At 41.2% G+C, this 288,358-nt stretch overlaps 3 protein-coding genes across 13 annotated transcripts; 1 reads left to right on the forward strand and 2 right to left on the reverse strand.

The window, feature by feature from the left end:
• Window positions 1-19,874: 19,874 nt before the first annotated feature.
• Window positions 19,875-39,013, forward strand: LOC127476448 (MARVEL domain-containing protein 3-like). 2 transcript variants are annotated; one of them, XM_051799377.1, is made up of 4 exons: window positions 19,875-19,985; window positions 21,181-21,336; window positions 24,595-24,764; window positions 38,131-39,013. In XM_051799377.1, the coding sequence occupies exons 2-4, from the start codon at window positions 21,221-21,223 to the stop codon at window positions 38,829-38,831; spliced, it is 987 nt and encodes a 328-aa protein (XP_051655337.1). In that variant the 5' UTR covers window positions 19,875-19,985; window positions 21,181-21,220; the 3' UTR covers window positions 38,832-39,013. The 2 variants fall into 2 exon arrangements, with proteins under 2 accessions (XP_051655337.1, XP_051655339.1); XM_051799379.1 differs by lacking the exon at window positions 19,875-19,985 and adding an exon at window positions 20,801-20,820.
• Window positions 39,014-50,574: 11,561 nt separating this feature from the next.
• On the reverse strand, window positions 50,575-184,404 carry PHLPP1 (PH domain and leucine rich repeat protein phosphatase 1). Its single transcript, XM_051799354.1, has 17 exons — window positions 182,780-184,404; window positions 111,161-111,357; window positions 109,045-109,170; window positions 96,761-96,927; window positions 85,710-85,856; window positions 84,941-85,171; window positions 83,517-83,719; window positions 81,823-81,883; window positions 79,880-79,975; window positions 75,887-76,042; window positions 67,466-67,666; window positions 66,333-66,495; window positions 61,498-61,628; window positions 57,857-57,961; window positions 56,850-57,044; window positions 54,593-54,821; window positions 50,575-52,655 (listed from the first exon to the last, which is right to left on the reverse strand). The coding sequence occupies exons 1-17, from the start codon at window positions 184,137-184,139 to the stop codon at window positions 51,522-51,524; spliced, it is 4,902 nt and encodes a 1,633-aa protein (XP_051655314.1). The 5' UTR covers window positions 184,140-184,404; the 3' UTR covers window positions 50,575-51,521.
• Window positions 184,405-222,311: 37,907 nt separating this feature from the next.
• ZCCHC2 (zinc finger CCHC-type containing 2) lies at window positions 222,312-264,836 on the reverse strand. Of its 10 annotated transcripts, none has more exons than XM_051799360.1 (14): window positions 263,471-264,835; window positions 250,313-250,424; window positions 246,970-247,046; window positions 244,654-244,725; window positions 241,325-241,437; window positions 239,226-239,320; window positions 236,566-236,667; window positions 234,648-234,705; window positions 231,958-232,093; window positions 230,719-230,783; window positions 229,779-229,924; window positions 227,088-227,216; window positions 224,876-226,384; window positions 222,312-223,879 (listed from the first exon to the last, which is right to left on the reverse strand). In XM_051799360.1, exons 1-14 carry the CDS (start codon window positions 264,401-264,403, stop codon window positions 223,812-223,814), a joined length of 3,615 nt encoding a protein of 1,204 aa, XP_051655320.1. In that variant the 5' UTR covers window positions 264,404-264,835; the 3' UTR covers window positions 222,312-223,811. The 10 variants fall into 10 exon arrangements, with proteins under 10 accessions (XP_051655320.1, XP_051655319.1, XP_051655322.1 ...); XM_051799359.1 differs by having other exon boundaries at window positions 231,958-232,096; XM_051799362.1 differs by having other exon boundaries at window positions 236,584-236,667; window positions 263,471-264,834.
• Window positions 264,837-288,358: the final 23,522 nt, after the last annotated feature.

Consider the following 288,358-nt stretch of genomic DNA (forward strand, 5'->3'; position numbering starts at 1 on the left):
GGCTTTAATTCAGGTAGAACATAGCTAAATGCACTCAGGTAAGGACTTTTTAACTGCCCTAAGAATTTACGCATCTTCTTCAGTGGGTTTTGTAGGAAAATGTGTGCACTCTGCTGTCTTGGATGCACCTTTTCTGAGTGCCTGAAATTACTAGCTTAATGCCCTTCAAGGACAATTCAGGCACGTGTGCAAAACATCTAACCCTCTGTCTGTGTCCGTGAAGACAGCGAAGGTAGGGGAAGTCAGCCTGAAACAGAAAGAAGAAGCAACAGAATACAACACGTAGACTCTGGATGCTGGGATTTAACTGTCCAGCAGAGAGCAAGGTTACTAAATCCTTTGCAAGGCAGAAGATAAACCACTTTGCAGTACTGCAAGTACCACCATTTCCCTGTCCCATTATTTTGTGAGACTGAAAAAAGAAGACAAGGATTTGGGGGAAAGCAGCCCCACCATTGCCTTTCTTCCTACCTAAAACCTAACAAAGGAAGATGGGATTAAGTTTCCTTAGGGAGTTCAGCAGAAACAGGTAATTAGTTCTGTGATTCTCCTCTTTCTGCCCAGTCAGAAAAGCTTTCTAAAAAGCTAACAGGCTAGTAGACATGATTAAATGCTTACCTTACCACTGGGACCAAGCACAGTGAACAGATGGGTAGAACAGAAGAGGTCTGGGTAAAGACAAAATTATCTTATAACTAAGGTGGGGGTTGGCTAGATGAAAATTAGGTAAAAGCATCCTTAAAAGAAGTTTTTCTGGGCCAAAACCAGAAAGCTCTCTTCTCAAAACATTCCCAAGGGGTTTCAAACACTGTAAGTCTCCACTGAAGCTGCACAACTTAGCAGTGTGCTGTCATTCCTCTGTGGCAGCAACTTCTCCATCCTGAAGCACCTATAGCTCCTGCTTTTATCCTCCTCACTTATTAAATATTTAATGGGAGTCTACAAGTGGTAAAGAGTGAAATTTATTCCAGTAGGAATGGTTGGTTACCAACTGCATGGCATTTAAGTTTCACACAACACCTGACCCTAAGAGGAGCTTCTGCTTGTAACTAACTTTTTGGTATCAAGAACTGCCTCTGAGGACATTTTACTCAGGCCAAAAGACCATGTAGTCTTGCACTGCAAGAACCTGACTTGCACAGATGGACAAAAAACAAAGCAGCTCTTGAAGCATCCCATCATAGACTGTAGTTCACTGCCTTCCTCTCCAGTGGGGATACCTATTCTGTGCAACTCATTTTCGATGTACTGAGTTGCTTCTTGGATATCCTGGAGAAATGTGTCAGTGCTTATCTTCTGCACGTGTCCTCCAGAACTCCTGTTACAAGCACAACTACAATAATGGGAAGCTCTCAAATTTGCACTCAGACAAGGTCCTGGGCATACAGTAAAAGTGTGCATCTGGGGCAGACAGTACTGATGCAAAGTTTTATAAAACCACAAGTGACAGAGACAAAAGGTAGCCAATCTATTTATCGGGGGAATTGAGATGGAAAAAGAGCCTCCTTCCCTTTCTTAATCCACCTGATAAGCTACAGGCACTTACCTGCCTGTGTGGTCAGAGATGCTGTCCAATACCCTAGTTAATGATGTTTTTGAGTTCACTTGGAGTTTTGTGCGAGTTTAAATCTCTCCCTACCTGTACACTCCCACTGTAAAAAGTCCACCAATCCTTTATATATCCAGTAAGTAAACTTTTTCCTTTCCTACCTGTGACTTCCAGAATTTTAATCTTCTCATCCTTTGGTAACACAAAAGACCCTTAGGTAAGGTGGATGATACTGCTAGTGGATTATTAACAATAATGTCCAATGTACATATCTCAGGTTATGCTACTGTGATCATAAGTACCATGGAGTTGTCTGCATTGCTAGACCACCGAGGTGGAGAGACACCTGATGCCATTGCTGTAAAAGTAGCCACACACCATGCTAAGGGGCTGTAGGGGGATAAATGACACATGATCCAGCATCATCTAGTTAGAATGGCACAAACAGGCTTTAGCCCATTGTATTGGATTTCCATGGCGAAGTTTTGGTAGCAGGGGGGCTACAGGGGTGCTTCTGTGAGAAGCTGCCAGAAGCTTCCCCCATGTCCATTACAGTCAATGCCAGTTGACTCCAGAATGGATCCACTGTCGGCCAAGGCTGAGCCCATGAGCAACAGTGGCAGCACCTCTGGGATAACATAGCTAAGAAGGAGTGGGGAGGAAACTGCACAATTGCAGCTGGAGAGAGGAGTGAGAATAAGTGAGAGAAACAGCCCTGCAGACACCAAGGTCAGTGAAGGAGGAGGGGAAGGAGGCACTCCAGGCACTGGAGCAGAGATTCCCCTTGAGTCCATAGTGAAGACCATGGTGAGGCAGGCTGTCCTCCTGCAGCCCATGGAGATCCATGGTGGAGCAGAGATCCACCATGTCAGAGCAGGTTGATGCACAAAGGAGGCCCATGCCCAGGCAGGCTCTTGTCAGGACCTGCAAACCCATGGAGAGAGGAGCCCACGTGGTTTGCTGGAAAAATTTGTGACACCCTGGGGGACTCACACTGGAGCAGCCTGTCTCTGAAGGACTTCACCCCATGTAAGGGACCCACACTGGAGATACTGAAGAACTCCAACTCCCAGGAAGGATCCACATTGGAGAACTGTCTCCTGTGGAAGGAAGACCCCATGCTGGAGCAGAGGAAGAGTGTGAGGAATCCTCCCCCTGACTAGCAAGGAGCGAAAGAGGCATGTGATGAACTGACTACAACTTCCATTCCCTGTCCCTCTGTGCTGCTCAGACAAGAGAAGGTAAAAAAAATTAGGAATAAAGTTGAGCCTGGGAATAAGGGAAGGATTGGGGGGAAAGTGTTTTTAAGATTTGATTTTATTTCTTATTATCATACTCTGATTTGATTGGCAATAAATTAAACTAATTTCCCCAAGGCAGGTCTGTCTGGCCCATGATGGTAATTGGTGAGTGATCTCAACCTGTCCTTATCTCGACCCAGGAGCTTTTCATTATATTTTCTCTCCCCTACCCAGCTGAGTAGTGGAGTGATAGAGCAGCTTTGGTGGGCACCTGGCACTCAGCCAGGGTCAATCCACCATACTCATTTACCATAAAGCCCTCTGGCAGGGGAGTGGAGAAAGTAGGGGGAAAAAATTTGGTCAACTTGACCCAGCAGAGGTAACACCAGAGCAGCACTTTGCGCAATGCATTTATATAAATACATGCCATACAACTACTTCATAATCCTTCAGAGAACGCTCTTTCAGTCAAGTAACATGAACCTCAAAATTGGATTTATTGTACCACTGAACCACAATAAGAATAATGTCTTCTACATGTGAACTGACAAGCATATCTGATGCAAACACACGAAAGATCAATGCATGCAGTCTACACACTGGGGTGGCAACAGCTTTAACAGACCTTTAATCGTTGTCTTTGTTGGAGCAACTATATCAGAAATTGTGAAAGGAGAAAATGTTTTGTTCAGCACTAAAACAGACAAAAAAACTAGACTGTACATAACTGCTGCAGTGGAAATAATCATCCCTGATTTACTAAAAAGCTTACTCAAAAAAAGCAGCTCACTTGTCAAAAAGCCTCTTCCTCTCTCTCAGAGTTCAGCCCTCCAAGTCACTGGTGTGACAGCATATACCTCTAGTTGCATGAGCATGAATGCTTAGCATTCAAACTGCACAGCATTGCATAGAATCATGGAATGGCTTGGGTTGGGAGGGACCTTCAAAGATCATCCACCCCTTCACCATAGGCAGGAACACCTTCCCCTAGACCAGGCTGCACAAAGCCCCTGGCCCTGAACACTTCCAGATATGGGATATCCACAACTTCTCTAGGCAACCTGTTTCAGGGCCTCACCACCCTCATCATAAAAAATTTCTTCCATATGTCCAATCTACAGCCACTAAATCTACTTCTTTCAGTTTGAACCGTTGCCCCTTGTCCTGTCACATATACATCTCAAATCTTAACAGCACCTCAGAACTATTAAAAAAAAAAAAATTCCACTGTGACTCCTGGATAGTTTGAAAAGAACACAAAAGAAAACAGCAAAAGATTGGAAAGTGAATCCATGAGTCATATGAGAAACCCTAACCGGCAACAAGGTATTTTGGAAATGCATTTCTTTTGAGACACTTCCATAGCGTTGTAGTAGGTTGACCCCGGCTGGATGTCAGGTACCCACTAAAGCCACTCTCTCACTCCCCTCTGCAACTGGACAGAGTAGACTAAAAAAATAGTGAAGGATTCATGAGTTGATATAAGAGCTGGGAGAGGTCACTTACTGATTACCTTCACAGGTAAAATAGACTCAAAGTGGGGATAGTACTTAAATTTATTACTAACAGGATAAGAGCAAAAGAGTGAGAAATAAAACAGTCTTAAAAACATGTTCCCCCCTCCACTCCTTCCTTCCATGTTCTTCCTCCTCCCCCCAGCAGTGCAGGGGAATGGGGGTTCCAGTCAGTTGTTCTTTCTTCAACTGCTCAGGGAGAGGAGTCCTTCCCCTGCTCCCGTGGGGTCCCTCCATGGGAGACAGCCCTTCACAGACCTCTCCAGCATGAGTCCATCCCTCGAGCAGCAGTTCTTCATGAAACTGCTGTCTCGTGGGTCACTCCTCCATGGGGTGCAGTCCTTCATGAATGAGCTGTACCAGAGTGGGTCCCTCATAGGGGCCACAAGTCCTACCCAGGAAAAACGTGCTCCAGAGTGGGCTTCCCTCTCCACAGGCTACAGGTCTCCAGCAGGACCCTGCTCCATCTTGGGCCTCCCACGGGGTCACAGCCTCCTTCAGATATCCACCTGCTCCAGCATGGGCTTCTCCATGGCCTGCAGGAGGGTCTCTGCACTCCGATGGTCCTCCATGGGCTGCAGGGGCACAGCTGCTCCACCATGGTCTGCACCACGGGCTGCAGGGGCCTCAGCTCTGGTGCCTGGAGCACCTCCTGCCCCTCCTTCTGCACTGACCTTGGTGTCTACTTTGTTGTTCCCATGTTTTCACTCCACTCTTCCCTGGCTGGAATTCTTTCTGCACAATACCTTCTGTTCTTAAATATGTTACCACAGAGGCATTACTATTACTCCAGATTGGCTTGGCCTTGGCCAGCGGCAGGAAGTCTGTCCTGGAGCTGGTTGGCATTGGCTCCACCAGACAGGGGAAGCTTCTAGCAGCTTCTAGGAGAAACCACTCCTGTAGCCCCACCACCACCACCACCAAAACCCAGCCACAGAAACCCACTATATCACCCTGTAAGACACCAGGCAGGCAGAGGGGAACCATAGTGCTGCAGTGTAATTAATGTTGCTTTTCAACAGGGAGCTGGGGCACAGACGTGCTCTGTAATGCCTGCATCAGAGCCCAGCCAGGAGCTTGTGCTCTCTGCTCCAGTGCCTAGATGCCGTGGCCTGAAAGGGACCACTGCCTGCACTGCTCTGTCCTCTGACAGTTTTGCTTGAAGTCAAAACTGGCAGCAAACCAAGGTGTTCTCTCATGAGACTGCAAATTAACGTTGCTGAAGGAAGCTGGCTAACAGTTCATGTGGCTCTGGGTTTGCTTTCCATCTGGTGTCGAACTTCTAATTCCCTCTACAGCTAAGAATAAAACAGGTGAGGTGCCCAGGCCACTCAGCACCCCCTACACATTACTAATTTCCTTTAGTCCAGGCCTTTTTAAAAAAAAAAAAACCTGATCTTGCTGCAGTTTTGAAATGTTTTGGGGTTTGGGTTTTTTTTCATTTCTAAAAGCAGCTGTTATTTCTCTCCCGGCTTTGCAAACATTCTTCCCATTAAGTAACTCATTTACTGCTTGCAGGAGGCACAGCTTCCTCCAACACACAATTCTAAAAGAAGCTAATACCTTTTACAGTTGAAAAACGTGGTCATGGAAAAGAAATAGATGCATCTTAAACAGTGCTCATTTTCAGCTCCTCCTCACTCCTTCGCCTCACAGACAAGGTGCCTAATAAGCCTTTCACTCTTGCTGCTTATGACCCAAATCAGTATGATTCTTTGTCTCTGTGTTTTCATTAGGGACACAAAATCAATCTTTAACCAAGGACAAACAGCACTGCTTTCAATTACATCCAAGTCTCAGCTTCCAGTCCTAGAATTAGACATCAACCCTATTACTTTGTGGCTGCTTCCTTGTTTTCTGCCAAGATGGAGGGGGGAAAGGAAGGGCAGTCCAGAGGTCATGAAAGATATTCAAGAAATATAAAAAGAAAAATCTATACAGCTTCCTCCAACAAGAGATGAGACAGCATCCAAGGTTCAGATAGGGCTAGGCTCCTCTTCACACCACATGCTTTTCAAAGCATGCTACCAGCTTGAGAACTACTCCCATTGTCATCTACTGGGAAACTCCCATCAATATCAGCTGGAGCTAGGAAGAGATATTTTAGTACTTGCACTGGAAGTGGAGCCATTGATAGCTGCAGAACAGCTTTAACTGCTACACAAGGTTATTCAACTACCTGAGAAAAGCCTGGATCTTTCTTCAAGTTCAGGTTGATTGTGGTTGGAAGCTGTGTGGCTGGGAAAAAAATCAGCCAGCCATCCCAAACACTGCTCATCCCTTATGAGGAGAAACCCACTAGCTGTCCCTTTACAATATTTGCAAGCCCCTTTGAAAGCAACACCAAAATCCATAGTAGAGTCAGAAAGGTATTAGGAAAATGGACCATGACACACAACTGCAATATTTACCACAAGTGAGCACAGCACACGCAAACAGATGTACCCTGGTCCAAGCAGTATCCCTTTCTTTGCTTATTTTATATGCTTGACAAGTGACATCTTACTCATGCTTTCACAAGTCTTTCTAGAAGTAATTTCCCTATGCATTTCTAGAATGCCACCAACAAGGACATGATCAAAAAGTGTCCATTTGCTTCCCTTAAAATGTTCAAATTATCTCCTAAAGGAGATAATTTTTATTTAGTAGCTGTTGGAAAGAATTAGCTAGTCAAAGAAATATGTCACTTTTGGCAAACAGAAGTATACACACCCAAATAAAAGAAAAACCCACCCTGTCCTTCATTTTCAACTGTATGTCCACTGCCGAATCATCCTTTAATTACAGCTGACAATTGCACAGATGTCTCCAATGCAGTTTGCTCATAAAGACACATTCACTGCAATGAGATACATGACAGACTTCACACTTAACAGTTGTCAACATAACTTCATTAATGTGTCTTGAGTATCCATTTGCCCACCCCCAACCACTTCAAAACCAAAATTAAACACCCCTTTTTTTCTGTCATCACATCCTCTGACAACTATCACCACTCACTCAAGTGTTAGGAAAATAAGTCACTGCTTTTTCCATAATCTCCATCAACCAGTGTTACTTCCAACAAAAGCAGTGTACAAACTCAAAGTCACAAATGAAAGAAGCCATTTTCATTTCCCAAAGACCACATCTATTTATCTTCTTGACCCATCCAATTAAATGGTATGATTCACCAGTGACTAGTAGCACAAACATACATTCATGTCTCAAGTTCTGTCAAAACATTACAAAATTAGCAGAGAGCAGCTACTGTTGTAATTTTAATGATGTGCCTATGATGACTGTAGCTGGCAAAACAAATCTTTCAGCATTATATGAGCCCTTTTAATACTTAAACATTTCCTATAAAAGTAAGATTGCATACTTAGAAGAGAACAAGGTGGTAGAGGTCAATTATAAAAATTATCTTTACTGGGTAGAAGAGACATAAATGTTCTCATTTATGAATGTCATATAAGCTTATCTTATGTATAGTGGTGCTGCAGCCCCAGTGGAGACAACAAAAGTTACAGGACTCTAAACGAGAAGAATACCCATGTTTCGTATTTGTCTAAACAGGGATTGAGATCATGATGGAACATATCTACAGATGGAGCCAATCATCTGAAAACAAAAGGTGTTCACAGATTTCACTTTTTGATTAAAGAAATTTATCATTCAAAACTACTTGTTGAGATTAAAACTACTCATGCTGAGATTAAGTTTCATATGAGAACAAACAATTAAACCACCTCTTCATATCATCATTGAGAAGACTGGTAATCAACCTGCACACATGAACTTAGCTGTAAAGGTCTATGACAGTGATAACCAGGGACTTGGTTACACCACCACTCAATTTTCATACACTCACCAGAACAGAAACAAAATGTTCGGCTCTGGTACTTCTTTATGACTACTTGAACTGAGGGAACAGAGGGAGGATTCTAAGGTAGAGGAAGATCAAGTAGGGTTCAGTAGGTCCTCCCTACTCATATTGGCCTTTGGATTTTGCCAGATGTTTTCATCTTTAAATACTACGCAGAGCTAAGGGTGTTGTGAACCTCGTAAGGGTCAAGTCTTTGGTGAGGACTTGACCTCACCAAGGTGAGCACTAACAGCCAAAGGGAATATCAAAGCTTGGAGGTAGGGCACCAGCAGAAGGAAATTTCCCTCCTTATTCCCTTCTGGCTTAGGAGTGAGTCCCTTTGAATCCCTCCACTGATGTCTTACTCTGCTTCTTTTCTGTCTCCCCTCTTTTGCACTACAAATGTGTGCACATGCATAGCTGTAACTTAAGTCCTCAGTGCCAAAGAATGTCATCCTTATTGTCAGACAGGTCTCCCCAGCACTGACTGTATGAGAGAGAGCATTTACCATCACAGATAAGTGTTCTCATGAAAAAATCAGTGTTGTGAGACAACTTTTTCCCTGAGTTTCCCTCTCTCCTCCACCCTCCCCAACCTTGCTTGATGGGAAGATGGAACATGGTAACAAAAGGAAATTGTACAGCTGGAAGTTCGCCAGAAGACCTTAGAATAGTTCTCCAATGGAAGAAAAACATCCATAGAAGTTATAAAATCACTTCTCATACCAATGATATACTAATAATATATCTGTATTGTGGGAAGTATGTGGTGAATCTTTGCAAATGTGATTTGAATGTATGTAGACAGTACGTTAAGAAAAATTCAAGGAGACTTTCTATTACTATATATACTCAGCTAAGTATAAATTCAAAATTACACACAGGAAAGAAAGAAGAAAACAATCCTACTAACAAATGTGATGGGGTTTTGTTTGGTTTAAAATGTATTTATTTTGCCAAAAATTCCATCTTAATGGAAAACCTCAATATAATGTTAACTACAGTGCTACTGTTCTACCTGCATAATCAGTTTTATGCCTCTAAAGATTTAAAGAGTAGTGTAGCAATTATGTAATTTCACCTTAATGCCAGTTTTAAAATGAAGGAGAAAATCACTTCTGTATGTCTCACAGGAAAAAAGTAATTGTTTTAAAGCCATCTTCCTTGAAAGCGAGCTGTAGACTCTCCAGTTTCAAAATAGACAGATGAATCTTATGCAGTTTGTCTGGTTTCTAATTATTAAGATAATTCATAATAAAAAGCAGGGGGGGGGGAAATTAGGTGCTAGGGAAAGATGTTTAGGCACACATCAGCCACCAAAATGGATTGAGATCAGATGAAAAAGAGAGAACAGAACAGCTATTAAACTTCTGCCTAGTCTTCACTGGGGCTGTTGTTATAAACTTGGAGTACAGCTGCACTTAATGAGTTTGTGTAAAAGCAGACATTATACAAATGGGAGAAAGTAGGAACTTCATCCAATTAGATAAGAGAATTGGCCAGCAGCTCCCAATGAACTGAAAAGCTCTTCCAACTTTAGGGATGAGAGCTAATTATAACTCTATTTTTGTGTGTGTGCAATGCTACTAAATTATTAAGAAATATTGTTCTGTCAAAAAACTATGTCGTATGCACTGACTTGATTATTGCAGATAGAGTATTTGCCAGAGACAGGGCTGGAAAGTGATTAGCCTTGATAACAAGAGAAGTCATTCTGCCATCAAACTTCAGGGTGCAAATGGCTTATCTTCGTGAGGTTTTCACGAAATTTGGGCAGTGAGGTGAAATGGCAAAAATTTCTGTTTCTTCTTCTTGGTACTGAGCATGCAAGGAAGACAGGTTGACATAGATAACTATGTGACTGTTTAGAAAGGTAGCTCAAGAGATGTTTGCTGTTGAAACTAACACATAAACTGGCATATTATTTACTTTCTGGTTTTGTGGAGGTTTTTTTTAAACACACAATAAGATGAAGAATCAGAAATTGGATAGATATGAATGGGTACAAAGGTTCTCACTGTTGCTTGCTAACAATTAAGGACCTTGTTCAGAGAGTGGAGTAAAGTACAGAGGAAGCAAAGAAATGATGTTCCATCTCCTCCTCCTTTGTCACCACCAACAATGCCTCCTTAAGACACTGCGTTACAACTATTTAGGGTGTGCAATTCCTGGCAGCCATTGCCCAGCTTTCTTGGCTCCATGGACAACTAAGTCCCCCGGCCACCTCCAGACAAAACTGTCCATCAAGTCGGGCAATTTTCAGGAAATAAATGTCATTTTATGTAAGGGAAAAAAGGTGTGAGAGGGCATGTCCTCACTCTGAGAAAGTTCATGCTGAGGGCAGCAGGGAGGGGAAGTGAAATTAGAGACTGTATTAATTGAATATTAGAAAACAGTTTCAAACTCTGGGCCCTGCTATTTCACTTCACTCATTTCTCCTTTGGAATAAGGGCTTATGACAACTGCCAAACAATGTCACCCCCTAGAGCCGAACTCCCGGGTTCTGTGCTTACTAACAACCAGTGCAGACTGTCCTTATGAGCACAAAGTCTTGTTTGGTTTTCTTTTCAGAGCAAAGTAGAGCCACTGGGACTCCTTGAAAGAAGCCAGAAAAACAAGACGAAAAAATCCCAGAGCAGACAGAGCACACCGGAAGGCTGAGGCTACTAATGGGACAGCTGTAAACAAGGATGAAATACTCAAATGCAGGATTAAAAAAGGCAGTGGGAAGAGTCCAGAAGAGCACTGTGTTTCAATCTAGCCAAGCCATACTTCCAAACTGATATATTTTACTTCAATTATCCTAGAACCAAATAAAGAAATTAACTTAGATTTAAATCATCAGTAAGACAACAGAGCAAGCAACATCTCAAGAGACTTTCAGCAATCTTTTGAACTTTGAAGGAAGACTTCCAGTTCAGGTCCTAAAAGTAACATGGGCAACAGAGAGGTTTAAGGCTCCTGAACACAGATTCGGCATGTCAGTTTTGAAATGCTAAATGAAAGCAGTGGTGCCTCATTAAATGAAAAGCAAATCACCAAGAAATCAGCTTTCAGGGATCTACTGAACTGCCGCATTGTACTCACACAGAAAATTACCCAGCAGTTTTTTCCGAACCAAAAAACACAAATCAGTTTTGCTTAGTGAATGCAGGAGCCAAACTCTTCTATTGTGAAGGTTTCAATAGACACTCAAATAACTTTGACAGCATGAAGGGGGAAGGGTGTCTCTGACCCAGTTTCTGTATTACAGCGTCGCTTGGGTGATGGTGGTACGAATGTTCACAGCAGAACCTCTTTTCTTCAATTTTCCTCTCCTGCTTGGCCACCATCGCTTTGTTTAAATAATCCACAGATGTTATCATGGGCACAAGAATACGATTAATTGAGCTTAATGATTGCTGGCAGCTTCTAATATGCATTCAGCTGGTGATTCTTCAGCAGAGCCCTTTACACAGTGCGAGAGGAAAATTTGTTTTTTTCTTTGGCTTTCTCATTTCATGGACATTCTGAAAGCAGAGTTCTTATTTCTTCCAAACATCTTTGCCCAAATCCTCTTAACAGGCCATGGGAAATTTTGAAGGTCAGGCCCTCCTCACTCAGTGGAACCCAGATGATTTTTTTCTAGACTCTTCACCAAGAAGTTTCTTGCTACTTCTCACACCACTGATCCAGGAGAAGATTCAACTGCTCCTTTTTGTAGAACAAAAAAAGCCTACAGAGGCAGGTAAGTGAACTACTGAGTAAGAGGATAAATGCATGAAAGAAAGGCTCCACATACACAGGCAGCAGGGAAACAGGAAGTCCATGTGTGCAGGCACATAAGGGCAGCATCCCTGCCAGGCACTCGGGCAAGAGATGTGACAGATGAACTGGGTTGAAAACACTGAAAATCCCAGCGAGAGAGGCAAAATCCAAAGCACGCACATGAAGCTAAAATCACAGGATTTTCCCACAGCAAGGCTGAAATACACTTATGATTCTGAACACCCACAATAAAAATTTTCTTTTTAAAAACTCCTCACTGTTTCAAAAACCATGTTTCAATCTGGTTTTCAAGGGATGTTGAATTATTATGAACCCTTGCTTGTCTGCTTTTATATGTCACAAGCCATCACTAACCTGACAGCTCTCTGGCAGACTTTCAAGCATCTTCAAAAGTACAAAACCAATCTTGCTTTTAACGCTTTCCCCACTTCCAGCACCTAAAACAAAATCCAATTCAGGGTCTTGAAAAGAGCAGAATCAGAAATAGATCTCACAAATGTCCTGACAAAGAAGGCTGAAGCTAAAGCGTTACACTGTCCAAAGCAATGGAATAATGGGAAAAGAAAAGCAGGAACAGTTTTATGACAGCCCATAGGCTGCACAATGGTATATATCAAAGCAGGGGTAACCAACCCATGAGAAGCCCACAAATAATTCCGCTAGGCATAGACTGGGATTACACCAGGTGACTCCCAGCACAGGTGCATGAGTTTAGGGGCTACTGCGCAATAAGAACCTAAACAGTGGAAGCAGATGAGCCAGCAAAAACTGCTAAGGAGATCCCTGATCAATCCTACTGGACAATAAAGCAGCCAAAGTCATAAGGAGCCACTGTCATCAGCCATAAGGTCTCTTTCCAGCTCTCTCCCTCTCACTTTCCTTGGCTAATGAGTGTTGTCCACAGTGCTGGTGCGTGTTTTTTAGAGTTAAGGAAACTGGTCACTCTTGCATCAGTCAGTTACACTCAAAAGACAAAAAGAAAATACTAAGACTGGAGAGAGGAAAGCCGGAAGAAAAGATACAATGTAGTCTTTATTTTTCCATCAACAGTACATTTCCATTCTTGTTTCATTGGAGAAACCAGGTCCCTTTTTGCCTACCTCCCAGAAGAGTTCCTTCCTTTTTTTTTTACACTAGGGAAAAGGATCAATTGGAACATTTACATTACAAATCTAGCTCATTTTGGTTTGAATCCAACAAACTTTACTTCAGTTTCTCAAAATAAACGCATTTCTGCAAACATCTTGTATAATTTGAAAACTCATGTTTGTTAAGAAAATAGTGGTGGTAAAAACTTTTGACTATTTCTAAGTGATTCCTTTTTATGAGAATTGTGGTGCTTCCCTGGAAAAGGTTAGCTAGTACACTAACTTCAGTACTGTTAAGTTCACTCAGGTGAGAGAGTCATAATTCCCTCTGCTGCCAGAGACTTCCCTCTTGGCATTGGACTATTCACTTTGCCTCTGTGCTCCTCAAATCCAGCTATAAAACGGGTATAAAACTTGTACTTTACAGAAGCACCATAGGCATGAGACCACTCATTATATGAAGCTTTTGCATACTTTGGAGGAAGAAGGTACAGAATACATAAAAACCCACTTGAATTAGGCTTTAGGAATGTGCTGCAGAGGATGACGGACCTGGCTGAATTACTGTGCACAACTGAGCAAAGCAGCATTATTTCCTGATTGACTAAAGCCTTAAGACACTCTTACTGTTGCAAATAGCACCACAAAATCTCTAATGGATTACAGATAGGCAGGACTCCTGTTTTATATCTCAGCCAGAAGACAAGAATCACTGCAGCTCAATGGGCTCAAAACATGAAGTGGCTCAAACATGAAAGGAAAAGCAGCCAGTACCATAGAGTCAAGACCTACAAAATAAGCACCATCGTTCCTAAAGCACGTTAATTTTATCTTCACTGGAAAAGCCAAGCTCTACCTTGTTTTGCCAATGGCATATGAAGAATTTGATGCCCGATGTAGTAAGCCTGCAACATTGATTCAACACTGGACATTTGTAGCTCCCCTCCTGCAACTTAAAGCATGTTTTCTAAACACAGTCTTAGCTAAAACCCTTTACTGACAAGAATTGATCTAATTCACTTTGTTAGTCTTTGACATCCCTCATCTAGATTCAGGGTGGTCTGTTTGCCTTTCTTTGAAGGTGCCCTCCCTTCACGCGCCAGAGCTGAGCTCAACAGGGCAAGGCTGGTAGCATCCCAGTGTAGACACAGGGAATAGCCAAGAGCCCAGTGCCCTCCTCCTCCTCCACCGATTATCAGCAGTACCTGGTATTGGAGCTAGCGGGGAAGGGGGAAAAGGGAGAAAAACTGAGAAAAGCGAAGCCGATGATTAAGGAGTAAAAGAATGGCAGATGAAACTAAAAATAGTCCCCTCGGCAGTTGTAAAGGAAATTCGTTTGACAGGAGGCTGCTTCTTTTGTCGAGAGTGGTTTGTTATGCAAGAGACGATACCAACACCGGCTCTTCTTATCTGGGTTGTCAGTTTAACTGACAAAAAGGAGCAGGGGTTAACATCACTGGAGCCACAGCCAGTCATAACATTTGTTTGTTTTCATACATGTCCGTGTTTTAAGAGGCAGCCCGGGGATTTAATACCGTCCAGAAAGTGTGGTGCAAGCTCAGTTAAGCAATTTCACAAAAATCTTCAGAGTACTTACTCGTTGTTAAAGGCAACAATTAAGCCCCTGCCTGCTGCTGGTTTTGTTCCCCTGCCCCCTGCTTCAGACACACCATGGTGACTTTCCTGCACAACAGAAAACTGAATGCCCTCCAGTTTTTCTACACACAGGCAACAGAGGACAACCTTGCCCCTGCTCTGCTTTTCCACTTCTCAAGGTAGATGACTCAAAACATGCAGAGCCTCCTCAATACAAGAAAATGCAAAACTAAACTAAAGAAAGCTGTTTCATTTTTCCCCCACTCCTTCCTGATGCTGAGCCTTCAACAGCATTTACACCTCTATGTACAAAGGTAAGAAGTAGGAAGGAAGAGGCTTTAAAAGACACCACCTTAACATCTCCTCTCTTACAGAAGAGAAGTCACTGTAAAATCAGGAGGAGAAGTAAAAATGAGGCTATCAGCAGCTTCCTGGCCAAATGCCCACATGAGTGCAGGTGAGTCTGTATGTTCCTCATTAACATGCCTTCTGGCATGCCTGCAAGCTTTTGTAGAGAGCCTGGTGGTCACGGCTGCCAATATCTGCTGGTGAGGAGGTAAGCAAACCACAGCCTGTCCAAGTTAAACAAGTTAAGGCCAGGACTTTGAAAAACTCAAGAGACCCACATACGGTGTGTGGGAGGGAGCGCTCGGGTATGATGTAGGTGCAAGGGAAAACAGTTCTTATTAGTCTTCTCCTCATCAGACTTCCCTGAAACACTCATTTTTAGACCAAGTATGCTGCACTTAACTGCGGGTTAATTAGAAACAGGATGCTTGCAGCCTCTCCTCTATTCCTACTTTCAGAGGAAATGTTCATCAGCACAAAGACAGCAATGCAGAAGTCCTGTCTCCTTGGTGGGTAACTGAAGTCACCCCCTTTGTCCCAAACACCAAGGTGTTTGGTAGAAAAATAAGCAGCAGAATAAGATAAATTTGTGGAAAACCCCAGTTGAAAAGTAGATTTTAAATGTGCACTGAGTTGAAATGCTGTGGGCTTCTTCTGTAAACTAACTTAGAAATAACTTGATCTGTTTCCCACTCAGTGCGGGAAGACCTCGGTGGCAAATTCTGCCCTAAACCAAACCCACCTGCCATGAACTGCTAGGGCCACAGGATGCCACTGTTGCATTTCTTTTTCGGGAGGTCAAAAGGATGTGTGACAAATTGTTTGCATGAACTGGACACCTAAATTTAATGCCTCTTTTCCCTTCTTAATACACATAATTGCCAATGTAAAGCTCCAGACAGACTGTCCAGATGTAAATAGCTCAGAGCTGCACAGGATTATGTGTTTTGATCAGGAAGAAAATGTTTGAATACCTTTTAAGGCCAGATTACTGAACCCAGCATCTTTGTGTGTTCATAAATTTTCTATGCACAAGAAATCTTCCCAATGACTGCCAGGAGTGTTGACTCCAACCCTGATAGTTTTGACCACAAAACAAATACCCTCTTATTGGATTTTATCTATGTCCAGATGAGAAAAGAAAAACACTAGATTGGAGAGTAGATTAAATCAGAGAGAAGGCAGGCTGCTCATAATTCCTACCTCTTGTGAAAGAGCAAGAGCCCCTCCATGTTAATAAAACTTCATAAATATTTTACTAATATAAAATGGAATGCAATATATTCATGCCAAGAGACAGAAAAGTGGCCTGAGTTCCCAGATAGCTACTCTTGCTTAAATTTTATGCAATTTGCAAGCTGGCACACAGAATCCAAAGCCCGGGACTACTGAGACCTCCAGGATGGTCAAGACAGAGGCAGATCACAAAGGTCCACCAGTGTCAATTTAAGAGCAGTCAAGATTGCAGTGATCTACACAGGATCTAAAAGTCCTCTGAAAGCAAATTCAGTCCTGAAGTACTTTTACATTTGCATTTAAGTGGTAAATTATTATGGAAAACTAAGTATGGGGTTGCAGATAGTCTCCAAGATCTACGCAGACAGGGGTTCCCCCCAAGTCCAGCATGACATAGATGGAATTTGTGAGAAAGGACTGTTAAGAAATGAGGGAGAAATTTTAATGCTAACAGTTTCTCAGATTTCAAAAGCCGGTTTGGTTTCGCTCAACATTTTAGAAGGAGAAAAATGGCTTTAGCCTACTACAACTCCACTTAGGAGCAGGGAAAAAGAAAATGAATTATAAGGTTTCAGATACAGCTTGGGTGGCCAGCACCAGCAGAATTTGAGGAAAGTCAGCATGAAAGTGACAGCTGTGGGGATGCAGAGCATTACCGAGGCTGGTGTTACGGCTCTGTACTTCAAGCTGATATAAATACAAAGGGGCCCACAGATAACAGCCTTTTAGGATTCAAGGCTTCAATAGAAACATCCTCACTGCCTTCAGCCTACTTTGGATGTGTCCCAGAAGTCGACTGTTCCCCAGTCAGAGCCTAGATTCAGTGAGATAAAATCCCACTTTCAGAAAGCTATTGTAGATGCTTAAATCAGAACTAGGCAATTGCTCAGGAGATGCTGGGAAGGACTCAGCCTTGTGAGAGAAATAACTACCAACCAAACAATTCACACATTACCAAAGACAACAATAAAAGAAGGCCTAGGACTGGTTCTATTGCTTTTAAAAATAAGTATTCATAATAACACACACCAAGGATACAATATTAATATTAAATCATTTGTGACTGTTTACACTTCTTTGGCTGAAGCAACGGCTGAAGCAATTTTTGGTGTTGTGATTTTTTTTCTCACTAAGAAAGAAAAAACTTGACCAACACATAACCAATTACTTAGTTCCCAAATTCAATTTACCTCCCATTCCAAAGACCAGGGATTTCAAAATCTCTTTAAGAAAAGAAAAGAAAAAATAAATAAAAGCCTTCAACCCAAATATTTTTGTGTTGTTTATAACAATAAACAACAGATTTCATATAAAAGCAACACCACGAGGGCAGAAAAAAGTGTTCCAACGCTAATTTTAGTTCTGCTGATCTCAGGAGCTTAGTGTTCCTGTCAAACTGAACAGACTCCAGTGGTGCCCTGCCTGCCTGCCTGGAGAAATCTGTCCCTGGAGGTCTATTTATAGCACTTTGTATTCTATACCTAGATTGGTTTTTAGAGTTTTGTTTTGGTTTGTTTTGTTCTGTTTTGTTAGACTGGAGCAAGTATCTAGGACTGTGTTGATCCAAGACACAGATGTGACCTACTCAAGTAAATTACCAGGAAAAAAAAAGTATAGAAATTATTCACACTTCATTTTCTTCACATCAGTCCCCTGGACTTCATCAGTTAGTCAAAATTCAGTCCCAAAAGTTATTTCTATTTAAAGGAGAAATTCATGACAGAATCAAATATATCTCTGACAGAAACCCTTCTGCTTACATAAAACACAGCATTCTTTTACCTGCAATAAGGTAAGAACAAATAATCATATCTTTTTCCTGGGTGGTTCTCATTCAAATTTAGACAGTACCATATCCAATCCCTTCATGATTTTCTCCTTAGAGACACATTCCTACTGCCACTTCTGGATGTTTCTCCCTCATCGGCATCATTTTTTGTGGCTTGTTTCATATTCTTACGTCATATATAGGCAACTCCAGCAGTCACTACCTACCCTGTGTTTGCTTTATGAATTCCCAGGGAAAATCCCTTATGTCATAAAGTTTTTTTATGTAGATCTCGCCATGTAATTCTGTGTTGATTGTGACCCTGTTATTTCAACTACTTGGTTCCATAATGACTTTAACTACTTTTTAAACACTTACTTTGCTCGTCAGCTTCACGGAATTTTACCCAGTCCATAATAAAATTCCTTCAGTTCCATCCAATGTTCCATCAAACCAAAATGGCTACAACTGAACCTTTTCAGCCCAGAAAGAAAAATGTTTAAACAAAACTACTAGTGATACTGTAAAAAGTGGCTGTCAAGGATATTTCCGTATTTCAGCCCCTCCAAAAAAGTCTGTTTCCAGTGGTGTCTCCCTGCAATTTTTTGACTGGTTGTATAAAACCTGCCCACCAGAAGGGAGATGTAATTCCTCATGCCCCCCATAAAGAGCAGATATCTTCTGCTGGATGCAAGTGATGAATCTATTTCCCAAATGTTTGTCATCTAGACAGGAGAATGGAATTCATGCAGGCACCCTAATCTTCAGGATAAAATCTGCCAAACTAGCCTAAATGACCTTTAAACAGAAACAGTAGGAATTAGAAACAAATAGAACTACGAAACAGTAAACCACTCCTGCTGTTAAGCTGCCTTTGCTAGCCAGATGACAGCCGCAAACCGAGAAGGCGTAGCGACTAACTGATGGGTAGTACTGCCTCAAACTGCAACTTCACATTAGGGCTTCAGTTACGTTCACCACTCAGTGCTGCCAAGAGAGGTAGCCCTCTTCCCCCACCCCTTCCCCAGTTTCTTCCCTGTGGGACATGTACTTTTGCCAAGCCCTTGCTCCAGTGCACATTTGATTGCAGCACAAAGCCAATTCAACTCACTAAACCAGCAGAAAGTAAATTGGTTTTGGCTGGAGAGCAAGCTGAATTGGATTATGATGTGATCAAGCAAGCACTAGGGTTGGTGCAAGACAGAGAGGAGAAGATGAGCTGAGTTGTACATGTGAAGGCGGGAACAGCAGAAGAGGTCTAGGCAAGGCGAGAATGGTAAACAGCAAAAGAAGCTGTTAACACAGCTCATGCAGAACTGGGAATCACAGTCTTACCACAGTTCAAAATACATGCCTTGAGCATTCAGTTCTTGTATCTCCTCATTTTAGGGACAGCAGCTCCTCTGATACCTGCATGTTACTTACAGGGATTTTGGATTTAGCTCTAGCATGGGACTGCACTAACAGTTACATATCTTAAGGCCAAATCCAAGAAGCACTGGTACCCCAAGCGTGCTGCAGTGAAAGCCCTGGGAAAGAAAGGGATTTTATGGGAGGGGGCGAAGGGATTAATCTCTTCTCTCAGGTAACTAGCAAGAGGACAACAAAACATAGTCCCAAACTGTGCCAAGGGAGGTTTTCCTTGGACATTAGGAAGAATTTCTTCACATGAAGGGTGATTAGACATTGGAATGGGCCCAGGGAGGTGGTGGAGTCACCGCCCCTGGAGGAGTTTAAGGAAAGACTGGATGTGGCACTTGGTGCCATGGTCTAGTTGACACGGTGGTGTTAGGTCATAGCTTGGACTGGATGATCTCAGAGGTCTTTTCCAACATAACTGATTCCGTGATCCTCATCGCCGCCGCGGCTGCCGTTCCCCAGAGGGCGCGGACAGGGCCGCACCTGGGCCGGGCCGCCGCGGGAGGGAGGTGCGGCGGGCGGAGGTGGGAGCGCAGCCGGGCAGGGGAGGGCTGTCCCGGCTGCTCCCGGGAGCTGCTGCTGGGCGGGACGGAGCTCAGCGCTCCCCTCAGGTGAGGGGTGGGCGTCCGCTGGCCTTGGCCCTCGGGGTGCCGAGGGAGACGGGCTCTTCCCAGAGGAGCAGGGGGCGGGTGGGCGGCGAAGGGGACGGCTCCTTCCCCGGCGGGAGGGGCCTGGTGTGCGCCATTTGTGGCGGGGCAGCGCCCGTGGCAGGGCCAACCCCGGGGGGCGAAGGGGGGGCTCGGCTCGCTGCGGTGGTGCTGTGGCGGCGGGACCGACACCAGGAACCTTTCCCATGGGGAAAGGCGGAATGGCTTCTTCCCGGAGCGGGGGAGCTGAGCCGCCTCCGGGGAAGGCGCTGTCTCTTTCGCTGTTAGATGTAAACAAATAAAAAATAATATTTTTTTAAATATTATATTTATATTTATTTACGTCCTAACACTCTAAGGAGATGGAGGGAAGTCATTAAGCGAGCTTTCAGCTCGATCAGTCCAAATTAAATTGACTGCAGGCATTTCTACAGGGATGCTGGAGGGCTGTGATGAAGGCAAATGAGAATAAAGATTGCTCCGATTTTTGAAGTCTGCGTTTCCCTGGTTTACAGGTTTGGGCTTAGTTGTACCAAACTTGAAAAGGTACAAGAAATAACATCCTGATAATATTTAACACGAAATTATCAGGGTATATCTTCTCGTCACCTTATTTTCGGCCCAGCACAGCTTTGCCCGTACCCAATGTTTATGCAAATCACAGGCAGCGTTTGGTGCTGACTGTTTACACCCATGGGTGCTCTCCTCTCAGAAACTCCCAGGCCAAAGGTCACAGCCTGCCCTTTCAGACTTGCCCTGCCACCGGTGGCAGCTATGTGAACACTCACGCAAGGCACTGGTATTTGCTGGGCTTAATATATTAAGTAAGAGTCAACATTAGGCAAGCCAAGATTCATGTTCTTGGTGGACACTGTGCCTTATCCTGGCAGCAAAGGCAGGAGAGTCAGAGCAGACCTAGTAAATAAGTGAAGTGCAATAAATGTTGAGTATAGAAACATTGCATTTACTTGATGAAAACATAAAAACCTTCCTGCTTTAATTAAGTTGCCTTACTTGTAGTTTAAAGGGGTTGACTTCCTTCACTTCTTAAGGAAATCTGTACTAATTCTTGAATCAGCTTGAAATGGAAGTGAGTGCTGGTCAATGAATAACTTTAAGGGGAGCTATAAAATGAACCAGTTTTATTTCTCTGACTCAGGAAGTTATTTTAGAACGAAAGAATACATCTGAGAAACAAGATGTCTCCTGCCGGCAGTCAGTACCAAGATAAGCAATACAGGCACCATGAGAACCATAGATCCGACAGATACAAAGAAGACAGAAGAGCGAGAAAACCATACCAAAACAATGCAAGGTATGTCTTTATCTTCCTCAAGAAATACATCACAGCAGGTCTATAATGTCTGCCTTCTCTGTTTGCTTTTTAATACCCTCATATTACTGAGCCTTGAAATCATGAAGCATGAGCACACCACATTTGGAACACATTTTACACTTAGAAATGTAACCTTTTTGTTTGTATTGACTTTGAGACGGGGCAGAAAGGCTGCGTGACACAGGCAGAGATGTGAATTTCTTGGGATTATCTGGAACAAGCTGGGTCACAAGTAGGTGAAGTGTGGCCATGAGTCTTAGTACGGTTCCTGAAGAGACTGATCAGCAGGTGACAGCAAGCTGGTGCTTGCCAAATATGCATTGCTTAAATGAGAATGTTACATGACTGAGACCAGCACAGGGATTTCACGAGCTCTCAGGTTGCTCTAGTTCAGCTGTGAACACATTCCTATTAGTCTGAAACAAAATTACTTTCTCCAGTCCCAGTCAATAAATGGCACTTGTTTAAGTGTCTGAGGCTGTTTGCAGCACTTGATAGTGGGTCAGCCCCTATCACCACAGTAAGCAGATCAACTAATGGATTTCGAGTGCCAAATAAACTTGTAGGATATTACACTTCTCCTTCCAGCCTGGCCAGCCTACAGCATGCAAAATGAGAGCTTAGGCTGTTTTTCTTTTAGATCATACCCATGGATGCATTTGTAGGAAAGAGGTCTGTAGATCTAAACAGCACTGGCAAATTGGCCATGGCAGTAAAGTCTTCGTCACTCCCATTAGTCTCTGAGGACATGATTGTAAGGGAATTTAAGATCAAAGACAAGCAGGGAGAAGAAATAAATATAATTAAGATTATTGAAAAGTTGAAATACTGAAGTACTCCCTGATAGTATGCATTTTAGCAAGAAAAATGGGATGAGAATAAAAGGAGCAGAGGAGAGCACTGTGACTAGAAGGGCTACTTAAGTACTTATGGCTGAGTATAAAGCTTTTGGATAGTGGTAAACCTACTGTATTATGAAAATACCTAATGAATTTTTTTTCTGTCTCTCTTAAATTATGAAAAATTGGAGAGAAATGTGAAAGAAGGCCAGCCTGAGAATCATCCTCAGAAGCTGAATGCCTGTCCTTAGAAAATCTGAGATTGGCAGGCAATATAGTTAAATTATCTTGAACATGTTAGAAGTGAGAGCAGCTAATGCCAGTAACACAGTAATAGCACTGTGGAGAGTAAAAGGGAAAAAGAAAACGGTTGGGTTTTTGGTGTGGCCTTCTTTTTTTTTTATGTATAGCATACTATAAGCAATGTGTAAAAGGCTAGCTATAAATTAAACCACCACTTTCTAATAAAGCACTTCTCTGTATTTCTTGGTTTTGCTGTTGGTTTCAGATGTCTGGATACATAGACTGAAAACTGGTGGACAGACCATAAAGACTCACAGATCATCCCTGTACCCACCAGGGATTAGAGGAAGGGAAGCTGCATCTACAGATCTGCAATAGCCATGAAGATAATTCTTAGAGTCAAGTTGAGAATCTGGGGGGCATCAGATCTCACTAAAACTAATGGAAAAATTGTTTTATCAGTTGTTTTGAAGGGGTTTGGCTTAACCTAACAGGATTTCCCCCACTTGATTCTCATGGAGTTCTTGTGGATTTTGGTGAAAACTTTGGCTGATTGACCAAAGGACCTCCAGATGCTGTAATGAAATAGATGGGAAGAGTTTTGTGGAAGCTGCAAATTTAGGTGGCTAATGCTTTCATCTCTTATAAGCAAGACTTTCTAGACAGAAAGTCTTTCCAAATGAATAAATGTTTGAAACTCCTAGGGCAACCTCTCATTGCTGAGGAGAATTACCTAGAACAGGAAAGTCCTGAAGAAAAACAGGAGCGAAGGTGGCCAGAATAGGCCATAGTGAGGAAAAAAAAATCTAAAAAAAGGATTTTTTTTTTCCTAATTGTGCTCTGTTGCTGAACATTAGGGAGTTTTTGTTTTGATTTTTTGGTTTGTTTTGTTTTCTGGCAAGTAGCGGGATACAATAGAGAGAAGCAGCTGCATCAGAAGTACCAAAGGGATTGCTTTCAAGTTACTGGAAGTCTTATAAATCACACAGCTTATTTAATTTATGTGACACAGCTGCACAGGATGCTTTGGTAGTTGCACAAGACACAGGACAAAGGTCAGAAAAATCAGAAATGTTTCAGCCAAATAGAGCTGTTGGCAACTAAACACGGAGATGTTAGCATTGGTCTTGTTATTGAATGTCTTAATTAAAATGTAAAAACTACAAAGAACATGATTTAATGTGGATGAATGAGATAACATTGAGTCTGGAATTGGATGAAGATAAACCTTAGTAAAGTGCAATGATACTAGGAAACAAAACTACAGTTGAAAATGCTGATCTATGGATAAGACATTCAGATAAAAACTGAATAGGAAAAAAAGACTTTTAAAAATGATAATGCTGAATGAGACTTAAAATACCCTTTAATAACAAACTCATCCCAGCTGTACTTTGAGAAAGGCAAGCTCCAATTCTCCTTCAAATGAGGGAGAAAATTTTGATTAGACCAAACACTAAAACATTTACAGCCAAAGTTTCTTTTAACTTGAGTTTTTAACTGCATTAAGGAGGGCAAATTGCACTTTTCCTACAGAATATTCTAAATCTCACCAACCTTAAAAAAACATCAGATTTCAGATGTGGAGCTGTATGTCATTGCAGCAAAATGGATCATTTTGAAGTATATTTAGAGACATGAGAAATTGGTTTTTGGGGGGTTTGCTTTTAGATTCCTTCTCAAATATTTCAAAGACCTCAAGAACTTTGAATAGGCTGTTTTTTCCCCAATTTAAAATCTTTATCTGTTTCTTTTAATAGCTTTTATTCTTTTAAAAGGCATCCTTGTGGGACACAGTAGTTGGAAGTACGAACTTATTACCTGGGCTGCTATGGACTAGTTAAAAACATTTGTTTTTCATGAAAAAAGCTGTTGTTCCTCCTGCCTACCTTTTGCTAGTAACCTCAACAGTTTGGCCAGCCTATCCAGTGAGGACATAATTTTTCCAAACTAAGGGCCATAAAGTGCAAATATCCTTGTGAACGTGGATTTATGCAAGTATTTGGGATATTTGCTTTCAAAACAGGCAAGAAGAAAGATCAGATGCCTGTGAAGCAAGCTAGCTGCTTCCACTAAGAGGATGGTTTCTCATGTTCTAATGTTCAGGAGAGAGTATGACTTAATTAACAAACATTAGTTATTTTCTCCCTTGTAGATCAACAGAAGACATTCGAGGTGGCCAGCACTCAAGAACTTCTACTGTCTGCTCAGACCGTTATTCTAAAACCTCAGGAGCAGCACGGGAGTATTTTGGCCCACAACCAGAGTTTTATCCTCCCAAGGAAACCTTCTCAATGAAGTGTTCAAAGGTATGCACAACAAGAGGTATGTGAGACTCTTACTGCCTGCCATCCACCCCTCTCCTTCCAAGGACTTGTCTTGTTTTTGGTTTCTGTGTTTAGAAGCACAACAAAGTAAAGCTAGAGGAATATTTAAAAAAAAAATCAAACAAACCCGACAACAAAAAAAGCCCACAAGAACTGGGAGAGTTAAAGTTAATGAATGGCATAACTGAGGGTTATGCCATTTTAGACATTTAAAGGCAAGATTTATACAGCTATTTAGACACTTGAAAATACATCTCCAGAATATTCATCCGGAGCATCAGAGTGGGTCATGTGTGTAATCAGCCAGTTTGTGCAGCAAGAGTTAACCTTTGGGATTTAGAAATAAAATAGATATTTGCATCTGTAGGCAATTTAAAGATGGCTGCTGAAGGTTTGATGCTAGTTTATTTCCGACACATTCTTCTCAGACTTTTTATAGACTCTGGATTTAATCCAGTCGTCACTCATACATCTTTATAAAGTACCATTGTGGGAGACAAAACTATTTTCTGGATGTGAATCCAATAAAACAGTTTTTGAGAAATAACTTAGGTTTTTCATAGCTAGAAAGCAACTGCAACAAGCACAGAAATGAGCATTAATTGAGCATTAATGTGAGAAGAAATCAGCCTTAGTAAACTCATTCCCATAAACTAAAAAAAAAAAAAAAAAAAAATCGCTCTAAAATATCCATTACCCCTTTGAAGTTTTCCCTCTTCCAGGACAACGGGCATTCTCACCTTGTTTGTAGGAAAGGTCCACTGCAGTCTGAGTTGAACCTGTAGCTAGGTGCAAAATCTTTGGCTGAAGTCTATAAACAGACTTTCAGTGTCCTCCAGTAAAGAGACAAATGAAGAGTTTAGCTGTTGGAAGTAATTTAAAGTACATAGTGTTAGATTATTTCTTCACTCCATGTAGGAAAGTTAAATAACACACTCATTTGCTCTTAATATTTCTCTGTATGTGAATAGATGAACAATTTTAAGAGTGAGCTGAACTATTTTCTCATTGTGTTCTCTGTATTTGTATGCAGTTTGGTTTTTGTCTTGAAATGTAACTGCAAACAATTGTAGAGCACGTTTAATAACACGGAGACATACTGATTTTTTATCCATGATAAAATTGTATCATCAGTTTCTTCTTCAGCCACAGTGAATTATTTTAACTTGTCTAAAAAGCTCTAGAAAACTCCATGCCTTATTTTATCACTGCTATAGCAAAATAAGGTGGCAAAATATTTTTAGTTTTGAGTTTCACTAGTTTAGACTTATGAGTAGCTTAATGTGAATTTCTGTGGTTTTTTTCCCTGCATTTGCTTCTTATTATTTCAGTGCATTAAACATCATTAATGTTTTTAAAATGTCCTACGTTTGGATGCATCAGTTGATAATGATGATTTCACTTCCCCCCCCCCTCCCCCTGGTATTGCTTATTATTTTCCAAAAATTTAATGTCTGAGCTTGCAGTGGAGGAGGCAAAAGAGAACATGTAGAAAAGAAGCCCTTATATTAGCAACTTTATTTCAAAAAATGAAAATATATTGGAGGTTGATAAGATTATGAGAATGTTACTCCCCTGTTTAATTTTTGAAAGCACTGGGATTTAGCAGACTTTCCTAGAATTGTTTTGCAGAATTCTCTGTTCCCTGCAGTCACAGTAGATGTTATAAGTGAAAAGCTACATGAATTGTTTACTAAAAAGTCAGTACATGTGAGCTACAACATTTTACAGCATGAGAAGTTCCTGTAAATACTTCTTAACCATCTCTTTCTTTTGCCAGTGGTTTTTCAGCACTCTGCTGAAATTCCCCCTTTTCCAATCACCACAATTCTAAAATAAACTAGACTCAAACAAGGCTGGGACATCAGGTGATGTACCACAGCCTTTTCCAGAGCAACAACTGAAATGTGAACCTTACTTTCCGACCGTCCATTAAGTTGTTGTTTTTTGGTTTCTTTTTTCTTTTGCCTAGCACACAGTTATGTTCTTTGTGCAGTTTAGAAAACTAGGGAGGAATTCTATACAACCAGAGTTCTGAAAAATATTTGCTTCACCCAGGTACTGCCCTCTTCATCCATGCTTTTTATAAGCAATAGCCCAAAAAGCTAAAGGTGAGTTTCAGAAATAAGCAATTATTTTTTTATGGAACCTCTGAACACCTTAGGATCTTACGACATTTTAGGACCTCATTCTCCTGTCTTTGTTATTTCCCCCCTTCCCTCCCTAATCCCTGCCCACCTTTTTTTTTTTTTTTTTCACTACAACCACATTAGGACAATAAACCCAACCCACATATAATGGAAGAAACAGCTGATATTGATCTTTTTTTCCAGTAGGAACATTTGATACCATCTAAGAAACTTCAAAACATTCTGCTCTTTTTTAATCCTTTTGTCTTGAAAACAGAAGGGGAAAAAAGTCTGTTAAAACGTTATATGAGTGATACCTATGCAAAGGCATTCAGGTAGGATCACATGGCTGTAGCAGTACTGGATCATATAAGGCACCTGATTACTCATCCTCCCAAATAATGGACTAAAGGATAAACTTAGGAGGACCATCAAATTTTGGACCAGTAGAGAGTGAGCTGTCTTCTGGAATACATTCCAGACTTTGGATTGGTGGAATTTCCTGAACTGGAAAACTGCACTCACATCTATTATGTTTAACTCCTCTTTATAGACCTATCAAATTTGTTTAATTCTCTTCTGAATCCCCTTTTGAATGTTTGGCCTTCGCATTACCTTACCAAAGTTTCTTTGTGCCACTTCAAGAAGTACTGGTTTGTTCCTTAAAACATTTAAAAGAAGGTATCTCTGCTTCTGGTGGTATCCAACATACCTAGTGATAATCTCATATATACACCTTCTCTGTGAGATTTTTGGTTTTGGGTGTGCCTGTGCTCTCACTAAGGCCAAAACTGACTAATGTTCAAGCTGTGAAGAACCAACAGGAGCAAAGTCTTCCCAGTTTTGGTTAGTTTGCCAGTCTTACACCTTTTCCAGATCTACCGTACCTTTTGGAGATGGGCTGACCAGAAATGCGGTAAAAATACCAGATAAAATTCCAAAAAGAATCAGATATCTGCATAGAGGTTCTGGTTCTGTAGTCCTGTTCTAATGCTTCCTAGCTTTTTGTGTGGTGTTTGACTATCAGTGAACAGTGAGCTGATGTTTTCAGAGAAGGATATGTGATGTCTTTCTGGAGTGCAAATACTTTGTTTAGAGTCCATCTGTGTGCTCTGTAGGGGAGGGGGCTGGGGGTGTGTGTGGGTGGTGTTTCTCTACATGCATGAAGTGTGAGGTTGCTTATCAAACTGATTTCATTAACTTCTTATTCAAGAGCTTGAGCTCTCAGCAGCCTACCAATTTTACAGTTAGCAATCATGAAGATTTTTTTTGTGATTATTATTACAGCAGACTTCACCATCTCACTTTTCAGTGTTTTTAATTCATTAGTCTGTGCATCGACAACCATTTTTTGTTGAATCACTTTGGACCCTCACTTACAGCTCTTTGGGCCATATTGCAGAGCAAACCCCGGATGCACAAACTGTATTTCCCTTGGATAAAACTAAATGAGAGGGTGAGCTGTAACCCATAGCAGGCGGTCTGCACTTTGGACCGAACTAGAGCCAAAATATAGTACATCTCTACCCAGAAAACAGCTGTCGTGTTGCCCCTACATCTTCAGGTCCACTTGTTTGACTCTACAGATCCCTCCTTCTTCGTTGCTAACATGGGCATACTGCTGACAGGCAACACAAACTAGTGATTACTTCCTTAACTCTATATGCATGAAAACTGGTTGTTTACTTTTTATTTTCCTTTAGCCACTGCTAACCTGTGAGAGGATTTTTTATCTCACGGGAGCTTGTGTCATTTAAGAGCACTACCTTTCTTCATGCATCTGCTAATTCTTTCAAATGACTTTCCTCTGACAGATTTTTGACTATTCCCTGCTATGCTATCTTTATATCTCGTTTCTGTATGTTGGGGTCTTTTTCCACAGGAAAGTTACACTCGTGGGCCTACAGATTACAGATTCAAAAGACAATTTAAACACAGAAGTCTGCCACCTTCTGCTTCTTCATTAGTGAAGGGGATTTAAGGAACAGCTTATAGATTGGTGTCAAACTGTCTAGATGAACTATGTAATTTTATGGGAATTGGAAATAAACTGTTTGTGATAAAGACAAACCATTCATCAACTAAATAACTCCTGCTTGCAATAGCCATTTCTTACAACTTATGCACATTAATGCATGCCATTTAAAGCAGCACGTATTGAAAACAAGAGTTTGTTGACCTAGGGATACTTAGAGCTGAAATTCTCTCAGAAGGAAGCATTCAATTTACTTTTCACAGTGCAGTTTAAAATTCTGTACTTCTCTCTTTGGTGTAGAAAAACTAAATTAGTAATCATTTTGCCTTTCAGAGAACCCTGCTTGGGCTTACTGAAAATATAACCAGATTCAGTGCTTTTGTTTAACAGAGGCAATGAGAAAAGTGTTCAAGGCTGGCTGCCATGCAGCTTCCTTTGTCTTAGCAAGAGTAAAATCTGAGTTGAACCCAAGAGTGAATTGCTGATCATAAATTCGTCATGGATATTTGGTCACTTGACCTTGAAAATTTTTAATTTTCTTTTTATTTTATATATTGGTGTGAAAGAGGTGGAGCAATGCAGTTCCAGGATAATGCCTCCTATACTTTTGCTTAAACAGTGACGGTAAACTAAGTTCCTCCCATCTTCAGTCAGTATGCAGTTCAGGACATTGCCTGCCCTTTTGCCTTCCATAGAATTGTACTGTGCTGGTCATAATTTCTGAGCAAATAACCTTTTTTTTTTTTTTTAATTCTTTGACTCACTTGGCATTTAAGGGAGACAACACCTAAAAGGTTAGAAAATAGTTTGTGGAGGAGCAAGTATAATTGAATCCCTGTTATTTGCTGCCATGAATACAGCTTTGCGCCTTGAATAGTGTCAGATTTCCTAAGCATATTGTAGGCACTTCCAAACAATCATGCCTTTAGCCTACATTCTAACATCCACAGTTGTTAAAGCCTTCAGACCAATTTCCTCTCAGAAAAAGACAGCATTATGGTTTGTAACAACATGAAAAGTCTCCAATTTCAAGCATAGCCAGGAGGAAATATCAAACTGAATTTATTTGGAGGAGGAAATAGAATTAGGGAGTAACAATTACTTTCTCCAGAATATATTCATGCACTAACAAGCCGGCATTAATTCAACTGTAAACATCTATAAGCTTTTGTTTTTACAAACACAGGGTTTTTTTCCCGTAGCTTTGCGTGCTGGCAAATAATCATAGACTTGGAAAAATACTGAGATGGAAAGTTACCCTAAACACAGGGTTCACACTAATAGACACTTGCTTTGAGTTATGCCATTGTTCATAACCATTATGCTGCTGTTGTTATATTTCTATGTTATGCCGTGATACTGGTCCTCTTGGAGTCAGACATCAGAGCAGGAGGGGAAAAATATTTTGCAGGGCACTTGTATCCCTTTCAGTGCTGTGGAGATGTTGGGGGAGAATAGTGGTCTGCATGAAGCATGGGACTGGAATACAAAAATTTTCTGTAGCTTCAGTTACACATGTTCAAAACCACTGAAGGGTCATTAAATGTGCGTAGTGCAGGTAACTGTGGGTGAAAACAAGCATTTGACAAGTGCATTGTCAACAACTGTTGTATTTTGTAGCCACTGTCTTCACATTTTGCCCCTACAGTGTGCTGTGCTTAGCTCCTTTAAATTGTGCTCAAAGCTGCCTTACACCCTTCCTGTGGCAGATAATTTCAATGTATTTCTGTGTAAGAAGGGAGCGCTAAGCTCCTGTATAGTCTACTTGTAATTAGACAGCTTCCCCTTCTATCTGTTACAAAATATATTTTAAATATAGCGTGACTAACAGACTGAAATTGCCGTCAAGATTTTTAATCTTGTAATGGTGAAGATAGAGGATATTGGTAGTGGGAACTGGATGGAGCTGTACAGATTAATATAATCCCAGTTATTCAAAATGCTTAATTAAAGTAGCCCAGTAACAAGAGACAGCGGCAGAGCTGCAGGTAACCTTCCTGTTCTCAAGTTAAAGTATTTCACTTGGAGCTAAGTCCTGTTTGCTGTGAAATACAAACAGCCATAAGCAGTTAGCTCTATAAAAACACGCAGGGGAGTTACACTAGTTGCAGATGCCAAATCTTACCTTTGGCAAACTGCTGCCTTGCCAACACGTGGGACTTTCACTCTGCCTACGTTTTCATATGAAATTATTTTCATCCACCTTTTGGCACTGAGCTAACGTGCACGATTGTTTTTAGAGAGGGGATGAGAAGACTCACTACAGTTGGCAGGGGAAGATATTGGCAAAGTTGACAGTAGCTGTTAGGTATGTGTTAGACTCCAGTTCATGTTTCCCGTACTGGGAAATCTTAGTTACGTTTGCTGTCTTACATTACAGAAGAAGAGTTACACCATCTTGTAAGAGCACTAGGTTTGTCTTCCCCACATCTGACCCAAATTATGGGAACAAAGAAAAACTCTTCTCTTAAAAAAAGTGGCTCTCAAAGCCAACTGATAGAGCAGACAGACTATCTATTGAATCTAGCTCTATTTCTTGAGCTGGTGATCTTAGCTCACTTAAAGGAGAAAAATCCACTGAGACAGGAATGTTGCTCACCAAGTGTGACAACCCACAATTGGTAAAGTGAATGAGAAACTCAGGTTCACAGGTGCCTCCAACCTGACCTACCTTCAGCCAGACTATGATTACTTAAAGAACAATAACACCCCAATCTCTGTACTTTCTAAAGGCAGCTCAGTTTCAGTTCAAAGGAGGGAGTGGCTATGGAAAGTTGGCATAAGGAACAAGAGTGTTTCATTGTTTTCTGAACTCTTTTTAAAAAAACTCCTGCTAGTTTGTTTCAATACCAAGACACTTGTTTACCACTTGAAAGAACTATTGGTACGTTAGGAAGAAAAAAGGCCTTTTTCTGAAATGCAGAACATGAGATGACCGCACAGAGACCTACCAGTGCTACAAATACACGTACAGCCTTTTACAGGTGTTGTGTTTGAACAGTGGTGTCAAATACTACAGTCTAATGCAAGATCTTTTGCTTCCCATCCTCTCCAAAATTAGGAAAGATGACTCCTCTTCAGTAAGTAGCAGAGAAATCAAGAACATTCTAGAAGTGATGCTTTAAAAAACTACTGGAAAAAAGTAAACCATAGCTGTTGTTCCCGGGCAGGGTCTGGGTTGTACTGAAACTGTCTTACAGTGGTGGGGAAATATGGGGATAGAGGCTGATGCAATTTTTCTACAATTGAAGTCCACCATTTCCTGTGAAAATTGGACAGCACTGTTTAGAGGATGGGAGGGTATTAAGCAGAAAGAATAGAGCAGGTGGGATACTTGTTCTTTAAGGGAAGAGGATACACAGAAAAAACAGGATAATAATACATTTGGATCTGAGCACTCTGACTGTGAACATGAGACTTTTCTGAAACATTAAAACCAAGGCTGGTCATCCTTTGAGATTTCCTAACGGACTGATTATTTTGACTAAAGAGAGACAACTTATAAAAAGATAATAATAATGCTTTTTCCTAAAGCACTCTTTTAATTTTCCCAGTTTTAAACTATTTTTTCATTGATTTCCAGTAAGACGGATATCTCAAATGAGCGTAAGTGTGTTGGGCACATCCATGCAATTTAAATTCAGTTGGCTCTGAGTATGTGTTTCCCTTGGGTCCTTTGAAAAGCCAAGATTCTGTTGGTGTTACATTGCCTAATTCTTGTGTTTTAGGGTTGGGTTGTTTTTTTTTCCGCCTTTGATTTTAGCATGACTTAGTGAAAGCTAAATCCCACCACTGTCTGTAGAACACAGAGACCTACAAAAATAATGATGGGGTGGGGGCTTGGGGGGCATTTGTTTGTTTATGACAAAGCTGTGTGTTGCCTTTATTCTGCATCAGTGAAGCTGGTTGAATTCTTGTTACTGGTTTCAGTAAGATCTTGCTTTGTCCATAAAGGGAATAATATCTTTAGAAAGATATTTTAATACTTTGCATCCAGATTTTATATATTTTATCTCTTTCAACTGTTGTCTCCATTTCATTTCCCTTGTTCAGTTCTCCTCCTCTGTTTTGGTTCCTTCCCACTTCTGTCACTTTTTTGTCCCCTTCCAAAAGCAGAGCCAAACCCCTCTTTCCTTTAATGTTTTCTCCCCCTTGCCCTTATCTTTTTCTCTTGCCACCAACTCAGTTTAGCAGAGCAGTGACCAAAGCTGCATTGAGCTGTGCCTTCAGTCTCTGGGGAATACCAAGCCTGCACTGGCAAGAGATGTTCTGCATTTGAGATCCTTTTCAGGACTGACTGCTGCTTTTGTAAGTCACTATATATGGTCAAAATACTTGTCTGCTCCTTTGTCGGAAAAAAAAAAAAGGAAGATTACCTCTGAAAAGCAGAAAGCTACCCAAACTGGAAAAAAAAAAAACCTTTCAGTGAAAAAAGCTGAGAGAATGATTTTTCACATTTTGTAGCTTCTAACTCCTTTCTTCCCTTCTCCTGGAGCGACCCCTAATGGGATCGGGCACCACTGACCTGTGTATCTCCAGCCCTGCAACTGGGGTCCAGGTGCCTGAGAGGGGCAGCCAGACACTGACAGGGCTGCCAGCTGTGTCCTACTGGTCCCAGTGGTAGGTGGTCTGCAAAGGAAGCAGAGGGAGAAAGCAAGCCAGAATGGAGAATGATAAACATAGAGTATCTTAGAAGTACACAGGCATGTTCACTGAAGAGGAGGGAATAATACCAAAGAGACAGGAGGGAGTCCATGTGCAGTCAACAGAGGAAGACAGTGACTACTGTGCCAGACACAGTGGAGGGAGACGCTTTGAAGGCCTCCTCTATTAGCTGGGCCCTGATGGGGCCAGGGGTGTTCAACAGAAACAGCCAGGACTGTCTGTCCTGCAGACTCATTTATAGGAGCTGCAGAAATAAAGGAATTAACATGAATTGACCATTTTATCTTATGTGCACATCAGGGCCATCCTGCCACAGTGCCTGGATGAAAATTCCTCTTTATAGCTTCTAATGTGTGAGACTTGAGCGTAGACTTGAGTTACTGGGTACCACACATTCAGCCACAGTGTAGTTTTATGAGGCAGAGCACACAGATTTAACAGCTCACCTGAGGAGAATTTCTGGTCTTTCTCTGGTCCCGGCTGTGTTATTTCTGCTGCTAAACTCATGCCAATGTAATTGCTCATCAGGTATGCTCTGAGTCACTTCAAGTTGCTAAAGTTGCAGAAAAAAACAGCACCACACAAGAAGAGAGTTGAATCGTTTCCTGCTATTTTAATTTATTTAAACAGCTCTTGGAAGGGCCTAAGGTGAAGCTGGAGGAGGTAGGGGAGAAAAGTAGTGACTGCCCAGTCAAGAGTAGGAGCTGTTGAAGTCAGCTGCCTGTGGGTCTGTACCCTTACCGGCCGGCCTGGCTCCTTTGCTGCATGTTTGAGCCCACCATCTGACAGAAGATAAAACCATTGTTCTGCAGGTTGATATGATGGCAATAGCCCAGCAGGGAAAAGAAAGAGAAAGCGAATAGTAGATTAATAGTATAAATTAGAAGGCTGCTGTTTGTTAAAGCAGTAAGCCTACTCACAGCAAAAGATGACCAGATTCAAGCAAAATTAACAAGTATGATACATTGAAGTTACTATTCACTGCAGGTTTAGATTTTATGGAATGAATGAAACAATTCTTTGGAAAACTCTGGCAACATCCACTGTCCTCTAGATTGCAGCCATTCTCCTCACCTTCAGTGCTGAAAAGCCATGCAGGAAAGAAGCATAGGAAAGGAAATAGTAATCCAGGAGCCCTGACTTGAGTCTTGTAACTTGCTCAGTAAGGAGAGGGTTAGTTCCTGAAGCCAGCTGTTCACTGTGCTGATTTTAATACAAACAAGTAACATTTTAGGTAGATCTAAAGATTCTGAACTTGAGAAAGGAGAAAAAATAACCAATGGAATTTGGAGATGTTCAGACCTCCTGTCATTTTACACTCAAATCTTGCAATGCATTTGTTGTTGTGTGTGATTATGGAATAATTGCAGAGATAAGTAACTTCCCCAGAAGGAAGACCTTTTGGCAGTCTAGTTGCTGCAGGTATAATTCTAAGATGACATAGTTAACAGGCCTTTGAAAGCAGAAATGGCAGCACTGACTCAGAAGCATGGCTTGTAACTCAATCCTTTCTGCCAGCAGTACACTGCTTGACATAGGTCACTGCTAGGATGTATGTTACAATACTTTGGCAGAGCTAAGGTTCAAAACTTAACTGTCCTTTTATTCCTTATTTCTCAAATCTGTCTATCCTGTTTATATTAGTATAGTAGGATTTGGGATCAGCTTGTAACTGTCACAGAACAAGGTTGCAAAAGGCTTTTGGGGTCTGACCATAAAATTTCCATCAAAGCCCTGATGATTGTACAAGGCCTTAGGGATTTCCACTAATTGTCTGATACTTTCACAAAAACTGCTGGCTGTCATTGCAGACCTGTAATTCATTCTACATACTGCTTATCATTTTAGAATTTTCTTTAATACAGGAGTCTTTGTTATTGCACTTTAAAAAAAAAATAAAAAAAGTAAATCCATGTGATAAAAATAACGGGTGGAGCAGCTGCTAATGAACCTCTCTCTGATGTTTAGTTACTCTAATCAATTCTACAGCAGGCATGTGTGACAAGTGTACAGGTGCATACAAAACCTGTCCAACCTGAATGCCCTGTGTAAGGAAATTTTTCAGCCATGCCATTAAAGCATCTAATGCTGCAGTTAAAAATACAGTAGACCTACATTGATCATATTCGTTGTCCCATTAGCAGTCAGCTCAGTGAAGTTAGGGGGTTGCATACAGAACATGTGTGAACATGTAGAAAGCTTTGGAGCAGTGTCATTGAGGATTGGGGTCAGTTATAAATGAGGGGAGGTTAGTAACAGGTGATGACTACTTTGAAAACAGAAAATTGCCATTTCTAAAGCTCAGCAAGGTGATGTACAGGAAATGTTGATGCTCAGTAGGTCAGAGGGCCTCAGTAGTCATAGACGAAGAGGAAATTCTGAAGTCAGCAGTAGAAGAAAGCTGACTGGTCATGAATTCCCAACTACCAAGTTCCCAAACATACTTAAAATTTATGTTTCCCTTAATCAAATGGTCTTTCCTCCCTGTAGACTTGTAAGAACTGCTTCCTGATGGAGCATCTATGAAATCAAGTAGTCAGCCTTTAAAAAGGGAAGTGCCCTTCTGCATCCAACACCATCCAAGGGCCCTGAGTATCTAAGCTGACTCCCTGTATTTGGAAGGTACAATGTACAAATCAACTGAGCAGACAAAAAAAAATCTGATTGAGTTCCAGTTAATGTCCTGTATACACACTACTCTTTCAAAATACTATGAACAGTCCTAGTAAAGCAATGACTCTGTATCTACTACAAAATATTGAATCTTTTGGCTGCATTGTTTGCAATTGGTACAAAGAGTTCCAAATCTTCACTCATGGACCAAGATTCAAATTTCGCTTTTCATTTAGCTCCACAGATATTTTCCTTTGAATTATTTGAAGCTCCTGAACAGATTTAGTGACTAGCACAGTTATTGCCCTGATTCACAGAAATTGTTGTGCAGAAGGGTCAAAGAAGAGGCACATTGTCATGCACAAATCAGCATCACCTCTGAAGAACACATACATACAACTGCACACTTAGTTCCTCTTGAAAAAGAGCATTTTTTCTGCTCTGCCTTCTCTACCTAAATCTTTTTAGGTGAAATCTGTGTACATATACACTTGTATATACATATACAAGCAGAGTGAAACATGCTGAGCTTCAGTTACTCTATTCCTAGGTATTACCACCATTATCATTGCTCCCCTTCGTGCTTCTGGGATGGTTTTCAAGGCCATGATGTGAATGGGCTCAGTACTGACCTACAGCTGCGTTAGCAGAAGTAAGGGGACCAGCCTGGATACACGGGGAAGCAGGAGATCCTGAAGTGGCCAGAGGCCCTTGTCAAACAGCCACAAGTACTTTCTTGTGCCAAGCAAGCAGCAGCAGGAAAGGGCTCATTACCTCAACACTCTGTGGAGGGAGCAAGAAGAGGCAGAGTGGGAATATCCGATAATCCTTCATGGTGGCTGTCACTGGTTTTCTTTGGTTGGAAGCATCTGGCAACACAAGAGAGAAATTTGTTTAATTCCCTTGCGTTGCTGCTCTGCTTCAGCCCTTTCTTTTCAAGCTCATACAGCCTTGACAGCAACTGAGCCATTGCTCATGAGGAAAATGCCATGTGGATCAATGTTAGCAGCATAAAATGAAAGTCTGTATGCAAACCACAGATCCTGCCCCACTTTAAAGACAAATATAGGACCACTGTGTCAAGCATCTAACATTCTTGGCTGTCAGACAGCAACAGAATAATAAGATTCACAATTCTGTAACTAATTTCAGAACTTTGGAGCGACAAGCCTGGCAGGATAGGGGTTTTCATTTCCCCAGTAGGCAGCTCTATCTATGCTACACGTCAGCATCCGTCATGTTTACTAATCTTAGTCTGACCCCTAGTGAGCTGTCACAGAATAATCAGATAAGGCTTTCTTCTGAATGTGCAGGTGTGGAAAAGAATACATGACCTAGTATCAAATTCACTGATCTTCACATATAAGGTGGTTTTTGCCTCTTTCACCTTCTTTTTTTCCTTTTTTTTTTTGTGTGATCAGGAACTGCTTCGTCAGATTTATGAAGAGATTTTTGCCTCTGAAGGAGATGAAGTGCAAGTTATATCTGGTTAGATAATACGTTTAAATTAACAGACACTTAAACAAAAATAGGGTGTAAGCTAAAGCAGTAAACATTTTAAAGGACCTAAATAACTTGCACAATTTTTCAAGCCATTAGAAACTTCTGGGTTTTTATCAGCTTTAACCTCAGCATTTTGTTCATACTGGATATTTCTTGCTCAGTGTCTTTATGCCAAGTAGTTACAGGCCAAAATACAGTCACTGTGCACTTGCCTTGGCAATAACGCAAGCACAGTAAAATTTTTATTTTTTTTTCCCTGGATGAAGAGCCATCTATCAGGCACACTGACAAATTAAAAAAAGTAATTTGCCCAACTTCTGAAATGTCCACGAGAGTTCAGGCTTCTTCTGTAGCTGTAGCTAAGAGGACTCTCTCAGTACTAGCACTCTCTGTCCATGTTTTTGGTGTGCTTCTGTCACCCACAGTCTGTGCAGAAGATGTGGCTTTGACACCTTTTCCCTTCTTTCTGCTCCTTACAGGCATTTTGAAGTTTGTGGAAATCACGGTTAACCTCCTGGTGTTGATTTGTGTGGGAGCTTCCCAAGCCTCTATTGCAGGCTTCACATCCCTTGGAGGCTTTGGATCCTTTAGCCTGAATTCAGCCTATAGCCCCTTTGAGGGCACAGAGCTCCAGGAGGTGAGGGAGCTGGACATGCAGATCACCCAGATGAGAGCTCCTTGTGTGTATGGCGGCGTAGCCTTCAGCTTAACAGCAGCAGTACTTACCCTTGTCTTCCTTGTCGTGGGGGCAAAGCCCATCCAGCAGCTCAGGACAGGGCTGCTGGTAGGCGAGTGTGCCTTCAACCTGCTGGCTGGCGCAGCGTACGTTGTGGCAGTGGGCCTCTACCTGCATTTTGTCAGCCAGGTGAACTCCACAGAAGTTTGCAAGAGGCGTGAGAGGCTGTACGCGCGCCGCGGCTACACCTCCATGAACTGCGTGGTCCAGGGCGGTGATGCAGCCGTGGGCCTTTTCGGTGCCGTTGCCTCCTGCTTGTACTTTGCCAGCTTTGTGGTCTGCATCCGTGCTGTCCGAACTGTCAGAGCCTTCCAGAGCCATGTGGCCAAGGCTCAGCACAGCCCCAAAGTCAGTGTTAAGGACAGAAGCATCAGAAACCACCATGCTGTTCACAGGACCTCTGAAAGCTCCCACAACATCCAGGCTCTCGCCACGTTAGTGTGAAGTCAGCTCTGGGACTGTGCCAGAGAGCTGGGGCTTCAGCCAGGGAGGGACATGGCAAACAGGAGACCAGCCCACAATGTATCTCCCTACAAGGTGCTGAAGCATGTACAGAATCACCAAATGTAACTACACAGCTATAACATGATGTAATAAAGTTGACATTGAGTGACTTGTTTTAACAAGGTTTTTTTGCACTGGTCTCTCAAGCTGGACTCCTGTAGGTAAAATGTGTTTGTGATTGTAATGTTTTCATCCTGCACAGAGCAAATCCAAACAGGTTACAGGTTTAACAGGTTACAACTGCATTGATGCCAAACTTGTGCTAACAACCACTTCCTTTCCTCTCCCATGGCATAAGGAATTGAATACAGAGTTAGGATGGGCAGCCTTCAACAGATTCTGTACCTGTTGTGCATCCTGTTGACTTATGCTACAGTGCTCACAAAGCAAAGGACACTTGAATGCTTTTCTGAATCGTGTCTGAGGTTACATTTGTGACCTGTTTTGCTTGGGCTAGTGAAGCGTTTTATCTTTTGAGTCACAGGGGTTGACATGTACCGATCATGTGCTCCCTGAGGAATGCTGCCGGGAGGAACTAGCTGCAATGTCAAAGGTAGCATTTTGGTCCTTATCCAGTTTCCTGCTGTATTTTCCCATCTCACTGAGCGCAGATCAGAACCTGAGAGTTCTGGTTGAGTATCAGCTTAGTAAAGATACCATTTGCTTCTGTAAGCCCCTAAACAAGGTTTGGCTTGCTGACTCCACAGCCAGTGGTGGGTAAAGCCCAAGTCGGGAACATGCTGGCTGCCGTGGGAATGCTGTAACAGTGACAGAAAGTACATGTATCCTTCCAATATCTAAACAGGCAAAGCATGAGTGAACAGAAGTAATTGTATGCCCTAGGGATGAGAAAATAAATTTAAGAGAACATCTTTCAAAAATCCTTTGTTTGAGGCAGATGAAATAGATCACTGGTCTTCATAGATGAGGGAGTGAGAAAAAGAAGGCTGCTCTTTAAGTGTATAAGGTTTGTCAGCTTTGGGGGGGAAGAGACAATTTTGATTCTGGCTGTTTTCAGTTTTGTCTGGCTCACAGCCATTGCCCAGATGAGGCTCTTTTGAACCATAGTAGAGCTTATTTATTGTATACTTCATATATACATATACAAACACACACAGAGAGATCTCAAAGGGTTATGTTTGAGGTAATGTAAGCCAAACAAGAAAATGTTATGGTTCTGATTAGAAGTGATTACGTGAGCCTTTACAATAAGTATAATTTATATAATACCTTAAACATACATTTAACAGTGTGAACACCAACAAGCTCTAGAGCATTATTATGCTTATGAAGAGATAGGAATAAAGAGTTTTTCCAAACTTGCTGTGACTCACAGTTGTGATAGAGTCAAGAAATTAAGACTGATTTCTAGACTGGTATGCTGTAATTGGCTGGGAAGTCTGTTACAGGGATGTCTGGCATGCTCTGACATGTCCTTCTGATGTTGCAGACCCCAGAGCTGGATACAGTACCCAGGTGGGGGTCTCACCAGAATCGAGCAGAAGGAGAGAATCACCTCCCTTGACCTGCTGGCCACACAGGATGCAATTGGCTTTCTGGGCTGTAAGGGCACATTGCCAGTTCAAATCCAGTTTTTTATGCACCAGTACCACCATATCCTTATCCACAAGGCTGCTCTCGATCCCTTCATCACGCAGTCTACTGATACTGGTGATTGCCCAAGCCCATACACTTGGCCTTGTTCCAACCCTGTAAGGTTCACACTGGCCAACTCCTCAGGCCTTGAGACCCTGAGAGGTAACTGGGGGTGACATCCCTTCCCTCAAGCAACTACGCCAGTAAGCTTGATGTCATCCACAAACTTGCTGAGGTCCCAAAATGCTGCAAGCAGAGGGACCACAAAGAAAGCCACCACCCAATGATTGTCGTCTTCTTGAGAGCTTTGTGCCTTGAATTTGTTTCTTCCCTGACACCATGAAGAAAGATCATTAGGAAATAATCGTGAGGGGGAAATAAACATCAGGGCTGTTTCCACCACTCACCTTCACAGGGAGAAGTATAGGAGAAGAGAGGGAAAAATCCCAGAAATACTTCTCAAAAGGCAGGAAAAAAGAAGCTTTCCTATGTCTTGGGGTGAAGGACAAGCCAAATACCATCAGAGTAATCCAAAACACTCTTCTTTCCAACTGTAACAAGGCCATGCTTGGTATCCTGTAGCCAACTTGAAAATCTTTACTGTGGGAGCTGGGAAGGTGTAATACAAGAGCAGAGATTTTCTGGCACACTCATATGACTAAGGCTGTCATCCCCAGATGCCCTTGCAGGCGGTCCCGCCCTCCGGAGCAAACCAGGCTTCCCACCTCCTGCTGCAGGTGGCTGTACCCCATCACCACCTCTGAGCAGCAACTGGCAGTTAGTATGGGACAATAATCTGCATTTGGAGCAGTAAACAAAGGTAGGGGAGATGGTTCCTGTCAGCCCTACCATTTCTTTTAGCCTTTCCCTGCTGCCTGCCCCATGCACACAGGTATGCATTGCCTGCATGCAACCTTCAGGGTTAGCACTGAAAACAAACTCACCTGTTTCTTTGAAGCAGCCCCTCACAGCCCAGTTTCACCTGCAAACAAAGGACTGCACATAATCATTGCCCTCAGTCCTTCTTTGGTAAGGGGGATCCTCGGGATGTATTCAGCTTGTCCCCTGTGACCACCATCAGCTTATCACCTGCTGCAAGGGAAACAGTGACAGCAGTGAAAGTCAAACCTGCACTTCTCTGAGAGGTTGCCCTGTGGGTAGACAGCATGGCATCTCTCAACCTCAAAGCATTGGGTACAGAAAGAAGCCTTCTGGCACATCAAGCCTATTCTGAACCTTCAAAAAGAGGAATAAAATGTCCAGCATCCCTGGAGATGCTAAGAAATCGATACAGGTTGCAGGGTGAACTGGAACTGCCTGGCAGGAGAAAAGCCCCACTGCAGATGATGGGTCACTGATGCAAGGTGCTACGATGAGTTGAGTAGATCATTTATCTCAGTTACCTTTGAGACTCTCAGACAGCCCCTTTGGATTTGAACCATCAATTTGCACCAGTCTGCTTCAACGCAGGAGCAAACAGCTTTAGTCAGTCAGAGAAAAAAGCATCCAGCTGAGCCCCTGATCCATTAGCTATCCACAGAGGGACCCCCCTCCCTGCAGAAGAGCCTTGGAGAAAAAGTCTCTCTCTGAAAAAATGTGTCTCCATGCCCTAACCCTGAGGAGGAAAGAAAGGGAGAAGAATCCAGCCTCCTGATGGTACCATGAAAATTTCATCATGCTGGGTTGTGTACCTTTGAGCACCCATTTTCCTGGATGTCCCTTTTATTCAAATAATGTTTCATAAAATAGTTCGGTCTGGGGGAAATCTTATCCAAAACAGAGCAAATCAGCATCCAAAGACACAGGGGTCTTATTCCAATGTGAAAGGCAAAACTGAGGGGGGGGCAAGGCCAGAGAGAAAATAAGATATTTACTCCTCCAAATAAGCTTAACATAACCTTTATATTTCCCAAATAATTCATGTATCTGAAACTGTAAATCTGGTGCTGCTGTAAGATCTGCGTGTATTAGGGTATTGCTGTCCTGCTACAGAGCAGCTGTAAGGAGGAAGGACCTCTGTAATCATCCGCAGAAAGGAAATTTTCAGGTAAGCACAAACAAAGAGCATTCCTGTTTTCTTAGTGAGTTTAAGAAAACATTCCTAGACCATATTACATTTTATCAGAGTTTAAGCTTTTTCCATTAGTTCTTCAGAAGTATTTGAGTATATCCAAAGTGCAGAAACAACTAGGGACACAAACAAGTTGTGCAACAGCAGAAACTGAATTCAAGGCTTAGTGTTATGACAACCTGGGATCTCAGTTTACATGGGAAACTGCTTTAAATTGATGAGAATACATACAGGGATTAGAGTACTAAAGAACACTCTGAATGGAAATTTTCTTCCATAATCCGTGTATTTTACTCCCCGTGCAGACTTACCTTCATTAAAGTTATTCTTGTGGTAGTTTTCCACCACAACTTACATTCACCATAGTTAAGTAAATCTATAGATACACAGCAGGCCTTCAGTAACTCCGGTTTCTCAATCACATTTGCAGAACTTGGATGTCTCCTTTTCTTTTTCAAGACTCAGGTAAGTTACTGAAGGGGACGATGACCGCATAATTTACGACAGCTGTGACATTCACTTATGACAGCTCTGACATTCGCCGTTACTCATCTCTTTCAAAACATCCACGAGAAGGTGGTGGCTCAGTGTATTGTAGCAGCTTAATGCCAGCACAGCATAAAAACTGCCACAGATGCTCACCATCACCCATTATAAATAAAACATGAGACTCCTTGCAAGGTCCGTGAGTTGTCAGTGCATTTGATGTAATAGGTTTTGGCGTGTGACAGTGCAAAATGGGCAAGTCACAGGATGCCCTTCATTGCTACAAATGGTCTATTGATTTCTAGTGATGCCTTTTGCACCTGCTGCTGGACTCCCCAAAACTCTCAGGCCGTGTTGAAGGGCTCAAGTAAGGGAAATGCCTGCGTGTGTTTTACAGGTAATTATTTTTTCAGAAGGATGTAGAAAGGCTCGTGAGACAGATGCAGACAGGCAAGGACCACATGTTTTAAACAGGCTTTAGAAAAGTCAGATGTGGTTTGGATATATTACTTTTGATACTGTAAGAGAAACTGTGTAGTGGAAGTGTTTAGGCATTTACAGGTATGTGAAAGTCTTGGTTTTTTGCTATCCTGTGCTGACTTCCAAGATAAATATGAATAATGAAAGTGCAGGAGGAAAACGGGAGGCTTGAACTTGCCCAGCTGTTAAGTGAAAATTGGAATTTCATCAGCTGTGAAGACACTGTGCATTGCATATCCATTACTCATAAGCTTCCCACTGTACCCAGCTTTACAGATTTAAGCATAGCTTTGTACTATGTTCGCACACCCACAGCACAGCAGCCCATATCTGCCAGTGTGAAGGGTGTGCCACAGTGACTTCCACATACTCAGTATTTTAGGGCAGGATTCTTGGCACAGAACAATGGAAAGCATGGGACACTGAAAGAGCTGGTGACAGAATTAATGAGTTTAAGACTAAGTGGAGATTAGCTAGCATTCCTAATCACCCTGTGGGAGGAGGTAGGGGGACAAACAGTAAAATGATGTTTTCCTTGCTTCGGATTGCAAAACTAATTTCCCAACAAAATGGCCCTGTCACAGGATCATTAAGGTTGGAAAAGACCTCTAAGATCATCAAGTCCAGCTGTTAACCCAGCACCACTTTGTTCACCACTTAACCATGTCCTCAAGTGCCACAGCCAAATGTCTTTTGAACACTTCAGGGATGGTGACTCCATTACTTCCCTCGGCAGCCTGTTCCAAGGTCTGAACATGCTTGCAGTGAAGAAATTTTTCCTGATACTCAATCTAAACCTCCCTTAGTGCAACTTGAGGTCATTACCTCTCATCTTGTTACTTGGGAGGAGAGACTGACTCCCGCTTTGCTACAGCCTCCTTTCAGGCAGTTGTAGAGAGTGATAAGGTCTCCCCTGAGCCTCCTTTTCTTCAGGCTAAACAACTGCAGCTCCCTCAGCCGCTCCTGTAAGACTTGTGCTCCAGACCCTTCACCAGCTGCATTGCTGTTCTCTGGACATGCCGCAGCACCTGTGCAACTTAAGGGAGATTCAGATTTTTACACTGTTGTGGATCAGCTCTGATGGTGAATATTTGGCAATTTATTGGTCCAAATAAATAAGACATGCTGTGATCAAGATCTCATTGCCCATTTGCTAAGGCTACTTGAGAGTTTGCCAAGATCCTCTTCCACCTGGCAGCACTGGAGATGCTCTCCTGAGCAGTAGCAGATCTAGTTTCCCTAGCTCCCTCAGCCCTTGCACCTTTGTTCAGACTCACAGCAAATGCTTTTAAGAGTCATGAAGTTTCAGTGTGCACGACAGCTCTCAGTCTGTACGAAGCAGATGCCTGCTATGTTGGTGTTGCTGCCTTCCTGCCTTCTTTGTTCAACTGAAGGAAGACTTCTCCAGACCTCTGGTGCTCCTGCATGACTCGCACGATGGGGTGCACAAGGATGTGGGATGCGCCCATTTCACTGGCAGCCTCCGAGGCTAAAGACGCAGCAATGCTGGTCCTGTCCCGCGGTAACACGAGGGGGAGCCCTTGCAGCTTTCAATTAACGGAGACAGCAGGAATACGACTTTTCCCACTCCAAATAAAAAGGCCCAGTTCCCCATCAGAAAAATAAACAAGAGGCCTGAAAGGCGCCTCTGATCTTCTTCACAAGGAGATTGCTTCTGGTTCAAACAAGTGCAAGCCACAGACCACTGGGAGAGGGGAAGGTCAATTGGTCAATCCCTCTTCCTACACGTCCCTCTTTCTGAAGGGGTAACAGGGTGCAGGATGGAGTGGGGACATGTTTTCCCACACTGTCATTTTAAAACACTCCAAGAATGCCAGGGAAAACTTTGCTGAGTCGATCTGAATAACCCTGTGGTCAATTTTTGCCCAACAGAAATGAGAGAACAAAAAAATCTCTTTACCCCTCCTTAAATGAAACTACCACAGGTGACTTGCCAACAGGGGTCCCAGAGGTTGCTTCCAGGGAAATTTGCTGCTTTCAGGAGGACAGCTTTGGCCACTTTGAAAAGACACTGCAGGTTTTGCTCTCCCTTGCCACCCAATTTTAAATACATTTGAGCAGAGTACTTCACTACATATTCTATGCACAGGATGTCACTATATATTCTGCAATTCTAATAATATATTCTGTTTTTTAAGACCAAAGTAAGTACTAACTGCAAGCACCTACTCCAAGATTTTTTTTCCCACAAAATACTGTTGTATCACTCCTAAAGAGGAATTACAGTGAAAAAGCATCTTATTCACAAGTCACATTCTTCTGCTACACCAGTCTCCCGTCATAATTCTGCATCCCAATTTTCCTCAAAGCATCCAACAGCATACATGCAATTAGCAAAACAATCCCATCTGTTCCACAAGTCAGTACTGACAACTTTACTGTTAAAATACATGTATTTCTCTTCGTGCAGCTGTGCTTAATCTGTCAAGGGGAGAAGAGCCTGCTGTGCTCAGAGCATTGTGTGGAGTGCCCAGGTTCTCATCACAGGGCTGCAAAAGCCCAGGTGGCACCGGGAGCTCCCAAAGGCCCCATCCCTGGCCACTGAAGCCCCTGGGATGCCTCTAAGTCACAGACCTCCAAAAGCACTTCCATGGAACCATTGGTTAGAGATCCCTTTTTTGTCTGTTCCCTTAAGTTTTAATGAAAGACACAAAAAAACAAGCTCAAACAAAAAAGCAAACAGGCACTAGAGGCAGTGATGAGCAGCAGGACACTGGAATTGATTCTCTAATGGGGAACATGTGGGCAGTAAGAGCCAGCTGAACCTCATCCACCAGCAGGGACTGCTTCCCAGCCTTGGGACTGCATACTTCATCCTCTCCCCCACAGCGTGAGGTGCAGGAACCCATGCTCTCTGACTGTAAACCAGGCAGCTGAATATCCTACAGCAGAAAGCCTCAGGGGCTCACCTACTCCTGGGTCTCCCTACCAGCGAGCAGATCAGTCCTGCCTGTCCTAGGTCTCTGTCACGTTGCAGTTATTATACAACAGCTTCCTTCTGGCCACAGTGCCGTCATGCTCCTGGTGAGCTCTTGCAGATTGTCTCCCTTCAGCTTACAATATTAAGAAAATATGGAAAAAGATGAGATAGCATCTGCCTCGTTCAGATCCTGCCTCAGTCACAGCCTAGAGGGCAAGCTTAGCTCATGGCAGGAGATAAAAGGTGGGACGAGGTATCCAAGTCAACCACAGGTGATCCAAACTTGTCAGCCTGAGAAAGGATGATCTAAAGGATGAACTGTTGACCTCAACAGGAATGGAAATATAAATAAAGAAGTCTGGATAAAAGCAGGGACCAATCATTTAAACCAGGGACTCGGAGCAAGCAAGGAACTTTCTCCCCACTGATGTCCTAGATAAATGGTATACTGATTCTGCCTGGGGGCTGCTGTTATCTATTAAATATTTAGGGAGTTTCCACCCCCACCTTTTGATTGATATGGCTGCAAGTAGGTTTCCTGTTCTTGGGCAGCAGATGAATTTTAACTTTCATCTTTCCATAGAAGGCAGCAGTCTTGTTAGGGAGGGCATTTGAACACTTACACCATCATGTAGGACGTGTACCCCTCACCAAAATGCAAGCAATCAAGAGGAACAGATTGGTTCAGGCAGTATTCCATGAAATCCTCACTGCAAGCAGTGCAAGCATGCAGCTAACAATTAAATCTGTAAGAAACAAATCAATTAATCCAACAATAGTGCAGTAAGTTGGCCCTGAAGCAAGTCAATTGAACTAACAAAGCAGGGCAGTAAAGCAGGTTAACAGAAAAAAAGTAAACGTAGAGTCATTTAACAGACACCAAGATGTCCTGGTTCCAGCTGAGCCCCAAAGGTATTTTTACCACCTTCTGGCCACATAGCTCCCCCTGCAGCCAAAGCTCTGAGGGACCTGACTCTATAGCACTGCTGAGAACTGCTCAGCTTGAGTGCCTTAATCTCTCAGAAAAACACATTTCTTTATTGACTGCAGGCAGTGTCCAGGGAAACCGGGCTGATCAGGCTAAAGTTACTGTTCCGTTCACTCCTTTGAATCCTCTGCTTGAATCAATTCAAGCCTTTCTGCACCCCAAACCAGTAAACTCTTCACTAGGTTATCCCAATCAACATACTCAAGTGAACATTTTCAAGCCCAGACCTGCAAGGCTGCCCCCAGAAGACACCATCCATGGCTATTGCAGAGATGCAGAAATCATCCCCAAAGCGATGTGTGACATTTCATTAACACTCAGCCCCACATGGACGTGAGCTTCCAAAGCAGCTAAGTTATACTTAAAAAATACATACATATGATTTGCTAGAAAATTATGTGTGTGAGTTGTAAACGTGATGAAGCTGAGCTTGCTACAAAGAGACAAAACATATGGGGCACTGCAGTAGCAGCACATTCTCTAGCAGTGAGGGAGACAACCTACGTGGATACTGCCAACGCACTCCAAGGGCAGTAAGCCAGAGGAAGGCGATGCCACCATGGGACTGGTTACCATCAAGATGGTGGTACCACATGCTGAATGCATAAGCAGGATGCCAACAGGTTATTTATGTACAACAAATGCATTATATTAGAGCACTTTGGGCAGAAATCAAGAAAAAAGCTTTTATGGCACAACAAAAGGCTTGCATTTACAAACACAGTAGCCACTCAATTACTTCTCAATACCACCATAGCTTTCTATTATCTGCCAGGAAATAATGTATGTTCACTTCTCTGCCATCAGCCATCCACCTCCTCCTGTTCATGCATTTCTACTTGTCTCATATATGTCTATCAGCAAGTTTCAAAGGACACGCAAGGTTTGATTATAAAGATAATGTGGCTCTACGTTTTCCCCAGCTGAAAGCCTTCCTCTCTTTTTAGCCCCCAACCTTCATTCCTGGTACAGCTGTCAAGTTCTGCAAACAAATCCATGTCTCTGAGTCTGAAAGCTCCCAGTAGGTCAAAACTGTGCAAAATATACTGTGCACGTAATCAGAAAAACATGTACAGTAGTAGTGCATGTAGATGCAATCAATTACTTCAGCTTCAGCCCTCATGAGATAAGAACATACTAACCCCCTTCCGTGAAAGAGGACAGCAACGTCCAGAAAAATCACAAGTTGCAAAAACTGTACCTTGTTTTCCAAGTCCCAGTTTAAAGTCAGAACAAAATACCCTTTTGCCCTTGTTTAAAAATAAATGCTGAACTTTCAAAGATGCTCCAAGCCATGCAACGCACTAATCTAGTCCAATATGTTACACAAAGCCCAGCAGAGGGATGAAGTCGCCCCTGTGAATGCATCAATCCTTCACATTATGACTTGTTAAGACAGGACATTATCACAGATATCTTCTTCAAGGCAGAGGAAAAATCCAAAGGTACAGTTCCTCTGCCAAAATCCTGTCACTTTGATGCCACAGAAGCCCTGACTCCAGAATGCCATTCCCAACTACAGACGGCATGATGCGGAAAGGGGGCCAGCTTCAGTTGGGCCGTCGGTTTTGACCATCTACGCGTCAAGGAGAGAAACTGCAGTAAGCAGCTAATGCCACAGGGGCTGCCAAGTTCTTGGGAGTCTCCTTCAAATGAAGGGGAAGTCTTTATGAAGCCTATGTGCATATACTCCTACTCATATGAGAAAAGGGGAGTGTCAGTTGTCAGCACTGAGCCAAAGTTTAGCTCACGTGAAACGGTCCCCTTCCACCCCTACTCTGACCTCTGCTTCTCTCTCCGGAGTACCACATGTACAGCACACCAGAGGCACCTTATCATGAATAGAGACCACAGACTGAAGCAGGCAGATTACTCCTCCACTAGTAGTAGGAAAAGAACTGCCTTTTTTGAGTTGTTTTTTGGTGTTTTGTTTTTTTTTTTTTAGGATATAGAGAATTTTCCACCTGGCTCAGGAAACCCTAAACTTGCCTAGGCCATGATAGTGTCCTTGCTAGTTATCACCTTTAGCCTCAAGCAGCACTTGAACAGAAGGAAAAAAATAAAGATGTAACATTTTCCAAGGACAATGAATCAGTTCAGCAAAATTTGAAATATACAAACTGTTTACCAAAGAACACCTAGCAGTTACTAGCCAATAAACCATAAACTTTTTTTTGTTTAAATACATTATTTAATGAGTTTTCTTTAAAAAGATATTTTGAAGTTCAAATTACAATGAAGTACAATCTTCTAGATCTACAGTAGACAGTGCTATAAACATTTACCAAACCAGGTATTTTAATGTTTGCTCCTGTGTTGTTATTGTTATTATTTAAGTAAAAGGAACTAAAAATCTCTTGTTAACAGTAATCCTGTTCTAACTGGGCTATTTCACCCTAGAACAGAGTAAGGACAACAGCCTTTTACCACAGTCCTCTCCCAAAATACAGACCAAATGCCAAGCAGGAGCAAGACACTCTCATGATTGCATACTAATTCAGCTTTTTAAAGAGTGACAAGTGAAATGGAGCAGGTGGTTAGAGGCAATACTGAAAAAGGGTGTTGCTCCTTTCCCACAGGAATCACAAAAAGATGCCCTTTTGCTACCAAAGTCTGATTGCCATTGAACTCATGTTCATTCAGCACAGTCAAGCAAATTTGAGTTTGTGTAGGTAGTTTTGAGTTCACTTTTCTGCCTTCTCCTTATAATTTCCCCTCTTCTCTCTGTATCCAATATTTTCTTCTCCCTTTCTTATCCCTTCATCGTTTCTATCTTCAGCCTCTCAGTCCCAGTGGCATACAGCCAGAGCACCACTCCTCTTCAGTCTTCTGGAATTGTCAATACTGTGGCAAAGGGCAAATCAATAGTGCTGAACTAGTACTGACAAAGAAAAGAAGAAACGGATCAATTCCTCAGAGAGTTGTTTCTTATCTTTTAAAGGCCACTTTGTGTGGTCTTTAAATTCTGAAAGTACACATGCGCTTCTGCAGTTAGTGTAAAAATGTGATCAAGCTGAAAAAGTTTCAACACTTCTTGGTTTAACTGAGCAGCACGCTGCTAAGCCACAGCAAGCTACTCCTTGAGAGCTGCTGCTCAGCTATTCAGACATAAAAGCAGACATCAGGTGTAAATTTTATATTTATTATAACAAAAATTATGACATGTTCATTTGTGCATTCGGCTTTAATATAACTCTTGGTATGTAAATGTTCTACAGCAAATGAGCTCTATACAATCATGCTGGTTGTGGCAGCAGTAAGGAACACAAACAAAACGTGTCTGTAAAAGTAAGGAAAGAAAGAGACCGGAGGAAAAAGTGGGTTTCTATAAACAGTCTACACCACCTTGGCTCTAGCTAACTTGTACACAGCCACGCAGTCCTTCACGCTCCATGACCACAGCCCAAAGAGTCGCTTAAGAAAAAGGGTCAGTTTTTCAGGTTGTGTCCTTAATGCCAAGGCTACAAAACATGTAAGCATCACTATACAACACTGAGCTATTTACAGGAATTTCCCAATCAACTGTTCTCTCAGAGAAAATTAGTGAATCTCAGTGACTTAAGTCACCTGAAAGAGTAAAGCAACTCCTAGGAGTTAGTCTCCATATTCTACAAATGTCTATCATTTTCAAGACCAAAAAAAGCCTTTTCTCTCAAAGAAATACAGTATTACAATATTACTTAAATCATTTAGCACTGGCTACTGCCCTGCTTTTCAAACAAAACAAACAAGCCATTTTAAAAAATATTACATCATCATCTGTTTCTCAGCAATATATTAAACCTTTTTATTTTTTTTTATTTTTTTGTTTTTCTGTTTTTACACTTGATATGTTAAGGGAAGATTAACTATTTTAAACTTTACCAGTCAAGCGTCTCTAGAAGAAAGTCAATGAATATTAAACCTAACAAACTGAAAAGCTGCAGTTATCTGTAGTGGCAGGATAAGGAAAAGGAAGTATATAAAGGAAAAGGATAAGGAAAACCCCTGCTGTAATGCAAGCCCACTGGGTCTCACACTCTAGTGTCCTTATTTGTTAGTTTATTTCCGAGCAGTGAATAGAGTGGGTCATAGTGGTGTGTCGTAATAGTCTGCCAGGTGGTCCATTGGATACTGCCTCTGCTGCTGCTGCTGCTGCTGTTGTTGTTGTTGTTGTTGTTCCTGGTGCTGCTTCATAATCTCCTTCACTTCTTCCTCAAGCTCTGGTGGGATGATGAACTGATCATCAGGATCAGGCTGTGCTGGAGCAGCAAAGTAGCCCCCAGTTTTTCTGAGTGGTGCATCCGTTGCAACTTCAATTAAGTTATGGCTCCTCTCGTGTGGTGCCACAGAACCATTGCCCCGCCGACGCCCTATTGTGCCTGTGGCAGAATATTCAGCTTTCCTGGGAAGGCCGGGCTCATCTTCATTGGCACTGATGACGATACCTTCGTCGCTGGCTTCCACCGGCACTTGGAGCAGTTGCTTCTCCTTTGCTCGGCTGCAGTGGATGTCCACCTCCACCTCCACGCGGCTGCCGTTGGTGAACACCCCCTCGATCGGCTCCTCGTCGTCGCTGTCAAGGCCGTTGTCAGAGAAGGCGCTGGAGAATGTGGCGCTGGAGAGCTGCCGCTGGAAGGAATTGGACAGGCAGACGGGGTGCAGCATGCAGCGCTGCTCCCCTGGGTAGGCGGGGCTGTTCTCATTCATGGCTACCTGGGGAGGCTCATCAGAGGCTGTGGACCCCACCTCACTGCTCATTTCGGAGGTGGAGATCTCGCTGCTGATTTCCGAAGCCATACCGCTGCTCGAAGACGGCATCCCAAGCGCATCTGTTGGCCTGTCCTTGATGACCACATTGACGGACTGGGGGAAAATGCCTGGGCTGGGGGGTGGGACCCCGTTAAGTTCGCAGCAGCAGAAGCTGTCCTCCGTCACATTGAGCTGCACCACGACAGCGCTGATACTGTCATTGCAGCCGTAACTCTGGGCCAAAGTGCAAAGCTTCTTCGCGGCTGCCAGCGCATCAGGAACGTTTCTGACTGCCTCCACTGCTTCCTCCATTGAGAGGCTGTCCCACAGGCCCTTGCTTCCCAGAATGAAGAACTCATCTTGTGGAGTTAAGGTGATGGACTGGACATGAGGACGCGGCACAACACTTGGGTGAAGGAAGGTGTACCCCAAGATTCTTGTTGAATCTGTCACACCATTCACTTTACCATCCTGAAATTAGAAAGGACAAGAAATTGGAAACAAGACAGACAAGGATACACAGTACCTGCATCTCCTTGCATTTTATTGATGGCTGTTTTTGCAGTACCCCCAATGCTGCCATTTATAGCGCCATTTAAGGAGACAAAAAAGCAAAGTAACTTGCAAGGAGAGACAGAGCTGGGATCAGAGCACAGCAAAGGGTGGTTTGCAATCCTGCACTACACCTCCTACACCTGACTGATTTGTCATCAGCATCACCTATGCACAGACCAACAAAGCAGAAGGCTGTAACAAAGAGCCATCTATTCTGGCCCTGCAGCTGCAAGAGCCAACTGGACAAATGTTTTACTAGTGAGTCAGACTTATCCCTCCTCCACCCACGATATCTGGCTTTATACAGAGCAAAGCAACACACAGCTCCATTTGATATAGGGGCAGGTCATTCAGTTATGAGTCTTCTCTTGCAGCTGTAACAATCGTAGGTTTCATCTTGGCTCATCGCTTCAGAAACAAAAGTTCATTAAAAAATACTTTAAATGAAGCATGCAAGTCAAATGTAGCAGAGAGCAAGTCTGCATGTCTCAATCAGCTGAGTTGTAGTGAAATGTTTTACATGCCCCAATTACTTACTACATTTCCACTTAGATATGACATTTCCAAATGGAGGAGGAGTAGTATCTGAAGGGAAAACATCAGTAAAAATGGACGCATTTGAGAAAAAAAATCCCATGCACGTCCGAATCCCAGAATCCTGTCCTGGTTAGAATCTAAGCTGCCAGAATAAGCAGAGCAAATGTCTGAAACAGCAAGCCTAGCTATCTGTCAGCCTGGTGGGGATAGCTGCACCCTCCTAATTGTGTGTTTGGGAAGCACAGTAAAGGTTGAGGATTTACACTCTTTGGGTCCAGCTAATAACTGTAGGGTTTATTATAAAGCGGATAACCACAGAAAAGTGAACCAAGACTAAAAAAGCTTCTTCTTTAAAACCACTCAGAAGAAATAAAACCCCATGTTGGTTTGTTAACTTTCCCATTAGAAGGTTGACAGCAGTGATAAGCCATCAAAGCACATGAAATCAGTGAGTCATCTTAAGATTCAGCACAGAAATCTCCCTTTCCCTCCACAGAACAACATAATGAGCATGCCTCGGTGATGCACACTACGTTGGAGTGACTCCCTTTCAACTTGTCACATTTGAGATCCCAGTCGTCACCTTTCCCTGGCAAGATCAATAGGCACATGACTTATTCCACACACACACACATCCCTACACACACACGTGCACACTCGGTTCTCAGGCACACAGCACTGAGTTTTCTGCCCTTTCTGAGTCCACCATTAGGAGGACTCGATATTTATCCATGTGTCACACAAAGCAAAGCAAAACTGACAGCAGTGGCTTCAAGCTTCTAAGAAGGGAACAAATAGTTTTATCCTCTCTCGTGGTTCAGCTGAGCACAGAGTGAGTTTTCCTTTTGGGCAAGTGCTCTCTTCAAGAGCAGCCTGTCAAAGGGCAGTTCTGGGAACATAGAAGCTCAGACAGCAAAGTCAGCCTGCCGGGAGCAAGGAGTCTCCTAAGGGAAGGACAGCACTGCTCCAAGTGCTCTGCCCTCTCATCCTTTTCAATTGGAGAGGCTTATCATGACAGCTCCAACACAGCAACTCCTCTCCCATTGGGAGGAGGGTGTCTGCTTTCCTGTTCCAATGCAACACACTTAAAACTGTTCACTCTCAGAAGGTAATCAAAATCTTGCATGGCAATGGGACAGAAAAACAACTTGATTGCATGGTATGAATCACCTTGAAAGGAAAAGTGCAACTCTGGAACCCATACCACGAACGCTACCTCCTAGAGGTTACTAATATCAACATGTAATTTCATGCACTGCTGTGCAAATACTCTTCAAGGAAGCTGCAAATTGCAACAGTCCCAGCTGTTCTCTAACCTCTGTGATAATGGCCTTATGCTGCTTAATCCTCTTCAGTTCTTCTTCACAACTCATCACGTAACACCTGGACAAAGGCAGAGGTTTCCCATTCCGGCAAAGAACTGTTTGGCACTTCCCCACATTTGCTGAGGTTAGCGTGAAGCATCCACCAGGGTCCATGGGATCATGTTTTATATGGCAAAGGACAGCAGAGCCTCCAAGTTTCTGTCCAGCTGTTCCAAGTTTCCTGGAATTAAACAAAACAGTGATTGTTCTTTAACGGGAAAACAAGTGTTAGGGGTACTACGGAGAAAGAGCCGCTGTTCCACAAGCATTCGGGGCATTGACTCTGTCGGATCACTGGGCCAGAAACAAAAGTCTCAACTGAAGACCGTGACACTACAGCAGAAGCACTGCAGAGATCTCACGTGCAACTTTTCAGGCAGTGTGTTATTTTCACATACGCAGATACTCAAATCTGCTCAACTTTAGAGAAAAAAAAAATCTTTGTACTTTTAAAGAATTTCAGTTGTCTCTTTTCCTTTACATCTTATAAATATTTGTTTTAAAGGTCAGATGGAGCTTTGGCTTCTGAAGCTACAGATTTTGTTATAAAAATAATAATTCTGACTGTAAAAAACCTTTACTTTTGAGCAAAAACAGAAGGCAGAGGTTCACTGTTTTGTGATGTCTTCAGAATAATGCTCTTAAAAGTATCAAATTATTAGTAAAAAAAAATCACAGTGGCTGTGAACTCCGCTGTAAGGAGTTTATGCTGTCAGGTAATAACCTATTAAATATATTCTTAGAAATGTTTAAGCCTGCTTTTTCAGCAGGAGTCACAGTGGGGGAAAAAAACCTATCAATAAAATTGAAGTTTTCAGAATCCTGCCATTACAAGGTAAGTTAATTGCAATACTAGGCTGTGAAAAATCATTCATCTTTCCCAGTAGCTTGTTTACTGGGGTCTTCTCCTCTAGTAATTATAAAGCTATTGCTAATATTTCTATTAAGGCTCGGTATATCTAGTAAGAACTTCTGATTCAAAATCCTGGAGAGAATGCACGATTAAATTTGCAACCAAGCTTCAATGTGCTTTTTTAATTTATTTTTTACAAATATGCTTTAGGAGTGCTGAATATCAACTGTAAGCATCAGTGAATGGTTAAATGCAACTGGAATGAATACTATTTCTGGTTCTCCAAAGAAGCGGTTAGCTTATTTTGATTTGAGACGGGAAAAAAAAGCAGCTTGTTTTGTAGGAATGCCACATTTCTGTGAAATTGCATTAGTAACAAACCACTTAATAAGTACTTTCAATACTCAAATTTGTTATTACTTTTGAATATTTCAAGTATATGGCAACCACCTTCTCAGCTAGTAGTCTGAGGTACTGTTATAAGCCATTATGGGAAGGAAGTGTTTTCTCTCTTGTGTTTGTAAGTTTCAGTATCATCCTACTGCTTTTCTATCTCTTCCAATACAACAACTTCAGTACTTCTCCTTTCCAAAGGTGCAGCAATTCAACAATAAGCAATACTACTTTTAATTGATCCACTTCCTTAGTCTTTAAGTTGCTTATTTGCTTTCTCCTTTCTTCCTTTCTTCAATTCTCTTCGTACTCCTCCTTCACTCAGTGTCTCCCTGGGCACAATTTCTTCTTCTGTCAAGAACACCACACACAGTTTCCAAACCACTACACAAAACTACTATTACACTCACAGCTATTGTATCACAATGTCTCTGGATGGGTCCTGCTCAAATGATATTCTAAGGCCAAAGGGATTTCTAAGGAGTCAAACTATCTGTTTTAAATAGCTGTGTAGCCTTAAATAACCCGAATTGGTAGAGAGAAACAGAAAGAGTGAGTCCAGACTTTCAGGCAGCAGTAGTAAGGAAGTTTAAAAAGATGATCAAGACATTCACAACACTGACTTGATTATGGCCAATTGTGAACGGTAAGACTTAGAAAATACACAAAAAAAGAATAGACCTCCACCCACCACTTAGTCATGGGCATTTAGTAATTTTGCAGGTGAGTTGGAGTTTTTCTTGTTTGGCTGGGGAGGTGTTGGGGTTTTTGTCCCCACACCTGAAAGGAACAGAGAGCAATATTCACAAAACAAGCAATAAAAGAAAACGCTGTAGCCAGATACCAAGGCTTTTTCCCACCCCTCACATTTCTTTGAAGCAAGAGCAGGTGTCTGATCTGAAAGCAAACAACCTGCCCAGTGAGCACAGCCAAGGCAAAAAACGCTTCAGATCCAAGACTCACCTCTGCATAACAATGAAAGTGTTGATCATGTATTCCTCCTCATTCTTTGTTTTCTGTAGCTCTTCTGCTAAGATGTCACTCATGGTGCACTGCAGCAAATACGGCACTTCCACATTGCGGTCACCGTCAAAAACACCATAAAGTGCCTCCCGGTTGTCACAGAAGTTGTTGGCTGAAAGTGCTGCCACACACAGCCTAGTGAAAAAATGAAGCAGGAGAACATCATGGATATATCCCACTATTAGTTTAATAGTCAATAAATTAATTAGTTTAATTGGAGACAAGTCAGGCCCATCAACAGTGCTAAGATGGGGCGGAAACTATACTGGAAGTTCAAGCCAAGCACTAAACATTCTTCCTCCTTTTCAGCACGTGAACTAGTCCCTTATTTGCAGAAAAAGGGGGGAAAGTATCCCTGATAACACCAATTTAAACTGCACTTGCTCCTCTAAAAGCCATCTTTGGGACCAAGTTGTGTGTTAAATCATTAAACAGTTGGTAAAGGCTTGCTGGCACTTGCTACAGAAACCTGGGTAGCAAAGGATTTCTCAAAAGGTATTTGAGGCACAAAGATTAATCACATTACTCTTGATACATTATTTGTCAAGTGCTGCCTTAATCACAGGAGTGTCACACACTGTGAATATTCAGAGTTTTGGCCATTCTGTCTCTTCCTTTAGTATCTCTGATTTGCTTGGTAAACATCCTTTGGTTGAAGATAAAGAAGCTTTGCAAAGAAGAAAATGCTTTCAAACACTCAAATCTTTTGCAAGTACCGGAGTCTTGCACAGACCAAATGTGTTGGCTACACTTGTATCTTAGCAACTTCCCTAACAAAGACCAAAGTGGAGAGCCAAGCAGGGGCTTGGTATACAAATGCAGAGTTGTGGCATGGCCTCTGCCTCTGCGAGCCCCAAAACTTTCACTGAAAAAGGATTTCTTTATCTTGGCATAGAGGGACTCTGCTGTTAAAGTGCCCATGTAACAAAACCCACACCAGGTCATACTTGTTCTTAACGCCGGATGCCTCCGTGTACCCGTGACTCCACACTGCCGGCGCTCCTGAAGCGTCACCGGCTGAGGGCTGGTCGATCTTGAAGCAGCGAATATTGCTGCAGGGAGAAAAGAAAGGGGAAAGATGCAATGGATTGAAGTGTTGACATGATTCAACTTAAAACGTGAAGAAAATACCTTTTTCTACTCTCCCAGTTCTCAGTAATAACATTTAATAGAAGAAAATGAAACAGGACATCCAAAATGGTTACCTTTATGTGCCTGTATACAACAAACAATGCCTCTGACAGCCTCTTATGAGGGTGGCAGCTGCACTATTTTGCTTAGCTGGTTTTTCTTTCCCTGCCCTCACCCCAAGCTATTCGTTTCAAACCTGGCCCTGTAGGAATACAAAGCAAATTTGTCACTAGCTTGATGAAAGCCAGTAGAGGGGGGTGACTTTTTTTAACTTATACATCTCTCCCGCCCATTCTAACAACAAGTCTCTGCACTCTTTTCATTGTACTCAAATGAAATATCCTGTATGACCCACAGCATCCCCTAAATGGAAGAAAAAAAAATTATTTAGAAACAACAACATGCAGTAACAGCCTTTCATGAAAACACCCACAAAACTGAAATTAGCTCCATCCTGGTCCTGCATCAACCTGCAAGAGCCAGCCTGTGGTCCTGACAGCAGGCAACAGCCCTTCTGCCTTCCCCAGTTGTGCAGTCCAATTTTACTTACGCCCTTGATCCTCTACCCTGCAATTTACTACCAACATAGCCTTTAGCCTGAATTTCAAGTATCTCACGGAGCATAGTAAAGATTTAAAAAGGGTCCAGCCCTCTCTGTTTATACCTCACAGCCCTGCTTTTCTGGGGAGAGATGACCTACCCCCTGCTCCCTACCGCTCTTTTCCAAAGGCAGGAAAAGTGAGCTCCCCACACGCTGCTGAGACTTCAAAGGCACCTGAACCTTTCATGAACCAAAAGAAACATAAAAGGACACAAGCAGAAAGGTCTAACTGTTCACTCTGAGCATTCATTTTTTCTCTATCCAAATCCCTACCTGACCTGAACACACAGAAAAGTCTTTTCAGCATTGCACAGCCTTCCTCAAATAACCTGAAGTACTGTCACGTGCAGTTCGATTTCTTCTATGTTAATAGCCAGGATGTACATCAGCGAGGGCAGATTAAAAGCAAACAAATTACATAAATAATGTTAGAACCACTTTTGTTTTAAGTTTTTGGTTCTGCAGCCCTCCATGTGGCAAACAGGAGGCAAACATCTTGCCACAAGCATTAGAAGAGATTATCTAACCCCCAATCAGACTAGAAACCTGGATGTCTTCTAAAGTAGCAGAGATTCTAATTCTGTCTGCACCTGCAAAGAAGTACACACATAAGCAAACACTCTTTCTTTGCAGACTTCTCACACAGTGAGGCACTTATCTCTAGAGCACAGGAACTTGAGTCAAAAAGGTTTCTGTTTCTTTTTTTAACTGGATTGACTGACCATTGATTCCTAGGCAGGTCAAGGACCCAAACTTGTCTCAAGGCTTCCCAGCAGTGGTGAAAAAAAAAAGATTCCTTAACGCACTGCTTTCAGCCTCCTTAGTAGCACCACCACAAACAGACCAGAAAGGAATGATATCCAGCAGCACATCCTATGCAGGCAATATGGGCTAAGGCTTCTGAACAGCATGGTTTATTTCCCCCCTTAATTTAAAATGACTGTTACAATTGAACTAGATACTCTTTCCTAGAAATCGGAGTAGCAGCATTTATTTTTTGTTGTTGTTGTTCTTTTTCATTTTAATTGCTACTGAAAATTCTTACATCCACTAAATCCCTTGGCAACATCCTCCTAAGCATGAAAGCATCCTTTAAGATCTCCACACATATTAAAAAAGCAAGCATGCATGACAGGACTCTTCTTCTCACCAGCACTGAGAATACATATTAACCTACTACCTGCTTCAATCTTGCCAGGGCACAGATGGAGAGCTGCCTTTCACATGCAGAAGGAAGATATAAAAAGTATCAAGTGCACAAGTATTTTTGTGCCTGCCAGGAAAATCAAGTGAAAGAAGTGCCTCCTCCCTCACAGTCAATTATAGCAGTATACCATAGAAGTCAGAGTAGCATATCAGTATAGACTGAAACACCTGACTGCAGCAAATGAATATTAGTGAACAGAACAGATCTGAAGTCTTCAGAATAATTTATTTTAAAAAATTAAACAAAACTAAAAAAAAAAAACCACCCTCAACCCCTCCAAACAAATAATCAAGCAAAATGCGCATACAAGGGGAAAAAAGTTTTCTGTGAATTAAGAACCACATATTTGCCAGTGAAAATACGACATGTAACTGGGCCACACTTCTCTTCAACTACTTAGGATTTCAATTTGTACAATAATGCTACAATGCATGATGCCTGAACACTAACATGACAAGAAACTGGGTGTCCATCTTGTCTGCTGGGTTATACACGACAAAAGCTGATATTTCACTTTAAGTTTTGATACAATTCATTAACTGTGTAAAACACATCTTTTTCCCCCTATGAACCAGAGCAAAATTACACACTACTTCTGCAACAAGATTTCCTGTATGCAATAAAGCAGCTCTTAAAATAGAGGAATGCCCCTTTTTTCACTGTCTGCTGCAGAACATGGACTCTTATCTGTGAAAACTCACATTTCCACTTATATTTTGTAAAACCTGCTGATTCAAGCTAAAAGCAAACTCACACCATAAGATTCCCTTACTTGCACAACAGATGAGGTTTACTACTCCAGTGTCTGCTCTTAACCATTTAAAAGAAAACAGCATGAAGCAACTGATCAACCCCTAAAAAGTAAATCAATCCTCCTTGAAACCATTCAATATTTAAGAATCGAAGAGACTTAGAAGGAAACCTGGAGCTGGTGCAGTTCCCTAAAGGACAAAAGAAAAGGTCAAGGCAGCACCACTATCCACAGATGATCTGGTTTAGTGCAACAGCTTCCCAACACACTGCAGAACAAGGCACAAGGTGAATTTCAGTTATGGATGACACTTAAGTGAGGGCAGGAAACAAACAGGTAAACAGGAAGGAAAATGAGGGTCCCAAAGCAAAGGAACTAGTTTTGCTGCAAACAGAGTGGGAGATGTGAGTCTTCACGAGAGGTTTAAATATGAAAAATTTAAAATTTCTAGGACAAAAGCAGAGAGGTATGAAGGGTAGCAAGAAACAGTATGTGAAGAGCTAAAAAGAGCACAATGGCAAAGAGACCCAAGCAGATAAATGTGAAGAAAGAAAAAGCAGGCAGCTACTGGCATCTCCAGAGTGGTACAAAATCGGTCTTTTTGTTGAATCTGTTGTCAGAAGTAAAATGGAGATCAAACTGGTCCAATAGTTGTTAACCCAGACTAGCAGAAGCCTCCAGGAGTTACAGTTGAAAGCAATTGCACTGGAGAAAATAAAGTCATCCTCTTCAAGGAAGCAGCAATTTCTGACCTATCCACATAGTCTGTTACTTTCCGATCCACTGACAACAGGAAGACATTCTCCTTACGGGAGATACACACTTCTGTGTATTGTGGTTTTCTCACATCCTAGGGACAGAAGTTTTCTGCCCTTTCCCCCTCTGTAAGGTAACTTACTTCAGCAGCTCTAGGGTTTTGTGATCCAGGGCTAATCTGGGATTTCCAGTCAGGTCCAGCTCTTGCAGTTTTGGAGGCAGGTTTTCAGGCAATGTGACTTCACTCAGTTCATTGCAGCTTAGATCCACACACTGCAAAAGGAAAGCAGCCAAAAAAGAAGAGAATTCAGCTGTCATCAAGATCATACAAATTTTGATTAAATGCAGTAATGGACATTTTTTGAACAATAAAGGTTGCAACCATTCATTTAGGTAAGTGGTTCTTACAAAAGAAATTCATATGACATTTAGCCATCTTGCTAGGGACACCTAGAAATATGTTCCCTCCATTTCCATCTATAGTCAGGTGCCATCTTGTTACAAAACCACTAAGTTTTGTCTGCTCTTCACAGACAAAAAGATTGTCAGTGGATTTTCAAAGTATTTAAGAAAACATGTTATTGATGAAAATAGTCTTTTAATAGATAAAGGAAACAGAGATAAGTACAGCTGGGGCCTCTAAGTCATGGGCATAGCAGTCCCTCCTCCAAAGTCAGTTTAAACCAGCATGAGTATGAGCATGCTCCCAGGAGTTCAGTATTTACTGAGGGATATTAAAATAAGGAGAGTTATTCGTGTATGTGGAGGGGAGGAGTAGAGGGGGGAAAGGAAAAAATACCGTGCTGTTTTAAACATGGTTTTAATTTGTGTCATCTTAGATGGAGTCATATTAAATATGAAGTCAATAAAATGAGTGAAAAAAAAAGTTTAAATATTTCAGAAAAAATGATACAAAACAGCAGAGCAACTTGCAGGCTACCCACCAGCTAAGCACAAATTAGCTAGAACAAGTGCACTAGAATGACAAAATCCCTAAACAAACATTGTTTAAAGCTGCATATCCAGATGAAAGTCAATACATGAGGAAAAATAGGGTATTTGGGAACAAAATCAACTCTCCAAATGCTGTTTCAGGATGACCAGTATAGTAAGCACCAAAAGCTGCAAAAATGTAATTCTGAGAGGACAGAACAAGTTGGTATTTAACAGAGGACAGAAAAACTATCCACATCTTTCTGAAAGACCATTTTCTACTTTCAAGCTGCAAAAAGGGAAAGACTTCAGAAACTTTAATAAAAAAGCTGAAAGGGGCAGAGGGAGACTTTTCCTAACTGTACATTTTGACCATTACGTAATAACCATCGATACAAGAGAGGCACTTTCATTTTTGTAGGTGTATACAAAGACATTGGGTCCTGAGCTGGAAGAAGGCATGGGATTAACCTAGTAAATTCTGGAAACGAAAAATCTCCAAACACTTTATTAAATAAGCACAACGGAAATAAATTTCTGACCCAAATCTTGAATCTCGAGATTGTCTAATATGGAGGCTTTATTATCTATCAAGAACAAACTGCTGACGTTATCTAAGCCTGATAAGGAAATCAAAGTCTAAATCTGTCACGCAAACAAAATAGTAGACAGCTTAACAGCAGTTATTCCAGCGAGGTTTTTGACTCTGCACAACTTCTTGCTGCTTCCAGAGAGCCAGTAATTACTTTGCAGATTAAGAAAGCTGCCAGCAGTTGCTGTGTTCAACACCTCAATGCTATTACAAATTTGATGGAAGAGCATGCCGGAATGAAAAATACAAATACAATAATTTAACTGTTCTCCTTAAATGCCCAGCATGCCAAAGATAGCAACACTCTACAGCAGATCCCTTGGTCCCTAGGCACTATGAAGATAGCTTATTTATCAGGTTGGGTTTTCTTAGGTATCACTTGTACTGTTTGAAGAATAGGCTAAGAGGAACTTGTTGCAGATCTGTGTTAAATTTAGCCCTTATTCTACTCCCCAGGTAAGCAGGAAAGTCTACATCCTAACCGATCCCAACTTCCTCATGCATGAAATGCAAGCTGGTTTTGCCCCACCCATGCAGCACCAGACAAACAACTCCTGCAACTGCACACAGGATAGCTGAAAGACAGAGTTTAACAGTCAGCATTTGCTTATGCTGCATCCACAGCTTTTTAACTGCTGTGTTCAAGGCTGGAAGGGACTTCAGTTATTTCCAGTTGTGACTGAAGGTAACCATACCCATATTAACCTGTTTAGCTAGGAGAAAAACTACCAAAGATCAAGAGTTTTGTTTTCAAGGTGTTACTGCTACTAGATCTTCACTTATTGCAGATCTCAATCTAATTATCCTGCAAAAGATAAGCTTGATCAAAAATGGTGACAAAAAAAAACCTCTGTATCACCCTCAGCACAGCAGCCCAGCAAGACAACCATGAATAGAAGCAACTCATCAGTCAACAAAAACTGGATGATAAAGTAAAGTGAGGTCTCGGCTGGGAAAAGCAAGCCCAGGTTGCTACACTCTACAGAAACAGTAAGGACTAGTCAATTGTTTGAGTGCACAAGAACACAAGGACAACGGATAACCATTTCAAAATCATCCTTTTTTATTTTCTAAGGCAAGGAATTGCAGTCAAACAACAGCTGCAAGGCAGTGTTTGCTGGGGCATTGACTCAGGTGTGTGTGCTTCCAGCTGCTCAGCCACTCACAGAAGATATTTCAGTGCACAGAGATAAACATGACAGTATAAATACCTGTCATAAAAAAAAATAAAACCCCTAAAATATGTATTGGGCAAGATATTTCAGAGACATCCCCTGGGCTCTTTAGAAGAGGGCAACACAACTTCTGTGGCCTTGGAAAAGGCTACAGAGTGTATAAAAAAGTGTGTAAAAAAAGGCTTAGAGTAACTTATATTGCCAAAATGACCTTGCGTCTGGAAATCCTGGAGTTGTTGCAACTGTAAAAGCATCATCATTTATACTAATTTTCTTCTGAAATCATTTTAGACAGCATAGTAACTGCTGCTACTAACTGTTCCAGTAATACTGACACCAAAACCATAATATGTCAGCCTCCCAGGCTAATTAAATACAAAAGCAAAACAGCCATTACCTCAGGTAACAGAGTTTTCCCAGGAGTTTAGAGTGTTTGAATGACACTTCAGTTGTCATTCAAATTAACCATCAAATATGATATATGCACAGAGGTGACATCAGACTATATGACTTTGTGCTTTGCTATAAGCAAGCTTATTTCACCAAATGACCAAATCCATACTTAAAGCAATGAATTCCAAACTTACTTTGGCACATTTTCAATGCTCTCATGTATCTAAGAAGGAGCTCGGGTAAGGCCAAGTAAAGGATATAGGCAATCAGCACAAGCTTAATTCCAAACTGATAAACACCAACCCTGACCTAGAGAAACCGCCAATAGGCCAGAAAAACTCCTATACCCAACACAGCACATTCCCATCTGGTAATTTACATCTCATGTAAGTCAAAACTCTGGAGTACTGACCAGGCATTGTCCTGCCACAAAGGTGGAGTCAAAGAACTCTATGCCCTCTCAGATGAAGCCACACACGCTATCCCTGCGGTCCCAAAACACTTGGTGACGTCCACACCTCTTTCTTCTGCTAAAGAGAACTAAATAACCATAGGAAACCAGCAGGAAGAAACTGCTAGGTCTTCCAAGAGCATTTTTGCTGCTCAATGTCGCTGAGTAGCACTTTGAACATGATGCTTCTATAAAGCATTCAGCTTTCCCCAAGATGCATGAACAAAAGGGAAAAGGTGACTGTTCCCTATCAGCATGTTTACATTATCTTTTTGTTTTGTTTTGTCAACACCACCCTCATATTTTTAAAGAAATGTTTACTGTGCGGAGCCTCACTCCCCCACCCCAATTCTTCCTCTAAGAAAAAAGGTTTTACTTCTGATTGATTCTAAATGGCCCTCTGCTTCCTCTGGCCATTGTTCCAAAGAGGGAGGAGTATTCAGAAACCCACAAGTTTGTTTGAGATTTCCTGGCTAAAACCACAAAGCTCATCTTTACATGTACTCGCTTGTCCAACAGAATTATTGCTCCTGCTGCTTTCCATGACCCCAGACACTGAGGCATACACGTCAGGCTGGGAACTTAGCCTTTTGACTTCACAGAGCGCCAGAAGGACACTTAAGTTGTTTTGAGTCCATGAATAGGTAATCAGTTCTCAGCCTCAGAGAATGACAGATTTTTCTGCTGTATCACAAGATTTGTATGCTGTGAGATAACCGTCTCCCAGCTCTGGCCAGAAGAAAAGAACGCACAGCGCGAACTATTCTGCACTAGTCAGGTGAGAAGCAGAAACTCGATTCACAAAAGGTAAGCGGCAGTGTTCATCAGTGTGGTCAAGCAAAGAATGTGCCCCACAAAAAGAAGTGTCAGGAAATGTACAGAATTACTTCTGGAAACACATACAAGAAATGAATTAAGTATTCTCCCCATTGTACAGAACATGACTGCAATTAGGAAAATGAAAGTAGCTTGCCTAAATACTCAAATCCCATGCTCCTGGAATTTATCTCTGTCCCCAGGGCCTATCATATTTTGCAGCTTCAGCGGTTTTTAACATGTGCTCTAAACAAAGTCCATTCCTACACAATCAACCAATTGCCAAGGCAGCAACAGTTAATTATCCATAGCTCTTGCCAAATGTTTAAGTCGTATCAAAACAGATTGTCACAAGAAGACAATTAACACTTATTTGGCAGAGAAGATACAATCTAATGAAGGTAAGCGTAAATCAGATTTTGAGGTTCCTCTTCCATTTCACTCTGAGGCTGCACAGGGGCAAATATTTTGCATATGACTTCAGAGGAGAAAGCAGCTGTCAGATCTCCATAATTTCTGAGAATATACTATCCCATAGCAATGAGAGACCCAAGGGGAGAACAAAATTGGTAAAATCACATTACGCTTGCTTCTTCCAAAGCACATTCATTCCATACCTTTATTTCAGAAAGCTGCATGACTTCTGGGAAGACTTCAATGCAGTTGGAGTGAGCAATTACAGTATGCATACGTCTGCAATTCATGATGGTTGTTGGAATGGCTTTCAGTTTGTTCCCACTAATATCAATTTCCTCCAACTCTTCTAGCTTGGCCATTTTGCTATGAAAACAAAAATTTGAGAATTCTTCTTTTAACAGACATGCATATTTTATTTTGAAGTGGCAATAAGAGCAGTGGTTTTCATTATTTTAAGAAAACAAAATCATAGACTTTGACTCTTGTTCACAGCAGTGCCTGTCGCCTCTCCTCACACAGATGCTAACACAGTTTTGGAACAAAATGTGTATTCCTTCTAGTGTTTGTTAATGCTACCTTTCAGATTACTTACTTTGCTTACATTGCCCCTGCTCACCAGCTCACTTTCACTCTTTTTCCTCCCTTCTTTCCCTTTCGTTTTACCTCAGTTTCTCATTCCATCTCAAATTTTCCCCTCCACTGTCTAGCATCTCAGCCCTTCCCCCTAAGTTCATCTCCATCCCTCCCCCTTGTCACTGAAGCCTAGATGCTCAGAACATCACACAAGGACAGAGATGTCTTTTCCATTATTTATTGGCAACTCTTTTCCAAGATCGTACCCCATCAGTTTTACAGCACATCTTATACTTGAAAGACTTCTGATTAAAACAGGCAGAATCTCCTTCAGGAGTTGAGAGGATTTTTCCCTAGTGTAGTGTAGTTCACTTTGAGAAGACATTTCCAGACCGTTATGCTCACTAATCTCTTGCGAGGAGAAGCCCACCAGGTGTAAGCAAAGTGACCAAGACAGGTAAAACAAAAGACCTCCTAGCTCAACTTCCAAAAGCAAAGTGTGGCCATGCTGAATTAGTCCAGCTGAAAAGAGTTTCAAGCGTCATTAAAACACACCAACCAACATGCAGCCTTGCTTGACTGTGTACTGCAAGAGAGGGTAGCAATGTGCAAGAGGACATAAGCAGGTGAATCCACCCACTGCAGTACCACTACATTCAAAATACAGCCTATGCCACCACATTTCTGTGCAATTTAGTTCTTGCTGTGAAAATATTTCACGATGCCCACCCACCAGTGGGCCAGAGGCAGTGAAACTTACCTTGCAGGGAAGCTCTGTAGGCGATTGTAAGCCATGTGCAAGATTTTCAGGTGTGGGTGGCCTGTTAACAAGGGTACACATTTATCTGTGAGGTTGTTATTGGTCAAATACAACTCCTGCAAGATGCTGTGGGTTTCTTCAGAAAGGGTGGCTGGAGGAAGCATTTCCAGTTTGTTGGCAGAGGCATTAAGAAATCTCAGGCTGCAAAGAGAAGTTACATAAGGGAGTTCAGTGAAACATCCTGCAGGTTTTGTCTAGAAGTATAAATAAAAATCTCTATTTTTAAGAGGTAGCTTAAGATAGTTATAAAGTAAAGGTCAAAAGCAACAAGTTCACAACAACAGACAGAAAGACCAAAAGTCTAGCACTATAAGAACAAAACTTCTGATTGTGTTTTTAAATGACCACATTTGTAAGAACAAAACATCAGCAAAATGAGTATGTCAGAATGCCTCTATTCTGTTATCAAGACCTCAGTACCTCCAACATTACTACATACGTACCTACAGGTTAGAGCAATAATAAACCACATAATTTCCATATTCATTACACATAAAAACGAATTCTGTATTCATCATAAATGAATCATGAGAGCATAGCTGCCTTTTAAGTGACTAAACAAGTCAATGGTAAAAAAAGTCAGCCAACGTTTCAGTATTTTAAATACTGTCTAGGGTGCAGACAGTATTTTGTTTAAACCTGCAGGCCTGAAAGCAACTACGAAATATGAAAAAGTACTCTTTGAATATTTGGATAGTTAAAGACGTACCAAGCACAACAAAAAACAAAGCCTGAGACGAAGCAGTAATTTGCCTTTCAGATTTTAAAGAGAGACAGTGCTAGTAGCTAATTAAATTTAAAAAGTTATATACTTGCTTGCTGATGTGTGCAGCAAGACAGCCAGATCTCTATGTAGTTTCTCAGTGCCCTTCCCCTGTTCCTCAAAAGCAGCAGAAGCCCATGTCAAGTATATTTTTGCAGTCCCACTGCAAGCAGCAAGGACTGAAGAAGCACAGAAATGGAGTTATTCTTTCTCCCCCAAAGGACTTTTTCCAGGACAGGAACAAGACTTGCTGAGGTATAGGCACTGCTCATTCCTGCCAGTGAAGTTCTGTGGGCAGAGGATTCATGCTTGTTAGGGGAGTTTGGTGATCACAGCAGCAGTGTAGCTATCTTGAGGGCTAGACTTCACACCAGTTATTCCAAAGACATGGAAAAATAAACTATTTATCCTTTGGTAACCAACTTTGGCATAACCATGCCTTTTCAGCAGAAATATGACCTCCCTTCCTCCTGTTTTCGGAAACGGCTCCCTCAGAGCGATACAGAAGTGTGTGTTGCCAGTCTGCAGCAACCACGTTCAGACCAGGCCATATTGCTCCTACCAAACAACTGGAATGGGCAGCTGCAAGGGGCAAAGCTGAGTTCAACAACGGAGACTCATAAATGTGCTGTCTGAAGCCTGTACAGCCACTGATCAGGACACAAAAGGTAGGTGTGTTCCTGTCAATCTTAAGAGAAAGTGATAAAATATTGATAGCTGCTCCCATGCACACGGGAGTCCACACTGACCTTTAAGGCCTATTAATGAATGAAATGGATTTGCAAGGGTAGCAGCTGGTTGAAACTTGCTCAGCAGTAAATAAGGGTCAAACATGCTACAGAAGTCACGTGGAATGCCAAAGGATTAAAAAAAACCCCACTATTTCCATTAGAAGCAAAAATCTCTCAACACTGCACAGAACTGAAACTAGGTTAGCTGTTTTACACAGACAGAGGAGTCCACTTCAGAGAAACACAGTTTAATCCTCAGGCTCATTCATTATTCACAAGGGTGCTAAAAATCCAGAGGAGGAAGGGAGAAGAGGAAGGATTAATATAGAGAAGGGAATAAGCAGCTGAAAGGGTTTTAAATTTATTTATTTATTCTAAAAAGCTGCTGCTCAATTTCACCCTTTAGCTACAAGCTAAAAATATATTAAGCTCATTCGAATTTGGATCATTAAACTGAAGCATAGCACATTAACAGATCCTGTACTTAATTAAACACCAGCAAGTATACCTATTCCTAAATGTACAGACAGCTACTACTTCGGCAACTTCAATCTAATGTGCATGATAGTCTTCCCTCTCCACAAAACAGGGACCTTGACTAACATTAAAGACACAGTACCCTTTGTACCACTCATAGTACAAAATTATCAGCTTCAGCTCAGTCTGGAAAGGTTTAAGTAATAAACAGGTTTAAGGCTGCTGGGAAAAGTGAGTTTTTACAAGCATATGATGGGGATGAGGAAGTGGTAGCAAAACACCCCCCAAGAAAGGTCATATTCTGCTACCCTGAAGAACAATCTGTGTTTTACTTTTGTTCTTGCAAGCTACAGGAGAATAACCTGGAGTGTTTCACAGATACCAGCAGCCAAAGAGGTAACCTAGAGCGCATCATAACCTATGGCTATGAAGTTCGCTCAAGAACAGCTAGCCCAAAGTACAACTAAAAGCTTCAAGTAAGAAAAGGTACATTGCTCTGATAATGCTGAAATTAATACAGTGTACCATACTGAAGCCATTTTAAATTCAAAAGAAAAATGAATCGAACATTCTTCTGTTTTTAATAAACTTTCAACATTGGTGGAATACAACAAGAAACTTCAAGTTGTTCCCTCACTGGTACTAAAACTGAATGGAATCTGTGTATTCCTGCCAGAAATCAGTTTTGATGCATGTATTTTCCAAAGGGGAAAGGAGAGAGGAAAGTTGATGCTCTGCACACACACCCCCTTCTCCCCAACCCTGCCCTTTTGCCAAATCTTCCAGGGAGTGATACAACAACATTGGAAATAAATCCTCATTATTCTAACTGACAGTTTAGTGTCTTGTTGTGAACAAAGTTTAGGTGCCCAGCAAAAATCTTGCCAGCAGCCTGGAACAGGAACCCTGTGGTAGCAGGGTATCTCTCGTTAAACAACTGACAGTCAGATTCAGAATAGTTACACACTAATCTCTGTCTGTAGATGACAGAACTAAATTAACTTTTAGAAATAACTATGCTGCTTGCTTACATGGTTCTTTTGACCAGTTGTTGCATTAAAATGGCAAAAACATTCTGAAATGATAATTCTTTCAAGATATTGTCTGTATTTAAAAATAAAAATAAAATTAAAAAGGAACACCATTCTTTGTCCAAAGAACAGAATGAACCAGCAGACTGCTACTGCCAAAAATTTCTCAATTCTATGCCATAATCTTATGTAAAAAAACGCTCAAACCAACAACAAAAAAACCAAACACAAAAAAACACTCAACCCCCCAAAAAACCCAACCAACAACAAAAGAAACCAACAAAAACCCAACAACACCCAAAATTGTACTTGCCCATAAGGTTTTTCCTCACACTGATTTAACACAGAAATCCTCCTCCAGGTTATTTCCACTCCCCTATTTCTTCATCCTCATGCAATGTGCCAGCTGCTACCTTAGAAGGCACATCTTATAAATGCCCTCCAGAGGAGTGGAAATTTACTTAAGCACAACTGTTCCTATCTCTCTTGTGTATGGACTTAAACTGATTCATGTTCCTTGAAGATATCCCACTCATACTGCTTATCAGATGGAAGCAGAATGTCAAGTATTAAAGCTCAGTCCAAAATTAATTGTTTCCCTTTCCAATTCCACCCACATATTATACCACAAGCTCATGAAAAAAAACTACAGCATCACTACAAAGACCTGAATTCAGCAGCCTGCACACATACCAGAGTATAATACAGAGAGGAAAGCATGAATTAACAAGTACTAGAAGAGCGTCGGAGATTAAGAAAGAAGTGAAGGCGCTGGCAGGGAGATGTCAGAATTCTTCAGCTTGGAAAACGTGAATATTCTGCTCTGGTGTTATAATATAAACAGTAATCCCTGGCTGGAGTAAGTCACCTTTGGTTTTATGAGGTATTGAAGTACAGTCCCTTGCTGGATTTAACTTCTCCAAGAGGCAAAATAAGAAAAAGGACTGTCCAAAGAATAGGCCAGAATCAAGGACATGGATCTAACTCAACAAAAAAGACCTAAAATGCAGCCACAAGCATTCCCTATTTATACCCAGAGGATTCTGATCAAGGTTTGACTTTTGCCTACCAGTGTCATCAATGCCTACCTCCAGCACACACAAAAGCTGAAATCAGACAGTTGTGAAAATACAGCATCTCTCAATTCCTCATCATTTTCTGAGGTAGCTTGGCAAACTTGGCTTGCTGGTAAGACACAGTCACCACTGAAAAACATATAAGTTCTCTAAAAAGCTTAGGAACATTTGACAAGGAGGAACAGAGACAACTGCTTTCAGTGGTGAAGCAGCAGTAAATCAAAATCACTGTGTTTAGCTCGAAAGTACTGATAAGAGTTGGAAAGAACACTGCAGTTGTAAAAAGAGAATATGCAGAGAAATCAAGATTTCCAGTTTGGCCTATGCCCCAAGATCTCCATCAGTATAGAGCAATCAAAATACAAAATTTCTTCTTCGCTGCCTTCTGCAGAGACATGCCCTCAAGTTCTGGTCACCTAATACTAAAATAATTTATGATTGTGGTAGCAGGCATGCGAGGAAGAATCCTGTATGCTAAGCAAGTCTGGGGGGAAAAAGAGAGGATAAAAAAAATCATCAAGGCTGTTTTGCCAGCCTATGCAAAAGAGGGTATTTCTTCTTTAAAAAATAAATAAATAAAATAAATTAAAGAAAGAAAACATTCAAGTGAATCCCCTTCCTGTTGATGGACTGCCAAAAAAAACACTTAACTGCTGCTGTCTCCTCAGCTTTTACTTTCTAACCTATCTTAACTGTTCTATTAATCGGGATTTCCTCAGTTTCTAATGTACCTGCTTGCAAATCCTTAACCTATCAACAAAGAGACAAATGCAGTTAAGCATTTCTGCAACACAAGAATGTGCATCAAACACTCAAACAGCACTTGGCATTCATTTGACTTTGTTCCCTCCCTCACACTTCCCCTGCATCCAGGATAGGACTGAATACTTGCATCACAAAGAAGCAGCCACAGTGGGTGGAAATGGCAAATATCAAACAAGAGCAAGTTTAACTGGGTCACCTTCCAGAACTCCAGCTAAAAAACCCAAACCCCAAACAAATTAAATAAAATAAATTCAAAACATACAGAAAATCAAATGAGATAAGAACAGCTGAACAAAGCTGAAAACAAGAATCACGCAGACAGATCCTAGACAGGCTCTGAATAGCTGACACTGGCTTAGCCACCACAGCTGGCCGCTACCAGACACTGCGAAACAAAGCTCAAGGTTTAAGCTGTGCAATCACAGCTACACATCTTCACCACACAAGTGCTTTGAGTAGTCTCATGGCTCTTTCAAGGGTTTATACTGAAAACAGCCATTTTTACTGGAAAGGATGCTTAGGCAAGAGGCAAACCCTTGCCCTTCTCACACTGTGCTCCCATTTTTAACCCTTCCCTGACCACTGTCACTGCTTTTCTACCATGCCCAGCTAAAGCTCTCGAATGCTTACTAGTCTTATCTGAAGAGCACTTTGTACAACAGTTTCGATGCCATTAAATGGTAGTTTGCTGCAAGCTGCTCAAGGAAGGCAGTAAAAAGTCTGTTTAAGAATCAGACAGTGGAAAAGGCATCACAACAGAGGCAACAGTGGATAGAAACAAAAGGTTTCAGGAATGCAGGTGCACGAAGAAAGGCTCAGGACTCAGTTTGGGAGTTCTCCCCATCAGCCGTAGCACTTGCATGAATTCTCTCTGTTTTTCCAGCATATGGTAATGAGAAATGAAGAGATTATCTGGCTGCCTCTGTGGTACTCATCTTGCCAAGAAAATCCCCACCCTACAAGAGAAGTTCTTGCTAACATGATCAAGATGTGCATACTTTCAGTGCAATAAACAGAACCAAGTTCCGTCTTGGTCAGAGAAATGTTTCACAGGTTAGTCCTCAATTTCTCCTCAACTAACAGTTTAAAAAAAATAATTAAAAAGCAGACACACGAAATATCCCTAATTATACTCTTCAGCAGAAAATTACACCTTCTTGTTTTTTTAAGGATTAAGGCAGAAAATCAATGTTCATAGATTCTTCTATGACGAAAACTGAGGTTTTTCAGTATTTTTTCAGAGTTTTTTTGGTAGAAGTGATATTCTCTCTTCATGCACCAATGCACCAATTTCCTTCCCTTCCTCAGATGTTCTAGATGTCAAAGCCCACCAGCACTTGAGCTGAAGTTCGCCCAAGGCTCTTCACACCCACTTTGTCAAATATTCAGGACTGAGAAAGAAAAGCATTTATAATTCACAGCATGAGACTTCATATCCAGACAAGATATCATCTGTCAGTTGCACAGATCTGACTACCTTTCAAAAAAACCCAAAACTAATCTTTCCAAGGCTGCAAAAGGGAAGTCATTTTATGCAGAGATAAAGGTTCTGTAAGGTAAAGTAATTTGTCCAATATCACACGCTGGGTAGAGACCACAGCAGACCACTCAGGAAAACCAGTTCTCTTGGCATGTCTGGCAGTACAGATTGTGCTTCCCAGGGAATGCTTGGAGAAGAGAATCATTTTACCTTTTTAAAACAAAACAATCCCCTGAACATCTTTTCCTGGCCCAGACCTATTTCTGTTGACACTTTGCTGCTGACAAGATGCAAGTATTTGAAAACAAAATAAAAAGGAAGATCTTTCCTGTAGGAAATTCCAAACTTAAAGCTCTGACATTGTACACTAATCTACTAATCTGTACTGCTGTTTTCCTTCACAGGTCTCACTTTCGCAGCAGTCACAGGAGCACCAGCATGGACAAGCCATTTCCAAGTCATGTAATCTAAACTAATTAAGGGGTAGAGATCAATGGGGAAAACCCTACCCAAGTCAACTGCTTTACTATCATCACAAGGAGGGAGGTTGCAGCGGTGATGAGATGCCAGAATGGGTAAGCTCTGTTTATCTCCTATGATGGTTCGTGACTGTTTTTAAGACCTGTAAATGACTTGGAAAACACGTGCCCTGTACTGCTCAAAAGCTGCAGAGGGGAAAAAATCCCCAAGCCCGAATTTAACACCTTTATTCAAAATATTCTTTAATTCTAGTTCTTCTCAGCACACTTCTACCAAACTTCTGGGAATCTATTCCCAATCCTGGTTTTAGCCTGTACTTGTTCAATTTGGCATCACAAGAAAAAAAAAAAGCTGTCTCCAGATGAGCTGCAGTACAAAAAAATCAGTTTCTCTCTATGCCAAAATTGCACTAAACTACATCCGAGAAGTACAACCTGCTTTTAATAGAAATTTTACAAAATGATTTCTCTTTTTGCTTTCAAATATGCCAGTAGCTCTCTGAAACTTACTTTAAGTTTTCTATCCTTTCCAAGCGAACAGATATGAATTTCAACTTGGGACAGTTAAAAGAGTTTATTTAAAAAGCATCTCAACCACCAACCTAATTCTCTGGGAAATTTAACCAGAGGCACACAACAGAATTAACAATAGTATAAAAGCAGGGGTTTTGCAATACTTGTAACTGGGAGAGGAGCTCTGCCAGTGAGATCACCCCCCCCTCGTTGCTTCTCCACCTCTCAAAAAAGCCAGGAGCTATGCACTTCTTTTGTCACAGTTAGGATCAAAAATAAAACCCCATAGCACACAATCTCACTGTCTGTTAAATTATGCATGTGTTGAGCACTCAGAAATCCCATGACTATATGTGGAAGCGCAGCGGTGCAAGGAACACCAACACCAAGCAGGGCCAGCCTATCCACCATCCCCCTATATTTCAATCATAGCCACCTAAAGGATATGTTCATATCCAGGAAAAAAACTTATGAAGACCCTGATATTAAAGAAACAGCAGCATAAAAATAAGAATCCAGAAAGCAAATCAAGTGGTGGCACCAACTAAATTAGTGACAAATAACTGAAAGGTATAAAAAAAATTCACAGAGCAAGGACAGGGAAATAACTGAATTATTCTGACAGCCCTTTGCAGAGATTTTGTTTTGTTTGACAGGTATAAATAAGTTCTAGCCTCTGACTGAAGGGAGAAAAAAAGCTTTCACACTCCATCAAACAAGCCTAAGAAATATGTATTTAAAGAAACTGCCACTAAACCATCTCAGTGTATGTAGTAGAAAATAGCATGTGCTTCACTTTACAGCTAGATTTCAAGAAGTAGGTGTTCAGTAGGAGCTCGGTGGGAAAAAAGAAGCAACCATATAAGGCAACAAAACCAGAATAAAAAGAATATGTTTTGGTGAGTTGGACAGACGTGTTCTTACCACATAAGGTTTGGCAACTTTCAAATTAGGGGAACCTCAGATTACCCTTTGAGTCCGGAAGTAACACACAAAGCAAGGTTCATCACGCTCAAGTCAAAAAGATGAAATTTCTTTATAATTACCTGTCTGCTTTCAAAAGCAGGTTAGATGGCAGTTCAAGGAGCTGGTTGTGTTGCACATCCAGGACCTCCACTTGCGTTCGCTCGAGCCGATCTGGTAGCCTTCCTAACATGTTATGTCCTGCCAGCAGCTTCCGCAAGCTACTGTTGTAAAACAACCTTAAGAGAAATAAAAAACACCAATAATGAGAAAAATATAAACCGAAGAGTTTCTTTGATAATTTAGATATGGTAGCACAGTTCATTAGAAGAAAGTGATTCAGCCAACTGATTATGATTAGCAGACGTGGTATTAATTACGCACAGATCCAAAAACGTCTTCCCACTCTCCACCAACTTCTTGAAAAGGTTGTTCAGAGACAGGGAAGGAGGTCTGCGGATGATTCAGGAGTGCAAGTAGTGACAAAGGGTTATTTTACTGCACTGTATAAAATACGAATATAGATGCACGACCATGAAGGAGGTAATTGCTAATATAGGCTGCAGAAATCTGCACATGTGGGATCCCCTTAGCTAATGGAAGAACTTTAGAAGTGGGGGTAAAATCACCAGTCACCCCACAGGCTTCATAGTGCTCTACTCATCATGTGCTGACTCATAATCCAACGCAATTCCTCACCCCCACAATTTTTCTTTTCTGTTAATACCAGAATAACATAAAGCCTCCTTTCCAGTTCTACGGCGAATGAAATTTATCTAATCGGCTTTACTTTCTTGAGCTTTTACAAGCAACAGATGACCTCAAGTCCCATCCCCCTTGCTCCATTTCTTGTGGGTCTAGGGGAGAAAGGGAGGGGAGAAGAGGGCAACGTAAAGAGAAAAATAGCTGTTCTGGTCAAACAGTATAGCTAAAATTTGCAGTATAAACAACGTAATAAGGAGTTTAAAATCTGCACCTAAAGACACCAAAAATGGAGCAACTCTTGATTTTGAACAGAAACCACTTTCAGCAAATTAAGAAAAAAAAGATTATTCTTCATCTGCCACCTGTTTTATATGCCTGCTACTGTACTGCTTAATCTGGCGAGCCCATGCAACACGCTGACCTGCTTCAATCAAATACTCTCAAATTACTCAGCATTAAAGTAAAAATCTTCTTCCCTCTGTCACAATGACCCAAATACACATAAAGAACCTCCCTGCCCCTTCCCTACAATACATCAGGTCATTGGATTATTGTGCCAAAATAATCAATCAAGTACGCAGAGTATTTCCCCCTTGACAGATACAGTCATACTCTGTATCTGCATGCCAGTGTTAACAGTTATCTCAGTTGGCCGGCCTGTCTGTGTTATGACCATGGATACAAGTCAACACCCAGCTGTATCATTCCAGAAGGCTCAACACAGGGTAAAAATCCTTACCACAGCGAAAGCCTATTATGTTTTTGCTATTTAATCATTTTTGCTTCACTCTATTTTTACCTGAAAATCTCTCTCAGTTATGGATTTGCATTTCTATTCTATTTCCTTTCCCAATAAAGAATGGCCAGTACCGTCAACACCAAACATTGCAGGAGAAAGCAGAATTGGTTGACAAAAAAAACCAAACTATCACTTTGGGGTTTTTTTCTGATGGGTGAGGGGAGTGCCATTTTAAAATTTTTTAAAAGTTCAAAACATGGCAAAAAATTCAATGTTTCACTTTTCCATATTTCAGAAGAACTGAGTAAGTCTTGGGTGTTTTTTTGAGTTTGTTGGGGATTTTTTGTGGGTTTTTTTTTATTTGCTTTCTCTTATTTTTCAACTTATACAAGCACCAAAGGAACTGGGTTGCCTGAAAAGAGGTTGAACATCAGGATTTAACTAAATAAGCTCCTTATGAGTCTGGGACTTCCTGTTCTTAAACTGGGCGTGGAACCAGGATGCCAGGACTACTCTTCCATATAGGCAGGTTTCCCACTTGCCCAATTCCCTCTGGAAGTTTTGGTGGAATCAATAAGTTCTAAGGACAAGCACATCATTCAGCACCACCATCTTCTGAGAAAACGTGGTTTGGTGCAAGCATTCAACCAATTCCTTTAGTATGCAACTCTTCAAGAGCACACAGTGTTGACTACAAATAGACCTTTCTAAAAAATCAGACAAAAAGGAACAAAAATACATATAGACATCTATTCACTGGTGGCAACAAGGTCATTATGGCAACTCTTATTTCCTTTCTCTTTGAGGAATCTTTGGCAACATCAATTTTATGCATCTGTCCTGCATAGCTAAGACTAAGTACCCTTTTTGTTATTTTTCAGTACTTTTAAAGCTGAAATGGTTGTATTATGGTCCAGAAGACATTGTTCCCATTTTCTTTAATTGAGACAAACATCAGTACGGAATCCTCTATCTCAAATGCTTCAACTCTTTGTCTTCAAGGACTGTTTTTCTATTTCAAGAGGCAAACACAGAGCATCAACTGTAGTTTGTTTATATTAGGTGCAACCTTCACCCTTGCAGGAAACTGCTGGTCACTCAAGGTTTGAATATTTTTGTTTAAGAATTGCAAGTAGGCTCCTAGGAGAGCCCTGCTCACTCACTTCATAGGTTTTCAGGGTGTTATCCTATGTAGAAAGAAAAGCACACAGCAATGCACACAAACACATTTACTGAGCACTTGTATTTACTTGATACTTAGGTGTGCGAACTACTGTTGAGCCATTCACATTTGAGTCCAGACCCAAATTTCCCTAAAGTCTGACAGATTTTCAAAGCCTGTCTTTTGAACGGAACAGGGCCTTAAAACTGAACTGACTTATTAGGAGCTAAGCTATCTAGACACATACTACAAAGAAGAGCTTTCAAAGATAAGCTCTTTCCTGGGGTTAATGATAAGATGGCAGGAGAGACAAGTGGGATGTTGACTGTACCTAATTTCAGCTAATCATTAATCTCCCAGAGATATCCGGTATGCCTTGATAGCCCTGGCTGTTATGAAGTGCAAATGAAAGACAAATGAACTTTTGCACCCCCACCTTCTGAGTAGGCATGGTTTCACTTTGTGTGAAAAAACAGAGGGATTAATAGTCTGCATGTTAGCCTGTTCGTTTGCTCAGCAAATCTCCTATCTTCTTCTGCCCACATTTCTGAAATCTATTTTCTCCTCATTTCTGACACTAAAATTGCCAAGTTTACACCGCATTACACATTCATCTGACCCACAGAAAACTATCCTTCTTGGTTTCTGATGCTCTTCTGTGCTGTACAGTCCTTAAGGAAAATATTTAATAGCTCATGACATACTAGTTGCCTACCATCTTCAGTGGTTCTGCATATCCCGATGTACTTTCATCCCTTGTGCCCAGCTAGTATGTTCTCCCACTTTCACAACTTTTCTTTTGAAGTGTATGAACACTCAAGAATGACAGCTCTCTTCCAGTCAAGGCAGGAATTTAAAAATTCTCAACACCGCACCTGACCATTATACTCACATGGAACAGGTCTCTCTAGAAAAAAAATTAGTAAGACCCATTCATTATTTAAACCAAACTCCTATTTTGCTTCCTGTTCACTTCTTTTCTATCATTTGTATTTATCAATTTTAAGTTTAGACTCCTGGAAAAGAGATCATCTTTGCAGTGAAGGCAAGTTTTACTTGCTTGATATGGCTTCAACTTCCCTAAACCCTTTTTCACTCAAATGTGGCTGTGAACTGGAGTCTCAAGGCATCACTGAAACTAAGTTACAAGTTCTGGATCTCTAAACTGTCATTAAAAGCTACAGTTGTAAATATTTAATATTCGATATTAAAAATGAAGGGTTTTTCTGCCTGAACAGCCACATGAACAGCTTCAAAACTTCCACTTGAAGTTCAAAGGCACTACTTTCTCTGCATGAAAGTCAAAGAAGAAAGGCTGGGTGGAAGCTTGAGGCATGACGACACCCCGCAAGGTAAAAATAAAATCAAACAAAAGATAAAACAGCCCTGACAGTCAGTGGAACAAGCTAAACACTGAATCAGCAATTATTTCTGAATTGCTTATCCTGTTCCACATTGTGGAAGACTTACCGGGCAGGCAGTTCACGTATCTGATTGTGGCCAACATCCAACACTTCCAGTTTCCTGCTGTCACACACCCACTCAGGCAGGTTTTCCAGGTGATTTCTATGAATAAAGAACACAAAGAGGTGTAACTGAATGATAATCGAGATGTAAAGGCTATTAAGTATAGAGCCTCAATGGAGATACAGATACCTGCAGGAAACAAATCTGCTACATAGCATGTTTCCTATGACATTGTATCATCCCTCCTTCTGTGCAGTGAAGTCGTGAGTGAGAGGGGCAAGAAAACTAACAGCATTATCTCCCTACATGTGCAGTCACTAAGAAAATGGAAAAAACTGCTTCCAAATTGTCATGGAAGCATTAAGAGTATCAGAGTATCAAAAATGAAGTCTCTCCATGGAGAAGAAAATTTCTAAGATATTCACACCCTACACAGTAAAAACGCACCTCTTTGATCTCTCATAAATTTAATCCCCAAATCCACTCTACCATTCTTTAGCTATCTCACTGAAAAGAGCAAATTTTTTTGTGTATTTTTAAAGCCAACTGTTTTGTTCTTCTTGCATTTATCTTCACAGAAACTAACCCTTCTGAAAATTAAGGTCCTGGGGGCAAGTTTTTCCAAATATTGCACTGAAAACACACAGATAGGCAAACTGGGGCACTCCTGTATCCTGCCTTATAACGACAAAAATTAGCAGAGACATGGAGGAGACTGTGTGCATATGCCTTCACATAACCACTATTTCAGTCAGCATACACAGAAGCAAAACCGGGCATCAAATAATAGTCAGGCGCTCTCAGACCTGAAGTTCAGGACAAGGAGGCTTACAAAGCATGAACATAAATCAATCATGTACTTGTATCCTTTAGTTTATTCCTGCAATAGTCTTTAACTAAAATATGCAATAGCAAGCCAATCTCTCTTCTCTGATAGCTTCCTTTCTATTCTCAAGCAGATTTCCCAAATTCCAAGCAAGCCAAAAAGCTAAAGACACTCTACTCGTTTAGTTACAACGTCATCACTGAAATGAAGAACAAAAAGAGGTTTGTGATCAAAATCACGCATTCTATACCAACTTCACTTACAAACGTAAATGGAGAATGCAGCTTTACAACAGATCGCTTTTCAACAGATTACTTAGTCACACCACTGTGTTACATTTAGGTGCACAATGTGGGTAACTCAGGGTTGATGAAACTTTGAAGTTGATGGCCACTAGCCCAGGTTAACTCACTAATTGTTATGATCATTCGCAATAGTTTGAGTGCTTTAAGTAGGTTTTTTAATGAATGAGATTATCGCTTCAAATGTAGATGAGTAATTTCTTAAATAAGACAGCCATTAAGCACATGTATAAATGTTTTCCTGATTCAGTCCTGAAATTGTAAAACAAACTAAAACACCCCCTTTTCCATTTCTTCCCTTATCCCACCTTCCTCATTAAGATGAAATTTACGTATTCCTTCAAATGGCAACTGCAGACATCTCTGTAGCAGCCAGGGCTGCGGAGAACAACGATGAGCTGCAGGAGCTGCCAAACTGATGAGTAAACTATCAAACCATCACCTACGCTGGGCTTACGATGCAGACATATCCAGAAAGTAACTCCTGCACATGTCTCAGATTGGTGTACGTTTGAATCATCGTCTTATAACTCTGTAAGACAGGAAACCTTTAAATCATGGAAACTCTTTTGCTCTAACTATAAAGGCACATTTTGCCTTTGGCAGTAGAAAAAAAAAGGGGGGAATCTATAAAGGGAAGAACTGACCAGTAGAAAAGGAGCCCATGCTCTATGCTCTAACTCTGAAAATCAGACTTTTCATATCCCAAGGTCCAATTCCTGCCTCCACTCCCACCCAGTAAGATACCAATGAATGTCATTGTTCCATAACAATCTTTGATGTATATTTCACGCATCCAAGAAAAAACATAGTCTTACCTAGAAATATCCATATAAGCCAGGCAATTAGGAACTGGATACACATCAAGGTGAACAAGTTCTAGGGGAAAAAAATACATATAATAACAAAAGCAGTGATAAAGATTTGCACCTAAATGACTGTTCCATAAGAATTACTTTAAGAGTTAACACCGAGACATTTCAGAGCAAGTCAATAATCTAAAAAATTTCTGAAGATCTGGACCCCTGTGAACCCAGTTCTGTTTCTTTATTAGGTCTTAGTACATTTGCTCTAGTACATTGTACTTGCTATGACAGAAACTGTATAACTGATCAGAGAGGAGAAACTGGAGGATTTTAAAAGTTTAACGGCAAATTCTCATTTTTCCATTTTTGTCACAGAGCTGTAACTTCACCTCTGCTGCCCTCCGCCCAGAAGAGTCAGTCACAAATCTGCTCTACTTTTTTTCACTGGTCACTAGTGGTACAGACACGGGAAGGAAAACTCCCCACTCTGGAACAGCAAGTTACAGGATACCACAGAATCCTCTAGGTCATGGTAAGATCCAGAGTATTTTTCAACACATTACATGAGCCTTCGCATGCCTGTGGAGTTCCCAGTTGCAGGCAGCCTTACAGACCTTTCATAGCACCTTGACTACTGCTAACAATGTTACTACTGAAGCAATCAAAATACAGTTCATAACCTAAGGTTTTTAGGTAGCTAATACTTAGTATTAAGGTTAAAAAAAAAATGCCAGACATTTATTTAAGCCTACAGAAAAATGCACTAAAATGAAACTGTACCCAGCATCACAGTTTCTTTGGAAAATGAGACTAAAGCAAGGTGGATGAGAGTGCAAAGAGAGGATAACCAGGAGAAACAGGAAGACCAAATAGGCAGTTCATTGCAAGATATAGGTTGACTTGGATTCTCAGCCCACATTGAGCAGCACATGCTTAGATTATGTTAACTTTTCTTAGCTACAAAGATCCTGGCATGAATACTTAATGAAGGCATAGGCTTGGATATCACTAAGATGACAGCCTTTTAAAGGCAGTTCAGACTGTTCATCAAATTCATAGCTCTCTGAGCTTGCATTTTCTTTATTCCATACTGAACTACTCCAAGCAATAAAAATGGTAGTGCAAACTGAGTATTTTAAGTAATAGCAGTTTCCAGAGACAGAGCAAACAGATCCAATAAATGAAACCCAGGAGTTATTCACCTGGCATTATTTTTATTATCAAATACAAATGAAGTTACTCATGGATTTTGTAGCTTTCTGCCCAGAGTAGGGAGCAAGAAGTAGTAGTGGAAAATATACATTGTTTTGATTTGTCTCGCAAATGGCCACTTGTTCAAACTTTCTCAATGCAGGGAGAAGCAGTTAATTTCTTATTGGCCTTAGTAAAGCAACACAATAATAAACCAAAACAAATGACTCACTGAAATACCCTCTCTACTGACACAGAGAAGAATTTCAGCCCAAACTGTAAGGTTTTCACAGTTTTCAGATCTCAAAATCAGTAGCCCAGCATTATTTGAAAGTCACTTCTGAAGCCCAGAATTGCCAGTAGCATGACACAGTACATGTGAAACCCTTTTATCCAGGGTAATGTCAAGAGCGTCCTGATTATGTGCACTGCACTCCACAAGCATCCCAGAGAGAACTAGGTATGAAAACAGAAGTCAGATGATAACACCACAGCTGCCCTGAAAACACACTCACCATTCGAGGAAGCATACAGTGCTTTGAGAAAATATCCACTGATTTTGAGGGTTACCAGTTGATTCCTTTCACAGTGTAATACTTCAACATTGTTAAAAACTGTTGCATCCAGCTCCCCAAGTCTGTTGTCTCTCAGATCTAGTTGGGTCACGTGATGCAGAAAATCTACTTCATCGGCCTCCAATCTCCTAATTGAATTCAATCTTGCAGACAAAAAAAAAAAGATTAACTGTAGTTATGTGGCAGGTTCCTGCTGACAAACCAAATCAGCTGCACTGGATTAAACTAGCATACCTTCAGGTTCTGATCAAGGTTGATTTTTAATATTTTCCCCCTTGTTATGGTATTCGAAAACAGGATGGATCCACTCTGTTGCTTTATCCATCATGACAAAGGAATGATGACACCAGGCTCCTTTCTAAACTACTTTGAAAACTACTTATGAAAAGCTCTGCAAGAAACTAAGTATTATTGTTACTGTGTCTATAAAAATAAAAGATGATCTGTCTGTTATTTGTGCCCAATAGCTTGGAAAAGAACAAAACCTCTACAGTTCCTGCTGCTCTGTCATGAGCATGTGCTGGAAAAGTCTGCACATATTGGAGACTCTTGCCTTACTGAAAGGCCAAATTGAGATTTATGAATTCCTATACATTTGCTTCTCGCCTCTTCACATTTCACAGCGAGCAAAGTCAGAGACCTAAAAATGGGTGTTGAATGAAAACAAAGCAAAAACCCAAGACAAGTGGGTCTGTCAGATAAAGAGAACGGATTTTAATCACATCTTCACCGCAGTGCATTGACACTGCCAATACTCAGCAAGTTACACCTGAGTGAGATTATCTATAACCCAACAATGTTTGAGACTGCAGAGCACTCCAAAGAGTTCAAATTCCCAGCTCTGAACAGAACACTAAAATCAGTATACTAACTTCCGTTTGTCCACTAAGCCAGTTGAGGATAAGCTGAGCAAGGATAAGGATAAATATCTACAGTTCTGCTGTTGCTCTTGCTTTTGAAGAGTTGCCCTCTGTGTAACAGTTGTACTTCCAGAGTAGCTTCATCTTTCAGATAGAAGCTTTTTGGGTTAGGGACTATCATCTATATTATATTAACACTGCAGCAACAAGAACTGCAGGAATCACCAATGTTCCAAGTTCTGTTTTGTTTGAGCTTTTGGTGCAAACATTATTTCCCCCAAAACTCATCCTCCTACCTTCTGACCCCCCTAAATGCTTCCACTTCCTCAGAGAAGAGTGCTAAGTCACGGCAAGTGCTGCAAGTTATGTAACACCACCAGAAACATAGTTCAGTGAACTAACACAAGAGATTCATACCCGGGGGCTATTCTGACAGCCAAGGAGAAGCCATTTCAAAATCAATAATTCAGGCTTACTTATTCTTCCCCTTTTCCTAATACCTACCTTAGATCCACATGTTTAATATGAGGCATCCTTTTCAACACCTGTAGGTTCAGGGTATCCATGCAGTTTCCTGACATACAAAGCTTATCCATGGCAGTGAGCTTCTCCAGAACCCCCGGAATGTCAGTGAACTCATTGAAGGACAGACTCACGTAGCTGAGCTGATGCATATGCTCCAATTCATCAGGAAGGGACTGGAGAAAGTTGCCATCCAGCAAAAATGTCTGCAAGCTATTAGAAGTGGGGGAGGGGAAGGGAGAGTGAAGAAAGCGAATGACCTGTTAAATCACATTTCCTTCTTATAAATACACAAATCTGCTGCAGTTACAGTGACATACAATATAAAAAAGGGCAGCAGAAAGAAAAACATTAAAGAATAATGCTTTAACATCTGCTACCGAAGATATCCACCAAATAATTAAAAGCTTTGGCAACTATGAAATGTAGGCTGTGTTAGACAGTTGTATCTTCAAACACCCCCAGAACTGCAACTTGTATCACAGCTGAAGCACATAAGCAATGAAGTTTAAAGATTTTCTTCACCATGAAAGTGACCCTTGTGTCAAATGCTGAGGACTGGAAGAGCTTCGAAGCACAAAGAGTGCTTTCCCTCCATCCACAACTGCTTCCATATGGATCTACAAGCCAGTCTGCTGTGAGAAAACCCAGTAAGTTTAAACTGTTTCTCATAGCAAGAGTATGTAGTCATGAAACTGCTTGTTGCTTTTATTATCAGGCTGTGTATGTTAGGTTTTAAGAGAGTACTTGCTTGTGCATCTCGCCTACAACTGCTGGAATGCTTCTGAGGGCATTGCAGGACACGTTGAGTTCAGTCAGAGTTGGGATACTGCAGACTGCCAGTGGGAAGTCTCCTAAATTATTATTGGAAAGGTTAAGGCTCTTCAACTTTGTGAATCTAAAAGGAGATAAGAAAAAATAAAAGGAAACAAGTAAGTAGTTGCCTTGCAATAATTACTACAAGGCAAGTTTGGTTATATAAATGCAAATCACATGAATTTTTAGCTTATATGCTTAGAATAACCAGGGAAACTACTAGACACTCAAGTTCAACACCCCTTGTAAGAAATGTTCTTACTCACATCAAGCTAGCATAAAGAAACAGGCCCTCCTGAACAACACATTAAATATATTTTCCAGTGAGTGTAACAAAGAACAAAACTCTTGCTGTTCTTATGATATATGCCACTTCTGTGGCATCTCACCCTGTACTAAAGCACTGCTGTTTTTCTGAATGCAATTTTCACTAGTAAAACTACCATTGTGATGCAGGTTACAAGGTGCAGGAAATTCTCAGCCTATTTGAACACTAAATTTTTGTAGTGCTGCTCAGGTCCAGTCAAGTTTGCCTTTCAACCAAAAGTTCTCATTAGAATAGACTGGTTTGAATACAACTAGGAAATGTGCTGAATTAAAACAGAATTTAGCAAAGCTTCTGTAGTGACAGAGGCAAATTCTTATGCTCTTGATTAAGTGCAATGTCAAAGCTTGCACAGGTGTCAAAATTCTGTCCTTGACATGCCACAGAACTCTTAAAAGCCTCTTGGTTTATCACATCAGCCAACAAAGCAACTTGCATCTGTTTGCCTTATTAAAAATGACCAAAACCATTTGAACAAAAATCCCAAGAAGGGGACAATCCAATTAGCCAGCCTGCGTGTTCAGCAACATTATTACGGTTGCCTGACAACCACTGGGAGGTATGCCTAAAGGCAAGTAAAAGGATGAATGAAAAGATCTGTGTTAGATTCTCATAGACGGGAGGAAGTTTCTTTTCTGGCACAGGACATTTTATTTGGACTTAATTTTCCCTTCATTAAGGCTCAAGTCCTTTATTTGCATGAGCAGGCTTTTATATAACTTGGCAATGGAAGCAAAACTGCACCTACAAGTGCTGCTATTCCACATGAAAGTAATCTCCAACAGCATGTGCCTGTGCATCCATAGCCTCCGCATCACCCTAGCACATTCTTACCTCAGAGAACTTTGTCCTCCAACCAGAAAACATACACAGAAAATGCATCAAGCATGAAAAGCTTAAAGAGTTTTAACAACAAAGACTTAAAAATCCCTAGTAGCTACTGCAATCAACTTGCACACACCTTTAGTATCATCTAAATCAAACTCATGTCACTGACCAAAACTCAGTGTGAAAATGTAACCAGCACCTTCCTATCGTATTTCAATGAAGGTTGTTGAGCCCCAAAGACAGGTTGTGAACACACATAACATTTACACGTTTGCAGCAAGCAAGGGAATGCTGTACTCTCTATTGGTATTTTGGTGCAACCATGGCAGAAGAAAAAAAAAATGGAAATATCACTGCCAGAGTTATCACAGATTTTGAACACCCTGTGCCACGCTGGAGGCAGAAGTATGGAACAGAGATGGAGGCTTAAGTAAATCTTGCAATCAAATTAGTGCTGCAGGGGAAAAAATGCTACTGTACAGAAACAATGACTAATCTATCTCTAAAGGGAGAACTGTAAACTAAAAAGGAGGCTAGGGTAAGCCAGATGATATTAGTAAGGGCTGCTAGCCAGAAAAAAAAAAAAAAGAAGTATGTTTTAAATACCACACCTTCACGTTCTTCTATTTTGAGAGAAGGGGCTCTAAAAATCTTAATCCTAGAACTGAAACACACAATCTCACATTTATCTTGAAGACAACTGTAGATTTAGGCCACAGATATACTGCCTTGAAATTTGGGGTGTTTCTACAGTGGAACAGCTGTCCCACATCTTCCTCAAAGTTAACTGCAAATACAAAGAAGAGTGTTCCAAGTAGTGGACTCTGAGGTTTTTAGAATTATTTCTTTTCCAGTATTTAGGTAAGTACAAAACTAGTAGTAAAGACTAAGGGCATATTAAGTCAAAATAATTAAGCTGCTGGAGAAACACCAAAATGTAACCTTTCAAATTTTCAAGTCAACCATGAAAAAAGATTGAACTCATTTAACAATCACACCAAGGCTACAGCCTTTACCTGTGCCACTCTGTAGTCTCAAAAGGATAGTCTCAGGGATTTTGTACACTTAACAATCTAGCAGAAGATTTCAAATACAATCTTGAGATAAAATTACAGAAGATCAGAATAATGGAGGAAAGAGGACTGGGGCAGTGGGTGGCAAAGGAAGCTAAGAAATACAATGACTAACAGCAATGCAGTGTTCAGCTTCAAGTTTTTCTGCACGCATTCCTGTTTAACTGTCCTAGGTCAAAGCAGAGGCAGGGGGAATCTTCCCTCCCCAGTGCATCTGTATTACATCTCTACTACCCTAATGTATGTTGTAATGTGTGCTTATTAATGGTCTTCTGTGAGTAATCTAATTACGAAGGACACAAATGGAACTGGTTAACAGTTCCTTGCAATGTGTAAGATGAGCGAGTACATCCAGTATTGGATAACCCATACAAAAGCCGAACAATGCACACAGAAGCGTACATCAAAAAATCCACAAATTAAAGTTCATTGTTAAACCACATTTAAGAAATGCTGAAAGACAGACACCACAAGTTAAGAGATTAATATAAGACATCTGTCCGGAAAGAGATATTTTCTTCCTTTCTTATAAACACATTCATTCACAAAATGCTAAAGCCACATTTCTTCTCATGGAGCACTGTCAAGTACAGAACATTACTGAGCCAAACTAGTAGGCGTTTGCTCAAAGTTAAGATTTAAGTCTACCTCTCATCTTTGGCCACTCGCTTCCAACTATCCACATCACAAATGGGCTGGTGCACCTCCATTACAGAGGACTGCCATGCTGTACATTTAAGATGCTGAATTGTTTATAGCGCTTCTTATATCTACACAGGTTTACAGTCAGTCATGCCAGTATCACTTGTAGCATCAATATACATAAGGTAGGAGATAAGTATTCTACAGACAAGTTTTCTGTTGCTGCTGAGTTCACAAAGTGTCAGGCTTCAAATAGATTTTACAGAGCAACACCTTTACTGTTTTCTCACATCCAAATCTTTACTCCTATCAGAAGCAGGGACATGCATCAATGCTGCCCATGTGGCATTGCTAGAAAGAAGAAAGGGCATAAAATTGCTCGTTTGAGGCATGACAGTATAATAGCCTCATATCAAGTTCACACACATACTTTCCTTCCTCTTTTCCCTTCTTCCCTGATTCCAGACTTGTTATTTGTTAAAAAAGTCAACCTGGAGAACAACATCTCTCCAGGTACTATGCTCAGTTAGCTTATAAAGCTTTCTGTTATAATGACCAAAATATAATCACTCATTTCTCTGAGTAAAAATAGCCCTACTTTAGGATGGAGCAAAATGTTGACATGTCAAAGCTTGGGTTTAAACATGCAATATGACTGAACACTAATTGCCGTAATTGAGCCAAAAACTGCCCACTTACTTAATCTCAAAGCTGCCACATCAGGAGTGGCTTTAGTTTGACATACGCAAAATGAAGAGAGGGAATAACAAGACAAGTTTGTATCGCAGCAAAGCAATGAACTGACTGACGTGCTAATTTCAAATTCAGATCTACCCAATGTGAACAGCAGAGGAATTTCCATTACACAGTACAGCACTTGTGTTCCACTATGTTTGGAGTGAGGGGAATAGTATATTCAAACTGGTCATACCCCATCACTGAAATGCAGCCATAATAGACTCATCCGACGAAACTGGTCTTGCTGTACTCTTACCAAAAACAATTAAAAAGTAGTATTTTACTACACCTAAAAGAGAAGACATGGTTTCATAAGGGACAGTCTGATGAAAACAATCACTTCTCCAATGTTATCTCCAGTACCTGGGCTGTTTCATGACTATGCTGTGGTTACATTTTAAAGCAGCAACACAAGCATCCCTCAGCTTCAGCACCATTTCTGAGCAGAGCGATGGCATTTACCTAGCAGTGCTGTAACAACTTTTGGAACTGAACTACCATTTACCACCTTCTTGAACACCCATTACTTTGGCCACTAACTTAATCATGAAGAGTTTCCATAAAAAACTGACACACCAATTTCCTCCTCGGAAATAAAAGGTGCAACTTATTCCCTTTTTGCAGTTGTGTCTGATTCCTCATCCATGGCCTTATTGCCTAAGGGAGCAGCTAGCCTAGTGCCAGAAATACTGTCTTAGCATTTCCCTTCCCAAAAGGTGTCATTGTAAAAGCCTTAAATTAGTAAGACAATTAAAACAATTCCAGCCCTCTTGCCCTGCTAAACTTGTCATGGCAGCTGAATAGAGGTTGACTGTTTCTGCAACAACTAGGGAGGTTCACCTGAACGCTTGCAGGTGAAGGCTTTGCCTAACTACGGTCAACAGCAGCCATCCCCACCTTGGGCACAGAAAAGTCTTTGATATGAAGAAGAGAAAGGAGGAGTTCTGCTGTTTGCCACTCCATTTCTCTGGACAGGACTCCTGTTCATCCAGACATGAAGTGGCTCACATCACACCACACAAAAACATGGAGTAAAGTCCATCTCAGGAAAGAGGGTCACTTAGTTTGAGGACAAAGATTGATTCTGGTCAACTCAGAAGAAACTTGAACAAATTTACCCATTAATTATCAGTTTCTCAAGTAGCTAAATGAATAAATGAAAACAGTTTCTCTCATTTTTTATTTCCTTCTTCCTTTCTTAAACTCTATGGGGGAAAAAGCAAAATAGAGGAAAAAGCAGACTGATAGCTGTAATTCTGGTATCTTCACTACCCTTTATGCTAACACACCCAATCATATCATTGTGATATTCCTCCCATCTACTTGCACATAAAACTATTAAAGGTAAAACAATTCTGGCATACAGACTTGAGTCTATATACCAAAATTAATTGGTAGATTGTATTAAAAAAGAAAAGGAAAAGAGACTGCACTACACAAAAAGGAATAATCTTAAATCTAGGCAGATATTTTTCAAAATATACAAATAATCACAGCCAAATTCAGACTATCTCCAAATGTAATACAACAAAAAAGCTTTTATTATATTACGTAGTTGGTAAAAGTACCATAAAGACAAGAAAACAAAATGTATGTTTTGTTACCGGAAATAATCTGAGCCTACACTCTACTCTGCAGTTCTCAACTTCTGTGCATACCTAGCACACACTGCTTCATATGGGGGGAAAGACTGTCCTCAGAGGAAGGACAAAATTCCTAGGTAAGAAAGTGAAAATATATTCTCATTCTCTACACTGGAGATTTATAACTGAAATGCAAAAGCTTTAGCTAGGGGTGGGCTTCCAAACTGAAATATAAATACATGAGAAGAAAACCCTAACTTTGGAAGCCATATCAGAAAGCAGTAGACAAATAAAATGTAGACTGATACACAATAAATGGATTCCATAAATATGTTCACTACTTGTTGAAATATTATTTGGAAGAGATGTTGCTGCACTTAGCCTTATAGTTCCATTAAAGTGAATCAAATTAATAAGTATAATTTCTGCTTTTACACTACACTATTTTTAAAAATGCTCTTTTATAGCATATATCTTACTGCAATTTATTTTTCTCATGCTACTATTAAGTTCACTGTTCCAATTTAAAAATAAAAATAAAAAAATCAATGTGTTTCCCATGTTAAACCAATTTTGCAATCTTCCCCACTTAGTGATTTGTAGACTTAATTTTACAATTGAATTTTTCTTTAATCAAATGTCACTGATTTTTCTGGGTGTTCACATGAGGGCACCTTTCTTGAAATCAGAAAAATACACAGGATTTAAGCAGAACACAGTCAAGAAGAATTGAAAAGAAAGGTTTTCTCTAACAAAACCAAACTCTTCCGTCAATGTCTTTACAAGCTGAATAAAACATAAGCAGTGAAGTTACGTAAACAACAAATTCCAAGTGTCATCTTTAGTATTATAAATATATAAAAAAATATTCCAAAGATACAGAGATGAGAAAGTAAGTGTAGCATCAGAATATAGCAAACACTAGATGGGGTTTGTTACTAGTAGACCTCTGTTTGTTATTAGCAGACCTAGGTTGCCAATAACATGCCAATTTCTCCTTCTTGCCCTACTGCTTAGATGGCTATGCTTCAGTATTTGACTTGAGTGAAAGGTGAGAAGCTAGCATAAATGTAAGGTTCCTCGGCTCCAAGACCAACAGAGTGTGAGAGAAAGCTCCCAACATCTTCCCGCACCATGAAGCATGCAATGGCACTCCATTCTTTGAATGCTTCACACATTAGCCGGGTTCATTTAAATAACATCTGAATCGTACAAAAAACCCAAACAAACCAAAACAACAAATAAACAACAAAAGACAGGAAACAAACAAACACATCCACCCCCAAACCAACAAAAAACCTTAAAAAAAAAAAAAAAAAAGCAAGTTCAAATCTTTCCCAGTGCATCTATTGGTAGTGCCCTGTGCCCCGTGGGGCCTGACAAGGGGGAAGACATATATTTGACATGTCATTAACCCATCCGATTTTCTTCACTAACCTCAGGTTCATAAAATAAAAGCAATAATCACAAGGAGTAGCTTCAATGCACTTTGAGGCCAATGAAGTAGCAGGCTGGAGACTTTCTTCCCTGCTCCTCAATCTCCAGGGACAAGCTAAGATCAACTTCCAGCAACCCTGCCTGCTGGGTTCATACTAGTTAGGTCGCTAATACTGGTTCTCCCTCGCTGTCCAAGCGTTCTTGGAACAAAGATTATATTTTCAATTACCTACGTACTACACAGTGGGTTTGTAAGGAGGTCTCAGCTTGAGGATGCCTGAAATCCTGGGTTTTCAGACAAACAGTTGAAGTTGCAAGGGATTTCAGAAACACTTGCATCGGTAATTCAGAGTCCTGTGGCCTTCTCACAACCTACAGATGCAACTTCAAATTACTGTCACTAGACCCAAAGAATTTCAGCTGAGATGCCAGGGAAGGCAGCTCATGTCTAAAGAGGCTCTGGGAGAGAAAAGCTACCAACCGATCTTAGGGTAAAAATCCATATAATCACTGTTAACGATTAACAACCACAATCAGAATAACAAATCATTCTTTAGATAAAACTGGCAAGCACAATTTTATTTATTGTTAAAACAACTTTCTGCCTTATTATATCCCCCTTTTCTTCTTTTTCTTTTTTTTCTTTTAAATCTGCAGCAGTCATACATTAAAAAACCACACACCGACAACTTACTTTTCAATATTAACAAGCAAACAGTGTTATTGATGCCAACCACTTTTTCCAAGAGCACTGACTAAAACAATTATGTATAAACATAAAGCACGCTCAGCCTGGTGAAGCAGAGCAGCAGCAAATAAAGACTATGGTTTATTCATTTGCTTCAAACCTACAGCAACAGTACTCTGCAAAATTAGCAAGTCTGTAAGCCTGAACTCTTATTAGCATTTCAACTGGGGAATCTCCTCTCTTCTTCAAAAGAGACATCCTTTCCTATAACTTTAAAAAAAGGTTTTGTGAGGGAGAACAAGTACCAACATTTGCTGCTTTTTTCAGCACAGATGCATTTTCAGATAGTTTATTTGTATACATAGTATGAAATATGTATTCCCTGATAAGCAGGAGAAAAATAGAGGTAGCTGTATATACCTTTCAACATTCAGACAGTTCAGTTATGCAACTTCACAGCTGCAGAGCATCTACAGCAATAAAATGGGTTTGAGTGCACAGTAAAGCAAGTCGAAGTGGAGCTACCACAAACAAAGTGCATCTACACCTCTGCACACTTTCACATACCATGTATTTCGCAGGACTAAACATTTTATTAGGAAATGCAATAAACTATATTATTTTAAGAAATGAAAGAAGTAACTGCATAAACAGAAATAAAATTATTTTTTTCTGCAATACATTACTGACAGTACCCACCAAGTCAGTGCATATGTCAGCATCTCATTACTATGACTCAGCTGCTTGCAAACCTACTCAGTGCATTGCTGAAAAGTTGGTATTTTCTTGTGTCTTTGACATACTTGTTTTAAAATTCAGCCTTCACGAGCATTAGTTAAATTACCACCTAGAGTTATTTATTAAAAGGAACTAGCACCAAGAGCTGCTTAGCAAGACAAATTTTCCTAGACTGCTTTGATAACCAGATTTTAATCGAACATTGTACCAGGAAGGGTAGGTATATAAATGCGAATCACAATCACAGAATATGCTGAGTTGGAAAGGACCCACAAGAACCATCAAGTCCAACCCTTAGCCCTGCACAGGAGCATTCCCAACAGTCATACTATGTGCCTGAGAGAATCATCCAAATGCTTCTTGAACTCTGCCAGGCTTGGTGCTGTGATCACTTCCCTGGGGAGCCTGTTCCAGTGCCCAAACACTGTCTGGGTAAAGAACCTTTTTCTAATATTCTACCTAAACCTCCCCTGACACAACTTCAGGCCATTCCCTTGGGTCCTGTCACTGGTCACCACAGAGAAGAGATCAGTGCCCACCCCTTCTCTTCCCTCTCACAAGGAAGTTGCAGACTACAATGCATTTGTTCACAACATGTGAGCACACGGCTATTTTGGAGCCTTAAATACCTTTACATTTGATTCACTGGTGCTGTGCCCTGTATGCAGCTGCAATTTAGCAAATCAGAATTTGGTATAAAAGCCAACAGCACCAAATCAGAACAGCAGAGATTTTGTACTTGCTTTGCAATGGTTTGAAACAACATGAGTTAGCAAAAAAAGACTTTTTGTTTATTCAGTGAAGTTTTACCTTATGTAAAACCCAAAAGATCTGAAAATGTTTTTATGAAATTGAATTAAAGAGAAAAAAAAAGTCAGACAAAACTTGTGTTCACAGGAATGACTGAGTTTCTCTTCACTTAGCACATGTTCTGATACTGGGATTCACTAGTAATTTCAAAAAGACACGGTGCTCCCCTCTTGCTCTATATCTGTGTGCTTATTCACTGCAGAAAAGCAGTCTTACAGTAGCAGTCGAGCTGGCTCAAAGATTTTTGGCAACACAAATAAAACTCAAGTTTTCCCACTCTAAGGAAAAGCCAGTACTGTGTTTCTTAGGGCAGGAAGAAAAACTGCTTGGGAGTACATTCCAGGGCCAGGCTCATGCTTTTGCTGGTGTTGGGAGGCAAAAGACAACTGATGGGGCGCCACTTTTCCTAAACCTCAGCAGGGGTTTCCAGTCAACCCTTTCCACTGGCACAGCAATGGGAACAGTGGCAGCAGCTTCCAGCTAGTCACTGTCTGGGTGATGCCACCTGTGCTGCATGAAGATAAGGCTGGAGGACATCAGCAGTGGCAAAGGAAAGGTCAGCACCAAGGGGCAGGAGTTCCTGAGGCACTGATTCTGATCCACCAAAACAGTGCCATGTAACCTCACTAATAATTTATTTTTTTTCTCCAGGAATTCACAGACCTTCCTCGTGCCTTCTTGACAAGCTCAAAGCAATGGAGGCAGAGAAGCCTATTACTCGCTGACAGAATAGGACCAGCTCACAGAAGAATCACAGCTCAAAATCAGTTCTGCACCACCTCAGATATATGCCACTTCTCCAGATTTTCCTCATGCAGAATCTCAGAAAACAGGAGTTTTACTTAGTCACCTGAACTTCTTCACTCTTATACATTCAGGCTCATGTTAGTGAGAAAAATTTTAACAGTTTATTAAGTTGTGTTCCTACAACTGCAGTACCAAGAGAACATTGAACAGAGAATGAATATTGCCCATCACAATACTTACAATGCTTTCTAATCCCAAAGAGAACTAGCTGTAGGTACACGGACAAAATATAATCAAGTATCTCCTCTACGCTTCCTGATATTTAAAAAGGAAAAATTATAAAAAGTCATTAAAATATAAGGCATTCGATATTTCTCCACGTTCACCACCTAACGTATGCTAAAATTGCACTTGCTATCTGGAGACCTATACTGACATTCACAGAACATTTAATCCAGTCAGTATTCCTCTCCAAACTGTGTTCATAAGCTCTTGGAATCACTGCCTGTTTTGTTTGTGAAGCAGACTTGCTGGGTTCATTCATCTTCCATTATGCCAATTTTTTTGTTTTCCCAGAACAAAATTGGAATTATATAAAAATATAACAGCCCACATAATCCATCTTGTATTTTTCAGTTGTTTTTCAAAGAGGAAGGGATTTAGAGATGTGGTTTAAAACATTTTGTTTGAACAGGACCATCCACAAATACAATCCTGAGGTACTCTGCAATTCAGTTGCCACTGAAATTAAAATCACAGTTTTCTATTCAGTATGGAAAACATTCATCTTTCTGAATACAGAAAGCCTGCTGATTCCACAGAACACATACATTAAATCATTCAGATCACCACTCATGCTGCTGTCTACCCATTTGTTACATCTTGGATGAGCTGCAGTGGAAAGAACAACTGGAAGGAGATAGTTACTAAGAAAAAAGAACTAGGGTTGAGCAAAGTAGAAAGAGGACAGGAACCAGGCTGAATGTATGAAATCAGGGCTTTCTTTGCTTGAGGGATAACAAAAAACTTCTTCACTTAGTCACATGCAGTACTGATCCTACCTAGAATGCCTCCCTTTGACGGGCAGCTCACCAACTCATATTCAGTCACATGAGTCAAAGGCTGAAGACCTACAGGCTGGCCTCAGCAGATAAAACCACATTCTGAAAACTGCATTTTGGATTGAAAACATCCTCCTATTTACAAGAAAAACATTAAGTTTCTTATGAAAGTGAGTCTGTTTCTAACACACAAAGTTAACCAATTTCTGAAGCATTACAGTCAGGCCAATGTTCCACAAGAGGACGTAGTGATTTTTAGGAAAGTTCCTGCAGATCATAGCTCCAAGGACAGAGGAAGACCAGTAGAACCACTTACCTCTGTAATTCACTAAGCGCTCTACTTGTGGATGGGCTGGGGTTTAGCCTCAGGAAGTTCTGTTTTAAATTGAGATGAGTGAGGTCTTGGCTATAAAACAGGTTGGCAGGCAGGTGCTCCAGGCTGCAGCATGAAAGATCCACTGAGCTTATGCGTTGTGATGCAACCTGGAAGTCAATTACAACACCAATATGTTAATACTGTACTAAAACAAGATTTCCCTCACCCCTACCAGCACAAGTTAAACTGTTTTTAAGCACAGCAGAAGTCAGTGTCAGCATACACAGCTGATCTAACACAGTGCACATAATTGCTGCAAGTTATGCCATGATCACTTGCTCGGCCTCAGTGCAATAAACCACTGATCCACAGATGGCTAGCAGGGGAAGAAGCACAAAGCCTTGTCAAACCATAATAAGTGAAATGGATTAATTTTCATCAATGAAGTCATGCGATACTTTACAACCAGAAAAAAAATACGGTATTTGACATAAACTTTATTTTAGTCCTTTGCTTGGCAGTCAGCACCCTGTCTTGGTTTCAAGGGTCGAAAGCAGATATTCGATGGTTGAAGAAAAGAGTTATTCCCTTTACATCTTATTGGAGGAAAAAAAACCATCACAACGGCAGCATCAAAGCACAGAGCACTCTTCTCAATAAATTAGAAGACTTGTCTAGGAGTGATAAAAATGTGACACAAACAAAACTGAGATTTGGAGGTTTAACATTATTTTCTAGAAAGGGGGAGGTAAAACAAACACCGTCTCTAGAGGCTAAAAAAATCACACCATCTAGCGCTACATAGAGTAGGGCATCATTCCAAAAAGACCTATAGGCAACTACTTCAAGTAACAACAACTCTGCCCCTTACCAAATCTCTAGGATACACGAGTGAACTACATCTTGCTGCTTTACTAATTTACTAGACTTAAAAAAAAAAAGTGCCAAAGCAAAACCAAAACCAAACCCAACACTACAATGCAGAATTCTTATATTTTTCTGTCCAATATTATTAAAAATATCCTTTCATAAAGTAGTGTTGTGGAGCTAGCTATATGACAAAGCCCACCACACAGTAACGCAAGGAGGATGTGGAGATGGTGTGGGAACGAGGAGTCAAATGCTAGGAGAGGCATTTTTGGAGCAGGCATGGCTTAACTCGAAGAAGGAGAAGCAAACCACCACTAGTTTAGACTTCTAGGACTACACAAGCAGTGCTCAAATGGTTACATGTTCTGTCAGCTGCTCACTCCAAAAGAAGCTATTGTTTCATTTTGTCATTGTCACTTTTACTGGTCTCTTATGCTGGGATTCTGGATGTACAAGCACTACTTCTAAGGGGTAAAAATAGGAAAACCACACCAAAACTCATAATCAATGCCTAGTGACATAAGAGCTTCTCAACTCTGATGAAGGAGACACCACTCAACCTTCTGGGCAGAGACACAACCCTTGCCACAGAATACTCTGACACTAGAGGCATTGAGTTTTATAGACGTTAAGTGAAGAAGCTTGCCACTGAAAGGCAGGCCACAGAATTTTTTTTTCTTGTCCAATGCAAGGTACGCAGGCCTCAGGATAAGTGGTTGTTATTATAAACACATAGCAATAAGCTTCCAGAGGAACAGACGGTGCAGCGTTTTTCTCCAATGCGACCGTTAATAATCCAGTCCTCCCACATCTATTAAAATGCTTGAATTTTTGTTACTCAATTAGTTCAGTCCTTTTGTTACTGTAGCTACTATTTTTCTTCCCCTTGTAGTATGAGACAAAAATTATTCATAGGCTATACTGAGAAGTCATTTCTAAACGCTAGGTATTCAGTCTGCTGTTCACGGTGCCAGAATCTGCCCAGTATGGTACAGTTCTCATCACACTGAAAACAAAAGAGATGAAAAAGTGCTGACACCCACTAAATTAAAAAGGAGAATGTTTAGTTTCAGGTGTAATGCTTATATACACTGTTGCTCCAACTACTTTTTTGGAATAAGTGGTCTGAACAGCAATAAGCAACCCAGCAGTGCTTAACAAGGCATGTTACTCTAAAAATATCTAAAGTTCCAGAACTGGTAACTCTGAGTGTTGAATCATGACAACACAACCAAACAAAATCAAATATCCAAATTATACTGTTGCCTTAAAAAAGGATGCAAATTATTTCTTAAAATCATCAAGCCCTGTGAAATAATCTAGTTAAAGGCAGTTTTGTTTTTTACAGGTTGTATGTTCTGGTTATTTTTTGTTTAACTTTTTTTAAGGAACGCTCTAATGCAAAGAATTTAATTAATATTTTCATGTAATTGACAAATACTGAATGATGCCTCTACCAGAGAGATAACTGTAAAAGTTAAAAACACATTCTAAAAGGTGTTAGTTCTGGAATCAACTGTAATTTTATCAAAGTCTTCTTGTTACCAAACAGTACTCTAAGAACCAACTTGTGAATTGTTACAAGATAGGCTCATATAAACACACAGTTATTCTCACAGGCAGGGATAGACTTTGCTCTTCTTATTGCTCAATACTGCTCTATAACAAATTCCTGCAGAATAGAAGACGATGGAAAACAAAGAAGAGCGACAAAGAAGAACATCATTTTAATAATACTTTCTTTCGTTCACCCATCAGAAACTTTCACTAGTTGAAGTTGAATATTGAAATTCTGAAATTACATTGTTTTTAAACAACAAAGGGATATTTCAATCTTGCAACTGTCTTCAATTGACTTACGTGCAGCAAAACTGTGCATGTGTGTTTGCTATTGTTTATTAAGAGCAAAGACTTTTTTCTAAAAGGTGATACAGTTTTTTTAATAAAGCACTGGGTTTCCCTGACTCACTGGGAAATCACTGTAAAGATAAGCTGCTAAAGGGCAAGAAAACACTGAGTAGAATATCCCTCACATTCAAAGAATAAAAAGCATCTGGAGAAATGGACATTATCTGCAGAAAGTAGGGTTTCCACTGAAAGAAAGAAAGAAAGAAAGAAAGAAAGAAAGAAAGAAAGAAAAACGAACAAACCCAAGACATTCTGCTGTAAATAAATACCTCAACAAGTTATCTGGGCTGGGTTCAACAGACCTATGCTTCAACAGAAACAGTGAAGAGAGTTAGTGTGGCAGCACTGCTAGAGTAAAAGGCTTTCCAGATACACATGGAGCCCACATTAAGCACTTGTTATGGTTTGCTTGGTGTTTTCTTCTGGAAAACTTTTAAGTATAGCTGTTTGATATGCTTTACATACATATAAATTATAAAACCACAAGTAGCACAAGTTCACAACTCACCAGGCAGAAGAAACCATTGCCCAAACTAAACCCTTCTTATCATATCCTAAACTGCATACATCCTTAACACTTATTTCACATGAAACCACTGTTGCACTTCTAGTATAACAACACTGAGGAAAAGGCTCGGGCAATGCCCTTCTTGAAGATGGTCTAGGACAATCTCTCAGTTACAGTAGCTACAGCATGAGCTGTAGAATCAATCCCCATCTTTGCCAGAGAAGCAAGACAGGTAATGGTTTGACAACAGTGTAGCTCAAACAGAAAGCAAGATCTTGTACTTTTTAAAGCCTACTTCTCATTTAAGATGTTTATTCATCAAAAAATATAAAAGAACAATATGAAATACACTGCTTCTCCACTCCCTGGATACGATTTTTAAGCACTTTACAGTCAATCACTGTGTTGCAATATCCTCCATTGTAATCCCAGAGGAACAGTAACGGGATAAGGCCACATTCAACTTTGCACATCAAACCACAAATTCCAATGGTAAGGCTTTTTTTATTCACCCTGGTCCTACCATGTTATAAGTTATTTTTTTCAGTCTCCATTTGAGTACGTCAAACTGAAATGCAGTTTTGAAGAAGTGGTATGCAACTATAGCACATGTACTACAAAGAGCCCTGGATCTATCCATTGCAAACACCAAAAAGCTGTCATCGTGCTTTTAATTTTCCCCCAGCAGCAATGAAATACAGCTTTGTTCTGTGAATATCACAACAAATAATGCTCTCCCTCCTTTGGGCAGTATGCCTTCTGCTCCTCCCCATCTAAGAGTTGCACACGTGCCAAAGAACTAGGAGTCTCCCAAATATGAAAACTCACTTTTAAACATCTGTTACTTGTGTCACAGTAGTATTTACAAGTATAAACAACAATTCAAGAAAGCTAGAAGTACCTTAAATAAAAAAAGTTCATCAAAGTGTTTTGATTTTAATTTTTTTAGTTATTATATTTAAAAAGGAAACAATATTTCAAGACTTGTGAAAGTATGGTATGAGTTCACAGTAAATCTTTAGCAGCTGGCAACAAAAATATAGAAAAATACTTGCGCCAACCAATATTCTTGCTGCTTCTTGCTACACAGGGCTAAAACACCACTTTGCTTTGTCCATCAGTATAATGACACCTCTGTCACCAAGCTATGCAACAAGACTGATTATCGTCTTTGTTTCAAAGCCTTGGCTATACTACAAAAATGATCTGTTGCTGACAATGGATGTCAGCAATGGGCACAGCTGAACCCAGCTGTACGGACAAACACAAGCCTTGTTTACACAAGGACATCTTTTGGTGTGACCTGTGGTGTGAATTTAAACCAATGTAATTATGTCTTTTTCCTGTTTACAGTGAACCCATTCTGTATAGCTCTATTCAGATAAGAAATTACTGCTTAGGACTTCAACAGAAGACAAAATAACTAAACAGCCCACACTGTACAGGCAGCCAAATTCCCAGTCTGTTTGAACTGAGTTGACAATGTTAAATTATACCTGCTGTAGACATGCTAATGCAAAGGCAGTGTAATCTTTCTCCTTTAGGATTTGTTTCTAAACAGTTTGATAATTAGCACATCCCACCAATGCCTGCATAAGGCTTAACTAAACAGTGATACACTGGCTTGAAATATCTAAACTAATTTAGAGCAAACAGGTTCTCCTCACCTCAGAACTAGCCTTCAAATCCTAATCCTCCTTTCTATTCAAACATCAAAGCCCCACTCAGCAGAGAGGCCTCCCTCTGCTGAGCTGAATTCCACAGCCAGGAAACACACTGGTGCCCTTAGCCACAGCCAAGAGCTGAGGAACTGCTCAGACTGGTAAACAAGCTAATGCCAAAAACAAAGAAGGCTGGGGGAAAAGGAATAAAAATGTCTGCTTTTTCTTTAAAGTCACATATTTCCATTTTAAATCACAACTTTTGAAACTGGTGCGACCCAAGGGTGAAAAGGTACTGTACTGGCTTTTCTGGCCTCTTCTTGTTTTCTTTTAGAAATTAAATTAAATGCATGATAACTCAAGCTAAGGGCTCGCATAGAAAATATAAAACTCAGCAGAGGCTTGAAAGCACATCACCCAGATTCCCAAATCCAACAGGCAATGCCATAGGTAAGAGTAGTAATTGCCTACTAAGACAAAGGGCAGGAGCACATGCCAGCATGGCAGCAGCATTCACAGGGCACACACCTCTCACCCCATCTCTCCTCCGCAGCTGATGCAGCCAAAAGCCTCTGGTACAAACACCTCATGCCAGCAAGACTCAGGGGCTCAAATATTATTTAACTTGTCCCTGTTCTGCTCTCCGTATCTCTGAACAAAATTTTACATAGCATGCCGAAATAGCTCACTTCTACCTTTAGCCCTTGTGCAAACTTCTAAAAACGTAAGTGAAAATAGTATTAACAAACTAATATGGAGAGGAGGAAATATAGAAGGGATTAACCAGAAGTTGCGCTCCTTTACCTTTAGTGATAGGAGTCCAAAAAAAATTTCATTGACATGAAAGTCAGTGTCCCAAGATTTTTCACACACAGAGAAAAGGAAGTCAAGTTCCGTGTGGAAACCAGAGGTTTGTTTATGTTTGAATACTTCTAATCACCGCCAAAAGGAAGTTGTGGGTTTATTTTTAGGGATCTATTTTTAGAGAAAGTATTATCTCGATATTGTCATTTGATGGTATTAGAGGAAAAAATGGTTTCCTTTTACTAAACTTAGAGTCACCATGTTTCCTGTAAGTAAAAAAAGCCCCTCACTCCCAGAAAAATTAGAAATCCTTTCAGGGTTCTCTTTTCTTCATTAGATGTTGAATCAACTTTTGCAATAGGCTAATGGTGCTGCTTAGTCTTGCAAGTGTAAAAAAAAACTGAATAGTTATCCTCAAAGAAAACAAGCCTTGGTTAAAGGCTATTTTCAAAAGATGCCACTGATGTTGCCGGTATACTAAACTCATTTTTAGGTCATACTAGATTAGAGACTCATTTTCAAGCCTCCAAGCACAACTGGCACAAGAAACAAACCAACTACTGCATGATCACCTTCTCAAAAGCCAGCACGTCCCTGACCTCCAAACCGTCCCCAACACACACAAACATGGCAGCCCAGAATCACAATGGCACATTCAAACACATGGACTAAGATTATAAAGCTAAAAGAAAATATCAGAAACTCCTAACTGCACCACAAATAGTCTGTTTGTTACACACAGCTGTTCTCTATAGAATGACCAAAGTCAATAACCAACAGCCAAAGGTAAAAATAAAAATACTAATCTAGAAATTCAGATTGCGTGGAAACTAGGGTAAAATTCCCCACAGTATTCCTCCACAAGAAGGTTATCCTTTGCTTACAAGACTAAACAGATACCTGAAGAGGAGACAGTGCATCCAGTGACTCAAAACTATGAGCTGGCAGCACTGTAACAAGCAGCATCCCAAATAATTTAAAATAAACTACTTTACCCTTGCATATCATTTTTCGCTACGCTCATCATTGGTGCTGCTCTGTGGTCAAGGCTTTGGAAAAAAGGTATTCTGAACTGGTTTTGACAAGCATTAGAAATGCCTGTCCTTAATGCCTTTAGAGACAACTGAGATTTGGTAATACAAATCACTGCAACAATGAACTCTGTAAAGACCTTACAGCTCATTGTAGTATTTAGAAACACATATGAAACAGGTCAATCACCTGGGAGACATGCCAAGGCAAATACAATGTAGGGCCAATTTAACTATGACACTAGTGGCTTCAAACCTTCTTAATAGACTGGAGGCTGTATTTTGTATTAAAAAGCTCTGCAAATCTGTGTTCCACGATGAAGCTGGTGTGGAACTTTCTCACACAGCTTTTCCTTATTAACCATGGCTGATACAGGAAAGTCAGACGTTAATATCTGATAGTATCTGAAATAAAGATGAAGCTATATGCAGAAGTGCATATGACTTATCACCCATCATTTTAGTTAATGAGAGAATCTTCTGTACTAAAGGAAAAAGCAGTCTCATGGTTGATTATCTTTCCCTGTCTCAAAGGCAGATGAAGCACAGCTGAAAAGCAGGTACATCTTTAGCAGTAATGCTCAGTTGTTGCTCACTGCATTTCCTCAGCACCATTCCAGTAAAACAAATGCACCATCTTAGTCTCCCATTTTGGAAATGTATTTGCAGAACTGCAATCAAGTTCAAGAATTGATTTCTAATTTCTATAGAATTTATTTATATAAGTGTGGTCTGTAACACCAAGAGTGTGGTCAGGACTTAAACATTTCCTCCTCACCAGAAATAAAAATCCCGTTACTAGAGTCACAGATCGGCTTTGTCCTCTTTATACAGTTCATACTCACCTTTCATAACAGTTTCTGAACACAATTGTCAAACTTGTACCAAAAAAATAACCAGAAGACTGAGGCAGATGGTCAGAACCAGATAACTTTGGAGGAAAAAAAAAAAGCTAGAAACTGCACTGCTGCTTTAGGTAGATCTGTACATAAGTTGAGGAAAGATAGATTACAGCTGTGGAGGCTCTTGTATAACTTACTTGTATAGTATAAACTAAATTCAAATATATTCTTATTTTCTGCTAGTTTCACAGTGCAAATAAATGTATGAAGAGAACATTCTACACTGACACAAAAGGAGTAAGGTCAATATGGCAGTACACCATTCTCCCTTAAATTTGCTATTTGTGCTATTTTTAGCACTTTTTAAACATAATGTACGCTGACATCATAATTTAGTTTTTCTCTTTTCACAGCAGGGTAGGGTTGCCTGGAACACCACACACTTCCACTGCAGACTTGAAGACAAAGGTGACTGAAACAGGGAGGGGAAAATACAAAGGCTCCCAGGAGAAAACTCTGATAGGTTTTAAACCAAGGACCTCTTTCTGAATATTCCTTGCATTTTAAACAGGAGGGTTCTTTGTGTATTCCCCACTAAACATGATGTCCCTATAGTCATAGATGTCCAGCTCCACCTGGATGCAGTCAGTGGTGTGCAGACACATAGGGCTGTGTGCCTGTACATCTCTACCGACCTACATGTATAGTGCAGCCATGCACAGGCAGCTTACATGAGGCAGCCATGTATTATTTATAGTCCTCGTCTCTCATTGCCTCTCTTCCTCTACCTGCCCTGTTGAACTGAGCACTAAAGCAGGAAATAATTGTAGCATGAAGCTGTCGACACACTTCCTGCTCTCCTCCAGCTGAGAGGGGAGAAGTCCTGTGGGGTCAGATAACCCGTCTCGGCATGCCCAGTGGCACACTCTATTTGAAGAAGATAAAATTTGGTAATGTGTCCTGGCTTAAACTCTGCAATACTGAGTTTCTTAGGCAGAAACTGACATGCCATTTTAACTCTATGCCTTGGAACATGGAGGACTGCTAAAGCTTTTTTTACTCCAGCCAAACTACTCATGTCACGAAACATGTCATGTCATAGTCGCAGTCAACACTTACAACAGCCATTTCACATATTGAAAAATGTTTAGCTTTAGCTGTTAGAAGTGTCAAACAGCAGGAGCTTGCCACCACATCCCAAATACAAGCTCACAACAAGTTCCACCACTCCATAACACCTTACACAAACACCTCTCTCTCTTCTACATTAACAGTGTAGAAGTGGTAAATGGGGAAAGCCCTCACCATATTCTCCTCACTGTTATCTGCACATGCTTTGTCCTGTCCTTCTGCATTTGACATTCAAGTAGCAAATAGTGGCAGATTTGCTCTGCAAGTAATTGTGCCAGTTCCAGAACCATCATGACAACTTTATGCAGACAAAATTCTTTAAAGCCATGAAAATGTTCCTTTCTTTCCCCTCTGCTCCCCCTCCCAGTTGCATAAGCTTATTTTTCAACATTTGGCAACAGAACGAATGCATTAGATCACAAAGGACCAAATCTGTTGTTGTTGTTTTCCTTTTGAGCTTCCCTAATTAGGACTCCAGTTTTTGGAAAGTAAAAGGAAAGAATTGAACTGTAGTATAGAACTATCAATATTAACGAACAAGACACATTTCCAGCTTTTAAAAATATTCTGTTTGAGGCTAAATCAGCATATCTAAAAGTGACCTATTTGGAATAAGTATGTCACCAAGTTCAATATTTAGGTCAGTATTTGTGCAATAATTCCAGTCTGTCCTGAAAAAAGGAGTTCTGTTCACCTCAGAACACACACATACAAGAAAACTAATTCTAATATCTATTCACAAATTCCTTCCAAAAATTTACTGGGGCAGAGCACGAGAGATGTCTTGGCTATAATAGATTTCACTGTTAGAATGAATCTGACAACAGAAGTGATGTCTATTTGTAATTAAATTGAAACCAAGCCTCTGCAAACATGAATTCAAATCTTCTTTAGCATACACATATTTATTGCAGGAGTGATGCATTAGGATTTGTCTCATTCTGAAACACCGCTAAAAAAGTCAACATTGCCAATATTCTGTGGGGGTAAAGACTGCAGAGCAAGCATTCTTTGCAAAGTCTCCTTTTAAGATGGAGCTTGTTATTTAAAAGTTGAAATAACATCATCTTCTAGCTCTTTTGAAGAATACAGAAGACAGATAGGAATATTTTTTCATAGTTAAAAACTGAATTCAACAATTTTAATTAAATATTTTACCAGGGATTTCCTTCTGCATTAAAATTTATAATTAAAGCTTTCATTACACTAGTAAGTATCAGAACCCTCAGTTTCCAGTAGCACACATTGGGAACATGAAGGACTGCAGAAAAACTACTCCTGAACGTAAGTTAGCACAAATGTTACTTTCAAAACAAGTGCCATTAAACAACATCTATATTTAAAATACAGTCTTAAATATTCATAACAACTCACAAAGGTGCAAGTACTATATACAAAACCAGAACTAAAGAAGAATCTGTAGGCATCATGTGACCTAGCCCCTAATGAGCAACCAGAAGCTCATTGTTTGAGAGCCATATCATCTCCCTTCCTAAATTTGTTTGCCTTTAGAAACACAGTGCTTTACACAGTATTTTCTTGGTTAGCAGTAATATTTTAACAGTTTTGAACTTGAGTAGTTTCTAAACACCTGAGGCAGAATACCTCATATAAATGTCAGCTTGCCTGAACTACAGAGCTGAAGATGAAACTTTTTCTCATTTACCTATACATGTAAATCAGATGGGTTGCACCTAACAACTAAGCACTTGGACACAAACAGCATCAGCTGGAGGACATTTGAGTTACTTTTGCAGCATTACTAGTTTACTTGTTTCTGTTCTTCAGAAACAGTGTTGCTGTGCAGCACTTCCCACAGGACTGCCTTGCATACTATCAATGCTTGTCTGCGTTTTTCAGTCTAAGGATAGAAACTCCAAACATCAAAAAAGCAATTTTTTTCCTCAAAGCACGTTTTACCAACTAAAAGAATAGCATAGCAAGTTTCTTCAGTTCTGATAGTCTGAAAAAACACTTGAAACTATGTATTTTCTTTCTACTCTTACATAAGAAAAATGGGAGGTTATCATGAGTGCATGGGGATATGTTCTCATGCTGGCTATCATCCCGATGCTGTTAGTCATTTGGGTGAACCAGAAAGAGAGAAGCACAGCATGGCACAGAACAAGCTTATGCTGCCAGTAATTCAGAGGGGGTTTCTGGCCATTTTTCTCTGCTTCTGAAGTTCATTGTTTTCCACTGTTTTCCTCACTCATTAGATTTGCCTTTCATTTATCTGATGTCAAACCCTCTTGAGATGAAAGGGCACTACTGTCCCAGAGAGAGCCACAAAGCGGCAAGAACTCAAAAACCTGACAGACCGTGCCTCACCGTCTCATAAAACGTGCCTTGGGGATTTTTACCTTGAGGCTTAACAGACCTAAGCAGATACGCCTGAACAGCTTCTTTAAAAAGAATTTTAAAACTCACTAGAAAAAAAAACCTTAAAAGACATTTTAAATGATGCCTGTGTTGGGAGGCGTATTCATTACTACTCAAAGAAAATCAAACCTCTTAAAAAAGACCACAGCCGAGGCTCTATCACTGGCAATAGGCTGGATAACACATTACTGAAATCTAAAAAGACAAAACAGATCTAGTGTGACATGAATACCTCTAAGTATTACTACATAAAACTAAGTTGCTTTAACATAGTAAAGAGCATGGACAGTCCTATCAAGTATAAAACTAAAGAACTGTTTAGGCCCAACTGGAAAACAAAAGAGAGAATGCTGACAGCACATCAGAAGAACTCACATGGTAAAAAATATGAAAATATAATGGTTCAAGATATGCCAGTTACTTTGGAAAGGATTTATCAAAAAAGTAGCAGGGATTAAGAGACAAAATAGGTAACTGCAAAAACAACCTTTCAACAACACAAAGTGGAACTGAAGAGTCAAATGAAATAAAGCAGGCCCTAAATTCTCATAATTAATTGTGCTTTAAGCACAGTATAAAATTTGCTTTACAAAGATTTTAGTTAGTAACCTTTTTTCACTGACAGAAAATGATTGCTTATAGCTTATTAAAAAAAAAAAACAGTTATAAAACTAAAGAGATTCAGCAACATTTCTAAGCAGGAAAAAAATTCTTAATTCTAGCAATTTAATATTTAGGTTCTGTGTAAGGAATGACTTTAAAAAAAATCTGACACTATTTTAGGTTTTAATAACACTGAAGTAAAGCTTTTTAAACTGAAATTTTGACAGTTATATTTATCATCCTTTTTGTTCTAATGATCTCACTAGATCCATCCAGCTGGGAGAAGAGGGAAGAAGTTCAGGACAGCACTTTGCTTACACAACCATGGCAGAAAGAAGTCTCAGTGTAAATGCAGAAAAATTCACCTCCCAACTGTTGTTACCAAGAGCTCTCAAATTGAGTAATTTTGTGCAACACTAACAGCAGCAACAGCAGTTCATGACAGTCAGCCCAGAAGAGGGAATGTAAAGCTGCATGGAGAAGACTGAACTGGGGGGAAACTCTATGAACATGCCTTTCAGGAAGGAGGCAGGACTATTCTCACCTTTGATGCTTGTCGCAGCCATCGCAGATATTCAGTGAAGTTATCAAAACAAATGTAGTAGGTCTGGCTTTGAGGTCCAGAGGAGCTAAATGCTAAACAGTGCTGGTGCTTTTTCACTTCTTCCACCTACAGCAGAAACACGAAACTGTTAGTCAACAATAATCAAAAGCCTCTTTGCAGAACTGCCCGGGGCAAAGTTAAAGTGTGCCCAAGAAGAGCTCATCAAGTAAAGCTGGACTAACCATCTCAAACACTCAAGCTGGATCTCGGCTGTCAAATCTTCACAAATCTACACAGGCAAGAAATGAGAACAGAAGGACAACGAAACTAAAGGAGAAAACCACCAAGAACGTCAACATTTTAATAGAGACTGAACACCATAAAAGGTTGGCCAGTGAAACACATCTAAGGCTGTTTTTATGCAACCTAAAAAAAATACAATTTATAGTTCTGGTTATTAAAAACAAGCTTAACAAAATGCTTCTCTTACAGCCCAATTAAATTCTTTGGCATTTCTCAACTTGCTAAAAAACACCCAGAATACATCATTCTGCTACCATACACGAGAAGTCCCACACAACTTATGGTCTTCATGTCTCAGCACAGCATTCTGGAAAGCCTTTGCAAACCAGGAAGTGTAGAGTATTTATGGGGTTGAGGAAGAATATTTTTTGAGCAATAATTTAAAAAACACTTAGTTCTGTGCCAAGCATCCTCCTCCCAAGCTTTGTCAGCAGAAGCCCTCAGTACATTTTTCTGAGCTTAATTATCCTTTTCTTTTAAAATTTGTTGTCAACTTTCTCCTTAACAGTCTGCATGTTTTACATCACATAAGGTACTTCTGTGCAAAAGCAACTTAGAAATTCCATGTTAAGCAATTAAAAAGAGAACACAACCTTTTCCCTTTTCAAATTCAAAAATATATATATTTTCCATCTCAAAGAGAGGGCCAATGGCAACCTGAATCCCGTCCTCTCCAGCATCCTACGGTCAGGAATACAATTCACTGTCAGGAGTTCACACACTGTTGCTAAAAGAGGACAATGTCTCTGCTTCATTATCTCCAGGGAAGAGTTGAAGAATCATGTGAAGAATCATGAAAGGAGACAGGAAAAACAGCTCTTAGAAGGCAGCACTACTTTTCACATTGCTAGTATGGAATATTAATAAATCAACTCTAGTCTGCATATATAATATTGTGAAGCTTGTTCCTCTCCCAATAACTCTTTAGAATTCAACTTATCTTTATGTGAAGTAAAGGAAGATTACTTCAGGTGTAAATTAATCCTCAAGCTAATGATTCTCTTCCCAATTACCTTGGCTAAACAAGCCAAATAGTAGTGTCCTGAAACACTGTTTACGTTGAAATAGTAATGTGATCTTACTGTCTTCGCTACAGTTTCACAGCATCACAGCATGGTTAAGGTGGGATCTGTAGAAGTCCTCTGCTCAAGCAGGGCCACCTACAGACAGTTGCCCATATGGTTTTTAAATATCTCCAGGGGTCATGAAGAATTCATCACCCCTCTAGGTAACCTGTGTCAGTACTCAGTCACTGTCAAAGTGAAAAAAAATTTCCTTTTATTCATTTGGGAACTCCTGGGTTTCAGATGTAATCAATCAGAAAAAAGTCCAGTTTCAGCTTTTCACAAGTAAAAATGTTTGCTGCTGTTAGCTTACAACACACCAGTACTCATACAGTGCTGAACACTCAAAACTCCCCAATGTTCAAAATAAGCCCGTACTCTTACTGGTTAATTTTCAGACCTTAAGAGTAATGCAGCATGGATAAAACCTGGATGAAGAGGTGTGGCATAGATCATACACAACAGAGCTGCATGTATCCTTTAGCTGTGTGCTATTGCACATATAAAACACCTAACATTGTACACAAAAAAAAGAAATTGATTGTGCATCCATTATTTCATTGCTTTAATTCAAACATCCAAAATTGTTGAATATGACTGACCATAATCAAAAGTCATTCATATAATTTGAAAATCCCATTCACAGAAACAAGATTTTGAGGGGTCAGAATAATCGTAATTGAGTTCAATCTTCTCTGTGTAAAGAGATAGAGGTTAACAAAGCAAATACATAAAATAAAATATCTTACTTTTCCACCAATTAAAGGGAGGACATGCATCTTTCCAGTCTGGCTTTCTTTTACCGATGAGACAATTAGGCATGTTCCACAAAGGATAGCTTGGCGTCTTGTCCATCTGTTGACTGGCAAATGTATTTTCCCTTTTCGAACATTGTACATTCCTGAGAGCTGAATCCGTTCGGAGCTGCCAATGCTGTGGGGCTTTCCTGAAATAGAAACAAAAGCAACCACTTAATCACAGAAAATCTTTGCCTCTGTCGCTTCAAGTCATCCTGAGACTTTATCAGCAAATTTTCAGGTTACAAACTGCACTGTAACAAATGAAACACAGCTTCAAAACCATGCAAGCAGGTAATTTAATATCAGCTTCAGTACAGACTTCTTTCAGAGGGAGAGGTATATGACAGGTTGGTATCATGAAGAGTAGATCACATTAATTAATCTGCAATAGTCACAGAAGTACCAATTAATGGTACCGGTCTTCTCTATGGAGAGAAATTAAATGTTCATCCACAACAGTAAGTAATTGGTTACTGCTCAGTTCACATTGCCTGCTTGGTAACTGCAGAAGGGGGTGATGTACTGCATGCTGAACTGTATCTTTTCACTTCCATGTCTCTTCTGGCTATACTTCAGGTTATGGTTTGAATAGCTTCAATAGCTTCCCAAAGAATTCAGTTCCTACTTTCCCCAGTCCACACCCCACAGCAGAGGTTGTACACTCAGCCACAATGTAAGCAGGTGCAACCTAGATGAAACCCTCAAAGACCCTACTTTGGTCTGAGTAGAGCTTCAGAAAGTGTGAAGTTCTTTTGTCTGTATTACAATTAATTTACTATTTATAATAATTTAGATTATTAGCATAACTACCAATTAAGCCAAATCTGTTAAATTACTTTAAATGTCTCAGACTCTACTAATCTAATCTATTAATAAGATTCTATTCTATAGAAAAGCATCATGAGCAATGGCAACACAAAGACAAGTATCTCTCATCTCTGCTCTAACAGAACCATGTTCTTTTAGGATGTAAACAGGAAGAAGCATAAAATTTACTCATTCTTATCTGAGGTATTTATCTATATCAGCTTACTCTATCAAACCCTAAACAGTCCAGCCCAGATCTGAATCATCCAAATACACTAAGTCTTTTGCAAACAGAGTCAAGAGCTAATCACGTTCAGGTTAAACCAGTTCAAATTTATGTACGAACGCTGGTGTTGGTGAAACTTGCGGAGGTATCTCCCCTGGATAAACAAACTAAAGGCTATGTTAATTCCAAGTAGCTTCCCCATCACGATAAAAGATAAATCACTCATTTTCTTCCACTAGCGCTTACCAAAATTCTTAAATACACAGAATTAATAACTAGTTAGGATTCCAGAAAAGCAGAGAGTTGATCCTATCTTCTAACGCTGGTATTTCAGACCAGTGCCAGCTGAACTCCAGCAGTGACAAGCACTGCACACTATTACTTCAACTTGCTATTATTCCTGCTTGCATGACAGCTCATTTGTCTCAATGAGTCTGCTCTTGCCTTCAAATTATCTACGGAAAGATAGAAGACACCTACCACATGCCCTACCCACTGCCTTTCTCTCATCCCCGCTTAGCCCGCGCCAATTTTTGTCCTTATCTTTAAAAGCAGCCTTCATGAATCTTCCTGCCAATTTAATGAGCTAACACTTGGCATAGTTACCCTCAAGCCTTGCTCTGCTCTAATAAACACTAGCATTTAGGCTACCGAAGTCTGCCAGTTTGGATCTGCAGGAACATTGCTGTTGCTTGAAGCTGAAAGACAAACTTTAATGCCCACAAGGTATCAACATCAAATACAAAAAGAGGTGCTCCAAGAAAGCAGTAATTTCATTGCCAAGCAAATTCATATCCAACCACAGGAGCTGTGGAAAAACTGCCCAACAGAATAGAGGGAAGTAGGAGACATCCATTCTTGTAGCAAAGGGAACACAAGTGAGTAAATTAGAGCAACTCAGCCTTAATAAATACAAAAGCTGAATCAAACATTACATTTGGAATATGAAACATTTGGTTCTTAACGTAACTGATAATTTAAGTAGCTTGTGCAGAACAATGGGTTTCATGCCATAGAGCACTGATTAAAGGATTAACCACGAAGACACAATCAAATCTCTGTAATGAAGTAAAACGTGCCTGGTAAATATTAATAGCATGGTTGTACAAGGAATAGTTGTCAGGGGTGTAGGTAGTTTCACCTCAAAAATTATGTTTTATGATCATCTTCCAGGGTCTGTTTCTGACTGTGCTAACTTCACTGGAAAAGCACAACCCACTGCTGACTGAATCCCTTAGGACTGCAAGGCATAATCTCAATCCATTGGGAAGACAAGCTCATTTACCATTTCAACATAGCCTAATGCAACTTTACCCATCCAGGAACAAAGGGCATAATTTGCACTTAATATGGGCAGAACTGTGTCCTGGAAAACACCAAAGTTCCAAAGTTCTTCAGGATTGTGGTGGATAGCAGAGTACAAGCTCCAGCTGCAGCGCAGTAACCAAGAGGCTTGGTAGGAAACACAGCAGCATTCTGGAGCAACTGAGAAGTATCATTACCTTGCCTAGTCTAGTGGTAAAACAACTACCACACTGGGTACTCACACTTCACAAAGGGTGCTGAGAAATTAATCTTGGGAAAAAGTTGCAGGGGAAAAAGTCAGATGCCTGAGCAACCTGCTTTCTAGGACCAGACTCTTGAACTAGCTACATGAAGGTAGGCACAGCTGGACCTGTAAAACTACACAAGAGTCTCTAAAAGGCAGTTCTTAAAATTTCATATAAATTCACAGAGGTTGTAAATCACAGTAACAATTATTATCATTAGTAAAGGTTTACTAGAAAAGCCAGAACAGAGCTATCACTAGAAGTAATAATGAGTTTTCTCTCAAACTTCATATTTGATTGGAAAATTAATGGGATAAGAACCTATAGTTATTCCCACAGATACCAAAAAAAAATTTTTAAAAAATTAAATAACTCCTTTAAATTCAAAGGAACCCTTCAAAGGATTTAAGGTGCTTTTTCCCAGAAAGTACTACACTTTGCTAAGTGAAAGCCAGAAGGTTCTTGATGAGAACATACTGGGATATATATACATAAAATACTGGGCCTATTTCATTAAAGCAAATGGTTTCTCTCTTCCTATTCTTGTCTACTTCGCTACATAACCAACCATCTGGTTGGACCAGATGATCTTTCAAGGTCCCTTCCAACCTATGCTCTTCCATGATTCTATAACTTGAAAAGCTCATGTTTAATATTGGATCACATGTTGTTGCCTGAGACGCAATCTGCTCACATATTCAGTTTTCTTCCTGCTAAAGGGTTGTAATAATTGGTATTTGATAGTATCATAGTGTTCCATTATCATGCAAGTGAGGGGGGGGAAGAGTAAAAAGCCATTGGCTTATTTTGATTCTAAGCAGAGGTTATTCAAGGACATTCCAACTAATTGCGGAACCAGATTCCTAAATCTGCAGAAGTTTTGCAGGTAACTATGCACAAAAGCTGTTTGAAAAGCAGCAGCCTTGCCTACTGAAAAATACCCTTGGACAGACTGCAGCTTCTAAGAGCTCGGATATTTACCGCCAAGTGAGCATAAAAGCAGGAAAAATTTAAATGACAGCGAGCTCTGTCACAGCAGAAGTGGGATAGGACTTGGAAAAGTGTGAAGCGATCTAAGGCTGGCTGTTCCTCACTTCAGGGAGGAAAGCAGCAGGTGGCAGAGTCTCCTGCAAGAGGGCTCATCCCTGACAGGCTGGGAAGTGGAGGACAAGGGAAGGGCTCAGAACTGCACCTGCCTTTTCTATGACCTGGAAAATACTTAAATGAGAAGGCAAATGACCTCCTTCCAAGTGTACAGGAGAGATGAGGGGCAATCTGGACTACACCAGAATTCCTTCAGGCTAAGAATCAAACACCACAAATTATTGCATAACGACAGCATCACCACCAAAAATCAGCTGGTTTTGAGGTAACCTGCCAGTGCCAGTACTGTTTCCAGTAAAAGCATCAGCAGTTCTGAAATTATGTTCCTCAATCTGCCTTACAGACCTCCTATTCAAGATTTAGAAGGCTGCATGAGATTCACATTCAGGTTTTTCTTCAGTTTTAACTAACCCTGAAGGGAGCAGATGAGTTTTCACAGGGGCCTGTGATCATCGTGCAGATAAAACGGTAATGATGATCCTTTGTGACTTGAAACAAATTTGAATCCTGCCAAAAACTTCAAATGTAATTATTGCTACACTGATCAGAGTGGAAGCAAATATGCCAGAACATCTAGAGGAGTTGCATACCAGAAAATGTTTTTCAAACACTAAGCCCAACCAGAGTAGTTTGAGTATTTTAGCAAGAAACCATAAAAAGATTATTTTTCATTTCTGTCAGGTCGCCAAGACTACAGCAACTCCTAAGCACCCCCACAACAGAACTTTTGTTCTGGGTGAGGCATTAGAGGAGATGCCTCAAGGAATTATAAGCAGACCACTCATTTGGCTATCTTGATATTCATGGTTGAATTCCTCTCAGTTTTTGCTTGTCTCGAGTCCTGGAGGGAAACTAGTAGTACTCACAACAAGGACAAAAAAACCCAAGGAATTTGATGGAAACAGCAGAACTGTCACTGGAACCACAAAACTTACCCTGCTTCATAGGAAGCACAGATGGGACACGAGTGATCTTTCCACAATGTTAAAGAACTAAGACCTCACCACGAGCAGCCTGAGGAAGCTCCAGGTATGCAACATACAGACATCCCGCCTAGTGCAAAGACTTAAAACCTTATTAAATGAATATCCACAGCCACTTGCTTTGGATTCTGGAGTAAAGCTCTTTATCCCAGCAATGGAAGACATATGGAATACATTACCATCAGAAGTCATAAAATACCAGCTCATTATGGGACATAAAAGTACTCAGGGAGAAAAAAAAAAAGCCTCTCTGCAGCTCTACGGCTGATTAAGTTGCAAGTACTCATTATTCCCCCGTTTGAAAAGTACAGCCAGTAAAGTCTGCCTCTAAAGAACAACTTAAGACATTACCAAAGTAAGAGCAGGGAAAAGTGTTGACATAAGAAACATGTTCACTTCTGTGCAGCGGGTCTTATTTTTATTACTAATATTGGTTTGATGGAATGAAAACTAAAAATTCCTCGCAATCTGCATGGTGCAGGCAGCCCGGCCAGCTGGAGAGACTGCCCGCCCTGAGTTGTCTTGAATATTCACCGGTGGTAAGAGAGGCTTAAGTTATTATTTAGTAGGAATACTGTCTTAAGTTCGAAACTTTTCAGAAGTGACTGAATAACTCCGAGTGCCTAATTTGGGGATGTATTTTTCCTGCTACAGCTGGTCAGCTACAGAGGTCGTCATCCTCATCTGCACACTATTGGGCCCCTGGCCTGAGGCCAGCATTGCATCAGCCCTACCACATCAGCTGTTCTGTGCAAGCTGTCCTCGAGCCCTTTCAGACAAAACAGGCTGCTTTAGTTTCTTGCTTCTCTTTTTGAATGAGAGGCCTTAGGGACAGCTCACGGTGAGTAGTTCAGCATGGAGAGAAGAAGAATGGCACGTAGGGGCCAGAGCTGTGACACGGTGGCTGCTGCTAGAGAGGATGTGTAATGAAACCCACCCACGACTTTCAGCAAGTCATGTCAGAAATAAGATAATTCACATGCTAACATTCTGTGAATATCAATTCTTGTGTGCACTGGAGAAAAAGAACACCTACCATTCAATTTTTAAGATTTTGGTCTGAATCCACTTGGGAAAGCAGGGCTATTTCCTAGCTGGTCAGGTGAAACCAGCATGGTGGGTGGCAGCCCCTTGGTTCACACCTGAAGCACCGTCCCCACCACCCATCTGAATTGAAATCAGGAACACCTTGCCTGTGAACCAGCAAATTGAGACTCAGCACCGGTCCTGCCTAAATGTAAGTGCAAAGAGGCCTCAATTAGCTCAAAACACTGAAAGCCCTTGAGTGCCTTTGCCCACCTTTTGGGAAACTGCCACAATAGCTGTTGCTGAACCCTTACTGCCAGATCATTCAGCAGATTTCAACTTTTGCTCAAGCCCTTTCACTGAATACAGATGAAGCTACTGCCTGTAATGTTTTTGAAGCTTCTCAGTCATGTAAGGCTGCTTCCCCTTTCATTCTTGTCAAACTAAGGACAGCGGTGATGACTTCAGGCAAGGCCCAGTGCAATGAGATGTATAAAAATAAAGCAGCCAGTTGGATTTAAAAAAAAAAGGAAAGGTGGCAAAGGAAGCAGAAAAGCACAAGTAAAACCTTTGAAACTATTTTACTGCTCCCATTTTTATTTAAAACTATGAAGAAAACCTACTTACAGTTACATGCTTATTAGAAGTATTTTTCCTGTCATAATTTAAGAACAAAGGCACAGAATTATCAGGTTTTATGTTTAACTAAGACCAAGGATTCACTTCGTAGTCTCTACCAGCAGGATGCTTTTGCAAAGGTAACAGACCAAGAGATATATATATATATATACATATCAATCAAAGTTTCACGTGGCAAACCATTCCAAAATCAGCAGTTGAATTTTTGGACTCAAATCTACTTAGACTCGTAAAGATGCCTGTAAGATTTAACACAAGGCTGCCAATAGATTCAGTACTGCTCTGTCAAAGAGGGACACTGTCACCATTATGGTGTTCTTAAGGGCATGTAACTAGTAGCTTAGTTACACAATTTACTCATACTCCTCATTTTGCTGCACTCTGTATTATATGGGCACTGGGGGAAGCTCTGAAGTAGTTACGTTTCTTTTAGGAATTAGCCGTTCAAGCTCCACTATTTGAAGGCTGTTATCTTTCAACCTGAGAAACAAAAGCAGACCCCAAATGTTGGATTTTACTAAACTATATTAACTTGGTTTTTTTTCTTGAAAGAAACATTCAGCATGAGACAAAACTGGCAAGAGTAGAAGACAGACAAGCCTTTAGTCTTTGTGAAACATGTTCCTCCTACTTTACAGGAAGATCATCCTTAAAAACAAGCATTATCTCTATATGATATGATACAATAAAACATAGTTACTAGTTTAACAGCAATAATCCTGTCTTCCACTTAAGAGTAAATCCTCACTGGAGGAAAGGTTTGTATGTATTTCATAATCCAGAAAATATCCCTCTTCCCCCACTGAGACAGAGTTCAACGTTTGTTCACTTGATCATTCGCTGTATCTTGTTCTCACATGATTCACCATTCTCCACACAGGAACCCTAAAATCATGGTATCAACACTTCAAAGGATATCACAGGCAAAATTCAACTATAATTACTTTTCTGAAAAGCTTTTCTATCAAATGTCACCTATAACCATAGAAAATTACTGCAATAACTTTACTGTCAAAAACTAAATATCAACTTACAATAAGCAAAAGCTTCTGAAAAAAAACCTAACAGTGATTCAGCAGAATTCAAGAGCCATTGTTAACCAGCACAACTCCTACACTAGGACAACTTAATAAGAGCAACAGGCTAAAGCAGGATACGCAGCGGTGGACAGGACACACTTGCAATTAAAAGCAAGCAAGCAAAGTGGAAATTCATCTGGATTACTATGCAGAGGAAGCAAACCCAAAGCCTTGGAATTAAATTGTTCTGACTGTAACAAGTGAACTCCAGATCTAGCTGTTCCAAGGTGCTTTAACAGATTTTACAGTTCAGCTTGTAGAAGCAAACCTCCAAAACACAGATTCAACCCCAACCAACTGAAAACCCACCTGTTTTCAAATTCTTCATTCCATCTATCCCTACAGACTACTCCTGCAGCTCACATTCAAACTCTGAGACCTATGCATTTCCATTCACTTCACTTGTCTGCAGGAAACCCAAGCAAGTTACATGCAAGCAGGTTTGTTTATTTCGGCAAAACAACGAGGCTCTCAAGGCACACGGGATGTCCCAACTTCTGCTTGCAATGAACTACAATGGACTGCAGGCTGTTACATCCAAACATTTAATTTTGAAGCTTGAAAAGGGAAGAGAGTCACCTGCTTTTCAGTAGGAAAACTTAACAGTAACTCTTCTGGGAAAGCCCCATATGAACCATCAAGAAAAAATGTAATTTTCCTCCTGTGCTTTAAAGTTGTAAAGAGCTACAATACTGGTCAAGAGGCTTCCAGGAAGTATTACCTAAACCAACTTTCCCATCTTGAACTTAGGATTCATTTCAGGAAGCTACTGAATAAATTCATAGTGACATCATCTACCAAGTATTTTTGCTCAAAGTAAATTTAAAACAGAATTAGTCTTACACTGGGAAGATTTGTAGTAGTATCTGATCAAATTCCTTACATATATTTCTTTAAAAGAATACTTTAGCAATACATTTCAAACTATCTCTTATTAAGATGGCCTCAAGAAACTCCACTTTCTGAACAGTTTTACAGTTCTGTGCACTGATATTAAAAAGGTGAAAATGCAATAGATGGGGCCAAAAGCACTAGGCCTTACAAACTTGCCAGTAGTACCATGACTTGCATGACAGCATGCACAGCTTCTGTAGGATAGGACCCAATGAATGTTCAACTGATCTTTTCCCTTTCTTCCCAATTCAGCCCCCATAAAGCACAGCTGAACAGAATGCTGGAGATGCATATTTATTTTTGTGAAGTCATCCAAAAATTGAATTCTACTTGTTATACTCCCGATGCACAATAAAGCCACAAGCACAGTAAAATCCCTTGCATCCCAAAGGATACTTACCCTATCTAAAGCAATTGCTGTATTGGCAAAAGCTCTGAGCTAACCAACTGTTTTAGGCAAAGCTGGAGTCTTGATGGAATTGAAGAGCAAAATTACACTGATGACTCCACTGAAGTTAACAGCAGCTTTCAGGTTTTATCAGTGTTAGATGCTCAACATGAGGCATGGCAATGGAAGCTCAAAATAACTACTTGAACGCACACTCCTCTGAGGAGGAAGAATGACAGCCCCTGGCAGAAGTTCATCTGTTTGTCTTAGTACTACGACAGAAAGACACAAATCCATGCTCCCTACCAGCAAAAGTTGAGCAAATCTCCACACGCCCTTGCACGTACCTGCCTTGCCCCGAGGATGGAAGATGTGGGTAGTCAAATGTTTAAAAAAGCTACAGAGGAACCCATGTGCACGCTAGATCAAGAATTGTTTCATATGAACTTCATACATAACACAAATGTCATCTTTCAACGTATTCTAGACTAAAATTCCACCAACCACAAGATGATAAAGCTATTTTGTGTGTTAAATGTATTCAAGTACAATGATTTTCTCCTTGCTCTTTCATGAGAAGAAAAAAATCAGGTATTTTACATCTCTAAAAGCATGTAGTAATCTAAATCCTTGTTAAGGTAAAGCATTTTAAGTACGACACTTCTACAACAGTACCAGCACTGTACCAGCATTATTGTATAGATCAAAATCTCAACTCAAGATTTATCACAGGACCCACCTGATAAGCAGCTTACATCAAAACAATTCTGTACAGTATTGCAAGGCTATTACTAGCACATCTCAACCAGATCTAGTTTAAAAAATCACAAATAACTGATGTGGAACAATACCAAAATGTATAAGCTGAAATGTATATACTGAAACACATAAGCTGTCCAGTCAAGTGCCTCCAAAGCTTAGCCTTGCAAAGAGAAGGCTATCCAGAATGCTGGATTTGGAATTGTCAACACCTACAATCAAAAGTCATAATACCTAATAAATAAAAAAGAGGAACTAGTAGGTAAGGATTGAGTGACTGCTTTAAGATGCACAAAGACAGAAAAATATAAAAGCCAGAAGAAATAGCACAAGCAATTAGTCAGAGAATTATCTGTCATTTAAAATTCAGCTTTATTAACATGAGATTTCCAAGCTATGGCTAGAAGGAATTCTGGCTGAGCAATGTCCTCATAAGTCAATCTTACTCCATGATATGAGCCAGTGTGTCCACAACTTGGTAGGTAAGCTTAGTTCATACACTTTATGTCTATACCTTGGCTGCTTTCCCCACATACCAGTAGTCAATATTTGTGCGTGCATGTGATTTTATATAGTATGCTCACACAAACCTTTCTTTAAAAAAGTCAGTCGAAGCAATAACCTTTTTGGTTTGCAGCTTTGAGTTCAGTAAGTAGCACAGAGTACATATCCTCCAGTTGCCTCTTCTCCCCCGCCCCCCGCTCTCTCCTACAACTCTGTAGTTAGAGACCGTTCCTAACTAAACCCGTAATAATTTTCACTTCTCTCTTATCAGCAAGAGCAGCTTCAAAGAATCACACAGAAGCCTGGATGACGGAAAAGGAGAGACTGGATCTGCAGATACCCTTGGAAAGCTTCACTACCCTGATTTCTGCCTGCTTATAGCCATCCACCTTGTTTTCTTGCTAAAGAACACATACCCTTTGAGTCACTCTAAATCGACTTCTGTCATTCAAGTGTTTGCTTTTTTTAAATTTACATGACAAAGGTTGGATTATGCTAACATACATGAAACAAGTATGTCAGCAGTAAAAGGCAACTTGTGTCAAAACTCTGTACTTCAGACTACTTTTGGGGGGGGAGGGGAGGGGCAGACCAAGACGAAGGAAGGAAACCCTATTTTATAAAGTGTGAAGAAGGAAACAGTGGAGAGAGATGTATCATGAAGAAACATGAAAGGGAATGTTTTCCCAATGCCCTTCTACCCTTGGAAACAGGCAGAGAAGATTTATCACATGCCCACAGATATCAGGTTTGACACAGTTTCTTGTCTTTTCTACCACAGAGACTAGAAGTAACGGGATAGCATATGGGAATTGTCTAGGAGTGCACGTCATACGGTTTTATTACAAAGGAGAGGAAAAAAACAGAAAAGATTGGCTTTTTCCATTCCCTTTTTAAATTAAATCAACCATCACACATCTGAGTCATCCCCAAACCCATCAGTTTTCTGTCCAAAGCAGTCCAAGGGTCTGTGAAAGGACAATCACAAGTGTTAGCTCATAAACCTGACTACACTTTAAGGTTTCTTGTTTGATGCTACACATCCCTGTAGGAAATATATTGAAAATTTCCACACTTGTAGCAAGTGGAGAAAAAGCCTGTACAAAGGTCCAGTTTTACAAGTACACAGTCTGATTTAAAGCTCCTGAAGCCTCAGGAAGTTATCTAGGAGAAATCAAAATAAGTTCATAAATTCAGCTTTGACAGGAAAGTGAGCATGCTAAAAACAACCTTAGGAACTTCAAAATTCATCAGAGCACCACTTTAGCTCTGGTTCGCGATAATTTTCGATAGGGATCCATAAATACCCACCATGAGTACTTTGTACAACACTAGTAGGATCAACTTGAAGCTGAGGCTACTTGTCAGAGCTTTCCCTCTCAGTGAAAATACCCAGAAGAGTCTGAAGTGCACACCTACCTACGAGAGGACCCCATCCTGAAAACTGAGCAGCTTCTTTACTGGCACTTGAATCCAAGTCCTCTCAAATGCCAAGACAGCAGTCCAGCTGGACAGTGTTCAGTGCAATACACAGCACAACTAAGTCCATTTAAGTATATTGATTGTAGTCAGACCATAATAGTATTTCATTTTTCTGCCATAGGAATGAATGCTTCTTCTACCTTTGGAAAAAATATCGCAGCTATATAGAGACACAGTAGTTAAACTGTTTACTTTGAAGAAAGCAGAGCAAATGAAACTATTCCACCATCCATCCTTGTCCAATACTAGCATCTAAAACCAAACCCACTCCCCTTCAATGCGCATCACTTGAAAGTTCAGCACGTCTTAATCTTATTAAAATTGTATTGAACCCTCCACCCTGTAATCACGGGAAAAACCTAAAATATGCAATATCTCATTTAAGAAGCCTCTCCATTTTGATCCACCCACTCTAGCTGACCAATTGTCTTAAGTGCCTGTGTCCTTACAGAGGAAGGGATCATTTGTCTTTCTAAAAGCCCTTTCACAGGTCAACTCCATGCAGAGGAATGCAAATGGCCTGGACTTCATGACCAAGTACCCTAATGGCAGAAATCCTCTCCTCCTATCTCACCAGACTGCTTCACTGAACTGAATAGAGAGGAGGAACAAGAAAAGGTGGATCAAAATTCATTTGCCTCCCCTTTCCAGAGACCTACTGTGCGAGTGGACACAGCCATATGTCCACAATAAAGATCACTGCTAAAGTTCATCTCTCTACAACATACATGAAGCTTCACTGTCAGAAAAATATCAGAAGTCTGTGATGCTCTCTCATTCACAAACATTTGCAGGATTAAGTTTTAAAAGCATTTAGACAGATTTTGAAAGGAATCCTTCCCAAAATACTATCATCTTGATTCCTCTGCCCACTCACCCTCCTTTGAGGGAGAACTGAGACTCCTAAAGACTTTTTTTTTTGATACTGTCTATTTACATTCCAAATATCTTCATCTCCATCTCAGCAAGAAAGGAAACGGTCAAGGATACTTGCAGCACTTTAATTTATAATATCACAGAAACAAAAACTTGTTCGGTGAAATTTATTACTAGGAGCAAAACAGTAATTAATTTTAATGACAAACTGTTTACTTTGCACAAGGGAAGCATGTTGGGTAGAAAATGCCAAACACTGCCAACCTCCAAATTGATATCATTCTATTATACTTCAGATCAGTACAACTCATATTGCTGACGTTTGGGATTTTTTTTTAAATGCAAGTTTCATATACAGTATTTCTACCTTAATGGATTTAATAAGAAACCCTAATTTCTAGGTGTTTTAACTAGTAGATTATTTCTAGATAGCTGGACAGATCAAATTTGGCTACATAAGGACAACGAGACTTAAACTGAAACACCATAAAATTATTCAATGTTATGTCTTTTATGAAAAATAGTCAAATCATAGAATATGCTGAGTTGGAAAGGACCCATCAGGATCATCAAGTCCAACTCTTGGCCCTGCACAGGACATCCCAAGCATGTGCCTGAGAGCGTTGTCCAAACACTTCTTAACTCAGGCTTGGTGCTGTGACCATTTCCCTGGGGACCCTCTTCAGTGCCCAACCACCCTCTGAGGGAAGAACCTTTTCCTGATATCCAACCCAAACCTCCCTTGACTCAGCTTCATGTCATTCCTTGTGCCGTGTCACTGGTCATGAGAGTGTAGAGCACAGTACCTGCCCCTCCACTTATGAAGAAAGCAATCAGCTTTATTTTCTCCTATGTTTCCTTCATATTCTGCATATGCACAAACCTAAAAATGAAGGATATATTCTTGAAAACAGCTTCCCTTAAATCTTAAGCAAAACTAAGCAGGAATAGTAGAAAATACTTAAGTTGATACATTGGCTAGCATACTAAGTGTGAAGGCGTACACAAGGAGATGGCACTCTAAGAAAGAACACTGCAAAAAGAGGAATCAGACATACTATTTTTATCAGCAGCAATTTAAATCAAGCCTGATGTTCAACAGCTGATGACACTCACAGCACTCTGCTGGATACAGGGGACTCATATAAGTCCCCAGAGTGGGTCCATTACTCTGCCCTCACTAACTTAAATTGTTGGTAAACACATCCCACGGCATTAGGCAACAGGTCAAGTTTGTTGAACCCCCCCCAACAATACCAGTTCACTAAATAAAATAGGGACCAGCTGCTCAGTCAGCTATTGCTGCCCAAATAGCTGAATTTGTGCTAACCAAGTTCAAACTGCTCTAGTCACGCTCATGGGGGTTGTGAGCACACACATGCACATGTCCATGTGTGGGTGTGCGCGTACAGGGAGCAGGATGAGGCCCTGAGAGCAGGCCTTCCCTGGTTGGAGCACTGAGCAGGCAACCCATGCCTCTACCACCAGCAGAAGCACCTCTCCAAGACCTTGAGGAATCAACTGCACAGCAACACAGGAAAAAAGCAGCCACAATCATCAAAAACTGCTTTCAGCTTCAAGGGATATTGGCATCAGTATTCGGTTTTGCTATCAAACCCAGATGATGAGAGAAAGGCTTACAGTCTTACACCAGTGGAACACCTGCAAAGGTTTAATGGGAAGGAGGAATGAGAGGGAGAATTGCCCCTCCAATGCAGGAAAACGCTTCCCCCTATTGTCCTAGTTTGTCTTGCTCAATGTCCTCCTCATATATCTGAGTTTTTGTAGTGGCCTCCTGCTGGTTTTTGAAGCAAAATAAGCCAGTGACCCAGAAGGTAATTAAGGGAAAGGAAATGTGTAGTTTACCTCATCCAGTTTGCATTTTGCATACTAACTTATAGTATAAAAAGTTGTTTAGACATACTTTCTCTTGCTGCTTCACTAAACTATTTGTCATTAGAATTGTTAATATAATGTGAGAACTCACTAGGTGAGTTTAAAAACACTTTGATTCACATTTACTTTAATTGTCTTTTTTCTACAAAAGCATACAGTTGTCTTGACTGTTCATAAACAGAGAGTCTTTGAGGAAGTATGACAGCTGTACTCAAACATTTATACAACTTAGCATTTCAGAAAAAAAAAAAAAATCACTCCAGTTTCTTGGCCTCTATTCTCAGTGAGACTTTTTTCCTATAATCACTTTCTTTCCAACTACTTGAAATGTTTTCACTATTCCTTTTTTGTTACTTTCAGGGCAGAACTCACTGCTGTCTCCACAAGCTGACTTCAGCAGAGGTTCTTGTGTTCCCCAAGAATGACATGAACCAACAAAAATCTTGTTAGGAAGGCTTATTGCGTAAACCAAGATCACGGTCACGTAACATGGCAGAGATCCTTTTCCTGGAGCTACCTTAAATTCATAATTAAAAATTATACAAAGCACATTACTAGACTAATGCTGAACCAGGAACCAAGAGTGCCATATCGTCAGTCACAGCAGCTTGACAAATTTCTATGTTTGAAGTAAACAGTGGAAAGCTTGTCTTAATAAGCTTTAGGAAAAAGGCACTCAAATTTGTAGGACACCACCAAGGAAAGTTGGCTAGCATATTCTAATACTCAGTAACATGCAGAGCAAGCCAACTAGAACTTGCTACGGAGACAGAACTGACCAGTCCTCCAAAAAATAGGCTTTGTTTGTATTAGGACTGGGAGACTCAAACATTTCGGCTCAGTTAGTCAGCTGTCACTGAGGTCTTGTCTTACTGAACCACGAAGTACAGTTTGAGGACCCCATGTAGCTTCAAAATCCTTTGACTATCTTTGGAAAATAAACTCATCAGTCCACCAGAACCTGATCACTAAAGGAAACAACTTCTTTTTTTAATTAACTTCTTAGCTTCTTAACTGAGAAACTTCTTTATTCAAAGTCTAATCTGAAAAAGATATTGGTCTTATCAGCTTTATTCGAAATAGTCAAATCTATATAACCTAGTAATTTTAAAATAAGAACATAGATCATCTCTGAAAAAGACTGTATTGGGATTTTTATTTTACTAGAAGCAGTTACTTCATAATGAACAGGATGGTGATCTTTTCCAAGACATTTTAAGCTAATGCAAAAAGACATTCTGAATCCACACATGGCATTAAGTTTTCACCACATAGAACCCAACGCATGGAAAGAAAATTCTCACGTTCCCTCAGTAAAGTTTGCTTGTGGAAAATGGAAATTATCTGAGAGCACTGTGCTAGGCCTCATGATACTGGATTGAAACCCAAACTTCTTACCCTTGCTTTTCTTGTATTCTAAAGTTTATGCTTTGTTTACTATTTCAGAGGGGAAAAAAATGAAAGAGAAAAGAAAACACACAGGCAAAATTACTTTTAAAGTTTCCTATGCAAGCTGCAAGTGGAGCAGCTGTGTTCATCCGACACTCATTAGGGGAAAAATCTGTTTGGGAACAAAGTAAATACAATTCAATACTTGAAGTCAGACTTTCCTCAAAATCTATTTGCAAATTTCACAGTCCTAACTATGTACTGTCACAATGCTAACCTCGGTACAGTAGCTCAGGACTACTTCTACATTTCTTGGAAATAGTTGCAACAGTGAGTTTCCCCATGACGAAATATAATTTTCCCAGAGATGCATCAGACAGGCTCATAACTCTTCTGTAAAGGAAACCTGCTGAAAGGTAAAAATGTGACAGCAGCAGTTTTAGAGAGAGATCTGGCCAGAAGATCACAATGATGAAAAAAAGCACATTCAAGAAATCTGTCCTTTCAAAGCATTCCTTATCAAGTCACCTTCAGCTCTACCTTCACAACTCAAACAAATTAAAAGATTCCCATTGAATAAGGCCGTTTAGTGTACTCTTCTAAATTCCGCCTTAAGCTAAAGGACAGTAATCCTCCAAGGCAATACTAAATCTATTATTTAATGAAAACAAAAGAGGAACAGAACACATTTAAGACACATTTCTCTGAGGTATATTACTGCAAGATAAAAGATGCTATCAAGTACTAGACTTATCCATCATGGCACAGATAGCTTCTTGCTGCAGATTTACCCTTGACAAAATCAAAGACCATACCAGGTTGGAAAACAGGGAATGCTACAGGCTCCGAGGCTGCTACATGCTTTTCACCTAACCAGAATCTCTGTCTCTGGAATACTGCCTTGCTATGAGGTTTAAAAAAACCTACCCAGCTTCTACAGAAGAAGCATAAAGCCACAAAACCACTTATTGACAAAGGACAGCTTCAAGTTATCAGAATTACATAGATACAACCAACTCCCATATTTATATGTTATTTGAGCTATTGTCTCCTCTCCTTGAGAGTTAGCCAGCACTGCAGGGTAGCACATTTTAAGTAACATTTTAAAGAGGACAAGCCAACAGCATTATACCAATCTGTGGAGAAAAGTACATTCAGTCTTTATCATTAGAGATTTAATCTTCTGGTACTATTCTTCTAGTACAGCACGTAACATAGAAGTACACAGAAAGGTAAGAGAAGCCTATGAATCTATCAAATACAAAAATACTCTGTCACCAGACCCCTTGAAGTGGAACTAAGGCAGATTTGTCTAGAGTCTGTAAAAACCTAACAACATTGAAAATTAGGGTGTTTTTTTTTTGTTTATTAATTCCTTAGTTTAGGGGTGAATTATGAAACACTTAAATGTTTTTCTAGTAAAGATGCAAACTTTCTATAGGCAGCCACTAGCAGTTTTATCTGCCCCTCAACACACCACTATGCATCCCTGGTCCCATTCTCCTCTCTTTTCTGTATCAACAAATGATGATCCAAATAACATTTTGCAGCCTGCAATTATAATGCAGTTCGGTTGATTTTTTTTCCCTCTTATTTTATTAATGCATTATCCCAAGACTTGTCATCTCACTGCTCTGAAACAAAAATAGTACACTTCTGAAGAGAACCGAGCCACTTGTTCTTATAAAAAGATTATCATGCCAGTACAAAGGTTGTTGTTTCTAACCGAGTTACTCAAGCATCCTGCAATAAGCCATTCAGAAGTTCATCGTTATTTGTCCAAACAGATTAGTCATATTAGTGCTGAAGCAATGGCATTATGTAAAAGGCTGCTTCTCTCTGATCTGCTTCATTAGCTCCAAATCATATTTACAAAATGCAACGTGCTACTTCAGCATGTCTGCAGCAATCACCAGTTAAAACAATTTCTTTTATGATCACCCATGATATATGAATACATGGGTGGCCAAAGTATAGCCCATGGGTGCTGGGCTCTCAAAACTGCCTGCTCATTTAAGAGCACAAAAGGCAGAGCCCATGGACACCAGGAGCTGTAGCTCTCATCACTTCATCTCTGTTTTAGTGGGTTTGTGCAGAAGGGTAGCCCACAGACGGACAGACAAAGGCAGCAACAATGTGCTGCTCCATTTTCTAGAAATTCTGTGCATTTATATCTGCTGATGAAACTGAGCCATTCTCCAGTGGACAGAATTTAGATATTTATTCAATCTGACAGAATCAAGCTATTTAACAATGGCAGAAGAGCAGGGATGAAATAATGGGACTAGGATGTTATGAAGTGGAGAAGAGGTAGAATAAATACTGACATATCCCATTGTAAGTCTCAAACTGACATTATTGAGTCGGCTTTGGAAACTAGGACAAGTGATCTGAATCATGACAAAAAGGCTTTCAAACATACACTGTCTGCTCTTTGTTTGGATTTGAAGAAAGCAAGCAGCTTCCCTGAACTGGTGGGTACATTCTCAGAGCTCCTCTGTTGGGAGTCATTTTCAATTTACCTATTTAAGATGGAAAGTTTTCCACAGAAAACAATCAAGGAAGTTAGCCTCTGAACTTGTTTGCTGTGAGAAATCACACAGGTTATGGATGTGCAGTCAGCAAGGTACAGGATATAGGCCAGATAGAATTTACTGGAAAAAAGATATGTGTTACGGTTTATAGGGTAATAGTATATCAGAGCTGGGATCCTAAGCCTAGTTCCCATAGCTCACTACATGGTGAGGAGCGGGGGTAGAAGGAAAGATGTAAGATGTATATATCTTTCACATTAAGTAAATGGCAAACCAGCTTTGTGGTTGTTTCACTATCTTATACCGTCAAGAGAAAAATATGTTCCTGCAACTGGTTAAGAAAATTCATGGCTCTGGGCCAGACTACTCTGAAAAATTTAACCAAAGCACTTCCTTTCTTGCCCATTTATGAAGCAAACAGTATTTTCAAGATCACTGAAATTTCTGATTCTTCATACCAGCACGAGCCACACAACAACAGCAGAGCCTGGACGCCTGTCCCTGCTGCTCTGCCTGCCCCACACACCAGCTCAACTCAATCTCTTCTACCATGAGAGTCTCAAAGACACTGGGGCCCCAAACCTGGCCTAAGCCTACTTATCTGCCTTCTTAGACGAGACTTAGTACTTTCTCACATACATATTTGTGTGTATTTAAGTTCAAAGAAGGGGGTTGGCAGAACCACGAAGAAGTTACCATGTGAGTTTGCATTTAAGCTGGAGTGTGTGCTGCTTGAAAGAAAAACTCTCTCAAGTCTACTGCATTAACTGCACAGGAATTATCCCTACCAAGTCCCTCTATCAAGACCATGACGCTTTTCAGTAGATGCAGAAACAGGCAAGAGCCTGCACTGTGAATAAAGACATATTTTCCCAAAGAATCCTTGCTGGCAGTGGAGGAGTTCGTTCCACTCTTGTTTCAGCACTCAAGAAAGTAATTCCTTCTACTTCAGTTTTTATTGAAGAAAGGAAATGCTGTTCAAGAGACAAGCGAATAGCTAACGGCGATCACATTTTTGAAGAAAGCAACGCTTTTCTAGCGGGTGCCCATCCCTTGAAGCACTAAGTGCTGCTTCCACCACCATCTATACACACAACAGGGTTAGAAGTGCCTAAATGTGCAAGTCACTGGTCCTCAAAAAAACTTGGAAAAAAGGTTCTACCCCAAACCCTGTGTCTCCATTCCACATACCTAGGTTTCTTTCCTTAAAAGACCAAATCCATAAAAGGCAAGCCATGCAGTTTCAGGATTTCCCTATCTGTGATATTAAAACCAGAAATGGAGCTTCATACTTGGTGCTTGTTCTTTTCATTTAGGTTGAAGAACTTGGGAAGAGAAGAAGTAGCATCAGATTTTGCTGGACAGTGATTCAGGACTACAGGGGCAAATACTATTTCATTTCACAACTTGCACAGATTTTCCATCCCTCCATTAAAGCATAAGACTATCCAGTTTAAATATTCCTATATACAGACCCTGTCAATCCAGCAACTTCAACCAGGTTACTGTACACAGCAAGAAGAAAATAAAAAACAAACTCAAAAAAACCCCACTCCAAACCCCAAAACAAACAAAACCCCAGAACACTTCTTTAAAGATTATTTATAAAAGGGACAGACATACACCAGGCAGGCCTCTTGAATACCAATTCTCTGACCAGACTGGCTATTTCTAGATCAGTCCTTTTGTATGTTCTATTCTCACAGCCATATTCTCCACATGCCACAGGACAGATCCTAGCACCTGGAATACAAACCCTATGCCAGGTCACATGATAGCAAGGGGGAAAAAAAGGTAATATTACACCAAAACTAATCATACTGTCATAGACCCTTCCTCACTACAGTCTCCCACTGTTTCTTTTTGTTTGTTTGTTTCCCCATTTTCCAACCATTAATATGAATTTCCAAAGTCAGTCACCTCAGTGTAAAGCACCACAAGGCTGACAGGGTTTTAAGATGCTCAGGGCAGATCTGTTCTAAGGATATTGCTTCACATTTGCAAGTGTTGTTTTTTGCTTCTTAGCCCATCCTGTAGAGTATAAATTTTGCTGTCCAAGATTATGCTGACACTGTCCTGCAGAGATCACCACGATGGCACAAAGCTCTTTCTCAGGAGCAAAGGAGCCAGCAATCCTCCATCATGCACAATGGGGGATGCACTCTGTGATGAGAAGTGGCACTCAAGACAACAGGTAATGACACCCATACGATTTCAGTTGTTAGAAAAGGATACAGATGGAAGTCCCCTTTGCAGACTGCTCTAGGTGACATGATAATGTGCTACTTCAGTATACGAAGGTAACTATAAAACTCTAACAAGCAGGTGAGAGAATGAGAAGTCACCTGCTTCAATATAAAGTTCTCTTTGAGGATAATTGCCTTCATCTCTTTGCAAAGCCTACACAAAACGACACAATTACACAAAGTTAGAAAGCTTAAAGTCAGTGTGCCCATGTTCACTTCTCAACCAGAAAACAGCTCCTTACTTGCACACTCACTTTTCTACTTGCTCTAGAAACACCAGTGGAAAGCAGAAGCATTAAACAAAATAGCTCCATGCTCAGATGAAAGATGTCTTTACTTCAAACATGGATGAGATTCCACAGTACATGTTGTGGTTTTGAGGAACAGAAAGCAAATCTGTCACTTGGAGACAGATAAGCCTGTCTTCTGAAGGGCCTTGATGCTGACTAACTCCTGCAGCTAAAAATCCAGTTCAGATAAAAGTTTCTTTTCCTGAACTAAGCTACCTCAAAGTTTAGCATGAAGTATGCTTGCAACAGAACTTTAAAGCAGTTGTATACAAAATAGAAATAAATCACATTTCCCAAGCAAAAAAAAAAAAGCCTATGTGTAATGCTCAGTTTTGATGAAAAGAGGGGATGGCCCCGCTCACCCCTAAGTTTATGGATTATGCAAGAGCACAGCCTTAAAGTTCGGAGCACAATGTTTTACTAAGAACTAGACAAAGCTATTTTCATTCCAACATAAAACTAAACTTTTTCAGTAAGGCACAAGAAAAAGGAACCACCTGCAAATTTGAAGTGTCTCAACTACAAATCTTTGTCTATGGTTTCCTGGAGACAACATTCTTCTGTAACATTCATAAACCATCATTTTGTCCCCAAATCCTTGTACATTCTTAAGCCAGAAAAAGAGTAATGAGTCACAGTCATAACCTAAAACAAGATTTCTAAAACCACACTGGCAACTTCAAAGTGGTGGATCAACTTCACCACCTTAAAAGGAAAAAAAAAAAATCCAAAAGCTGAAGGCTGCTGATGTTCAGTATTTTCAGAGCTACCTCAGATGCGGCATCAGCAAACACTGCCCACACAGAAATAGCTGATCCTCTCCATAACAGAGGAAGAAGAGTTCTCAGCTAGGCAGAAATGACAATATTGCTCCTCAAAAATCTCACTTGAATTAACACCTATTGAAGCCAGAGAATACACGAATTCAAATACATACGATCCTTATTTATGTCACAGCTAAATGGGAAATAGTCTACTCAAAAGCAAGTGTAACTAAAATTTTGTTGGTTTGAGTTGCTCCTGTCATTTTACCTTTTCTCTGGAGTCCTTCCTCAGAAACTCTGGTATTTCAAACCAATTTAAGCTTAAATTTAATATTGGTCTTGATGGTAAAGAGACTATAACTTTTACGGACTGAAAAGACTTGGATGCTGTTTTTAAATTACATGAAATCCCACCCAAGTCCCATTATCTTGTGGTTTCCTTTTTATATCTAAATACAGTAGTGAAACTTCATCATCAGAGGTCAGCTGGAGGATGTTTAATCTCTTTTGATTTCTCAGCCTTTGTTCTTAAAGCAACAAAAGGACTATGGTATGCAAGGACATTAAGGGTCACACACCACACAAGGAGTACAGGACACCAGGACCAACTAAACAGTAAGGAAAAAACCCCACAAGTGCATCTCAGCTGCAATTCACTATATTGCCTAAAATTAAAGTGAGGGTTAAGACACAAGTCTGTGCTCCTCTCCCAGTGTTCCCACCAAAGACCTGCCATGTGAAACATTATGGATGTCTTTCTTCACTCAATTTCCACAGCTATTACTGAGGAACACAGACAGAAGTAAGTCCACAGAAGCAACATCAACATACACCTGCATGTGGCATGACGTGCAGGCAAAGAGCAGAAAGAGTAGTACCAGTCAGATACGTTCTCACAAGGTGAGAAGCTTAGGTATGCTTTGTGAACAAGTATCAAGGCGCCAAAAGATTTAACAAGGGTTAGCCAAGTTACATGGGAGGAGGGAAAAAAAACCAAAAAAACCCACAAATTTTTTCCTGAATTCTTTTTCAGCAGTAGTTTCATAACAATGTAAAGGGAACTGCAATGCCACGTTTTTTGTTTAAAAAAAACAACTATATTCCACCTTGTCATATAAATCGAAAGCTTACTGAAAATACAATAGAAGTGAGTATAGGATAAATTATTAGGTGCAATAAATTTAAAGGTTAAATAATGTTTTTAAAATAAAATAATAAATTATAAATACAAAAGTTTCTATTTATTCCACTTACCAAATAATAAAAATATCTGATTAACAGTGTTAAACAGTTACCGCTCCTGTGATACTTAGAACACCTAAACATTTTCAGCCTCTCAAAAAAATACAAAGTTACTGCTCTTTGCACTCAGACTGAGTCTGCCCATTTAATTTCTAAGGGTTGACAACTTTCCCACGTCTCATTTTTTCTAATTAAAACTGCAATAGATCATGAATGTTTAGGATTATTTCAGCATTTCTCCACATCCATACAACAGCTTGCAGCATAAAGCACAATTCCACCTCCCTTGAACCGAAAGTCACTTTCACTGCGCGGGAGGGAGGGGGAAGGAAGAACTAAACCTCTGCATCTGATAATGAATTATCAATGTAGCAGCCTGAGAATTTTTTTTTTACATTACAGTCAACCTAATTCATCTTCCTGTGTAAGGAAAGAAGTTATTTTAGAACTCACATGCTTTTAACACTTTCGAAGACAACTTTTGAGGCAGTCAACTAATATTTTAAGTAGTTTCACATTGAAGCAACACACAGGGAAGCCACTCTTAAAACTCCTAGCACAGATAAGCATTTGGTATGTTCAACATCAGCTAGAGCAGACAGAACAGCAAGTATGCTAGTTACTCAGTACAACATACTTTTCATATTCTAGGAAGAAACAGTGCATGTTTATGCTGTTGCATACATTAGGCAGTCGAGGCTGCTCTACTGCTGCTACAGGACTGTTTTGTCAACAGTGATGAAGCTCTATTAATCTTTTAATAATATTTCAACAGTAAAGCATGTAAGCTAGGTCTCAGAGTAGCATCCAACAATGTCAACAGGAGTTTTGCAAATTGCTGCAGCCACTTGGCTTTACATACAGGCAAGCAAGAGTCACGTGGGCTCTGCAGAGAGGTGACTTACGTCTGGCTCTTTCTCTTTCATACAAGCAGTTTAAATGGTTTCACCACAGGGTTGCTATCTCCTCAACTCACCTCTGCAACACTTTCCCCCTTCCTCCCTCCAATTCCAAAAGATTGTTCACTCAGTGGTTGCTTCCCTTTACAGGACTGATCTCTCCATGAAATGCCCAGCCACTAACTGCATGTTGTTCCTCAACAATAAGAAATGTCAATGGAATGGTTAACTTTAGCAATACTGAAACAGAATAAATGCAAACATTACCCTCATGTCTGTCAATTCACTCCATATACAGCCATCTTGCATACTGCCTCTGCACTCTGAATACAAGATTCCTTTAAGGGTTCTTCCTCAGACCATGGTTTCTTGACACCATGAGACCAGTTAAGCAGCAGGATCATCTGAAGGTATTCTCATCCCTTCCGCCCCCACTTCTACAGTTAATTTCCAGTGTTCCTTTCCCTTACCACCCACAGCCATGACAGTACACTTGTTTGTGGGAACACACAGTTGGTCAGACCATGAAATTCTCCTGCTACAAAACAGCTTTTTCTTTTGAGTTTTTTTAAGCTACTGTTTCTCATGGAATCCTTTTAGAATCCAATACCTTGCCCATCTCCTTCTCACCTTGCAATTTCCACACTTTCTAATTGCAGGTGACTTCCCTCACATGTTAAAATTCAGAGATAACAGGTCAGGTAGCAATCTCATGAACTGAATACTTTCAATATAAATCCCCATACTAACCATAATCACTACACAAAGTCTCATTCCATTTCTCCCATCATATAAAATTATACCACTGCAATCAGTCTGTAGAAGTGATGGCAACGTGGGGTTTTAAGTGGAAACACTAGGCGAAGACACAGGAGAAGCTTCCATTAACTGGACATTTAGCATGAAAATGCTCAGGCAGCAAGTTCTTCAGCTACAATGATTAGTCATATGTTCATTTGCACATCAACATCCAAATCAGAGTCTGACAATTGAAGTAATCTTTAAGATCTGGGAACAAACTGAGAAAAGGTAAAGAGTAACAACCAGCTGCATGTAACATACCCAAACCTGAATCTGAATCTTTCCCATGCCAAAATACCACTTAGGGCACATACAAAGTGCACAGTGCTCTCCAAACTGCAGCTAGGGAAACTCCCAAGCACTTCCACAAAGACATTTTAGATTAAAATGACTTACCTATAAAAGAGGCTCACAAAACCTACTTCAGATAGTGTATCAAAAAGGAAGAAATCCACCACAAGTCTTTATTACACTATAGATTGTACTTACTTGGGAAAACTTGTTCAGCAAGTCGCTTGCCTATGAAACAAGGCATCACTAAATGTAGCAGCATTAAAGTTAACACATTCCACACCTTGATTCCAATGTAAGTCTCTTATTCCTTGGCAGCAAAAGTCTCCATATTATTAATTTCAAACAAACAACCCTCCCAGCTGATATACCACACCAGAGAATGCTGATTTAAATATGTGCCAAACCTTTCTCTGAAGTAGAAAGGCTGCTGAGCTGAGAGGCCACTCTGATGAAGTGAATAGCAATGCAGAGGTTACGTTACATCAATGTGCTAAAAAGAGCTCATGCCCTGCTTTTTGAATGCTCTACAGGCTCCCTGCCCATAGGTTTAGTGCCCTGACAAATGTTGAGCCACAAAAGTGTGCTATTGTATTAACTGAGTAGGAGGAAAAACAACAACAGCCTGGAATGTCACCAAAAAGTAAGGCCATGGAAGTTGAATGTAACAGTCTAGCATCTCCATCAGATAACTCACAGCAGTCTGACACCATCTGGTTCCTTCAGGTATGTATCAGATATTTAAACTTCCATTTATACTGGATTAATAAACACATAGATTAACAGATTGAGTTTGTATTGTTTGTATAAGAACAACATAAACTAAGAGGAGACTTTAGGATATTCCTGCCTAGGCAACGCATGTCCTGGCAGGGTTATTTTTATGCTGCTGTAAACAGACACATTCCATTCCACCTGTGGGGTCAGCAGCAGCACCTCTGCACTCCCTCATCCATTTGTTTCTCATAAATTTGCTCCAAGTTGGTTTTCATTTTAAATACCTTGTGAAGAGTTTTAAGCTTATTGGTCTCAGTGCAGAAACTGATGTAAGGAAAAAATATTAGCATGACTTAAGCATGTTAACCCCTCATCCCTACCTACAGTCACAAAATTCTTAAAATATCAATTCTCAATTTGCAATTTATTGTTTGAGCCCCCAGGCTGCTTGCTCTCAAACTTCATCTCTGAGCTCTAGAATTAATTTGAAGAGTCAGAGGGAACAGCCGCAGCTCCCTGGTGGTATATCCTGTTCTTGGTTAAGCTCACTTTTTAATATTTAGCTTGGTGCCAATAGCACAACAGACCAGAGATTGCTTTACAGTTACAATTAGTCTTGGGCCACTTATACTCCTGTAGCCTCTTCCAAGGAGCACAGACTTGTCTACAGAAAACAGTGAAGAAAAGCAAAACACTGTACCAGGTTTAGCAGTGTTTTCCCTGCTAGAGACCTGGGTATCCTTCATGTACTGAAGGCCTATAGCATTGACTACAACGCCCTTCCTACCCCGCAGCAATCCTGCAACAGGAGAGCCACAGCACACTTTGTGCTGCAAGATGGAGATGAACCCAATTTGGTACTTTCTCCAAAGACACTATTCATCCACAAAACTGTCTCAGGTGATGATGTATTTGTTTGCTATTCATATCCCCTGCCCTCCAACCTAAGGTATGAGCATGAGAAAAAAGAGAAAACTCCAAAACCACCGCAGCTCTGACATTCACAGCTTTGATAGCTAAGACCCCTTCTTCTCTGTGTTAAGTTGCTATCTGTAGCATTTGTAACATACTTTTGACAACTGCAGAGTGTTTGAAAGAGCCTTCTTTCTTCCATCACTGATCAAGGACAGATGATGCAACATAAACACAGAATACTAGACACAGAAAACACAGGACTATGAAGTTACACATAGCAGCCTGCTCCATCCACTGAACAGTGAAACAAGAAAGGGTATTTCTCCCAGAAGCAATAAAATATGGATCATGTACTTCTCAGTCATTTCAGAGCTGGAAATATTACATTCCCTCATTGAAATTACCTACACTAAAATCATTCCTCCAGCTTGGAAGAAAAGCTCCTCTTTCAAGACGAGATCACCTTTGCCCTCAAACACCACTGAAGTCTGTTCTGAAACCCCACCCATTCCCACTGCTTTCAACTCCACCAGTGTTAACACCTATAATCTCCCATTTTGGGGTAAAATTAGGGTCACAAGGATATGGGGTAATAGGTCTGCCTTTAAGACATTGATGGATGCTATTACTGGAGGCAGATCTTCAGTTCCTTAGTTTGAGACATCCTCAACTTACAATCATCTTCTTGCCCCTGTGAATTATAAAGGCTCCAACTTCAGCTCGTATCGAAAGCATGTGTATTCTATAGATCTACAAACCTACAGAAAAGCAAATGATACCTTACTTATTCTGTCTCTGAACTCTGAACAATTACCATTTTAGTTAAAGGAAAATAAGACTTTGGCTGTTCAAGCCCAACATAGTCAGAGCAGACATGCTTTACTCCTCTGAAGGTCACAGCATCTGCATCTACAGCAAGGGATGCTGTAGAACTACATATACTGTAAGTAACAGGTAACAAATACGAGCATTGCTTTTAGAATAAGTAAGTTAAATAAGAAAATTACTTTAAGATATTTTGACAGCGATTAGACAACATTTCAGTGTTGTCTTATTATAGTCTTATTATAGACCAGTGCTCCATCATTAGGAAAGCTATAATGATTCACAACCACCACAAGAGGGACAACTGTGATTCAGCTGCAGGCCCCTTAAAAGAGGAGAGGCTCCAAGGGAATCTCCATGTCCTACAGAACACTGGTACTTCCAGGTTCACTGCTGACAATGTGGGAGCCAGGTGACAGGTGAGGAGTAACAGAAAACTCAGTTTCACGTCCTTCCACACTGCATATTGATCAACCTCCCTCAGTTAAAGTAAGATATTCAGAAACATCCTTACCACTAAAAGCAACCATTTGTAAAATAAGCAGGGGAGAAGGTACTTGTTTTTCAATTACCAAAGAACAAGGGAATGAAGAAAGGGTTGTCGGAGAACCACACATATAAACAACTGCTTTTCATCACACCAGGAAGTGCATAAGGACAACGTGTAAGTGGTATAATCACTGCCTCTGCTTCTCATAAAGGATTAGTTTTTCTAATTACTGTAAATATTTTTATTGCCACAGCTCACACTGAAGAGTAAACAAAGCTGGGGAAACAGCTCTCACAGTCCAAAGGACAGAAGGAGTGTATCTCTTGTTGTAGTCATTTTAGACTGCAAGGAAGTTGCTGGCCTTGTGAGCTACCCTGATCCTTACTCCTCTTCCTCCTCCAGCTCTCTCTCTAACAGACTGAGAAGCAACAACTTGGTTCTTAATGCCAGATGTGATTTCTCCCCCATTATTTCCAAATCCAGCTTCCCTGTAACGGACTGCAACACCTTTCCCTCCCGCTCCCCTGCAACTCACCTTCACCTCTTTCCATTAAGTTAATCCACACTTAAGACCAAAAAGCAAACCAGCTGCTTTACAAACACACCTGCCCCACTACACTTACCACTCTGCTTGTTTATGCTTGCTTGAACTACCTTGGTTTTGGCTGGCTTATACACAGATCTCAAGGGCAGGAATTAGTATTTTGTACCATGCCTAACATTGCAGGAACCCAATTCAATTACTTACAAACACTTCTGCACTATATGTTATTAAATGTCAGCTTTCCTATGTCTATGTACCAATTTTATTGCTTTTAACAGTTCAGCAGCAGCTACATTCCTAACTCCGGTTATTGAAAAAGACAACTCACACTTTGAAGCTTAAAAAAAAACCCAAACAAACAAACAAACAAACCCAAATCAACAAACAAAGCCAAAACAAAAAAAAAAACCACCACCTCATCTCCAAAAACATAATATTCTTGCTCTAAAGGTTCTTCCACCTCACTCCCATCCTACAGCTATTTCTTTTAACAATGCTACTGAATTAGAAGAAATGAAAAAAAATCAGGAAAGCTCTGCAGCACTGGAAGAAAGCCATGCCTTTTCCTAAGTGAACAAGGAAAAGTCTTTGAGCCCTTCTAGGCTCCATATTATGAGACAGTAAAATAAGCTTATATACCAATTCAACTTGTTTTTAACCAAAATAGATGTAAACTCATCCCTCCAGAAACACAGATCTTTTATGAGTGTAGTTAAAAATGGTAATTCTGCTAAAGTAAGAATTCTAGCAGGCTTTTGATAGATAGTTTCTTCATACTGTGAGTAAAACTGTCAAATCAGCTGGTCAGCTGGCCATAAGAGAGGCAGAAAACTCAGGGTGAGCCAAGTCTAGTGAGGGCTGGTAGGGACACTTTCAGTGTTTCACATAACAGAAGTCAGAAGGAGTAGCAAATAACTAAGAGGACTGGTCATCAATACACAGCAAACAGGATTAGCTGCACAGGATGAGACCATACGGCTGCCAGCCAATAAATATGAAACCATGAATGATCAAGCAGGTTCAGGTGACAAGCCAGCTGACACCTTTGACAGGCATCAGAGGCCAGTGTACAAAGGACAACCATAATTGCATCTCATTAACTTGCAGGTGATTACCTTCCCAGCAACTGCTACCACTATCTTGGTTGGCGACTGTCAGTCTTTTGGGTGGTGTTTCAAGTGGAACACCAGTGTTAATCCACAAAGAGGTGTAAGGAAAGTGATCCTGTAAAGACTTGAAGAGAGCTCAGCCAAAGAGAGTAATGTGGTGCCAACAAAAGATCTAATCAGGTGGCGGCTATGAATGGAGGGGAGGAAAAAAATTTTTAAAATTCTCACAGGGTAAGTCGACAAGTAGTTGAAAAAGACAATTATGCAAAAATAACAGAACCTGGCTTCCACAAAGCTATTAACAGGCCTAGATGAAATTCAGATCTCTTTGGCTAAGTAGGAATGGCAGTATGTGAAATATTTTGAAGCCATTTAATTCAGAAAGATCTGTTTTACTTCCAGACATCTGGGGAAAACAAACAAAAAACCAACACAACAATAACAAAATATCTGCAGCATGTACTTGCAGTAGCTGACCCAAGACACACATGATGGTCTTGACAATAGGTCAGACTTGACACTCCTGTATAGCAATTTTAAATACATGAGTCTGGTCTGTTTTCCCACCTGAATCAGAAGAGCTCCATGCTCCTAGGTCAAAAGGGCTGACTTCATCCTTGAGAATATAAATAGACAATAGTAAATAGGATTAAAAGTGTTGTATTACTGATGCAACTGTTAGTGAAATACTATGACAGGTCTGAAAGATACAGTTTGAAGACTAAAATGAGATCTCATTCAAGAAAAAGAAAATGAAAAAATGCAAAAAAAAGAAAATACTGAAGATTGACCTTTAAGTGAAATCCATGAAGAGTTTGATCTATTTAGTCTATTCTAAAAAGGAAAAGGGGCGACTCAATCTTCAAGTCTCCTCTATGCTAGATGAAAAATCCAAGAACTACCTCTTCCAGTCTGGGAAATATGTAACAATATACAGTGATGAAAGCTTAAATTATGCATATTAGACTAAAAGACAAAGCAAAATATGTACTTTCTTAATGGTGAAGTCCCCTGATAATCCTACAGAACTACATTTTACACTCACACACTGCAATTATGATTGGGTGCTAAAAACTTTTCTAAAATAAAAAGTCTTTCCAAATAAAACTTCATGTAAAGCAGTAGTAAAGCTTAAGCAAGAAGCTAGACCAGCTCATAGGAAGTTCCTTTTACCACAGTTGATCATTTGTTCTTGCAGTCTCATAGCAGAGAAATTTGCTTATCAACAGGGAGCTGAAAATACATGAAGTCTGTGTGGTGTCGAGTCCAGGCACTCTGTAGATCTTCAAAGGCTAGGGTCTCAAAAAAAAATCTCAACCTAAAAGTCGTTTTCAACCAAATCAACAGTTTAAGTTGTTACAATGATTTCCAACAGAGACGCTAAAATGTTTCACCATATAGAGGAGTGCATTGTCTCTGGTGTGTAATGCTTTAACACCAAAGCATCCCGTTCTTCTAACAACTTTAGAACAAGAAACCAAATGTGCTTTGCTAATAAACATTTCCTTTCAGGAACCGACACCATTAGAACCTTTAATGGCAAAAATAGGCAGGTATCACTTGAAGCAACGAAAGGAACCTATCCAGCAGGTAGTTCTGAAATTTGGAAACAGTTTCTGGTATCTGTCCTACCTGCATGGCTGATTCTGATTTCGCACATAAAGACTTTTTTTTTCCCTACACTCAGATTTGAACTTAATACTCCACCTAAAGAAAAGGCTGATACCCATTCTTAATGTTTCTCATTTTAATAAAAAGAAAAAAAATGAAAATCTTCTGGACAAGATAACCCATACAGATATGTTGTTAGAATTTAAAGACTTAAACTCCTTATCAAGCTTATTATCTAATCAGTATACATTGCCCTTTCTGTTCTTGCTCCAGCAAGCAAAAGGTAGCAGTATCCCCTCTGCTTTCATACCAGACTGGACTTCTGCAAGAAAAAAATCCAATCCCTTCCAGATATCAGAAAATAGTGTTTTCTTTTATTTTTCCAAATTAAGGACATTTCAGGGGAGCAGGGTCCCACATGGACTCCTTTTTATTTTTTTTAAATTTGAATTAGAAAAACAGCCTTAGCAGAGAAAAACAGTAACACAGACAATGCACAGTTAATTAGTGCTGAAGGTGCCATTAGCCATCACAGAACATTCCAGGTAACTAATTCAAAATTAGTATATTGCCTACCCTTACCATCATGGAACTCTGCTCAGTCTCCCATTCCTATATCAAGTACTTTGCAAGTTAAGAGCATGCAAGAATGCCAGGAACCTAAAAGAAACAGCTCAAGGGAAGTCTCACACCTTTGCATTGGGTTTCCTGAAGCTACAAAACAACACTTTGCCACAGGGAAATTATTTGCTTCACGTGAATAGGCCATTCTTGAAAACTGCTGTGACTGTGAAAGGAAGGTCAGCAGAGTTTAGAAGGATGTACTTTCTACCCACAGAATACTGGAGAATTAAGTGACTTCAAGTGAGCCATTGCAGACCATCTCGGAACTCTCCTGATCCCTTTAAAGAAGCAAAAAAAAGATAAAGCCATGTGCTAGCAAGGTATGATTAAAGATATTTCACTACTCTTCTCCACCATGCTGTCACCACCTTGCTAATGTCTTCTTTGTTCTCAACAGTCTCATCTAAGCCATCTGCTTTAACTGTTTCCATGTACCTATTTCACCTAGGAGTTCTCATCATAACACAGGAACCCACTATGCTAGGTGATATCTAAATACAAGCAGCAAATTTACACCCACAAAGATAAAAAACCCTGAGGCACACAAACACAAGCCTATCCCAAACGGCTTGCTTCTGCCAAGTCACCACTTCCCTGAATGCCCTCACATTCCTGTGAAGAACATGACTTGGATCTTCATGTGTAACACAACTAACAAATTAATTGTCAGACAAAGTGAATCTACCTTGTAGTTACTGTTTTTATACCCTCTGACCTCAGTCACATTTCAAATGCACTCTGAGAAATCCAGAGCAGAAGGGAATCACAAATCTTGTTTCTCAGAAAACAAGATTTTTATCCAACAGCTACAACCTGAATTTGCTAAGGAAGAGATCTTGGCACAAGTAAATTGCCTTTTTTAGGATCTGGAAGTTGAACTCATATTAGGAATATACTATGAAGCCAGTGTGGACAACTGTCTGTCATCAGTTACTTGCTTCCTTGAAAAAAAGTCTTGAAAACATTCATTTTAATTTCTGGTCAGAGTATCCTAATCAGAACTGCCAAAGCAGTAGCCACTCAAAAGATGTTCTAGATCAACTCTGTCAATACTAGGAGTAACTGGAAGGAAACAGTTTGTCAGGAAGACTCAGTACATGAAGAAAAGAGTAGAGCTCTCCTCATCAGGCCTCGCATGTGGCATAGAGTTCCCTCCTTTCACAAGCACTATAGCTGTCATCTCCTGTTACATAACCATCTTTCTGTGCTCAGTGAGAGCTCATGAGCTCAAGCTTGCTCAAAAGCTTTGTCAAGTAACAACAGAAGTTACCGGACTTGCAAAATATTACTCTCATATTAAAAAAAAATCACATGCTACATTGAGAACATTTACACCTTTGAAAGAGGGAGTTTACTTGTGCATAGTACTAACCTCAGAACACAGGGGGTCTTGCTCTGGAAATGAGACAAAATTATTTTATCTTCTTCTAGCTAGCAGCCTCTGCCTTACTTCTCAGATGCACTGAACACTTCATTTCTCCAATACCACTAACTGTCTTACATGCTAACAATTATCACCACAAGACAAGTATCTTCATCAGACAGTTAAGAAGAGAGACAGCCTTGCCTCAGGCCACAGTGAGTCAGTGGTACAAGCAGGATCTCACATCATCTCTCATTCCTCAGCTCAGTCCTTCAGATAGCAAAGTTCTACTACTCCCACTATCTTAAGAATTGATATCTTGACTTGCTAAAGTACATCTAATTAAAAAGAAAGATCTAGAAAGCAAGAAACAGCTGCAAAAAAGCTGTGATTTAAATCAATCAGTAAGTGGCTTGGTAAAAAATAAGGATATAAACCACTGTTTTCTATGAAGCTAACTGCAAAGACGCTCTCTTGCCTGCAGTCGCTGCATCTCTAGTATCTATTACAAATAAAGCATAAACTCAACAAACTGTTTCCTTGACATTACAAGCCTGATTTGTGCAAAGTCTTCTAAGCTGGCTGCAAAAGGTGGACAATCACAATGCACATACCACTCCCCAAAAAAAACCTATCTTTCAGTTTTCCAAGTGTCGAGTAAAACAGTGTTATTTTTAGTATAACTTATGTAAAAATTGGATGAAACTTGGGCATTTCAGGACTCAATGACAGTCATGGTTTCTTTCTGGTGACAAGTTACACACAACTCTGTTTCTGCAGCTCTTGCACCTTTATAATTCATTTTCAGTGGATAAGGAAGAAACTGAAAAACAAAGCAGCAAAGCCTAGCTCTAGACAACACTTCACATTTAAAATGAAGTTTTCTTTTAAAAATGTAAAATATGCTATTATTGAAAAAATGCTTTCAACTCTTTGAAGATGACACTCCAACACACATTAAGATGGCAATTGCTTTGCATAAGACTGAGTTGACAAGGCTTTGCAGAACTGATGTATCACTAGAGCTTTTACCAACTGATTTACAGCTTTGATGTGGCTCATCAGACTTTATAAGCTACGCTGACACAGTGCAAAGTCTCTACTGACAGAAATAGCAAGAGTTCCTTCAGCGGCAGACTTTGGCTGCTCCGTTTTAAACTGCAGTCTCCATGGCAGGATTTCTTCATCTGCATCAGAATGTTCTGCCAACAGCCATCACAGGAGTTCTTAAAGGGGAAATCATACATAATATTTAAACAGTGCACACTGGACTACTTCCCTCTTGAAGCGACAGAATTGAAAATATGTAATATTTGCTTTCATTGTCTCCAGAATAAGAGAAGAAAGGTTTTATCTATTCTACTCATCAAATAATATGCTGCAACTTGGATGGGACAAAAACAAGCTAAATTAAAATGGTATTAATAAACACTGCCTTGAAATAGTAACAGTTGCTTTCACAGCCTGTGTGGCTCCTGTGCAATAGAAATTGTGTACATTTAAGTGCGAGGAAAAAAAAAAACCAGAAAAAAAAAAGAGATGGCAACTCTCAGCAATTTGTATGTTTAGGCATATTTTCCCTTTCATCTTTTCTGTCTGTTTCATTCCATAGCCTTCATTGCAGTTTTCCTGCTTTCTAGAGTCCCAGCTGCTATGAGAGAAAAACCAGAAGTTATCCTAGTCTTCCAGCTACGACTGTCAACTTTTGTTTTTCCCATCTGCTACCAGTACAGCACCCTGTGCACTAAAGAACTTGATCTTCTTACAGAACAGAGTTTGACTTGAGACTCCTGATACTTCTCCAATATAAAAGTTTGTTCTTTACAACAGATGAAGTCGAACTATGTGTGTTCTTAAGCAAGTACGCCACACAAAGCCAGCTGCAGTGCTACAATACTGATTGGCCTTTATACACAGTATATTAAGCTTTTCCTTCATTAAAATTTGTTCTACAAGACACAATGGACAAATCAGCAACAATTTCCCACTGGGTGGATGGCATTATAAAGAAGTTTGTTTCTTCCCCTCAGCATTGCCTATGATGACACATCTCTCAACTCAGGAGTGCGAACACACACACACACACACACACACACACACAGAAAAACATATCTCGTCCTATTTGCCAAAAAGCCAACCCAGCTCTGAACAGAAAGCCAGTGGTGTATTGGTAATCAGCCTGCTTGCTAAGAGGAATTTCTGTAGAAGTCATTGAAGCTTTGTTACCCCAAAATCCCAGTTGAAAACTGCTTTAAGAAGGGTGTGGGTCAATGAAGAAGAGATTCCCCCCAGTCAGTAAATACCAATAATAGTTATTTTATACTTTCCCCTTAAAAGGCTGGTGACCATTCTAAGTGTGCCTGCCACAAGCTAATGGTCAGTTTTATAAAAATCTATGTGCTATATTACTTTAGGAGCATGTAGGTGACATGCAGACTGAAGCCTTTTACAGAAGGATGCAGAAGGTTTCCTACTAACTGATTTCATTACTTCCACAATCTTAAAAAATCTGTCTAACAATCAAGCAATCCAGATGCATTACCAGAGGACAGAAGCCTCTATTAAAACTTAATATTAGAAATGTCAACTAGAGGCCCACTACTGAATAATTCAAAGCAAGAAAAGGTCTCTCTCTCGCCTCTTGTCACCTGCTTTGAGCAACTCTGCAGCAAGATGTAATAGTGAGTTACAGCAAACGATGGTTGGGTTGAATGCAGAATGAAAAGGCACACAGAAAAAAAAAAAAGAAAACAAACCCCTACAAAATATGGAAAGAGAATCTTAGCTGCACAAGGCCTGTGTACGAACTCTATGGCTTAAATGACAAGAAACCATCTTTAGACATCGTGTCTGAAAAACTGTACAACTGGAACAGGACTAGCAAACGCCACAATCTTCTACCTTCACAGTGTTCCTCTGCCTTATTAAACAAGTTCAAAGTTCCAGAAATGAAAACATGTTAACATGTTGTTTTTGGACAAAAGCAGTTAGAATGAGAAAGCTCTGGCATATTTTTATCATCCCTTCTATCTGTAAGTGAAATATAATTGCAAAGTGAAAGAGGAATATCAAATATAAGCATCTTTTTAAGTCCCAACATTTTCAGGTCTGAAAAAAATTATTCTTTCAACTTTCCAACCCTGATCAGCTCACTAAGATTTTTTCCTTCTCAGTATGAGCAGTCTCCCAAGTAAGTAACAGAAAATGAACCAAGAAGCAGCTTAAGAATTTGACCAATATTGGCTTAGTTATGTTGGCAAGTTCAGCAAAATCTGGTCTTCATATTGTGTCATAACAAAAGCTGAAGCAGCTATTTGGTATGGAAGGAAAACTGATCTAAAATTTAACATCAGGGAGCAAATTATGAGGTGTCCTCTCAGATTCTCTCCATTCCCTGCTCAAGATTTTGCTGAGACACATCCAAGTTTCTCTCACCCTGCTCATAAAACACAATCTTAAGGACTCTCTGCATAGCAGTCAAGACGTCATTGTTGGCAAAACTTCATCTTGTACAAGAGAAACCACTATCCCAGCAGCTCGTGGTACTAACAAGTTCTTTAAGAACATTCAGACGTGGGTTTGCAATTAAATTTAAAAACCTGTCACCAGTCTTTGTAAGCCTAAATAGGATAGGTACCAATTACAAGAATTCCCCATTATTCTGTAGACTACTAACTTAGCAAGAGCACGCACTAGTATGAATTCCCAGGGATGTGGAATACCATTCTTTCTCACTGAAGAGCTGCAGAGAAGCTGAAAGGAGTGATTTTTTCCTGCATTCTTTCTCTTTTTCATGATTTCATGACTTAATTTCTCAAAGCAATCCTATTCCATTTTTTAAATTATAGCAGCTACATTTGGAGAGAAACCACACAATTATTTAACAAAACCAGAACCATATAATCTGTTCATTTTCTGTGTCAGGGAGAGTGCAGTTACGTTCTAAAGTGTAATCCACTCACACCATGGTTAAGACATTAGTATTTTACCAGGTTTGTGTACAAATAAAATTACTTCTGCAAGTTTTGCTGAGCACTACACTTTAAACAACATAGAAAAACCACACTGTATGTTCATCAGGCCCACCTGTCTTACAGAGAACTGCAATCAACTGCTCTGTGCCTGAGTTGTTCAATTTGCTTGAAAGATGTGAGAGAGCAAACCTTCCCTCCTCTCTTCCCTACAAATCTCAAGAACTTTCACAGTCTAAAAATCCCTACAGGAGATTATTCAGCTATAAATGAAGGGTCTCAATTTGAAATACTAGCAGCAATAAAAACCTAAGAATAGCCTATCTGAAACAGCCAAACTCAGAAAAAAAATCTCGTTTAAAAAAAATCATTCATCTGAAGCTGCAACTGACTTTTTTTTTTTTTTTTAGCAAAGAAAACTAGACTAAAATTCCAGTCTTTAGTAATAAATACCAGGGGAGGCTCTCCCACAATAAACACACATCAAGCTCACTCATTTTGTAAGACTGCATTAAGCATTTGGCCAGAAATCATGAAGCAACTCCTCCTCGTTTTAGGATGAAACATCCAATACCCTACAAAGCCAAACAGCTGCGGCATGAGAAAGTTTATCACTGGCACCCCATTTGAAGCCCTCATGAAGCATAAGTAAAAATGCATGAAAGTTAATGAGATTCCAATATGGGCAAAACAGAACACTGATGACCTGTTATTCAAGGAAATTGGTTACACCTTAAAGCCTTTGCTAAACACTCAAGTAAAGATGAAAACACAATGATAGGACATAAACACTTGGGAAATAAAGATCTACAACCTGCCAAAGAGTCTGGCAGCAGAAGCCAGTCACAGAAATGAAATGTATATCTAAAAGCCTTCAATTTTAGGAGCAATACTAAGATGGTTTCTCATTCCCGTTTGCTAGCAAGTCAAACTTGTAACCCCCAATATTGCCTTTGAAAAGTTTAAAAAAGAATTAATAAAGGAAAAGGATATCCTTGCTTTCACTTGCATCCTATACAAAACCATCACTTTGTATCCTATATGCAGTTGGAGAAATCTTCTTAGCATCTCAGGGGGCCAGAAGCTCAATGTTTCACACAGCTGCTATCTTCCAAGAATACAGTTTCCAAACTACACTTCTTCCAATTATGTGTACAGTGAGCTTTTCAGTTGCTTGGAAAGTGATACAGAAGTTTGAGATTTTCACTGAAAGAGTAAAATACCTACTGTCTCACAAATTTTTATTTCATCAGAAATGCTAAAGCTGTTACCACTCCTCTCCTCACCATACACACATATAGCCCTACCTCTTCCATAGGAAGGCAATTTAATTGCCTTAATCTTTCCTGAAAGTCATTTAAATATTTTTCTTGAGGTTTTCTAAAAATAATCCAAAATAAAGCAGATACTCTGTATGGAAAATATAAGCCCAAACAGACTGGCTATCATACCAGTAACTGCATTGCTTTCTCATATATTGGAAAGCTGTCTGACAATGCAAACAAATGCAGGATCACTAGCAGTTTTGACTGTATTGTACAAGCCATAAAACAGAAGAATTTTAGTCCTTTAATTGCTTCAAAGACCCTGAGTTTTTTTCTTAGCCACCTTAGCTATTTGCTGCAGAGGATGTAAATCCAGCGATCACAGGCTGTGTTTTATTAAAACGCCTTCTCCATTTCTTTTTTTAACTTACAGGATGAAATCAATCAAAACAAAAAACCCCAGTATTTATGAATCATACGCCCTAAAGAGAGGGTCAACCTTTGACTATCTAAAATAAAAGCAGAGGTATCTTCAGAGACAGCAACTGCAGCTCATATACACCCCTATGGACATATCAGCTGCCTCTAACACTGATCACAAAAAGCTGATTAGCACCATCTCTACAGGAGAGATCAGAACTGCCCTAATGCAATACCCTTGACTCGTTTCAGAAAGAACTTCAAACAACTCGACGGTGACAGCCCACGGGAAGGGAATAGACCTTGTCCAGCACTATCCCCCAATGCTCTCCATCACAGCTCTTTCACGGTGCTTGGTGACAGGGAGAACACTCTACAGTGCCTGTTCCTGTCAGCACCCTCATGAGAGCAATGGTGCTTCCCCGCAGTCGGATGTCTGGAAAAAGCAGGGAACCACGTATGAAAAACGATCCACTGTCCCTGTAAAAGCTTGTATTTCCCCTGTTGGAGAAGGAAGGCAGAAGAAAATTTTTGAAGAACCAGACTACTGGCTTGAGGGTTTATGACCACCTATTGGAACAGTTTAGTTTTGTATGCCTTTATATCCCCTACACTAGTGAACACCAGAAGTCCTTTTAATCCTTCTTTGTAATCCTTAAAACTGCATCCATTCCTCAAGGAACAGGATTTCCAACCCAATAGTCAATAACATCTTCTCAAGAAAACTAAACAGCACTTCAGCACTGCTGTGACTAGAGACCACAGCCAGGGAAGTGCACTCTCAGTGTTTTCACCTTGTCACAAAGCATTCTGACAAGGAAGATGTTATTTCCAGGACCATTTCAGGATGGGGAGAAAAAGAAAGACAAACAAAACCAGCAAAAACCCCAAAACCAACCAACAAACAAACAAAAAAAGCACCACCTAACAAGCAAGCCCCACTCAACACTCCACCACAACACCCCTCTTTTACCTCTAAGTTAGCTGCTAGGTTGCCAAAGCCTGCAAATAACATCCAAATACCTAAAAAGTACAGTTAGACAGTCCATGTTACTAAACAATTTTATAATCAGATCTACAGCTTATCTTGACCACCCAGGTTGGTGAGCAAGAACTAGATTACGTCAGCTTCTCAGCTGCAGAGCCTGAAGCCCAAGCCCCCTCTCCCTCAAAGAGACAAATACTTGGAAGCTGTGATATTCTCAGGAAGCTGAGCTACTTGCTGTAAAAAAAGCTGCTTAGTAGACTACACATTATCTTCTGGGAGGCGTGATGAAATATTCACTTTGGTCTCTGTAAGGCATCCGTCATGCCATATGGATGCCCATTAGCTCTTGCACAGAGTAACAGCTAAGGGAAAAAACACAGCACTGGAATGGAGAAACCCAAATTCCCAGCTATTACATAGCTGTTGTGAATGCCATCAAGAATCATTCTCCCCTTCCCCCACACCGCATGCTATCTTTCAGCTAAAAGTACTACACAAATGAATGCCCAAGATTTAAGGTACCAAGGGAATGTATGGACTGAACACCCTGATTGCTTTAGGGAAGACAGATCCATCATGCTGTTGCATAGTTACTGAGCAAAAAGTGACTAGCAACGGCCACTGAAGATTAGGAGTCCAAAGTCTTGATGCTCAACCGCCCTGTAACAGAACTTTTCCAGATGAAACCACACATCAGTAAGACACAGAGACAGAATCAGACAGGAATACATACTCAGTCCCAGTCTTAGTTAAGGAGTTAATATACAGCTTTCTTATTGGCAGTGTTACACACCACTTTCCGCCTCACACACCTCCCCAAAACCAACAACAAAACACAAACTTGCATGAGGTCTCATTACAGGAAGGTCTCTGCTAGACAAATTGAGAAGAGTAGACTGGAATAAACCAGTATCATACTCTTCTGCTTGAAGTGACAACACAATCTCTCTCCACAGCCTGGATGTCTGTTACCCAGAAAAGCAGCAGAAAATGGTTTACTTTAAGAACTCAAGTGTCCTCTTTTACCCCAGAGTAATTACAGAACACAGCAGACATTCATTCTGGAGAGCAGAGTACAATAGCTGTTTGTTACCATCAGCATTACAATCTAGCATTTATCTAAGCCTATCACACACAGAACAGACAGCACAAAAAATGCTCAAGACAGAATTCAAAAGTACTATCTGTAAGAAATTACAGGTGAAAACCCAAGCACCAGGACGAAGGTTAGGCCCAAAACTCACAATTTAACCACCCACTAATCTATCAACTGAGCATACATTTATCCAAGCTTCATCTAAGAAGCATTAGGCATGGCTGGTCAGAGAATAAGCAGCAGAAAAATATTCTAATCATTGTAATCTACTGCTAGTAAGGAAAGTTGCATGTTACACAGTAGACATAGGTTTTGTGAAGAGGAAGAGCACCCATACATGTCTAACACCAAAACCAAATTTTTGTTATGAACGCACAAAGTCCATAAACAACAGAAAGAAGATGTAAAAGTCGGCATCTATGTTTTTTTTCTTCTCAGGTGTCTCACAAATTCTTCCACATTGAAGCCCAATCACGAATTTCAAAAAGCACAACATATTAACTTTCCACATCCTTTCCAGGTGAGAAATACAGATTCCTTTACTCCCCATACATTCTCTATCAGTGCCAGTTTAGACTTTCCTAAATCAGAGAACTCACTCTCTCAAATTTAACACACTCACACAAATCTTGCCCCAACATCCACTTTATTTTACAACCACCACCATATTTACCCACATAAGAGCTCAAATTGAGAAAACTGTTATCCCACATTGCCAGACAGATTTTAGAAAACATCAGACTATCTCCTAAAACAGCACATAGCATTTTAAGAGCTACCTTGTTTACATTAAGGAAAAGATTGAAAAGCACCAGTTAGACTGCTGTGAGCTGTCAGTCCCCCAGTTAGACTGATGTGAGCTCCTTCATTACTAAGCTTTGTTGAAGGAGAGCAGGCCAACAACACTGATGTACTGCAGGGGGAACATGAAAAAGCGGCATCTATCCCATGCTCTGAAGATTCCTGTGCCATCTTCAGAGAGCAACAGAAACAACAGGATTTCAGAACCTACTCTATTACATCCTTGGGTAACCTCCCAGCCAGAGATACTAAAAATTCAAATAAACTCAAATAACATCACATGTAAAACATTCATAAAGATTTTTTCTAAACATATTCTGTTCCAAATGAGGAGACTAACTGTTCTACTTAATTTACTGCGGTAAGTATATTGAAGTCTCTAATTTTTAAAGACTGCACATTGGCTGAAGGAATGCAATTAGCTGAATACAAATACTTGTTTGGACTCTTGCTGAACAGCAACACATACTTTTCTAGAAGGGCACACTGGATTGAACATGTAATTACAAGCTCAACTGTAACAGCACAAATAGACTAAACAAGGACTTTCAAGTTACTCATGCTCAGCTTCGAAAGTTTGACCCCTGAAGCCAGAAGTACATTCACAAAGGAGAACCAATTTTTCCAAACAGCCAGAAATACAAACACAAGTTTAAGCAAGCTTACAAATCCTGAATAATCACAGTACCCTTCATCAAGGCTAATTTCTCCACCTCAAAAGTTTCAGCTCAGGCATAGAAATAAAAATTCTATTTCCCTTTCCAGTGCTTATACCTATCAATAAATGGCTATAACAACTACACTAATAACAGACAATTATTTCATTTTACCTGCAACACTAAAAATATATTTTTTTAAGTAGAAGTCAAACTTTCCCAGCCAAACTTTTTCTTTCACCAAAAATCCCAAGATCTCATAACTCTTTTCCTTAACAACTTTCTGCCAGGGAACACTCATAGCTTCAGGAGACCATTGTCTGTATTTTGGCTCTTTCTATGAAGAAATACACTTAGAGCCAAAACCAGCTACAGCTCTTACTAAGACCTTCTGAAAAACAGGTACAATTTCCATTTTGTACTTCAATCTAAGACAAGCTAACATTTGTATCAGTATATAAATACAAAAGATCTTTAATCAAGTGCACTCTCTCTATGTTTTATAGCAGGTTCAAACTAAACTACTTCTGTACTTAGTAATAATTCAAATCCAGAAGTTTTATGAGAACTATGGCTCCCTTCTAAATCTGTACAAGGTTTATCTCCCCAGTGAACCAGAACACAAAATGTTACACTCAAGACAAGACTTCTGCTGCTCTGAAGTAATTTCTCAGAGAAAAAACTAAGCCTAAAACGTGTCTGAGTAAGGAATCACACATGTGAAGTAATGCTCAGATCTGCAGGCTAGAAAGGCCAGTTCTCCAGAAGCTCCAGGTGCCAGCAGCATAAACTGTGACAGCCAATCCCAGGTTCACTGGCAATCCTACTAGTGTAAGACCACAGACATACTGCTAGGAGCAGAGCTCTGGAGGTCACTAGCCCCACCATCCTCTTCGGATGGTAAATAGCAAGCCCATCTGGTGTCTGTCAGAGCAACAGAAGTCACTACAGAGCCAATCCTCCTGGAAGTCGTTTCTGGGCATGTGAAGGACAAGGATCTGACTAGGAACAGTCAACCAGCATGAGACTAGACTGCACCCAACCAACCTGACTGTATTCAGAGGACACGAGTAGGGTCTGTGCAGGCTAAGGAAAAGCAGTGGATGTTTTCACTGCTGTTTTAGCAACACCTTTTGCTTGGTCTCCCGTAGCATCCTCAGTTAATGATATGAGCCGAATAAGTGGACAATACCACCAGGTTCAAGGTTTGTGATGAGGGGTACAAAGCTCCACTGCAGGCTGTCCCATTTCTATGGGAATAACTCCAAACTTTACCAGGTAAAACCTTGAGTAACCTAATATAACCAGACCTGACCTGCTCTAAAGGGAGAAGTGAGACCATCCGAGACCCAGAGGTCCCTTCTGAACTAAGTTATACCATGATTTCTTCTTTGGGTTTTTAATAAATAAAACCAAAATCTGTTACAGCCTGGGTTTGCTTCATGCCATGCTTCTGGCCACCCTGCTGGTTTTCAGCAGATAAAGTGGACTAAGAGCCACAACAGAAAAAGTACTATGGAAAAGGACAGTAACTTCTCTGCTTAAAAGATTGAAAAGTCATTCTGAAACAAGCCTCAACACTGTATTTTCAAGTCAAGGATCTCAAACTTGGTTCCAAGTAGGGATTAACAACAACAAAAAACCAACATAAAACAAAACACCAAAACAAACAAAAAGAAAAAAACTACAGACCTGCAGTTAAGCGCTGAAAGGAGAGTTAATACTACATTCATTACTGGACTCTTGCAACAAATCCATTCTGTTAAACATGTCAAATACATTTAGACTGTGAATAATCTAAAAAAACCCCAAAAACTTCAGTTCACCCTCCCCTTTGTTTGCATTAATTCCCACAGAAGAAGTCTAGTATAAGATTTTAAGCACCAGAAGTAAGAGAAGTAATGGCATCATTTGCTGGATGGAGGCCAGGATCTCAAATATCCACTCAAGCTTGCATCTCTAGAGACAGTGTTTGCTCCTACCATAATTGAGTTATGTTCTGTGCAACGAGAAGGTGAATCAATTATGTTCACCACTAAACAGACAAGTTTAAGTATTCTCTCGAGCTTAAAAATTTGTGCAATGACACCTTCAAATACCGTTTGTTCTTCTTTTTTAAATAAAGAACACCCCTTTTATTCAATCTCTTCTCTTCCTGGAAATTCTTCAGCTCACAAACCAGTGAAGTACACTCAAGTTTTAACCCAGCAAGGCCAGGCAGCTGGGACTCTATTTTTTTAGTTTACAGTAAGTACCTGATGGAGTAATTTCGGTTAAATGTGGCACTGCCATCTAAGCCTTTGCTTTTGTTCAAACAGGGAACAACCCTCATCTCAGACATTAGAGTCACATTTAAAAGGAAGAATATAATCGTGTGTATAAAGAAAAGTATTAACACTGTAAATTCAACTTATAGTATTTTAGAGGTCAATCCTCCTTGTTTGCTGTAACAGTGGCTCATTAATTTGGAATACAGCTACAAGTTGAACAAAACCACTGCAGCAGAACTTTGATTAGGTACCAGTCTTCTGTACTTCTTCAAAGGGGATTCACAGTTTGCCTTACTGAAAAAATAAATTAAAAAGCCAAACTGAAGATCGATTTCTGCACCAATTCACAATTAAAATCAATTTTTGTTTAGTTGCAGAATTCAGTGAGCACCAATCTTAAAGTTTTTTCTGACATCATCCCACAGGTATGAAGTAAGCCACATGCACTGTAGGACAAACAGATACTGGTAGGTATATTTTTGGGACAACTCTTTAGCTAGAAAAAGCAGGCACGCAAGCCCTTCAAGTTATGCATTTTCGAGTGCTGGGTTTATTTAGATTTTTTTCATAAACAAAGACTGAATTCGTCTGTATTTAGATTAGACGTAATTACTATCAAAACTATGAAATAAAATCAGTATCATTTCTATTGCAGTGACAACCCAATTTTGTAAACTAATGAAAACACAATTGATTTATCTAAGATGTAATTACCACAACTGACCGAGGAGAGTGTGCTTACTCATGCTATCCAAGGTAAGATAAATCCTAAATAGGCCCTTATAAAGACTAAACAACTCCTTATTAAGAGTTTTGTAAGCTGTGTTAAAGAATATACATAACATTTGTAAGAGAAAACAAAGAGTAACTACTTAAAAAAAAAATAGATACTATAATCTTATTCCACACCCATTTAGCCTCCATTTCTGACAGGGATATTATTCAAATAATTCAAAGTCATCAAAACTGAAAATCAAACGGAAATTCCCTAGTAATCTTATGTATTAAAAAGTACCTGAACAGGGTCATTTAGAGAAGTCATGTAAGATGTAGTGCTTTCTGCAAGAATGCAAAGTTGCTTTTCTATATCCTCCAGCTGAAGCTTCTGCTATTAAACTCTACTTCCTGTGTATATTTTTAAGTAGCAAAAATGGAGAACAAGAGCTCTACAGGAGATGCTTCTATGGATAAAGATGTGGTGGACTTTAATACAAATGACTCACTACATACCTCTCAACTCCCTTACTTCATAAAACAGCTGCAGAATAAGAGAGGACCTACAACAGGCATGAGCTGGAGAATGAGCTCTGCAGTTCAAATTATTTCTGCAAAAGCAGCAGAACACTTTTGCAAGGTTTGCCAGCGTTCCACAGAGTTATTTCAAATCTCCTTGGGATACTTGTTCCTCAACTTTGAAACGGTTAATATCTTTTAAAGGCAACACACCACATTCTAAAAATATCAAGAAATGAATTCACTAACATCAAAAGTTTTGCTTAAAACAGCTTGAAAGCAATTTTTCGCACACATGCGCTAGCTTGGACAAAAAAATACATTTCCATGCAGAAACGCTAACGAGTCTTAAATTTTAATTCACAAGAGACTTAACTTCCAGTTCAGTGATACAAACATTAGTAACTTGGAAAGATTTTTCTCATATGCAGATTTCACAATCTAAGTTAAGAGTTTTCTGTTTATTATTAGACAGCCCTCACACATATAAGTCAGGGTAAAAGACACACAACTGGCAAGAACTTCTTTGAACTCTAAGAACACCTCAGAGCTAGATCTGTTTAATCAAGCATCCCATTTTCCCTCGGCTCCACACGTACAAATGGTATTTCTCTTGCTTTCTATTCTTGGAAAAGCCTCAAAACAGTCTGGTCTAATTCTGTCTCCAATTCTTTCTGCACTATATTCAGCCAACTTCTATACAGACACACAGCTCATTTGTGAGAATTAAGTCTATCTTCAAAAACCCAAGTACCATACCCATTCACAGTACCTCCACCTTCTATATAACCTTTGATTAGAACAATTTACTTCTTTCCAACTCCTAAGTTTTTCATGCAGCCTCTACACCATGAACTCCTACCTTCCACTAGCCAAAGTCATCAGTCATCCACCAATTAATTTCTTCCCACTTGAAATCATCTTTTATGAATGCAACAGAAATTCAGAAACCAGTCAGAAACATTTCTGAGTCTACACCTGAGCTGACAGCCTCAAGGACACACCTGCTCTGTCACATGGGTAACAAAGGATAACATCTTATGCACCAAATGAGTCCAGCAGGAAAAAAAAAAGACAATAAAATGTATTTCACTCTACTGCACCTTTGAACAAAAATTCAAGAGCCTCACTGGAGAGAGGTTTACTGCCAAATACAAAATACCTGTCATTAACAGCTACACATAGGAGACACCTAAATAAAAAAGGTAAACCAAAGTAAATAAACCACATAAAACCACAATAAAATAAAATTCAGAAACCACAAAGTATTATTAACACCTATAGAAGTACTTTTGAAAATGAACCTCTGCTCCCTTTTCCTACAGAAGAGGACTCAAGGTACCCTCAGTGTAAGTCTAACATCCAAAGTATTCCAAGATCCTCATTACCTACATAACTTACTTACCATAAAAGGCTGTCTCTGCAGCAACAGAAGAATTATGTGTTCCTGGGTACCTTAAAAAGGTCAGAGACCTAAGCATTAGTAAGGAAACCAAACCCACCCGATTTTAACATTGTAGTTTTATACCTGTATTTTTGCTCTTACATATATACACATGCACACACACACACATAATTTTACCCATTCTATGACAAATACAGTGGCAGGGTGTTTTCCTCCTCTATCACTAAATTTCAAGAAGTCACTCAGTTTTCCCTCCCAGCACAGTTATGGTACACCTCAATGGCCTTAGACACTGTAGAAGAAACCAAAACAACACTGAGGGACACTGGACAGAGGAGTAAGCAAAACATGAAGTTAGCCACCAATTACTTCCTGCAATTATGGCAAAAAGAAACAGAGCAGAAGTGAACTATTAAATGCATGTGGTAAATCTACAACAGTAGCTATAAGTTAAAGAGAAGTATTCTGCAAGAAAATTTGAGCATTTGCTCTCAGAGCTGTTTCTTTAAACAGGAATATTGGAAACACCCACAAAAGAACTCAGATATAAAATCTGACTTCCCAGGTTCAGTTACTTCAGGGAAGTTTCAGTATACATTTTCCTATCTTTTACAGTTTTATCTGTTGTTGACTAAAGAGGAGCTGACGGCTTATAGCAGTCAACAGCAACTGTGCTTGTGGTGATCATGAAACACTGGACCTCAAGATCCCAAAGGGAATGAGGAAGGAGAGCAGCAGAGTAGGTATCTAGAATACATGAAAGCAGACTCCAGCTTATTCAAGAAGCCTGTAGGTGGAACACCCTGGCAGACACCTCTGAAGCCACATTTAATGGGGTGGAACTCATCCCACTGACAGCAGAATAACATTACATTTATTTCTTCTCTAGGAGAAAAGACTTCAGAATCATGTTTTTAAATAGGAAAGATCTTAAATGCTAAGAAGTGGTGCAGCACTGAGAGAGGATGTTAGCATCTGTGGGAAAGTATAATATGCAAAATCTAACTACTTCTTTTCTCCTGCACAGCTCATTTCTCTCCAAGCAGGCTAATTCTGAAAATCTCATTACAAGTAGTTGAGAAACTTTGAGATAGACATACCCCTAAAAAAAACCGCTCATTTACAGAGTCAAACCACATTTATTTTGCTTACATTTCAGTTCACAGTTCAGAGATGGCTGAAAAAACATTGTGTTAGATGGGATGAAAGCACTGAGTTTTGGATTGTATTCCACCTCAAGCATTTAGGTTTATATCAAATCCATTTTGCTAGCATCTAAAGCAACTCCCCACCAACTTTCTAAATTCCTTACTCAATTACTTGAAGCATTCCTTTTCTATGATCACCCACATTCCATGAGGAGATGGAACTGCAGTATATGCAGTACAGTACTTTTGAGGGGATCAGTACAACACGTTTCTTTTCCCCTGTTATACATAAACACCTTAACCAATAACTGCCTTAGGAGAGCACTTCCTTCTAGAAATAGAGCTCATCATGGAGATAAATGAGGAAAAAGGGACAAGCACTATTTCTTTCCTCCCTTTTTCTCCCCCCCTCCCCAAACACATCTTTATGCTTAAACATGTTTCCCTCTTAGCATTAGAATCTTACTGTAAGAACAAACAGATAACAGCCACTAATTCATTTTGGATATAGTCTGATGGTGAATTTCAAGGAAGGCGATAAAGCATTGCTCCAAAAATTCAAACAAACCAACCCACCTTCTTCCAAAACAGTATCTGAATACACACAATCCTCCTATTAAAATAGATGCCCAAGCTACCCTGTTGCCCTGCTAGCCAAGTAGACTCTTCTTTAGCAATGATTCTGGGAGAAGACACAGCACAGAACATGTTCAACAGTGCTCATGTAAGTACTACAACAATGCAGACAGAAAAAGGATCTTCTTAAATTTCTGCTAATACATCTGTCTTAAATTTAAGCAAGCACATCTGATTAGTATAACAATCATCTGGTTTTAATTTGTGTTTTAAAATCTGCTTTTTACAGCCAACACGTTCTGTTCTGGAAGTCAACTCTCTGTGTGAGCATTTCATCTGCATGTCAACAACACTGTTGCAAAAGGGGTCACATAGTTCTTTTATACGGCAAGGCTATTTAGTAACTGGTCAACTCACACAAAGCTGATGAATTTTAGATAAACCCCAGTAAGGCAGTACTGTCCAAAATAAGGCTCTTTTAACAACCCCTCCTCCACGACCCCACCCCCCCCAAAAAAAAATCCCCATGCTACAAATACTACCCAGACACCTAGCTGAAACATGGAACTCTGAAAGATCTAACAGACTTCTTCCCGCCCAACAGTTTTCTAGCTGGTGCTCTGCTTGCTTTGTCAGCAAGGTAGGCCAGAAGAGCCTGTCTTTCAAAGGATCTCCCAGGAAAAACAAGCACACTCTACAAAGCAAAAGGACTTCCTCCCAACATTTTGGCCAGCTGCACAGTGGAGAAACCAAGTGAAAAAAACCAAGTACCAGTGGAAAATGCTCAGTTTTAATCAACCCTCTTATATCATACCAATTTCTCCAACTTTTTAATCTTTTCTACCGACCTCTGGATTGAGGGGATGCCAGTAGATATGTCAACATGATACTACCACTACTGTGCAAGCTACCCTAAAGCAATTCTCTAATCTGCACCAAGTGTTACTTTGGAGAATAGCAGGATGGACTGTTTTGTTTATGCCTGGAGCTTAAGTCTTTAAAAGTTATGCAAGTTAGGGCATCCGGGCTTAACCTTCAATTTTTGTGTTCAGAAGTGCAGTCTTCTCTATTTCAAATTCTTGCACATCACTATTGGGGAATTTTAATTGACATTTAAGAATTTTGAAAATGTTTTCTTTAGCTGTAATACATTATACAATACTCTGTAGTAAGAAAGCTTTCTGCAGAGTTAAACATATTTCAAAATACCAATTCTACAATTTGCAAACTTTCTTTGCAAGGTGACAACCCAGCACCTGGAAGGAAAATGAAAGAGAAGATCAGTTTTCCCCTTGACGAGTTTCTTAAAACTAGGAAGACGTTTCTTTTACTCATCATACTGATGCAGTTCCTTTGTTTCAGAAAGCAAGTTTTATATGTGCAGCCTTTATACACATATTTATGATTCCTATACAAAAAGGACAGAAGGGTCTCAAACTTCAAGAAGCAAAGACACTATGAATTTTTTGTTCTAGCTTTGTCCCTTTGTATCCCTACAAGAGCTGGTCACTGAACTGCATGCAACTTGTCTATTTTCAGCATCCAGACATTTTAATAAGCAAATGTGAAAGCCACTGGAGTTTGAAGCTTTTATTAGTGCTAAAATTACATTATTATCACACAATACAGAATAACAGCATAGGTTCAATATACAGCCTGTAATATGTGGATTGAATTGTATGCAGCAGGAGTTCTGGGAGGATACTCACTGAGAAAGGTATCATGTAAATATTTACACATTTATTTTTAAAAATGCTTAAGTTAGAAGCCTGTGAGAATTCAACAACTGCTACAGATACAGGCAAACTCCTTGCTTTAGATACTTCAAAAGTAGGATTTTTAAGATGTTTTAAAAACAATGTCACATCACTACCATCTGATTTTGCAGTGACCATCATAAAAAAACCTTTCTAATAACAAAATGCACATGCACAGGAATACACAGTTAGACAGCACTACTCCTTGTTCAGCTATACAACAGATGTCCAGAGGCACAGGTAATGGTACTGACATTCATTACCTTATTTTAAGACTCTTCTGTAGGCCCCAAGTGCCAACAGGGCAAAAAGGAGATGATAAGAAGCACTGTCTCCTGAACCCTACAGATCTGACCTTCAAAAACATGCTTTTCAGACTCAGTGTCTTACAGACATTAGGATGGAACAACTTGTCTGTGGAAGGCAACCCTGTAAAGTAGCATTTCCTAGTGAGCAGCATTAGGCCCGTGCAAACATGTAAGATCAACTGCACTGAGCTCAACAGGCATGATTTCTAGGTGATGCCAAAGCAAGGCCTTGTTATTGCAACTGAAGAAAAAAACTAAAAAAACTAAAAAAAAAAAAAAAAGAAAAAAAAAAGAAAAAAGAAAAAAAGAAAGAACAAGAACAAAAAACCAAAACCAACCAACCAAAAATTCATCAGAACAAAATTAATCCATTACAAAGATTGGCTAATACTGAAAAAAGTACTGCACACTAGTCTACAGCAAGCAGTAAAAAAGACTATGCTAACAGAGCACAGAAATGTCACATACACCACAGTAAAAACAAGCCAGTGTGGCTACATACACCCACCCAGTCAGACAAATCAAGATTCCTTCTTTCAAAAGGTTTATCCCATTTCCACTTATTTCTACAGGCTGAAAGAAATAACAGTAACAAGATACTTCATGGCACAGATTACATACATTTTAGTTAACTATGCCCAGCAGCCTAGTAAGAGTAAGACAGTATGTTCTCCTTTTAAAGCAGATCCAGAAGAGTTGAGCACAAAGCTCCACCTAAACCCAGGACTTACAAAAGCAGCTCCTTCAGGGAGTTTTCTAGAAGAAATGTAATAGAGTGTTGTCTTCAGAACAGAAATCCCTTGAAAGGAAGCGGATTTCATTTACATTCATCCCAGAGCAGCCCTTTGGCAGTCAAGGGTCAGATTTCCCTGAAGCTGTGCATATAGTGACAGACTCCCCAGAGCCTCCAAGAACAGTGGTTCAGGACAGCACATAACAAACCACCAATCAAGAACCCTTCCCTTGCTGTAAAACAATCTGCTTTATTAAAAAATGGATTCTCTGTTCTTCCACACTAATTAACAATCACTAATTTTTAAGAGGCAGTAGAGCAATGGAGTTGGCAGAGCAGCCTGCACTGCCTCACCCCTCGGGAAATTCTATATTTGCTCTCTGCATGCCCTCTTGTCTGCCCCTAAAACCACTACAACAGCAATGGTCTTGCCTATGACTGCATTTTTTTTATGCAGTAGAAAGTATACACAGCCAAAAAAATCACAAATATTTAATCTCAGTCATTTAGATAATTGCCTCTGAGCTTGAAAGCAACGCTCTGAAGTCTGATTAAAGTTTAAAGTGTACAAAAATTAGAGCAACACACTTGATTGGTAGTGTTTACCTAGTCTAGTTATGAAGCCAGTCAGAAACAAAGCTTAAAGCTAAAGACGTTAAATGACAACTTATTTTCTTTCCATTTTAGTAGGGACTGAAAGCAAGTTCCACCTTTCAAACACCCCTCCCACTACCTCTATTTTTTCTTCTAACTTTTACATTTAGAATCTTTAAATTCTGATTTTTTTTTCTTTTCAGGAAGAATTCAAGGAAAAGGAAGAGCTGAGTCCTTCAAGCAACAACTTGATTCCTCAGCAAATTAAGACTCTGGAAAAATGCTCCAATGATTTCTTGCAACCAGATTACAAGCTAACAGGAGGTTTTAATAAAACAAGGGATTTGTGGCCACAGAAGTTTTGGATGATTTAGCCTAGCAACTTGCTAATGCAAGCTATTATATGTTCCAACATTAGGGCCACATCAAACATCCGTGTTAATACTCACAACCCGAATGCAGCTCCAGACAGACAGTCCAGTCACATAAAATGGAAGAATGCTTGACTGCTTTAGATAACTGTGTGATAGCACAGCATCATGCCCAGCCAGTTTGTTGGAAGGTTTCCTCGGAAGGGAAATGAATGCTGCTGCTTGCAGCACTGCAGAAAGCAAAAGGTTGCTGCTCTTGTGACTTTCCATAACATCAAAGTCATACCACAGAAAAGGAAAATCTCCACCTTGAAAGCATCCAGCTGCCAAGACAGAACTCCCAACAGAAAGGCAAAAGTCCATGGCTTTCTGGATGTGCTACATACAGGAGAAGCCTGAGGAAAGCTCAGGGGCAGCAGGAGCCCTGATGCAACAGGCAGAAGCACTGAACATGACACACAGACATTCCCCCAATGCAAAGGTTGCTTGTTGCAAAGGGCAAGGCAGTTGAGGAATAACGTGCTTCCACCTTTTCATGTGCAGCAAGGAAGTCAGCTTTTTGTTAATATTCCTGTGGCTTGCAGGAATCCTTGTACCAGATGCAGAAAGACACATCATAGATAGATTGGGTGAAAAGCTTCAGTACAGAATGAACTTTGCACTCAAGCACTCTTGGGACAAAGGATTTCAGTGCTTACATTTGCAGCGAAGCTGAACACCATGCATAGCCTATAGAGACTATTCTCTCATCACACTCATGCTTTACCAACACCATCTGGAATCTACCTTGCTTGTGGCTGCCACTGCTCAGTCAAACCATCATGTTTCCTCTCTCATAGGCAGCCATCAAAAAACTCTACTATGTCACCTCATTTTTTTCTACTATTCGATTGCTCAAGAAGATAGCATTACCTCTTTTTTATTTTTGGAAATGCTTACTGCTAGAGACGAAATAACAAAATGAAAGGGCAGAAGAAAAAAGCAATTCACCTTTTGTCTCTACAGTTTTAATATAAAAACTGTGGAAGAAATGTGTGCACTAAAAAAAAGTTTTTCACAATTTTCAGCAATATGGAGGGGAAAGGACCAGGTGCCACAACTTTTGCCATCTAGCCTAAAGCCTTCCTAAATCATTTTTTCCCCCCCACAAAAATATGTGGGCCAAAAGAACAACACCATACTGTTGTATCAGTAAGATTATACGGTTAAGTTTTATCCTGTATGGACATATGAATCCCACAGGAATTCTGAGTCTCAGCTAAATCAGTGCCTTTTATACTCAAAACGCAAACGCTGAAGACCTGTGAATGAATATATGCCTATAGTTTCCAACTGCTAGGGTTTGAAGTAGAAATATTAAAATATTTTCAAGAAAGGTGCTATACAACAACTACAACAGTTTTTAAACGCTCAGGGAAACTGAAGAAATGACAGAAGCTTGCCAGGTGACAGAACATAACACAACCTCCATCTGACTGTCCTGATTTGCCCCAACTGCTACTGCTTTGCATGTTATGCTCTTGCAAAAGACAGTGCAACATTCACATTAAAAGTGAAACAATGGCAGATAACCATTATCACCATAATAAAAGTGTGTCTAAGAGTTGGCTAAGTTAAACAGGACCAGAGGGAAATTCCAAAGCCTAATTTTATCCTCTTAAGTATCTAGACATATAGACATGTTTGCAGAAATATTTTCCGTTCACGTGATGGCTACAGCATTAATTACTATCTTACAACATTCTGCTAAACACACGCACACTGACAAGTTTAATCTTACAAAGGCGGATGTTTCAGCAGAGCAAATCCTACATCACTGTTGGTGAGGAAAGGAGACGTGCAAGAAGCGGTTTTCAATAAAAACAAAGATGGTTTCTATATATAAAGCTCATCCACGCAGTAAGCCTTTGACTTATCACCTGTGTGATAGGTCCCTAACACCAGATTATAAAGGCAGAGGGAACAACACAATCCTATGGAGAGTGGTACTTTCAGGTGATAGTATCTTGCACAAAGCATCTCATGGCAAGTGCTCAACTTGCTTATATAAGCCAGAAGCTAAACAAAAAGACTTGGCACTACAGCAGGACGGGTGACTCTTGAGCATTCATCAACTCACAACTCTTGCAGCTAGGAGGAGCAATAGTATAACCACACGTTCAAACACCCCATTTTGTAACAGAAGTCATTAACTCACCATAACATGCTATAATAATAAAGGATGGGAATTACACTTTCTATGTAGCCCAGCTCTTTTCTTATTCACAATACTGTTAGACTTTCAAAGACAGTAATCTCATCTTTAATATTCTGTATTCTGGAAGGTGAAACAAACTAATTTCAAAATAGTCAAGATTCTCTTCATGCTCCTTTTTTCTTCATTGTCCACCCTGCTCCAACAGCAAGTCATAATTTGCACTCATTTTCAAGTGATGCCAACTCACTTCTTGGACTGCCTGGCAACAGAAGTTTTAACTTGTAAACCTCCTCTCAACTGACACACTCCCCTCCTCCACTACTTCAGAACGTGTGGAATAGCTGATGCTATTTATCTTCATTTTGCTAAAGACTTTCACAAGCTGTTAAAAAAAAAAATATCAGAAAACCAACCTTGAAAGCAAATCTGTGCTTCCATGCATTTTTTATTCTTATTATGAAATTGGGTTCACAAAATAAGTTTAAGTAGTGAACTTCTAAACTCTGAAGAGATTGAAAACTTATATATAAGATATAATTTTACACATACAGGCAAGCAGAAGGTTTTTAATATAAATCTGTAAAAAGTAAAGCTGCCACAGTACTTTTAGAGCTTAAAATGGTAAGCTGTTCTAAAAGGAAAAAGCTGCCATGGATATTCAGCACCAGTACTTGTAATAGAAAACAGAAGTCAAAACTCAGAGTTCTAAAGTTGGAAAAGGGAAAAAAAAAAGTAATATGAAGAGGCTACCAGGCAGCAGAAATTTTACACTCCTTGCTTCCTTGTTTTTCCTAGAACAACCCAGACACTTGTCATTACTTTCACAGTTGCACGTGTGGTAACATGTGCCATAATCCAAACCTAAATGTTCTTAACAGACCATGATCCAGAAACAATGACACCTTAAGAAAACTACTTCACTCAAAACAATCTCATGAAGAGGAATTCAGACTGATTTCTAAAACTTGCAAGCTGGAAGATGGAAAGAGAAAAGGGTAAAAGGAACCCAAATACTCACTGACAGAGTATAAGCGCAATGTTTTTCCTTATAGAAATTAAAAAAGAAAGGAATGAAACTCAAAAATCTGCCCATTCAGTTACCAAATCATGTATACCCACTGTCCTGTCAAGCATTTCTCTCTTCATTTTGCAAGACAAGCCAGAGGCAGAAGTTAACAAGCAAACACGAGCTCTGCAGGAGAGTCTGTACTACCCCAATTCTGTTTGCTTTGGTGAAAATGGCAATTTGCCCAATACCTGCTGTACTCACCCTAGATAGCTGTGTGTTTTCCACAACAGCTCAGCTGTAGCAGGAGAAAACTCACATCAAGGAGCCACTTTCCCTTTTCCAATGCACTTTACACAAGTTAGTGATGTCTATCACTGTGGTATCTAGCTATAAAGATTAGATACCACAGATTAGAGGTCTGGGACAGTTCCTGGGAAGTGAAATGAATGCTTAAATTTGCAAAGTATTTTGTAGTTCCTGAATACTCACTTTAATTTAGTCATTCTTTTCTCAGTTTTGTTTCACCTTCTTGTCTTATCTATCTCTACCCTTCCCTTTAAACAAAGGAAAGCCACTGTTACCAGCTTTCCCCTCATCAGACAGCACATACACTTCCTCATCCCCTCCTTGAGAGAGCGTCAGTAACAGTCTGTAAAAGAAGATGAACATATTGGCTGGAGCCTTAAAACTCAAGTAGAAAAGGAATTATTTAACTTGAGCAAGTTAAATATAAGCAGCCAGCTACCACACACCAGCATGAAGTTTTCCTCATCAAACTCGATACTTCAGAATATATAAGATTACATGTGCTAACAAAAAAGTACTGATCTATCCCTGTTCAGACAAATCCTAACATACCAAAGTATTCAGCTATCTCGAGGCTGTGGACTGTGAACTTCTCATGATTCTTTGCTCTTTCTCAAGAGCTGCCAAGTGTATAAACTGTTCCCATTATTTACTCACAGATTAACAGTTGGTAAATGGGTCCCAGGGAATCGCTGAAGAATTTTCCTTATAACCATTTCCCTTGCTTACAAAAAAAAAAAAAAGCCAACCACACAACGCCTTCCACCCCCACCCCCCCAACCCTGAATGAATGTGAGAACTTCCTGCACTCAGAACAGCATGAATAGAGCTGGCAAGTAGTCAGGGAGATAGTACAGGCCCATGAATGCTCTGAATTCAGCTTCTGTGCTGCCGCTAAATTAAAGGAATTCAGGAGCCTCACAAAGGCTTGGTTATTTAATTATATTATAAAATAAAAGGCTGAATCTATTAGACAGCATACGAAAGAAACCCTTTCCCGAGTGCCTGCGCAGAACAAGCAGCTCCAGTGACTCTGCCCAGCCTTCCCCCTCTCCTCAGGGTGATGTCACCACCATGCTTCTGCCAGCGTCCAACAGAGCTGCCGGTGGTGGCAGAGCACTGCTCGACCTGCAGGCAAGAGTCCTCACCAGCTAGTTTGAGACAAGATATGCTTCTTTACCACATGAGGTTTTTTACCTTTGCTCTTCATTAACCAGGAGACTCGTGACACTTGCAAACACGATACAACTGTATTTATCTCTGTACCTTCAACCCCTGACTAGATGAATTCATATGTCAGCATTCAAATCTTCTTTTCACTTCAAGTGCCTTCAAGGAAACTTAAAGCATATACATTAATAAGAATAACAACTGCCAGTAAACAGTGAGATGACATAAATTCTACCTTTTTTCCAATCACGTGCTACCTTCCTCCCCTTTATAACTACCAAGGAACAGGCACTCTGCAATTTGCCTTACAGATTATCGGGAAACAAAATCAGAGCAGCTTTCTCTTATTGAGGACTCTGTTGCTCACCACTGCTCACCAAATCTCTCAGCAGCCTCACATGCACACAAGAAAATGGACAGGGTGAGAACAGAACACAGAGGGAAAGATCGAAGTGATCCACAGCACCGTGTACTCATTTTCACAGTTCAGCTAGCTGTGCTTACGATTTGAGAACTCAGGCTGGTACACGTGACACATTTACTGATACCAGCATCTCATCCTTCTGCCTTGCCAGAAAGGTGACACTCCTCCCTCCAGTCAAATCACAGTGAAATGCTTAGAGTAGTGGCCATGGCGACATTGCTTAGTGAGGCCTATAACTAGCTACCACCATGCTTTTCAACAAGAAGAAGGGAAGCAAACAAATATTCACATTCAGAGCAAAGCCGCCAGGTGTGCCTGTCTGCAGACAGTCCCACAGGGATGTATTCTCTAAGCAAGAGTTGCCAAAAGGACAACAGTAACTCCAGTGCAGAGAAGGAAATGCTCAAGAGAATCCAAAAAGACAGAACAGGATGTTTATGTATAAATGATAAGACAAGGTTTGTCTAGTCTTTCATTAGGGAAATAAGGATATTGCACTATTTCCCTGCTATGGATGAAGGCACCTCTATATTCACACATTTCTGCTTCAGAAAGGTTAGTGGGTATTAACTGGATGCCACAGCATTTGTTTTGGTATGGACAGCATCTGCATTAGGTTGAAGGTTAGATACAGATATTAGTCTCCAACCATCTTTTAACAACTACATGGTTTGCTGCAAAGTGGTATAGCTATGTCTTCAGAGAAGGGCTCCAAGGATCTTCAACTCAGTATATGCCTTCCCCTATATGTTTAGAAAACTTAGTGGATATGAGCAAGAGTGAAATCTGAATGTGAGAAACGTCAGCACAATGAAAAACCCATAGTACCAAGGAACAATGGCCAAAAGAGCTACTGAAGAGCATGCCAAATACCATCTTTGATTAAGGCTTGCCAACATGCACAGCAACAGAACAAACCTGAAGTAACAATACCACATCTGGAAAGGCAATTCAGCAACTGCAACATGGTTAAGAACATCAGAGAATGAAGATAACACGCAGGTGCAGGAACAGTGCATCCTGACCAAAATTACAGTTGTCTTGTATTCACCAGTGCCAAGTACATATAGAATCATATAATACAGAATTGGAAGGAACCCACAAGGACTATCAAAGTCCAACTCCTGGCCCTGCACAGGACAGCCTCAAGAATCACTCCATGCACCTGAGAATGTTGTCCAAGCATTTCTTGAACTCCAGCAGGCTCGATGCTGTGACTACTTCCCTGGGGAGCCTGTTCCAGTGCCCAACCACTCTCTGGTGGTTTCCTAACATCCAGCCAACACCTCCCCTGACACAGCTTCAGGCCATTCCCTCGGGTTCTATCACTGGTCATCACATAGAAGAGACCAATGTCTGCCCCTCCTCCTCCCCTCACAAGGAAGCTGCAGACTGCAATGTGGTCTCCCCTCAGTCTTCTCTTCTCCAGGCTGAACACACCAAGTGACCTCAGCTGCTCCTCACACAGCCTCTCCTCTAGACCCTTCACCATCTTCATGGCCCTCCTTTGGACTCTTAATAGCTTAATATCTATCTTATATTGTGGTGCCCAAAACTGTCACAATATTCAAGATGAGGCCGCACCAGCGCAGAGTAGAGTGGGACAATCACCTCCCTTGACTGGCTGGCAATGCTTTGCCTAATGCACCCCAAGATATTGTTAGCCCTTTCGGCTGCCAGGGTACACTGCTGACTCATTAAACTCGCCATTGATCAAGATCCCCAGATCCCTTTCTGTAGGGCTATCTCCAGATGCAGAATCTGGCATCTGAGCCATTAAACTTCATATGTTGGTAAGCAATCCTCTTCCGAACAGAAGTCTGCACGCTGAGTTCCCAGAGCCTGCCTACCAGGAATCCATCCTTTTTCAGGGTTACAAGAGTAGACTAGACTTTCCTGGTAGCACAGTCCTTAGCAGAACTTTCTGTCATAATTCAGGAAGGACAATGATTGAAAACTATGTGTTTCATTTGACTTGAATTGTTGATCATGCCTAGCTTAGCTGGTGACAGTAAGCAAGAGCAGTGCCAAATGCTGAATCTCCTCCATGTTTGTTGTATACATTCCTAAAAAGCATAAGCTTTACGGACGTGCTGCATGTAATACCACTGTTTACAAATCAGTCTAACACTAAAGAATTAGTACATCCAATTTTAGGTTCAAAGGCTATAACAGTATGACCTCTTCTACTGTCAGTCATAATTCTTACTATGCAAAATTAGCCTTTTTTCTTTCTTTCATAACCAGTTTACAGATTCTTCTAATAGACATGCATTTAAGAACATTATCCGGTCATGATCTTTGCCTCTTAAAATGGTCTGCTGGTTGAAGAACATACAAGTGACACAGGACCTTTTATTTAAACAAACCAACCAACCAATCAACCATCAATTTTTTTTTTCCCTGTAATACAATACACCTTAAACTGCTTTAAGGCTCTGTTCTTTTCTCTCTTTTGACTGTTGCCTGATTCTACATTGTTGACATGCAGACAGCAATTTATTGAATCTTTTGTAGCCATGTGCTGTGACTTTCTGGAGAGAAACTTACTAATTTTTGCAGCCATGCGTTAGCCATGCTAGAACAAATACTCTTCTCCACAAGTTATGCAGTGGTGCTGTTGGATACATAGCCTTATAGAAACAGGGGGTGGGGGGAAAGGAACACACAAAGAGGCCTGCTGATACACACACATCGAAGAAAAACATCTTAAGTTCTTCAATAAGAGGACTAAAACTGTACAAAATAGGTGAAGTGGTAAATGCAGCCAAGAACGTCCAAAAACAGAAAAAGGAAGGAAAGAGGGGGGGGCAAAAAGGAAAAAGAGGGAAAAAAAACCAACCAAACAAACAAACAACAAAAAAAGACAAACACAGAAAAAGGAAAAAAAAAGAAGGAAAAAGGAGGGGGGGGAGAGTCTAACTACATATCCTAGGCTAAAAGGATCTACAGTGGATCTATGGTTTGCAATCTCCTGACACTCTAAAGACAGTGCTGTTTTTACAACTAAGGTGACAAATCTGCATTCCCCCATTTCAGCAGTGTAAGTAAGTAGTATCAGTTATTTGCCAGGAACTCAAAATACATCTCCTACTAACACAGAACTGAAGCAGAAAGAGGGGCTGAAACTGCTCACACTCCAGTGGAGCACTATACAAAAGATCACACCTCACACACTGTTGCAAATTAAATATCATATATACCTCAGGCTCTAGTAGATTGTTTCCTCCCAACACTGACACTGACAGAAGAATATGACTTAGTCCACTGATGGCTACAAAGTGTCTTAATCTCTGTAGTATAATATCTCGCAATACTGATTAATACATTTTAATTCTAGGTTTTAATTACAAAGGCAAAAGTTACAAGTTGCAAAATAAACCAGGATGTTTCATCACATGGATTCAGAAAAGAAACATCCTGAAACATTTTTCTTACAAAAGACATATCCAAGATATAATCTGTAAAGCAAAATTAAGTAAAATAATTTAATATACTCTTCTTATATTAGCAGGAATTAAAGTTGTCATTTGATTAAGAAGATTAAAGAGATACAAACCGAGCAGTTCTCAGTGCTACAGCCTAATCTTAGTAAGGATGAATAGGCTTATACAGATGATAACATTGTTCCAGAAGTCGTGAAACGGAAACACTTTCTGTATTTAGTAGTCTGAAATGTATCACATTAATCTTCTGTTTATTCACAGGAAATATACAGACTACAGGCTCTAATTTAATTGATACAGACAAGGGATATGTTTTTCATGTCACCAAACAAACCCCCCCCCAAAAAACTAATAAAAAAAGATAAGACACATCCACAGCAACTTCACAAAACTTGAACACTTCGAACAACTTAGATTCCAATTCTCAGCCAATCCTTTCTTTTATTAGCTAGGACATCTAAGACAAAAAGGTTAACTGCTTGCTCTGAAAGGATATAAACTCAGGTCTGATTCTAACTAATGACTTTTTAATCCACACAATCATAACTATAAGCTCCACACTTATTACCAAACCAATATATTAAAAGTCCTCAGCTTGTAAATAATTTCATATAATTACATATTACACAGCTTTCAACAAGCTCCTGTTGGTATTTCTGAAATGTTAAATTGCATCTCCCATACATATGTGATTAACTTCACTTTGAGACACATCCCATTTGCAACCTGTAAACTATCTTACTTTCCTGTTTGTGGCCACATAATACTGGTACCAGAAGAAACCAAGAGCTCCTAGCCTATTAACTTCAGTTCATTATCCATGCTACCCTTCTTCCAGATGTTTCATCACTTCATTCATAACAGTTCTTGTCATCAACTTCTTTATTGCAACAGATAAGCTTTATAGCAAGCAAGCAAATAGACAAAGATGCAGAAAGTAAATAGTGACACACAATAATTATCTCTGAGACAACCTAGTAAGTCTCATAACTGACTGCTCACCAAGACTGATGTCCCCTAGAGGTCTGTCTGTCCCACTAAGTAACACATAGTAGAAGGAAAAACATATTCCTCCTTTACTTACTAGTCCTGTACTTGTCTCATAACAACCCCATGCATACAGGCTTGGAGAACAGTGGCTGGAAAGCTGCCCAGCAAAAAAGGACCTGAGGGTGCTTGAATGAGAGCCAGCAGTGGTCAAGAAGGCCAATGGCATCCTGGCTTTTACCAGAAATAGTGTGGCCAGCAGGACCAGGGCAGTAATCATCCCCCTGTACTCAGCACTGGCGAGGCCGCACCTCGAGTCCTGTATCCAGTTCTGGGCCCCTCACTACAAGAAAGACATTGAGGTGCTGGAGCTTGTCCAGAGAAGGGCAACAAAACTGGTGAAGGCTCTGGAGCACAAGTTTTATGAAGAGCTGTTGAGGGTATTAGGATTGTTTAGCCTGGAGAAAAGAAGGCTCAGGGGAGACCCACTCTCTACAACTACCTGAAAGGGGGCTGGTAGCAAGGTGGGGGTCAGCCTCCTCCTTCAGGAAGTTGGCAACAGGACAAGAGAACATAGCCTCAAGCTGCACCAACATGTTCAAGTTGGACATCAGAAAGAATTTCTTCACTGAACAGGTGGTCAACCATTGGAACAGGTTGCCCAAGGCAGTGGTGGAGACACCCACCATCCCTGAAGTGTTCAAGAAGTGACTGGACATGGCACTTAGTGTTTAGCTGGCATGGAAGTGTTTGATCAAAGGTTGGACTCAATGATCCTAAAGGTCTTCTCGAACCTTAACAATTCTATGAATTTGAGTCAGTAATCATAAAATAACTCATGATAAGAAGTCACTGGAGGATCTGACCAATAATGTAAAGAGCAAGCAGATCACACACGTAAGTTAGCTTTGCTGCTTGCAAGAGTCTCACTACAAAGCCAGTGCTACTACTTATTATCTGCTGTAAGGAAAAGGTTGGAAAGGGTCCGACAGTAAGACAAGGCAAGTGTTTGATTGACAACAACAAAACGTCATTATACACAATTCTGATCAGAAAACTCACTGTCCACTTAGAAACATACAAGTTTCAAGGCAGCTTTGAAACGGAGAGCTACTCAGATAGAGCCCATCTAAGGCTTATATAAAAGCAAAATTGTTCCTAGTAAGAATTTTAAACTTTTCTGTATCATTTATATTAAAGCAAATAATAGTTTGAGCTAGTCATAGTTATTGTTTAAAGAAGCATGCAGCTTTTTCAAAGGAAAAGAGTCGGTATTATTCTCATCTACTGAAGGTGCCTGAATCACAGGTTTTGTTCTACCCTTAATGCTGCATCCACAATCCTCTCCTCACCAGAGCAAGCATTCAGGAAAGGAGTGGCCTGCTACTTATCTTAATTACAGGTCTTACTATCTCTTTCTCTTTGGACACAAAGCTTCATAAATCGAACAAACAAGAAGAGAAACTGCATTCAGATTACATAATGAGGTTTATGTAAATCACACCTACAGCCCAGGGTCCTGAACTTCAAAGGCATTCCAGCTCCTCGTTACCCCTTGGACCAAGGCCCATTGTTTTGTCTTTATTTAAATAAGTTGGCATGGCATCTGGAGCACTTGCAGATGAGAGGAACCAGTTCAAGTGGCTATTATGGGGTTTTGAAAATTATGACTACAATCCAGAGCCTTGTAAAGTTGAAGATTCCCGTTGCCACTGCACAAGACCAGGTACAATTAATACCCTTCAGAGGGACTAAAAAAATGTTAAGCTCTAAAAATCTTCTCCATTTCCACAATTTCTTTTTCCTTCCAAGCTAGATAAAACTGGAGAGAAAAATCCCCTGAAACTCAGTATTTTGCATCAATATGTAAATAGCTATTCTTAGCTGTCAAATAGAGGAACACACAGTTAGTTGAGCAATGAGTATTTTCAGCATCCCTCCAAATAAGTCAAAGCCAGCTGGAAGAAATTTTACTTCCCCATCGACGGAAAAAGCTTCAAAGAATAGTATGCTACGTCGTGAAATTAAATGACTCTTCACTCCAGGAGGTCTTTCTTCCTAATATAACAGTTGTCATTTTTAAATGCAATGTTCTCCAAAGAACAATTTTTGTCCCCTAAATAATAGGGGGATGAAGAAGGAAGGAGGGCACAAAAACCCCCAAGAAATTCTGCACCATTCCCATTCTTCCACATATTTAACCACATCCACAGGAGCAGAAAGTCTCAGCCATCACACCCCAAGTGTCAGGACTAGCTAGTTAGCTAAGCAGGGAAGCAATAGGAATTCTGGTTCTGGCAACTGGCATAAAGAATTTGGACTATCAACTTACGTAATTAAATGATTCTATGTGACAGTGGCAGAGGGTACGGAGGGCCATGGTGACCACATCCATGGTGACTTACAGACAAGACTCCAAAGGCTGATTACTGCCAGGACCTTTTTTAAAAAAGCAAACACCACAGTGGGTGTGTCAGCACAGACACCACAGAAAACTAGTTCTACTATTAATTTTGCCTCCCTGAAATCCTAATTGGAATTTCAGCAGGACACAATGTTTTTATTCATTTACAACCCACATATATCCCTCTGTGCTGTTACGACAGCTGCTGCATTCCAAACAGCAAGTGATGTCTATTCTTTACATGTAACATTTTATCATATAGCAGACATAAGATAAAAAATAAAGAGTTAACTACAATATATCATTAATAATAATACCTAAGTTTAAAATTCTCCAATACTTAAGATGGTTTCAGTATATAACAGCAATCAGTGGGAAAATGTTCAATTAGAATTTGCCAGAAGTTATTTTTGGAAAACCATATCTGTGTTAAGATACCACAGTGGATAAATGCCAACCTAATCGGAAAAAATAACGAATCTACAACTAATACATGTTATTTTATAGTGAAAAATGTACAAATTTTCCTTGACAAAAAGGTAATGTTGCAGCTACCATTTAAGAACAAAAGTTATACAAAGAATAAATGAAGGCATTAGAATTCTAGAATTTTCACAGAAATTTTCTGACAAAATGTATAGAGCTTAACTACCTCAAACCTATACACAAGTCTGACATTACCATGCAGTTGTAATTTTAACTAAGGCTTCCAACCTCTCAGATGATTTTAATAAGCAAGATATTATTGCTTATATTTAAAATGAGGACCATTGTCCTCCTGTTTCTTAAACATCCTGTGAAGAGCTTAATGTTTCAGAATTCCTGTCTTAAGATTCAAATCTAGAAGAAGTTAAGACACACACATTTTTCAGTGAGTTTAAAACTTTTTAGTTGTTTACGAAGGTTGGTGGTTATCCTAAACTTTCTGAGAAGGAAAAACTATGTTGGAATAGCATGGTCAAGACAGCAAAGCTTACAAACCTGAAGATATTTTGGTACATCCCCCCCCATTCCTTTTCCTTGAGTTATTTTCTCCACAGAAAATGCAACTGACTCTAAGCATAGAAATCCGCTCCATCTGCACACACACACACAAAAATATTTTACCAACAAAACCTCAAAGGTAAATGCAACATTCAGTTCTCGGAGTTAAAGAATAAAGTTATTACAGGGCTACTCCAGATATACAGCTTCCCAAAGCGCAAATCCTCATTTGAGCACAAGTTGTAAACAGAGCAATCGAATTGACTCAAGGGAAGCTGAAAACAAGCACGCAAGCACATTTATCTGATCTAAAATGCCAGTGTGCCCCATTCCATAAGCAGTGAAATAATGAAACACTGAAGACTAAATCAAACTATCTTTGCATCTACTGTCCAAGGCAAATAGGTCAGTCTTTGGTTTCTTTTTCTTATTTCCCCCTAAATCAAGGTACTAATAGCTTAAACCGTTATTCAAAATATCACCCCTTAAACACAGAGGGAAATGAAGCTAGAAGCATGTGAAGTACAGGTTCCCTCCAAATTAAAAAGGAGAGTGTAACAAGTAGCACTCTCCAGGATTTCCATTTGTAAACTTCTATTCTATGGAATTCTGTATGCATATATTTTTCAAACCAACCTGCTCAGGCAGGTTGTCTTATACTTGTCTCTTTTCCAGAGGATCACTTAGATAACAAAGAAATCTCTCTTTACATTGTTTTATAAACCTAAGAAGCAGGTTTTGGTAGTTAACCAGTTGCTAACACTGGTTCGAATAAATCTCTCTTTGTTTGTACTATTAAGCAGTACCTCCCAAGAACTGCTGTGCTTTAGATGCACAGCAGCCTGTCAGTGTCCTAACAGAACAGATAGATGTTTTGACTGCAGAAGACTTTTAGGTATATCAGCAATTCCATCATCAAGGAGATGTTTATGCACAGTTTCAAAAATTACCAGAAATAACTGGTAAAAAATGAAAGAGGGATAGTATCAAAATGGAGAGGGGAAAGGGGATGTTGCAGTCTGTGCTGTATCAGGGAAGAAATTCAGCTCCTGGATTCACTAATTTAGGTACTACATATTTAGTGTATATATAGTAACTGTTATGTACATCACACTAAAGTCTCCCGTGTTGGTACTTCACACATACTTAAGTTATGGATGCTAGCCAGGAGTACAAGAGAATTTAAAAGTTGCAAAAACCATTGTACTTAACAGCTGTCACATACCAAAGCTCAGCTGCGGCTGCACCAGCATTCCAGCATTATCTGCACGGCTCCTCCTGCACAGGAGGAGAGGCTGCTGTGCCCTCAGAGCCCCCCTGAAAGCTGTCTACCTTAGAAAGACCCCATTCCAACAGGAGATAAGACGAGGGCTATGCACATGAACAGGTGGAGCCAACCAGAGGCACTGCAGCCATTTTAACCTTTCCTACAGAACAGGACTAGAAATGTCATTACTTTGGTTCCGACAAGGACCAAGCTTGGATTTAAACATGCTATGTAACAGAAATGTGAGAGTTTCCCAAAGGGGCAAGTTTAAGGTATTACTTCTCTTTGCAGCAGATGCCAACATACAAATGATTACAAGGTAAAAATGTATATCCAAGTCATATTAGGAAGAAAAAAAAAATCAGGATCATGGCATCCCTAGGTAGAGGTTGTTTTTCTGTTTGGTTTTAACAAATTCACAGAGAACTCTCTTGTCCAATCATACCTGTAAAAAAACATCCATTCACATTAATGTGAATTAGTTCTTTTGATGTTAAACAAGATATTGGATGTCAGAACCAAGTCAATGCTCCACAAGCAGCTCTTTAGGGCACAGCTGTTCTCCCACCCTCAGGTAAGAAGCAGGTCTGTCTTCGGCATGCTTTCCCCCCTTGAAATGGCACTTAGTCACCTTTAAATCAAATTTATCAATGTATTAAATAGCTGAACTGAGTTATTCATCAAGTAGCCCAACAAGCAGCCAGGAATTCAATGCATCACATTCCACAAAACTCTGCACTGCCAGGCCTACGGTGCTTTCACGTTAAGAGAAAGCATCTAAAACCATGTTTCCATCCATACAGATGGAAGTTTTAGTACGACTCCAACTACAAGGTGTGCTTCTTTTAAAGAAGACAAGCAAACACAATTGCTTAGATCACTGCAACTGATCCTGACACTAGATCTTCCCACTCTTATATTCATACTGGACAGAATAACATTTCTTATAATGTACTTTAAGACCAAACTAGACTCATTTTTCCTCACAGCTTTCTGAAAGGCCACACGAGGCAAAAGGATCTCTTCCCCAAATAAAATCTGACAGCCAGATGCAAAATTAACACCCCTAATGACATCTGGCATTTCCTAGTATTCTGCCTATAGGCAATCATCTACTTAAAAAGTGATATATTTGATGACACCAGCAGGTGTAGAAGCCCTGTGACATGCAAAGGAGGAGAGAATTTAAAAGTGGCTAAGTGCCAGAATCAGAAACAAAATCACCTTTCAGTAGTAAAACAAAAAAGCCTCAAACACCCATTGTACTACTGCAGTCTTCAAGACCAGGATCAGGTTACTCATACTCCTTGACATGCAGATGCTGCAGAACACAGTCCTGCATATAATTCCATGCTTATTTTTGATCTAAAGTCTCAAAACCAATAAGCAATTTTGCAGATTTTAAATTATGAGATTGGTGTATTAGTCTATTTTCCCTTCTACATGCAAATGATAGAGAAGTCAAGGCCACTAGGACCACAATTATTTTTATAGACCAATAAGGAATACTATAACTTGTTTGCAAGAAGTCTCCTGGATCACAGCCATTCTTATGGCTTAAGGAATAGTTTAGTAAGTCTGACCTAATCGGTCTCCCAGTGACAATATCATGACTGTAATCGCACTATGGATTCTTATACAGTTCCATAACTCAATAACACAATATCTCAGCAGAAAGCTATTTAACCATATCCTTTTAAATAGAGATTAATTATTTCAAACTTTAAGGACAGTATCTTTTGTTAAGATAGATTTCAACAGAGAGAAAAGTTGACATGCATGACCAGTCACTAATGCCCAGTTTTGCTCAAATTGATGTTACAGGGAGTAGGATCAGCCCCTTAAAGCTGTAGGGGATTTTGTTTCAGCAATAGTGTTATTGGTTTAATGCTTAGAGTCAAATCAACCACATTCACACTGTTAAGGAAGAAAATGAGAGGAGACACCAGAATAAACATGCACTAACCACATTCTGAAACAAACCAAGGCAACATAGAGGAAGCACTTTTACCTTCCTAGTGTCCCATTTTGGTTTTGAGGGCTTTTAAAAGATCGAATATTTCATTTACAGAATGTAAATGCTACTTATTAAGAAAGCTGTTTTGTCATAGAAAAAAAATCTGATTCTCTGCAGTTCTTCTGAAAACTATTTTTTTTAATCTGCACTTTCCAGATTCCACCACAGAAGAAATTCCCAGCCTACAGCAATCACTAAAATTATTGGTTGTATCATTTTATTTGGAATTTGTAATGTTAAGTTTCAGTACAGAATATTCCAGTCTTAAAACCGTCACTTTACAGAAATAAAAAAGTCCCAAAGTCATCAGTGTGCTCTCTTCTCTCCCCACTCCAAGGAGATTTGGTGAAAGACTTCTTTTTAGAAGCGATGCCATAAATCCAACCTAGGTTTATGCCATTTCCCATCAGTACAAGACCAGGATCACCAAATCCTACTGAGACAGCTTGCAGGAAATTACAGGGATAGAGATGCTAGCGGTTCTCTATCCATTGGGACAAGCCAGGCCGCTTAAACCAATGAAGTCCCAGGCAAACAGGAAATCACTGTTTTAAAGCTTTCCTTAGGGTATGATTCTGGAGGATCATTTATTAGAAAAGTACTTCTCCTAAGCAAAACACCTAACTTTGGGGCCAAAGAAACCACTCCTCTTTCCAGTGTAATGTAGTGTGTCATCTTTTTAAGTGTCTCTCCTTCCCTTCCTTTCATCTTTGGGGTGTGTGTATAAAATAAGGAAGCAGAGATAACTTGCCAAGACAGTTACATAAAATCGGTATGATTACATGTCAGTAATATTTCCTTAGCTGTTTTTGGCTGGTCTGGTACATTAGGTGCTGCAACCTTTCTGTTACAAGCACCTGATCACAGGTGTTTTACATGTTGATCACAGATCCCCTCAAAGAGATAAGGATTTCAAAAAACACTTTACTTTTGAAGTACAGAGGCATACTTCTTAGCATATGAACTTGCACAAGAAATTTGCATTAATTTGATCCTATATGTGCTCACAGAAATACTCTCCTATCTGGCAGTTCTGTACAAGGAAGTCTAAAAATGTATGAGCTATGTTAGCAATCAAGTTGAGACATGGAAATAAAACAGAGTTGGAACATCCTTGCTTAGCATGTATAATTAATCATTTAATGCATTAGATCTACATGCAAACAGTCTTAACTGTGTGCAAGACTTCACTATGTTTCCCAGTTGTGTTTTCTTTAGAACACATCCTGTTGGAAAAGGAGCCACACAGCTGTCCCAATTTAAAACATGTGTGTGCATCCCCATTTAATGGTGGGACTGGAAATAAAGGAAGCAACATCCCTCCCAGCATGATCTGCTGACTTCCATCCTCAACAGCACAGCAGAGAAACACAAAAGACCCCAATCCTCATCTGAAAAAGAGTATTTTAAGCTACTTTCTAACCCAAATGTATCTAACCTATTTCTGTCAATTCCTTGAACAAATATTGCTTCTGCACTCGTTATGTTGGGGTCATTGTACAATCCAAAAAATCTGAAGAAAAGCTGAATTGACCACTTGTCACCACTCCCACATTCTCTTCTGAATAAAGGGCACTTATCCAGCGTACTGCTCTCCTTCCCACCCCACCATTACCGACTCTATTTGACATTCAGCGGAATTCACTGGAGAAAAGAATATCTGTATTTTTCAGAGTTAAAGCACTGAATTCTCACGGTTCATTGAAGGACCACTCTGCTCAGCCAACCCAGCAAGGGGATGGATGGCATTTTCTACTTTGCTTGCATGACCTCATCTCTGGATATCACATTTACCTATTTCACAGGAAAGCTTACTAGGTATTTGAATGTTTACATGGTCATTAAAAAATTTCTCCTATCTGAAGAGATGGACGGGACAGTTAAAACCCAAGGAGTGCCAAGATTACAACAAGTATTTTACACAAACCAATTCAACTGACACATCAGGTATTTTTAAACCTCTCTGAAACCGCAGAAGGTCGCATAATTACAACGTGGGAGCTAACTTTTCCACCCAATACTCTGTACTGTAGGTCGTAACAGCAAACCTTCATTAAAAAGCTTCTCCCTTTTCATTATAAAGGTTTTGACCATCCCGTTTCCAAAGGATATGACCTGTGCTTCCCTACTTTCCTCGCTTACTGCCTCAGTCTCTCAGTGAAGTCCCAGTACTGTAACAAACGGGGAAAATTGATCGCAAGTGGCAACAACGCGGAAAGCCAAGCGCGGTATTGTGTTTGCAGGAACGCACGGCTCTCAGCTCAGGCATCTGCGCGCCCTGCGCTGCTGGAACCTCCTGCAGGGGCAAAACTGCGCGGGGCTTCCCCCTTCAGGGACGGGCCGGCCGTGCCCTCCGCTCCGCTATGACAGGGCGGGCTCGGCGCTCTCCAGAGGGAGCACACAGCTCAACTAAGCCGCGAGCGATCCGCCGGCATCCCGCAAACACTTGGAACAGCCTTCGACCTCCCGTGCCCGGCAGCGGCAGCGATGCAATTCCTCGTCACTAGGGAAAGCAGTAGATTAAGGCTGATTTAACCTCGAACGCCCAGTGCCGCTGCTGGGAACGGGAAAACAACACGCGCGCGACCTCCATTACCCAGGCGCTGAAGGGAGGGGAGGCTGCCCCGGGCACAGCACTGGGGCAGCCTGAGCGCCGCTGACACTGCGGCTTCTCCCGGCAGCCGGCTCGGGGCAGTGCTTCCCGCCGCCGCACGGCCCCTCCCCGGCGCGGCGACACCCGCGGGCGGTGAGAAGGGACGGCCCCAGGCCACCTTCCCCGTGAGCGGCGACAGCCCCAGCCGCCCCAACGCCCCGCGTTCGCCCCGGCGCCCGCCGCGCCAGCAGCCGGGGCGCGGCTCCTGCCCCTTCCCCGCAGCCGCCCCCCCCCGCCCCACTCACCGGCATAGAAGCGGATGAGGCAGCCGGTCTCCGAGTCCATGCCCTCCTCCTGCACCCGCCACAGGTCCCGAAAGCCCAGCTGGGAGAGGTAGTCGTTCTGGATCTGCAGCGGCTTCTCGTGGGCCTCCAGCCGCCGGCTGGTCTCCCCGTGGAGCTGCACGTACAGGGCAGGAGGCCCCGCCGGCGGCTCCCTCCCGCCGGCCGCGCCCGCCGGCACCCCCCCTGCCCGCCCCGGGGGCAGCTCCCCCGGGCAGGGGGGGCCCCGGCCCGGCCCCGCACCTGTTTCTTCCACCCCGTCGGGGGGTGCCGGCTCCACCTCCAGCTCCTCCGAGGAGGACGATCCGCCGCCGCCGCCGCTGCTGTAGGGGTCCAGCCGGTCAGAGACGCTCTCGGCGCTGGGGCTGAAGCTCTCGGTGTCGGAGCCGGCCGGCCCCAGCTCCCCCAGGAGGGAGGGGCAGGAGAGCGGCGGCCCCGCAAGGTACAGTTCGGCCGGCGGCGCCCCGGGGCTGAGGTCGGAGGGCGCCGGGCTCGGCCGGCCGCCGGCCAGGTCGCTCTCCTCGGCGCCGCTGCCCAGCGGCAGCCGGTCGGGCCGCGCCGTTTCCCTGCAGCCTCCTCCGGACAGCCCGCTCCGGGTACCCCGCCGGCTCCTCGGCCTCTCCTCCGGCGGCGGCCGCAGCCCCTCGGCCGCAGGCTCGGGCGGCGCCTCGGCGGGGCCCGCCGGCGGCTCGGGCAGGGGCTGCGGCGGCGGCGCGCCCGCTTTGCCCAGCACTCGCACCACGCTGCTGCCGCCCCGGTGGCCGAGCTGCTGCAGCCGGGCGGCCACTTCAGCCGCCGTGGTCTCCAGGGTGCAGAGCACCGGGCGCAGGTAGCAGTTCATGTGCCGCTCGTAGACGTGGACGCAGCCCCGCTGCAGGTCCCGCCGCACCCAGTCCCGCTCCGGGGGCTGTAGGGGCTGCAGCTGCCGGGGCGGCTTCAGCAGCAGCAGCGCCTTCCTGTCCAAGCTGCGGGTGCCCAGCGAGGGCGCCGGGGCGCCGGCGGGCAAGGGGGCGGCGGCGGAGAGGTTCCTCTTCAGCCTCCCCCGCCGCAGGAGCAGGGAGTTGGCGCTGCCGGCCCCGCCGGGGGCCGCCGGAGTCCCGCTGGCCGCCAGCGCCGCGGGGGGAGCGAAGCCGCCGGCTCCCCCTCGCCTCCGCCGCGGGCCGCCGGCCGCTTTGCCGTCCAGCTGCCCGCCGCCGCCCGACGGCTCCGCGCCGCTCTCCGCCTGGCTTCTCCTGCCCGGAGAGCCGCTCTCCGCTTCCCCGGGCCCGCTTCCCGCCGCCGCCGCCGCCGGGGCTTCTGCCGCTCGCTGCTGCGCGGGCTCCATCGCCCGCGGGGCCGGGGATGCCGCCGCCGCCGCCCTGCTGGGAGCGCCGCTCGGCGCGGCGCGGGGGGGGCCGAGCGGAGCGCGGCGCCGCGTCCCAGGGGGGTGGGATTACGTAGCAGCAGCGGGGAGCATTCCGCCGGTGCCCGGCTCAGCCTCGCTGCCTGGCTGTCGCCAGCGCCATTAGGGAGGGAGGGAGGCAGGGAAGGAGCGTGTGATCCCGCCGCCGTCCGCCGCTCCCCGCGCGCGCGCGGCTCATGAATATTAATCAGCCGACAGGGAGCGAGGGAGGCTCGCGAGGGTGACGCCACCGCTCGCGCGGCGGGGCGGGGCCTGGCCGATAAACACACGGCGTGATTCCCGGCCGGCCTCGGGAGGGGCGGGAACGGGGTAGTGCCGGCGCCGCGCGGGGTCTGCTGGGAGCTGTAGTCCCGAACCGGCCGCAAATCCCGGCAGTCCCGTGGCTTCCCGCCGGCCGGCTTCTCGCCGGCCGCCTTCCCGACTCCTCGGTGAGCCGCGCCGGCTTCGGGGCGAGAGCCCCGAGCCTGGCCGTGTGTGAGGGCGGTAGCCCGGAACATGGTGGAAGTAACTCCGCTACCCGGCGCTGACTCCCGGGAGGCGTAGCGAGCCGCCGCCGCTCCTCACTCTGCATGGCACGGGGCTGAACCCGTGGACTTGTTCCTAAGCTCCGTATCCCTCAAGTCTCTTGGAAGGTTTTGCAGGTCCAGTGACCACGCTCATCCCACTCTGTCCAATCTGTTCTCCTCGTTAGCTCCCTCGGCGCATAACCCAAGCACTGAGCCCGGGCAACCTTCTTGCACGAAGAGGGAGGTGATGGCTTGAGATCCAAGATGGAGAGACGCATGGAAATGTGGGTGGGAAACATACATGTATATATGCACACATACCAGAGAAGAGCCACTTTGTGATTAGACTTGCAAAGAAAGTTTCAGTGCTATTAGTCTGTCATTCTATAAGAGGGACTAAAATTACCAATAATACTTACTTCTAGAAAATTACTTAGAAGCAGCAATTAAATGGAAACATTTTTCAAAAAAACACTGTGGTTTTAAACAAATTACTGAAAAGGAAAATTACAATCAGACACATTCCATTAGCAGTGTGAATGTGTGAGTTTTCATACTGTAAGGATGCCATGCAATGGAATTCGGAGAAATCTGTGCTCCTGGACATGTTTTAGCTGAGTAATGCCAGTTGGATAGGGCTGTAACTGCCTGAGATCTTTCCTTTTTAATACATTGTGTAAAATCACAGTGAAGCATCTTGCCACATATTCATCAAAAACACAATAGACTCTAATAAATTGGGAGTTCTGGGCAATTGACCAGTTACCTCCATATTAAGGGAGATAAATCATCACCAAGAACACCATGATAAACTCTTAGTGAAACATTATTTTTATTTGGACTGTCTTTTTAGTGTCTACATATAGTATATGAACCATAAATAAGCCAGAACCATGATAAAATTGTAGTTTACCTCTCCTAATAAAACATTTCTCCACGCTTCCGCATTACTGTCTTCATCCCCCCTAGAAGCAGGTGAAACAAAGCACAGAAGACAGAGGTATTCTCCAAGGAACTTGCAATGGAAACATATAGCTACCTTTTAAAAGGTTTTTTCTTGTAACAATAAAGGTGATATTTTACCTTTATGTGAAAACCACCCACTTTCTGAACAGAACAATATGAAAATTAACGATAGTCTGATCATGCAGTTTGTGCTGACTCGTATCTAGATCTGCAGTCACCAGAAGGAGCATCTCTGGAATTCAAGAGCATGGACTGACAGAGGATGACTGCAGCACTTGGCCATTAAAGGCTTAAACTGGTGCCCAAAACCTCCTTTGACATTAGCAGCACGCAACAGAAATGCAGCGCTTAGTATATTGAGCTCTGGTTCTGGCTGCTTCATACATTCTGCTTTATTTCTACTGCTTTGCACCACCTTGCGCCACCTACTTCATGGAGGTTACTCCAGGTCTCCTGAATTAAATGTGTGAGAGAAATGTTCTACATGCAAACATGCATATACAGTCACACTCAGAAGAAGGAGACACCAAACTCTAGTATTACCATTATTAATGGTAATACTTGAAAGAAGAGGGTTTCTAGAAAACACTTTCCAGCCCTTCTCTTCTTTGATGGGAGCAGGGACAAAGCTCCACTTTTCTCAAACTGTTCAGATACCTGAATGTTCATGCACACACAGAAAAAATCCAGAATACAGAACAAAGAGAGCTCTCCTGGGGCTTCCAATTTTCTCCTGGAGATACTGAATCCTACATGTTAGTGATGTCCCCCTAACATGACAGAGAGACAAGCTAAACATCAATTTGAAATGAGTTGAGCTGATTTGTCCTCTGCCCTAACTGGAAGACTGTCCCAGGGCCATCCTGCCTTCACTGTTGGGAAATTCCTTCCAATTTTTAGCCTGAATTTTACACATGGGTAGTCGATGCACATTTGCTCACATGCCAGCATTGCATTGCCCTTTGACTCAAATAGCTTTTTTTTTTCAACTCCAGAACTTTTACCCCCAAGGTGCATAGAAGCAGCAATAGTATTCCCTGGCAGTCTTTGTTTTTTCTCTTTGGTAGACTAAACACACTCTTTTTGTCTCCTTTGGTGAGATAGTTCCCGTAGTGTAGGAACATGCAGTTAAGGTCATTTAAATACCCTTGGGTCAGACCCTCCAGACTGGTATAACTCTAGCTCTGGATTTACACAGCGAGCCTGCACAGAGCAGCCGCTGTCTGCGATACGACTTGGAGAGGTGGCTGGGGACTGAGCTGACCTCGCTCTCCCTCTTGCCAGGCTAACGCATTGCTGCCAACAGTCTTGCCAGTGAAGGGCTTTATGCAATTAAAAACCAAAATGGTTAAACTCCTGAGAATGGGAAAGTTGTTGGATTTATAGGTGCCCCGTGAAATTGCTCAGGAGCAGAAGGCTGCAATGAGGCTCCTGGCATTCCGTGAGCCCTGAGTTGCACTATGAGGAGAAAAGGGACTGCGCTGTTGCTCTTCATGCTTTGCTGAATATGAAGGTGGCAGTTTCTGTAGTGACCTAGCACCTCCAAATGTTAGCTTTACCCAGTTTGGTTATTTTTGCTTTATGCAGGGAAGTGTGCTTGAAATCTCTAAGGATATGCATATTTCAATTGAACTTTCAGGCTTATGAGAAAACTATGCTATTTTCCATTTCCCAGTGATTGATATATACTCCTAAACTCTCCTGGAATTGTGAATTTCAATATGGATTAACTGTTATTGTCAGACATGGGAATGGAGCTTATGAAATTGATGTTTGGGAGGAGGAAGCGGAAGGGTGAAATACACATTTCCCTTTTCTAAAGCTGGATTGATGACAGCTGTTTGGAAGACAGGTAAAATGAAACAGGACAGTTTGCAATCTGCAGCTTTCCAACCAGAATCTGGCAGTCTTGAGGAAGAGTTTTCTGATTTGTCAACAAAAAATAAAGAAATAAAAAGTGATTTATTGGCGGTTACTATAAATTACTCCATACTAAAAGTCTTTATACTGAATGAACAAATTATTCACTCCCACAGACAGTAGCAGGAAAATGCCAGAAGGTTTTGAAACCACAAGATGACTTTTGAGGACAATGTTACATCCAGAGTTATCAGACCCTAGCTGAAATCCTCGCAGAGGCTGGAGCTGTTGTGATCTTCACTGCCTACATCTCTGCTGACAGCTGCTACAGCTACAGCAGGAGGCACCAGGCTGCCGTACGCGTCTGTGGAGCTGACTGAGTAGCTGCAGTGGTGCTTGGGGTGTGTTGACTCCTGTTCAGCCTCTTCTGAAATCTGCCTCCCACGTTTCTCACAGATTCCTGTAAAGCCCTCGAGGATACACTGTGTTGTTCTTAGATGTTTCTACAGGGGAAGGGACAGATTATGGGCATCAACTGGTGTCTGTGGTTTTCCTTACTCTTTCATTATGAATGTAGCAGAGAGGACCAGGTCCAGCTTCAATTCATATTACTACCAGTTCTGTTCTGTTCTTTATTTACATTATACCACTTTATTTCCTGTAACCCCTTGGTTTAGCTGCAATTAATATTTTGCTGGGCAATTCAATGATGACTTACTGGTTCTGTCTAATTTTTCTGAAATGTCTGCTGCACTGGAATAGCAAATAGCCTTTGTAGACTCAGTTCTACCATGAACTATACTCAAAGAGATTTTTTTAATTATATCAAACAGGCAATGATTACCCAGTTTCAGTTTTGTTTTCAAGGATATCACTGCAGAATAGTGTGGACTCATAAAGGAATTGCTTAATCCTCAGTCCTTGACTACAGAAAAATGGACTGACAAGTCAGTTCTGGATCAAAAGCTGAGATGAGTGCTGAGAAATACTAGTGTGGGAAAGACTATATTTATACTTTCTCTGCTGTAAGTCATCATCAATGGTGCTGTTAAATGTTCTTCTGTGTTTTAAGAAGGTATGAATCATTTTGGTGATTCCAGTTAACATGTGAAGGTGGGGAGGGAGCTCAGAAATAAAGAATTTAATGTCCTTCAACCCTGCAGAATGTTAGGGAGCTTACTCAGCTCTCTTCTTTAGTAGCCTGTTTTTCTAGTAAGGGAGAATTTCCCTACAGATAACAAAGAAAGAGACTTATTTCAATGTCAAAATGCTGAAACAAAAGACAAAACATTTGCCATTGTACAAGTAATTCAAAGACCAGGAGATGGATGAGCAAAGGGACCATTTCAAATTAAACAATATAATTCTTTATAATGGAAAATTCAATGTTATGATATGGAAACTGTTCTTAAAATAATATTTAATTTTATTGGTAGGAATTAATTTCATTTTGTAAAGTGCTATACTTGTATCCCTCATCCATATTTGGAATTGCCACAACTGTAGGAACAAATTTGATATGCAGATAATAAGATACTGAAATTTTATGTTGATTGCTACTCCAGCTTGAGCACAATAGTGTGTATATGTTCCATGCTAGTTTTGCTCATCTTGGTGCGTAAGGTCTTCAGTGTAGTAAAGTATTTAAGAGGGTGCTTCTTCAGGGAAACTCTTAAGTTTAAATGTGTTCTTAGATTGAGAATATAGCTGAGAACTATTCTTGAGCTGAGAAGTTTCCATTATTCGATGCCTGAAATATAATTTAAAGGCTGCAAATTATCTAGCAGTTGCCCTTTTATATATATATATTCAGAAACACTGGATTTGTATGACCTAGAAGGTTATTTGTACCCACAGCTCCCTAAATAATTTCCAGCAAGGGTTTTTCTGTATTTCTGATTCCCAAACCACTTCCAGATGAGTAATATTGACACTACTACATGTTCTTCAGCACTGCACTTCAAAGCATGTTACAAATGTAAGTGTAAATATTTCCATAAAACGAAGAGAGGAGAAAAGAGGCAAAGCCTTCTTGGCTGTGCATTAAACCCCTCTCAAGGTGATTGCCACAAGTCAGGTCCCCATGTTCTGGAAGCAGAGCACCAGGCTGTGAAGCTTCTTTCTTGCTGAACTAGAGTCCTATCCCAGCTTCCTCTGGGCAGAGGGTCTGGAACCGGGTGCAGAATCCCATTGTAAGATTGTTTCACTGACAGTGATACTCACTTGCAGTACGTGGCCACTTGAATTTCAGTTTCTTATAGAAGTAACCTGTACTGTTTACAGCAGGGTAAGGTTTTCTTAAGCCATCGGCAGCAGCAGTGTGGTGTGGAGATCCTTTGATAACACAAATGTTTCCCGTTGTGACAGGCACAGGCTGAGTTATGTTAGCATTGCAGTTAAACAGCTGGTAGGTGCAGCTTCCTTAGCAAATTTTGGAATTTCTTCTCCAGCATAAACTTCTTGTTCCTGTCACACATGAAGAAAGCATTTTACAGAAGAAAACAGTGGCATCTCCATTGCAGTTCAAGGCAATGAGCAGCTGATACTGAGTCAACCATATGGCTGAAAGCCATGCACAGAGGAAGCAAATTTGAGGAAAAGAAACACCAGCTTTGTTACCTGGGTTAATTACAGGTCTATGTTATACCTTCTAGTGTTATATTAAATACTGTATTAAAATTAAACCAGTATTTTACAGACTTTGCTTTTAATTTTTGTTGATGCTATTTGCAAAGCCAGACCTTGTAGTTGCCAGTAGACTCAGCAACCCCATACACTAATCCTCTTACTGTGTCTTTGACTCTTCCATTTTAAGCTACATGTTTTGTTTGTTGGTTTTATTAAATGAAAAGGGTTTCATTGCCTGTTAAATATTAATGCACTAAAAGATTCTCTTCCAGAACTTTATAAATCCTTCCTTGTAATTATTTCTTTTTATCTTTCACGTTCATATGGCATCTTAAGCCCTTTTTGTTTCAGAGCCCTACAACTCCTCAAGGTACAGTATTCATCATTACTGATAGAGATGGATTAATGTGGATTCATTAAGCTGCAGTCAACACAGTGCCTTGAATGCGATGGTTTTGCATAATGCCCTAAGTAGCATGACTGGCGTACTTGAAGTGACCCAAGAGATTCCGGCATTTTTGGTATCAGCTTTTTACGAGGTTAGTCATCTCCCGTTAATTCCCTTGTAAATATCTTAGAGGATACTGTCTGTTGTTAAAAGGCTGTACATAAAGGCCTTTCATGCAAGACCAAGGATATGTTTCCACCATAAAATAGGTTTGGCAACAGAGTTGACTTAGAAATGTTGTGCCCCTACTCACTTGTATTTGCCTCTTCTGCAGGGTGTGTTGCTGCTCCAGTGTGCCAGTATGACTGGAGCAGCACTGTCAGACTGGTGATGGAAATGCCCTGCATTGAAATGAATTATGCCTGAAGAATCTCAGGTATCACTTTAATACAGTAGGAATCTATCACATAAATGAGTGTTATTTATCTGTGAATGGCATAAGCACTGAAGTGAGAATAGCATGGTGGAAGCCAAACTCTCAAAATATATGTTACTGATGATTTATCCTAGTACAGAGTGCTATCAACAGCTGCAACTACAGTAATTTACTGGAAGAATAAACAAAGATGCACATTATGCCTTTTGAAGGAGCATTTTTAACTTTATTTGTTCAGCATCAAAGGTGTATCTTGTGAAGAGTAAACATAGAAATTCTCCAAGGAAATTAACAAAATAAAGCCCTATACAATTAAAATATTGGCAGGATCAACCTAGAAGTTAATACTAACATAGTTCACTGTCACATCTGTGGCTCCGCAGGCAACCCTCTCAGAAGGGCTTTCAGGAAATCTGTAGGGAACATAGCTGAGCTGTCTTTGATGAAAATTACCAGGAGTTAAATCTAGGAGAGCAGGCTGGGGATTTTTTCATTAGCTACTCTAGTGACAAAATGCCCATTGACTTCTAGGCTGGCAGCATGAACTTGTGTGCCATGTCAGTGGCACCTCAGCATGGCTACACACAGTGCCTCAGCCTAAAATCTCCACCCCTCCCTTGCACACTTGCTTGGCCATCTCAGCTATGACTGTGTAGTCACAGAGCTGTGACATGCTGTTGCATAAGATTAAGAAAACTCTTTGTCATACACCGGAATGATGAGAATGAGCTTGGTATTGATGGGTGAGGCTAAACAAAACTTCCAGGAAAATAAGTCTATCATTGCACTGACAGATCATATAACAGGTCATATGACAGGTCAATAAGCCACTGTGGGGGTCACGGGGAGGCCCTGCTCCATGCTCTCTGCCAGCCTGTGCAAAAACTGGCCTTGGACTATCATGAAGGGAAGACATAGGAAAGGGACAACAGCTGATATTTTAGCATCCAGATTTTGCTGAAGTGAAAACCTGCATCATTACCTTTGAAGATGTTGGTGAGAATACAGCAAACTGCAGTCACATGAATTTGTTTGGCGTCCAAACTCTTTCACAGGCAGCTCATGCTCTTGGCTTTCCAAAGGTGTCCCTTGTTGCTCTCTAAGTGCTAAGAACAAATCTGAATGGTCTGTGAGACTCTACCTGCTCTGGTCAGAGCAAGGATAAACTAGATTCTGCAACCTGATGTGAATTCTCATTGCTCTTAGTTTTCCCAAGCACATACATGCCCAGGCACTGTCACTGGTAGCATGTTCTCCAGGTTGTTAAGTGCCAGTGACCTACCTATTCCACAGATCAAAACATGCCTTGGGGTTAAATTTTTATCAGCCTCTTGATATGACAGGCAATGAACATGTGAAAACCCATCCATGGCCCGCACGCAGTTTGGCAATGCTGCACTTTGAAAGTCAGCTGGATTTTTAGGAACATTGTTTCTGCCAATAGATATTGATAACTTGTTTCATAATACTATCAAAACCTTCACCTTCCAGCAACCTGACACTTTTCTTTGCCGCACCAAAGTCTGTCCTGCACCAGTAGTGGGTCTGAAATTGCGTAAGTGCCAGGAACCGAAGCTTCCAAGCATCTGTTTTCTGATGAAGGTGTTTCCTGCAGCACATAGTGAGGAGTTTTCTTGTAAAGCTGAAGAAGCAGAGGGATGCAGCTGCCTTGATACCTTGATTGTGAGCAATCAGGCTTTTGAAAGAACCCCAAGAGGAGTGGTGTTTTGTCCCTGTGGCTGGTCTATAGTACAGCACACCAGACCTAGCCATAGAGTTTTTCTCCACAGCATTTGCAGATGGGATGCTGGCCAGGGCTCACATCCATCATGGCTTCACACAGCTGGGCTTCATGCGTTTCGGTACGATAGCCAAATGTTTTGTGTCCTACCATTCTTGGCTGCCCTTTTATATTTTCTTCCTATCAGATCCCACAGTGAACAAGGAGCTTACAGCGTATTCTTAGGTGACTGGCGGAAACCCATTGACCACATCGTTCCCCCACATGGTGGCATTACTTGCAAAAAGTATCTGCTCATTCCCAATATGGGATGCTTTGTTTTCAGGTGCTTTAGCCAGAGTTCTGCTGCCTTGAGGGAGCATTTACCCTCAGGCATGAGTGCTCTTCATCACTTACTCTGAGAATGAATGCTCTTTTAAATCAGACAGACTATGTAGCTCTCTAAGACCAGCAACCTGACTCAGAAGCTGTCAGGGAAGCTATGTAGGAATGTGCAAAAAGCAGTGGCTAGAAAGGCTCTACTGACTCTCCTTCTGTCATCAGTGGTATGGACCAGCTGTCAAAGGACATGGTCACATTGCTCTGGAATCACTATGGAGCAACAGAGGTCAGGCAGGCACAAATACAGGTTGCTCCATGAACAAAGTGTAGCCCTGAAGGGATGCATGGACTGAAAAAAGCCAAGGAATTCGGAAAGCCTCTATACAAGACTTCCAATTAACACATCTCACTAGAGAGAAGTATTGATAAGTAAGGTGCATTATGGTGGATGACCTCTGGACCTCCAGAGGAGGTCATCCTTCCTGGAACAGGGCAAACGTCAAAGTGAGATCACACCACCCAGGGCCTCATCATGCACAAAACCTAAGTGAGGCGAGACTTGACAGGCTGTAATTAGCAGCCTGAGTCAGGCAGCAAGGAATCGGTTGTCAATGCGGTCGCTGTTGAACGAGTGTAACGACAGATTGTCAAACACCTAACCAGCGGCTCTTTTTTGGCAAGAGTCGAGATACTGAAATGATTTTTAAATTACTTGCAGGATTTCCTACCTACATCTTTTCAGGAATATAAGTGGATTAGATTACTGCTCCTTCTAGATAGCGTCCTGCTGCAAAGGGGTTATTATCATACACTTCAAGGAAAGATCAAAGGAGAGTGATTGTAGATGGTGTGGGATAACCAGCCTCAGAAACCTTTTCCCAAAACTGCAGTGTTTGGATGCTGGTTTTCCGCACAAGCATGAGTGTAAATCCCTTCCAAAGCTCTTGTTTATTTTTATACATATATTAGCAGTCCTCTTTCAACTCCTGCTAAGATTTTGGTTGTGATGATACTAGGAAGGAAGGGATTTGGCTGAGTAATTGCATGCTGTGCAAAAAAATTATTTCCTTTTTATCGGTTCTAAATGTGCCCATTTTCAGCTTAATTGAATATTCCCTTGTGTTTATACTGTGGAAGGGAAACTAGCAGCATGTATTTGAGAGTGGATTTGCTGGACAGGGGCTGGGATTGGTTTCCCACTGCTTCAAACCAGGGGAAATCACAACAAAGTAGAATAAGCAAATTAAGAGTTCTGGTTAATCGAACTCAATAGTAATTTGCAATAGAAGGAAAATCTTAGGAGAGTTAGTCCTTACAACACACCCAAATTTTTTTCTCTGCACCACTTCCCCCTTTTTCTTTCAGGAATGATTTAATACAATATCTTATGAGAAAATTATAAATTTCTAATTGAGCAAGCTAGTGGAAGGTGTCCCTGCTCACGGCAAGGAAGTGGGAACTAGGGGATCTTTAAGGTTCCTTGCAACCTAAACCATTCTGTGATTCAACTAAAACTCAAGGCAAAAATAAAGTAAAAAACAATCAAACACCTTAACCCTAACGCTTTGTTCCAGCTGTAAAACAGTCAAAAGAATATCCCTTATTAAAGGAGTGATTAAGTACATGATCCCTTTTTCCTTCTTGTAAGAGTTTTTTGGAAAAAAACCCAAGCAATGTCTTTGTTATAGTTTTGCTGAGAAAGTTCCTTGTTTGGCAAGGGAAGGGTAATTGTGATAGCAAGCTGCTTCTGTTCCCAAATTCCCTGATGTGCTGGGGTCACGTCACATGTTTTCACTCTGCTTTAACAAGGAATAACAACACAGACAGAAGGGCTTATTTTTGGTGTCACTACATTTGAGCAGATGTTATAGGCTCAATTATCCTGGTACTTCAGCTGTAACATTGCATTATTCTCTAAGCTCCATTTCTTTGGCTGAAATTATTTTGTTGGAATACAGTGCTTTCTCTAAGCTGGTGCTTCTGTTCCCCCATTTAGTACAGCCTGGCAGCTACCTTCAGTAAGCAAATTTATCATTTTGGATTGCTTCTGCACCATAGCTACAAATCATATTGAATGTACTGCTGAACAAAACACATTTTATAATGTAGAGCATCTGCCCATTATAAGAATATCCAGCATTTTAACACAGGATCATTAGTCACTGAGAGTAAATGGATAGATTATCAAGTTCTGCATATTTCAGTGAGTGTTCAAATAAACCAAACCTGTGTAGCACAAGAAATATTCTAGGTTCAACATCCTCAAAGTATATGTATCTCCATATATAACAATATTGTGAAACAGAAAGACAATCCCACAACTCCTGAATCACAGCTTTGAAATGCAGCATGACAATTATTTCATTTCGAGGCCAATGGTGATGAGCCCTGTCAGCATGGAGAGTAATTATAAAAAATAGGGATCACTTGACTCATCTTTTCTTCCTGCCTTTGTCAAGTTTTTAAACATATCATTTTCACCATATAAAGCCTACTCCATTCATTTACTGCATCATCTTGTGCTGGAGTTATGTTTATGAAAAGGGAATCAACATTTTTAATTTAAAGGTTTTTTTCTCTTTGAAGCAACAAAAACATTTTTAAATGCTTTCTGTAGAGGAGATGTTATTTAGAATGTGAAAATGGAGATGAAAATAACTGAAAATAATGAGTCAAGCCAATAAAACTGGCAGAGGAACCAGCCAAATGGTAACTCAAAGAAGGTAAATCACATACTTAAAAAAGAGTTGAATAATTTTCTTTTAAAATACAGGTGGACGTGCAAATCCTTATCCCTGTCACCTAGTATTTGCCATATCTTCTACTTTATGAACACATACACTTTGCTTCATAAAAAGGCAGAATCTTTCACTACAATGTATAGCAAGATGTGGCAGCTTTACACTATGTCTGTTATTAAGTAAGGTTATAACAAGATGGGGCTTGTTAAAATTTTATTATTTTAGTAGCAGCATTCTCCAGAAAAAAATACTAATAAATTTCCAACACTTTGACTGTTTGAACAGATTATCCAACAATTACATATTAATTATTCATCACCCAGTGTTTCAGAAGCCACCCCGTGTCCCTGTAGTGCAGGAACTCTACTGCTTTTGCAATCTAATGATATGATTTTCCCAGTTGCAGTGTTGCAGTGCTCAACCAGATGGAAGGCTAATGACACAGGGAGCAATAAAGTTATAAGGATGCCTAAGGTTATACCTCACCTCATTTGGGGGAGGTTATAAAACAGTAACCTAAACAAATTCAGCAGCCAAAATACAGAAAACTAGTTAGATGAGAGATTATAGCTAGAATTGGAGTGGTAATGTGTTTAAAGTGGTCTGTACAGGGATTAGTGGAAATATTTGAAAATAAACAAATAGGTAAGAAGATCTTTTTCTTGTGCATTTCCCAAAAACACCTTTTCCGACTCCATGTGTAAGTGCCAAGCCTGAGAACTGTGATTTGCATTATCTGTACACATTCTTCGCTGTACACGGTTACTGTGCAGAAAAACAAGATTGATTTCTCATTCTCAAGCCCATTTATAATGTCTGTGCAAATGAATGTAGGGCATATCCTGGCTAGATCAATATTTATGCAGCCTACTTTAGAAAGAGCGAGGGAGCTGCTTCAGAGCAGCAGGGGATCTTGTCATTTTTTTTCCTATGGCTTCCTCTTTTCCTCATTTTCAGCAAAATTTGTTTGCATAATGCTCCATGCTCGCTGACAACTAAAGCGAGTTTTAATGAAGGACGCCCTACCTCGTCCCTCCAAAGGGCCAAGCTGCTGCCGGCAACCGGAGGCAGCGCCGGCGACTGGGGAGCCCCTGGGGTGGAAGAAGGTGCACGTGAGCTCGGGGAGCTGTGGGTCAGGCCCGTCGCAGCACATTGGCCCGACAAATGTGTGGTTATGGCGAGGTGTGCGAAGGCGGTGAGGGTTTGTGCCACTCCCCATGGGGAAGGGAGCTCTCCTGGCCAGCTGGCGGTGGAGCCGGTGGCTTCTGCCCCCTCCCTCCAGCTCCGTCGAGCCACTTGTCTTTGGCTTCGCACACTTCATTCCGCTTGCAAAAGAGCAACAATTAATTATCCTAATTAAATCCAACTGCGGAATATCGAACACTGTGGTTTTTTTCGTGCTTCTAGGTTCACCTCTTTCATGCACACGTTCCCCATACTGCTTGTCACAGCTAATCTCCTTCATTCATTTCGAAACAGTGGGCAGGGTAGAGGGGGAGAACGGAACACATAATAAATCAAAAGGCAGTAGCAAAATATTAAAAAAAGCCAAGCTCCCAGCAGTATGCCAGCATCCATGCTTAAAAAGATCCTTCTAAACAGCTGTTTTCTCATAGCACAGTTTTTATTTTCGTGATGCTTAGGAGGAGGCGACTTCACCACAGACAGAAGGTGACCTCTGTCAATAACCTTTACTTTTTTTCTGCCATATTTACCAAAAATGTCTTTTTTTAACCTGACTTAAATAAACTCAGGGGTCTTCAAATGCCCGTGGTTGTGCAGGTTTCTTCAAAATAATGCGTGTCTTTAGATATTAACTGGGAGACAGTAAATTTACAATATTAGTGTCTTCTGATTCACTATGTCAATTTAATTTGCCATCCAATAAAATACACCTTACATATATAAAATATTTCCTGGAAGCATTATTTTTTTGAAGGGAGCTCCACTATGATACAAAACCAACAAGCTCTGGGCTATTAAATCATCTTTATTTCCATGGCCATAGCACCAAAACGCAGCATTAGCAAATGCAATATATTGAATGCCTCTTGTAAATAATTCAATTTTTTTGAGTAACTAACTAGGCAATAAGAACCCTGTCACTTCTGTATTGACAAAGTATCTTAGTTACTGAATAACTATAGAGATGTTTCTCTTATGCTTGACATAATTATCAAAATGCCTTTCATTAGATGGTGAAAGAGTAATTCCTAGAATGTACTTTGTTGTTTACAGGGACATACAATTCAGAGTGGAACAGGCCAGCTATGCACCCACAGCTAAAGAGATCTTCAATTTCTTTCTTCTTGCCATCAACCCCTTGAGGCAAACTGGAAAATCTGAGGCTGCCTTTCAAATCAAGTTTCAAATTTGGTCAGCCTCAGGCACATGGGTAGGAGAAGAGACAACACAGACATCTTATGGCACAAGTCACAAATTATTTTGTCTCTCTTAAAGCTCCAACTCCTTGGAGGTAAGGACTTAAACTCTGCATATGCTTGTTCAGAAAGGGGGATGCATTTGAAAGTGTGTGCAAAGTTTGCTCTGAGAGTCCCAAACCCTAAAGGATACTGATTTTGCTACCTCCCTCATCTGTAGGCAAATCTTTCTTCATGGTCCCTGGCCTGTGCTGTTTTAGTACTTTAGGGGTGATTCAGATTTTGCCCTGCTGCTGTTCACTGTCTATAGATATTGACTCGCTGGAGCCTCTGACAGACACCCCAAACCTGGATGTGTCCTATGACCTGAAGAGCATGGACTAGTGCACTGTGGTGGGGGACATTTTCCACTTGGCATTCATGCTGTGCTCTGCATGGCTGATTTTTCTCCTATAAATGATGGGCAGCGTGTAGAATTTCAGTCTGAGCTGTGCTCAGTGAAGAATGAATGCTGGAAGGGATCCCACTGGGATATTTACTGTCTCTTACTGACTTAGGGTATTACAGATACCATACAAAAATATTACCTATAGCATAATGTCAGTAATAGTATATAAACTGCAGCCACATTGTTCCAACAGGTTGCCTTTTAGATATGCAGTGATGGAGGCTCCATCGCCTCCACGTCTGGCTGCTGTCTGTCCTCTGCCTGCTGCCCTGACCAGCTATAATTATTTCCCAGTGACTAAGCTGAAACTGCCTTGCTGCCCCACAGGCAGAGAGCAGGGTAATTGCCTTCCGCTTTGCAGCCCCACATGTTGAAATACTCTCTTTCTCCAGGCAAAACAACGGCAGTGCACTTGGTCTTGTCTGATAGGTGATGTTGTCCAGGCCCTCTGCCCCCAACACCATGTCCAGCTGAGATAGTCTCATTCTTGGAGTGCCATGCACCAAAACCAACTGCCTGACTTATAGCAGCGTAGAGGAAAAGGGCTTCTGCCTGCACCTTGCAAGCCATATCCTTGTTTGTGTATCCCAGCATGGCGTTTGCCTCTGTCTCAGAAACACGGTGCTCCCGGGCTTTAGCTCACAAGACAGCTGTCTGCCAGCCAGGCTATTGCCCGGCTGGATTTGTCCATTGTTCCTGATAGCACCATCTCATACGAACTTGTCCCTGTTCTGAATTGCACCATGTGTTTCTCCCCATCCCACCCCGTGGGGCGTGGGGGACAGACCAGCATAGCATCCCCTCAGTGGCACCAGTGAGGATGCCAAGCCCTGGCAGCCTGCCCTGCTGCTCCTGGTACATCTCGACACTGTGCCTGCTGCCACTCTCCCTCTTGCTACGGTTTGACAAGCTTTGCGTCACCCTCTCGCAAATCTCTTTTGAGCTTACTTATGATGAAAATGGCATCAGAGGCACTTTCAAAATACTCAGAAGCCAAGATACATGACATTTACTGCCTCTCTCCTTTCTGTAAGATTGATGACTAGCTGGAAAAGGAAATAAATTTGCTTTAGCTCATTTAGAGCTCGTTCCTTTTACCACCAAGTGTGAACTAGCCCATATTTGATTATTTGCTCCAAGATTTTCCAGGACATTGAAATGAAGTTGGCCAGTTTTAAAGGCAGTCACCCTATTTGTCCTTCTTGACAAGTCACAGCTTGATTCATCCTCCATCAAGTCTTACAGACAGCTAACTAACTACTCGTGGCCCAGAGATGTCATTAGCCAGGTCTTCAAGTATCTGAGGTCAAAGTATCACTGGCAATTTGCAAATAATTAACTTCTGCCTGAACTCTTTCCTTATTAGAGTCACCTATCTTACCTACTGGTGCTGCTGGTATTTGTATTATGCACCCACATGCAACTGTTGTTCTGGAGAAGAAAAGTAGAAGCTAAAAGGCATTAAATGCTTCTCCTATAGAAAGGAGAGTGATGAAAGCTTTCTCATTTCAGGGAGTAGAGATCATGGAACCATAGAATGTGATTCCTGATGTGATTCACATCGAATGTGATTACTGTTGTCCCTTGATAATCCCCTCTTGGCTTATGCCTTGGCCCTTGCTTGCCCCTGCATGTTGGGGCTATGCTTTGTATGTGCTGCCTGTCGGCTCAAAAAGCCTCCTCTTCCTGGGCATTTCCCCCCCGCACTGAGGATGGAAGATACAATTGAAGAATAAAAAAGGTGGAGCTTTTAGAGAGCAAATGAGTGAATCATGCCCTGGTACCTGTCACTATAAGTAACATCAAGCAGTAAATCAGCAGGTTTCATGGAAACAGCATGGCCCAGGCTTTGCTCACGGGGCCAGCACAAGAGATGTGTGCATTCACAGACATACGCGAATGTGGCTATCACAGACCTGCATGTCCCACCCCAGCTCGCAGGACCAAATTGTGACAATGTTGAGGCGATTCTGTTGCACTGAAAGGAGCCTGTTCAGAGTGAAAAACACTCTTCTACAGCATAAATCAGCCCTAAGGAAACTTGGTGCTCAGCCATATGATTAATGCTGTCGCTGTTGTGCCGCTTCAAACTGGGGAGCAGGGATATCTCTGGTGCAACACAGGGAGAGGCAATGAGTGGGACACAGGAATGCCAGTGTATAGGTATTTGACATCATTGAAAAAAACCAGTGGCTGCTCTCTGCCATTTAGCCACCATTTCTTTCTTCTTTTTGGCTGACCAAAAAAACAGAAACCAAAGAACCATGTTTTGTTAGTAATGAAGAAAAATGGCTCTTTGCTGACAGAGCTGCAGCTACGCATCCCCAGATGTGCCGTGAGCGGCTCCGCTCAGTAGACCTATGCTTGACTAAACTGAACACTGGGTTCTGAAATACTGGAGCAAGGGCCATTGTGGGATATCATCCCATATAACTGTGGTTTATTTTTTATTGCTCCTTGTCTGCTTTCCCTGATTTTGATAAGGCCAGAGAGCACCCTGGCTCAGCGATCTCTGTTCTCAGCAGTACGAGGAGAACTGTGCACCGACTGAACTTACTGAGGTGCCTGTCACGTAAAAACCCTTCTACCATCTGGAGTCCTGCCTGCACCCACCCCCTTTTCCCTCTCCATGAATATTTATGGTGGTAAAACTAGGTATTGTCTGGATTAGCATGGAACTTCAAAATATATTTGTATCAATAAAATTCGTGTGTGTGCAGTTCCCAGGGTGAAATAATTTTTCTTTTTTTCTAAGGAAGAGATAGAAGATTAATTTGATCCTCCATACACTTCCTCCATATCCTCAGACTTTGCTGGTTTCCACTCTACTCTAAAATGGTGACAGTGCCCTACCACTCAATTTATATTTTCCTTGGCCCCCATATTGCTTTCTTCTTCTTAGGGTTGTCTGTTTTACCTTCCCTTTTTGCATCTCCTTTTTTATCTGACATCTAAGATCATTATTTGGTTGAGAGACAGTGTCTTCCTCAAAATGCATCAATAATAGAATAAAAATGGAGAAACCAGTCAACGCTGCGGTAGGGGAAAGGAATAAAGTAGGTTAGGCAGTTAGCATTCATAAAATATTTAGTGAGTGATACAAGCACAGGCCAGCTGTACAGGATCTTGATATGTTTTCCCTTTGTGCAACTTGGTTAGACCATCGCACAGGCCCCTGCAGAGCACCCCAGCTCGTACCTGTGGCCCTGACCTACATTTTGCATGGTGTGTGTGCCTGTCTTTCCCCAAATGGCAAAACTCAGTTTTCAGGGGGGTTTTGCTCCTATTTCAAGGTGCCTGCAGCCACACACAAGCAGAAACCCAGCATCTGGCCCCTGCTCGCCTTGGCTGTGATGTGGGCTGCTGCTGTAGGTAAATGTTCCTAAGCTCTTATTGTAAAACAGTATGTGTGTTTCCCCTTCTCTTATTCAGCCCTTTCCTTATTCTATTTTTTTTGTTCTTATAGCAGACACCGCTCTGGGAGAAGTTAGCATTTCCCAGTGGTAAGATCAGCTGAGTCCGCCTAATCTTTCTAAGCTGCAGTGCTGGAGGGTCGGCTTTGGTTGGGTTTGCTTTGTGTTGGGGTTTTTTTTCCCCAAAACACCAGGAAACTGGCTAAGGAATTGTCCTATAATGGCCAGGGAATGGGCTATCAATTTGAAAAGGCTTTAAGATTCCCAGGGAGGTGAAGCCAGCAAGCATTGTGCCACACAGTTTGTCTGTGTGCCCTATTCCCCCTCACTGAGCTGCCTCCAGGAACCTGCACAAGTTTTTGGCTTCTGCAGCCCAAACTGGAGGCGTCGTGCTTAACAGGTATCTGACGAGTGCATGTCTTTGCTTTCATTTTTGTTTATCAGTGTCCCTCTGTACTGCAGCTGTCTGCCCTACGTGTAGGGCAGATTATGAAAACACTGATATGCTGCGGGATAAACAGCAAGGCACAGGCTCAGGAACTTGCTCCAATTTGCTGAAATTGCCTGATGAAGCTTACAGCAATCACTTCAGGCATTTGTGAAGCATGTAACAAAAGTAGCACCTTTAGGCAAATATAACCCTAATTTCTTCATGTAATAATTAAAACGGCAAATTTAGGAGAAAATGTTAATCCTTGCTTTTCTCTTTTACTCCAGCCTAGAACTATCAATGGAGTTAAACATTTATTGATGCTTGTACAAGCACAGCCAGGGCAAGAGAGCTGAGTAAAGGCAAACCCTTCCAAAAAAAAAAAAAAAGCCAGAGCATGCTGTTGCTGGCAAGATGCAGGGTTTGGAGGAAATGAAGATGAGTGAGATTGCAAAACTGGGTTGCCTGTGCTTGCAAATTACTTGTAATGGGTCCAGAAATTACTTGTCTAGTGCTGTTGTTTTACCTTTTACCTACAACTAGGTATGCACCTCAACTCATTAAAAGGCTGTATCGAGACATATAATTTGTTTACAGCTCGTTATTTTCCATTATAATGACAATAGCATGATACACGCAAAAGCACGCTAGCATTTTGGTGCTAGCATGCAGGCGTGCCTTTTGAGGGCAGCTCTTTTCTTGCCGAGAGCCCGGTTGCAAAACACTGTTTAGTCCTATTAGGAGTAATTTTGGGGGCAGACTGTGGAGCACGAGTCTTCCCTTTGCCACAGACAAAACATACACAGTTTAAACTTGTTTCCTTCCTAATTGTGGGTAAGCAAAGCACTGGTGCTGTTCTTTCCATCTGGGTCATTTAGGGTTTGAAAAGAAGAAAACGAGGGAGCCAAGAAATGATAACATGAGGGGTTTTACCTTTTTCCACATACTGGTGCAAAAAGCACTGTCTGAAAGTGGTTCTATCTAACCTCTCTATCCCAGTTGTAACACATGACATCATAGAGCTTCTTTTGTAGCAGGAGCAGTGCTTCCCGTTTCTGGCAGAACCCTCTGGGTACCAGCTCAGAGGGATGCTGCTCTTGGTTGGCCACAGTCCTTTAGCTGACCTGGCATGCAGGGATGACAAAGGTGGTGAGTCAGCTCCAAAAAAAAGGACAGAAAGGGAAACAGGAATTGTATTGCTGGCTGAAGCTCAAGTACTAATGGGAATTTGGCTTGTGTGGGACAAGGTGCAAGTTTGGACTGGGACACTGTAAATCCTGGTAATGTCCTCCTCTGGCATTTGGTGCTTCTTCTAAAAAAAAATTCAGATCTCAGAATTTGGAAAGGGTTTTTGAACTTATTTTATTTTTAAGATAAGATAAAAAATGCAGAAAGTAAAAATTACTCAAAGTTTTTCAAAATATTTCTTTCGACCAGCTTTAGTAAGTACAGTGACGTTCTGACTGAGGGGCATAAATGCTGTTTTTTGGAATAGAAAATTTTTTCCTAGTAATTTATTATTCTCTGAACTTATCATGAAGCACAGAGCAACTATCAGTAATGTGCCCTGTGAACACAAAAATATCTTGGATAAAATCTATCACAAGATTTTGCTTTTCAAACATTCCTCATTGCAGTGAGCACTGTGTTTGCCAATAAACAAAAAATATAATGAGAACAGGTTCTGTTTGGTACAGTAGTAGTTCTAGGACAATTATTTTGTGGTTATAGAAAAAACCTTGTTGTTTTCACTGTGTATCTTGAGAAAAATTCTCTCTTGCCAAGATGTTTTATGAGAAGCACAGGCTGTGCTATAAAACCGTGCTGTATGCTTCGTTTAATCACAGGGAGCTGATATGAGGTGCAGGGACTGAAAGCAAGTGATGAAATCTCAGGACTTCGCGTGAACTCTCTCTCGTGGCAGAGGACAACTCCTGACTTCAGTTTTCACTGCAGCAGTGTGTTAAGTCCTGACACACACTTTCAATTCATAGTATCTACACAAGTTTCATGCTACAGCTTCATGGGCAAATAAACCTCATATCACAGCAGTGAACTTCCCCATCTTCATGACATCAGCCCCTTAGCAGGGCATTTGGTGGCTGAAGGATTTACTTGGGAGCATGGCATCTTTCCTAGTCATTTTTCCCAACCTGACTCTGGTACCAAGCTCTTCCTGGCTTCCCATGTATGATAGAAATCAATTTCTGATTTCCTTGGAGTCAACAGTAACTTGGGTCTCTGTAGTAACCCTAATACTGTTGTTTTTGATGTGTGGGGGTGTTTTTTTGCTGTGTCGCCAGATCTACATTAGTGGTCAGGGCTGCCTTTCAGGGGAGTTTCTGCAGCAAGAGAAGAGGCTAACAACACTGACTGTGAAGCTATGATGCACTTGCCAAAAAGCCTTGCAATGTGTGTTACGCAGAGAAAAGACTTCATCTCTCCTAGTCTGGTCTTGTGCGGGTCCCAGCTGAGCTTAGGTGTCTCTGCCTGGAAGTGGTTGTCTCCTCAAAGAGAGTCTACTGGGGACACATCAGAAGATGGCAACTTCATCTGTCTCCCAGAAATAACCAAGATGCTGCAACTGCAAGGAATTTACAGCAGAATTTTTCTAGAAGCAAGGGGAAAAGGATTCTAAACCACAGCTCATCAGGGTGCTTCTTCTAAAACATCCCTCTTTCTATAAGCCAGATTACCAGAAGCAGTTAACTTTTTTTTTTTTTTTTTTTTTTGCCTAAGATGTGCTCCTGTGGCAGGATGAGTGGCCCTGGATATGTCTGATATACCCTGGGGAAGCCAGGTTTGACAAGAATTGCTTCCCCTGGCTTTTCAAAGTGTGACATTTAGGCTTCACTGTGACCACATGTAGAAGTGTGCTTTGTCAAGTTGTCACCATCATCCAATGCACTTGGATTTTGCTGCTGCTTTGACTTTTTTCCTTGTGGAAAGCTATTAGACACCTTGCATCTTTTATCTTTTTAATCTTAATGCAAAACAAATTAAAATGTTGTCAACTATACTGGGACAATTTTGGGGGGTGTCTGTACCAAGCTTCCAGTACCTAGGGTGTGCTTCAATATCTGAAATCAATTAGCAGGAGTTTCTTGATCTCCAGTACAGGATCCAAAAGTTGTGTAACTCTGCTGTTACACAATATTGTTTGGTTTCACCCCCATCTATGATACAACTGTGCAATCAAAGCTGTATGAGCGTATTTGTACACCACACATACCTCTTCCTGCCTGACTGTGCACAGATACACGTAACGAACATCGCTTTCTTGTTTGGGCAAACAGGGAATAATCCTCTTTTTCCTGCAAAATGTGAGGGAAATGAGGTCAGAAGCTGAAGTAGCTTTGTGACAACTGTAATTTTGTATTTGAACTGCATGGGTGGATGCCATTTTACACACTGGAAAGACAACCAGCCCTTACTTTAACGTACCAAAGTGCCACACATCCCCTGCCTATAACGAGCCTTGCAAATGAATATACGCATTGCCTGTCAGGTCCATAGCTTCTGGGCCAGCTCTGCTTTCCACTCCTGACATCTTCCATCTGGGATTCATAAACCCTGGGTCATTCCCGTTTATGTCACATGAAAGAGGAGGAGGAAACCGGCTCCCGCCACCCACACACAAGCACTGGCCAACCTTTGTACCTGGGGTCAGTGGAGGTATCGCCATGCAAGATGTTTTGCTCCACCCAGAGAAGGGAGTGAGTCAAGTGCCACTGTACATGAGCATGTGGGGGTCACTGGTACTGCCCTGGGCTGTAGGACAGAACAAGTAGCAATTTTGCTGAGGCCTTTAGTGGGGGTGGGAATGCGCAGTCTGATGTTGTGAGAGGAGTTTTTATTCTTGTCAAGCTCAACAGTTTGTTTGGGGTTTTTTTTTTAATAAAAAAGGAGAGGACACTTAGTTTGTGTACCTTCTCCCACACAAGCTGTGAATGTGCACAAAAGGATGAAGAGCCATGTACAGAGTGGGGCTGTGTGTGCCCTGGATGGGCCCTGCTGTCAGCCACTCCCAGCAAGCTCAGGGCTCTGGCACCAGTCACATAACATGATGAAGCATTTCAGCCTCACTTCAGCCCTTGGTTGCACCTCACCAGAGCCATTAACATCAGTGTCTGTCTTTAAAGCCACAGACCTCAAGCTGTGGTCAGTGACTCTGGACACAGACAAAGTGTGGACACCAGCATGTGGCAACTCGACTCCTTATAAGGACCCTCAGAAGAGAGAAATAAAGATCAGAGCTCATCATTTTACAAACATGTAGGGACCAGTCTTCACCCCAGAGGTCTTGCAACACCTCGAAGATAAGCAGCTAGCACTGAAAGAGAGAAAACCCAGAAAACATCTCCTAATTGTGTTTGAGTCCTCAGATCCCCCTGAAATTGGAAGGCAGAAGTTAGCCTGGAAGATCTGGCTTGAATGAAACAGGACATGGTCACACTGCATATTGTATGGTGGTAGAGAAGACAGGAATCCTAAAGTCTCACAAGTCTCAGCCCTGTGCTCTTTCTTCCCAAGTTCATGAGTGCTTAATCTCTGAGAAGCTTATACTGAGATTTCCATGTTTGTTTAAAGTGTTAAAATGAAACCTAATCCTCTGCAGGCAATCCTACACTGCTTTTTTTATTAGTTTTTTTTTATCCCAGATGCAAAACAACCCTAGACTTTCTCTGCAGATCTACTAATACAGGGATGAAATATGATGTTGATGGCCTTTTTAAACTCCTCCCTTATTGATTTTTTCCTGAGTTCGTGAAGGGTTCACAAATGAGAGTGTTGGTCCTTTGAGTATGACTGTCCATTTTAAGTGCCACCTTCTGCATTGAAGCATTAAAGGAGAGGCTGCAAAAAGGACAATATGGACAGTAATGCTGGAGGGTTTGCTCGTGCCCCAGAGCCTCACCAGCTTCATTTGAAATATGGTTTTCACCTGACGTAGTTAAAGCATTACAGAGAGGGTAGTATGGAGGTTGCAGACATTTTAACCAAGCGTGGTACTGTTGACTTCAGAGAGCAGTGAATTCAGAGCGATTGGACTTCTGTGAGTGGCAGAGGGGAAGGACCTACTTCCTTTTGGATCTGCTGTCCCACCTTGGTTTGTAATTGCCTGATTGATCTTGACACCAAGAGGTTGGATTCTGTCCCCGATGTGCAGACACAGAGCCACCACATGAGCCACAGGCACCAAACCTGGGGCACCTCCTCTGGGCACCAAACCCCTGGGGGCCAGGGCTAGATTTTGGAGATGTTGGGCCAGAGCTCTCACCAACACCAGTGGTACTGAGAGACACCTGCACAAGCTGTCGATGCCACTGTCTGGAAAAAAGGACTGCCACTGAAAGGAGACCCAGGATCTGAGCTCAAGTGTGGGCCTTGATCATCCACATAACCCTGTAAGCCACATCTACTGGAGATGCTGCCTGGTTTCCAAGCCACCACCTGGCTCTTGGTCATGGCTTTTTCAGAAATCTTGTTCTTGGAAACAGTTAGAGCACGTAAACCACAGCAGCAAAGGGAAAGAGATCAACATACTGAAAGAAAAGTTGCTGGATGAAGAGCTTCACTGGTAATTTTAACGCAAATGAATGACATCTGGTAATGCTACAAGGAAGTGAAAATGAGGTCTTATTTTGAGAATTGTTGGACAATGGTGATTACACTCATAGTTGCCTGAACTACAAGTACACATATAAGTGGAAAAAAATTAGGTGCATCTATAAACAAAACATAGAATCACACAATAAATAAGGTCAGAAGAGACCACCTGGCCCAATCCCTACTCAGAGCACAGGCAGCTTCAAAGTCAGAATAAGCTTTTGCTGGGAGAGCCTCGCACATCCCTGCAGGAGGTGGTTTGACCAGCATCCTTGTGAAAGTTATTTGCTAATATCTAATTGGGATTTCCTTGTATATAACTTCTGTTTGGTGCCTCTCATCCTTTCACTGTGCACTTCCAAGATGACTTTGACTCTATTTCCCGTGAGGTAGTGTCAGACAACAGTAACGTCTCCTTTCAGCCTCCTCTTCTTAAGGCTGGACAAGCCTAGCTCTCTTGTCCTTGGTACACCACATCCTTCTGTTGGACTTGCTCTGTTACCAGGGACCCTACAGCTAGACATGGAACACTTAGATGTGGCCTCACAAATGCTTTGTGTTTTCTTCCAGAGAAGCTGATAATTTGTTTGGTTTGGTTATATTCTAGGTTCTCTAAATTTAAGAGATCTTGCTTTTTCTGTGTAAATACACTACTGACTAATGCTGGACATATGATACTCAGAAGGATCCTTCAGCTGACCACACGTGGCAGCTCCCATCTTCTTATCTGATTTCTAATCATCAGAGTAAGGAGGTTCCCAAACAACCTTTTATTGAGAGAAGTAGGACAAAATCCAGCCTAATTACCATGCTAGCAGAGCTAGAGCAGTCTATAACAGAAGTCTACAGTGAGCTGGAGTAATGGTAGAGGTTGCAAGCCTTGGGCAGGAGTCTCATGGTGTCTCTCAAGCCCCTATGTTCCACTTGACCATGTTAAAACACAAAACCTGGCCTTGCCCCTACCTACGTGCCTGTAAAGCAAAGCACAGTCTGAGGCAACGATCTTGGACCACACTTTGGTGCCACTCCTCTTTTCCTCCAAATATGCAGAGTCATGTAAGGCAAGCTAAACAGCTTCCCTCACCCCATCTTCCTTTCCTTGCCCCTCCGGGCACAGGTGCCTTTTTTTTTTGTGTGTAACTAGTTCCACCTTGTCTCCACAAGAATGACGTGGGCTTCAGCCCAGCATGGTGCATGGTCCAGTTTTCCCCATATGTTCCTTTCAGGGTGGCCTCTGTGCACTGGGGAAACATCACAGTAAAAACTGACCAGCACTGAAGGCTGATCCAAATTTTGTTTTAATGAATAATCAGGTCGTGTAAACTCAGACATGACCAGTTGTGTGATCTCTGCAGGCAAGTACTTGAGCAAGGAGGGAAAATTCTTCATTGCTTTGCTTCGTGGTAGAGCCAGAGCTTTGCATGGTCTATGGCCAAGTCCTATCGCATTTGAGGCGAACACATTTGCGTCTGGGCAGGCAGGCATGGGGGAGCAGGGCAGGGCACTGCAGCCAGCTTTGCAAAGCCTGGCTTGCTCCTCTCTACCCTTCCCCCAGGACTCTCTCCCTCCATCCAACCCTCCTTCCCTGCGGGTCTGAGACAAGCCGAGGCACGTGGCCAGCCTCTGGAGCAGAAGCCAGTGCACGCCAGCAGATTTCAGCCTCAGGATGTTTCCCTTTGAACATCTTGACAGCAAAAGCTTTCATCCTGGAGAAGACTGACTTGCATCTGTGGCTCATCCTCTCGTGTTACTGGGTTTTGCACACCGGTGGTTAAAACCTGGCTTTGGCTATAGGTCAAGTGCTTGAGTAGAGTGGAGCTGCAGAGGTGACCTTCTGCCCTAGCTTCAATCCCCCTGCCTGCAAGGTCTTACAGGACAGCCCAAGATATATGGGATGTCTTATAGCTAAATTGCACCTTGGCAAAGCTGCTTAGTATTCATTCTTTGGGTCCAATTGCTGGCTATCATACAGAGCAGGGGCAATTCATGAGGAAGAAAAGGCATCTTTTTAAAAAAATAAAGTGGTTTGGGTTTTTTTTCCCCTCCAAGAAGCCTGCAAGGCAGAATGACAAGATGCATGAAGAGAACATTTATGCAGACGAGCAGCATGGCCTATTTAAGAGCAAAGTGAAAGAGCAGTTATTCTGCAGCTCCATTCTGATGCTAGCCAAAAATAAAAAATATCAGGATTCAGCAAAAGGACCACACGCAGCCAAGGAAGTGGCACTGGCAGCGGGCGGGTTACGCTCGTGAAGGGACCCTGAGTGGGAAACGAATGCTGAGTCTCCCACTCACAAAATCACCAACCCAGGGTTTGCAGGACCAGTTGCCATGAGTGAGAGCATTAAAATCCCTCCGTGAGGCAGGCTGGAGGCAGTATGGAAATAAAGCCAATTACTGTTGTACTCGTTTCCCAATCCAGGAAGCCAGGGCTAACTCTGCCCTCTGTTTCTGGCCAGCCGAGATCACACAGCCAATGCTTCACCTCAGACAAAGCTCATGGCAAAGCTGTCTGTACATTCTATAGGCACAAGCAAGTAGCTCTTAGGAAAAGATTTTGGAAGCCTTTGCAGAAACCACCACCAACTTATAGTGAGAGAGAGCTGCCAGCTTTGCCTACAAAACAGCTATTTTCTCTTTTTTTAATATGTCACTTAAAGGAGCTCTTCTTTTTTTCAGGCTTCGGAGAGGGGAAGAAGAGACTAAGTGTAGGGGAGAGGGTATCTGGTTTGTTACACACGGTGTAGCTTCAGTGGGTGCACTGACCCTCTCCCAGCAGCTGTGTTGACTCATACAGCAACAAGGGAGAAAGTTAATGCAATGGGTCTAAGGCAGAGAATGAATTCATTTTGGTGTTTGAAACACCTGTCTCAGATTTCTGAGCAGAAGCCTCACTGAGACCAGCAAGAGCAGTTCACACAATGTCAAGCTACCTGCAAGCTTCGGTACAGGTGGCCATCCATCCCCACTTATACCCTCCATTCTCTGCAATGGTGATATACAGTGGGATTGTCTGTTCCTGTGCTTCTAAAAGGTGATTCTTAAAATTTGACCAGTGCTTCTAAACTCCCAGGGTACTCTCCTAAATAGCTCCCACATAGCTTAAAGTTAGTTCTCCTGAAGTCCAGGGTAGCAACTCTGCTGTCCTTTTTTCTCATTACACTGAAAAACAAACTCAACCATTTCACGATCACTGTGGCCTTGACAGCCACCTACCATCACATCCCCCATGAGTTTTTCTCTATTCACACAAAAAGCAAATGCAGGAGGGCATCTTTCCTATTTGGCTCACTGAGTACCTGTGACAAGAAGTTATCTCCTGCAAACTTCAAAGATTTCTGAGACCTGCTTATCACAGCAGTATGATATTCTGAGGTGATGCCTGAGGAAATCTATCCTAAGAACAAGGACTACTGATCCAGAGTTGTTTCCTAATGACCTATAGAATAACTCAGCAGTGTTTTGTTTTGTTTTCTCTCAAAGAGGAGATCCTAAATGCTATAGGCATTTAGACATCCTTGAGGCACGGTCTGTAAGCTCAAAAAGAGAAGGAAAAAAGCCCTGTGCCACAAACATCCCAATGGCTGGACATTTGCAGAACAGGACAGCTTCCTGTCTGGGCAGGACAGGGAGTGACATATATGGCTGTATTCACCCTCTCATAAGGGACATGCTCAGAGCAAAGGAAGAGCACTAGAAAGAGAAGGGAAGCGCACAGCACCAGAGGGAGAGAGGAGTTCCCATCAGAAACAGTAGCACCAAACTTGGCTATCAACCTTCAGCAGGTGTGCCTCTTTTTGGATGCAATTCCACTTGTAGCTAGCACAACAGAGAGGAAAAATTGATAATCAATTGATCTTAATTGAGACTTGTTAATTTTGCCCATTGTTCCCACTGTAAAGGGCATGCAGCAAGGGCCTACTTCAGCTGCCTGCAGTGGGATGTCTCACTGACACCCAAGCTACCCATAGCTACTTGTGGCAGCAACGCAGAGATAGAAAACAAGGCTCAAGACATACAGGAGACATCCTGGAGAGCCAGCTGGAGGCCTGCTGGGGTGTGCCAAATTCCTCAAATGATGCCAGACATCTATGTGTGGGCTACTTGAATTGAGACCCCTGTCTACAACAATAACAGAGACAGCATTAAGTAGGGCAGGAGAAGACAGCAGCTCATCAAGGAATTGCCATGATGAATCTCAAAGTGGCATGTACTATAGCTCCTGTTTAGCCAGCTTACAGAGGGCACTTGCATGTATCAGTGATGGGAATGAAAGGCCACCAGTTGAACCATAGTCCCAGGGGATTTCCAAGAGCTGTGGTACTGGCAGCTCAGCTGAGTTGGGGCAGGAGATGGAGACGTATTCCCACCTCACTAGCATTCACTAGGAGCTGCAAGAGACACAGAATCACAGAACGTTTTGGGTTGGAAGGGACCCACAAGGATCATTGAGATATACCAGCAAAAGCCTTGAAGGCAAGGACAGGGAAAGAGTGAACTGCGTTTCTTAGCTTGCGATTTGTCTGCGTACATTAATCTGGAAGCTTTTTGCTGCTGTTCTGATTTCAGTTGGCATTTCAGCATAAGGACATGAAATCAGGGAGGAAAGGAGAAACACTCTCAGCCTATCTTCAAACAAGTTGTGATTTTGTTTGTGACAGAAGGAAGAGATAAGCCTATCCAGGGAGGAGAGGCTCAACCCTCAGCACTGATGGTGGCTTCAGAGATCCTTCGCCACAAGCAGATGCCCCAAGTACCTCAGGGAGGAGAAAAAGCCAGTTTCCAGGCAGAGGAAGCAGGACGAGGGCACTGCTGAGTCACTGAGATCTGCCTGCTGTACTGGGTGAGATTTCTGCGGCTGCTTGTGTCTAAGCCTCGTGTTTCCCATGGGCTGTAGCATAGCCAAGTTCAGCTCTGCTTTGGTCTCTTGGGGCAGCAGAAGGATCCTGAATACATGTGCATTTCCACTGCATACCATGCCAGTCTAGAGGTTTGCCATCCTCTTGGCACTCACTTAACTCCGATGACCACTGAAGTGATGAACTCACCTACGCCTGAGTTTCCACTTAAATATCGAAAGGGACAGAAACCACACTGAAGCTTCTGTCCAACACCCCATGTCCTGGACTCAGGCAGGCCTTGTCTCCTCTCTGTAACTGGTGCTCCCCGCATGGAAGAAGACAAGGACAATCTGCTTGATGGTCAGAAGAAAATGAATCCAGAAAGAATCTGTCTCCGATTACATTTTTGAACTTTTAAAGCTCTTTGAGCCAAAACATGACATCATCCAAACATAACAAGATGGTATAATAAACAACACAGGATAAAAATACATAAACTAATTAAAAGAGAAATAACTTACAGCTAATGAAACACAAAACAACAGGATGAAGCAAGGTCTTTTGTGGACACACTGAGGCAGACAAACAGCAGCATACAGCATGCCCAGAGGGATGAAACAGAGAGAAACCACAGGAAAATGGCATAACTGAGAAGAGAAAGTACTGTCCAGCCCACCCAGCAGCAGGCCTGGAAGCAGGGATTTTGTGGCTGGCCCCGTTGCCTCGCTGGGAGCAAAGTGAGGCAAGAACATGGGAGGTGGTAGCACAGTAGAGTTTGTGGCTAAAAATTAAATGAGACCCAACAGAGTCAGCACAATGGAAGTGGAGATGAAGGGAAAAATGATCTTGCCTTTCTTCTGGATAAGTGTGCCTAGCTGAGCCCAAGTTGCTCCTCCCAGGTGCTATTGCACACCCCACTGGTGAGAGCCCAGACGGAGCCGCTCTTTTTTATCTGCAGATAAAACAAAGGGTAGGCAAAGCCCTAGATTGGGAACAAGGTGCCTGTAGGATTGGAACATCTCTGGGAATGAAACAACCTCCACTCAATGCATTTGCATTCACGTTCATGAGGCAGCACTATGGGATTATTGCTTCTGTTTGTCTCAGGGAGGGAAAAGTGACATTTTAGACCCCAAGTGCTGACAAATGCAGGCAAGTGAGTTTTTGGCTGAGACTACAGTATCTGTAAATTAGAGAAATGTATTTTGCTTCCTTTGATAAGGTAATGGCAATCCAGTGCTGAATCTGCCCTCTTTCACCTGTCCCAGCTGCCTCAGGCGTGTGCTGTAATACCTTATTTTAATAGGTCTCAAATGAGCAGTGAAATCCATAACCACACAGTTTAATGGCTTCCGCACTGCTGCAAAAATACTCGTGTAAAAGTGTAGCTGCAAAGCCCTGGTTGCTTCTCTGGAGGGACCCAGCTGGCTCAACCAGCACCGCATTGCTTTGGTTTTCCATTTGTCACATGACAGAAATTAGTTCCAGAGTATACCTGGGACTGAATTTGAACCTCAACCAGCCTTAAATAAACAATATTTAGTGACTCTATTAGCTACATTTTAGTCTGAGTCTTTCCACGTCTTCTTCCCTGTCCCAAGCTGTGTTTTGCTCTTTGGCTTTGCTGCAATTGTCAAGCACTTGAAATGGTGTCTTCTGCAGACTGGATGACCTGTATCTTTATTTGCTGGCTGTTGTGGGTTTTCAGACAGCATGTTGCAGAAGAGATCTCACATAAGATGAAGAGATGCTTGCCAGAGAGGTGCAGGAGAGTGAGGCTGCCCCACAAGGAAGAGGGACCCCAGCCACCTCTCAGCCCCCCCAGCAGAGCCAGGAGCTGGGCACAGGTGCATCAACAGCCCCAGATCAAGTGTATCAATGGGGCAGGTCCAGGGACCACCCAGGGGTTCTGGGCAGGAGCAGCAGGAGAGGGAGGCACAGAAAACATGGGTCTGACACCCACCTGGGAAAACCTGGCTATCACTCAGCTGGGATGAGGCGCAGGGACAGCATCACTCCAGCAGCACCAAAGCCCCTGGCTGAGCTGAACCAGGGCTGCTGGGCCCAGGGGAAGGTGGACAGAGGCCCCATGGGAGGTTGGGCAGGCTCGTTAAGACATATTAGTGCTCCCAAGGCTCTCCTGATGCCAGCTGCTCATTTTTGCATTAGCTTTAGCTTGTTTTTCCCTCATCCTTTATTGAGAGAACACCCCGCTGGTGCTGTGCCTGGCGGGTCAGGGAAGCACAGCTCCCCACGTGGGGATGGTGCAGGCAGCTGCAGAGGCACCCCCACCATCGCTCCCTCTCCTGCCTTTAAACTCTCATGTTTCCTTCTATCAAAGGCATGGCCAGCTGTAAAAATAATATCCTGGCATGGATGAAACAATGCAGGACAATATGCAAACACCTAAGCAGAGCAATGCGAGGCTGTGTACGGCTCAAGAGAGAGAGTGTGTGAAGCAACATTAATTTTGTTTAATTTTATTAAAGAACCAAGGGTGCTTCCCAGCTTTTAAGTGGCAACAGGAGGGGTCTGGCACATCCCTGCATCAGAAGCAGAGATGGGAAGAGCTCACGGACCAAAGGGAAGAGAGCATATGGAATGCGTTACCCACGTCTGTCATTGAAGTAAGGAGCTTTAAAGAATTCAGAAGGAAACTAGATACATTTCCGAACAAAAAAGGCTGAAAAATAGGGGGTGAGTGACAATGCCCCGTGGGGAGGGGAGAGGGCTCCCATAGTCTTCCCTCTGACTGAGAAAGCCTGAAGCACTAAAGTCTTTTGGATATGGAAATTTCTAAAACTGGTTAAAGATGTGCACTGAAGAGCTGAAAGACGAAACTTAAAAGCATTAATCAAGAAGGTTTGTTTGGGAAATAAAAAAAAAGGAAAGGCCCAAATAAATGATTAAACTTTCTAGGTGCCCACGCTCTGATTATGCACACCATTGGTAATGTCGGGCTGGCTTGACCCACTCTGTCCCAACCCTCCCTCTACTTCCTACTGGCTAGAAAAGTTTTTGCTTTTAAAATAGATTAAAAAGTAGAAATAATTGAAGTTCATAAATGAAGTTTCAGCAGCACAGACCACCACCAAGCAGTCCTGGTCCCACTGTGGCTCCTGATGACAGTGCCCACTCCTCTGCCATCCGGTGCAGCAGGGCACTCAGCCCCACTCATGCACAAATCAAAACCTGCTCGGAAGCTATCTAGCTGCTGTGCCTATCACCTGCCACTGGCCAGGAGGTGGCATTTCCCTGCCCCGGGGGATCCAAGGTGCTCTAGGAAGAGCAGGAAGGCCAGGGCAGATCAGCAGTTAAATGCAGGTTGAGATGTAACCTGTGAGCCACAGGATGGTCCCTGCTGAAGTGAACTAAACACCTCCTACTTCTGTTGTCTTTGCCAGAAAGGAGGGGGCTGTCAGTGCAAATGAAAACACAGGTCATTCGGGTGCCTGAAAGAATTTCAGAAATTGAACATCAGCATTCTCTTTCTTCAAATTCCTATGCCAGGTTTTGGGCAGCAGGCCCTGTGTCCTGAGCCAGAAGGCTGCTCAGGAGATGAGTGCCCTGCTCCTGCCAACCTGCCAGGTCTGCATTAGGCAGTGAAGTCCAGGACCTTCCTGCCAGTTGTACCCTGCAGACATTGGCATTAGGAACCTGCTGGCAATAGATGGCAATAAAAGCATTACAATATTCCCTTCCACAGTCAAGAAGAAAAGTCAAGAAAGTGCTGTCATTAAGTTTCTAGCAACTTGGCTAGACATTTCTGGCTTAGACTAAGTGACAGCTACATCTCAGGGCAGCTGCTCTCTCCAGTGGTGCTAGAGGTATGACAGCCTTTGGGCATAAAGCTTTCGTTTCAGAGTATCCAAACACATTCATTTTCCTGTCTAGCTCTGAATTAACATCCCATTCTTTGCCTCCTCCACGCGAGAACATAATAGAAATGAGATAGCCTTCCTCAGAAAGGAAGAAAAATTTCATGGTTTCAAAGTGCAGAGCGAAAAGTTCCAGCTCCCATTTAGCTGCCTTTGCAATGGCAGGTTCTGGCACAGGCTCACACTCCAACAGTTGCCCTCTTGCATTGGTTATTTTATTTTGAATTAGCACGCTGTATTATCATTTTGGAGTTTTATATCACAGATTAAAGAATTTCAAGTGCCCCTCCATCATGTGCATGGTTCTAGCACACATGTGAAAGAGACTTTAAAATGGCTAACCAGGGCAAAAGTGAGATGAAAAAAACCCCAGGCAAACACAAAAATTAAAATTAGAAAACAAATCAAAGGGATAAAACACCCTAAAGACTATCTTAGCTAGCTGACAACTCTGTGTAGCCGTAACAATGATGAATACTGTAAGGTTTTAAATGTACTGTTCTAGTCTGTTCCATGTCCACATAACCCAGACTTATGTAGAGTGCTGGAAGAACCTCTCTCCTGTGTTATATGTCTGATCTGGTCAACTGCACTGTGGTGACATGCAGAATTCAGCTGGTTTTGTACCAACTTGACGCAGTTAGTCTTTGAAGTTCATTGCTATGAAATTGATCTGAGCTGCGGTAAGAAATCAAGTGATGTGTGGAAATTGTCTCACCCCAATGTCTTTTCATATTCTTTTAGTGCTGCTGTTGCTTTCCCCTGCCCTCCTCTCCTCATGTTACTGCTCCTTTCATTCGTGATTTTTATTTTGTATGCTGACAGAGGCAAGGATTTACACGCCAGGTCTGAAATATCCAGGTGTCCTTATCAAGATGCACCTCAGAGCCAATCTGGTCTTAAAAGAGTAATTAAAATAAGTCCCATGATGGTTTCATCCAGAAGTCTTGCCACTGCTAAGCTGTCTGCTCTTTTGTTGGGGACACTGCATATCCTGTAAAAAACATTAAAAAAAAAAAAGGAAAAGAGCATTTTGATAGCGACACAATTACTTTTATATGTTCTATTTCCTCTGCCTAGACAGGACATCAGTTTCAAATCTTAGTTTCAGTTAAAATAAGAAAGAAATCTGAAGCTGTTGAAATTGCGGCAAACTACAAATGATGCAAAATAAAACTATTTGAATTTAATATTTCATTATGTACATTATATTTTAGTATGTATCATACAGCGTTTTTTCTAAGAAGTCCCTAACCAGGATTTTAACACCAAACTTATGTGGCAAATAATTTTTTTAGTCAACAATTCCTATCTTTCCTTACTCGCACCAAGGAGCATTGGTAGGAGTTAACTCTTACCTTTGTATCAGTTATCAACATTCTCTGCCTTGGGAAAAAATGCATACTTTAGAAGTCAATTAAAAAATGGACATTTTAGATCAAAGAGGAGAGTGACTGCATAATTGGTTAAGATACAGCTATTCTATCCTTTTATGAAGCCTGCATTTTTGTACCTTGTTTTATTGACCCATTCATACAACAGTGACCCTCTACACTAGTCAGGGAACACGTATCAATATTAAAAATAATGGTTTTATTATGTTCCATCTCTTGGGCAACGTGTTCCTGAGCATGAGATATTCCAGATAAATATCTGATCTGTGGGCTTCAGGCTAAGTAGAGAGAGGTAAGTAAGAGACATTATCCTGAGAGATCACCAGACTCCTTCAGGAATTATTCTGTTTAAAAAAAAAAAGCTCCATGGTGCTCAGAAAGCATTCCTTGTATGAATACAAGTATCTAGAACCACTTCAATGCTCAGTAGTTCTTAAGACATAACTTTCACACTTGGCTGCAATTCTCTGGGTCTTCAATATTCACTGTGACACTTGGGCTATTTTAGCTCTGGTTTGGGTTGGAAAGGACCTTTAAAGGTCACCTAGTCCGACCTCCTTGCAATGAGTGAGGACATCTTCCACTAGATCAGGTTGCAGAGACCCATCCAACTTGACTCAGAATGTTTTTGGGGATGGGGCAACTACTTTCCCCCTGAGCATCCTGTGCCAATGTTTTGCCACCCGCATAGAAAAGAATTTCTTCCTAATATCCAATCTAAATTGTCATTCTTTAAAACTATGAATCTACTAAAAATTTGTCCCCATTTTAGTCTTTAAGTATTAGAAGGCCACAGTAAGGTCTCCCTAGAGCCTTCTCTTCTCCAGGCTGAACAACCCCAGCTTTTGCAGCCTTTCGTCATAGAAGAGATGTTCTAGCCCTCTGATTATCATTCGTGGCTCTTCACTGGACTCACTACAGCAGGTCCACATCCTTCTTATGTTGGGGACCCCAGAGCTGGACACAGTCCTCCAGGTGGGGTCTCACCTCAGTGGAGCAGAGGGGTAGAATCACCTCACTCAACGTGCTGGCCACACACTCAGAATGCTTTTTTTCTTTTTTTTTGAGAGACAACAATTAGTATGCTCTTCATGTGAGAAATATATAAGCATGAGAAAACCCAACAGAAACTAACATCACAAAATCACAAGTCAAAGCTTACTTAGCTTACTTTTAGCTTCATGAAGATGCTAAAACCAAATTAAACTGAACTGTCTGACGTGGTACCTCAGAAGTTCCCATGTATTCCACTGGTAGAGTTATGCTGCCACCTATTGTGAAGATGAACCTGGCACTCATGTCACTTTGCTAGGACACGTGTTTGCAATAATTAGCACTTGTCTTTCTGTTTTTCCTATTAAAAGTACTTTCTTCTGAAGTATCTGCTACTGATCACTGCTGAGAAAAGTCGCAGGCATAAGTGGCCTTTTGACCTGACCAAATACAGGTGTTCATACATTTTGATCTCGAATCTCCCACAATGTACAGTTTAATTTGGCTCAGGATCATGACTGTCCACTGCTGTCAGCTCAAAGGCTGGTTCAAAATGAGAACCCTGTTTCTCTACTCCAATTAGTGGCCAAGCAATGCAGCAGCCATGGCCAGGGAGGCAGCATGCTCTCCCTGCCATAATGCTCCAAGATGTGCTTTTCCTTCCTCCTTTGTGCAAGGAGCACAGGACTGTAGGTTAGTACCTGGAGCATGTTCCATGAAACTGAGACAGTATTTGAACTCTAATATAAACTCATGACTATGCCTTTAGGACACCTCTTCTTCCTCACAAGCACAAGAGCACATATTGTGCCCAATTCCAGCAGCTTCAATTCCAGCCCTGAGCAGGAAGCTCTGTTGCCCAAAGCTGCTTTTTTGTGTGCACAGAATTTAGGCAACCTTACTTAGGAGGGCAATCTCAGGAGGCCCAGGCCAGCACACCTCTAGAGGCTCACACCATGAGCAAAGCAGAAACAAGCTGCAATGGTATTTCCATCTCTCTAAAACTGAAGTAGCTTGGCATTGGTCAAGTTTTGCAGTTCTCAATGTACCTTTCCACACCTTTTTACTTTCTGTCTACCTTGGCGTGATGCATATACACTCTGTTCCTTCACTTCTCCAGTAGTATCAGCTAAGCCAAGACCTAGGCATTAGGCCACCACTGCCATCCTAAGGTCACTTAGCTGGGAAAAAGAGGCCATCTGTTCACTCACAGCAAGCAGTGTGCATCATCACATGCCCTTATGCTCCCATCTTTCCAATCCTCCCCATGGTCTGCCTCATTATTACTTTTTTCTTCCAGCTTTAGGAATCAAATGGTTAGTACAAACAACAGGTTTGTACAATCTGCAGCACCACTGCAAACCAGAAGCAGTGCAGTACTCAGAGTCACTCCTGGTCAGCTTGGATAACTGCTCAGGCCAACCAACTAGTGGGATTTTCACATTTACCTTTAGGGCATTCAGCAGCTTCCAAATCACTCAGCAGGAGAGAGAATCTCTGTCTTGAACTGCAGCTGTAGTTAAACCTGGCTGCACAGACAGTGGTGGTGCAGCCAGGGAGGACAGCCAGGTGCAAGTGCTGCCAGCAAAACAAGCCTCAGAAGAATGAGGTGTTTCATAGTGTTTGCTGTGCCAGAGGGTATGTACTTTTACACTTTTGAATTGATAAATGCAACCAGGATCTGTCAAAGTCAGGGTTGTTTGCAGCACAGAGGCAAATGAGAGTATCAGCAACTCAAGATGGTACTGTAGGTAGCACACTGTACTTTCAGAGTAATATGACAATTTACGAACTCCTTGGACATGTGTTTGCACTCCCTTGTGTCCAGGGACAGGACACGAGGCACTTGCAGCAATGGAAGCTGTGTGATGGTGTCCGTGACCCCTGGGCTCAACACCCCACCATTATTATGGGAGTTGCCTGAAGAAAAGAGGTTGGGTTCATGGGCAACTTTCAGCCTCCTCATCACCTTAGTTGGTTTCTCAAGTAGTTTGTTCTAGGGAGTAAGCTAGGATAAAGATCCAAGATAGTCTGTGGTCCTCAGCTCCACAGATAAGCTGCAGCTAAGCAGCAGGAATTAGAAACACTGTCTATACAGTTAACTGAGGCAACAGAGTCCTCAGTACCCTTCTCTTCATGAGTACAACATGAGCACATTCAGATACTACATTGTTATCAGACCCCTCAGCTGTAAGCTGCACATTTCTAAGCTTCTTCCTTACTCCTGTAGGGAAACTCCTGTTGCTCTTCCATATATTTTAGAAATAGGAGAAAGATCTCACTTTCCAGTTATTACATGACTAGCACACACATTATTTGCACAGCAGTCAGAAAAAAAAAAAAAAAGCATGTTTGGGTTTTAGCCCAAATCCAGGAGCCATCACATCAAGATGGCTTAACTGTTCTGAAAGAGCTGAGGTCCAAGTGCTGGGGCCATTACACAAGATCAACCTCTCTCTCATACAAGAGATGCATATATCTTAAAGAAGTTTAAATCAAGATACAGTATCATGACTTCAGACACAAGACTGACCTCAGTTTAAGTCAAATACTCTCAGCTTTGTCTCAAAAGTGACAGATTCCAACCAAAACAGTACCTTTGCCAAAACATTCCATGATCCCATCCCTATACCCAGTGGCACTGACTCATCATTCTCAGTGATAAAGGACAGTACATGCACACAGGTACTTTTTTTCTTTTTTTTTATTGCTGTTAATTCAAGGAAAAAGGTTGCATAAAATCCAATCTCTTCTAGAAATATAAGTGACCTTTCCAGTACATTTCAAATATCAAAGTATATGGTAAACATACAAATAAAGAGAAGGTAACATACCTCCTATTTACAGTACAGTATTTTAAATCATAAAATAAGTTCCATAAAGTACAACTGGCAGGTAATTCACAATACAAGTCCATTGGTGGTTTAACACCCTCACTTAAACTCAAACGCAGTTCATTCATTTCAAGTGGTCCAAAAATACCCAGATCAAATAAAAATTTTAATCAAAATAATTTTCATTTACTACTTAAACTTTTTTTTTTTTTAAATTAAAGCTTTCATCTACCTCCCTCCCCATTCCCCCCCTCCAAGAAAAAAGTTTCAAAATGTACACTGGTGCTATAAATATAAATGCTACCTATGAAGAAATGTAGTAATCAAGCTTTTTTTTTTTCTTCAAGTTTTTTGTTTAGCAATTTATTAGACGGCTGAACCAAAGACTGATTTTTATTTCATCCCTCTACCGGACACTGGGTCTGATTTTAAGAAAAAACATTTCTGCCATGAACTGTGAGGAATGCCAAACCCTATGGATATACAGTGGTAGTTGTTCATCGGTGTTGAATGCAGCAGTCAAAAAACACACTCGTCTTCCAGATAACCTCAGTGCACTTTAGGAAATCAAATATTACCTGGAAGCAATTTAGTACATATATTGGCTTTTAAAAATAAAATAAAAAATACAGCAGCATTAAACTTACTCATGATACTGACATGTTTAATACCATCTTAACACTCATTTCAGTCTTTCACATTATACCGTAATTACGCATAGTGGTAAATTGTTATAAAATAGTGACTTTGCTATTTGGTAGACAGGTTCTAATACTAATACCTGACTATTTTGTAGAAAACCATAGCTTTTGTTCAGTTTGAAATAAAACATTTACATTCCAAGTACAATGCAACACTGTAACAGTTTAGGAAAAAAAATAATCAATCAAGTAATGTTCATTCTGTGTTGACACGATGTAGAATAGCTTTAAAAAAGGAAAAAATGCTGTCAACTTTCATTACAAATGCAAACACACTGAGTACAACATTCATACCATTTTTTTCACCTTTGTTGCTGAACATACAGGCTAAAAAGCTACAAGGGAAGAAAAATCTGTCAATTTAAGCTCGTTCATTTTTCTCAATCTGTTCCAGTCCACACAGTTTCAGCCCCTTCCTGCTCTATGTATTTTCATTTGTTTGGGCCTCTTGAGAGCTGCGTATATGAATTATTATCAGATATAGTACACATACAGTATTGTGTTTTCCTTTGGACTCTGCTAATAGGACGTTTGAACATCTCCCCTCAATTCATGAGCATTAAATTTAGAGTACGGGCAGGGTCTGTATGAACTGCTAAACACTCATGCAAGTCCAACGAATCCACGTGGACAACCAGGGAAAGAAAAGAAAACAGCAGCATAAAGGAGAACAGGGAGGGAGGGAAGAAGATTGTGGTGGGGAACACGACCAAGTTTCTTCTTTCACCATATGGCTGCTCCACCAGTGATGTCAGAGGTCAGAGGAATTTTTTTTTTTTAAAAACTGCAGTAAACATTGCACATGTCTCAAGTCTTCAGTGCAAAAGCATGGTTTGAATGCTCTGTCTGATTGTTTGGCTGTGTGTTTGAATTACATGCATTATGCAAGCCTTTTGTAGAACCAGGAGGAGACCAGGGACTCAGCTTTCTTCTTTTGTACGGAACAGAGGTGCAAAAGCAATGAAAAATTCCAAAAGAATATAAAACCGGGAATGTCCCAAAACACAAGACCAGCCCCTCCCTCCCACATACACCTTCCCCCAGTTTCCCAAGCTTCAGTTTAAGTAGGCAATGTTTACTTGTTTCAGTCTGCAGAATCCAAGGTATCATTGGAAGGGGGAGGGGGAGGTGCGTATCTCAGTCTGTAAGTGCCTAAAACAGGAAAGAGAACTACTAAGTCACTGCTCACAATTAAAATGGATTACAAAACCACTACAAGGTATCAAAATGGACATGCTCTTCAAAAGGCACTATCATCCTCCAGTCCTTTTAAAGTAGGTCCTTAGACTTTACCCTGTTTTCTCTCATCTGCTTGCTAGAACTGTAAATTTAAAAAAGATATAGAGCATAGATATAGGACTTGAGCTTTACTGGAAAAATGCAAAGAAAAGATGACCCCCATCAAGGTTCATCTTTCCTGTTCCACTCCAATCAAACAAGTGAAGTCAGAATGGGCACAAGTACAAGAACCAAAAATAGCTTATGCTCAATGCAAACACTGCATTTCCCCCCATTCTTCTGGACGGAGAGAGAAATTGAAGCCATTCCTTTGATTTTCAGTTTCAATTGCTTTCTGCCTTTTTGCTGCAACTTGTCTGAAAAGTTAAATGTATTGCATGATGGGACACAGAAGGATAGCTAATTGTGCAAAGGTAAGCCTTAGTTAGATTATGAAATGGCCAGTCTATTGTTTTTTCTTTAAATTCTCACAAGTTTTAGAAATCCAAGGTCATATCATAGGCAGCAATTGATATCTTTCCCTTTTTGCCAACGAATTCTCTCCAAAAAACCCCCACTGAATGGGAATGCAAAAACTGAAACAACATGCAAGTCTCGACATAATGTCAAAAACAAAACAGTGAAAAAAGAAGGACAATTTAGGACTGGTATCATTTGACTTTCCAGCTTCAATTCATACGCATTTTCAACTTCACGCTGTGAACCCTGTTCCCTTGCACTGTTCTACAAGATTTTCAGGCAGAGATAAGATACTTTGCAGTTTTAGAGCAGGTCACTAGTGCACAACCATTTACACAAAACATACACACGCACGCACACCTTTCTGCAAGACCAAAACCAGCACATTCAGAAAGGTAAAGAGAAACTGCTAAACTCAAAAGCAAGTCCGCTGGGAGTTATCATGATTACCTTGTTGACTGGCCTCCATGGATGACTGCTTACAGTCCTGCGCATAGTGTCCACTTACACCACAATTGTAACATGAAACATTCCCATTCTTCTTGGGTCCTGACCCATTTGTGTTGGCAACTACGTTAGGTGCTGGATATACAGGATAGAACCTCGAAAATCCTGCCATCTGCTGCATACCATAGTTGGCTTGGCTCCCCATCACTGGGTCATGCATAAGCCCATTTGCATATGGAGACTGAGGCAGGAAGAACGGAAGTTGTGTTCCATTGCTTTGATGTGCTTGATTGAGGTAGCTGCCATTGCAAAGTGACGGCAGAGGGAAGAAAGATGGAACTCTGTAGACTTGTCCATGAAGTGGGTTATGATAAAAATAGCTATTAATCTGAAGGCTGCCATTGGTCCCACAGCTACACCTACGTCCACAAGAACCACAAGGACCAGATCCCAACTGCTGCGGAGGTAACATTGTCCCGTTAGTGTTATTATTCCCAACAGCATTTATGTAGGATGTGCTGTCACTCTGTGCAGTGCTGTGTGTTAGAGCGGGGCTCGGGCTGGGGGCAGGGCCTGGCGTGTGTGTTGGTATTGCAGGAGGAACAGTGGACTGGACCTGACCAACACCTAAGCCAGCGGACTGAGGTGGTGAGGAAGCTGCTCCAGTGTTTAGCACGTTTGTATTCTGGTTGGGCAACACACTGGTAGCATGAGGACTGCCTGGCAAAGCGTACGAAGCTGGTGGAGGTGGTGGCGCTGCTGTGGAGAGACCAGCTGCTGGAAGAACTACCTTTAGATTGGTAGGCTGAGGGATTGCTCCTGGGTTTCCCTCAATGTGAGGCACCATTTGATTCAGTCCTACCACCTGGGATGCAGGTTTTGTGATGGGATCTGTAGTAGGAACTGGAGATCCTGGGAAACTACCTGGATTGTGGACTGGGATAAAGGCAGTATTTGGTGATCCAATACTTAAGTTTCCTGTCGGCTGCTGTGGTCCATTAACTGTGCAACTCTCCGATGATCCCTGTGGAGAGGGCATTTTCAATCTGTGTATTGCCAAATGCAAAGCAGGGCTACCAGGCTGGACAGAATGTGGAAGGAAAGTGGATGGGACTGGCAAAGGGGAAGCCATCAGCTCAAGACGTTTCTCAGGTTCACCGGAGGCGACTGGGCCCATTCCACCAGGCGGGGAATTTGCAGACTCTCTCACTGGCGAGACAGCGACAGGCGTGGTAACGAGCATTCCCATCGTTTTACCATCTGCAGATATGGGTGGTGGGACAACTGCTTCCGGCTTTTGGGCAGCGCTGTGCATCACACAGTGTAAGGCAGGCATGAAGGAAATATGTTGAAACTTTGCATTCAAAGGATCTTCTGAAAGGCTCCCATTTTCATTACTCACTGAAGAGATCTGAGCAGATGATTTGTTCATATTTGATGAACTGACAGCACTGTAGCCTGTAAACCTGGTTGTATTTTGATTCCCAGAGTCCTCAGAATTGCTGTCTGTATCTATGGGTACAAAAGCATTTGTCAGTCAGAAGAATGAATCTCAAGCAATAGAGAATCATGCCCTGGCCTCATTTACCCATATAAAATCTCGTAAGTTTGATGACACGAATGATAGTTAAGTCTTCCTGAACTGTAGTAACTTTGAGATTTTTTTCAATCATCCAAATTAAGCTAGGTCCATCACTTGCCTATATATCCACCTGCCTAACTAGCTACTGTGTCTTTGACTTGTGTGTATCTGCAAATGTGAAGAATAGAACACAGACCGAGTTATGAATTTGCATCTGCCTAAAAAGACATTACCACAGCTTACCCAAATTTGGAAGGAGTGGCGAACTATCAGTACAAAAAGACGGAGCTCTGAGACATAACACACATAATTTGATATAAAACCAGTCCCTTTCATGCCAATGTTTTTCACATTACTGTACTGTGGAAATTTCTCAAGAGAGCTATGCCACTGAGGTCAAAAAATTACGACATATATGTAGTAACCTAAAACTCAGTGGTATTCAAACAGTCCTGCTATTTGCTAGAAGCTGTCAAATCATCCAGTCGTGAAACCCACAAAGCAAAATGTATTCTCTGGCTAGTTCAGAAAAAAAAAAGGAGATAATAAAACTAAAAAACTAATTAAAATTAATACAAGCAAGAGATTAGTCTAGGAATAAAGGCATTTATGCACACTTTCCATAAATACAACCTCTGTCTTTTTCTTCTTCACTATCAAAGCTTTCCCTCCCATCATGTCGTGGACTAGAAGGAGAACTGTAACTTTCAGATGATGTTTCTCCACAAGTGTCATGACCAGATCCAGCATCCAGATTCAGATCTAAAAATAAAAGTGGTCATTTTTATTTTTAATCTCAATGTATGGAAGTAAGGTTATTTTGGTTTGCTCACATTTCATACTAGTTCAGATTTTTGCCTGTTCCTATTTAATGGCATCTGTCCCCCATATTGCTAGCATTTCAACCCCCAGCATTCAGGACTGGTCTTGTCTCTAAATTTGTGATGACTGAATCCCTGGTGTTACAGAAGGTGATACTGAAAATTGATATTTACGCAAAGCAGTGAAAAGAATGATGACCCTTAATGATTTCTGTGATGCTTATATCAGATTGCACTACAACAATAATTTCCTCTGAATGGTAGCGATCAAACATTTCCATTCGAAGAGCTGCAATGCTCCTCGGTCCTACCAGCACAGGCAGAAAGCTAACTCAGCAGGGAACATCAAAACAATACAGTATTTTACAATTCACTCTTCTAGAACAGGCTTTAAGCAAACCCTGTCAACAAATCCTGTTTAAAGAAAGAGAGGTGAACTGAAAAAGTGTTGAATTGTTTTCTGATTTCTGAATGGATCATGGGACAGTCATTTGCTGCAAACCAGCTTTCAGAGTCAGTAGCTACCATGGTTTGGCTTTCCAGTTCAGCCTCAGAGGGGAAGAAGAATGACAAATTCACCCTCTCAGAATCTACGCCAGACATTAGCTTCAAAGAAACCCCAAAACACAAAACACTGATCGGCGAAATTCCAGTACAAAAATTAGAATATTATTACTTATTTTATGAATTACAATAATAGTTTATAAATAAAATAGTATTTTAAAAAATTTTTATTGCTACTGCAAGTTTAACAGGTTGGGATGAGTCATCAAAAACCTGCCTTAATGTTTCAATTCCTGAAATAATTTCCTTGATTAAACCCGTAACTGGTTAAATTATTTTAACAAGTGCTCTGAATATCTAATATAATCTGGATCCCCAGTCTCAACTTCTAGTCACTGAAAACCAGAGTCTAAGGTGCTGGTCACAAAGCATCAAGTCTTAAAAGTTACCAGTGTAACTAACCCATGCCTCAGAAAAGCTAAAAATAGGGATGAAAAATGGAAGAAAACAGGATGCAGTTAAGAGTTATGGACTCAAAACAGGGCATTTCAAATCAAGCCTGGATATATAAAACTAGGCAGAGATTCAGATTGCAACATGTTTTTTTTTTCGTTAGACCACGTCTCCAATAAGTATCTCAAAAGACATTTTAACATTTATATATAGGTAGAAAGCTCATCTCTGAGCATGACATAATGGCTTCTAGCCTCTGTGGGTTACAGCTGTTTCTTGAACCAGCCAACAGTGATCAGGCAGGCAGTCTCACACCTGTAGAGTGGTGCAAAGTTAAATAGGGAATGTTTTGCCGCAGTTGTGTTTGCTAACTACGTCACCCGAACTTGCACCACCTCCTAAAGTTATTGTCAGTTCATAAAAGCTTAGTGCCTGACTACAAAACCAGTAATCAATCAGAAATGTACACAGCAAAGTTCTGCTGTAGAGTATGTTTTCTGTTTGCACATCCCTTAATTATAGGTTTGCAAAATTGTTCTGGTTTTGCTAAGTTTGTGAACTGAATTCTTAAAGTTTTAGTCAAATACTGTTTGTAGAAGGTAAAAACACTTGCCCAAAAAACACATCAGTAATTCCAAATGGGATCCACCTGGAACTCTCAAATGTAAGAAGCAGAGAGAAGAAAGAATGAAAGCTTAATCAAGATTGTACCACAAGTGGAAGCAACAGAAAGACAAGGCACTTTTAAGAATCCTTTCAACACTTATGCCAATTACGTGGTGTAGGAAAAGGCAAACCCTTTGTCAACCTTCTGTCATGTAAACTACATGTAAGAGAGGCAAGGCTGCAATCGATATTGTGAACTTAGAAAATATCAAGAAAGCAAAGTCAATGGGTAGACCTTCAGAAATTTGTAATAAAGCTTGGTGACTTGATTTACTAAAGGAACACAAATATAATTTTGTCTTACAACTGACTGATGTACACAAGTTTTGGCCTAGACACTACATTTTGCTGGATTACCCAAACCTGAGAACCCTGCTAGGGCAGCATACACAGTTCTGTGTTGTAGCTCAGTAGTCACTTGGTTTACACACTGCAGTTCATCAACAGTTTGCACCAAAGGTTTTTATAAAGGTTCCTCGTGGGCCACTCCACAACAGATGAAGAAACTAGTAGGCTGCAAAGAGAACACTAATGACAATATAGTGGGGCTCCACACACTCTAGACTGCTAAATTCCATACGGAAGTAGCCCAACAGTAACTGTTTCCGCAACTACTACACCACATAAACCAACTCACGGAGACTTTACTAGTATTTTACCACCTACTTATGAAAAGAGACACACCCTGTGCAACTGCATACGCAAGACTGAGTCTAATGTTCTATACAGCAAGTCAAAGCACAAACTAGACTACCAACATGCTGACTTTCACCAAAACAGATTTAAGACTTGTGATTTCCCCTTTACAGAGGAACTTTGAATAAATCAGCAAAGCTGGAATTCTGTTTCTCACAAACAGTTTGGGGAAAAAACACCTTACCTTTTGCTGTCCCAGTACGGATGTGCTGTGATGCCGCAACTCGAACTCCATTGCTCCTGTTATTCAACCTGCACTCAGTTTTCTTTGCTTTCTCCCTGTGTAAATACTTTTCATTGGTTTTTTGCAAATGCATGGACACAAATAACCTACCATGAATGAACACATAATGTGACCATAAACAAAAGCAGTGACTCCAGGTCAGAAATGTGTATTTAATAGATATAACATGAAATTTAAATAGTAAACGAATAAGTAAAGGCTGTTGGTAAAATATACCAGGAACTAAGCTGCAAGCAGTGTTATTAAACACTATGAATAAAGATCTAAATAAGAAACAACACAAAAAAGGAAATGGTGCAGCTGATGCCATACACCAGTCTAGCATAAAAGTATCTGTCTATAGAGTAACAAAATGGCACAAACTCTGAAGTAAGGCAGAGTATTAGGGTGGAAGCACTTGCACTTCTCACAGTGCAGGGTTATGTAGCCCACAGGAAGTTCTGAAGCCCTCTGATGTGCAAATTATCTTCAATAAAACATTTCAGTCAGTTACCACTCACTGCATAATGTTAAATGCTGCTGTCAATCCTTATTTGCTTTTCAGTGTATTTTGGACAGTTTTACAGCCTTTAACTTTCAAATAAATATAAACAAAAAAGGCAATTCAGTATTGCTTAAGAACCTACTTCCACTCCTTCATCTTTTTGCTAAATGACAAGGGATATTTTGAGAAACGAATGCATTCATTTACATTCTCTTTTTCAAGTTACTTCTTCACAGAAAATAAAGATTTTTATGTAGCCTGGTAGTCTGGCCTCACACTACTCCAGTTCTTGTTCCACAATACCAAAAGAAAGCAAGTAATTGATTGTAGACTCTCTTTATCAGAGTCAATGCATTACACTCTGTTTCTGGATTACCAGTCACATTGGAAACCTACTTTTCCAGCTGCGGCTTTCCTTTCTTCTTGCTTACTGCAGACAGACTTCGTTTTTCCACTGTATGCTAGACAGGAAATACAAAAATGCCAGTCAAACAATAGAATTTGCATCATGAAAGCCGACAAAAACTCCTTCTAAACCAAGAGGTCTGTGAGTCCAAGACTAGTGCATTCAAAAGTGCTATAACCATCCAAACAAGTACTTGTTCAATGCATCTGGGCCTCTAAAATAATGCACCTTGTCTTGTGTCGTGTTCAGCAAAACACTCAGAAAATTGCTACTTTAGAATTACTACTAGCTGTTAGTAATAACTCATATTTGACAAAGGAGTAAAACTTGCGAAAACTCTGAAATAATGTGTCCAAATTGTTGTATTTGGACTTCCTTTAAAAAGAAAAGAACTTTTCCTCTGCTTTAGTAAATTAACTTTTTTCTTGCCTCAAGCTTTCAGTATTTCAGGCTTTGATGCAGCCTACCATTTCATCTTTAGAAGCAAATCTCAATTCATTACCCTGCTTTGTGAAATAAGGAAACTATTTTTGTTTGGCTTGCTATTCCCCACATAAAAATCAATAGCCAAATTCTGCATGTAGTATGAGTAACAGTAAGCAATCCTAACATCCAGGGCTTTTCAGATATAAGCAGTGAGCAACCCACCTTCCCCCAATTTCAGTAGATTATTTATAAATATTCTTCTCAACTATATTCACAATGAGATTGAGCACTGAAGAGACACAAATCTCACAAAAAGTGTGTATGCATCTAGCTATTAACTTTTTTCAAAGATTAATACTTAAGTTACCTAAATAACGCAGGTAAGATAGAAAGAAAACATTTAACCTGTTGTACCTCCTGTAGAATTAATACGATTTACTTATTAATACAGTTTCTAGTTTGTGCCTTGCAATAACAGAAATTGCACAGGTGTTCTGAAATCCTCTCTGATGACAATAGGAAAGTGCCTGATTAGAAATTAACATTAGACTTTTCTGACTACTTGTATCCTACTGCGAAGTTTTATTTAATTCATAAACAAAATACGCAACTTTCTGAGACAGTGGAAAGTAATTACAAGGAGTTTTCTAAGCAAGGTAAGTCAGTAGCAGCTTGAACTTCAACACTTATTTATACAATTTTAGCAGGGCTCTTCATCTTTTAAAGCTAAATCTCATAATGTGTAGTGGACAGTCTTCTCAAGTGTCTCAGAATATGGCTTTGAATGAAAAATAGCAACATACCTGGTCAAGTAGATTTGTACAGTGCTCTGGGTGCTGCTGGACAATACAGCTTTTCCTTCTCCAGTCCATTACCCCATTTTGCTCCGAGTGCTGTATGTTAAGGCTATCCAGTGAAGAACATTTTGCACTGCTAGTGCTGCTGAAAAGAAAAAAAAAACCAAACTCAAGTTATGCTGATGCGAACGAACTTGCAGGCTTTTCTTACCAACAGACACATTTTTGCATTAGAAAACCCTTGGAATTTTCAAGCAATTTAAATTACAAGAATTCTTGTGCTCTGAAGTTATACTAAGATCTGAATATAACTGGAGTTCCTTTTTCATTTGTCTACTATAATTTGACACAAAATTCAGAACAACAGAATTTGTAGAGAACAGTAATTGAGAGAAGAGTTTCCTTGGATATTTCTACACACAAGGACATGGGTAAATTTTCCAGATATAAATGTATTTTGAATTCATTTTCTTTCTTCCTTGTTGTTAATGACAAAGCTGGAATTACTCTGTAATCCCTATTCAGAATTCATGAGATATTTAAGAAAAAGAGTGCAGTTACCTACAGATCACACTGCAGCTGTGTTTGTTTGAATTTCAAAATAGGCATCTTGCTTTATATTTTTACCTTCTCAGGACTGGTAGTTTTGAGTAGTGCTGGGAAAGGGGAGTTGCATTTGGCATTTACTTTGGACTTTATAATGCCTTCCACTGAAGCTTCGCTCTACAGCAGCCAGTCAGAAGCAGTATTTAACTAGGTCTGCCACCAGTGGTCAACAAAAACTGCTGGAAAAAGAGTCAGGGTTCTGACAGAGTCAGTAGAGCACATGGATGTATAAACTTTTCATGTCTCATATAAAATCATGCCTTACTGACAGGATAAAAAAAAAAAGAAAGAGTTAACACTTTTAAATTCTTATCAAAATACTTATGTTGGTAATTGAAAGTGCCTTTTAATTCAAGGCTGTTGGCAAGCTGCTTAATCAAGGTTACTGCAATATGAAATGTTACTCAGTTCCCATGATGGCAGAAATCCAGCTTATTTGAAAGTACAAGACATGCTGAAATTCCAGTAGTTACTTACCAAAGACCTCTGTAAATAAGTGTTCAAACTACTTACAAGATGTACAATAGAATATAAAAAAAATAATTTAAGAAAATGGCAAGAACCCAAGAAGGTCCTAAAAGACAGACATAAGCCCCTGATTGAAAAGATGCAAGCCAGGTCACTTTAGAAATTCCACCACATGGAGGTGATTTCACTGCCAAATACGCAGTCATTTCATGGAAGCTGTGATACTATGTATACTTATTTAGTATGTCTGATCTCACTCCTACCAGTAAATTTTTGGACTTTTCAAGAGTAAGGCTGCAATACTGAATGAAAACAAAGGTAGACATATGCACAGTGTACCAATGCTATTTGAGATCAACTGCTCCTGACTCTTGACAGTTTTATGCATATTGAAAACAGAAGAGCTTCATTCTGTGCCATTTCTTTAGAACCCATAAGCAGCAGGCACAGATTTTAAGAAGATAGACACAGGAACAAGAGAGGAGTAACAGACCTCTAGCAGTAAAGTAGTAACCCATTTTCCCCTCTTAAACAAACAAAATAATAGCAAGCTAAAGGCGTTTCTTTCACACAACTTTGTAAAAAGGTCTGTCCCTTGCTTTCCTACCTGAAAGATAGATCCTGAACTACAGTCAGCTTTAGTGTACTTCATTATACAATGAACAAAACAATTTCTGTACCAGTAACTACATGCTACTAAGTTTGGATCCTGCACTTACGACTTCATAGTAGGCTGTATAACCACCAGTATAATCACATATTTTGTCAAGATGACACTCTCTTCTTGAAGAAATGTAAGTCAAAAGTAGGACAGTTAAAAAACAAAACACACACAAACCACTAAGTTGTCCAATTAGTGAGTTCACAAGAATTTTGTCTGTTAAAGATCTGTGGACCTTAACCAACACTGTTTTGTGCTACGTTTATATTCTAATTATTGCAACTCCAGGTAATTTTCACCACAACATAAATACATTTTACAGATAAATCAACAAAACAAAACTTAAGTCTCAATAAATTTTGTATCAATTTTTTCCCCTTAATTTAAATGAACCACTACACAACTATGTGCAAACATATATAAAGTTTTTGGTCAAAATACATTAATGGGTGAATTCACATTAGACACTTCATAGATCCACTTACAACTGACATAAACCAGCAAGGTATGCATGCATCTGCTAATAAGTAAGGGAAAAAATGGACTCCCTTCTCCTATAAGGTCATCTTTGAAGCTACTTAAGCTTAAAATCCACAACACTGAAAATTTTCAGTACAATCACAGGGATGTGTGCACATAGGAAAATACATGCTACACAGATTTACGCTACTCAGCTTATAAACACAAACGAAAACATCAATTGAAATAGTGAAGATTCACAAAATTTGGGGAAATGAGATATCCAAATGACCTAGACCTACAGATTTAGAAATAGGATCATCTGAATTATTTTTCTAATACAGATTAATAACAACGTCACAAACAACAAATAAGACCAGAACACCTCACCCTAAACAAACAAAAACCTCATAAACAAGCTTTAATCTGGACACATACTCTCAAAGCACTAACAAATGAAGTTCAGACATGTAGCATGGTCACATTACATCTTAGTACCTACTTGGCAACAGGACCTTTTCCATTATGTTTCTTGTGAACTGATGTGTGTTGCATTACATCTGGAAAAAATAAACAAAGCATAATTTCAATAGCAATTCCCATTTCTTCTTTTAGATCAATCCAGTGAATTCATCTTTCCATCACTACCAGACACATAGCAGAAGACAGCTCCATTAAACAGTGTAAGGCTTAATTTACAGTGCTGAAATTAACAGGTGTTGCATAGAGGACAGATCAGTTCATACAGATGATATAATCAAGACTCTTTACCTTCCACGTCACAGAAGAATGAAACAGAAAGAGAGAAACTATGACAACTGCTAATGTTTGCAGACCTCTATATTTAATCCTAAAGACTAAATGTGTGACTGACTATCACTCAGCATGAAAGAATGGAGAAAGAAGACAGGAATGAGTCAGTAAAAACACAAAATTTTGTAATTTTTTCTGAACTGCTGAAATTATTCTCAAAACTATGTCACACGTTCTGAATAACAAAGACAAATCTTAAACAAAAGTATTGCATTCTGAACGTCAAAATTCACTATGCAAGTAAAGTTTTACAAATTACATCCGACTAAAAGGGATACTGCTCCAAGGCCAGACTGGATGGGGCTCTGAGCAACATGGTCTAGTGGAAGGTTCCCTGCCTGTGGCAGGTGGGCTGGAACTAGATGATCTTTAAGGTCACTTCCAACACAAACTGTTCTATGATTTTATGAAACAAAAATCAAGAACTTTAGAGACATAGTTTATCCTTTTCTTTAAGGCAATTCTTAGATTTTAACAAAAGCAATTTTTCTTAATTCCAGCTGTGATGATCTTAGCATTCTTGGTATCATTTTGCCTGGACTCTTCTCAATGCTACATGTAAGTCCAAATTATGGTTTAAAAATCTAAAGAAAGAAAGTATCATAATTTTTAAGCTTCTGGTAACAGTTCACTGAAATGGCACAAAAGGTGTTCTGAAATGCATTTGTAGTTTCACCAGGTGAAGAGATTAATGTATATGAAAGTATGTGAAAAACTACTTGAGCAATTTCCAAATATATTTTAAATTTACTTGGTGTGTTCTTAACTCTGAGGAAGGATATGGCAATAATTTTTTCGTAAGAAAAAGCTGTTCAAACTGCATATGTGGATTACTGACTGCACATAAGATGAACTGCAAACTTATTAGCTATTAACGTGTAACAGGATAAGAGCGCTGTCATTCTGTGAAAGTTAGCGTAAGTTTTCCATGGTCTTTGTTCACCTATCGGTCTCATTTCTCATCTTTTCCACCTACCAGGAGCTTTTACTGTTTTGCTACCAAAAACAATATAAAGCTGGCTTGCTGTTGCTTTCAGAATGAAATCACTGACCAGCCACTAGACTGCTGTTTCCATATATGAACTGTTTTTTAGGTACTGGAAAAGCACCAGCTTTCAGACTGTAATCAACACTCACTACAAACTTATTAACAGCCCACAGTATATAAAAGCAGCATAGGTTAAGAATAAGAAGAGGAAAACCTGAACATTCTTCCTGTGTAAAACTAGAAGCTAAATAAATTTGGCACATTTAAAGCAAAACAGTCTGCAACTCTTGAAATGCTGCACTCAACTCTGAACCCTGGTAACTGAAAAATAAATAGGTAAAGACGTGAAAAGCTACAAATAATCTTGGCTTAAGTAAATTGTAACATATATCTTCCTGCTTGTTCAATACAGTTGGGAACTTCTGCCTTCAAGCTATCCATGAACACTGCCACTCCTTGAATTACAGAGGAACCCTCTTAAGGAAACTGCTGGAAGTACACAAAAATTCTTCATTTGCATAGCAGATTTCATTCAAATCTCTCATTTTGTATCAATGAAGAAATCCATCAAGTGTATGATTTCCAGAACTGAGTGTGGTAAAATATCTCAAAGAACCACCTTTGAGTACACAACTACCTTCCTCCTGACTTGAAGCTTCTGAACTGTCCTCCTTGAAGTGTTCTGGTGTCTTAACCGTCTTCAAAGAGGGTTGTAAGTTACCTGCAGAGAATAAAGTTCATGTAGTAACTTTATAGATCTTGAACAACTGGACAGTTCCTGAATGCTTGCACTAAAGTGGAAATCAGGGAAATGGAAGACTTGAACTTACTGGTTCGTGTGTGGAAACAATTTGAACATCGCCTGCTTCAAAGCAGGCCATCTCCAAGAGTAAAGGTTCTTTAGAGCTACTTTTATTTTGAAGAAAATAGTATTCAAAATAATTTTAAAGCTATGGTGCAATTTCAAAACATCTTGATTGTGGTAATATTAGAAATATTCTTATTATGCTGCACTTCAGATTTTGCTTCATAATTTTTTTGTTTTACAATAGAAAATGGGAGGAGACCAATGATAGTTACAAGCATTCTTCTGCAACAAATTACACTCCTCCATCCTCAAATCATTCACCTGCCAAAAGACACACAGTCTGGGCTAAAGCCTTCTAGTGCCCTTAACACAGTCTTCACACACAATTTTTGCCTTTTCATGCCAGATGGGATGAAAAAAAAAGAAAGAACAATATTAATAGTTTTGCTGGAGAATTACCACTGCCATGTTCTGAAAAAGGACTTAGTTTAATAATGAATCCAATTCTATGAGTCTACTCTTTCCCTCTCAAAGTGGTCCAAGTTACTGCAGGTAAAAGCATCTGAAAGCTGCTGCTTAGGAGCTTGAAACATTCTGGATATTGTCTGCATTGAAGAGACTAAATCCCCAGAGATTATGTTTTAATAAAGTCTGTTGGAATCAAAAGTTTACTCCAACCTGAATAAGTGTCTAAACAACTCATGTTATGAACCAGGAGTGAGCTAATTGATTTCCTCCTTAATGGAACCACAGTGGCATAGTTAAACTTACTGAACATATTCAGTGTGAGATCCCAACTATTATTTAAGGTATAAAGACCTGCCTAGCAGGATTCCAGGAAACCCAAACAATAAACCCAGAAAAACACAGAGGCCGACAATAAAAAAACCCCTCATGAGCCACTTAATTGAAGTGATGTTGGCAACAGGTGGGATGAGTACTTTTGTCTTAGTACAGTTTCTATTAGTCTGAACCACAGGAAACGGGAGTGCGAGCTACCCCTGATGAGTCATTCATGCTTAAATTTACCCCACTAATTCTCTTCCACAAATGTTTTCTTAATATCTAACTCAATGTCAGGGCCCTTTGCGTTGGGAGTTGCATTTGAGCTCAAGCTCTTGGCTGGGGTGCACTGCAGGCACACCTGTGCCGGGCCACGTACCTTGCTGATCCTGTTCTTAACCCTGACCTACTGACTTTTTTTTCTGTCTTCACCTCAGACCTGCCTCAATGCTTTGGAATTGTCTGTAATCACCAGGTTCTTGCCTGCCCCTGGTTCTCATAAAAAGTTAAGCCTAGTGCTTTCTTGTCAAAGAGAAAAGATTGTGCTCTTTAACATTATGACTCTGGTATTTGAAAATTTAAATCATCTTCCATGTGAGTCTTTCCTCCTCTCTGTGAAACAATGAAGTTCCTCATCTTATCTGTCATATGTTCCAGTCTGACAAATCCTCATGCACTTTCATATATCCTATTATTTATTATTATTAAAATTATCTCATATTCATGATCCCTTTACAATCTGTAAGACTTCCTACAGAATTGCCATTTACCTATTTTACCTTTCTGATCTACCTACCTTGCAGATCATTTCTGCCATGCACTAGCCCAAAAGTCACAAAAACCCCTACAGCTTCCACCCTAATCACAACGCCTCTGTCTCATCATGGAGAGAAATACATTTGTCACAGATCGCACACATCATTTCAAATTAAAGTCAGCTGTCATTCCCCTATTTTTTTCCAAACACATTTCAGCAGTCTGTTTGAAATCTCCAACTTATTCAATTCCTTACTAAGATCTTCTGCAACTTCTGAGTCAGTAGCCTCATAGTCAATGCCTTAACTATCATGGTGCATTACACACACTGAAAAAAGAAAAGACTCAACAGAAACAAAGATCACATCCTAAGGCATCCACAGAGAGAAGCCAAGCTTTGGTTGCACAGACAATTTGTAATACCTAAGTAGGTAAGAGGTTCACCAAAGAAATCTCTGCAATGCAAATGCTCAGAATACAATTCTGTATATTCTAAAATTAGGGCCATCCCATCACTTATGCACTATGTTATGTACCCCCCCAAAAATCTTAGTTTAAATATCAAGACAGATGCTTAATCTGCAAAAGAAAACAAAAGCTTGGGTCAGTTCAAGCTTTTTGTTTAAGATATGGTAAAAGAAGTGCCAAACTGTTGAACATACTCAATTCATAACTATCTATTTTAATAGCACAATAGTACAGAGGAAAAGAAAGAAAGAAAAGAACAGAAGCTGATGATACATAGTATGTTCCAATGGTCAAAAGTCTGAGTATCTGCTCAAGTAACTATTCATTGGCCAGGAGTTCAAATGCAAACAGTGGAATATAATGCATCATGAATACAAGATTATAAAACTCTAATTAGGCATGACAGCAAGAATACTTTTTTAAAGACTTTTTATTGTATAAAACAGTATTAGGATATTTCTTACTGTGAGTGTGCAAAGATTCTGATGAAATTGATTGGAAGAAGTTGTATACTCTCTGATTCTGCAGAAAAGCTTGCGATGTATTTGAAAATAGCTGCCTGAAATTTAAGTGAGAGTTTGTTAAACTGTAAATAATAGAATCATCAGAAGAACATAAAAAATTACTACAGTACCATTTAAAAGCAAAATAGGTAGTTCTTAAGAAGTCCAAACATTTCAAATTGTATGTTCAGAATAAACAATGTTAAATGCTACTTCTGAGCTTTGCTGTTCAGTGCTAGTGTAAGGCTGGAGCACAGCCACTACAAGAAATTGGTATGATGATTTTTTTTTTTTAATTTAAAAAGGTAGGTGCTTTGAGCCATCCCAATTCAAACATTATAGCCACTCATAACATTTTATCAAAGAGGAGTTTGGACTAAGTCCAAAAGCAGTGGATCTTATATTTTAACTTTTTTTTTTTTTTTAAACTGAGAACATATTTAATTTCCCAAAACAATGCACCTCTTTCTTTAAACACATTTATATGGTTAAATAAAAAGCTGAATTTACCTATAATGTCAGTAATTTAATTTCATAATTATTTTCGAGAGCAAAGGGTAGGATTCTCAATATTGCTCTGGACTGGCCTGAGTCTGTTCCCAAGAGGTCAGTGACAAATTCTATTAGCTTCAGATAAGACAACAGGCCAAGAATGAATGGTTTGCACTTCCCACACACCAAGGTTTTAGTTATTACTTGCCAGGAAGCACTACTCAGTTCTGTTTCTTTGGAGGAGGGGCAGGGGAGAGCAATTTTTGGCTACTGGGCACATATTTAAACCTCCAAATACGTATATATTTATGCTAAAACTGACACTGAAAGAAAATGAAATTTGTATATAATAATGCTATTCTCTTGAGATTATTCATGCAGCATTCCTGTATACTCACAACATAACTTGCAAATTGTAATTATAGTTGCTTACTATAATACAGGTGGGTGTGTTCAAAGGTTATCTTCAAGATGAGTCTCTTGGGTTCATAATTACTGTGCAGTGAGGCTTCGCAACCTTTCTGTATTACAATACATTCCCTTCAGTCAACCTCTATTTAACAGGTTTATTGATTTAAACCCACTATGTTTATTAGCCAAAACTGTTCACACAGATTTAGTTTTGGATTGACAATCAAGCCAATAAAGACAGACAAATACTACAGATAAAAATTTAAAAAAATAAAAAAATTGGGAAGGGAGAGGTTGAGGCACAGAGTGGCTCCATATATTCTTTAACTAAAATATTAGGACAAAATGTTTGGACCCACAGAACATTATGAGTAGGAGTTTGAAAAGCAGTGCCTGATTCTTCAAGTACCCCAACTCAAGAGACAGTGGCTAACATGATGAATAATTTGTTTCCAACAAGGTTGAACAATTCTGACAGAAAAGGACCAACATAACAAGATATCTGTAGCAAACAAACAGAACAGGTAGGCACCCCCAAATTCACATTGCTGTTCTGAGTTACAGGATTTGACCAACATGTCCCACGTCCCAGCAAGCTCTCTCATCACTAAATAGTAGATTATGTGGTATGGGCTATTTTCTTAAAAATGTCTGAGCCACTTCTAATATACATGGTTCTTATACACATTTATTACTGTTTATTATATTATCATATATTACTGTTTATTACAGTATCATATATTACTGTTTATTATATTATCACATATTACTGCTTATTCATTTTAAATTCTCTATCCTGTCATAAAAGTAAAACATATGCACTCAAATTACTGTTTCTAGTATTTCTAAATGTACACTTGTATAATGGAGGTAATATCCTTGCAGAAGTGCCAGTCATTGCTATATAATGCTGCTCAGGACAAATATTTTTGTAAGTGTAAAATTACTTCTAAGAAGGAAGTCAACTAAGTTTAATTAAAGCCTCAATTTCAAGAAAAGAGTAAAAGAGTCAAGAGTATCTATTTTATCACTGCATTCCCATTTTCTTGGTAAATTGTTTTCAGGCAGCAGAATTTCCACTGTCCGTAGCAGTCATGTAGTTTGACTTCAATCACACCCCAGGTGATGCATTCCAGGCTATTTGCTAAAACATTTACCTGATTATGGGCTCAAGATCAGCATGCCTTCGTTCTTCCCTCTTCTGAAAACCCTGATTTAGTGCTCTTAAAATAGTCTTGTCAAATGCTTCAGAAGACAGTTCCTTTGGGAGCTGAGAAAAAGGTTAATATGAAAAACGAGTAGTTGACATTTTGTTCACTATAAGTCTACACACCTTTTGGTATCAACAAGAAACTATGTTGTTCCAGTTTGAGTAACATAATTTACAGACCAAAGGTACGACAAATCAACATCATTTAGTTTTGCAGGAGAAACACTTTGCTGTAAATCCTCATGGCAAATCCAGGCATAAAACTGTTTAAAGCTCTATTTGAAAGAATTATAATCAGAAAATTACCAATACTATGTTCTTTTCCAGAATAGTTTACGGCCTTTTTTGATTAATTTCTTTAAATACTTCACACACAGAAATTAGGTCTGAAAATAACATGAAAAAAAATAACCAAGGAGGACTGAATGCACTGTACTCACTATCATCGCTTATCTATATAAAACTAATTTAAAGGAACAGGAGAAGAAAGGAGACTGTTTCAGATATATAATACACTAGACTCCAGTCTATAGTTGCTTATCTCCAGGCAATACAGAGATTAATCAAAAGCAAGTCCCTGTCCAGCTGCTATTAACAGAGAAACTTCTTATCAAAATTCATTATAACTGTTTCCAATACCAGTACTACAAAGTGAGGTCTTCTGTTGTTCTAGTTCGGCAGGTAAAATTCTTGCTACTAAAGAGCAAGTCTATTTTAAAAGAAAAATATTCCCCAGAACAAATTTTTTTCACATTTACAACTTCCAAAATAATGTACTTAAGTACATCAAAGCTGATCAAAGTTGTTCACCTACATTTTTTGAAAAGAAAGTATTTTAATTTTGGGGCAATTAAAAATAAACTGCCATAGCAAAAATGCTTTTTTACTACAGTTCAAAGCTATTGCTAATGTGGTTAACACCTGCCACCAGTTATCACCACCAGCACAAAGTAATTTACACTAGAGCAGCACCTTCCTCTTGTATATTTGGAATACACCTGATCCAGAGTGCCAGCTGGATATTACATCCTGCTAGTGGTACAACAGCACAGCACTAACTAATCCTTGCACTGAATGCTGTGTCTGATGTAGATAATCGCTTGGTAACATAAATAAAAGGGACCTCTGGAATGGAGACAGACAAGTGCTGTTAGTATTAGATTAGTACAGTGCTATAGTACCTGAAATGTCTTAGATATAAAACCAGAAAGATGGGCTGAAAGCAGCTGTTCTTAACAGAACCTCTGGCTTTAATATGCACCACTGTGGAACTCTGACCAAAGAACTAGTCAGTATTAACTAAAAGGTACCAAAAAGTTCCTGCAGAAGCATGGGAATGAGCAAACCTCCTGTCCTAGTGTTTTGTATGTAAATTTGTCTCTGGAAACTTGTCAACTCTTTTTCTTTAAAACTTTCATTAAGAGGAATGCAATTCCTTCTGTAGTTAAAGATTCAGTTACACAAACCCAAGATTAGGTGCTTAACTTCAGCTAATGAGATAGCCTGGTTACTTACAACTTTATTAATCCTCCACATATGTGGGTAACTTCCTACATGCAAAGAACTTTTCATGATTATCACCTAAGAGAAGGTGCTGTTTAAATATAAAGCATCCAAGTTATCCCATCTACTACCTTACTATTCCCACCAATGCTTCTATTCTGAAACAATTTTTACAATTATCTTACTTCTATCACAAGCAACTTTGGAATTTGCCATGAAGTATTTTGACCATTCATTTCTGTCCCTAGGAAATGAGCATACTACTTAACAATGCCATGCAGCCTGGAAGCAAGAATAACAAAAAGGCAAAATGCAAGTGCATATGAAGTGGACAGCATTTGTACTTCATGTTTTTTAAAGCAAGGTGTTAGTTTTATCCTGCTTTACTTAACAATTCTCTCTTTCTTCTGTATTTATGGCTATCAAACCAAATATATTTTTCAGCTCTGCACTTTCTACACAGAACACCTTGGCGAGCTCATAGCACTTGTGGCTGTCTTCCTCTTGTTCTGCCATCTCCTATATATCTAGACTCTGCACATAGAACACTCTACACCTGTCAAACAGGACAGCTCTGCAACATTCTGGATCCTATCTGTTTTTCTGGCTCCTCCTCCTGGCAGCAAGTAGGTTTAGGAGGTCCATTTCAGACACTGGTGTTTGTATTACACAGGTAGGAGAACATGAGGTATGCAGCTGAATGCTCATGCCAGAGCTGCACAGGATCCTGTATGACAGTCCTGCTTTCAGGGTTCTCTTCAGGAGCAGATGCATGTACCCTATGTTGCAGGATAACCCATCTGCAACAACACATGCCATCCCTAATTCAAATCCTCACAAATCAAGCTCTGGGAACTCTTGGAACTAGATATTCCAACTGGATTAAAGCAGTTGTGAATACTCACTGCTTCATTTCTACGAAGCCTGAACATAATGTTGATAATTTAAACAGTGAACAAGACAATGACCTTTGTACAGTCACTGGCTTTCCACTTGCAATTAACACTGCAGTTGAGAACACCAGATGCCACCAAAATATATCCAAAGCAGAGCTTTCATTAGTGCCCAGAAGAGTTTACATATAGAATTTCCCAGAATAGGTGGGACCCAAAGTATTAAACACTGGCAATGAAACATGTAGTCGGAGGTCATTACGCAGATGGGGCCTGCACATGGCCTATGCACACAAATGCATTCCCTGCTTGGGGCAGGGGGGAAAACAATGGAGAGAACTTTTAGGTTTTTTAAAGCACACACAGGCATATATAGTTGATAGATTTTCCTTCAATTTAACTCCTTGTGATGGTGAATAGGCCTGTCTTTGTTCTACTGAAGAATACAACAGTTAAATTACAATCTGTTATGCTTATGGCTCTGCCTCACTAATTAAAAATAACAAATGATGCTCTTAAAGGTCATTTTAATGGACACAGGAATAAGCAGACAAGTATGTACCGACACATGAACTCTGTGGGGAGTATTAAAAACTCATCTGATAGCTTTATGGTAGTTCAATTAAAACTGTAAGAGCCATTTCAGATGAGACAGTATCCTCGTGGGAAACTACCCAAATCTTCTGCAGAGTTGCTTCTTCTCTCAAGATGCGCCATCACAATATACATGATTTAAATGGTTAATACAATTGACAAGTACAAAAATCTGCTAGCGTGCTTTTGTTTCTCTAATTACATCCCAGAAATCACAGCTCTCCTAGGCCACTTCTGAAGTTACAAACTTCATGCGTAAACACTACTTTTATATTTCAGTACATACTTTTAGCAGGAATTCCTGAAGCTCCTGGTGTGTTTTTGTTACACATGTTACCGAAAGATCAGACCAGGTTACCTAATAAGGAAGGAAAAGAGAATGAGAAAAGTTTCTTTTTCCAAATATCATACCAATTAGCTGATCTGAACATTTCCATAATTCTGACAATCTCAGGATAAGAGATAACACTTGCAATTAGGTAAATACCAGGCAAAACAGGGATAATGGTGTACTTTTTCAGAGACACATACTTATTTTGAGTGTACATTTTAGGCTCACTTTCATGTTATTTGTGGCTAAAGGGAGCATGAAAAAATCCAGGGAAATGCAATAAAGTCCCTGAAGATTACTGACTCAGAAAGAAGCCAGGCAGAAGGCTCTGTAATTACAGAACTTGTATCAAACAGACATTACTAACCACAAAAAACAGCTACCAGAGAAAAGGACTGTAGGTCAGATATCTTGGATTGAGTTCTCACTACCATTATCAGGAGTCAAAACGAAACAATAAAAAAAATCTGTTTATATTACTTATAAAATAATTTTATCTGCCTCAGACTTGAATCTTACACAGTCATATACAAGTTGTAGACTACAAGTCCTAAAAAGTAGTGCAAGCTACTAAAGAAGTTACTCAAGAATCAGACATAAAATTTCAGTAGCTTATTGTTCTGACACAACATGTAAGTAGTAAAACAGCACCTTCACATGCATATTTTGACAAAAATAAGTAAGCTTGGTTAGATGAGTGCTGCCCAGCTTTAAGCCCACTTCTGGCTAAAGATTACGATTAGTTAGATGGGAAGATTCTGTTTAATGAGAGTGGACATGAAAATTATAAACATTCATTTACTCCCAAGAATGGACAGAATAATGTCAACCACTAACTGCCTTCAACTTAGTCCCCAGAAATGCCAGCTACCCTCAGTGCCCTGCAATTGTTGTTATAACCTTAAAAAAGCAGTGCCTGGATAAGCACAAAATGGTCTGTAGTGAGGAGCACAGTATATACCTGCACAGATGAGGAGAGAAAACTCTTTCCTTAAAGAACTGAGGAGTTTCAAGATTACTGAAATACTTCCCAGAATATCTCCACATTCCCCCTTTAACAAAGAAATTCAAAACCATTGTCAAATCTGTCTACATGCTGAATTTTCAAAAGAGTGAATACTGATAATCCATATAGGATTTCTGTACAAACTTCTCCTATCTACTATTTTATTTTTCCTAGTAGTCACTTTACAGACTATCTGGAAAAAAGATCTCTGACAAGGCTGAAATATTTGGGCAGGTTAACCTTAAAGACTTTGAAGGCTACATTCCACATATTACTGTCCTCAACAAAAGAAGTGTGCATCCATTTAGAGAATACAATACCAAACTCTGGGATCAACACATCAACTGTCAGCTCAAAATGGCTTTTTTCTTTTTAAGTTTGTCTCTTTAAAGATCTCCAGTAACCCATGTCAAATGGCCAGTTACAATGTTTGATGTAAACCATTCTTTTCTGGATGAAAAAGGGGAACATTTAGTTTTATCTTCAAATCTGGTATACTACCAGCCTCGCATCTACTGGCAAAATGACTCATAATGTTAATCAGCCCTTATTAAGAAAATTACTGCTTTGATTCAATTAGAACATCACCACCAACAGCCTTAGCAGCTATTATTTAACACCTACAGTCTTTAATACCAGACCTCAATACCAAAAGTTTCTCTTATGTACTATTAAGCAGCAGCATTTCAGTTTTAAAATTCACCCACTAATTGTTTCACATGCTGCCCTTAGCTATTACAATACATGAAGACAATACGAGGTAAGCCTTCCAGTTTGTGGCCACTTTCCAGCTTGTTTGCTTTTACCTAAACAAACAAATAAATGAACGGATTCCCAGTTTTCTCAAAAAGCACAAGAGCCATCCTCATACGGTAAACATCCAGAAATGAGATCAATGATGACCATATGACTCCAAGCAATATATACAGCTGCAGATACAAGAACTGTGCTCCTATGCCACTTGAGCAAACGACTGACTAGTGTCAGAAATCTTATGCTGATTAGTGTTAGAAATTTCACACTGAAGCCAAGTTTCCTGGAATGGTATCCCATGCCCAGCTATGGCTGGTGTTTTATACCTTCCCACCTTATGCCCACAATTACATAAAACACCTGATTTGCACACAGAAATCAAAAGAATTATAGGATAATTCAAAGAATCTCAAAATTGCCTTCTCAGCTGGTATTTGAAAGAAGCTGTATGTATTTATGGCACATAGATATCACGAAGACAATTACTTTAATATTCAAGGTTATTTGCTTACTTTGAATGTGTACTCCAAATGTTTGTCAGCCCTTTTTCTTGGTACTCCTTTCAGGGTTATCTTCTCAATGTGTACAGCTGAAAGAAAAACACCTTATTGTGCACTCCAAAACAAGAGTCTGAAAATGTTCCCTACTTCCCCAGGCACTCTGAACACGCCTGTAAGCTATTTCCTGACTCACGCAGCCCTACTCTTCTTCAGGAGCTGTTTCATGGTAACAAACTGCCGCAGGGCAGGTAGAACCTTGTTCTCACAAGTATTTCCCTGGCCTAACCAAAACCTATTCAGTGAAGATCACGGGACTCTGTGCATTATCCAAGAGCTTATTTAGACCAAAAGTCACATAACTACAACAATGTAACCACTATAAGTGAAAAGACAATAAAGAAAGTCAAATTGCAACTTTATTCAAGAAGTAACAACCGCTGAGAAAAGCGAGACACAGCATCTTCTACACCCTCGTTTCTGAAACATCGAGTACTAATGAGAACAAACTAAGGCCAAATAACTACATTTCTGAAGGGCACTTAGGTGAAAGGAAAGAGTTGGGGAAGGCCTGAATAAGACAGAAATAGAGTGTTGGCAAACAGAAAACAAAGAGAAGAAGCATAAGGCTACTACAATCATACTGTAAAGAGTGTCATTAAACTCAACTGAAATGGAAGAAAGGTACTCTGAGTATTTGCTGCTTTAACATTCTCTCCCCATAGCCTACTCAGAAATAGGCAAGTTCTGGCTATGACTTGGCAAGCAGCAGCACCATACGGCTTTCAGGTCCTGGAGATTTTCTGGCAGGCACACAACACTGTTTGGGTAATACTCCATATAAAAACCCTTATGTGGCTGAGGTGAGCTTTCCACTTTTGGTGCTATGCTGGCCAAAGAATTCAATAGAATTTTATTCCAGTACAAGCCTGAACACATCTTTACATGTAAAAAAATTTTATTTAAAAACAGCTCACCTGTGCTACACCATCAGTGCTTCCTTTCAAAGCTTTCAAGATTTTTTGGAGGGAAGTGGGTTGTGTTAATAGCTAATGTTTTCCTTTCAGGTTTTACCTACTATTTTAAAGTAGTTTTTTGGGAACTACTCATAACAACAATATCTAAAAAAACCCCAAAAACCTCCTGTAAGCATACGTTACAAAGCTTCTTCTTGGATATTACCATGTAATATAAGGTAAACATTTCTTAGTGAATTTTGTTGAAGTTACAATTAAAGTCTCATCCCCATCAAACATGCCATTTCTAAGAGAACTAAATATTGGCAATTTCCTTAAAGGAACAATAAGCCAGTATATAAGCCTAGTGATAATGCTGCGGCTTCCAATTCTGTCAGCAGAGAGACAAATACTGAGTGTGCTGGTATACACTGGTAATCCTCTATCTGGGAGTTAAGGAACTAGACAATCATTTCATTTTTAGCAGTTAATGAAGATTAATTATTACAAAGCAAAGAAATCTGATATGAGCTAAAGATGCCAAACAGTAACATACATCAGTGTTCTATGAAAAGACAAATGTTTAGTGACCTTAATTTTTACCTGTCTGGTATAGATTAAAGTGCTGTTAGAAGGACCACCATGTAATGTGAGTTTTGGTGCAGTAAAATTTCTTAATGGCTAATGTTAAAATTAATACCACAATTCATATGCATAAGTTAATTAAAAACTTGATTCCCATGACTGGAACTGAGAATAGTGGTTTAAATTGCATTTCACTACATGCATATATTTAGCATACATAATTAGGAATCCAAGACTATTAACATTCCCAGACAGGCTTTATTTCTCTAATGAGACTGTGCTTATTTTAAACTATTGAATGTTCTCAGGGCTAAAAATTTGTGCTCAGGTATAAAAAAATTATATCACAATGTAGTATCTTCAACTGCCTTAACTTCTTTATGTTGTTCTTGCACACTTCATTGTAATATGCGATACAACAGGTAATTACACTGTTGTTCCTGCACAGCTTCAGTTCCACAGTGTCAACAGACTGCTTTAAAATTCTGCTTCCACAATCACATTTTAAATATTCTAAATGGCTAGACCAAGAAGAAATGTTTGAACATACAAGCCAATGAGGCATGTTACATCTCCACATCCATTCTGGATACAACACATGCATTCAGGATGATTAAGTCAAGCATGTATACATGACACTGCTTCCATTTTAAGTCTAAGTCAGATTTTTAAAATTCATATTCATCATAGCTGACAATAAGTTTTACTATCAGTGGTATTTCAAACCCAGTAAGGAGATTTCTGTAGCAGGGACTCTCTATCACATAACCGGGTAGCAAATATCACAAAATTATTCTGATCCTCCACTGTGGTTTCTCACTATGATAATACAAATGCAGATAAATACTTAAGCTTTTTGCTAGATTAAATTACTCAACTTTTCTGTGCTTCTGTTACTTAATTCAAGAGTGTTACTAAAGAGATTCTCCCTTTGTGTTTCTAATTCATGAATATGAACACTTGAAACTCCGTAAAAGGATTTGAAACAGGTTTGTTGTCTGTAATCTGCCATAATCTTTCTCTGTTTCTTTTTCGTCAAGGAATCAAAAACTCTCAAATTGCCAGTCTTCAAACTGCAATTAAATCTCCACAGTAGAGAGATGTTTATGAGGACAAAATAAACAGCAATTGTTTTCCCATATTGTCAGTTCTTTACTATCTGCAGACTATCTGTTGACTAATTTTGAGTAGACAAGTGATTGGCCAGTCCTGTTGGAGAATAAAGGGTAAGAATAAATCTGTTTTCAATAATGCTTATTTCTTCGAAGAGAAGAAATTGTGCTTGCAATTGCATATTAAAGTTGTTTATGCTCAGAAGCCTTGTTCTCATTCTCCCCAACAGAGCCAGAAGACTGACTTCTATGAAAGCCTCTCACTTCTCCAAACTGCCACTTCTATAAAATCTGCTAATACGTGGGTTTTCTTTTTTTTTATTAACCAAATATAACTGAATCAAGCAGTAAAATCCATCCATTGTTTCACATTATCTTCCTGTTTAGTTTTGCTTAAAAAAATCTAAATAAAATGTTCTTGTTTTCTTCCAAATCCCATCCCTTTTTTCAGTGGAAAGCCAATTTGCAATCAATTTTCATGCTTTCATTCACCATTAGTTAGCAGTGAACATGAATGACAACTTGTTATAATAAGGAAAAGACCAGGTACGCAGCAGAGAAGCTATTATACCTAAAATCATTGCAGATTGCTTCTCCTTCGGATGAACAGGAAGACAGATACAAGATTTCTACAACTCCAGGCAAATTTTAGTGTTCAAAAAGCCCCCTTACAGTGTTCCTCAAAATGAACTGCAGACAACGTACCTTCCCGCTGAGGTCTATGGGAAGCCATCGGTAGTCCATCATGAGGTGCTGTGGTTCGTTCTAGCAAACTGGTCTCATTACTCGACATGCAGTCACTGTGAGAAAAGTCATTCTAAATAGAGAAGGAAAAAAAAGGAAGAGTCTTAATAGAATGTCTATTATTAAGCCTGACTCTAAACAGCAAATATTAAAAAAAAAACCAACCAACCACAAAAACCCCAACAAACCACGCTTTACTTGGTATTCTACAGGACAAAAATCCTGACAGTGGCAAAAAGATCATCATTAGCCACTTCAGTTTTTTCTTTCTTTCTCTCTTTCTTTTTCACTTTCTTTCTTTCTTCTTCTTTCTCTCTCCCTTTCTCTCTCTCTCTCATTCAGGATCAAGAACACTGCTCCACTGGAAGACCTTCATAAAAGATGGGTAGAGGAAAAATATAAATCTCCAGACAGTACTCTTTAAATACAGGAGGTAAAAGATTCTAAAATTAAGTACCAGAGTATATGTGGTTTTCTTCTCCTCAAGGACTTGTGCAATGGGATGAGACAAACCATCAGCCAAGACTAGTTACCTCGTTTGTTAAAGACTGTCACAACAGAATGACCAGAATGAGGAAGCACAGAGAGGGCAAAAGACATCTGAATCCCCCCCAGTTTGCCAATTCTTTAACAAACTTCTTCAGACGTGACAGATGTAAAGCTGATTTAGTAAGATGAAACCAGCTTTAGGCTGGTACATCATTTGTAGCATGGGTACAAACTGTGGCAACACCTAACAATACATCCGACCTATGCAGACCCAGGAGTGTACAGGCATCAAACCTGCCCTGGGCATGCTGGTAATCTAACTTTGATCAGTGACATCAACAGCAGTGCACGGTTAGCAAGTGCCTTTAGACTGCACTGCAGATGGTCTGAGGAAGTAAATGATGTTTTAGCTGTTTCATCTAAACCAGTGTATGGCTTGTGCTCTACACTGTGTCAGTAATTTCAGGTTTCAAAGTCATCAGATTTAAAATATAAAGTATGCTTTGTTTCTTCAAGATAAAATTCACACCAGTCCCCAGTCACTCAGTAAACAATCTCAACAAACATCTAATAAATTATGTGTGCAATGTCAGATATGGAATAAGAAATGAAAATAGCTGTATGTAAATGAAATTGCATTTTAACAGCTTTAGCAAATTTCCAAGTTTATTTCACTAAAAAAAACCAAAACCAAAAACCAAACAAACCAACACACAAGCATGCTCTGGAGAGTCACTTTCAGATCTCCTCAAAAATCACACTGATACTGTTTTGGAAGACATTTTATAACAACAGTGGACATAACCGAACCAAAGTACCTGCACTTTTTAAGTGCTAACTCCTGGTCATGTATTATTCACAGAACTGTTGGCATTTGAGCACTAAAGCTACCCTGTTAAAACTCTGATTCATTTAAGACTGTCCATAAAAAGCAGAACTAGTAACTGGCTATGTCCAAACTAACAAGTTTAGCACATATTTTGGTGTGAGAGTTAAAGTATTTCTGTCAGGAAATCAAACAACTGAACCAAGATTTCTAGTGAAGATCAATGTCAATTCTCTGGTAGAGATAAGGTCTTAAACTACAGCAACATGCTGTGCCAAAAGCACTTTAATATTTTTTGTCCATACTGCATACAGAGGATGACAGACATCTGGATTAACTCTGACAGAGACTTTCAAACTGTTCTATGTTTTACTTTACTAGGAAGTTTTTTTCCACCTCTGAAATGATCAGCATAAGGGCTGAAAGCACTGCTTCATTCATCCCACCTAATCACCTTATAAAAAATTCACAAATAGATCTAAAACCAATAAAATTTACAGTCAGATCTTACAGTCAGATCTTCTTTTGCAATTAAAGTCAGACTATTTGTTGTGATTAACAAAAAAATAAGCTACAGTCTGTTCTAAAAAAAATAATTGCTAGCTAAGAAGTCAATGAAATCATGAGCAGTTTTTAGGAGAGATGTAGAAATAAGATTTACTTCAAAGAAGTATTCTGTTCAGCTCATGTCAAAGAAGCATTAAATGCTGCTCCTACACCTAATACTACAAAACTGCTTCTCATATAGCACATACATCATCTTTGTAACAGCATTCAAGTACTTTTGCAGTGAATTATTCTAGAATGGTTACTTTTCTATCCCTGGCAGCATTCTTTAACAGGCAAGCTACAACCACATTTGAGGGCCACCTCTAAACTGCAAAATATTACACGGTTCAAACCTGTATTTAAAGCAAGTCCTGATACTGATGGTTATAAAATCATAACTATAAAAAACCCTCGTAATTTATTCACTTGAATTCTTTGCCTAGAAAGTTAAAGCAGTAATATGCACTGTGTTTATTTTGTGACCGCTGGCTTTCACAACACCCAGTGCAGTACAGGAGGTAAACAGCAGGGAAATCCAGGGTGGTCACTGCGTTACCTCACAGCCTGCAAGGGCTGTTCCTGTGCAGCTCCAGATCCTGTCTTAAGCTGCACTACAACTCTTCACTTTTGCTGGTACCTACTGTGACAGTCCTATATCAAACACTCACAGGTACCTAAAATACAAGCGGCACTGTCAGAGCAGACAACTCCAGCACTCAAGTGACTGGAAAGTCTAGCCAGTCTCAAGGGCCAATGAATATTAAGACTGACATTGTGTGTTGCTATCTGGTGCCAATCACACCACAAACACGAGTCCTTTAAAACCCAGTATACTGCTGAGGAAGGTGATTCTGGATGGCACTAACTGTGCCAGTCATTTCCTGTCAATGAATAAAACTGTATATTCTGTATTCGCACCACACATGCCAAGCGTAAGGTTAACTCTTGCATAAGGTTATGTCACTGTAAGGCTTTCACATGCAAGGATTTACTGTGGCTCACGGTGCTGTTGCTAATGATTAAAATATAGTGAAGCGAGAAATGTGGGTGGCCTCAAACCAGATGCCAGATAATGCATTTGATAATCACACAGGTCCTTGTGACGGACTGAAGAATTAACTACATTTTTCTTTGAAAGTGAAATGAGCTGAGAGAGTGTTCTAAAAATTGTCTGCTTTTACCATCTAGACCAGAGTTTTGTATCAAACAAATCTTTCCTCATATGGTTGAAAGCAAGTACCATATTAAAAAACCAGTCTTATCACTTGAGATGTTTCTGAGGACTGCATCATAGAATGTTTTGGGTTGGAAAGGACGTTAAAGCTCATCTAGTTCCAACCCCCCCTGCCATGGGCAGGGACACCTTCCACTAGACGAGGTTGCTAACAGCCTTATCCAATCTGGGCTTGAACACTTCCAGGGAGACGGCATCCACAACTTCTCTAGGAAACCTGTCCAGGTGCTTCACCACCCTCACAGTAAAGAATTTCTTCCTAATATCTAGGATGCAGTTGGATTTCTGAGCTGGAAGCACATGTTGCCAGGTCACATTGAGCTTCTCCTCAAACAACGCCCTCAAGTCCTTCTCCTCAGGGCTGCTCTCAATCCATTCTCTATCCTGCTTGTATTTGTGCTTGGGATTGCCCCAGCCCACCAGCAGAACCTTGCACTTGGCCTTATTGAACTTCCTGAGATTTGCACAGGCCCACCTCTCAAGCCTGTCAAGGTCCCTGTGAATGCCATCCCTTCTCTCCAGTGTGTCAACTGCACCACACAACTTGGCATCATTGGCAGACTTGCCGAAGGTGCACTCAATCCCACTGTCTGTGTCACCAACAAAGATGTAAAACAGTGCCAGTCCCAATACCAACCCCTGTGGAACACCACTCATCACTGGTCTCCACTTGGACCAGTGAGCTGTTGAAAACAGCTCTTTGAGTGCAACCATCCAGCCAATTCCTATCCACCAAATGTCCATCTCCAGTTTAGAGACAAGAATATTGCATGGGACAGTATCAAATGCTTTGCACAAATCCAGGTAGATGATGTCAGTTGCTCTTCCCTTATCCACCAGCGCTGTAACCCCATCGCAGAAGGCCATCAAATTGTCAGACACGATTTGCTCTTAGCAAAGTCATGCTGTCACCAAACACCTCTTCATTTTCCATGTGCCTTAAGGAGGATCTGTTTCATGATCCAGGCACAGAGGTGAGATTGACCAGCCTCTAGTTCCCCAGGTCTTCCTTATTTCCCTTCTTAAAAAAGGGGGTTATGTTTCCCCTTTTCCAGTCAGTGAAAACTTCATCACACTGCCATGACTTCTGAAATAGGATGGATAGTGGCCTAGACACTTCAACTGTTAGTTGCCACAGGACCCGTGGATGAATCTTATCCGGTCCCATTGATTTGAGCACCATCATGTTCCTTACATGGTGCTGAACCTGTTCTCCTACAGCTGGTGGTTCTTCATTCTCCCAGTCCCTGACTTTGCCTTCTGCCACTTCAATGGTGTGGGCTGGAGAACGTGATGGTGAAGACCAAGACAAAAGAAGTTACTGAGTACCTTGACCTTCTCCATATCCCAGGAAATCATATCCCCCATTTACTTTTGGAGAGGGTTCACAATTTTCCAAGTCTTCTTTCTATCACCAACAAACCTACAGAAGCTTTTCTTGTTGCCATTGATATCCCTGGCCAGATTTAGTTCTATCAGGGCTTTAGCTTTCCTAACATGAACGCTGGCTGCTCAGACAGTTTGTATTTCTCTCAGGGTACCTATCCCTGCTTCCACTCTTTATAGGCTTCCTTTTCACATTTGAGCTTGTCCAGGAGCTCCTTGTTCTTCCACACAGGCTTCCTAGTGTTTTTGCCTGACTTCCTCATTCATTGGGATGCATCGCTTCTGAGCTTGGAGGAGGTGATCCTTTAATATCAATCAGTGTTCTGGGGTCCCTCTTCCCTCCAGGGCTTTATTCCGCGGTACTCTACCAACCAGACTTATGAAGAAGAAGCCACAGTCTGCTCTCCTAAAGTTCAAGAGTGTTTGTGTCTCGAGGTCCAGGGGTGCTTGTCCGTAACAAAAGAATCATATGTCTAAAGTGGAGATCCTGCTGAGAAGGATGTTGCCCTAATGTCATATGAGCTGAGCAGATCTCAGCCAGCCTACACATGACCGATGTCCAAACTCTGCCTTTTATCAAGGTATTTGGCTGATCAAAAAACGTCATGTTGGCACTGGTTTGGCAATATGCAATGAAATCTGTCACTGGATAGCCTACTAATCATCATGAGCAAGTGACTGATGCACATAAGTCTTCAGATGTTTGCATTGTACTTTCATAAAAGAACTATTCATTCATCAGCTCTGATGAACACTAACAAGGTAAATCTGCTTGCAGCAGCTGGACAGCTTGATTAGTTCTATATGCCCAAATATGAAAGATTATTTTTCTGCAAGACTACAGTAAATGTGCTATTAGGGACAGCACTTGCAGATTGTGCAGATGTAAGCTGGCACAGCTTGTTCATTCATGTGCAAGTGGGAACTGACAAACAAAACCAGATGAAAGAAAGCATCATGGAAAAAATCAAGGTCTAACTCATGATTGTAAGTTATCAACTACAGCATCTGTACCTTCAAGAATTTTGAGTGATGTCAGAATAATCATTAAGAGATGTGGTACCAGTTACAAGACCAAAACCACAATTTGCTTAAAACAATCCTTCCAAGCTACTACCCTTATTGCTTCACTGCAGTGACACACAGATACATCGCTATGTAGCTATGGTAGCACAAAGGCTGAACATCACGTCTCCAGAAGCAACAATTGGGTGAGCTGCACATGTACCTGTGTGCTGCTAAACCCTCTCTTGCTGACAACAGCAGCAGAGATGAAGTCTTACTCAACACAGTGAGCAACTGTGTCTGCACCCCATCACCTAATTCCCACTGTGGCTTGGATACAGGGATAGAACTGAGATTCATGCCATCTTAAATGGAAACCCAGCACACGCATTTAATATTCACAAATGCAAACATACAGGGCAGCAATGCTTCATGCTGACCACTGTTGACACAACAGATCATCCCCCATGCAAAAAGATCCAGTATGGTCTTGGACAAGTTGCTGGGCAAAACCAAGATCACGACTGCAGACAATTGCCCAACTGCTAAGCCAGGCTTCAGTTTGCAAGCTTTGAACTACACAGTAGCACTGTCCTACTGACTTGAGATGCAGAGAGCTCTGCAAAGACTACGAGCAGAATCAGCCTCAAGATCTAAGATCACAAAGATTTACCAAATTATCTCTCTTGTGGCCACAACCAACCAACAACTTAGATGCTTCCTTGTTAACTTATCTTTCTACATGCAGAATCAACCTCTAGAACACATAGAACCTTTATTCCACATAGAACCACGGCTGGAGAAATGGGCTGACAGGAACCTCAGGAAGTTCAACTTGGGGAAGTGCAAAATCCTGCACCTGGGGAGGAACATCTACAGGCACCACACAAGCTGGGACCTAACCAACTATAAAGCAGCTTTGCAGAGAAAGACCTATATACATAAAAATGTGCATACATATATATATACATATACACACACATATCTTAAAGGAGGATGCAAAGAGGATGGAGCCAGGCTCTTTTCAGTGGTGACCAGTGACAGGAGCAGAGGCAATGAACAGAAATTGAAACACAGGAGATTCCCTCTGAAGATCTGGAAACACTTTTTCAGTGTGAAGGTGACTGAGCACAGGTTGCCTAGAGAGGTTGTGGAGCCTAAATCCATAAAGATACTCAAAGGTCATTTGAACATGGTCCTAGGGAACCAGCTGTAGGTGGCCCTGCTTAAGCAGGGGCAGGTGATGCACAAGACAAACTCCAGAAGTCTCAGCCAACCTCAGTCCCTTTGTCCCCAGACAAAAAAATCCCATCATATGCACAATAAAAGCCTGACTGGCTGAACATATGCTTCAAATGGATTATGTGCAACAGCCCTATTAACTCATATCTAGTAAGCTGGACTGCATAGAGAGTACATGCAGGTGTCTAAGTGTACTTTAAGGTACATTTGTTTAGTGAAACTATTTTAAGAACTCACCTGTAAGAGGCAGCAACAAAATGCTACAATGTAGACAGAAACCTTCTGACAAAACATCAGCTGATTCAGGGGAGAAAAGTACATCATGTGACAGCTTCAGCAATCACATACTGACAAACTTGTACCACTATGAAATCATAACAATTTTGAGACAAGGGGCATACCAATCTCTTAGGCAGCACTAACAACTTCAGCTCTCAAGGCCTGTGGTAATTACATTTGAAGTTCTAGGCATGCCAGCTACACCAGTGATTTACAGCACTAGGGGAATAGCATACCTCGTTTGATAGAAACGAAGTGCGTTCTTGTTCTCTCACCTGCATCTGAACTTTTAACAGGACCTAAACCACAGTTTCAGTCCAACCTAGCTAGCCCATGACAAAATAGAGAACTTGAAGCTATAGCCAGCAATGCACCAATTCAGGTGTTACTGTATCACCAGGTGGCTGCTCATCCAACAGCTGTGTAACTTCAGTACTCTTACTATTGTAAGAGTAACAAAATTACTTGAGTGTAGCAGTTTAGACTAATACAAAAAATTATTCTCATAACAGTGTAGAGTGACAGAAATACTGAAAAAAAATTTGCCCCTTAAGAGTGGTTCACTGAAGTACAGTCAGTTCTGAGAAGAGACTGTGCCTTCAGTAAACCTCTAGGTTTACTACCATTAGAGGGTAATGTCATTTTGTCCAATCCTTGAACTCCAGCATAGTTTAAAAGTATTCTATGGCAGCTATGAACATCAGAAAAACTCTGTCTTCTTGTTATCTCACTCTTAAGACACTTCCCAAGGTACTAAATCTTCTTTAACTACTAAAAGTATTTTTACATTTTTCTCCCAAAAAGGACAAGATTAAGAGGTTGAGGAAATGCAAGAAACACACAAAGGAATGCAGTTTCCAGCCGGATCTCTCAGAATGTCCCCTGCAAGCTTTGATCTCTAGAAGTATAAACCCTTAGACTTGGAGGATACTACAGAAATTCATCAAATCTTGGAGGAAAAATAGACATTTTGTATTAATTACAGTTAACGAAGAACTAGCTGTAGTGTTTTCTAGGGCAGTTATGGGTAGACACTGACACTAGCAAGTAAACGAGGTGACAGATTTAAGCTGACAGAATCCTACAGACTTCAGAAGTTTCACAGACACAACCATCTTATTGCTGCTTTAGGCATACTTTTCTGCAGTTCTTCATAAAATGCTGGGAGTCCTCAGTACTCCAAGCCCAGTAAGATCCTACTACCTACAAATAAGTCAACACTGGGCAACACTGAAAAACAGACCACAGCATAACTACAAGCAACCTAAATACAAGCATTAGGAAGTCATGGGTATGTTTTCAACACCCTCCGTACTCATTTACTATGTTGGAGAAGAAACTGAAAACAGGGGGAACAACAAGAGGCTGATAAATCCTGGTGTAAAGTGACTGGGAAAGGCTACAAATTTGCCCTAACACCTCATATTTAGAATTAAATCACTAAAACAACTCAAAGCAGTCAAAGTTTTTATTCTGCAATTTCCTGGAGCATTAGCACACACATGTAAACAGAAGTCTTTCATTTCAGGCATTGTCTTTTATCTAGTTATGACTTCCTTTCCAGAGAACTTCCAGTAATGTTTCTGGAAATCTTTAAGTCCTCTTTGGAGCCAGAGAAATTCCTGTTCAGAGACAGGGCAACTCGGTTCAGTGAGGGAGCTGGAATACTTTTTATGTCAATACACAAAACTTGTAAAACATTTGTATTTTCCTGAAGCGGAACACCACTTAAAAGGTCTTTGCCAAGATAAAATCACATTTTTCACCTTTATGTCTCTTATTTAAACCAGACTCTGAAGACACTTCTCCTTATACTCAGCTCTACGACACTAAAAACAGTGCACCGTAGCTTCAAAATGAGATTGCCAGTATTTTTCTTCCCAGACAGAGCTCTTAGATTCCAAAATTAAATTCTACTACCTTGTGGTACTTCTGCAAGTGACTGAAGATCAATTATAAACGCACTCTTCTAATTTGCAGAGAAAATACCCTATAAATAGAAGAGTACTAAGAAAAATACTCTGTAAATAGGAACTTTCCCTTTGTTTGTAAGTTGAGATTTTTTTTCTGTAAAGAATCCTCCAGCCAGCTAATTACAATGCTATTCAGCAAACCATTATCTCCAGGAGATTGCTTATTTCAACAGAACCTTGGTTCTATTACTGTCAAGTATGCCTGATTAAATGTTCCAGTGTCTAAAACAAGTCACACTTATTATGTGAGCAGATATTCAGAGCTCCTTCAGTATTTCAGCATTTTGATCTCAGATCTTGGAAGGGATGGACCAAGATAAGCAATAAAATCAAACAGCTTTGATAATAATGCACTTATTAAACAAGAATAATCAACACATGAGTTAAGCTATGTGCTCTGTTACTTAAACCAACATACAGTGGTATCAGCAAAATCTTTGCACATTAATGCTTGTTTTATGACCACAGATGTGAATGCTTCTAATTTATTCTTATATTTCAACTTTAGATTCAAAGCTCATATTCTGCACAGCCTAATGTTCCAATGACTTTTTTTCAAAAGGTGTTACTATAAACTACACTCTAAATTAAAAATCTGAAAATCTTGTTTCTACCTGAAGTGTAAAAAGCCAAAAGCCTTCTTTCAGAACACTTTCATAAAGAAACAAAATTTATGCACTTGTAAGACAATCCTAGCTCTGCCCATCCCACCCAGACCTGCCACTCACAGTCCTTATCATCTACAACTTTTAATTCCTCAGCCACTTGGAGCTAAATTTGTTAAAATGTACTACTAAGAAACTTTAAATTCTTAAAGGATTGTTAAAATTAAGACACCAAAAACACCAACAACTCCATTAACCCTTTGTCATAAAGCAACTTTAATGTGAGCTCAATCTTATCAGACAGCACAGGCATATTCAGAAAACATAATCCCAACAACGGGAGAAAGAAAACTGCTTTATGTTCTAGTAAATCCCCCAAAAATTCTTTGTAGGTGAACCTCTCAAGCCTTGCCGTTCACTGTAGCTAGATGATATATCCCCTTGAAACCTAGAACCGAGCCATTTTGTTAGATATGCCACGTCCAATTGCAAGGTCCTTGCTCTAAGGAATTCCGAATCCAGAACTGACAAAGCACCTGGTTCAGCTCCAGGTCTGAACTCCATCAGCTCTGCAGGCTGATTTCACATAACTGTTGTCAGCCACAGGAACACGTTATTATTATTTCACGTCCCATGAGAACAGCTCTGCGATCGCCTTCAGACCCGCCAGGAGCCGGGAGCTGAGAACGCCCGGGAGCGCTCAGCAAGGGAACACCAGCGCTGAGCTCGCAGCCTCTCGGCACGAAACAGCCCTTGCGCTTATCTGCTCGATAAACCGGGCACACCACAGCCCCTCTCGGGACAGCCCTTCCCAACGCTTCGGGAGCAAGTCTGCAGGCTGGGGTGGGAGGGCAGCACAACCCCTGACCCCCCTCCATTATGCAACGAAGGCACCGCCCCTTCCCAGAGGGACGAGCCGGGAGCCGCCCCGGGGCACGTGACCGGGAGCGCCGCCGCCGCCATGTTGGACGGGGGCGGGAAGGGAAGCGGCGTCGGCCATCCGTCCTCGCATCCCTGCCCGGGAAGGGGGCTGAGGAGAGGATCCTCCGCCCCCCACCGGCACCGCGAGGCAGCAGGGCTGTGCCCTTCATGACCCACCCGTCCTGCCCGCAAACAAAGAGCGGGGTCACCCCCTTCCCCCCGCCGTTCTCCGGCCCGTGACGGTGTTCGGTGGGTTGGGGCGCCGTGTCCGCTCTCCCCACGCCCGGCAGTCCCCGTGGAGACAGTCCAAGCCCGCCTCCCACCGCGACAGGACCCGCCTGCCCCGGCCCTTCCCGTGCGGCCGCGGGCTGGCCCGGGGAGCACCGCGACCACCTCGCGGGCTCCCGGGAAGCAGAGCTGCTTGGGCTGCCCGGCACAGAGCGGGTTATTCCCAGACCGGGAGCTCAGCCGAATAAATATTCGGAGAGGTCTTTCTGAACCCTTCAGGTTCACAAACGCAGAGCCCTGAAGGCACTCAAATTTCAGAGATGTGAGGAGGATAAAAGGCCTGTGGACATCCGACAGAATTTTAAATCAAGTCCAATTCAACAGTACAGTAGCATTTTGCCAGGGGAGTCTTTAAAACCCTGCTACCGACTCCATTTCCTCCAGTGTCCTATCTGTAGGGGTCCCACCATTCCCGTGGATGTGAACCAAAAATACTCAGCAGAAACCCGCTGATCCTTCTGTTCCCTGCCAGTCGTTACTTCCCAGAGAGACTGCTGTATTTACAATTAGCCATTAAGAAAGGGGAGGGGGGGAGGGGACGGAAGCCTATAGAAGAGATGCCATTTCACTCCTGTGTAGACTAGAGTATGTGATGTGCATGTTCAGCCAAGCTGACTCGAGTCTCTTAAGTGTTCCCTGAGCAAACCACAACCTGGAAGGCTGCTTTTACACCGCAGCCAGAATGCTGCACGAAACTGACTTCAATTCCAGTAGCTGTCGGGTGCCTGATCTCCTAACTGCATTTGGTGGGACATGCTGAGGAGCTACAACTGCTGTGCCAGTTTCAGGCAGGAAGTATGTTTCCGGTTAACTGCACTTTAAACCCAGAAAGAACAGTGTCCAGTTTAACCACTTCCTGAAGTTCGATCTTCGCCCTGGAAAGATGGACTTTTGGGACTAATTTTGGGATAGAGCTAGACTCGATGCAGGCCAGTGAGCCAAAATAAACACTTTTTGGACTGATGCTATGATTTCAGTGCTGTAACATCTACCCATTAGTTTATGACCTGCCAAATGTGCTTTGACCTTTAAATGATACAAGCATTTACTTAATATGCCTGAAGGCTTAGAAATTCATCCCTGTCTCCTCTGAGTACTCCTCAAGAGCACATCCCATCTTCAGCAAACAGAAGAAGGAGCCATGCCTTTTATATGGCAGGCAATGTAAACCAGTTTTCTACAAGTGGCTGAAATGGATTGCACTACAAGCAAACTTAGAAAAAAAAAATCCAAAAATCCCAACCCTTACTGCTTTGAACCCTTTCCTGTCAAGTACCTTATAAATACTTGATGTGTTCAGTGGAACAGTGCTATAAACACCTATCTTCCAGCCCTTTCTTCCCCTTTGCATGAGAGGCCATCTATAGACCAAAAACTGCAGAGCTCCAAGAAGATGGTTTGGCTGCATAAATACGGGGCAGATTTTAAAGACAACACTTGTCAAGAGGGCAGCAGTGGATGGCACGGGGGGAAAACCTCCACTTAAACAGAGCTACTGCACAAGAGAATGCTTCAGTGTCACTCACTACAACTCCTTATTCTTGATGACAGCCACCTCCTAGCAACAAGTGGCACATCTGCTTTCAAGATGTGCTTTGCTGTTTCCTGACAACCACCAAAAAAATCAGTTTTCCTCTGAACAGAAGCTCCAGTTGTGACATTTTAATTTGTTGCTTTAGTAGAATCATTACCACCCCATCCCAAATGTCATCAGCCACCTCACCGAGCATGGCTTTTCAGAAAACGAGCCTCAGAGCTGGTGACCCGACTGCTGCCCTGATGCTTGCCAAGTTTAGGCCTGTGTCTCATTTTGAGAGGGGGCAGGGGAGCAGGTTCCATATAAAAATTATTTCAACGTGTTCTATTGGTTTTAAGCCCCTAGAGAACACTCTCGCAGGCAATCTGGTCTCAGTCTAGCATTATTATTTCTATTTTTACAAGTTTAGTCAAGCTGTTGCTGGTACTCATGCATACAGTGGCCTACTGCACATGAGGCAGCCAGTTCAGGACTGTGCACGATACACTCCAGCACGGCAGGGTTCCAGAAAAAGAGCAGTGCTTCCGAAAGCACAGCAGGCTAGAAAAATCAGCCCTCCCTCCCTAACAAGAAATTCGTAGTAGACGCTCCGCAGCAGGTTGTGAAGGCGGCCGGGGCAGACACTGCTGGGTGGGGGAGGACGGGAGGGGCCACGTCCCACTGTGGGGGCTTCGGGGAAAAGCAAGCGGCCGCCTCCAGCTCCTAGGAAAACGAAAGGGAGCGATGGAAGAAGGAAACCGCCCGCTGAGATGGCGCAGCAGGAAGGGAGCAGGACGCGGCGTTACCTGGGCTGGGTGGCGGCCGAACCCCTCCTCCTCCTCCTGGTCCCTGCACAGGGCCGTCCGCAGCCGCTCCAGGTGCTCCCGCAGGGTGACCCGCTGGTGGAAGGAGAAGGCCGGGTGCAGCGAGGCCATGGTGAAGAGCAGGAGCAGCTCCTCCTGCGCGCCGCAGCCCAGGCCCTGGGCGGCGGGCAGCCCGGCCTGCCCGTTCTCCGCCGCTCCGTCCATCACCACCACCACGTCCCCCTCCTCCTCCTCATCCTCTTCCTCGTCCTCCTCGGCCGGGGCCCGCCGCGCCGCCGGGCAGCTCTGCAGGATGGAGTCCACCTGGGGCAGGAGGCGGTGCAGGCGGCCGGCGGCCTCGCGGTTCTCGGAGCCCAGCAGGGCCAGGTACACGATGAGCTTGGAGCGCACGGCGGGGTCGCGGAAGTCTCCGAGCTGCCCGGGGTCGCTGAGCCCGTTGGCCTTGGCCTCCGAGTCGCGGAGGCAGTGGTAGTCCTTGCGGGCCAGGTCCTCCAGGCAGGAGCCCAGGAACCGCAGCTCCAGCGGGTTGCACAGGTCCAGCAGCCCCACCATGAACTCAAGGCGCTGCGCCGAACCCAGTACCAGCCCGAACCATTCGTACACCGTCTCCTTGTCGGTGCGGGCGGCCGCCGAGCCGGGACCGCCGCCGCCCGGAGCGCCGAGCGCGGCGGGGGGGGGCGGCGGGCCGGGCCCGGGCCCCGGCCCCAGGCCGTGCAGCCGGCTCGGCCTCTCCAGTCCGCAGCCCCTCCCCGCCGCCGCCGCGGCGCCCCCGCGAGCCCGGGGCACCTGCTGCTGCAGCGGGAGGTGACAGTCCAAGGCACCGCCGGGCTCCTTCAACCCCGCCGCCGTCGCATCTTCCGCCGCCGCCGCTGCCTTGTGGCTCGTCTGCTTCAGGGGCAGCTTCATCTTCAGCATCCTCGGCGGCGGCACGGGAGGGACTCGGCGCCCGCCGGGACCCGGCGGCAGCAGGAGCGGGGAGGGGGGGGAGGGCACGCGAGGCTCAGGCGAAGCCGCTCATGCCGCTCATGCGGCCCGGCCGGCGCGGGAGCGGCGCGCGCGCGCGGGTGGGGGGGGGCGGCAGAGCGGGCCCGGCGGGCGGGGAGCGGGCGGGCGGGGCGGGGCTCGCTCGCGGCGTCGGCGGCGGCGACTCCCCGTCTCCGCCTTTGCCCAGCGCGCTCTCGCGGCGGTCCCCCCTCTCCCCGCCCTTGCCCGGTGCCCGCGCAGAGCCGGTGGGCGCCGGCGGTTGCGCGCTCGCGGCCCCGGGCGGCGCGACAGGACCGGCCGAGGCCCAAGATACCGTTGGGGGTGAGAGGGGCGGGCGGAGCGCGCGCGCCTCTCCGCCTATCGGCGCCGCCCGCGTCAGCGCGCGCCCGCCGCCGCCGCCGCCGCCGTGGGGAGGGCTCGGAGGGCGGGGGGGGCTCGCGGGGCGGGGCGTTACGCGCGGCGTTGCGCGGGGCTGTGCGCGCGCGGCGCGCCCCCGGCGCGCGCGGCCCCCGCGGCCCCGCCCCGCCCCGCCCCGCCCGGGGCCCGCCCTCCCCGCGCCCGGTCTGGGAAGGGGTGGAGGCCACGCGTGTGCTCCGGGAGTTCCACTGCTCCCGCCGGGGGAAACAGCGCGGCGGTTCGCCTGGGACCAGTCCAGGAGCCAGCCGCCTTGTCTTCTGGGTAAAAGATTTCCCTGCTGTACGGCCGTGCGTTGGCTGATGGCTCTGCTGTGCAGAGCCACGTGGGTTTGCCCAGAGCCGGCAGGAGCAGGCCCGGAGCTGTGCAGTGCCGGTGGTGGAACAAAGCTGATGGCAGGAACATGGCTGCTACGGGCCTTTCTAATTTCTAACGCAGTTGAAACTATTGCTGTTGTAAGAGGTCTCCTTTTTAAAATGGCCATTGTTACAGTATCGTGGCTTTCTACCCGGCTCTTTTTACGCTAGGGAAATACACGGAATATTGCAGAAAAAATAAAGGACAGCAAAATGGTTTAGGGATACTCTGTTAGGAAAGAGCATGCTTTCTTCGCTCTTGTTCCCCCCATCCTCTTCCCAGCTGTTGTGATTCACGACGATGAAGAGCCTACGATTATAAGATTAAGCAGTGCTCTGACTAATCAGAAAGTTGCAATGCTCCTCACTTCGATTCCCGCACAGTTACATAAAGGCAGTGTATTTGAAAGCAGAATCAAGTCTGTGGCTTGCAGAACAGCACAGCAAGAATATAAACGAGTTTTAATTACAAGTATACAGAGTAGCGTCCCTGAACTGCTTACAGCAATAAACTGCCAGATCTGACTCCTCCTTATCTGTCAGACCAGAAGCCGACAGTGCTACAAGGAAGGAGTTTATCAAACGGTTAAGAAAATGTCGTGCAGATTATAACAGTCTTGTATGCATCACTCGGATTTGCCACAGAGCGGTCTTGAATGGTGGCTACAGACTACACCATATCCTGCATTTTTATATATGTGCAGCAAATATACGTATTTTATTCTAAAATATTAAAGGACTAACTTCTAGGTAGCAGATGTTAGGTTTTCATATTCCTAATGACTGCCTGATCCTCTTGTAGTGACAAAAATGGACTTAAACCTGACTGAGTGCAGCTTTCCTTGTTCATTGGTGTCACGGTGTCGCAGGAGTGGAGTGGTGAGTGGGTCAGGTCTTACCCTTTCATCCTGGACCATTCTTTGGTGGTCCCAGGGCCAGGAAGGCAAAGAAAAGTCACACAAAGTCTCATTAACTTTTTTTATCCTCTTTTATTTGGTTCTGTTTGCCTGTTAGGGCCTGACTGGACCTGTGAATCGTCTCAGGTCATTAGTCAAAGCAGCTATCACTCCAATATGATATTTTCTTACATTGTCATTATGAAGTAGTAATTTTAGAATTACAGCAATTCTTGTCATATTATCATTATGTTTTTTTAAAAAAAAAATTACCGTGACTATCTCTGGGGATGTGCCAAGCTGCAATCTTGGAAGTGCAGAAACAAGGCTTGAGGTTTCTGCTTAGTAGTTTGAGCAGGTATTTCAACAGTCTGAATAGAATTTACAAGTTCAAAGTTACAATTATACGAATGTTATAAATAACATTTCCTACTTTAACAATCTGTGATTCAAATAAAACATGACATAGTTCCAAACAGATAACACCCCAGAGAGTGCAGAAGCAATTTAGTTTTGAGGGAAGGGGATGAGGGGAATGACGAAAGAAAAGGTCTGCTGGTCCATTCATAATTCCACAAAGGTGAGATAAATTGCACACGCATGAGGGTAGTGGTTGAAAGTATGTTCCCCTGGTACAGAGTGTAGTTGGAGCCCATCCCTGTTTGTGACAGTTCCCAAGCTGATCCTTAGTTTCACAAATAAGGTTAAGAACCTGATTAACTCAACTCTTCTTGATTTCCCCTTCTTAGTGGCTTAAACTATGATACTTGAGGAAAACATATGAAAGATGTACAGTCAGAAAAAAAAAAAAAAAAAAAAAAGGAAAAGGAATAATATGAGAAAGCAAAAAGAAGACAAGGAAATTTCAGGCTGACTTGCAAGTATTTCAGTAGCTGAGGGAGGTGTCAGCAAGGGAGAGGGCAGCGAGGAAAGAGAACTGAAACTTAAGTGCCCAGGAGAAATGAAAGTGAAACTCAGGGCTGTGAATGGAATGAGGACATGGTGGGGAAATGCTCAAACAGTGACAAGCTGGTACAACAGCAATACTATGAAATTATCTTGCCTAGGACAGGTGCCCTGGAGATTTTTTAACCCGGTTTCTTACAAAAATGTATAGCTTGCATAGATCTTTAATGACTTGGGCCCACAGTCATGCTGACTTAGCGTAAGCAATGGTACAGAGCCTTAGAGGGAAAAGTATGTCTGTAATCTCTATCTGAGCTGAAAGCCAGATGAACTCTGACACAACACAGAGCAGGCGGAGGAGCAGGCAGGACAGTACTGCTGGTTTGGGAGCCTCATAGCCCCTCTCTGGGAAGTGGCTCTCGTTGGAGTACATCAGGGGTCTGGTCTGACATCCCAGGTCAAGGGCCAGGAATGTACCACGTGGAGCAAGAAGCTGTGTCCAAGAGAGCCGCTGTTGCCACAACTGGATTTGCAGCAAAAGGAATAGTGGCTATTCTGAGTCTTCCCCCCCTGCTGCCTTTTCACCTGTACAGCATAACCCCTGTTCAAATTATCAAAGCCCCAGAGCCTCCTGAGTGCACTGAGGCTTCATTGCGGGTCTAGAAGTGTTGTCCTTACTGACAGATCCTTCTGGGAACCTGGTTGCCACTGGCTGCTGGCTCCACTTTTCTGCCTGGCTGTGACCATCACTGTTTGGATACATGAGCTGTGGAGAACACCAGGGGATACACAGGCCAAGGAGAGACTGTTTCCTGTATCCAGTGTGTCACCCTACCATGTACAGGCAGCCACAATGTGTCTTTCGAGTGAAACATCGTTCCTCACTAAGTTCTTCCAAAGAGGTCATTGGCATTGTGGGGGTTTTCTTTACCGGGCCTAAAACTTCCCCAGCAATGCTTTTAGAAGGGGGAAAGCCACTAAGAAAAATAAAAAACACAGCACTGAGACACTGAACTGAATGCTGAAGCTAAGGGAGGAACTAACAAAGCAACCTTCAACACCATTCCACATAACATTTCTTTAGTTTTTTTAATAATCCTGTTTTTTTCAATATTGACTTCTCACTAACACGGTCAGAAGATTTTGCATTAATTTCAGCAACACATAAAACCAGTTTCACAGTCTGTGAAACTCATTTTGTTTATGCCTTTGATCCTACTAAGGATCTGCTGAAATTGTTTTGTAAGAACAGGAATGAGGTTAATCTGTGGCCCACTTAAAAATCAGATAGGAATGCTGCAGGATATATAGATATATATTTCATATAAATATATCAGGATTTTTTTTTCATGTTGATACTGTTCCCTGGGTACTGTCTTTGCCAATAAGTGTATTCACTTAAAAAAAAAAAAAAAGCTGTAACAAATGCTCAGTGAGGATCTCTGCATGGATTCCCGTCCTACAGGGTAGAAGATACATAAATAGGGAAAGAAATCTTTCTATCCTCCTTTTCTCCTTTATTCCCTTTCTTCTTGTTTCCCAGACTGTAGGAAGATCAACTACTTTTTAATACAAAGTTTGCAGATGTGTTTAATCCACAGTCAGTTCTATGGGCTATTGTCAGGTCTTTCAGCCAAACTCCTAAGGTGTAAGGGAATTGTTTCAGAAAATGTCAGACAAATGTCACACCTAAAAAAAAAAAAAAAAACAACAACCCAACAAAAAAAAAACCCAAAACAATCTGGAAGAAAAGATGAGTTCCTTGATAAAGCTTTGGGGCAATTTTGCTGACTCATGATTTGTCATTTATCTCATGACAGTTGGCATTTTTTTGTGTAACTTACATTTCATAAAAATGGGAGGAAGTTACCTTTTAGCCCTGGGATCTGGAAGAAAAAGCCTTGAGAATGTGACAACTTGAAATTCACTACGAATAAAGACTGTCAAATTGATAGGTTGTTATTATGATTTTTTAATTCTTGTTGCTGTGATGGGTTATGAATATTTGAGCTAGTTTATTCTTTCAGCCTCTTTTTCAGCAGGAGTTGAGCAAGCTTATGTTTGAAAACTGAAGATATGTTTAAGAAATGACATTTTTTTAATAGGCATGTCTGGATTGAAGACAGACATTTTTAGGACTTTATATTCAATATGAGTAGTAAAATGCAGAAGATGACCCGTAGTCGTAAATATGTTAGCATCCAGTGTAGGAGTAAACATACAATTTTAAGCACAGTTTAAATAGTTTAAACATAGTTTGGGATTTAAAGTTACTGAAAAATAAGTTCAGCGTAGGCAGAGGGTGTGTTCCCAGGATCAACTTCATTATGAAAGACTATTTCTAAAGTTAAAGTTGTTGGTTATTCATTTGCAAAGGTCACCTATCCCAGGGCCTCTTTGGTAAGCTTGCCAATAAAGGTACTGTTATGAAACACGGTTGCAAATTTCAGCTCCCTGTTCAAGGGAAGCTGAACTAAGGCTGCAGTCTTCTTTTGCATAACTGTCAAAGGTGAATTATTACTATTTTCAGCTGGATGCAGCTCAGAAACCTATGAAAGACGGAAACATTACTAAACTGCTAAGATAGGGGGGTCTATTTCAACTCTTCTGTGCAAAGGGAGCAGGTTCCTTGCCTGTGTGGCATTTCAGCCTGTGGTACGCATGGCAGTCTGTATTGGTTTGCTTTTCTCCATATAAAGCTGTCAAGAGAATTTAAGGAGAGTTAAGCATTCGGAAGTGTTGGGATATTCTTATCCCTGGATCTTCTGTCCATCAGTTTCCTTGGAAATTGGAAGGAAATTTTCAATGAGATTTTACCATCACAGAGCACAGCCTGCACTGATTCAGATCCCCCTGAGGTCAAGGCAGTATATATCGTGCAGTACCAAGGCATATTGTACTCAGAAATGAAATTTGCACAGAAAGCTACTACCCAGTCTATATGACAATTCCGTTTCGGGGAAAAGAGTAATGGGATTTTCAACACCATTCAGCTTCAGGCTTTCTAATGTTTCAGCGAGGACAGTGGTGAAATGCCTGTGACTCCAGGGTGTTACAGGTGAACCATCAGTGTGTGCCTTCACAAGGAGCAGCACATGAACTCATAAACATGAGCAGTCTGCACACACCGCTCGGCTAATGTCAGGGCTTTGCTGTCATGGGAAGTCCCCCTTAAATAAGACCATTAGACAGAAGACCATTTAAGTGCATGCCCAAACCAGACTCTGTTCTAGTTAGTGGTGAAGGGCGTCCTTAAGTGTAAAGCACTGAGGTTTAAACACCTACACAAAGAAAAGACTTAGGCCATCTTAAACATGTGATGAAAGTTAATTGAAATCTGTTCTGAAATGAGGGCTCGCAGGAGGAATGTGGGTGTGGCTCAGGCACCAGGCCTACCTGATATTAGTCATGTGTATGATAATTATATATGCAACAAGCACCCGGAGTAAAACTGAAAGGTATATTGGTTAGATTATTTCATAATCTCTACACTTGGACCAGGAGGAGGAGATGAGCAACCTGCTGGTCAAACCGTGAGGAACCATCATGTGCACTGGAGGTTCTCCAGAGCAAAACTGTCATCTGTATGGATTCCAAGGGACCAGGGAAGAAGCACTATATCTTGGCCTTTTAAATGTACAGTCACAATCACAAAGACCAAGGGGTGTCAGCGTGAGCTGCAGAAGAGTCATGAGTCACTTATGAGATTTGTGCTGCAGAAGGAACACATTATCCCTTTGCTCTGCTGGTAGTGCCAGTCTCTTTCTGTCTTAAATGATCCATCTGCTGCTGCCCAAATTAGACACACAGCTCTCGCTGTCACTGTGCAAAGCAGTCACCAACAGTGCTCAGAGCATGGTATTCTCCATAGCTCGAACCTTGCTTAGCATCTCACCTATGGCTAGGGAAAACCCCTCCTGCCAAATGAGGCTTCTGCCCTACTGAAGCCTTCAAAAGAGGAACTGTAGTTGCAACTGCTTGAGCCAATCTGTCAAAGCTGGGACCCTGTAGGTCTTTGCCAGCAAGTCTGGTTGAAGGAAAAAAGGAGAGATCTTCCTCTGGGGTGAGAGTTGCTGTCGTGAGCCTATGGATGAGATGGGGTCTGGTGGAAAAATGAATACCTCAGTTGCACAGCTCAGTGTTATTGGAAGTGTGAGGTGGTTGGCTTTTCTGCTTGTTTGTTTTCTGCTCCACACTGTTTTTTTGGCTCCAGGCACACAACATCACTGTTCAAAAAGTGCTCAACTTCAGCTCACCTTGGTACGTTGTTGCTGTTTGTTTGCATCCATTGCATGCATTAACCTAAAAACAGTGCAGGAGTACTTACTGGAGCAGGTGTTACACACTGACAATCAGTTATTGTGGAGTAGGTTGTGAAAACAAGTCCAAAGAAGCAACCTTCACTTTTCCTCCTGCCCTCTCATGCAATATGTGTTTATTTTGAGTTGCCCATAGTTCAGCTCTCCCTGAAAGTTTTCTTATTTGCTCTTTGAGGTGGTCCAGTATTCAGTTCAGTTGTGAATCCCTGCTTGTAAAGCAGGAGTTCTCCGTTTGGCAACCTCTTGGGAATAAAAGAAGAAATTGGAAATCTCTCAATGTGTAGGTGTTTCATTCTGGAGGTGTTTCTGGCTTTCCATGTCTGAAGAATGAGTAGGTTGCCTTGAAATAATGACGTTTGCGGAAGCTCTTTAAGTCTGATCTGTATTTATTAGGACTTTATAGCATATAAGTGGGATGGGTTACAATCTGGGGTGTATGAAGAAAAGCATCACAAAATTTATTCTGGAAAAAAGAAGTAATTCAATTAATCAGTTGAGTCAATATCTCCTACAGAAGAAACAAGAAACCCACATAAGCTCTGGTTCCTACTGAAATCAGTATCCCCACTTTACTGGTTTTTAAGGGTCCAAGGCATCAAATTGGGTTTTTAGTGTCAAAATCTCAAATCCTGAGCAAACTTGAAGTAGGGGACCGTGGTACAGAAAATACCTAAAGTATGCATGGGCACTGGACACTAGCTTGGATCCCTGGAGTTGTAAGTGCAGCCCATGGGAGGTCATTACTGCCCTCTGCTCCACCAGTCTCCAGCCTCACCCTCTGGAGCCTCACAGACTTCCACTACAGGACCTTCCTCTGCTTGGTTGGTTTGGCTATTTTGGTGATGTCCAGGCTTAGGAACAGCAGTGATTCTTTTTCATAAGGAAGAGAAGTAATTTCTAAGATACAGGGCATCTTCTGTACTCATGAGGTGAGTGTAAAATACTGTAAAGTATTGCAGGCTCTGAAGAACTAAAATGCCTGCGTGAGAAATCATTGGCAATATGGCGGGGTTTAATTAATAAATTTAAAAACTTTTTTGTCATAAAACTTCTTAGCATCTTCTTCTCAACTGAGCAATTTCAAGATTTTTCTTCGTTTATCCCATTTTTTTCCTCTCTGTGCCATTTTATTCACAACTGCTCAATACTTGCTATTCGATATCAATGGGCTTCAGAAGTCTTTTGATGGTCTTTGAAATTAATTCCATTAATAAGTCTGTTCTTAGCCCAAGTGAAGTTTTCTTGCTGTGATCTGTGCCAAATCTCTTGGTCCTTCCTGTTCCAGCTGCCCCTTCTTGCTCTTGCAACTTTGACCAAACAAAGTTGCTCAGCGTCTTTTCCACAACAATGTTGCCTAATGCAAGGAAAGACATTACTTGTTCAAGTCAGACTGCCACAAGGACAACGTGGATGGGTCCTGAGATGCTTCCAAGATGGCTGGAAGAAGATACTTATTTCTGGAGCTGGCTGGCTTGGGACCAGTGGGAACTACCGTGTTTGCCTCCAATCCCTATTCAAAAACTTTCTTTTTTTTTTTAATGCAATATTTCTACATCCGTTTTGGTGATAAACTCACATGGCCATGACAGAGCCTTCCTATGTATTTGTGCAGTGGCCAAAGCATTGAATAAAGCCTCTAGAAAGTAATAAGATACACAATAAAATAGTAATTAAGAAATCCTCTCTTAGGGCCATGTTGCTTTCTATATTTTTAATATGGCTGATGTACTTTGAGACACTGAAAGCATAGCAGACCATAATGTCTTGAGTTTGCTTGAAGATGATGAGAAAGCCTGATGATAGAAGGCTCAAATTGGAAAACCTTGTGAACACACAGTCCACAATGCAGCACTCTTATCTCTCTTGACAACCTGCTTTATCACCTCTCAGAGAAAAGGGGGCAAAATCAGTTAAATCAAATGACTTACCATTGCAGCCTTTTGTTGGATCCCTAAAAAGGCATTCCAGCCCATTGGGAAAGGATGCTCTGTGCATGCATTTTAAATAATTTTGAGAGTTTAATTTTTTACCCATTTAATTACTAATCAGTGTCAGATGCCAGCTGCAAAATAATTTTGCCCAATTCTTTCTTTCTCTACCTTTCCTGTCTTAAAGAGTCTCCAGGGATTGCCCTTCTTCAGTCCTGAACACTCTGTTTAAATATGTAAAAAAAATAATATTGAAATACAAACATCTAGTTTGGATATGTGGTTTAAATCTGGCATCTAATGAATTCCAAGGGGTTCCCAGATCCCTCAATTCCTCTGAACATCACACTCTGACTAATTTAAAAATTCTACTGTCCTAAAAGCTCATGTTTTTTAAACACTTACAGAGCATAATAACGAACACAAGAGAAAAGCCAAAAGAATATGACAGAGACATGAATTTTAAACAGCAAGTGCCAAAAAACCCTGAACATCTCTTTTCCTTTTAAATAAGTTTGCAACCATAAGAGAAAAAAAAATAAAATAATGTGTCCTCTCACTAGATCTCTGGAAATGCTTGGACTTCTTTTGCCATCTGCAAAGTGCTTTTCAAACATTGTTTACTTAATGTTCTCCTGGGAGACCAGTGGGAAATTACTGTGGTCTTTTTCAAGGTATAGAAATTGAAACAAACATGCTTAAGCCTCATAATTTAGGAATTCATTCCCAGTGGATTAATTCTCTTCAGCAATTCCATTTTCAGGACTGATGGCTGCAGGGAGCAATTGGAGAGGACAAGAATGGGGAAATTAGAAAGTTTCCGGAGGAAGGGATCTTTAATGGTGAGCAGAAATTAAGGAAGAAGAATGTGAACTGGAATCACACTTTGGAGTGGGAATGGTTATTTGGGAGCCTTGTAAAACGTTTGAGAGTCAAAGTAAAATCTGTAGGCCTGGTGAGGCAGGGGAAGGTGAAGCTGGTGCCTCAGAGGAGTGAAGCCTAGGACTGTGGCACCAACCCTCTCTTGTCTCTGTCCTCCTGTCTCCTGTCTGAAATGGACCTAATACTTAGTCAGATTTCCCCAGGCAGAAAATGAAAGCACAGTGAAAACACTAAATGAAGGAGGGCATTTAATGACAGAAGTGAGAAATACAGCTGCATTTCATTGCCTCTGGTTAGCCAGACACTGACCCAGCACTATCTACTGTTGCTGCTGTAAAGGCACCCAGTACACATTTTAGCACTGTTCTCTTGTTCTGTCTTACACCAAAATATTTGTTTGCAATAAAAAACCAGCAGGTTAAAAAACCTCGACAGCATGTCTGAAGAACACACGGTTGCTCTGCCATGCGATGTTGTCGGAATAGCAGTGGTTTACTTGTTAACTGTAAGACCTGGTAGGCAACACCTAATAGCTTGCTTCCTGCTCACTTGTCTCTCCTGTGGCCACCTCAAAGCTTTATCCCAAGAAGGCTGGCAGAATTGGTCCATAGTGTGCAGTTAATTGCAGATTAAAACTCCTGCAGATCAGGAACTTTGCCAATGAGATAATGTGAGACAGCGCGCTTAGGCACTCAAGTAGGCTGATTTATCCCTAAGCACTATCTGCCCTTTTAAATATCATCAGAACAGTCAGAACTTTTGACTCTAACAAGAAAAAAAGGAAGAAAAAAACCCAAAGTTTTGGAAAATTATCTTGCATTGCATTCAGTGTGAATTAGTGAATGATATCAGAACTGAAAAGTATTGTTTTTCATAAACAACATCATTTGCAATAAATCCTCTGTCAAATTGTATCATAAGGGGAGCAGCAGAAGTGGGACATTATATTAGGAATTCTTTATTCCTAACCCACATTGCCTAACCCTGTCAACACTCAACATGAATATCCATTTTACTGCACCATAGCCATGTAAAAAAAGGAGCTTAAGATGAAAGTAAGATGGTTGGAACCAAGGAGAACATCCAACAGAATGAATTTGCATTGAAAAATGTTTCTTTGTCAAAGCTGAAATGATTTGTAGGGATGTACTGGTTGTGATGAAATTCTTGATGGTCTCTGAAAACTGGAGCATTACCTTCTTACTGCTGACCAGGACACGAACAGAAACAAACATTGGGATTTTTTTAATCTTGCAATAGGTGCCTCAATGCAATTTTGTTCTGCTGCATAAAAATTGTTTTGAAATCTGATGCAGCTTGATAACACATTTCCAAATGGTGGGAGGGAATTCATGTCCTGAGGCTAGCTACAAATTATACTTGTGTCTTCTTTAGAGCCCATTTACATGACTATAAGGGTGCAGAATTGCTGTTGTATAAATAAGACTCGGAACATAGGCAGTATAATTTCAAGCAGAGCTTACATATACACCCAGAGTGTAAATATTGGATACCGTTTGCTTTTATAGATATGGCTTTCTGTGCCAAGAAGCCTATAAAGACAACCAGCATAGGTCTCATCAAGGAACAGCTAATAACGTAAGAGCTGTTGAAATAGACCCTGCCTCATCCTTTGGATCATCATTCTATACAACAGAACCCCTGTCCTGGACAGTCCATAAAACTAGCAAATTCTGGATACTGTTTATTCTATAGGTATAATGGGCATGTATGCTTTTTGTGGAAAATGCTGCCTTTTAGCCTCGTGCTGTCTTTAGAACTAGGAAAAGTCTTTCAAACTTCCAAACCCAGACCTCACCAGAGGAAAAAGTAGCTGACAGCAAAGTGTGTTGCATGAGTTCCAGGAGGCAATTACAGAGAAGAGTTAAAAAAAGAAAAATGCAAAACAGCCAGGTTTCAGCCACACTGAGGGAGACAGGATCAAAAGGCCATGAAGGAAAGCAAGGTCAAGAAGCAAGCACAGGACAAGAAAAGCTGCCAGTTGCTTTCCAGTGCTCAGCAGAGAGGCCTGAGCTCTGCTCCTATGTCTGACCCATCCACGTACCTCACTGTGTAAGGGTGCAGGACAACAGTGTCAGCTGCTGGTGTTTTCCTGATCTCACTGCAAATTGGTTCAGGTAGTTGTGTGAGCAAAATGTTATTGGTTTTTGTTTTCCCCCTCAGCTTGGTAATTTTGGTTTTGTGTCTGTTAATTTTCTGATTTGCTCTTTGAATTGTCACACCATGAGATAAACATTGTGTTGGGGCAAAGCAAATGTCTGGCTGGAATTGTGCTTGTGCCAGCTCTGACTTAGACCGGCTTCAACTGTCATGGAAATACACCCAAGATGTTTTCTAAGCCCAGAGTGAAATCTGCAGGCTTGGGTCAGTGGTAGTTGCTTTAGAGCTGTTGCTAGCTGTATATTGGGAGTCTCTTTAAGTTCAAAAATTGTTTTTTTTTGCAAAGACCGCCAAGCAGACATCCCCCTAATAATAATGAGTTATGATATTTGAGCTTACTTAACCTAGCAATTGATTTGGTGGAGACCTCATCCCCCAAAGTGTCATCACATACTTTGAACTATTCAATCTTTATTTTCAATGTTCTTTCGGTTTTGAGGGGAGGTGTTTTGTGAAAATCAGTCTTCAGGAGAGTCTGTTCTTACTTGTGGTACTTCAGTCACTGTTGTACTGAAAACAAGAATTTTTGTACAGCACTCTGGTGGCAGCGGTGGTGGTTTCAAAAATTTGCGTGTCTGGCTTCGATGAGCACTTCGAGCACCTGGCCGTGTGCAGTGGTGATGCTCAGCTGATTCTCATGGCTGTGGTGGTGGAGAAACAGCTGTTATAGGATTAATGGTAAAAGTGATGAGCAGTGCCCTGGGGAATTGAGCCCAAGGCACTTTGTTTCCCCCACTGGAGGAGCCAGAGCCAGAAAAGATGTCAGCAGCATCATATGACACCATATCATTCTCATCCAGTGGGACAGAGCACCGGCCAAGCTGCTGTGACTGGTGGATGTACAGATCTGGAAGGAGTGTGTCTGCTCAAAAACGCCAGTTTATGGACTTTCTTTGCAGAGTTTTGGGATGCTGAGGGACCCGGCAGGGCTTCTGATCTCAAGGAGGAGAAGATGTGGGGAGGTGGGGTATGTGTGTGTGTGTGTGTGTGTTTGTGTGTTAAAAATCACCTGAAGGCTGATGAAAAGGCAGTCTATCACTTTTTTCCTTAGGTGATTTCTTCTTTTTCAGTTAGTTGTTCTTTATTTTGCTGGGTAGACCAACATAAGAAAACCTTTTGAGTTATTCATTATCTGCTTCTCTGTGCTGGTGCTTTCTGCTGCTCTCCTTTCTATTTCCCTCCATGAGATTCTTTTTCTCTGAAGCTGTTGAGATAAAGAAGCTCATCTTCCCAGACTCAGGTGGAAGAAGGGGGGCTGATCGCTTCCTCACTTTTGTGTAGGAGAGAGGGGAGAACTTCTTTCCATTCTAATTCTCTCCAGATAATTTGATTTGTGTCAAGCCACAAACTTGGCAAGGTGTCACTGACACTGTGGGATCACTTCCTGAATTTGTACCTATGCAGATTTATAGGACAGTGTATAGGTATGGATTTCCCTGAAATCAGTACTTGCTCAACTGCAGCCAGGCTATACATAGAGTACATTTTATTTGTTAGGTGACATGAGTAGAGAAATCCTTCTTTGACTATTGTGAGACCATTTTCATGGTACCTGTTTTATTTATCTGATTGTTAAATAACTAATAATCTCATCTGTCTTGGCAGACCACAGACAGATTGGCAAGGATGGATGGCCACCCATCAGGAAGAATTTGTGTAGGAGACTACTTGCTAGCCTGTGTGGATGGAACATGCCCTGTAGAGCAAAAGTAAATCCTCAGATCAGACAGAAGGGAGGAAACACCATTTGTACAGCCTGTCAATCCTTCCTTTGTTTTGACTTGTGTTTGTCTAGTTTGTAACTTCACCTTTGAAAACCATGGCAGTTCTGTTGCTGTCATGTTCAATGCTTGTCAGTTGTGTTTCTTTAAAGTAAATGTCAAGTCTACCTTCCACTTGTGTGTTATTCTGTGTTTTGGTGATGAAACTAGAAAATTGCCAGTCATACTTGGAATTGTTAGGTAAGGTGTGTGTAAGGGTGCAGCAACCTCCAGAGAATACCCCTCAGTTTTTTCACTCTGTTTCCACTTTTGGGAAAGCAGCCTATGCTTTCCAGTGTTGGAAGACAGAAGGAGACAGCTTGTAGAGTATGGTCTTTCAAATGGATTAATCCTCCAAGTCCATAGCTGCTTGGTTTTGGATTGAAAAAAAAGGAATATATCTAAAGAAAAAAACCTCAGAGATGTTTTCGAGATTGGTTATAAGCCAGGAGAGTCCTGTTGGGTCCCTTTCTAGTAGTATTTGGTAGGATCTGATGTTGGCATTTCCCCATGACCCCAGAGGTTCTGCTTTAAAAAGCATCTTCCTTTGTTCTCTTTTTCCTCTGCTTCTGCTTCCCAAAGTAGTAGCAGGATTTTGTGTGCTGCCCGAGCATGGTGAAGAACTTTGAACTTGCTTTTAAGGTGACCTAGTACTAACAAAAGAGGAAACAGGGGGATGATCCCTAAAGAACTGGGAAATAGGGTTGGGGTATGAGCAGGAGGAGCAGCCAGTGAGGAGAATTGGAAACAGGCTGAATGTCTGGGCCCAGAGGGTGGTGATTATCAGGGCAAAGTCATTTAGTTGGAGGCCAGTAACCAGTGGTGTAGCCCAGGGAACAGTCCTGGCCCCAGTCCTGTTGAAGACCTTTCTTAATGATCTGGATATTGGGGCAGAGTGGGCTCTCAGCAAGTTTCTTGACAACACTAAACCAGGAGGAGCAAAGGATAATAATTCAGAGGTAATCCAGAGGGTTCTTCTGCCCTCCCTGATAGGCTGGAGAAATGGGGTGACAGGAACCTTGTCAAGTGCATGAAATGCCAGGTACTATATGTGGGAAGAAACAAGCCCAGGCATCAACATGTTTTCCAGCTGGAAAGCAGCTTGGCAGGAGGGGCCATGGAGAAGGGGCCAGCTGGTGACTTTAGGGTTCCCTGCCCGGAACTTGAGGTCTTGGCAGTGGCCAGTGTCACCATGCTCATTTGGATGTGGAAGCATTTCCCGGAAGCTTTTGTTCCCTGGCACATTGTCCTCAGAGCTGGCTTGTCACAGGGGCTTGGATTTGCACTTGCTCACATTCTTGGAGGAACTGCAGATGTGTAAGGAGGTGTGAGGACATGGCTCTCTGGTTCCTGCACCCCAGGAGCTGCAGGACCGCTTCCACATGTCCTGTGCCATCACCAGTGCAGCATCTGCACCTCCAAGCGGCCTTGGGAACCATGCTGGGCAGGGAAGGGCAGAGAAACAGCCGTCTGGAGCATGTCTAGTTCCTACTCCTCACCAGGGACTGGTGGGAGGAGTGAGAGTGGGAGAAGGGAGAGGCTGCTACCACTGAGCTCTCGGCCCCAGTGGGTCCTGTCAGTGGTTCCCCACGTGTCTTCGAGGAGCATGGGCCTGTTGTCAGAGATGGCTGGTCACCCCTCAGGCAATATTGGTGAAGGAGATTTCTGGCTCCTCTGTCTGGATTGAACAGGCATTGACCTGGCTGGGGAAGCACTTCACTAGGTCATCATGCTGATAAGAAAATCCAAACTTGCCAACGACCTGTTAAGAGAAATGATGGGTTTTTTCCTGCTTTTGAAGAATCCTTGCCTGTCGCTCTTAATTAGCCAAATTATAGCTGTCATTGTGTTCTGCTGCTCATTAAATACTAGGAGGCTGCTTCAAATATTATGGGGAAATTAAAGAGACAGTCTTGATAAGATTCTTTCTTTTAACCAGAAAAAATATGACTTCCCTTGTATAGTGACTCTTTACTAAATAAAGCCTTTGTTTCATCCAACCTCATTTTCCCCCTGCATTACACCTTTCTACTAATATCTAAGGACTTTAGTGGTGCTGGTCTCAGGAAAGAAAGGAAAAAAGAAAGTAATATTGATAGATGGACAGACCTCTTCTGCCAGGCATCCTGCTCTCTCACTTTTACAGCCAAGAAGGATGTTTGAGCACTGCATAATAGCTATCATACAGGCTTTAGTGCAAATACAGTGTATGACAGAAACAGACTCCACCTTTCCACATTGCTCATATTTTTTCTTTCTTCGCTGTTGCTCTAAAGAAAATACAGATTCAAACCCACCTAGATTATAAACCACTCACTATAAAGCTTATATTTATATACAAAAAGCACAGGAATGACCTGTGAATAAAAGACTTCCCTGTTTGAATTCTATATTAAAGTCTTACACCAGCTTTAAGAAGAGTTAGTAATGGATAAATTTCAACTACTCTTCCTCTTCTTAAATATTTAATTATAGAAAGCCCCGTGCATCTCAGTCAAGGATGTGGATCCCATTGCACTCAACATAAATCCAGAAAGAAAGGATGGAGAGTTCACAGCATAGATATTAAGCCAGATGGAGTGGACAATAAGTGGGGAAATACATGGAACCAATGAAATTATATTGATCTCTGCGCAATGTCCTGGTGGCTTAGCCCTTTTCTTTTCTTTTTATCAACACTATAAAAAAGCAAGGTTCTTTAAGGTAGGTAGTGAAAGCAGTTAATAAAATAGCCTTGTGCACGCCTTCAGTAAACTCCATTAAAGCAGAAAAAGTGGTGTCAGAGAAAACCTGGTATTGTTCATTCCCTTACCTATTCAGAAAGTGAAGACAGCAGCAGTGACTAGTGCAGACCAGCTCAAGGGGCTGTCCCTTTTGGTGGGGACAGGGATGGTGTTACTCAGAGCACGGGCACAGGAAAAGGCAGAGAGAGGGAAAAAGGAGCCTAGAATCAAAATCAGAGAGGAAGGCCAAGTGGGAACAGTTAGAGGTGGAAGACAGACAACATATGGCAATAATATTGCAGGAGATGGAAATAAAATGCTGTGCTGTTTAATAGAGGAAAAAGAGCAAGAAGAGAGAGGTCGGATGGGGAAGACACTGGAAAGAAGCCCAGCTCTTGCAGCATATTTGAATCTAAAGCAAAGAAGGCACACAAGAAGACTTGTGCAAGGTCACTAATCATGGATGCTTCTACATTGCATAAGATCCTGCAATACAGCTATGCCTATGTGGGGCACTCTCAACCCCATATCTCTGTTATTAAATACAAACATACTATTTACTCTCTCTTTCCCTTAGAAATACCAAGTCACTTCGGGGAAATACAGTTAAGCTTTTATAAAATCATCAGCATGCTGCTCGGCAATTTTATTCCCATCTAATTCCTTCGATGTGGTTAAAAACTGGGCCATGTGCTCTCTTTTAAAGCAGAACACTGTGTCCCACCTTGAAAGACACACCACGTTTAAGTGTCCGCAAGCTAATACGTCTGACTGGGCAGCAAATCCAAGGCCTACACAACACTAGCCACTTGTTTATCAGTCTTGCAAATGTGCAAATAAGATACGGGCTTGTCAATAAAATACATTTCAATTTCATTTTCTCCAAGGCAGAAAAAGAAGACACATAGAAAAAAAAAATTGGTGCCTGAATGTCTATCGGTTCATTTTCAAAATCTGCTTTTATTTATCCTCTGGTTTTCATTGATCTCTGGCAATAGACATGCCAGCTGAGAGAACTTAGTTCTAACAGACGTTTTTTCTTCCCTCTGCCAAAAGTGATCAGGTTTCCTCTATGAGCTGTGCTTGGGAGTCTTCAGTCAAGTTGAAATATATCTTAATTCAGCAGATTATAACCAAATTAAATACAGCTTTGCTCCAAAATATTCTTTTTTTTTTTTAGGGTCTTAAAAATTAATTTTCATTCCTTTTCTCTCTAAAACACACAGGTTTATTGACAGCATGTGTCAGTCTCTGAAATTCAACACGTTTCTTACTGCACCTTATTATGAATCCCTTCTCTCATCTTTCTTGGCTGAGCATCTCCCCACCTGCCAGCTCTCTCCTTCGCCTCCTACTTCCAGACCCAAACCCTCCTCCATAGCCCTGGCGGCGCTGTCACCTTCCTGCACCCAGACATACAGGTCCCCAGCATGGGATGGAATCACTCTGAACACACCTGCAAAGCTCATCACCCCACACTGGTTTTCAGATTGTCTTTGTGGGCTCCTGGACCACCTCTGGGGTTGCTGCTCAGGGGTCTCCCAGCCCCCTGGTAGGAGACAAGAGTTAGCTACTCTCAGCTCTGCAAATGGAAAAAGGTGAGAAATTTCTGCTTCAAACCAACCCGCTTCCTTCTTGCTGCTGCTGCTGAATCCCTTTTCCTAGGATGTTTTCCTCCTGAGCATTGTGTGCATTTGAGTATCTTTTTCTGACTGCAAACGTCTCAGAGACAGCTCTGATCCATCCTGAAAGCTGGAAACCCCTTTTACATCGTAAGATTTAATTCAGTAGGAAATCATAAGGAGCAACTAATTCAAACATTGTTTAACTAAGGAAAAGTGCTCCTTATAGCTTAGATTTGATGCATCCATACACGCCAAAACATACACTCGGCTTGATAGGGCATACACAGCATGCTACATTTGCACTGTGAGTACTGGCACTTTTCATGTGAAATACTGGGAGCAGTGAGACTACTTAGTCACATTTCTCTATTTGCATACTGATACTTCTGAGCTTTCACAAGAACTTCTGAATTTCCCCTGTGACTGACATATGTAAAGCACCAGGTACGTGTCAGAAAGCAAACGCATGTCAAGAATGTATTTCTACCTGTGCTTGTTCCACTTGGCCTCTCTTTTCTCTCCTACAATGGAACTTCCTAGCCCGTTTAAATCAGCAGGGTTACAGAGTAATGGTTCAAACAGCCCAGCATATAAAGCAAGGGGTAAGCTGAACCTTGATTGTGCTTCAATAAATCAGGAGTTAGTTGAAGGTAATTAACTATGACCTCCTCTTTACCACAGAGGACCTGATAGCTCAAACCACGAAGAGGGTGAGGACTTGTAGAGAAGTGGTTCTATTTGTAGCTCTATGCCATTATCATCCGGTTGGTTAATATTATTAGCAGCATAAACCAAATTAAATTAATTTGGTGAGGGTGAAATCATGTTTCTATGAATAATGCTGAACACCTTCTGTAAAAATATTTAAAACTGAAAAAAATAGCATGACATTTTACCTTTCCTGAAATTCAATTTCCTCTCATTACAGAAGTTCAATTCCAACATTCTTGTGAAAACCCAGCAAACAGAACAGTACAACTGTTATAAACAGGTTACAAAAAAAATCCTATGACACCAGCAAACGTTTCACTTTTAAGTGGGAAACATGTTCTACTCACAGCTTAACTGTCTTCTTCTGGTTATTTAACACCGGCAATCTAAATTTCCTTTGATTGAGGCTAATGGGGCTTTTTGTGTGCAAATTCCCAGGGCTCAAGTAGGAAAGTGAGAGTGATTTATAGTACATGCAGTCAGGTGCACTTGAGCATCATGCTGGGGCAAATTGGATCCCAAAGTCCTGGCAAAGCCAGGCGAGGAAGGGGTCCCTCACCTCTTGGCTAGTGGGGCCGATGATCAGAGCACCCCAATCCTGGCCTCATGGTGAGCAGTGGGAGGGCTGCTGCTCACAAGGAGGAGGAGGAGAAGGAGGACATGGGACCAGACGGCGGTTGTTTGACTTGGCTGTCCTCACCTCCCATGGCAGCCAATCTCTCTGCCAGCATCCAGCCATTCCCACAGTAAGCCTGGTCTTAGCCTGTGATGCTTGTGCTCAGTTATTACTTTGGATGTAGTTGAAGTTTTCCTGGGAAGCTTGAGCCACGGCACGGGAAGCACATATTTCAGTTTACAGCCTGGGCCAGAGTGAAACAGGATTTCTCTGGCAGAAGGAAGAAGGCAGTCTTTTCACCTCAGGCCTGTCTTCTGACTGGATAGCGATGGCTGGTGTCAAGGGATGTGGGAGAGCTCTTCACAGAAACCTGCAGGAATCTCCTCATGGAAAGTCTTCAGCTGCCTAAGACACTGGGCTCAGGCCAGGTACCCTGGAAGTGAAAACAGCTACTTAACAGTTTCATAGCCTTTTTTATGTTTATTTGTAAAGCACTTTGCAACAAGTGAGTTAACATTAGCTTCCCTCCACAGAGAGCAGAAACAGGCAGAGGTATCAAAAAGCACCTGGCAAGTTAATGGCAAAAATATAAGGAGAAGCTGAGGCATTTCATTCATAGGCAGGTTCATGGGAAAAACAAAGGAAAAAGAAAAAAGAAAATTTAATACACAGAAGGTAAGAAAAGCACATTTGTCTGTTAAAAAGTTTTCATAGAATCGCTGAGCTGTGACCGCACCTGATGTTGTCTGTGAGCAGACAGTGGTTTTGCTATAAGCTCTCCTTCCCTGAGGAACCACATCAGAAAGGGTCATTTGGACAGAAGGGAACATGGCTTAGGTGCTGGCAGCCTGGCTTCCTTTCTTATATCAGGGTGACATCAACCTTCAGAGGTCTATACTATTTAGTTCATAACTTGTTAATGATGTGGTAAGTCACCACATCTCCATTTTGTCTAAGAGATGTAGAAGTCAACTTAGTGGTCTAAACAATAGTATTTTGATCCACCTAAAAAATTGATCAAATATCAAATATCTTAAAAATAATATTTGATAAAATTTAAATAATGCATAGACTTATATCGTCATTCAAAGCCCCGTAACAGACAGCATGTACACACATACGCACACCAAAAAACCTGCAAAATCATGCAGCAATAAACACAATGCAAAGTATTGTCAGCAATGGCTCTGAATCTCCCAGGGAAATGCTTGTCAAAATCACCCCGAGGACAAGAGTCTATGGCCACTCTGCTCTTTTTATTACTAGAGAAGAGTTTGATGGCAGTAGAGTGAACCTCACTTCTATTTGTTGCATAGTTCCCCTGTGTTACTGCCTTATGTCGCTAATCTACGTGTGGAGATATCACGCTGCCCAATCTAACTGTGCCCTTGCAGTACCTGGAGTACGCCTGTAGAACTGAAGGAATAACTTCATTAGCTCAGCCAGCAGAGGGAACTGTTAATCAGCACTAATTGCTCACGCAGGCCTGACAGATATCCTGCCAAATTCAGTAAATACCCAGTAAGTCATGGTACTTCACGCTTTCTAGGCTGTATCAGACTGCAAATCACCCAGCATATTCCAGCACCGTGATCCTCCCTCCACAGCGCTCCTCCAGGCCTTCATTTCCCCTCACCTTCACCTTACTGCTTTCTCCTGGAAGGAGGGCAAGCTCTGAAACTGCTTTTGCACAATGGCATTTTTGTGTCTTTTTGGTCAATTAAGTACTCGGCTAAATTCAAATCCTGGCTGAAACACACACAGTCTTTTCCCCCCTCATGCCCCCTCTTATTCTCCTCTAGCTCTGCTCCTGTTCCAGATATATTCTGCCGAACAGCAGCTGTACAAGAGAGGGTTAGATCATGTAGCTCATGTTTAACCACAACTTAGCAAAGGCAGAGGCAGGTTTGACCCACACTGACTGGCTTTGTAACCAGGCTGTGAGCTTGTACCACAATACCACAGCCATAGCCTGCTCCAGCAGGTACCACTTCTCGAGAGTATGCCTTGTAATTCCTCACAGCTTTCCACGGAGGAAACATACCCATAATGTGCAAAACACTCTTTGCTTAATAACAGTTACTTCAGAAGCTCTGTGGTTGTCAACGGTGAGTCAAGGGTGGGCTTGGTTGCATCCTCTTCCCTGCCTCTCCCCAAGCTGAGCCTGTGTGCTTCAAATCTTCCAATATGAAGTACTTCCCAGTGATATCTGTTTGCTTCCAAGAGGGCAAACGAAAGCAATCCCTTATGCCATCTGTGATAACAATCCAACTTGTTTTATTCAGTTGCTGGTGTTTTATTTCCCTGCAACAGGTAAAAGAAAAGGTGCTTGCAATGCCCCCTCCCTGCCGACAGGTGTAGCTCCCATTCTGTCAGGAGCCGCCCCACCAGCACAGCTGCACAAGCTAGAGCAGGACATGAAAAATCCTCCGCCAAACTCAGGTACTCCAAAGGGGATCCACTCGATTGAGAGCAAAGAAGGCATGATGCAGAAACCTGATTAAGCAACTTCTGATGATCTTGGATCTTGGAGCACATTAAGCAATGAAAGGAGCCGAAGGCAGCTCTCTCTTACACCAGCGACCTGTGGGTCACCAACATTCCTTTAACGGCCAACAAGCAGCTGGAGCACAGGCTGTGTCAGCCACACCTCAACTGCAGAGGCGATATAGAAACCCCTGTGGCAGCTCCCTGACACCTCATTTCCTCCATCCGAAACAATGTGAGGAAAGGCTTGGGTAGCTGAAGACCTGGCCTGCCGCATTCACGTAAAGTCAGCAGGGAAGTCTCTTTTGAAGGAATACAATGAATTAAACTGGAAGAGGTCCAAGACTCAAGTTACACTAATTATGGGTTTAAAATTAATGTAACACTAAACACCTGCTTTCTTCAAGCCTGAGAAAGGTGCCTTAGAAGGGTGTTATATCTAATTTGTGATTTTGCAACCTTGAGAGGAAGGTTCTTTTACCATGTGAAATTAATTGCTTAGGAGCCCTCCCTGGGCTCTTACATGGAAATCGGAGCTTTTGAAAAAATGACAGAGTGAAAAGACAACAGCTGTAAGGTGAAACCCATGATGGAATAAAGACAGTGCCTTACAGAATTAATTTTACTTTTCCCTGTAATGCATCCCTGGTTGGCTTAGTAGTTATCCATCTGCTCAACACTTCCTTTTCTATTGTAATTTGTTAAAAAAACCCCAAAATGTTTCCAGCTTGGATTATTTTTTTCTTTTTTTTTTTTTTTTTTTTTTTTTTTTTTTTTTTTTTGCATTTCAAACAAAACTGTTTTTAAAACAAAAAGCTGTCAAAGCTCAGAGCTGATGAACTTCACCCAGCCTATTCCTATCTCTCAGTCTTCAAGGGAGTATCTCTTTCTTTTCTGGGGTACCTGTGGGGCACAGCAGCCACCCTCCTCTTCCAGGTGCCCTCTATCCAGGCACATCTGGCAGCAGCTAAGCAGCAGCCCTGCCTGTGCATGCCACTTGGGAGCAAAAGCAAAGCCACCCATACAGCACTGCAGCTGGAGAAAAATGGTTTAGAGGGCCACATACTCCAAAAAGCCCTTTGAGAGTTTCTGGGAACACCTCTGACTGCAGTCTGGTGACACACTTCCTACTCATGGTGTGGCAAAGTGCATGTTCCTTCCTCTCAGACCTGACTGGCATACAGGTGCCTCTCCATCCATCTCAAGGCCTCGTGGAAGGGCGGGGAGAAGAGGCAAAAACATTCCTGCACATTGATCTTTAAAAGTTGTGTAACTTGCATATAGCAATAACACCTGGGAAATCACCTCCCTTTGGACTGCCTTATGGCTTGTAAATATTACTCATGCAGAGCAGTTATCCTAGAACAGTGACTTTTGACACATGCATGCACTGTCATTCTTATTTCTTGCAGCATGTTGTGTTTCCCGCATTTTCAGTGCTGTATTTGCAATTCCCCATGTGCTGTACTGCACCCGCAGGGAGACTCATCCCAGACGTCCAACTTTTTGGGCAACTTGGAGCAGCTGCAACTTTATAAAGGAAAATAATGATACATAAGAAACAATTTAATTTTCTCTTTGCTGGCTCAGCGAGCTCCTTAATCAGGTGGGAACAGGGAAAAGCTGCCTAATATTTTGAGTTTGACAATCTTAGTCCTGAAAACAGCACCATTGTTGATGTCCTAGAAGTCACTGGTTCTCCGTGGGGCAGTACTTAGAAACCCAAAACCATCTGACTTACTTGCAAGCATTTTCTTATTCCAAAAAAAACCAGACAATGAGATAAATCCTCATTCTGTGAGTAGATTTTTCTCAAACTGAATAAAATCAGGTTATTGCTCCCAGCTCTGCAGCTATAAGCAACCCTTGCTCCCCACTGCCGCATCCTCAATATGTTATGATCCCAGAAATAGGTCCTTGATAAAACAGCAGTCCCACAGCCATCGGTCCAGGGGAAGTGGAGTGGGGAATGACTCCCTGCCATCCCAGGCACTGGGATGTTGACAGACTCAAGCACCTGTGCGAGGAAGGTGGGAACAGGCCAGCAGGTTTGATCAGAGGAGGTGGCAAATTACAGAACCA

The sequence above is a fragment of the Manacus candei genome, unplaced genomic scaffold, assembly GCF_025592945.1.
Source record: "Manacus candei isolate 608988 ecotype Guabito, Panama unplaced genomic scaffold, ASM2559294v1 h1tg000049l, whole genome shotgun sequence".
NCBI lineage: Eukaryota > Metazoa > Chordata > Aves > Passeriformes > Pipridae > Manacus > Manacus candei.

Coding starts and splice junctions, on each gene's coding strand:
- LOC127476448 (XM_051799377.1), top strand. CDS start 21,221: ATGTCTCCTGCCGGCAGTCAGTACCAAGATAAGCAATACAGGCACCAT. Junction 21,337..24,594: donor CCATACCAAAACAATGCAAG/GTATGTCTTTAT, acceptor TCTCCCTTGTAG/ATCAACAGAAGACATTCGAG. Junction 24,765..38,130: donor AAAGGTATGCACAACAAGAG/GTATGTGAGACT, acceptor TGCTCCTTACAG/GCATTTTGAAGTTTGTGGAA.
- PHLPP1 (XM_051799354.1), bottom strand. CDS start 184,139: ATGGAGCCCGCGCAGCAGCGAGCGGCAGAAGCCCCGGCGGCGGCGGCG. Junction 96,928..109,044: donor GGCTGCGACAAGCATCAAAG/GTGAGAATAGTC, acceptor ATTGACTTCCAG/GTTGCATCACAACGCATAAG. Junction 57,962..61,497: donor AAAACCCTAGAGCTGCTGAA/GTAAGTTACCTT, acceptor TTCTCCCTGCAG/CAATATTCGCTGCTTCAAGA.
- ZCCHC2 (XM_051799359.1), bottom strand. CDS start 264,403: ATGCTGAAGATGAAGCTGCCCCTGAAGCAGACGAGCCACAAGGCAGCG. Junction 229,925..230,718: donor GGAAAGCCGCAGCTGGAAAA/GTAGGTTTCCAA, acceptor CATTCATGGTAG/GTTATTTGTGTCCATGCATT. Junction 227,217..229,778: donor CCGTACTGGGACAGCAAAAG/GTAAGGTGTTTT, acceptor TTTTATTTTTAG/ATCTGAATCTGGATGCTGGA.